Raw genomic sequence first — 266,850 nt, forward strand, 5'->3', positions numbered from 1 at the left:
ATTGCCGTTTAATTAAGTGTAAATTTTTTACAAATCCAAAATGTCCTGCTGATTTTGTGTCATGGCAAAGCTGCATGAACGTGATTCTTTGGGTTTTTGGTATATATAACTTTTCCCCTACCCAAGGCAACCCGTCTCTCCTTGTGCACACATTTTTGTTTTTCTGGAACCATTCATCTGTTTCCAAACTTTTTCTGAATTCAATTCCAGTTTGGCTGTTCAGTTGTGGTTTTAATTTGGCTTGGGTTCTTGTGGTTACTGGTGCTGCCAGTTGTGACTCTGCCATTATTGGTCTAGAGTCTGTGGTTCGTGCGCTGTTATATTGGGGCATGCGAGATAGTGCATCTGCCAGGAAGTTCTTTCTTCCTGTTAAATGTTTGAGCTTAAATTGGAATTGGTGAAAATGCTGGGACCAGCGGGCTTGTTTGGGATTGAGTTTCCTGGGAGTTTTCAGGGCTTCTAAATTTTTGTGATCAGTCCATACCTTGAAGGGGATTTTGTTGCCTTCCAGGAACTGTCGCCACGTGAGTAATGCCCAACGTATCCCATAAGCCTCCTTCTCCCATACGGGCCAGCGCTGTTCTGTTTCCGTGAGTTTCTTAGATGTATATGCACAGGGTTGCAATACTGCATCATCATTTTCTTGTACTAGCACAGCCCCCACTGCCACATCACTTGCATCTGCCTGTATTATGAAGGGCTTGTCCATATCTGGGTGCCTTAGTACTGGTTCGGCAGAAAAAAGTCTCTTTAGTCTCTCAAACGCTGCTTGGCACTCCATTGTCCATGTTAGTGGCTGGCTAGGTTTTACTGAGGATGTTCCCTTCGTTTTTAGTAAGTTAGTGAGGGGCAAGGCTATCTGGGCAAATGAGGGGATGAATTGACGGTAAAAGTTTGTAAAACCCAGGAAACTTTGTAGTTGCTTTCTTGTGCGGGGTGGCGCCCAATCTAATACTGCTTTGACCTTCTCTGGGTCCATTTCAATGCCCTGTGGGGATATGCGATAGCCTAGGTAGTCTATCCTTTCCTGGTGGAATTCGCATTTTGAGAGTTTGGCATATAGGTGAGCGGCTCGCAGCTTCTTTAAAACCTCTCTGACAAGTTTGACGTGTTCTTCTTTTGTTTCAGTAAAGATAAGAATGTCGTCCAAGTAAACAAGGACCCCCTTAAACAGGTGCTCCCTTAGAACCTCATTGATTAATTGCATAAAGACTGCAGGGCCCCCTTGTAATCCAAATGGCAAGACTTTGAATTGATAGCACCCCATGGGGCAGTTAAATGCAGTCTTCCATTCGTCCCCTTCCTTGATTCTCACGCGATAGTAAGCTTCCCTTAAGTCTAGTTTAGAAAAATTTTTCCCTTTCGAGAGGTGTGACAGCATGTCTTTCATGAGGGGCAGCGGGTATAGGTTGCTTTCACTGATTGTGTTCAGGGCCCTATAATCCACGCATAAAAGTAAAGAGCCATCCTTCTTCTCTCTAAAAAGGACCGGGGCAGCCACTTTAGGCTTAGCTGGTTCAATGAAACCTCTCTCCAGGTTTTTTTTTATAAATCTTTCCATTTCCTCCTTCTCCTTTGGTCTCATGGAGTATAATCTGGGCTTCGGGAGTTTTGCCCCAGGCTTGAATTCAATGGTACAGTCTGTGGGTCGGTGGGGGGGAAGCTCATTCGCCCTCTCCTCACTGAAGACTTCAGCAAGGTCCCTATATTCCTCTGGTATTTCTGTTAATCTTTTTTCCTCTCCTATGGATGCTTTTTCTATTCTTGATTCTGGTAGCCTCCCTTGGGGTTTTAAGTTCATAGGGTCCCCCTTCGGGAATTTGATTTCTGTCGTCCTCCAATTTACCCAGGGGTTCCATTTTTTCAACCATTCCATCCCTAGAATCATTGGGCATTCCATACCTGGGGTCACCACAAACGTTAAGTCCTCTTCATGGTTGCCCAGGGAGAGGTGTATTGGCAGAGTGGCTAGTGTAGCTGGCACCCCCCCTGCTATGGATCCATCTAGCTGGCCAAATGAGATTGGTTGTTCCAGTCTCCTGGATGGGATGCCCAGATTCCCCACTAGTGTTGGGCTAATGAGGCAGCGGGTACAGCCAGAGTCTATTAAGGCTTTCACCTTCACAGCTTCGGGCATGGGGGGGATTAATATAGTCACTGTGTTGAAGATGGGTGTGATGCATCCACTTACCAGGGGTTCGCCCTCCGAGCTGTCATCTGAGGCATCCACTGGCCCTGTGGTGTAGGCTGGAGTTCTTTCCCCTTGGTGAGCAGAGGTGGGGGTTTCTGCAATTTCCATCATTCTCATGGCTGTTTCTTTTGGCTTAGCTGAATACTTTCCGGTTTTGTTGATTGGGGATCTGTCTGGGTTGTGCTGGGGGGGCCTTTGAGCGGCATTCTACAGCTCGATGCCCTTCTCTTCCGCACTTGAAACACCCCATTTGCTTCTTGGCTGTATCCGATGATTTCACCGGTTGGTGTGTCAGCTCAGGCGGGGGGCGGCTCCATTGTTTTCGGGGGCGGCGCCATTGTTTTCCTCGGCGGTGCCTCTTCAATATGTCGATCTCTGCTTCCTCTGCCAAGACGTACCATTCCTCAAGTCGAGGTGGGTCCCCTCGGGGCAGGCAAGCATCATAGAGATCATAGTTTAGTCCGTGATGTCTTCTGGCCAATTCAGTTTGCTGGCAATGGCCCGGAATTCTTGTGTATATTCAGCCACCGGGTGTTTGCCTTGCTTCATCGTCTTTATTCTTTCACGGGCTTTGCGATCAGCCAGGGGGTCTTCAAATCGTCTTCTCAGAGAGGACATGAAACGGTTGAAGTTACTGAGTTCTGGGGCATTGGAGTCATGCAGGTTCACCACCCAATCTGCAGCTGGTCCATCCATGGCAGATTGCACGATCCGGATGCGGGCTTTGTCGCTGGGGATGTCCTGCCCATATTCCTCCATGTAGCTGAGGACTTGGGTTAGGAAGGAAAAACCCCACGCGTGTTGGCTCTCCTTTGAATTTCACCTCCAACGGTGAACGTCTTGGAATGGATCGGTGCCTCCGTTGTGGGTGGTAGTGTCTTCCTCCAGATTGCCATCTGTGGTCCGGTAGTAGATGTCCCTGGGGTTGCAGGTTCCACGTCCCCCTCGGTGTCTCTCCCTTTGTGGCTCCAGGAACTGGGGCGGCCGTAGGGCTCAGTATTCTCCTCTCCTAGGGAGCTGAGAGTTCTCTTCATCAGGTCAATAGCTTTCTCTAGGATCCAGTCTGAGTACGGTGCCCAGCTTCCTCCCTCTTCACTTGCGTGCAGGGATTTCTCCATCTCCTGCTTCCATTCTGGTTGCTTGGTCCCCCGTCTCAGGGTCACCTTTCTTGATTCCTTTCTCCACTCACTTTTCTTTCCAACGCCCATCGACCAGCGAGGCTTGTGGTCCTGTGTCTCCACCACTTCTTCTCCTGAGGAATCTGGCCTCTCGGATCCCAACATCTGGCAAGGTTCCAACTGGGTCAGCGGCTCTCTTTCCAGGGAGTTTTCCCCCTCTCTTGCTCCATTGTCTGACATGGTAAATTTTTGCAAAATCCCCCGGCAAGGGTCTCCCTTCCAGGTGGATTAATTTTGCAAGTCCTGTCTAATGTAAGGACCCACCCCACTTTGCATCTTAAGAAGACAGAACTCTTGGAATAATTCTTCCAACAGGAATCCTTTATTAAGAGAAAATGGTTGCAGGCATGCTAGACAGGACTTGGGGTTCAAGCTCTCCCATTCAAGGTTTTAAGGGGTTCCCCAGTAGTCCCACCCAATCAACCCCCCTTCCAGTGATAGTTTCAAGTATCACAATTCCACCCCCTTTCTTCTTTCTTCCGTCTGGATGGAGACTTCAGATAACTACATGAAAGGCAAATACCCTTCCTTGTTATGGTAATGTTCTTGGGTGCTAACACTTTGAGGTTACAATAAACATACATTCAGCATTCAGCTCTCTGAAGTGTACTGAAGGAAGTGAGGGCCATAAAGCCCCTTTGTTCTCCCCCTTCTCTCCCTCTTATGGCAGAATCCAGAGAAGGTAGAATTGGGGTTTTCTATGTTTGATAATTAAAGATGAAATATAATTGGATTCTGACAGGGACCCTGGAACAACGGGAAACTCAGATTGTCTTAATTCACAGATTCTGGGAGATTTCAAGGATACACTCATTTTGTTTTCTTTAGCAACTGTATGGAGGCAATTTGCAAATATGTTCTTCAGCAATGTTTTCCCCCCCCCCAAAAAAATCTGGGATTTCTGGACATCTTCCACCTGGTTATTAACTAGCTTGCACCAGCTGGGATATTTGGGAGTGGAGGGGTGAGATTATCTGAAAGATCCGGCTGGCTAAATCAACTTATGGAGGAAATCAGAAATGAGAAGAAATAATTTATTGAAAAGGATCCTGAGTTTCTTTCCCTTCAACAGAAGGCTAGACATTGAGTGCATTCACATATTATCTTTAACCTGGGTTATTGACTTAGCCCAGTGGTGGTGAACCTACGGCACGCGTGCCAGAGGCGGCACTCAGAGCCCTCTCTGTGGGCACGTGCGCCATGCCCCCGAGATGGCAACCGTCCCTCTTCAACCAGCCGCCCGCTAATTTGTTGAAGTCCCACATGGCTGGATGCATCCGAGCACCCATGCGCTCGCTCTGTGTGCGGGGGCTGATGGTGTCAGGCAGCAGCCGCCCCGGCCCGTGCCTCACCTTGCCCTGTGATAATTGCACCCCTGCCCTGCCTCGCCTCACCCCGCAGGACGAGCCTCTTGCTCACCGGCCCACTTGCCACAGACCCCCTGGATCTCCCCCAACCCTGCCCAGCCCCCACAGGCGTCCCTCCCCACGAGCAACATTGAGGAGATCACGCCCACCTTGGCCACACCCACCCAGTCTGCCATGACCACCACAGCTATGCCCATCCAGTTGGCCATGCCCACCTGGCACCCGGCGATAAATAAGTGGGTTTTGGGTTGCAGTTTGGGCACTCGGTCTCTAAAAAGGTTCGCCATCACTGACTTTGCCCATTTCCTGGACTCTCACAATAGACTGAACTGGAGCCGAGCTGGGTCTGCACAACATAAAAGCTACCTAACCATGAATAAAAAGACCCTCCCTTTTTATGATGCTGTAATCCTGTAATTCAGGGTAGAGTCGGGGGCGACTGGATGGAGCTGAGAGTTTATTGGCCAGACGCCCTTCCTGATGCCCGGCAGAGTTCACAGTAGATATTTTTTTCTTTGCACCCTAGGAGAGAAATATCTCCCGCTTCCTAGGATTGAACGCTCAACCTTCCAAGTGGGAGCTCAGCGTCTTCACCATTAGGCCACCACTCTGCTCTCCTCTAACCGTGAATAAGCCCTGATCAAGTGCTACATTTGCAAATGTAACTGCTAGGTCTTTACATCAACTGGTAAAGTATACTAGGTGAAAATAACAATGTACAGCAAGAATCTGAGTTAGCAAAGCTCTCCCCCAAGGGGGCCTCATCCTGCACACCGTCCGTGACTGAGTCCCAACTCCCATAATCCTGGCCCACTTTCTCCAAAAGTAAGCAGTTGTATCAAGGCCAAAGAAGATCTTATGATGGCGCGGCAGTGGTTAGAATGCAGAATTGCAGGCTGACTCTGCCCACAGTCTAAAGTTCGATCTTGACCGGCTCGAGGTTGACTCAGCCTTCCATCCTTCCGAGGTTGGCAAAATGAGGACCCAGATTGTTGGGGGGCAAATATGCTGACCCTGTAAACTGCTCAGAGAGGGCTGTAAAGTACTATGGAGCAGTATGTAAGTCTAAGTGCTATTGCGATAGGTATTGCGGGAGGCCAGAATCAGTCTAAAAATAAAATAAAATAAAATAGGGAGCTGCTACAGCCGAAAAAGGAAACCAGGAAGAGGTCTGAATCTCAGCCTGGAGCTGGTGAAGCGACTACTACCTCTTGTAATTTGAAGCATTGGCAAATATGTGAGGATTTAAAAGTTTGGCTCACGTGTTACGATCAGCAGGGTGTCAACGGAAGACCAGCCTATGCAGCTGCAAGGTTTTGTTACAGCTCCCACCGATTAAGGCTGTTCTTCTCTCACCCACATCTCTGGTTGATATTTTTTTGTTTCTTCAAGTCATTGTTGACTCCAGGCAATCGCTTGGACTAGTCTCTGAAGGTTACTTAACACGATTTCAGAAGTGGTTTGTCATTGTCTCTTTCCTAGGGCCGAGAGAAAGCAACTGGCCCAAGTTCACCCAGCCAGCTTTCGTGCCTAAAGTGGAACTAGAACTCAGAGTCTCCTGGTGATTGGCCCAAAACCATTGATGGCTTTCATGCCTAGGGTGGGATTAGAACTCACAGTCACCTGGTGATTGACCCAAGTCACTTAGCCAGCTTTCGTGCCTAAAGTGGGACTAGAACTCAGAGTCTCCTGGTGATTGGCCCAAAACCACTCAGATGGCTTTCATGCTTAGGGTGGGACTAGAACTCACAGTCACCTGGTGATTGGCCCAAAACCATTCAAATGGCTTTCATGCCTAGGGTGAGATTAGAACTCACAGTCACCTGGTGATTGACCCAAGTCACTTAGCCAGCTTTTGTGCCTAAAGTGGGACTAGAACTCACAGTCTCCTGGTAACTGGTCCAAAACCACTCAGATGGCTTTCATGCCTAGGGTGGGATTAGAACTCACAGTCACCTGGTGATTGGCAAATCACAGTCTCCTGGTCATTGGCCCAAAGTCAACCAGCTGGCTTTTATGCCTAAAGCAGGATTAGAATTCACAGTCTCCTGGTGATGGGTCCAAGTCACCTAGCTGGATTTCATGCCAAAGTTGGGACTAGAACTCACAATCTCCTGATCTAAGTCAACCAAGCTGGATTTCATGCCTAAATTGGGACTAGAACTCATAGCTAAATGATCTCTAGCCTGCTGACTTAACCATTAGGCCAAACTGGCTCATACTGACTCCTATCTCTTCTCTTTGCCCTAGTTATGACCTGGGCATGCCAATGAACAAACCAGGTCCAATTCCCACAACCCTCTATGGCAGTGGTTCTCAACCTTTTTAATGCCGCGACCCCCAACTGGTCGTAAGTCGAGGACTACTCAACCGGTTGTAAATCGAGGACTACTCAACTGGTGCAGCACTGTTTGCAGAATGGGACTTTTGGCGGTCTCAGCAGGGCAGAGACAGCCTGGACAATTCCTATTGGCTTTTGAAAGCCAATAGAATTAGACTCTATTCAAGAGAGTCTATTCTATTGGCTTTCAAAAGCCAATAGAATAAAAGGGAGTAGCACAGCTAAGGAAAAGGGGGAAAAAATGGCGGACTGCGTTGTTTGACGACCCCCGTGAAATGGTCGTTCGACCCCAAATGGGGTCCCGACCCACAGGTTGAGAACCGCTGCTCTATGACTTAGTTACACACCAGACACTCCCTTGGTTTATAATAGAGCTCTATTTGTATTCTTTTCTGTCATTAAATTATTATAGATATAGATATATGTATAAAAATCTTCGGTATGTACATACAGTCATCCTTCTTTTCCTCTCCTCTGCCTGTGGATTCGATCATGAGTGCGTTCCACAGAGAGAGAAAGGCGGAAGGGAAGAATCCCGGGATCTGGTAGCAGGGAAGGAAGGGGGGGTTGCCCGGCTCAGCAGTTCAAGAGATCCAGTGTTGGTTTTATTTGGGGTCCACACGTCCAACCACAAACCCCCAAATCCCATCCGAACAGGGGGCTAGCCATACACAGTATGGCTGGGCAGCTTTGTAGATTTGAGGGGAAGGTTCAAAACATGGGGAGAGACCCCAAAGGTTTTGGCACCTGCCTTAGGAAGATGCCCGCAGATGCCACGAGGGGCATCCAGGCATGTCGAAAAGTTCCTTTTCCTCTCAATGGGGCACCGTGACGAGACTGCAAGGAAGACATATGCTTAACCAGCTCCTTCCAGGTGGAGCGGCCACCTGCAAAGCCGCTGAGAACAGACTAATGAGGTCTTCACCTAGACTTGGAGATGCATGAACCTTGGGGTACCAGGAGCCTGTACGGAGAAGCTGCGATGAGTAGAAGGTATTTTAAAAGAGCCACACCCACATATCCTTCCCTATCTCCATCAGCCTCCCTTCTTCTCATCTGACCAGCTCTCGTTCCAAGCTGGAGCAGAGCTGCCGGGGACAATGGGAGGATGGGAAGGCAAATGAACCCCTGAGACCAAGGATGGAGCGAATGGGGCGCCGGAGCTCAGCTTCAAGGTTCAGGATGGCAATTCTCCAGTTGTTCCAGGAACGGGCTGTCCTCTTGGAGCAGTTTCCACCAGTCTCCAAGCTGGAATGTGAAGGCATCCTTAGAAGAGGCCCGGCTGCAACGGAAACAGCCGAGGCGTGGCAACGTGGAACCGTCGTCTCTTGATTGGCAGGTTCTCTCCCCCCCTCCTCACTGGCACTTGTCATCGCTCTCGGAAGGGCTGAACTCGCGAGGGATGGAGTGCCGTTGCCTCTGATCCCACAACTGGTGGATTTCCGTGGCTTCCATTTCGCTGCTACTGGTTGTGCTGTCCCGGAAGCTCGCCAGTGGGGGGCGCACCTTCGCCCCTTTGGCGGTGACCGAACCCTCAATGGCTTTGCGCAGCTGGAAGAAAGGAAGAGGATGGGATGACGGGAGACAGCAGCATCCGCCACCCAACCCACGCAGGTAGTCCTCGATTTACAACACTTTTGTTTCGTGACCGTTCAAAATGACCACGGCGCTGAAAAAAAAGGAGACTTGGGACCCCTTTGTGGGAGGTGGAAAATATAGCCCCCTCCTCATGTGAGAGAGGCCCCACAGTAGCGATTTAAAACAAAGCTTTGACTCGAACTCTATACGGACGTATTATTTGTAAATTACTGAGCGTTGGGCAACGTGAAATTGCAAAGGAGGTAGTTTCTGTGTGTATTTGGAACGTGAATATCGCAACCATTTGGGAAAAGGGGAACTGAAAGTAACAAATGGATGGAGGTTTCAGATGTACACGGAGGTATGTGGAAACTGCTGGTCAGCACGAAAGAGCAAGGAACTGATTTTGCAAGATAATAATAATAATAATAATAATAATAATAATAATAATAATAATAATAATAATAATAGCAATAATAATAATAATAATAGTAGTAGTAGTAGTAATAATAATAATAATAATAATAATAATAATAATAATAATAATAATAAAGTTGGAAGGGACCTTGGAAGTCATCTAGTCCAACCCCCTGCTCAGGCAGGAAACCCTACACCATTTTGGACAAATGGCTGTCCAGTCTCTTCTTAAAAACCTCCAGTATAGGAACATTCACCGCTTCTGGAGGCAGGTTGTTCCACTGGTTAATTGTTCTAACTGTCAGGAAGTTTCTCCTTAGTTCTAGATTGCTTCTCTCCTTGATGAGTTTCCATCCGTTGCTTCTTGTCCTGCCTTCTGGTACTTTGGAGAATAGCTTGACTCCCTCTTCTTTGGGGCAGCCCCTGAGATATTGGAACACGGCTATCATATCCCCCCTCGTCCTTCTCTTCGTTAAACTAGACCTACCCAATTCCAGCAACCGTTCCTTATATATTTTAGCCTCCAGTCCCCTGATCCTCTTTGTTGCCCTTCTCTGTGCTCTTTCTAGAGTCTCAATATCTTTTTTACATTGTGGTGACCAAAACTGGATGCAGTATTCCAGTGTGGCCTTACCAAGGCCTTGTAAAGTGGTATTAATACTTCACGTGATCTTGACTCTATCCCTCTGTTGATGCAGCCTAGGACTGTATTGGCCTTTTTGGCAGCTGCAGCACACGGCTGGCTCCTATTTAATGACTGTCAGTTAGAAGAAAGGTATAAAAATGTTAGTCAAAATCTAGCTTGGGGCCGTTGGCCTACAGCTGTCCTTTTGGAATCTGCTATGCCATATGGTCCTCATTGCAATGGGTTATTAATGCAAGTGATGTTGTGTTATTATGCTTGCTATGTTCCAAATTATTCGCAAAATAAACCTCTGAATCGTAAAGTAAGAATTATTGTTTTGTGTTGCTGTCTCTTGTCTTTTTCGTTGGGTTTTTCCACGACACCTTTTCACACTTAGAACCGCTGCAGTATCCCCAGGGTCGTGGGGTCACGTGGGTCAAAATTCAGGCTCTTGGCAACTGAGTCATATTTATGACAGTTGCCATGTCCCGGGGTCACATGATCCCCTTTTGCGACTTTCTGACAAGCAAAGTCATTGGGGGAAAGCCAGATTCACTTTATAGTCATGTGACTAATTCAGGCTGCCAGGGGAATTCTGGGAATTGAAGTCCACAAGTCTTAAAGTGGCCAAGTTTGAGGACCCCCTGGACTAATTTAACAACTGGAGTGATTCACTTAATAACTGTGGCAAGGAAGGTTGCAAAATGGGGCAAAACTCAATTAAAAACTTGCTTAGCGACAGAAATTTTGGGCTCAAGTATGGTCGTAAGTCGAGGACTACCTATTCTGGCCAGAAACTGATATCTTAAGAATCTTTCCTAACAAGCTGATCATAAAAGTTTGGACTTCGATCAAACTAGGCTAGTGAACAGATAATTCTCGACATACGACCACAATTGAGCCCAAATTTCTGTTGTTAAGTGAGACATTTGTTAAGTGAGTTTTGCCTCATTTTACGACCTTCTGGCCACAGTTGTTAAACGAATCACGCTGGTTGTTTAGCTAATAACTCAGTTGTTAAGTAAAACTGGCTCCCGCGTTGACTTTGCTTGTTGCACGGTTGCAAAACGGGAATCACATGACCGCAGGAGCGTCGTAAATATGAGTCAGCTGCCAGGCGTTTAAATTTTGATCATGTGAAAATGGGGATGCTACAACGGTTGTCAGTGTGAAAAACGGCCACAAAGTCCCTTTTTTCAGTGCTGTTGTAAATTGGAACGGTCACTAAATGAACTGTTGTTAAGGACTGCTACTGGGTAAAAATTGCATGAGTTGACGTTTGTAAGCTGCTTAGAGTCCTCTCTGGATGAGATGGGCAGCACATAAATTTAATAAGCATTAAAATAATCCAAAGTCTAGTCCCAAATATCTAGAAATTGCTAGGTGAGGATTGTGGAGATTGTGAAAATCAGGGATTATCCTGCTTTTTTGTACCAGGCTGGTATCAGGGATCCAATCTTGCTTTTGTACCGATGCAGAACATATCACTGGCTACCCAGTCACCAACCACATTTATCTTTGTGAGCCTTTGCTAAGGGGATGGCAGAAAGGCAGAGAATGTAAGATGCATCCCCCTTCAATAGACAAGAGGACTGGAGGCTAAAACATATCAGGAATGGTTGCTGGAATTGGGTGTGTCTGGTTTAATGAAGAGAAGGACGAGGGGGGATATTATAGCAGTGTTCCAATATCTCGGGTTGCCACAAAGAAGAGGGAGTCAAAGCTATTTTCCAAGGCACCTGAAGGCAGGACAAGAAGCAACGGATGGAAACTGATCAAGGAGAGAAGCAACCTAGAACTAAGGAGAAATTTCCTGACAGTTAGAATAATTAACCAGTGGAACCACCTGCCTCCAGAAGCTGTGAATGCTCCAATGCTGGAAATTTTCAAGAAGAAACTGGACAGCCATTTGTCCGAAATGGTATAGGGTTTCCTGCCTGAGCAGGGGGTTGGACTAGATGACCTCCAAGGTCCCTTCCAACTTTATTTATTTATTATCATTATCATCATCATCATCATGGATCATCGCACAGTCAGCCAGACGTTCAGACTGGATTTGGCATTTTGTCTACCTATCGAGTCCTTACCCAGGACCTGGGATAGGCAGATGTGGATGTTTGATGATGATGATTATTATTATTATTATACAGATACAGGACAAATGAGGAGGAAACCCAGATTTTTTTTCCCCACATGCTGTGACCAGAATGTGAAGGATTTGGATTCAATTGGATTATGAATTGGCATAAATTCTATGCCCTATCTTTTAATGAATAATAATTTGGCAAAGAGTAATGCTTTGAAAAAGGACATCTGTTTCCCACGAGAAAAATCCCTGTTCTAATGTTAGAATGACAAGATACCTGTCTGATATATAGATAAGTGGGTCTGTGTGTATATGTGCAGGTGTCTCAGGCCAGACGACAGAACTGCCTAGAATTCTGGGAATTGAAGTCCACACATATTAAAGTGGCCAAGGTTGAAAAACACGGATGTAGGATGACCTTAAGAAACATTTCTTTGCCGCATACGGGACATGGCATGACATTAGAGAAAATCAACAGAAACCTCTGAAGTTTCACTCTTCTTGGGTTGATCCTTCTAAGTGCTACTCACCTCTTTGAGAGACACCACGCCAATCAAGCGCCCGATACTGGTGACGTAAGCGTGGTCCACTCCCAAGAGGGAGAAGATGGTGTGGGTCTGGAAGAGAAGGGAACAAGCTCGGCTTAGCATCGCAAAATACAGAAAAATGGTAGCCACAAGTTCTGTCCTTATCTTCCAAGTCAATGTAAAGGGGGTCTTTGTCCATGGCACGCTGATGCCAACAATATAACGAAGGCTACACCTACTTGGTTGGTCTGAAAGCAAATAATACTCTCTCTCTCTCTCCCATTCTGTGTGTGTGTGTTTATAACAGCCATAATATCTTGGATGCTGTGTAAAATTTGGAGAGAATAAAAGACTCCTATCCTTCTTCCAGTGTTAACAAATACAGATACCTATGCATTAAAGTGAAATCTAGGCCTAGAGGGGTCAAAATGCCAGGGCAACTAGACACGGGCAGTTTTTTCCCTCCTACTATCCCTGTGCTGAACATTTAATTCCCACAGTTCTGTTTAAAGTATATGCATATCTACCCATACAGTGTGGCTGTAGTGTTATTATGTATCCTTTTAATTATCTTCCTCATTTCCCCCCTTTTATTGGTATTGTTGGAAGAAAAGTCTTCATCAGGGTTCAGTCCAAGCAGGGAATAAACAACATGGCGACTGCTTTAGAAAGAAGGTTGCAGTTTATTGAAGAGGAGAGCCAGACAGAAAGAGAGAGAAGAAAGGGGTGAGCACATGTAGGGAGTGGGGTTTATACCCTCTGGAGCCTTTTGTTTGGAGTGATTTCCTGTTCCTGTTTGAGGCTATTTCCTGTGTCATGTATTCTGAGCTGAGTCTGGGATTGCCCTTTGGCATCTGTGGGTTAATCCTATTAACCTGTCTTCGACTTTGGGTGGGGTCTGTAGATTTTAGGTATCTTTGTCTTCCTAAGTTTCTAGCTCAGTGGTTCTCAACCTGTGGGTCGGGACCCCATTTGGGGTTGAACGACCATTTCACAGAGGTCGCCAAACAACGCAGTCCGCCATTTTCTCCCCCTTTTCCTTAGCTGTGCTACTTCGTTTTATTCTATTGGCTTTTGAAAGCCAATAGAATAGACTTGCTTGAATAGAGTCTAATTCTATTGGCTTTCAAAAGCCAATAGGAATTGTCCAGACTGTCTCTGCCCTGCTGAGCCTGGCAAAAGTCCCATTCTGCAAACGGTGCTGCGCCAGTTGAGTAGTCCTCGACTTACGACCAGTTGAGTAGTCCTCGATTTATGACCGGTTGGCGGGTCGCGGCATTAAAAAGGTTGAGAACCACTGTTCTAGCTCCAACCTTCCTGGATTTACATCTGCATCTCTATAGAGCTGGTCCCTGCTTGGGGGAGGGAGACCTGGGGCTATTAAGAAAACTGCTTTCCTGCCTCTTCAAGATCCTTCTCTGGGGGCTGACTTCCCACAGAATCATTGGTTATTATTATTCTCCCTGTTACTTTGCAAGCATCCCTATGATCACGTGATCAAAATTCAGGTGCTTGGCAACTGGCATGTATTTCTGATAGTTGCATTCTCCTAGGGCAGAGATAGGCAACCTTGGCTCTTTATAACTCATGGACTTCAACTCCCAGAATTCCTCAGCCAGCGACGCTGAGGGGAAAGGGAGAGGTTTCCAAGCTGAGCCATGCTGGCTCAGGAATTCTGGGAGTTGAAGTCCACGAGTCATGAAGGGGCCATAGTTCCCCCATGCTGGCTCAGGAATTCTGGGAATTAAAGTCTACCCATCTCTGAGTGGCCAAGGTTGAAAAATACAGGCCTAGGCCAGGAATAGGCAACCTTGGCTCTTTTATGACTCGTGGACTTCAACTCCCAGAATTCCTGAGCCAGCCATGCTGAGGGGAAAGGGAGAGGTTTCCAAGCTGAGCCATGCTGGCTCAGGAATTCTGGGAGTTGAAGTCCACGAGTCATAAAAGGGCCAAGGTTGCCTACCCCTGTCCTAGGGCCATGTAATCATCATTTGTAATCTTCCCAGCTGGCTTCTGACAAGCAACATCAACGGGGGAAGCCAAATTGGCTTAACAGCCACATAATTCATTTAACCACTGCAGTCACTTTCTTAACAACTATAGCAAAAAGGCCACTAAAATGGGGCACAGCTCACTTTCTTTAACTGCCTTGCTTTGGAATGGAAATTTTGGACTCCATTGTGGTCCAAAGTCGAGGACTTATAAATCATCCAGCTTTGCTTCGGGTCCCACAACCTACCTTGTGCAAAGAAGTCCGTTCCACCAGCTGGAAGGGCGCCGGATCGATCTTGCAGTTGTTGAAGTTGACCAACTGATCAAGCTGTCGCTCCTCCCATTCCAGAATCTACAAATTCAGGAGATGCATTAATGCAGCAGGCCGGCTCACATTTATTTCCTATTGCATTTACGGTATAATATTTACAATGTTTTCTTCTCTGAGTATCAGCCGTTCAACAAAGTCCCACTGATAAATGATTCTATGCCTGAAGACGGTGATAAGTCTGCATATAGACTTATAGGCAGGACAAGAAGCAATGGATAGAAACTAACCAAAGAGAGAAGCAATCTAGAACTAAGGTGAAACTTCTTGACAGTTAAAGCAATTAATCAGTGGAACAACTTGCCTCCAGAAACTGTGAATGTTCCAACACTGGAAGTCTTTCCAGAAGAGATTGGACAGCTATTTGTCTGAAATGGTATAGGGTTTCCTGCCTGAGCAGGGGGTTGGACTAGATGACCTCCAAGGTCCCTTATAAATTTATTATTATTATTGATCATCGCAATCAGCCAGATGTTCAGACTGGATTTGGCATTTTTGTCTACTTATCGAGTCCTTACCAAGGACCTGGAATAGGCAGATGTGGCTGTTTGATGGCATTACAGATATCGTCGCAGGATGGAAGCAGTTCCTAGTAAGGCCTCCTTTTGCAATTGACTAATGGCGAATTTGTCAATGCCAATGGTGTTCAAGTGATGCTCCAGTTGTTTTGGGATTGCACCCAAGGAGCCTATTACTATTGGTACTACCCTTGCTTGCTTTTGCCACAGACTTCCTATTTCTATTTGTAGGTCTTTGTATTTTGTTATCTTCTCCAGTTCTTTCTCATCTATTCTGCTGTCTCCAGGCACTGCCACGTCCACTATCCAGACTTTTTTGTCTTTCTTATCGACAATTGTTAAGTCCGGGGTGTTATGTTGCAGGTGCTTGTCTGTTTGAATTCTGAAGTCCCAGAGCAGTTTAATTTTATCATTTTCTTTGACTTTCTCTATTTTATGATCCCACCGGTTCTTGCTGACAGGCAAATGATATTTCTTGCAGATCTTCCAGTGCACCATATTATTATTATTATTATTATTGTTGTTGTTGTTGTTGTTGTTGACAGGAAGTTGAACAACTGGACCTGTGGTACAACTGGAACAATCTGGAGCTGGAGATGCTTAAGTTAAAACTGTAGAAATGTTAGCACATTTTAGGAGAAGCTCTCCTATTCCACCCCTCTCCTACCATATTAGATAACACAGTATTAACACTACAGACCTTCAGGTTTCTGGGTTCTATAATCTTCCAGGATTTGAAATGGACACCTAACATTAGAACCACCATTAAAAAGGCACAACAAAGAATGTTCTTCCTGCGTCAACTCAGAAAGCTCAGCCGGTCCAGGGAGCTGCTGATACAGTTTTACAGAGGAATTATTGAGTCTGTCATTTGCACCTCTTTAAACTGACTGGCTTGGTAAAGCAACCAAACAGGACAAGTAAAGACTTCACTGAATAGTTAGGACTGCAGAAAAAACAATTGCAAGCAGCCTGCCTTCCACTGAAGACCTGTATACTGCACAGGTCAGAAAGAGGGCTGAGAAAATAACCACAGACCTCTCACATCCTGGATTTAAACTGTTTCAACTTCTCCCCTCAGGATGCTGCTATAAGGCATTGCATCGGAAAACAACCACAATGTAAGGACCCACCCCACTTTGCATCTTAAGAAGACAGAACTCTTGGAATAATTCTTCCAACAGGAATCCTTTATTAAGAAAAAGTGGTTGCAGGCGTGCTAGACAGGACTTGGGGTCCAAGCTCTCCAATTCAAGGTTTTAAGGGTTTCCCCAGTAGCCCCACCCAATCAACCCCCTCTTTCAGCGACAGTCTCAGGCATTACACTTCCACCCCCCTTTTCATTACTGCCTGGCTGGATGGAGACTTCAAAGAAACTACATGAAAGGAAAACGGCCCCATTCTTATGGTTAGTTCTTTTGCAATACACACATTCAGTTCCTTAGAAGTCTACTGAAGGAAGTGAGGGCCATAAAGCCCCTTTGTTCTCCCCCTTCTCTCCCTCTTATGGCAGAATCCAGAGAAGGCAGAATTGGGGTTTTCTATATTTGATAACTGGAGATGAAGTATAATTGGATTCTGACACACTAGACACAAAGACAGTCCCCCCCCCCCGTGCCATCACTCTGCTGAACACCTAATTCCCACAGAACCATCTTATGCCTAAGGATATCTAACCCTATAAAAGGATTGCATTGCTATTATCCTTCTTATCCTTCTTATTTCTACTCCTATTGGTATTTTATAACTATCACTTTGTTACCGTATTTGTGTCTTATGAGTTATGATTTATCACTTTGTTGCTTGTATGTTCACTGAGAGCTTTTGCACTGGAGACAAATTATTTGTATGTCCAATCACAATTGGCCAATAAAGAATGTTCTATTATCTATTCTATTCTATTCTATTCTATTCTATTCTATTCTATTCTATTCTATTCTATTCTATTCTATTCCATTCCATTCCATATATTCTATTCTATTCTATTCTATTCTATTCTATTCTATTCTATTCTATTCTATTCTATTCTATTCCATTCCATTCCATTCCATTCCATATATTCTATTCTATTCTATTCTATTCTATTCTATTCTATTCTATTCTATTCTATTCTATTCTATTCTATTCTTATTTTTTTCAGTAGAGATAGTGTCTAGTTCCATACAACATGCTACAGAAGGCTTAAGGGAAGTGCTACAGACTGGCATAAAATCTGAAAATCATGCCTGAAAAGAACTAAAACTTGAATCCCCCCTCCTTTTAATTTTAAAATCCTAATTATTGCACCACACTGACTTCGGAAGGCATGACTGTTTTCAAATCATATGCTTCATTTATTTCCCAAGTTCGCCTGTTCGGGATTTTCATAATTTTTGGAACAACGAACTAACCACACGGGCTGGATTTGCACAAATAAAGCCGTAGAATTTTTTAAAAAGCCATTTTGATCAACAGTTTGCATGAATCATCTGCCGAGGTCTTTATCTGGCTGTCTAAGTGTTTTGTTTGATCACAGCCAAGGTGTGAATAATCTAAAGCAGATAGGTGATTAAGACAAAGCCTATAATGGTTGCAGCCACAGGCCAGCTTTTTTCCAGCTCTTAGCAACAGATAAGACAAACCACCTCGGAAGCTTCTGCTTGTTAATTATTTGCTGTAATTCAAAGAGACCCAGAGATGGACGACTGGGTATCGGGAGATCTTTATGGGCAGGGCTTATCAGATCGTTTCCCCAGTATTTCTTGATTAAGCCAATTGCAACAATCTCGTGTTCTATCAATGGCAGAGGGCCTGTTTTGCACACGGTCCAAGGTTCTATTACAACCTTCTCTCCAGTTCGGGGGAAAAAACCAAGAAAGAGGAGATATGAAAGTCTTTTTTTTTTTTCAGATGCTAGAAAGTGAGAACCGTTTTGATGTAATAAAAAGCTGTCAGCACCACTACCGTAGGTAGACTAGACTTGAAAATCAACTCCATGGGAGGACACTTTATTGAAATATAATAGCACAATCTTGCAACTGATTGCATTAGAACAGGGGTCTTCAAACTTGGCCTTTTTAGGACTTGTGGACTTCAACTCCCAGAATTCCTCAGCCAGCAACGCTGGCTGAGGAATTCTGGGAGTTGAAGTCCACAAGTCCTAAAACACAGAATAAGAGGCTTGGAAGGGACCTTGGAGATCTTCTAGTCCAACCCCCTGCTCAAGCAGGAAATCCTATTATCATTTCAGACAAGAGGCTGTCCGAACTTTTCTGAAAAACCTCAGCGATGATATACCCACAACTTATGGAGGCAAGCCATTCCACCAATTTAATTGATTGATAAATTAATTAATTAAAATATTATACACTCTCTCTTTTTTACGTCCCAGTAAATCAGGGAGGAATTTGCCTGAGTTACTTATCTTTTTTTCTTCTGGACTTAAAACATGTTTTAAACCTTGGATCTAGCCCAGGGGTAGGTAACCTTGACTCTTTTATGACTCATGGACTTCAACTCCCAGAATTCCTGAGCCAGCCATGCTGAGGGGAAAGGGAGAGGTTTCCAAGCTGAGCCATGCTGGCTCAGGAATTCTGGGAGTTGAAGTCCACGAGTCATAAAAGGGCCAAGTTTGAAGACCTCCTATATTAGAACATAGAACACAGAATAAGAGGCTTGGAAGGGACCTTGGAGGTCTTCTAGTCCAACCCGCTGCTCAAGCAGGAAATCCTATTATCATTTCAGACAAGAGGCTGTCCGAACTTTTACACCCCAGTACCAGAATCTTACCTCAGCTGGAGTCATCTCGCTAACAGGATCAAATTCTTCCTGCAAGAGAAACAAAGAGAGGGATATTTACCAGAACCTAATATGTGGGAAAGGGACACAAAGTGTGACTGGACTGTGGAAGGAGGGGAGGTCCAGCTGACTAGGTTGGTGACTAAGGGATAGAGACTGCAGTTAGATCAGGAGAATCAGGAGCTGGCAAGTGAACTACGGGTAATCATCATCATCATCATCATCATCATCATACAGTTGGAAGGAACCTTGGAGGTCATCTAGTCCAAGCCCCTGCTCAGGCAGGAAACCCTATACCATTTCAGACAAATGGCTGAATGTGCCTGGCTAAGGAATTCTGGGAGTTGAAGTCCACAAGTCATAAAAGGGCCAAGTTTGAAGACCCCTGGTCTAAGAGATGCATCCATGAACTTGCTAAGCCTGGGGTTGCTCACTTGTTTGATAGATAGGTAGTCCTTAACTTACTACCATTCATTTAGTGCAGTGTTTCTCAACCTTGACCATTTTAAGGCATGTGGACTTCAACTCCCAGAATTCCACAGCCAGCAATGCTGGCTGTGGAATTCTGGGAGTTGAAGTCCACATGCCTTAAAATTGTCAAGGTTGAGAAACCCTGATTTAGTGACTGTTCCAAGTTAAATGGCACTGAAAAAGAGTGACACAACTCATCCTTCCACTTACAACAACTTGCATCATGGTCATATGATCAAAATTCAGGCGCTTGGCAACTGGCGTGCATTTATAATGGTTGCAGGGTCCTGGGGTCAGGTGATCGCCATTTGCAACCTTCCCAGCTGACTTGCAACAAGCAGAGTCTGCTTAACTCAATCTGAATAGAGCTGGAAGGGACCTTGGAGGTCTTCTAGTCCAACCCCCCTCCTCAAGCAGGAGACCCTACAACCAGGGGTATCAAACTGCCCGGCCCACGGGCTGGATGCGTCACATGGGGGCTGCGCCCACCCCCAGCTTCAGCAAGGGAAAAAAAAGTCACAGTACGTTGCGACACGTCACATGATGCGGCGAGCTTGACACCCCTGCCCTACACCATTTCAGATAGGTGGCTGTCCAGTCTTTTCTTAAAAACTTCCAGTAATGAAGCACCCAGAGCTTCTGGAGGCAAGCTGTTCCACGGGTTCATTGTCCTCCCTGTTAGGAAATTTCTCCTTAATTCCAGATAGCTTCTCTCCTTAATTAGTTTCCATCCATTGTTTCTTGTCCTGCCCTCGGACACTTTGGGGAATAATTTGACCCCCTCTTCTTTGCGGCAGCCCCTCAAATACTGGATACTGTTATCATGTCACTCCTAGTCCTTCTTTTCTCTGGACTGGCCACCCCCAACTCCTGCAGCCGTTCTTCATATGTTCTTGTCTCCAGTCCTTTAATCATCTTAGCTGCTCTTCTCTGCACTTTTCCCCAAGTCTCAATATTTTTTTTTATAATGTGGTGACCAAACCTAGATGCAGTGTTCCAGGTGTGGCCTTGCTAAGGCTTTATAAAGCGGTACTAATACTTCACGTGATTTTGATTCTGTGCCTCTGTTTATACAACCAAGCATGTAATTCACTTAACGGCAGCAATTCACTTAACAACCGTGGTATGAAAGATCGTAAAATCGTGTGGGACTCACTTAAGAACGGCCTTGCTTAGCAGCTGAAATTCTGATCCCAATTGTGGTTGTAAGTCGAGGACCACATGTAAGTGGGGACTTGCACTAGCCCAGGGGTCTTCAAACTTGGCTCTTTTATGAATTGTGGACGTCAACTCTCAGAATTCCTGAGCCAGCCATGCTGAGGGGAAAGGGAGAGGTTTCCATGCTTAGCCATGCTGGCTCAGGAATTCTGGGAGTTGAAGTCCACGAGTCATAAAAGAGCCATGGTTGCATACCCCTGACCTATACCATCTCAGTCAAGGACTGTCTAGCCCAGGAGTAGGCAACCTTGGCTCTTTATGACTCAACTCCCAGAATTCCTGAGCCAACCATGCTGAGGGGAAAGGGAGAGGTTTCCATGCTTAGCCATGCTGGCTCAGGAATTCTGGGAGTTGAAGTCCACGAGTCATAAAAGAGCCATGGTTGCCTACCCCTGACCTATACCATCTCAGTCAAGTGACTGTCTAGCCCAGGAGTAGGCAACCTTGGCTCTTTTATGACACGTGGACTTCAACTCCCAGAATTCCTGAGCCAACCATGCTGAGGGGAAAGGGAGAGGTTTCTATGCTTAGCCATGCTGGCTCAGGAATTCTGGGAGTTGAAGTCCATGAGTCATAAAAGAACCCAGATTGCCTACCCCTGCACTAGCCTGTTGTGCAAATCCCCACCTGTTTGGTTTAACGCTCCGTGCAAGCCCACATTATGGATTAAATCAGTAACCAGATCATGTATATTATGTGAATGTAGCACAAGGACCCCCTGACTCTTATCTTCCCCCAGGTAAGCAGACTTTCACCTCCTTGCACTGAGGCCTTGAATCGTGCGTAGGACCTTTGCAGAACCCAGGAGCGTGTGGCTGTTTTCACCTGATGCTTCCGTCAATACAGCCTAACATTGCATTAGCATCTTTAGCAACTTGACTGCGTCACTGTGTACCTCACAATAAAGACTGAGCTGCATAGAGCTACGCTTGCTGAATTGATTTCTCTTTGGAAAACACATTCCGTGAGCCCAGAAAAATCTCTTTTCACCTGTTTCTTGCAAGAAAAGGGGACATCGTAAACCAAATTAAAAGACTCGAATAGCCAAAATCCACCCAGGCAGGATTGTCTCTGTTTCAGCCCCTTTCGCAATCTGCTTAGAGAATCACCCACAATTATTTTTAATGATGCAGATTTATTTTCAGGAGAGAAAGATGGAAAGGGCAGAGAAGCCAGCAATTCTGGGGCAGGAATGATGGCGACAGATATTTATGATTGGCTGTTCCCAGGTCAGATTGCTAATATAAATCAACGAGTTTGTCAAAGGGGGGGGGGAGAGGCTTGTTTTGCGCTACCGCTAAGACACAAACACAATCAAAACAAGAGGCGGAACTGTGCTGAAGGTATTCGCCTGTGGCCATACAGGTAGTCCTCGGATTACAACCATTCATTTGGTGACCATTCAAGTTAGAAAAAAAGTGACATGAGCCTTTTTCACACTTACGACCGTTGCAGCATCCCTTTGGTCATGGGGATTAAAATTTGGATGCTTGGCAACAGGCTCATATTTATGACGGTTGCAGTGCTCCGGGGTCACGTGACCCCCTTTTTGTGATGAGCAAAGTCAACGGGGAAGCCAGATTCACTGAACAACTGTGCTACTGACTTAACCACCGCAGTGATTCAGTGTGGCAAGAAAAGTCATAAAATGGGGCAAAACTCAACCAACAAGCTTAGCAAATGTGGCATTGCAGGCTGACTCTGCCCACTGCCGGGAGTTCGATCCTGAACCAGCTCAAGGCTGACTCAGCTTTCCATCCTTCCGAGGTCGGTAAAACGAGGACAAAGATTGTTGGGGGGGGGGGGGGAATAGGCTGACTCTATAAGCCGCTTAGAGAGGGCTGTAAAACACTGTGAAGCGAAATATAAGTCTAAATCAGGGGTAGGCAACCTTGGCTCTTTTATGACTCATGGACTTCAACTCCCAGAATTCCTGAGCCAAGCCATGCTGAGGGGAAAGGGAGAGGTTTCCATGCTTAGCCATGCTGGTTCAGGAATTCTGGGAGTTGAAGTCCACAAGTCATAAAGCGGCCTAGACCTAGGCCAGAGATAGGCAACCTTGGCTCTTTTATGACTCGTGGACTTCCACTCCTAGAATTCCTGAGCCAGCCATGCTGAGGGGAAAGGGAGAGGTTTCCAAGCTGAGCCATGCTGGCTCAGGAATTCTGGGAGTTGAAGTCCACGAGTCATAAAAGAGCCCAGGTTGCCTATCTCTGGCCTAGGCCTAGGCCACTTCATGACTTGTGGACTTCAACTCCCAGAATTCCTGAGCCAGCATGGCTCAGCTTGGAAACCTCTCCCTTTCCCCTCAGCATGACTGGCTCAGGAATTCTGGAAATTGAAGTCCACGAGTCATAAAAGAGCCAAGGTTGCCTATCCCTGGTCTAAGTGCTAAGGCTGTTGCTATTTTAAGTCAGGGACTACCTGTACATTAGAGCAGAGTTTTTCCAGCCTTGGCAACTTTAAAATAAATGGATTTCAATCCCCAGAATTCTCCAGCCAGAATTCTGGGAGTTTAAGACCGGATGTCTTCAAGTGGCCCAAGCTGAGAGGCAATGTATTAGGGGAAATTTTAAAATTTTCTCCAAACAATACTGAATTTGGGTTTCCCGTACAAATCGTCTGACAGAATCAGCTCAAAGGATGTCAACCATTTTGCTCTGAGGGTTAGATAGCTCAGTGCTTTTTGGAAGCTCAAACCAAGTGGAATTTTTCCAATGTCAGGCCCTTTATATACTCTTGAGTCCTAATTTAGAAGCTATAATAAAGTGTGCATTGTGTATGTGCTTCTTAATCAGTGGATGTGGTCACATGTTAATTAGCCAGCTCTTGTCTGTACCAGTGATATTTCAACCTTGGCCACTTTAGGAAGAAGAGGGTGCCAAAATTAGCACAACTGTGCCACAGGCAAGATTTTTCTTCTAATGGTAGGGATAGTACCAGTCAGCTTAGTTGTAGTTTGGCCAGGATGTGCAAAGAACCGAAGCACAGCTTTATTCTAAATGTTTTCACACAATATTATGTGAACAAAGATCTGTAATATAGAACAGCGATGCTGGCTGGGGAATACTGGGAATTGAACTTCACACATCTTAAAGTTGTGAAGGTCCAAAAACGCTGGTTTAAATTGAAGGTCAGGAAGAATACAAGGCTAATCCATTTTGCTAAGGAGGTTGTAGGATAAACAGGCGGTTTCTTACTTAGGCATGTGTGAATTCCAAAAGCCAAATTGTCTTGAATTGGGAAGTTAGGTTCATAAATCCTGGAAAACGCCCCCCCCCCTCAAAAAAAACCTTCAGCACAGTCTTAACCCTCTACAGCCACCCTAAGGGCCCATCTAATTTTTAGTTCCTGTGATTTTTGCAAGGAGAGGAACGGATACGGGGCGGCTGGCCCACACTTACCACCACCGAAATGCGGACGCGTTTCGACTTGTGCTTTTCGGATGCCCCCGAATTCTCCTCCTTTTAATTTTTACCAGGGGAACAAAACAAATGGGAGGGAGAGAGAACATAATTTCAGGAAGGGAGCAGCTGAGCAGGGACAGGTCTGCCAGGTTAGGGAGTGAGCAGCATCCTGGGAAGTGAAGATTTTTTTTGCTCAAAGATGGAGAGAGAGACGGGGTGATAAAAACGGAGAGCTCACCTCCGCGGACTCTGCTGTGGAGGAGTTGGCACAAAAAAGGTTCCTCAAGGTGATGCCCGGAGTCTCTGTCGTCCCAGCTGTCCACAAAGAGGGAGAGAGGGACAGGGAGGAGAGAGGGAGGGAGGAAGAGAGAGTAGGGAGGGAGGGAGGGAGAAGGAAGTAGGGACGGGAGACAGGGAGAGAGAGAGGAGGGAGACAGGGAGAGAAAGAGGAGGGAGGAAGGGAGAGAGAGAGAGGAGGGAAGGAGAAGGAGGAGATGGAGAGGAGGGAGACAGGGAGAGAGAGATGAGGGAGGGAGAGAGAGAGGAGGGAGGGAGAGAGAGAGGAGGGAGGGAGAGAGACGGAGGAGAGAGGGAAGGAAAGAGGGAGGGAGAGAGAGGGAGAGAGGAGGAAAGGAGAAGGAGGGAGATGGGGAGAGAGAGGAGGGAGGAAGAGAGAGAGGAGAGAGGGAGAGAGAGGGAGGATGGAGGGAGGGAGAGAGAGAGAAGAGGGAAGGAGAAGGAAGGAGACAGGGAGAGAGAGATGAGGGAGGGAGGGAGAGAGATGAGGGAGGGAGAGAAGGGAGGGAGGGAGGGAGAGGAGGGAGATAAGGAGAGAGAGATGAGGGAGGGAGAAAGAGAGGAGGGAGGAAGAGAGAAGAGGGAGGGAGGGAGAGAGGAGGGAGGGAGAGAAGGAGGAGGGAGGGAGGGAGAGAGAGAGGCCTCATAATTATTCAGAGAGTAGCTGGGGGAGGAGCCAAGTGCCGTACAGGTAGTCCTCGGCTTATGCCCGCAATTGAGTCCATTTTTGTTGTTAAGTGAAACATTTCTTTTGGGAATTTTACCCCATTTTACAACTTTTCTTGCCACGTTTCTTAAGTGAATCGCTGAAGTTGTTAAGCTAGTAACATAGTTGTTAAGTGAATCTGGCTTTCCCATTGACCTTGCTGGTCAGAAGACCACAGAAGGTGATCCTGTGATCCCCCCCCCAGGGACCCTACAACCGTGTTCCCAAGCATCTGAATTTTGATCACGTGACCACGGGGATGCTACAACCGTTGTAAGTGTGAAAAACGGTCATAAGTCACTTCTTTCAATCCCACTGTCACTTCGAACAGTCACTAAATGAACTGTTGTTAAGTCGAGGATGACCTCTATGGCTCAGAGGACTAGCCACTTGAAGCCCACCGTTAAGAGACAAATGCACCGGGGCAGTTTGGGAAGCAGAAAGTCACCCTCTAAGACTGGGCTCTTCAAACTTGGCCCTTTTATGACTTGTGGACTTCAACTCCCAGAATTCCTCAGCCTGGCTGAGGAATTCTGGGAGTTGAAGTCCACAAGTCATGAAAGGGCCAAGTTTGAAGAGCCCTGCTCTAAGAGAAAACTGTGCTGCTTGCCTTGCGCAAATAAAGCAGAGTATTTGTGGCTCAGGGCTGAAATGAGGGTGGGTGGTTTTCCTGCAAACATTTCATCACCCAAACTAGGTAACCTTTTCAGTGCTAGTAAGGAGGGACAAGTAGCAAACGAGCTTTTTCAGTTACCTGAAGTATTGTCCGATAAAGTGCTGGGGACCCTTTTCAGAGCCGGCTTCAGGGGTTTGCGGGGTTCGCTTTGTGGAGGGTGGAAGGCGGACTCCTCGGGCACAATCTGGTTGGAGAAGAAAAAAGAAGAAGAAAGAAGAAATTAGAAATGGGGCTTAATGGTTTATGAGAAAGACTTTGGGGAAGGAGGGGAAGAAACGCTGCCTCGGACAGCCTTCCCCAATCTTTCTGAGCCCTGGTGGCGCAGTGGTTAGAATGCAGTACTGCAGGCTACTTCGGCTGACTGCCGGCTGCCAGCAGTTTGGCAGTTCGATCCTGACCGGCTCAAGGATGCTGACTCTGCCTTCCATCCTTCCGAGGTCAGTAAAATGAGGAGTCAGATTGTTGGGAGGCAAATATGCTGACTCTGTAAACCACTTAGAGAGGGTTGTAAAGCACTGAGAAGTGGTATAATAATAATAATAATAATAATAATAATAATAATAATAATAATAATAATAATAATAATAATAAGAAGAAGAAGAAGAAGAAGAAGAAGAAGAAGAAGAAGAAGAAGAAGAAGAAGAAGAATTCAAACAGACAAGCACTTGCAACATAACACCCCAGACTTAACAATTGTCGATAAGAAAGACAAAAAAGTCTGGATAGTGGACGTGGCAGTGCCTGGAGATAGCAGAATCGAAGAGAAAGAACTGGAGAAGATCACAAAATACAAAGACCTACAAATAGAAATAGAAAGACTGTGGCAAAAGCAAGCAAGGGTAGTACCAATAGTCATAGGCTCCTTGGGTGCAATCCCAAAACAACTGGAGCACCACTTGAACACCGTTGGCATTGACAAATTCGCTATTAGTCAATTGCAAAAGGCGGCCTTACTAGGAACTGCTTCCATCCTGCGACGGTACCTGTAATACCATCAAACATCCACATCTGCCTATCCCAGGTCCTGGGTAAGGACTCGATAGGCAGACAAAATGATAGGTAGACAAAATGCCAAATCCAGTCTGAGCATCTGGCTGACTGTGCGATGATCAATAAATAATAATAATAATAATAATAATAATAAGTAGTAGTAGTAGTAGTAGTAGTAGTTGGAAAGGACCTTGGAGGTCATCTAGTCCAATCCCTTGCTCAGGCAGGAAACCTTATACCATTTCAGAAAAATGGCTGTCCAGTCTCTTCTTAAAAACTTCCAGTGTTGGAGCATTCACCGCTTCTGGAGGCAGGTTGTTCCACTGGTGAATTGTTCTCACTGTCAGGAAGTTTCTCCTTACTTTTAGGTTGCTTCTCTCCTTGATTAGTTTCCATCCATTGCTTCTTGTCCTGCCCTCTGGTGCTTTGGAGAAGAGCTTGACTCCCTCTTCTTTGGGGCAGCCTCTGAGATATTGGAACACTGCTATCATGTCCCCCCTCGTCCTTCTCTTCATTAGACTAGACATACCCAATTCCAGCAACCGTTCCTTATATGTTTTAGACTCCAGTCCCCTGATCATCTTTGCTGCTCTTCTGTGCACTCTTTCTGGAGTCTCAACATCTTTTTTACATCACGGTGACCAAAACTGGATGCAGTATTCCAAGTGTGGCCTTACCAAGGCATTGTAAAATGGTATTAATACTTCACGTGATCTTGATTCTATCCCTGTTAATGCAGCCCAGCACTGTGTTAGCCTTTTTGGCAGCTGCAGCACACGGCTGGCTCATATCTAAGTGATTGTCCACTAGGACCCCGAGATCCCTCTCAGAGTTGCTACTATTGAGCCAGGTACCACCTATACTATACCTGTACATTTGGTTTTTCTTGCCTAAATGTACGTTCTATTGCTATTCTGGCTTGACGGACCAGTGGAGGGACGGCAGCAGAGTGACAGCGTAGAGTGGATGGTTTCATCCGTGCGTGCCACATTCACAATTCCATTTTTGTATGTGGGTGCGCTTGCCCACTATTTCCGCGATCCCGTTCCAAACAGGCCACACCCTGGCACCGGGCCACAGACCGGAGGTTAGGAATCTCTGGCCTAGGAAACGATCGAAGAGAGGCAGCAGGCCTCAGTGGCTCAACGATCAGAGGAAGAAATTTAGGAAGCACCTGCCCTAATTGTTCAGCTGCTTAAAAATGGCGACGGGAGATTTGTACTTTCAGATTTGCCAGATTCTGTTAACTTAGCTTTGCAAGACAAGAAATCCACGGCTTACAACTTAGCAACCGTTTCAAGTTATGACGGATCTCCCTGGGGGGGGGGGGTTACTTACGATCCAGATCCAAAGTTCTATTGGCTGCCCCTCTCCCTGAGGTCACATGACTGCACTTTGGGCTGTGGGCAAGCAGGCTACATTTAAAGCCATTTGCAGTGTCCCACACTCATGGGACTGCGTTTTACTTACTTATTTAATTTACTTATTTATTTTAGAGAATTTCTATAGTCGCCTACTCGCTCACAGCAATTCTTGGCGGTTTATAGACAATTACGACGGTTTTCCTGAAAACTGGCATTTACTTCTGGGTGGTTTTTTTTGGCAAAACTGGCCCACATAAATCCATTAAATCGATTAATGTCTGTTGTGTTTGCTTAATGACCGCCGCAAAAAAAAGGGTCAGTCACATGGGTGACCTGATTTACAACTGTCATTAATTATGACCATGATGGGCAGGGTTCATAACAGTCATAATTTGAGGACTGCCTCTAAAATAATAATAATAATAATAATAATAATAATAATAATAATAATAATAATAATAGTGATGATGATGAAAGGGACCTTGGAGGCCATCTAGCCCAACCCCTGCTCAGGCAGGAAACTCTATACCATTTTGGACAAATGGCTGTCCAGTTTCTTCTTAAAAACTTCCAGTGTTGGAGCATTGACCGCTTCTGGAGGCAGGTTGTTCCACTGGTTAATTGTTCTGACTGTCAGGAAGGTTCTCCTTAGTTCCAGGTTGCTTCTCTCCTTGATGAGTTTCCATCCGTTGCTTCTTCTCTTCCCTTCAGGCGCTTTGGAGAATAGCTTGACTCCCTCTTCTTTGTGGCAGCTCCTGAGATATTGGAAGACTGCTATCCTGTCCCCCTAGTCCTTCTCTTCATTAGACTAGACATATCCAATTCCAGCAACCTTTCTTTATATATTTTATTCTCCAGTCCCCTAATCATTTTTGTTGCTCTTCTCTGCACTCTTTCTAGAGTCTCAACATCTTTTTTACATCGTGGTGACCAAAACTGGATGCAGTATTCCAAGTGTGGCCTTACCAAGGCCTTGTAAAGTGGTATTAATACTTCACGTGATCTTGATTCTGTCTGTCTGTGAATGCAGCCTAGCACTGTATTGGCCTTTTTGGCAGCTGCAGCACCAGCTGTCATTAATAGAATTAGCTCATCTGGTATTGTTTCCTGTTGGGATAACCCAGGAGGCCTGACAGTCACTCTGACCCCAATAGGATGATAGAAGGTGACTGTGTGTTTCTCTTTTTCCAATAGTTTTGTAGGAGAGGACCAGGCTGAGCCTGAGGGAGGGGTCAAAACATGTCATCAGTCATGAGTCCCTGTGCCCCCACAAGAGATCTAAGCCCCGCCCACCTAGCATTCCTTTCTTTAACTCCCGCTCATTTCCCTTGACCATTAGTAGCTCAGATTTTTGTAGAGAACTAGCATTCCTTTCTTTAACTCACACTCATTTCCCTTGACCGTTAGTAGCTGAGATTTTTGTAGAGAACTAACTAGCATTCCTTTCTTCAACTCCCGCTCATTTCCCTTGACCTTAGTAGCTCAGATTTTTGTAGAGAACTAACTAGCATTCCTTTCTTCAACTCCCGCTCATTTCCCTTGACCGTTAGTAGCTCAGATTTTTGTAGAGAACTAACTAGCATTCCTTTCTTCAACTCCCGCTCATTTCCCTTGACTGTTAGTAGCTCAGATTTTTTTTAGAGAACTTAAGCTTGTAATCAATCTTTGTACATATTTGAATTACCAGAATCTCCTGATTCCCCCACACTTGGCAGGTTTTCAGCTTTACAAAATGGAAGGTGCCGGCAAAGTCGCCCTTGGTGTACAGAATGCCTGCAGTCACCTGAAAGCGCACTCCTGTGTCTGGCACATGGTGTGGCTCCTTGTTCTCCTGACTCTTCTCAGGGAGTCGGTGCTCCAGCTGGGTTTTCTCCTGCATAAACTTCCGGCGGCGAACGTAGCTCAGCTGGTCACGGAGGAGGGCGCCAATCTGAGTGCGGTCAACGGATCCTAGCAAGATCATGGATTCTGCAGAGAGAAGCAGGAGAAATGGTGCACACATGCCATGCGTTTAACCAAATCAGATAAAGATTAGGAAACACATTTGCCAGCACCATAAGCTTGTTTAGTGTTAAGCTTGACTTCCAGTTTACCATGCCGGGCAAACTCAACCGTTTCTGGATCCCCAGAGTGGGAGCATCTGAAAATGGGATAATTCTCTTATGTTTTTGAAATAATCCAGAAGATTTCCAAGGTGCCTTACAAACTCTGTCATTCTGTTAACCTCTAGGACTATGCAAATGCAATGCAAATGCAACCAGCAACTCAGTTGCCAGGCGGCTAGCTTGATTCACTGTATGAAGTCCCAGTTCTCTTAAACTTGTGGTGAACTACTCCTCCCAGCAACCTCTGCATGTGTTATGCAAATGCAACCAGTGATTCCCTACCTACTTCATCCTGCATGCACAGCTGCCTTTCAAATGTTGGCATGCAAATTCTTTCAACGTATTTCCCTGACCCCCTGCTGCTCAGGACATGTAACTCTGCTTGTTCCTCCAAAAGGCCAAATGGAGGTTACAAGGATTGTGGCAAAGTTGAATTGCACACTGAATAGTGCTACTGAGAACTGGGCAGCTTCCTGTCCCTTTTACAGCAAGTCTGAAGACACCGGGCTTAAAGCTTCTCCTATTATATTCAGAGATAACTGATTGTACCAATATGAGGCGAGTGCTATAATAATGGCCCTCAATTATTCCTCAAATCCTAATTTCCTGACCAAGGTCATTCCCATTTCTCAGAATCTTTTTTTAAATATGCTACCACAGACCAGCCTTTAAGAAGAGATTTGACAACCATTTGTCTCCTGCTTGAGCAGCGGGCTGGACTAGAAGACCTCAAGATCGCTTCCAGCTCCTATTCTATTCTATTCTATTCTATTCTATTCTATTCTATTCTATTCTATTCTATTCTATTCTATTCTATTCTAATTCTTTGAAATGATAACTCATTGTGCTTTTTCTCCAGCTAAAGAATGCCCATTTGCTGCTGAAGCCCTACAAATGTTTCAACAGACTGTTACAAGCTTGTTTTTGCTGCAAATATATCTCAGGGTGTTTTTAAGCAGAAGCACTGCAGACCACAGCTGCAAACTTTCGACTATTCAGCTCCGCTTTTGCTTCTTAGATTCCACCAGCAGAATCAGCATTTATTTCTTTTTGATCTTTTTTTTAGACTTTTGCCTTAACCAAGATCAAAGTGTTCACTTGGGCGGAAAACTGACTAGGGACTCTTCAGCAAGACCCTTTTACCCCCCCACCTGCTTGCTCAGTGAGATCGGGGGGGGGGGGAGAACATTTTTTTAAAAAAAAACCTCTAGAAGTTATTAAACAACATCTGCTAGATAGAATGATGATCATATCCACAAGATTGCAGCTTTCTAAACCAATTGGGAAAATAAATTTATGGAGGCAACCTATTTCCTACATTTTATAGGCCTATAGTCTGGGCAGAAAAGAAGGAAGGAAGGAAGGAAGGAAGGAAGGAAGGAAGGAAGGAAGGAAGGAAGGAAGGAAACAAATGAGGAAGGAAGGAGGGAAATAAATGAGGAAGGAAAGAAGGAAGAAGGAAGGAAGAAAAGAAGAAAGGAGGAAGGAAGGAAGGAAGAAGGAAGGAAAGTGGGAGGGAGGGAGGAATTAAGGAATTAAGGAAATGAGGAAGGAAGGAGGGAAATAAATGAGAAAAGAGGAAGGAAGAAGGAAGGAGAGACATGAGGAAGGGGTAAATAAATGAGGAAGGAAGGAAGGAAGGAAAAGAAGGAAGGAGGAAGGAAGGAAAGGAGGGAGGGAGGAATTAAGGAAGGAAGGAAGAAGGAAGGAAGGAGACAAATAAGGAAGGAAGTAGGGAAATAAATGAGGAAGGAATTAAGGAAGGAAGGAAGAAGGAAGGAGACAAATGAGGAAGGAAGGAGGGAAATAAATGAGGAAGGGAAGGTGGGAGGGAGAGAGGAATTAAGGAATTAAGGAAGGAAGGAAGGAGACAAATGAGGAAGGAGGGAAATAAATGAGAAAAGAGGAAGGAAGGAAGAAGGAAGGAGAGAAATGAGGAAGGGGGAAATAAATGAGGAAGAAAGGAAGGAAAAGAAGGAAGAAGGAAGGAAGGAAAGGAGGGAGGGAGGAAGGAATTAAGGAAGGAAGGAAGGAAGGAAGGAGACAAATGAGGAAGGAAGGAGGGAAATAAATGAGGAAGGAAGGAAGGAAGGGAAGATGGGAGGGAGGAAGGAATTAAGGAATTAAGGAAGGAAGGAAGGAAGGAAGGAGACAAATGAGTAAGGAAGGAGAGAAATAAATGAGGAAGGAAGGAAGGAAGAAGGAAGGAGACAAATGAGGAAGGAAGAAGGGAAATAAATGAGGAAGGAAGGAAGGAAGGAAGGAAGGAAGGAAGGAAAGAAAGAAAGAAGGAAGGAAGAAAAAAAGAAAGGACAGGACTCTATTTAAGATCAGGCAAACCAGGAGTGGTTAGTTTTTTTTCAGCCTCAACAACCTCAGCAAGCTGTATGGACTTCAACTCCCAGAATTTCCCAACCAGCATCACTCCTCTAAAGAGAGGAGCAGATGCAGTTCAAAACCCAGCCCTCTCCACTACTCTATTCCACAGCCGCAGAATTGATCCAGCAGCCTTCCAGCCTGAACACGGCGGATATTTGACTGTTCCATAAACAAGAGAGTTTTCTATGCAGAATTCAGTCCCTGGAGATTTCCACATTTCTTAATGTCTTTGCTTTTAAAAATTAAAAAGGTCGTAGCCACACTGGGGAACAAGATAAGGAACGATTCCTGTTCCTTTCGGCTCTTCCTGTGAGATGCGGACTTAGCAAAACGTGCCAAAACTACTAATTTGGATGACTAATGCAGTAGAGGACTGCGATTGTTGGCTTTTTTTGTGTTTTTTTTTTTTTGTGTGTGTGTTTCTAAAGAGAGGAGCAGATGCAGTTCAAAACCCAGCTGGGATGTGAATAAGAACGACCCAAAAAAATAAATCTAAAAGGTGGATCAGGCCAAGAGCTCACGTAAGCCAGCATTCTGGGTCCCACAGGGGCCTATCTATTGCATCTGAACAGGAAATAACCCTCTTCTAGGGTGGTTCTCTAGCAGCCAGTGCTCAAGATATACAGGTGGTCCTTGACTTACAACAGTTCATTTAGTGACCGTTCCAAGTTACAACAGCATTGAAAAATGTGACCTATGACCGTTTTCCACACTTACGATCCTTGCAGCATCCCCAGAGGTAACGTGCTCAAAATTCAGACGCTTGGCAACTGACTCATATTTATGACGGTTGCAGCGTCCCGGGGCCACGTCATCGCCTTTTGCGACCTCCTTACAAGCAAAGTCCACGGGGAAGCCAGATTCACTTAACAACTGTGTTACTAATTTAACATCTGCAGTGATTCACTTAACAGTTGTGGCAAGAACGATCGTAAAATGGGACAAAACTCACTTAACAAATGTCTCACTTAGCAGCAGAAATTTTGGGCTCCGCTGTGGTTGAAAGTCGAGGACTCTCTGTGTTTATTTTATTTATCTCTCTCTTTACTACTTTTTAAAAAATATAAATAACTCCAGGTGACGAACATATTTAATATTCCTTCTTTCTCTCTGCTTTCACCACTGTGAGGAGTTGGGCTGAAGGGGAATGGAAGGAAGGAATGAAGGAGGGAGGGAGGGAGGAAAGAAAGAAGGAAGGAAAGAAGGAGGGAGGGAGGGAGGGAGGAAAGTAGGAAGGAAGGAAAGAAAGAAGGAAGGAAGGAGGGAGTGAGGAAAGAAAGAAGGAAAGAAGGAAGGAAGGAAGGAAGGAAGGAAGGAAGGAAGGAGAGAGGGAGGGAGGGAAGAAAGAAGGAAAGAAAGAAGGAAGGAAAGAAGGAAGGAAGGAAGGAAGGAGGGAGTGAGGAAAGAAAGAAGGAAAGAAGGAAGGAAGGAAGGAAGGAGAGAGGGAGGGAGGGAAGAAAGAAGGAAAGAAGGAAGGAAGGAAAGAAGGAAGGAAGGAAGGAGAGAGGGAGGGAGGAAAGAAAGAAGGAAGGAAAGAAGGAGGGAGGGAGGGAGGGAGGAAAGTAGGAAGGAAGGAAAGAAAGAAGGAAGGAAGGAGGGAGTGAGGAAAGAAAGAAGGAAGGAAGGAAGGAAGGAAGGAAGGAGAGAGGGAGGGAGGGAAGAAAGAAGGAAAGAAGGAAGGAAGGAAAGAAGGAAGGAAGGAAGGAAGGAGGGAGTGAGGAAAGAAAGAAGGTAAGAAGGAAGGAAGGAAGGAAGGAGAGAGGGAGGGAGGGAAGAAAGAAGGAAAGAAGGAAGGAAGGAAGGAGAGAGGGAGGGAGGAAAGAAAGAAGGAAAGAAGGAAGGAAGGAAGGAGAGAGGGAGGGAGGAAAGAAAGAAGGAAATAAGGAAGGAAGGAAAGAAGGAAGGAAGGAAGGAAGGAGGGAGTGAGGAAAGAAAGAAGGAAATAAGGAAGGAAGGAAGGAAGGAGAGAGGGAGGGAGGAAAGAAAGAAGGAAAGAAGGAAGGAAGGAAGGAGAGAGGGAGGGAGGAAAGAAAGAAGGAAAGAAGGAAGGAAGGAAAGAAGGAATGAAGGAAGGAAGGAGGGAGGGAGGAAAGAAAGAAGGAAATAAGGAAGGAAGGAAGGAAGGAGAGAGGGAGGGAGGAAAGAAAGAAGGAAAGAAGGAAGGAAGGAAGGAGAGAGGGAGGGAGGAAAGAAAGAAGGAAAGAAGGAAGGAAGGAAAGAAGGAATGAAGGAAGGAAGGAGGGAGTGAGGAAAGAAAGAAGGAAAGAAGGAAGGAAGGAAGGAATGAATGAAGGAAGGAGAGAGGGAGGGAGGAAAGAAAGAAGGAAGGAAGGAAAGAAGGAAGGAAGGAAGGAGAGAGGGAGGGAGGAAAGAAAGAAGGAAATAAGGAAGGAAGGAAAGAAGGAAGGAAGGAAGGAAGGAGGGAGTGAGGAAAGAAAGAAGGAAATAAGGAAGGAAGGAAGGAAGGAGAGAGGGAGGGAGGAAAGAAAGAAGGAAAGAAGGAAGGAAGGAAGGAGAGAGGGAGGGAGGAAAGAAAGAAGGAAAGAAGGAAGGAAGGAAAGAAGGAATGAAGGAAGGAAGGAGGGAGGGAGGAAAGAAAGAAGGAAATAAGGAAGGAAGGAAGGAAGGAGAGAGGGAGGGAGGAAAGAAAGAAGGAAAGAAGGAAGGAAGGAAGGAGAGAGGGAGGGAGGAAAGAAAGAAGGAAAGAAGGAAGGAAGGAAAGAAGGAATGAAGGAAGGAAAGAAAGAAGGAAAGAAGGAAGGAAGGAAAGAAGGAATGAAGGAAGGAAGGAGGGAGTGAGGAAAGAAAGAAGGAAAGAAGGAAGGAAGGAAGGAATGAATGAAGGAAGGAGAGAGGGAGGGAGGAAAGAAAGAAGGAAAGAAGGAAGGAAGGAAAGAAGGAATGAAGGAAGGAAGGAGGGAGTGAGGAAAGAAAGAAGGAAGGAAGGAAGGAAGGAAGGAAGGAAGGAGAGAGGGAGGGAGGGAGGGAAGAAAGAAAGAAAGAAGGAAGGAAGGAAGGAAGGAAGGAAGGAAGGAAGGAAGGAAGGAAGGAAGGAAGGAAGGAAGGAAGGAAGGAAGGAAGGAAGGAAGGAAGGAAGGAACAACAGTCAGTCAATGATGCTAAAAACCGGGAAAGATTTTGTTGAAAATGTTGAGATTCTGTCCCAAAGAATGATTAAACTATTCTATGTTTTGTAAGAGAAACATGCAACATGTTTAGCCTAATTCTTGAATTAACCAATTTTCTGAGCTTGCACAATACACAGGAACTATACATTAATTTTTGGTTAATAGGCTGGGTTCACCAAGAGTGAACCAAGATTAATACTATTCAAGTTTAATCTCAAAGGTTGTTTTTTTTTTTTAAAAAAAAAAAGCAACTGGACTGTTTTTTCTTGAGGAAGAAGACAATGTTTTGCTTCTTATCCAAGAAGCTTTGTCAGTTGTGACACTTGGATGAGAAGCAAAAACTTTTCTTCTTCTTCCTCAAGAAAAAACAGTCCAGTTGGTTTTTTCTTTTTTAAAAAACAACAACAACACACCTTAGAGACAAACTATGACCTGGATGACTGAGAATAACTGAGAATAATAAATAGACATTTATTCAAGTTTAGCCTGTGGATGCAGAAACAAGACCTTTAGCTGACTTGGTTCAGTTTGTCGTGTGAACGTAACTGACGAAATCAGTATCAACATCCTTAAGGATGATCAAGAAATAATATAAAGGGGAAGTCAAATGCGTCATGTCCTACTAGACTATCATTGTTGCCATGATGTCTTTCTGGCGTATATATAATATAAAAAAACCCACACAAATCTAGCTTGATCTAAAAAGAATTTCAAAAATATCACGGTGGCAATTATGATTTGAAACGGATCATTTCCCCTCTCTAATTTTTGCATCCAATTCAGCGACAACGTGCAGCTTTTTGATTTTGTTTTAATTTGGGCTCTGTGATGTCAGTAGCTGCTCGGTTGACTCACCAATCGATAAAGCATTAGGAAACCGGCACGTTGCATCAGCTCCTTTGGAAGAGGCATTGGGACAAACTGGGAGCATCTATATTTGTCACAATGGAAAACGGACCAGGCCATACACGTTGCGCCTATGTTCAGGCGCCGATGATTTCCCTTTAAGCATCTGCAATACCAGAAGCCATAAAAAAAACCAACAACACAGATGCACTAATGCATCTGTAATGGGAAAGCAAGCTTAGAATAGAATCGAGCTGGAGGAGACCTTGGAGGTAATAATAATAATAGTAATAATAATAATAATAATAATAAAGTTGGAAGGGACCTTGGAGGTCATCAAGTCCAACCCCCTGCTCAGGCAGGAACCCTACACCATTTCGGACAAATGGCTGTCCAGTCTCTTCTTAAAAACTTCCAGTGTTGGAGCATTCACCGCTTCTGGAGGCAGGTTGTTCCACTGGTTAATTGTTCTCACTGTCAGGAAGTTTCTCCTTAGTTCCAGGTTGCTTCTCTCATGCACAGTTGATGCCGCGGGGCGCAGGCAGAGGGCCTGGCCAGCATGGCGCTGCTGGGCTGCCTGGGTGATCTGCAGTGGCTCCTGGAGGCGGTGAGTGGCTCTGTGGGCAGGTGGGGTGGGGGTGGGGCGGGGCAGAGAATGGAGCAGGGGCGGGGCCAGTTTTGGGGCACTCAGTCTCCAAAAGGTTCGCCATCACTGGCATATAGTATGGGCACATTGGTTACAGGTCATCCTCAACGTATGGTGCACAACTGGGAGCAGAATTTCCACTGCTAAGCAAGACCGTTGTTAAGCGAGTCCTGGGCTCTTCAGCGAATCACTGCAGTTGTTAAGTCAGGGGTCTTCAAACTCGGCCTTTTTATGACTCATGGACTTCAACTCCCAGAATTCCTCAGCCAGCGTGCCTGGGAGTTGAAGTCCATGAGTCATAAAAGCGCGGAGTTTGAAGACCCCTGTGTTAGGTGAATCACAACTCTGTTAAAAGAATCTCGCTTCCTCTGTTGACTTTACTTGTCAGAAACTGGCTAGGAAGGTGGCACATGGCAATCACATGACCCCGGGATGTTGCATCCATTGTAAATACATATCGGTTGCCCCCTATCCCAATTTGGATCCCATGACTGTAGCGATGCTGTGACAGGCGTGAAGGGCAAGGATCAGTCACAAGTCAACTTTTCCGTGGCACTGTAATTTCAAACGGTTGGTAAACAAGTGGTTGTAAAGGAAGACTACCTGTGTGCGATTCACGTGGCCAACTTTTGTTTTAATTCAACGTTCATTTTCTACTAAACTCTTAGCACCCAATACACCCACTTGCTTGGTATGTTAGGACTTCCTTTTTTTTAACGCTTAGGCTTTCATTACTGTTGGTGTGGCTAAGGAACCAGAGTTAGCGTGCAAGACTCCAGTTGTGTCTGATGCCAGGCAGTCCAATCGTGGGCTTGAATTAGTAAAACTAAACCCAAGGGTTAGAATACAGTATCGCAGGCAAACTCTGCCTACCGCCAGGAGTTCGACCCTGACCACAGTTTTGTTCCATACAGTATAAACCAAAGGTCTTCAGACTTGGCCCTTTTATCACTTGTGGACTTGAACTCCCAGAATTCCTCAGCCAGCCTGCCTTTCAAAAGCCAATAGGAATTGTCCAGGCTGTCTCTGCCCTGCTGAGCCCGCCAAAAGTCCCATTCTGCAAACGGTGCTGCACCAGTTGAGTAGTCCTTGACTTACCACCGGTTGAGTAGTCCTCGACTTACGACCGGTTGGGGGTCGCGGCATTATAAAGGTTGAGAACCACTGGTCTAAGTGCTAGTGCTATTGCTGGTTGTAAAAAGTAGATTGGGGGTATTTAGTTCTTGCTTGGAAAAGACAAGTTCTACAACTCCTGGGCTCATCCTGCCTCTCCAACTTGCCTGCCCATATTTTTCTCTTACCAGCTGATTCCACCAGAGCTAGGCTTTTCATCTTGGTGCTGTGTAACACATCCTGAAGATCCCGGTACCTACAGTTCAGGGTGATATAACGCACGTCGCGCACCATGATGTCCTCCACGCGTACGTTGTACTTCCTGAAAAGGCAAACAAGCTGGCTGAGTTTACACGCTTACTGTAACTTGATCATAGATTTAACCTACTCTCTGGATATTACCCATGCATTAAACCAGGCAGGCAGTCTTTGACTTATGACCACAACCGAGCCCAACATTTCTGTCGCTAAATGAGATATTTGTTCAGTGAGTTTTGCCCCATTTTATGACCTTTCTTGTCACCGCACTTGTTAAATTAGTAGCCCGGTTGTTAAGGGAATTCGGCTTCCCCTTTGACTTGACTCATCAGAAGGTCGCAACCCTGCAACCGTCATAAATATGAGTCAGTTGCCAAGCGTCTGAATTTTGATCACATGACCGTGGGGATGCTGTAAGGCCTGCAAGTGTGAAAAACGGTCATAAGTCACTTTTTTTGGTGACGTTGTAACTAAATGAACTGTTGTAAGTTCGAGGATTACCTATACAGTGAACAAAATCAGCGGGTTTTTTTTTTATAATTAATATTTTTCAGCAGAATTAAAGTAGACATTTTTTTTAAAAAAAGTGAGAAAACAGAATATTTAAAAAAAACAAGCAAAAAAGAAAACACAGACTTAAAACTTCCACTCTTCTTTCTGTTAATTGCCATCTTATTCTTACACTTTCCTCTTTCACCCATAAATAAAATCCATTTATCATCAATGCAGTCTTTTCTCCTTTCAACCAAAAGCCCGTGTAAAGCTTCCAGTCTTTTGAAAGAAAAATCTTACTGCTTTTTCCCTGGCCAATGAAGTAAATTGGTTGGATTCAGACAACACACTAACAACTTGGAAAATAACTTAAGAGTAATGTTAAGCAAGGATCGGTGTGTTATGTGAATGCATTTGCTAGATCTTTGACTAATATGCTGAAGACTCTGATATTACAGGCACGGCATTGTTCTTTAAAGCAGAGGTGGATAACTCAACCCAACCCACACCAACCCTTCACAAATCCTTTAATTGGTTCCGGGAGATGTAATGAGTACGTACCAAAGAACAATGAGTACCAAACTAATTTTTCCCATAAGGAATAATGTAGTGAGTCACAAGGCAGCTGACACTGACAAGTTTTAGCTTGTGTGCTGAGTACCAAACAAACAACGAGTATAAAAAAGATGTTTTTTTATACAATGTAAAAAAGATGTCGAGACTCTAGAAAGAGTGCAGAGAAGAGCAACAAAGTTGATCAGGGGACTGGAGGGTAAAACATACAAGGAACGGTTGCTGGAATTGGGTATGTTTAGTTTAATGAAGAGAAGGACGAGGGGGGGACATAATAGCAGTGTTCCAATATTTCAGGGGCTGCCACAAAGAAGAGGGAGTCAAGCTATTCTCCAAAGCACCTGAAGGCAAGACAAGAAGCAATGGATGGAAACTAATCAAGGAGAGAAGCAACCTAGAACTAAGGAGAAACTTCCTGACAGTTAGAACAATTAACCAGTGGAACAACCTGCCTCCAGAAGCGGTGAATGCTCCAACACTGGAAGTTTTAAAGACGAGACTGGACAGCCACTTGTCTGAAATAGTATAGGGTTTCCTGCCTGAGCAGGGGGTTGGACTAGATGACCTCCAAGGTCCCTTCCAACTATATCATTATCATTATTATTAAGTTCTTAGGTCAAAATATATTGAGTAGCCAATTGGATGAATTTCAAAGCAGTTGAACACCAACGTACCACTGTACACTGGACTTCCTTCCTGGATTTTGAAGAGCAAAAGGGGTCCTTAAATTGCTGTATATCTGCTTTGATCTCTAATACTTTGGCCCTTGAAAAATACTCTCCTTAGTCACCCTGCCGCACTTCTCAAAGGAAAACCCCGTAAAAAAGAAATACAGTGTGTAATCCTCAGCTTCAGGGAAGTTGTGCACCTTGGTCCCAGAGAATCCTGCAGGGTTACAAGGTCTGTAACAGCAGCAAGGAATTGGACACTTGCAAAATGCAGTTTGCATGAAGCAATTGAGGCTACCCTGCAGGGTTACAAGGTCTGTAACAGCAGCAAGGAATTGGACACATGCAAAATGCAGTTTGCATGAAGCAATTGAGGCTACCCTGCAGGGTTACAAGGTCTGTAACAGCAGCAAGGAATTGGACACATGCAAAATGCAGTTTGCATGAAGCAATTGAGGCTACCCTGCAGGGTTACAAGGTCTGTAACAGCAGCAAGGAATTGGACACATGCAAAATGCAGTTTGCATGAAGCAATTGAGGCTACCCTGCAGGGTTACAAGGTCTGTAACAGCAGCAAGGAATTGGACACATGCAAAATGCAGTTTGCATGAAGCAATTGAGGCTACCCTGCAGGGTTACAAGGTCTGTAACAGCAGCAAGGAATTGGACACTTGCAAAATGCAGTTTGCATGAAGCAATTGAGGCTACCCTGCAGGGTTACAAGGTCTGTAACAGCAGCAAGGAATTGGACACATGCAAAATGCAGTTTGCATGAAGCAATTGAGGCTACCCTGCAGGGTTACAAGGTCTGTAACAGCAGCAAGGAATTGGACACATGCAAAATGCAGTTTGCATGAAGCAATTGAGGCTACCCTGCAGGGTTACAAGGTCTGTAACAGCAGCAAGGAATTGGACACATGCAAAATGCAGTTTGCATGAAGCAATTGAGGCTACCCTGCAGGGTTACAAGGTCTGTAACAGCAGCAAGGAATTGGACACATGCAAAATGCAGTTTGCATGAAGCAATTGAGGCTACCCTGCAGGGTTACAAGGTCTGTAACAGCAGCAAGGAATTGGACACTTGCAAAATGCAGTTTGCATGAAGCAATTGAGGCTACCCTGCAGGGTTACAAGGTCTGTAACAGCAGCAAGGAATTGGACACTTGCAAAATGCAGTTTGCATGAAGCAATTGAGGCTACGCCGGTAGAAAAACAATATGAGCGGCCAGCCTAAAAGCTAAACGACGAACTAGATTCCAAAGAGGAGAAATAAATCAAGAAATCCAGAGTTTTTGCTCCCTATTGCAGGGGTCTTCAAACGTGGCCCTTTCATGACTTATGGACTTCAACTCCCAGAATTCCTCAGCCAGGCACGTGTCACAAGTCCACAAGTCATGAAAGGGCCACGTTTGAAGACCCCTGCCCTATTGCTTTGTGGGCAGATTGAGAAGATAGCTGGGCGTTTTTGAGAAGAGATTGGACCACCGTTCGTCTGAAATGGTACAGGGCAGGGGTCCCCAATTCCCAGTCCGTGGCCCAGTGTTGGGCCTCGGCCCACTCAGAACCAGGCCGCAGAATTGGTGGGCGAGTGTGCGCGCACGCCTGAAGCTGCATTTGTGAAAGCGGTGCACGCAAGCTCACAAAACCATCCCGTCTCCCCTTCTCACAGCGCCACCTCCGCCGGTCTGCCGAGGTTGGGGAGCGCTGGTGTAGGGGTTGGACAAGAACAGCGGCCCCCGACCGTTTGGGCAGCAGGGACCGGGTCCACGGAGAAAGGTTTTTCCATGGACTGGAGAAGGCGTGGTTTGGTGTGTTGCCTGCATCTTTGCTCCTTTGTGCGACCCGGTTGCTGGTATGCCACAGAGGGGTGCCGATCCAAGGACCGGGGGTTGGGGACCCTTGGACTAGAACAGTGATGGCGAACCTTTTAGAGACCGAGTGCCCAAACCGCAACCCAAAACCCACTTATTTATCGCAAAGTGCCAGGGCATTGTGCCCTCAGGGGGTGGGTGGGCGTGGGCATGGCCCACTGGGTGGGCGTGGCTGCAATGGACACAGCAGACTGAGTGGGCGTGGTCAAAGTGTGTGTGGCCACCTTGATGTTGCTCATGGGGGGATGCCTGTGGGGTCTGGGCAGGATTGGGGGAGATCCAGGGAGTCTCTGGCGGGTGGGGCGGTGGGCAGGAGGCTCGTCCTGCGGGGTGAGGCAGGGGGTAGGGCGCGAGTGCCATTGCTGCGGGGCAAGATGAGGCAGGGGCGGCTACTGCCTGACACCATCAGCCCCTGCACACACAGAGGCCAGCGAGCGCAGGGGGGGCGCGCTCTACCACCTCTACTCGAGCTTGCTAGCCAGCTGCTTCACCTCCTTTGTGCTCAGTGGAGCTGCCACTCTGGGCACCAGCGGTGGCCTAATGGACCTGCGCGAAATGGCGGCGGCGACAGGTGTGCCCACAGAGAGGGCTCTGAGTGCCATAGGTTCGCCATCACTGAAGATCTCTAAGGTCCTTTCCAACTGTTATTCTGGCTGTTTTGAACTATAGCTGCCATCAATGATTGTTACTCAGGGCGCTCCGCATCAAGCTCCCTGCAGCGTCACAGCCCTTGAGTAAGGGTCTCCCCCACATCCGTGCACACTTACTCCTGGTGTCCCCAACCCAGCTCTGGCAAATAGGGCAGTTTCTTGATCCGGATGATGCTGTCGTACAGGGAAGGCTGCAAGCTCTGGGCCACAGCGTTAGCCAGGATCACCGCAATCATAACTGGCAGGATGTGTGAAATCTGGCCGGTCAGCTCGAAAACGATGACGGCGGTGGAGACCGTGTGGGTGACGGCCCCAGAGAGGGCAGCTGCACCTGGGGGGGGGGGTGAAGGGAGAGAGCCATGTCAGTGAACAGCAGCACCGTTTTCTGCATTAGGAGATGGGGAAGGCTTCAGATTGGGCAGATAACCCGCTGGCAGTTCAGAGGGATCCAACATTTGGAGATATATATATAAACACAGACAGTGCACATTAACTACGTAGAATTAAAGAGTCCCCCTGACTTACAGTCATATGAAGAAGGGAGGAAGAGCTGGGGTATCGGCACAAGCAAGGAGAGTGAGGAAATTACAGCTTGCAATACAGAAACTACGATCAAAACGCAGGTGGATTGGCTGGGACCTATGACGAGGTCAAGAAGCCGGGCGCAAAGAGCGCCACATTTATAAATAGTTTCTCCCATTGACTGGACGCTACCCTGATGATGCTGGCAGAAGCCAGCGAAAGCTTGGTTTTATTCTGGTTTTATTCTATTAAAACTTTTTATAGTTTTATAACTTCCTGGTGTTCGTATATTTTATTATTTAACATGAGTCTACCCAGGAATCACTGTTTTGTTTTTAATATTCTTAATATATATATATATATATATATATATATATATATATATATATATATATATTTTATTGATTTTCTCATTTTACAATTGTGTAAATGTGTACACAATAGTGTACATAAATCTTTAGTATAACTCTCCTGTTACAACATCAGATATTTCCTCTCTTTTTCCATTAATATCTGTTATCTCATATTAGGGTAGTACAGGGGTCTTCAAACTTGGCCTTTTTATGACTTGTGGACTTCAACTCCCAGAATTCCTCAGCCAGCGTGCCTTTCTTTCTTTCTTTCTTTCTTTCTTTCTTTCTTTCTTTCTTTCTTTCTTTCTTTCTTTCTTTCTTTCTTTCTCTTTCTTTCTTTCTTTCTTTCTTTCTTTCTTTCTTTCTTTCTTTCCATCCATCCATCCATCCATCTCTGTCTGTCATCTATCTATCTATCTATCTATCTATCTATCTATCTATCTATCTATCTATCTATCCATCCATCCATCCTTCCTTCTCTATCTGTCTGTCTCTGTCATCCATCTAACCATCCATTATCTATCTATCTATCTATCTATCTATCTATCTATCTATCTATCTATCCATCCTTCTCTATCTGTCTGTCTCTGTCATCCATCTAACCATCCATTATCTATCTATCTATCTATCTATCTATCTATCTATCTATCTATCTATCTATCTATCTATCTATCTATCTATCCAATTCATATGGCCAGCCACCTCAGCTCCATGTGACTCTATGAATGGTGTACATAGTTACACACAACTAACAGTTACAACCTGCCATCCTTAAAACCAATTTAAAAAAATATTAAAACTTTTATTAGTGATGTCACTGAAGTGGGGTCTGCAAGAGCTATTCTAAATCTCACTCTCCCAGTTTGTGAGACCTGAAGGGCTGAGGGTCCTTCTCCCCTATACGACCGACCTTGAAACTTCTCTCTCTCTTTGTTACTACTTTAACCTTCTTTCTCTTTCTCTCGCAGCCCGGAGACGTAGCTCCTCCAGCCAAACTATTGTGTGAACGCAACTGCTAATTCTTGAACTGAGGTGGGTGAAGCCCGTGGTTGTGTGTTTGTATCGATGCGACCAGCCTTGCTGAAACCTTCTGGAAATAGAAGAAAGGTTGCCTCTTACCTACCACTGCGTAACCCCCTGGCACAATGCGGTAGATATTGCTGTCGGTGTGAATGCCGTCAGGGAACCACGCTGCCATGCTCTCACCCATCAGCCTGCCAAAAGCTGCCCCTGTGTGAAGAGAGGAAAAGTCAGATGGGTGGGACAGGAGCAGAGAGACATTTTCTGCTCCTGGGATGAAGGAGGAACTGATATGCTGGGTCTGGGGTGGGGCCAAACAAAACGCACAGGCTGCCATCCCATAAGACCCAAAAAATCCCCCTCCCCAATAAACCACTTTCAATAACAGAATAGCAGAGTTGTTATTGTTGCCGTCGTTAAGTTGGAAACATGGCTGCTAAGCGAATCCGGCTTCCCCACTGATTTGGCTTTGTCCGAAGGTCGCAAAAGGGCATCTCGTGACCCCAGGACACTGCAACCGTCATAAATATGAAGCAGTTGCCAAAGCATCTGAAATGTGATCCCCGTGACCTTGGGGATGCTGCAACGGTCGTACGTGTGAAAAACGGTCCTAAGTCGCTTTTTTTCAGTGCCGTCGTAACTTCGAACGGTCACTGAACGAAATGTTGTAAGGCGAGGACTATCTGTATTTTCACTGAACGAAATGTTGTAAGGCGAGGACTATCTGTATTTGCCTGGAAAAGGCAAGGCTCAAATCCAGGGTGATATCAAGAAAAGATGCAGCTCCAGAGTGGGCGTCAAAGAAAGAGGGAGAACAGGGCCCGGGGGGCTTAACTTACCAATAACGAAGACGGGCATGAAGGCCCCGCAAGGCACAGGGATGGTGGTAGCCAAAGCTGACATCCAGAACTGAAGGAAGACAGAAGGACAAATGTTAATTAGCGGGAGGGAAGAGTCCTCTTAGGTCGAGAGTGGAAACCTGGCAATTTTCAACTTGTCATTAGAATAAGTGTGGGGGGGGAGGGAGATGGGGTTCGAATGGGTTAGTTAGAGAAGCGAAACCTCCCTAGTTCTGCAGACTTTTTTTTTTTTTGAGACCAAGATGTGTGGAAACATTTCAAGGACATTCTAAGCCAGGGGTGTCAAACTCAATTTCATTGAGGGCCGCATCAGCATTGCGGTTGCCCTGGGGGGGTGGTGGCCAAGGTGAGTGCGGCCTACTGGGTGGGCAAAGAGTGGGTGTGGCCTACTGGGTGGGCATGACCAGCTCTACATCATTCGCGTCAAGGGGGCCTGTGGGGACCTGGGCAGGAGTGGGACAGATCTGGGGGTGTCTGGCAGAAGGGGGTGGGACCGGGGCAAGCGCCAAGGCATGGTCCATTTCTTCATTCCTCACAAAGGGGGACACCTCCCCAGCATGCATCCAGGGGGTGGGACCGACGCGGCAGGGGCTGGTTCCTCGCTGTTTCTAGACGGCCTTGTGGAGCTAAGACTGAATGCGTTTCAGCATAGATGGCCACCACAAAATTGTGCATTGGCCCCCGGCCGACCTGGGCCAGGGCCAAGGCAGTGGGGGCCGTTCCCTCACTGTTTCCAGGATGGCTTCGCAGGCCACATGAAACCACTTCATGGGCCACATCCGGCCCCCGGACCTTGCGTTTGACATGTCTGGTCTAAGTGCTGTGAAGAAGATAGCAGATGGTTTATTTATTTATTTATGAGACTTATATACCGCTTTAAGTGCAAGCACTCTCTAGGCGGTGTACACCAATAAGCAATGTATATATATATTTACATTGCCCCCAACAATCTGGGTCCTCATTTTACCTACCCCAGAAGGATGGAAGGCTGAGTCAACCTTGAGCCGGTGAGATTTGAACCGCTGACCTGCTGAACACAGTCAGCTAAAGTGGCCTGCAGTACTGCACTCTAACTGCTGCGCCATCTCGGTTCTCAAAACAACAAGAAAGCGTTTACATGAGTTACGTGGACATCTGGGAGGTTTGGCTGGGAATATCAATGTTATATGCTTGGTTTAGATGTCTTAGTTTTCCTTCGCCTATCCCAGGGGTAGGCAACCTTGGCTCTTTTATGACTCGTGGACTTCAACTCCCAGAATTCCTGAGCCAGCCATGCTGAGGGGAAAGGGAGAGGTTTCCAAGCTGAACCATGCTGGCTCAGGAATTCTGGGAGTTGACGTCCACGAGTCATAAAAGAGCCAAGGTTGCCTATCCCTGGCCTGTACCATGTCATGTATTCAATAAACCTGTAAAATTTTCAGAAATGAAAGAAATCGTGGCCTTTATTTGGATATTCGAGTTGACATTCTGACAATCTACGCTGGCTTCCCTAGTTTTCAGGGGTTTTAGCTTACCATTCCCGCAGCCTCCAGCTAGCAGGCCTGTTGGTTGCACCAGCAGTCCTCGACTTACGACAATTCGTTCAGTGACTGAAGTTACAACAGCACTGGAAAAAAAGATGGCCTCCAGCTGATCTTTGCGTTTAAATGAAATGACCACTGCAGTGTCCTCTCACAATCACGATTGAGGGGCTTAGCAACCAGCTCCCATTTATGACAGTCACAGCAATCCGGGTGACAAAGAAATATAATGACAATAATAATAAAAAAATCTAATATAATAAATGCAATCAAAAATGGGGCAGCCAGCAGAGAAGATGGCAAGCGACGGTCACGTGACTTTTCCCTTATAGATTGTGGGCAAAAAAAAAAAAAGTTTGTAAAATTGGGTGCAGTCGTGTGATCTCTCATTTAATGACCACCTTGATGAATGATGTCTACTGCAATTGTAAGTCAAAGACTTCTAGTGTATTGGCTGCAAGGCTGGAGCTGAAGCCGAATTCTGTTGAAAGGCCCTGGGTTCCAGAAAGCTAATTCATGGTGTCTCTTCCTCCAGATAAAAGGGAGACAAGAGACTTCTCTGCATTGAAATATGTATCATCCTGGAATTAACGGCCACACGCGAGTCCAAAATTTCTGTCGCTAAGCCAGTTGTTAAGTGAGTTTTACCCCATTTTACGGCCTTTCTCGCCATGGCTATTAAGTCAATCACTGCAGTCATTAAGTTAGCAACACGGTTGTTAAGTGAAGCTGGCTTCCCCATTGACTTTGCTTGTGATTACATGACACCCCCCCCCCCGGGACACTGCAACCGTCATAAACATGAGCCAGTTGCCACCATTAACCAGTGGAACAACCTGCCTCCAGAAACGGTGAATGCTCCAACACTGGAAGTTTTTAAGAAGAGACTGGACAGCCATTTGTCCGAAATGGTATAGGGTTTCCTGCCTGAGCAGGGGGTTGGACTAGATGACCTCCAAGGTCCCTTCCAACTTTATTTATTTATGATTATGATTATTATATTACAGATACAGGACAAATGAGGGGGAAACCCAGATTTTTTTTCTCCACATGAGGGCAAGGGCTGTGACAAGAATGTGAAGGATTTGGATTCAATTGGATTATGAATTGGCATAAATTCTATGCCCTCTCTGTTAATGAATAATAATTTGGCAAAGAGTAATGCTGTGAAAAAGGACATCTGTTTCCCACGAGAAAAATTCCTGTTTAAAGGATTTTGAATGGTTCTAATGTTAGAATGACAAGGTACCTGTCTGATATATAGATAAGTGGGTCTGTGTGTGTCTCTGTTCCAACTTTTATTATTATTATTATTAAGTGTCTGAGTTTTGCTCATGTGATGCTGGAGATGCTGCAACGGTCAGCGGTCTGAAAAATGGACATAAATCACTCGTTTCAGTGCAATGGCAACTTCGATCAGTCACTAAACGAAAAGCTGTAAATCGAGGACTACCAGTACTTTGGATTTTAAAAAAGGGGAGTTGACACAAACACACAAGAAATTGGAGGCCAGGATAGAAAAAGGGAATCAAACTGGAGATGGAAAAGCAACTATTGGGTCTGAACCACCACTGTCAGCTTGAAAGGAACTGAAATAATCGAGGATTTATTTATTTATTCTCCCTTGAATTACTGGAACTGATCTTTATTGAACTATGATCAAGAAACATTATCAAATAACCAAAGCAACATAAAATCTTAATGCATAGAGGGGGAAAAAAGAGATTAAAAAATACAAAAACAAATCTACTGGGGTTATATAGGTAATGTACGTGTAGAATTTTATTGTATATGTAAAGCATTCTAGATCCAAATTATAGTCTATTGCTATTGAGATAAATATGGATAAATCTATCCATATTTGATAAAGATTCCTGCCTCTGACATCTCATTATTTTAACTTTGTCATGATTTATCTTAATGTGGCAATTGAAGAAGCCTTGTTAATCCACCTCTGGCATCTAAGATTAACTGAAGAGCTCTTGACTGTACTCTATCATTCTGTCTGTCTTCCAGTGATGCAACTTGACTGAGATATTAATTTTAATTTATCCCTCTCCTTCTTTCCCTCCCTCCAGATGCTTTGCTGCCTTGTTCAATCATTTTATGCCACTTCAATCATTACAACTTCTTCTTCCAGTTTTTTTCTCACTGATATGCTACTCATGAGACTGTGTTCAAGGGAGGTCTATGAAGTTAGATGGATGATTTTGAACACTCCTTTCTCAACAGAGGGGGAGGGATATGACATCATCTATCTCCAGTCTACAACACAGTCCTTTCAGCAGTCCCAAGAAGGCTCCACACCTATTTGCACCACTCAGGTGACCTTGAAGGCACAGATAAACCTCCAAGTGGCCTCAAACGACTCTCTAAAACAGTGGTTCTCAACCTTTTTAATGCCGCGACCCCCAACCAGTCGTAAGTCGAGGACTAGTCACCGGTCGTAAGTCGAGGACTACTCAACTGGTGCAGCACTGTTTGCAGAATGGGACTTTTGGCGGGCTCAGCAGGGCAGAGACAGCCTGGACAATTCCTATTGGCTTTTGAAAGCCAATAGAATTAGACTATATTCAAGAGAGTCTATTCTATTGGCTTTCAAAAGCCAATAGAATAAAAGGGAGTAGCACAGCTAAGGAAAAGGGGAAAAAAAATGGTGGACTGCGTTGTTTGGCGACCCCCGTGAAATGGTCATTCGACCCCAAATGGGGTCCTGACCCACAGGTTGAGAACCACTGCTCTAAAAGAAGGCAAATGGCCAGCTGTCTGCAAGGAGAATAAATCCTCCCATTCCCCACCATCCAGTCAGAGCTGAAGAAGCTTCTTGGATGAGAAGCGAAACGTCTTCAAAGAAAAAGAAGAAAGTCCAGTTGCCTCCTGAAAAAACACCTTTGGGACAATGCTCAGAGTTTCCAGGATTTATGTTATTTCAAGCTATGTGAGAAAGAATCACATATTTGAGTGTTCGCTTACTATGAAATCTTTCTTTCCCAGGCCTTAAAAAAAAAAAAAAAAAAAAGCTAACCAGGAAGAAAGGCCTAATCTAATTTCCCCAAGTTCGTTTGTTAACTTGCTTCATCTGGTTACTGAATTAGCCCCATTTTGTGGGTTGCCCAATGCCTTAAACCATAATCTCATCAAGCAGACTGGGTTTGCAATAACAAGCTGTCATAAAAGACTCATAAAGGTGAATTGTCCACAAACGTAGCATGATGTACAATTTCATTTGTTAGACCTTTTGCTTAAACTTGTTATGTGAATATTCTCCCTTTATTGAGAGAAAAGCTAGGATTGCACTTTTCTTCTTAGTACCTTTTATAAGCTCGACACAGTGGTAATTTATCAAGAAAGATGATTAGGGGATTGGAGGCTAAAACATATAAGGAACAGCTGCTGGAATTGGATATGTCTAGTTTAATGAAGAGAAGGACGAGGGGGGACATGATAGCAGTCTTCCAATATTTGAATGGCTGCCCCAAAGAAGAGGGAGTCAAGCTATTTTTCAAAGCGCCTGAAGGCAGGACAAGAAGCAATGGAATGAAACTAATCAAGGAGAGAAGCAACCTGGAACTAAGGAGAAACTTCCTGACAGTTAGAACAATTAACTAGTGGAACAACCTGCCTCTAGAAGCGGTGAATGCTCCAACACTGGAAGTTTTTAAGAAGAGACTGGACAGCCATTTGTCCAAAATGGTATAAAGTTTCCTGCCTGAGCAGGGGGTTGGACTCTATGACCTCCAAGGTCCCTTCCAACTTTATTATTATTATTATTATTATTATTATTATTATTATTATTATTATGAACTCATGATTGTACTGTATTGATCCCATCCTTTTATTAATCTTTCCTAATACAGAAGGAAGTGGTTTGAGGCACCTCCTTCCAGACCAGGGAAGACAATTGCTCCCCTTGTTCAACACCAGGGGTCTTCAAACCTGGCCATTTTATGGCTTATGGACTTCAACTCCCAGAATTCCTCAGCCGGGCATGCTAGCTGAGGAATTCTGGGAGTTGAAGTCCACAAGTCATAAAAGGGCCAAGTTTGAAGACCCCTGGTTTATATTACCCCTGTTCAACACTAACAACCAGATAAGCAGAGATTACCATCAGAATCAATACTAAGCAATGATCAATCAGTAAACAATATCTCAATCAAGGAATCACCAACTCAGAAAAACAATCAAATCGTAAACAACCACCCAATCAAGGAACCACGAAGAAGAAAACAACCCTCCCACCAACGCTGACAGGACAAGCTACTGTATATATACACAAAGAACCCCTTCTCCCTTCTAGCACTGATGACGTTACCTAGTTGGGTAATGAGACGTCTGCAAGAAAACTATCACACTCGGAGAGCACCAAGGACTCCACAATACCAACAGATTTTGGAAAAAGACACTCATATTCCCAGACGCCACTAAAGGACACATCCAGGGAAGAGGCAGGCCTATCCAGAGCGGTCCAAAGCGACAACACACCTTCATAAGAATGAAAACCACCAGGGTGACAAAGACATTGGCGCGGGGGTGTTTCCAGGCTTCCGAAACGCCACCGAACTCAAATTCTTCAGCCAAGCCCTGCTTTGCCCACGTGCGGTTATCAAACAAGGTAACCAGAGTTTCCTTCTGGGTGAGCTGAAAGGGAAAAGGCAGAAGGTTAGGGGCACGATAACTGCTGGAAGCTTTGTATTGATTTCTCCTGGGCCCTGCAGCGGTGGCCAAAATTGTGGAAACCTTTTGGGAGAAGCGTACGGTAGAAATGCCACTTTTGGTTAAGTTTCCTCCCGTTTTTCTTCTAATTTCTTTAGAACTGTAGCCTTGTTCACTTAAGAATACTATTTTACATGGCTTTCTGGGTGACCAGTCAACTCTTTGCACCACTCCTTTAATTTTATGACGTTTTACGAGCTCGCTAAATCAGTGGTTCTCAACCTTTTTAATGCCGCAACCCCCTAACTGGTCGTAAGTCGAGGACTACTCAACTGGTGCAGCACCGTTTGCCGAATGGGATTTTTGGCGGGCTCAGCAGGGCAGAGACAGCCTGGACAATTCCTATTGGCTTTTGAAAGCCAATAGAATAGACCAGTGTTTCTCAACCTTGACCATTTTAAGGCATGTGGACGTCAACCCCCAGAATTCCACAGCCAGCAATGCTGGCTGTGGAATTCTGGGAGTTGAAGTCCACATGCCTTAAAATGGTCAAGGTTGAGAAACACTGGTCTATTCTATTGGCTTTCAAAAGCCAATAGAATAAAAGGGAGTAGCACAGCTAAGGAAAAGGGGGAAAAAAATGGCGGACTGCGTTGTTTGGCGACCCCCGTGAAATGGTCGTTCGACCCCAAATGGGGTCCCGACCCACAGGTTGAGAGCCACTGCGCTAAATGAAGATCCGGTACCATTTCAGACAGGTGGCTGTCTGGTTTTTGATGCCCCTTGATGCCACCCACCCTGGAAATGACGCCGGCTATTCCTTTAGGTCCGCTTTCCATCTTGGCCTGGAAAATTCTCCTTTTCCCTGGTTTTCTGCGTTTTCTCACAGCCCTGGGAAGTTCTGTTATCCCTTGACAAAAGATTTTCTGGGATGCCTGATTGACCTTTTCAGTTCTTCTTTCATGTAAGACAAAAACAATTTCCTGCTTAAATTACTAACAATCGGTTTATAGTTCTCTGATGAGAACGTTACAGCCTAATGTTGACTTGTTGCTGAAAATTAATCTGAACCAAAGGATTGGGCCCCTGTAGGGCACAATAAAAGCCAGGTTCGATTCCTGAAGACCTTCTCTATGAACACCTATCAAGGAAAGGGGTTTTTGAGGATGACAAGAGCAGTAAAGAATGCATCCAGCTTTGGTCACCACGATGTAAAAAAGATGTTGAGATTCTAGAAAGAGTGCAGAGAAGAGCAACAAAGATGATTAGGGGACTGGAAGCTAAAACATATGAAGAACGGTTGCTGGAATTAGGTATGTCTAGTTTAATGAAGAGAAGGACCAGGGGGGACATGATAGCAGTCATCCAATATCTCAGGAGCTGCCACAAAGAAGAGGGAGTCAAGCTGTTCTCCAAGGCTCCTGAAGGCAGGACAAGAAGCAACGGGTGGAAACTAATCAAGGAGAGAAGCAACCTAGAACTAAGGAGAAAATTCCTGACAGTGGAACAACCTGCCTCCAGAAGCGGTGAATGCTCCAACACTGGAAGTCTTTAAGAAGAGACTGGTCAACCCTTTGTCTGAAATGGTATAGGGTTTCCTGCCTGAGCAGGGGGTTGGACTAGATGACCTCCAATGTCCCTTCCAACTCTATTATTATTATCTAAGAACACAAAAAACCCCAACCAACTTGATAGCGATCACATAACACACTGACCAATGTCCTCCTCTCAGCTTCAATAGGTGACATCAGTCACCGAATCCTACTGTGATCTGATTGGCTCATGGCCAAAACAAGATGACACCCGATTGGCTCTCTAAACACTCAGGCTCATTGGCTACAATCAGATGAAGGAAAGCTACCTGATATCAACCTAAGCAAGTGGTGCTTCCTTTTTCTGGTTATTTGGCTATAGCTTTTCACAGAATACAGTACAGATAATGGAACAAACTATGTTGCATTACATTCTTGATTAAATTATCTTTCCGTTGATATATAATTTTATGGTACTACTCCCAAAAAAAAAGTGGTGTTATTAGTCATCAAACCTCAAAAATACACTTTTCTTCCCAAAAGGTTCCCACAATTTTGGCCACTACTGTACACTCCAAGCAGCCAGAACTTTGTATTCGATTTCCAGAAGATTAACCAGTGGAGCGACTTGCCACTAGAAGTTCTGGGTGCTCGAACACTGGAGGTGTTTAAAAAGAGATTGGACAAGCATTTGTGTCTGAAAGGGTAAAGGCTTCCCTGCTTGAGCAGGGGGTTGGACTAGAAGACCTCCAAGATCCCGTCCCACTCTGTTACAGGTAGTCCTCGACTTACGACACTTCATATAGTGACAGTTCAAAGTTACAATTGTTGCCGCATCCCCAGGGTCACGTGATCAAAATTCAGACGTTTGGCAACTGACTCATATTTCTGACGGTTGCAGTGTCCCGGGGTCCTGTGATCCCTTTTTACGACCTTCTGACAAGCAAAGTCAGAAGGGGAAGCCAGTTTCACTTAACAACCGTGTTGTTAATTCCACAACTGCAGCAAGAAAGGTCGTAAAAGGAGGCAGAACTCACTGAACAACTGTCTCGCTTAGCAAGAGAAATTTCGGGCTCAACTATGGCCGTAAGTCGAGGACTAGCTGATATTCTGCTGTGCGCAAACATCGCACTTCTACACCCGGAGCATCAAATAGCAAAACACGGAAAAACTAAGGAGAAGAGGAACAGTACAGGTAGCCCTTGACTTACAACTGTTCGTTTAGCGACCACTTGACATTACAGCGGCACTGAAAAAAGTGAATGACCGTTTTTCACACTTACGACCGTTGCAGCCTCCCTCTGGTCCCGTGATCAAAATTCAGATGCTTGGCAACTGGTTCGTATTTATGACGGGTTGCGGCATCCCACGGTCACGTTATCCCCTTTTGCGACCTTCTGATAAGCAAAAGTCAACGGGGAAGCCAGATTCACTTCACAACGGTGTTACTAACTGAAGAACCGCAGTGATTCACTTAGCAACTGTAGCAAGAAAGGTTGTATAACAGGGCAAAACTCACTTAACCACTGTCTCGCTTAACAACAGCAATTTGGGGCTCACGTTGTGGCCGTAAGTCGAGGACTACCTGTGATTGCATGACGCTTGATTGGACAGTCTACTTTGGGGGCTCAAAACTTACCTGGCCTGCCATGAATTGTCCGAAACCAGGTGGGAAAGTCAGCGTTGCTATGAGGAAGGTGACGAGAGCAGGAAAAAGCAAGCGCCTGTCAAGATCACAAGAACACAGCACAGGGTTAACATGGCAGCACAACACAATTTTGCTTCCTGCTTCTTCAGCTCCACATTCTGGTGCCCTTCGGAGGCGCTGCGTGTACACTTAAAGGTGTAATAGTAATAGTAATAATAACGTTGGAGGGGACCTTGGAGGTCATCTAGTCCAACTCACTGCTCAGGCAGGAAACCCTATACCATTTCGGACAAATGGCTGTCCAGTCTCTTTTTAAAAACTTCCAGTGTTGGAACATTCACCGCTTCTGGAGGCAGGTTGTTCCACTGGTTAATTGTTCTAACTGTCAGGAAGTTTCTCCTTAGTTCTAGGTTGCTCCTCTCTTTGGTTAGTTTCCATCCGTTGCTTCTTGTCCTGCCTTCAGGCGCCTTGGAGAATAGCTTGACTCCTTCTTCTTTGTGGCAGCCCCTGAGATACTGGAACATTGCTATCATGTCCCCCCTCGTCCTTCTCTTCATTAAACTAGACATACCCAATTCCAGCAGCCGTTCCTTATATGCTTTAGCCTCCAGTCCCCTAATCATCTTTGTTGCTCTTCTCTGTACTCTTTCTAGAGTCTCAGCATATTTTTTACATCGCGGTGACCAAAACTGGATGCTGGATTCCAAGTGTGGCCTTACCAAGGCCTTGTAAAGTGGCATTAATACTTCACGTGATCTTGATTCTATCCTTCTGTTAATGCAGTCTAAGACTGTGTTGGCCTTTTTGGCAGCTACAGCACTCGGCTGGCTCATATTTAAGTGATTGTCCACTAGGACTCTGAGGTCCCTCTCACAGTTACTACTATTAAGCAAAGTACCCCCTATACTATACCTGTACATTTGTTTTTTCTTGCCTAAAGGGATGTCTTAGGCCAGAGGTGGTGGGCAATGGTGGTCTTGGAAACCACACTGTCCCTCTACTATGGTTTGTGTGGTTTATTGTCAGGCACAAAGGATCGGGACCATACTTTCAATTGCAGTACAGATGATTTATTTCAAGCCTATACGAAAGTCAACTGGCCTATACCAAAGTCCAGTCAATTAATGGTCAGCACTAAATTGACGCTAGATAAAGGATCAATGGAATTCAAGGGAGGAGAGAACGGACTTAGACCATACATGTCAAACACAAGGCCCAGGGGCCGGATGCGGCCTGCAAAGTGGTTTCATGTTACGTTTGTCCAAAATGGTATAGGGTTACCTGCCTGAGCAGGGGGTTGGACTTGATGACCTCCAAGGTCCCTTTCAACTTTATTATTATTATTATTATTATTATTATTATTATTATTATTATTATTATTATCCAGGCTGCCAACCCCATCCCTTCCCATTCTGGTCTGTGTGTTTGCATTTGTGTGTGTGTGTGTGTGTGTCTGTGTGTGTGTGTGTGTGTGTGAGAGAGAGAGAGAGAGAGAGAGAGAGAGAGAGAAGAGAGAGGGAGGGAGAGAGAGGAGAGGAGAGAGAGGGAGGGAGGGAGAAAGAGAGAGAGAGAGGCACTTGTGCTTCCCTTTTCTCTCTCTCTCTCTCTCTCTCTCTCTCTCTCTCTCTCTCTCTCTCTCTCTGTGTGTGTGTGTGTGTGTGTGTGTGTGTGTGTGTCTATGTCTCTGTCTGTCTGTCTGTCTGTCTCTTTCTCTGAGTGGGGCAGACCAAGGGCAAGAGAGAACCAGCCCAGTAAGAAAGTGTGTCAGCTTGTCGTAGAACAGCATGAAGCCAGCTTCCCAGGTGAGCAGAAGATCGGAGAGAAGGAGAGAGAGAGAGAGAGAGAGAGAGAGAGAGAGAGAGAGAGAGAGAGGGAGGGAGGGAGGGAGGGAGGGAGGGAGGGAGGGAGGGAGGGAGGGAGAGAGAGAGAGAGAGAGAGAGAGAGAGAGAGAGACTCTCTTCTCTTTTCCCTTTTCCAGCCCCAGCCGGAGGTCTTCCCACAACCCAGTTACTTAAGCTACTTTCCGATAGGAAGGCCCTTTGGGCGTCCAGGATGAGACCTGCCCTGACCCCAAACCTGGGTCTTTGCCCGCCTTACTTTTTCATCAGGAAACGGTTGATGGTCTTCTGCTTCCGCATGAATTGCACAATTTTGCGATTGAAGTAGACAAAGAGGGCTCCTCCGAAGCCACTGGCGATCCTGAGGGGGGAGAAGAGGGATTAGCAGGGAGAGGAAAAGGAAGGCGGGGAAGGGGGGGGCGTCCTCATCCAGAGGCAGGAGAGCCCCCACACACACAAGCCAGTGATGCTCACCCAATCACTGCAAAAGCCGGCAGCTCTTGCAGATCGAAGGGGAAGTCCAGCCGGAAGCGGGTTTTGAAAAGAGCCGTGATGGTTTCTGAGGGAAAGATAACAAGCTGGAGTGAGACAGAACAAGAGGGACAATTCAGATAAAGGGTGTACAGATCTCTGTACCAGGAATACAGGCACTCCTCAATTTATGACTGTACAGGTAGTCCTTTGTCAAGGTAATGATTTAAAAGCTAACGAGCTGATGTAAGACGTATGATATAATGTTGGGAATGACTCAGCAAGGTCTGTGTCCCTTTAAGAACCAGCAGGGTCTGTGTCTCTTTAAGAGCCTTTGTACAGAAGGAAGGCTCTGCTGCTGTGTTTTCTCTCTTCTGTTTCCTGCTGTAACTGCTGCTTGTTTTAGCCTGCTGTATTAACATATGTATGTATATTGTTCCTGGTGTATGATATTGTAGATAGTGTAAGATAAACCACCATTTACTATAGACCACTGTTTACTGTGTTTACTCTTGGGTTATCTCAGCACAATAAGACTGTGCATGCTCTGACATCCTTGACTTACAGTCATTCGTTTAGCGACCGTTCGAACTTACAACAGCCCTGAAAAAAGTCACGTGATCAGAATTTGGGCACTTAACCACCGGCATGTATTTATGACCAGTGCTCTGGTCTCCAAATTTGGCAACTTTTAAAGACTTGTGGACTTCATCTCCCAGAATTCCTCAGCCGGCTGACGATGTTACAGCAACTGTGATTGGTGGATTTTAAGATTCGTTGTCAGCTATCCTGCTTTTAGCAAAATAGGCCAAAGGCAACAAGTTGGGAGGAAAAAAACTATGACCTATGACCTCTTCTGCCTTACATACAGGCCATTGTTTCAGAATTCCACCCTAAACATACAAGGCACTTTATTTAATATGTTCGGCAATACCCTTGGGCCACATCCTGATGCCACTTAATCCGTTCCTGAGCTCCTGCAGGAAAAAAACAACAACCGTACCTTCATCTTTGTTCCACACCGCAAGGACCCGGAAGATGAAGGCGCTGAAGGTGGCCGCGAAGAAGCCGCGCCAATAGTTGCGGACAGCAAAAAACGTGGAAGTGACTTCGATGCTGAAAAGGACACCTAACGGAGGAGAGAAGAAAAAAGGCATCTAAATTCAGCCCCATTTATCTAGGTCTCTGATTCTGTGGGTCAAACGTTAACCCTTTGTTAAGATTGGTGGCCAATAAATTTTACAAACAAACAAAGAAACTGACAAACCTTAGCTCTCCCACTGGTATTCTTCCAGTTTATCTGTCCTCGCTTTTCAAAAATGCAGCCGCCATTCCAATACCAGTGTTCCTCGACTTAGGACTACAACAGAGTCCCACATTTCCATTGCTAAGTGAGTTTTGCCCCATTACATGACCTTTCCTGCCACAGCTGTTAAGTGAACCCCTGTACTTGTTAAGTTAGTAACACGGTTGTTAAGTGAATCTGACTTCCTCTTTGACTTTGTTTCTCAGAAGGTTGCAAAATGGGATTACATGACTCCGGGACGCTGCAGCCGTCATAAATATGAGCCAGCTTCCAAGCGTCTGAATTTTGTTCACGTGACCGTGGGGTTGCTGCAACAGTCATAAGTGTGAAAAACGGTCACAAGTCACTTTTTTTAGTGCCGTTGTAACTTTGAACAGTCACTAAATGAACGGTTGTAAGTCAAGGACTACCTGTATCACCTTGGAAAAAACACCGTTAGCCAGAATGGATGGAACAAGAGGTAACAGCCACACACCTGGAATACTGCAGCCAATTTTGGTCACCATATCATAAAAAAGATGTTGAGAATTTGGAAAAAATTCAGAAAAGAGCAACTAAGACAGTGGTTCTCAACCTTTTTAATGCTGTGACCCCCCAACCGGTCGTAAGTCGAGGACTACTCAACTGGTCGTAAGTCGAGGACTACTCAACTGGTGCAGCACCGTTTGCAGAATGGGACTTTTGGCAGGCTCAGCAGGGCAGAGACAGCCTGGACAATTCATATTGGCTTTTGAAAGCCAATAGAATTAGACTCTATTCAAGAGAGTCTATTCTACTGGCTTTCAAAAGCCAATAGAATAAAAGGGAGTAGCACAGCTAAGGAAAAGGGGGGAAAAAATGGCGGACTGCGTTGTTTGGCGACCCCCGTGAAATGGTTGTTCAACCCCAAATGGGGTCCCGACCCACAGGTTGAGAACCACTGAACTAAGATGATCAAAGGCCTGGAGACCAAAACGTACAAAGAACGGCCGCGGGACTTGGTTTTGGATAGTCTAAAGTAAAGAAGAAATAGGGGAGACAGGATAACAGTATTCCAGTATCTGAGGGGCTGCCACCAAGAAGAGGGGGTCACGTTATTGTCCAAAGCACCAGAGGGCAGGATGAGAAACAATGGATGGAAACTGACCAAGGAGAGAAGCAACCTGAAATTAAGGAGAAACTTCCTGACAGTGAGGACAATTAACCAGTGGAATAGCTTGCCCCCAAAAATCATGAGCGCTCAATCACTGGAGATTTTCAAAAAGAGACTAGACATTCACCTGAATGAGACAGTGTAGACTGGACTAGAAGACCTCCAAGGTCCCTTCCTATTCTATTCTGTTCTGTTCTATCTCAATCATTACAAGATTGAGGGTTGGACTGGATGACCTTAGTGCAGTGTTTCTCAACCTTGGCAATTTTAAGGCATGTGGACTTCAACTTCCAGAATTCCACAGCCAGCATTGCTGGCTGTGGAATTCTGGGAGTTGAAGTCCACATGCCTTAAAATTGTCAAGGTTGAGAAACACTGCCTTAGTGGTTTCAGCTCTGAGAGTGGGGAGGAATTAAAACTGAAGAAGCTTCTTGGATGAGAAGCGAGACATTTCTAAGAAAAATCAAGAAAGTCCAGTTGTTATTTGGAGAAAAGCACCCTTGGGATACCTTAGATTAATCTAATGGCCCTGAAAAATATCTGCTTATTGCGGAAAATTGATGAAAAGCCCTCTGCGATTTCATCTTCTCTCCTCAAGAAGGAATGACGCACAAAGGCACGATGACGACAACAAAAGATTAGAGTGAGGCAGCGCTAAAATCCAGAGAGTTGAACTTTAAAGGAATTATTTTTAAGCATCCTCCTCCTCTTTTGAGATCTCCAGTGGGCCAAAGTTTACTGGTGCTGTCAATCAACTTTAATATTTTCAAGGAAGCATAAATATCAAAAGAAGGAGAGAAGACGCTCCCTCACTCCTTCTAAAGCACACTTAATCTGAGGTAACCCACACTTATGGCATTTGACAATTCCTTCAGAAACAAGCGGTTGCAAATTTGGAGAGTCAATTTGCACTACGCAGTGTTTCTCAATCTTGACAATTTTAAGGCATGTAGACTTCAACTCCCAGAATTCCACAGCCAGCAATGCTGGCTGTGGAATTCTGGGAGTTGAAGTCCACATGCCTTAAAATTGTCAAGGTTGAGAAACACTGCACTACAGGAAGATGGTGGTGCAATAAATAGAGGAATCAACAAGGAGGTGCTTAACAGACCCATCTGGAAGTGTGTACTGTGTACTTGACTTAAAACTGGAGCAGAAACTAGAGCAGTGGTTCTCAACCTGTGGGTCGGGACCCCATTTGGGGTCGAACGACCATTTCACGGGGGTCGCCAAACAACGCAGTCCGCCATTTTTCCCCCCTTTTTCTTAGCTACTCCCTTTTATTCTATTGGCTTTTGAGAGCCAATAGAATAGACTCTCTTGAATAGAGTCTAATTCTATTGGCTTTCAAAAGCCAATAGGAATTGTCCAGGCTGTCTCTGCCCTGCTGAGCCCGCCAAAAGTCCCATTCTGCAAACAGTGCTGCACCAGTTGAGTAGTCCTCGACTTACGATCGGTTGAGTAGTCCTCGACTTACGACCGGTTGAGTAGTCCTTGACTTACGACCGGTTGGGGGTCGCGGCATTAAAAAGGTTGAGAACCACTGAACTAGAGTATCTTGGGATAATAACAATCTTGGGATAAATGGTTCTATCAGCTTTAATATTCAGTATTTCGCCTCCTCCTTAATATTCATCTGGATTCTTCCTCCTCAGTTAACTCCAACAGTTGGAAGGGAAGTTGGAGGTCTTCCTGGTCAAGAAGGAGACCTTATATCAGGAGTCTTCAAACCTGGCCCTTTTATGACTTGTGGACTTCAACTCCCAGAATTCCTCCTGCCTTATACCATTTCAGACAAGTGTCTGTCCAATCTCTTAAAATCTTCCAATGATGGAGCAGCTACAATAGGGGCCTTCAAATTTGGCCCTTTTATGACTTGTGGACTTCAACTCCCAGAATTCCCCAGCTGGGAAGCGAAGCCTACTGGCTGGGGAATTCTGGGAGTTGAAATCCACCCATCTTCAAGTGGCTGAAGTTGAAAAGTACAGTGTGGTCTGGATACTACACCTTAAGAAGGATTCAGACACACTATAACTGACTGAGTGATCAGATTAGAAGTGTATCGGAGACTAACTGAAGGAGCAGAATGCCTGGAGAGAAGAAGACAATTTACAGGAATATCACCTCAAAGATCAAGAGACATACACATACATTCCCATTACCACCATCCAGGTGGGACAGGGAATTAATAAAGAATATTGGATTTAACTATTTTCCAAATATTGGATTTAAGTATTTAACTATTTTCCAAAGCACCAGAAGGCAGGATAAGAAGCAATGGATGGAAACTAATCAAGCAGCGATCCACCCTAGAACTAAGGAGAAATTTCCTGACGGTGAGAACAATTAACCAGTGGAACGACTTGCCTCTGGAAGTTGTAGCTCAGGGGTCCTCAAACTTGGCCCTTTTATGATTTGTGGACTTCAACTCCCAGAATTCCTTAATTCAGCCCGAAATTTCTGTTTGCAAAGCAAGAAAGTTCTTAAGTGAGTTTTGCCCCATTTTATAAGCTTTCTTGCTACAGCTGTTAAGTGAATCACTGCAGTTGACAGGTTAAATACACAGTCGTTAAGTGAATCTGGTTTCCCCATTGACTTGGCTTGTCAGAAGCTCGCAAAAGGGGATCACATGGCCCCTGGGACACAGTAACTGTCATAAATATGAACCAAGCATCCAAATTTTGATCACATAAGCATGGGATGCTGCAATGGTCGTAAGTGTGAAAAACGGTCATATGTCACTTTTTCCAGTGCCATTAATTACTTTGAATGGTCACTAAACAAACGGTTGTTAAGTCAAGGACTACCTGTAGAACAGTATTTCTCAACCTTGACAATTTTAAGGCATGTGGACTTCAACTCCCAGAATTCCACAGCCAGCAATGCTGGCTGTGGAATTCTGGGAGTTGAAGTCTACATGCCTTAAAATTGTCAAGGTTGAGAAACACTGCACTACAGGAAGATGGTGGTGCAATAAATAGAGGAATCAACAAGGAGGTGCTTAACAGACCCATCTGGAAGTGTGTACTGTGTACTTGACTTAAAACTGGAGCAGAAACTGGAGCATTGCTGGCTGTGGAATTCTGGGAGTTGAAGTCCACATGCCTTAAAATTGTCAAGGTTGAGAAACATTGCTGTAGAAGCTTTGGGAACTGTGCACATTATCTGGAGGAAATGCCATTTGCTTCCTAAAGTTATCTATTCCTAGGAATTTGAGATGAGCACCTCCTATTCTTCTCATTATATTTTATTATAGGCCCTTTTTGAGTCTTTGTCTCCCGATAGCCCTTTTTATTTCCTTGCTAAAATGATTTCTCAAAAAACAGAAGTGCCACAAGTACGATTAAAAAAAACGTTGGTTTAAAGTCTGAATGCCCCCCCCCCCGTGCATTTTTCAAATTCCCAACCAATTCTTCTTTGGTGTTCATCGCGTGCATTTACACAAGGAGGTTAATCTGGTTTCAGAATTAGCAAATGTTTTGAGTTAATAGAAGAAGAAGAAGAAAAAGATCCACTATCAGAAACTGCAGGGTAAACCACAAAACATATTCTGACCTACAGGGTGAGATTGAAATACGGGTGCAAAAAAAAGGGGGAGGAAAAAAAAAAGCCTACAGCACCCGGTATTCCCAGGCAGTCTCCCATCCAAGTACTAACCAGGCCTGACCCTGCTTAGCTTCCGAGATCAGACGGGATCGGGCGCATTCAGGGTAGTATGGCCGTAGACGGAGTTGTGTTTGCTTGCCGCTGCCTTTAAGCCGGGGCTCGTTGGCTGCCTACTCTGCCACACACAAAACCACGAGTAATTCTACAACCCGGACCATCATGCCCAGCACCAGGCCCGTTACTCTATTCTTTCTCTTGCGGTGCCGGCTGCTCCTGCTGCTGCTTTCTTCACCCTCACTGTGCTCTGCAGAGCCAGGCCGCCCCTTTGGCCGAGCGGACGCAAAGGACACCGAATCAGATCCTGCGCTCCTGCAATGGGAGACGCAGCGCTGCGTTCCCTGCAGGGGCTGCATATTGTAGCCAAAGCTTAGGACAGGCTGGACAAGGGGAGGGAGGGAGGAAAAAAACAGGTGTGGGTGTGCAAAAAAAAAAAAAAAGGCCTACAGCACCCGATATTCCCAGGCGGTCTCCCATCCAAGTACTAACCAGACCTGACCCTGCTTAGCTTCCGAGATCAGACGGGATCGGGCGCGTTCAGGGTAGTATGGCCGTAGACGGTATTTAACCTGCTTGCCGCTGCCTTTAAGCAGAACTTCGGTAGCTGCTTCAAGCTCCAGCACAGCCATCAGCACAACTACAACGGGGCCCATTATCCCCTGCCAGCTTTCAATTCCTCTTGCTGCTACCGTTTTCTTTACCTAACTGAGCTACCGTCACAGGCTGCTTGTAAAGGCAGGACGCCATTCTAGGCAAGTGAATGCAAGAGTCCGGCCAGCCCATCTCACCCAGCGGGCTCGGAGCGCTGCTTTGATCTGCACGGGCTGCAATTTGCAGCAAAGGTTGAGCACAGGCTGGACAAGGGGGAGGGGGTGGGGGAGAAAAAACAAAGGGGGGCAAAAAAAAAAGCCTACAGCACCCGGTATTCCCAGGCGGTCTCCCATCCAAGTACTAACCAGGCCTGACCCTGCTTAGCTTCCGAGATCAGACGGGATCGGGCGCGTTCAGGGTAGTATGGCCGTAGACAACACACTGTTTCATAGCTATTCCTTTTAAGCCGCTTCCCGACTTACTAACAACCATAATAAATTTGCATCGATTGGATCTTCGCTTTTAACAGAGGCCTCCATCTCCAAATGGTCCATGAAAACAATTTTTAAAAAAATCTTTTTGACTAGGGCCAGAGGTAGGCAACCTTGGCTCTTTTATGACTCGTGGACTTCAACTCCCAGAATTCCTCAGCCAGCCACGCTGAGGGGAAAGGGAGGTTTCTAAGCTGAGCCATGCTGGCTCAGGAATTCTGGGAGTTGAAGTCCACCAGTCATAAAAGAGCCAAGGTTGCCTACCCTTCTCCATTTTGGAGCACTGGGTTTTTTCTCTTTGCCCTGCATTCATACTTTTGGCTCCAAAAACAGATGGAGCTCATGAAGGGACAGTATGAACATACAGATGGTCCTGACTTAATGTCCACAATTGAGCCCAGCATTTCTGTTGCTCAGTGACTCGGTTGTTAAGCGGGTTTCGTCCCATTTTACGACCTTTCTTGCCGCCGCTGTTAAGCAAATCACTACAGTTATTAAATTACTAGCCCGATAGTGAAGTGAACCGGGCTTCCCCACTGACTTTGCTTGTCAGAAAGTCACAAAAGGGCATCGATCACATGACTCCTGGGACATTGCTACCGTCATAAATGTGAGTTAAGTTGCCCAGGGTCTGAATTCCGATCACGCGACCATGGGGAATGCTGTAATGGTCATAAGCAGAGGTGGGCAACCTTGGCTCTTTTATGACTCATGGACTTCAACTCCCAGAATTCCTGAGCCAGCATGGCTCAGCTTGGAAACTCTCCCTTTCCCCTCAGCATGGCTGGCTCAGGAATTCTGGGAGTTGAAGTCACAAAGCAGCCTAGGCCTAGGGCAGGGGTAGGCAACATTGGCTCTTTTATGACTCATGGACTTCAACTCCCAGAATTCCTGAGCCAGCATGGCTCAGCTTGGAAACTCTCCCTTTCCCCTCAGCATGGCTGGCTCAGGAATTCTGGGAGTTGAAGTCCACCAGTCATAAAAGAGCCAAGGTTGCCTACCCCTGGTCATAAGTATGAAAAATATTCATGTACTTTTTTTCGTCGGTGTAAAAAACGGTCATAAGTTACTTTCTTCAGTGCAGTCGTAACTAAACAAATGGCGACTAAACAAACGGTTGTAAGGCGAGGACTACCTGCAAAAGCATGAGCATGGAGAAGAAGCAGAAGTGTTGTGTGATGTGTTGTTCACTTGCCCCTGGGTGAAAATCTCAAGGGTGATACCCCAAAGGTGTTTTTTTCACGAGGCAACTGGACTTTCTTGTTTTTCTTTGGACGTTTCGCTTCTCATCCAAGAAGCTTCTTCAGCTCTGACTGGATGGTGGGGAAGGGAAGGATTTATACTCCTTGCAGACCGCTGGTCATTTGCCTTCTTTTAGCTCTCTGTTTGTGGACAGAGAGGACCGCTGGTTTGAATGGAAACCAAACAAGTTCATAAATGTATGGCACAACATAGGAGAACAAACCCATCAGGACAAGATTCAGCAGTCTATCTGCACTTAGAACACAAAGGCCGCTCTTTCGAAGACAGCAAAGTCCACATTTTGGACAAAATGGACTGCTGATTTAAAAGAGGGGGTCAAAGAGGCCATCTATTCTATGTCAAAATTGAACAGCTCTCCCTCAACAGAGGGGAAGGGATACGACATCATCTATCTCCAGTCTACAACACGGTCCTTTCAGCAATTCCAGGAAGGCTCCACACCCATTTGCACCACTCAGGTGACCCTGACAACCCAGATAAACTTCCAAGTGGCCTCAACGACTCTCTAAAACAGGGGTCTTCAAACTTGGCCCTTTTATGACTTGTGGACTTCAACTCCCAGAATTCCTCAGCCAGGCATGCTTGCTGAGGAATTCTGGGAGTTGAAGTCCACAAGTCATAAAAGGGCCAAGTTTGAAGACCCCTGCTCTAAAAGAATGCAAATGCCCAGCTGTCTGCAAGGAATATAAATCCTTCCATTCCCCACCATCCAGTCAGAGCTGAAGAAGCTTCTTGAAGCAGAAGCGAAACGTCTTCAAAGAGAAAAACAAGAAAGTCCAGTTGCTTCGTGAAAAGGCACCTTTGGAACAACCCTGACCTGGATGACAGATGAGGGAGAATCTCCATAGACGTTCAGGAGTGATAATAACCACTGGAATGAGTGTTGCTTCAAATAAGCTTATTCGTGGCGTGTTTCTTTACTCCCCATGGGAGCAATTAATGGGGTCATTGCTCAAGACCCATCTTGCTTGACGTAACCTGGCCACCCACTTCACTGTTTACACCCAGGTTTTGGAGAGTGGGAGGGTGTGACTTTTATTGATATAAAACCCTCAAGAAGCCAGGTGGTGCAGGAGAAGGTGCCTGGACCAGCACAAGAAGAAAGAGAGACCTGCAAGATTTTGGCAGAAGGTGGAGGTGGGATTACCACCTGGATCTGCCTCGGATGCCTAAGGGGATCCAGAAACCTTCTTGATCAAATCAAGGGCGGCATCCTCCTAGCTGGGACCTGCAACGTTGCGCTTTTCCCACAACTGTGCCAAAAGACTCCTTTGAGCCCGGTTTGGCAGCTCTTCCAAATGCCAGTCAACCCGGATTGAGTTAAGGAGAGGCTGCTTCTGAACACAGGCAGAGCACCGTTCCCTCTTTAGCACTTCTAGTCAGTTTCTGGGAATCTAGGCATGAGACAGCACACGGGATTTTGGAAATTTACATCGGCAAAGTTGCCTTCTAAAAGAGGAGCAGACTCTTGGGCTCCCAGTGAGCTTAAAAGTGGCTTCCCTCACGGATAGGCTAGGAATGTTGGCTCTGAATATGATTCCCACCGAATTATGGAATTACAAATGTGTAATGGAATCATATTGCCTAGTGCAGGGTCTTCAAATTTGGCCCTTTTATGACTTGTGGACTTCAACTCCCAGAATTCCTCAGCCAGGCACAAGTCATAAAAGGACAAAGTTTAAAGACCCCTGATTTAGGGGACAGATTGAGGGAAACAGGATGATATGCTTACGTCTTCCTTGATTTCATCCACAGTTCTACCAACTTTGGCCACTTCGAGCTTTTTAAAGAAAATATTTGTACAAGAAATGGCTGGAACGGACAATGTTCCAGACCTTGCGTTGAATACTTCTCTAGGGGAAAATCCAATTCTGTTGTCTGAACAATTCAGGAATCCCCCCCCCCCAAGCAAAACTTCCATGGTCCTATAATGACCATTTCTCCAACTTCTGATTTTGCAAATTGGAAACAGCTCAACTTGTCAGTTCCCTAACCTGTTTGGGGAAATCATCAGGAATGGAAATTAACATCCCGATTCATATATAGTGGGTTCAGCTGTACTGGCAAAATTCACAGAAAAGCCCATTCTGGGACAGAGGAGCCAGGAAAGGAGAGTTTTGGAGCAGAGACAGGGACGAGTTGCGGAACGTTCCGGAAGGAAGCCTTACCGCCAATGGGAGCAGCGAAGCAGCACCCAACGCCCACCGCACAAGCAGCCGCCAGCATCTCAATATTGCGGGATTCATTCTGCAAGAGAGAGAGAGAGAGAGAGAGACTGCTATATGCCAAGAGAAAAGCCATTGTGATTTAAATCATAAAAGTGACTTCAGTGAAAGAAAAAGCATCAGTAAGGGAAATGGGCAGTTTTTAAATTCGATAAACAAACAAACTAACTAACTAACTAATTAATTAACACCACAAGAAAGGCTGTTTTCTCACGGCGCTCTCTTTTTCTGTCAATGTCACAGAGAGTTAAGTTGATACGCAGACCACAAATAAGCCATCCCACAATAGGAATCCTCCTTCAGTTCTTACTTCCCACCTCTCCTGGCCTTTCTCAGCTTTCAACATATATTTTTATCCATTAAGTGCTAAAAACAGACCTCCTAAATAGCTTGGACTACTATCCCCATTGTTCTCAGACACCCTGGCTTTGGGGCACGATGTAATGCTAGCTGGCGGGCAAGAGATTTCGAGAATGAAGTCATGAATCTAATCATAATAGGGTAACAGGAATAATGCAACAGCAACAAGTCCACAACAGCATTTTCCTAAGAGTTCAAGAGTAGCTGTAGGATTTTGGGGCTATCACCATAATGTAGGCCTGGATTTAGCTTTTTGTTTGTTTGATGGATTTCTATAATTTCGGGGTTATTCTCCCCAAACTACAAATCCTAGGACTGAGGCTAGGGCAGGGGTCTCCAACTGTGAGCTGTGGCCCACTATCGGGCCTATTCAGAATTGGGTCGTGCGAGTGGCTGGCTAGAATTTATTTATTTATTTATTTATTTATGAGACTTATATACCGCTTTAAGTACAAGCACTCTCTAAGCGGTGTACACCAGTAAGCAATGTATATATATATTTACATTGCCCCCAACAATCTGGGTCCTCATTTTACCTACCCCGGAAGGATGGAAGGCTGAGTCAACCTTGAGCCGGTGAGATTTGAACTGCTGACCTGCTGAACATAGTCAGCTAAAGTGGCCTGCAGTACTGCACTGTAACTACTGCGCCACCTCGGCTCTTGCACTGATGATGTTACCTAGCTTGGTAATGAGACGTCTGCAAGAAAACAACCAAGCTCAGATTACACCAAGGGCCCCTGATTAACCAACAGTCATCTCGTTCTTCCATTCTCAGAGCCCATATTATTATTATTATTATTATTATTATTAATAATAATAATAAAGTTGGAAGGGACCTTGGAGGTCATCAAGTCCAACCCCCTGCTTAAGCAGGTAACCCTATACCATTTCAGAGAAATGGCTGTCCAGTCTCTTTTTAAAAACTTCCAGTATTGGAGCATTCACCGCTTCTAGAGGCAGGTTGTTCCACTGGTTAATTGTTCTGTCAGGAAGTTTTTCCATAGTTCTAGGTTGCTTCTCTCTTTGGTTAGTTTCCATCCATTACTTCTTGTCCTGCCTTCTGGCACTTTGGAGAATAGCTTGATTCCCTCTTCTTTGGGGCAGCCCCTGAGATATTGGAAGACAGCTCTCATGTCCCCCCTCGTCCTTCTCTTCATTAGACTAGACATACCCAATTCCAGCAACCGTTCCTTATATGTTTTAGCCTCCAGTCCCCTAATCATCTTTGTTGCTCTTCTTTGTACTCTTTCTAGAGTCTCAACATCTTTTTTACATCGTGGTGACCAAAACTGGATGCAGTATTCCAAGTGTGGCCTTACCAAGGCATTGTAAAGTGGTATTAACACTTCATGTGGTCTTGATTCTATCCCTCTGTTAATGCAGCCCAGCACTGTGTTGGCTTTTTTGGCAGCTGCAGCACACAGCTGGCTCATATTTAAGTGACTGTCCACTAGGACTCCGAGATCCCTCTCACAGTTACTACTGTGAGTTATTACTATTCTTACCTTGCAGCCTCAGAGGTAGATACTCACCTCGTAAATGCCTCCAAAGACGGAAAGGAACTTGCTGAGGAGGGCTGCACACATGCTGGCTATGTGGACAAAGGGTCCCTGCACACAGGAAAGAGAGATAGAAGAAGTTAGCAAGATCAGCAGATTGTTGCTAGGTCCCAAACACTCTCCAGGTTATTATTTTTATGTATTTATTCAGTTTTTATAGCCGCCCATCTCAATCAACGATCTATGTGCCCAGTTATGAAGGCTGAAGAGGCAGTTGGATTAACCAGCCTTGGGAAGAGTTGGAAGGGACCCCAGAGATCATCATGTCCAATCTTCTGCAGGGTTCACTTCAGGTAGTCCTTGACTTATGACCACATTCCCACATTCCCACAAATTTCCATTGCTAAGCAAGAACAGCTCTTAAGTGAGTTTTGCCCCCATTTTAGGACCTTTCTCGCCACAGTTGTTAAGTGAATCACTGCAGCCGTTAAGTGAGTAACCTGGTTGTTAAGTGAACCTGGCTTCCCCACTGACCTTGCTTGTCAGAAGGTCTCAAAAGGGGATCACATGATCCCAGAACACTGCAACCATTGTAGAGACGAGACAATTGCCAAGGACCTGAATTTTGATCACATGCTGCAATGGTCACAAGTGTGAAAGACGGTCATAAGTCACTTTTTTTCAGTGGCACTGCAACTCTGAACAGTCACTAAATGAATGGTGTTAAGTCGAGGATTTCCTGCAGACTATCCCTGACAGATGACTTTTCTGTCTCTGAAAACCTTCAGTGAAGGGCAGAAACCACTTCAAGAAGAGCCTATTCCCATGGTGGCCAACCTATGGCACGCATGCCACAGGTGGCACGCAGAGCCCTCTCTGTGGGCACACGCGCCATCGCCCCAGTCCTAGGCCTTCAGCTGGGTTTCATAAAACCTTTTCGCTTTAGGCCTCCGCCACGGTGTGCCAAAAAAAAAAAAAAAAGGTTCAATCAGTCAATTTCAATTTCTGGCAGGGAAAAAAAAAGATCTTGCAAAGTTGTAATTGATTGATTGAACTTTTTAGTCCCACCCAGTCTGCCGTTACCACCGCAGCCACGCCCAGCCAATGGGCCACACCCACCCAGCACCCAACGATGCATAAGTGGGTTTTGGGTTGCAGTTTGGGCACTCGGTCTAAAAGGTTCGCCATCACTGGCCTATTCACTGACTGGCAGCTCTTCCTGTCAAGACATTCTTCTCAATTTCTAATTTCTATCTACATCCTTGCAGTTTCATCCTTTCCACTCGAATTCTTACCCGCTGGAGCAAGTGAGGAGAAGTCTCAAGTTTCAGAAACTTGAAGACAGGTACAGATTGTTTTCAAGTTATGATCATAACTGGAGTCCCACAATTACGGTTGTAAGCCATGATGGGTGTGGTGGCGCAGTGGTTAGAAAGCAGTATTGCAGGCTAATTCTGCCGACTGACAGCAGCTCAAACCTGACTGGCTCACAGTTGACTCAGCTTCCCATCCTTCCAAGGTCAGTAAAATGAGGATTGTTGGGAGCAAATACACTGACTCTGCAGACCGCTTAGAGAGGGCTGTAACGCACTGGGAAGCTGTATATAAGTCTAAGTGCTATTGCTATGACTAAATCTGATTTTGTGACCTTTTTCGCAGCAGCTGTTAACTGGATGTGGCAATTATTTAATGAAGCCATTGTACACTCTGGGCCACTTTTTGCAAGAAACTGGAAGTAAAAGCTGGTTTCTGTCAAAAACATCATAAATCATGATCACAGGACCACAGAGCCACTGCAAACAGCCGTAAATGCTAAGTGCCCAAAATACAATCACGTGACACCGCACAGGGGAGGGGATGTCAGAACTTGGGAACCAGGACATGAGTAACTTTCGGGGGTGGGAGGATCCACTGAGACTTCAAATAGTTGTTAATTGATTGGTCATAAGGCAAGGATTGCCTGTATCACATCTTCTCTCACGCTACCCTTCTGGAAACCAAAGACAGTTGTGTTTTTTCACTATTCCAGCCAGAACTTGGTTTCTAGATATTTCTCCATCTTGGTAGCCTATGGACCCCAGATCCCCCCTCACCTCTTTCCCCAAAGGCATCCCGCTGCCTAATGCACAGGTCAGTCCAATGACTTTGGCCACAAAAGTCTTGAGGGTAAGGTATTCCTTCAGCACCACACCACGCAGGATAGTTTTCATTTCTGGGATGCCAGAGCCTGTAGAGAAAGAAAAAAGAAAAAGAAAAGAGAAGAGAAGAGAAGAGAAGGAGGGAGGGAGAGAGAGAGAGAGAACAGAGAAAGAGAGAGAGAGAGAGGAGAAGAAAGAGAGAGAAGAGAAAGGAGAAGAGAGAGGAGAGAGAAAGAGAGAGGAGAGAGAGAGAAGAGAGAAAGAGAGAGGAGAGAGAAAGAGAAGAAAGAGACACAAAGAGAAGAGAGAGAGAAGAGAGAAGAGAGAGAAGAAAGAGAGAGAGGAGAGGAGAGAGAAGAGAGAGAGGGAAGGAGGGAGAGAGAGAAAGAGAAGAGAGAGAGGAGAAAGAAGAGAGAGAGGAGAGAGACAGAGAAAGAAGACAGAAAGAGAGAGAAGAGAAAGGAGAGAGGAGAGAGGAGAGAGACAGAGAAAGAAGACAGAAAGAGAGAGAAGAGAAAGGAGAGAGGAGAGAGGAGAGAGAAGAGAGAGAGAAGAGAAAGAAGAGAGAGAGGAGAGAGACAGAGAAAGAAGACAGAAAGAGAGAGAAGAGAAAGGAGAGAGGAGAGAGGAGAGAGACAGAGAAAGAAGACAGAAAGAGAGAGAAGAGAAAGGAGAGAGGAGAGAGGAGAGAGACAGAGAAAGAAGACAGAAAGAGAGAGAAGAGAAAGGAGAGAGGAGAGAGGAGAGAGACAGAGAAAGAAGACAGAAAGAGAGAGAAGAGAAAGGAGAGAGGAGAGAGGAGAGAGAAGAGAGAGAGAAGAGAAAGAAGAGAGAGAGGAGAGAGACAGAGAAAGAAGACAGAAAGAGAGAGAAGAGAAAGGAGAGAGGAGAGAGGAGAGAGACAGAGAAAGAAGACAGAAAGAGAGAGAAGAGAAAGGAGAGAGGAGAGAGGAGAGAGACAGAGAAAGAAGACAGAAAGAGAGAGAAGAGAAAGGAGAGAGGAGAGAGGAGAGAGAAGAGAGAGAGAAGAGAAAGAAGAGAGAGAGGAGAGAGACAGAGAAAGAAGACAGAAAGAGAGAGAAGAGAAAGGAGAGAGGAGAGAGGAGAGAGAAGAGAGAGAGAAGAGAGAAGAGAGAAAAAGAGAGAGAGAAGAGAAAGAAGAGAGAAGAGAGAGGAGAGAGAGGGAAAGAGAGAGAGAGAAATGGATGAGGCAGAAAAGAAGAACCAGGAAAAGCCAGAAAGAGACTTCCTGGAAAAAACTCTTCTCATTCAGAGTCAATGCCCACACAACTCATTCAACTATTTAACTTAGCCACTTCAAGATATATGGACTTCATCTCCTAGAATTCCCCCAGCCAGCAGGCTTCCAGCTGTGTAAATCTTCTGCAAGCATGGGCTACGGATCTGCTTCTTATGATTCAGGGCAGAGAATACCTTGGTTTCGTTCCCCTCTGAGGGAAAAAGAGGGATCACTCAAATATAGAGAAAACCTTTAAGGTTTTAGGCAGAGGAAGGTGATCTGTTGGGCAGAAAGGACCACCTTTCAGGAGACTTCCCTGAGTTTGGGTTTCTGATGGAATTGGACCTTCCTTGTCCCCAGGCATTCCAGTAGGGCAGTGTTTCCCAAACTTGACAATTTTAAGGCATGTGGACTTCAACTCCCAGAATTCCACAGCCAGCAATGCTGGCTGTGGAATTCTGGGAGTTGAAGTCCACATGCCTTAAAATTGTCAAGTTTGAGAAACACTGTTTGGGAAACAGCTGCTTGTAAAATTGTCAAGTTTGGGAAACACTGCAGTAGGGGGACAGAAAAGAAAGGGGGGCCGGCACAAGGTGGGTTCCCAGCTGTGTGCCTTCCAAACAGCTGGGCTTTCTCCAAAGCAGCTCCTTCCTTTCCCACTTCTCCAGATCAGCACTCACCCACCGCCTGCGGGGCTAGGATCTGAGTAAAGCCAGCGGAGAAAGTGATGAGCACAATGGGGTAGGTAATCCAAGCCATGTATTGCAAGAAAACGTTGGTATCCAACCCGCCGTACATCCACTTCTGGGCTGCAAGAGTCAAGGAGAGAGAGAGAGAGAGAAATGGGTTGCTTGTCAATCCACAGGAGATAATCCTCCAGGTTAAGTTGCCCCCACGCAGGAAACTAAGCTAAAGTCATGCTTTTGCCGAGAAAAGACCACTTTCTCAGCATCTTCCCCCAGAAATTGCAATGGTCCCAATCCTGTTAGCCTATTGTAGGGGTGTCAAACTCAATTTCATTGAGGACCGCATCAGCATTGCGGTTGCCCTTGGGGGGCCGGGTGGGTGTGGCCAGGGTGAGTGCAGCCTACTAGGTGGGATGGAGTGGGTGTGGCCTACTGGGTGGGCGTGGCCAGCTCGACATCGTTCGCGTCAAGGGGGCCTGTGGGGGCCTGGGCAGGAGTGGGGCAGATCTGAGGGTCTCTGGCAGAAGGGGGTGGGACTGGAGCAAGCGCCAAGGCATGGTCCATTTCTTCATTCCTCACAAAGGGTGACACCTCCCCAGCATGCACCCAGGGGGCGGGGCCGACGCAGCAGGGGCTGCTTCCTCGCTGGTTCCGGACGGTCTTGTGGAGCTAAGACTGAATGCGTTTCAGCATAGATGGCCACCACAAAATTGTACATTGGCTCCCGGCCGGTCTGGTCCTTCATTGTTTCTAGGATGGCTTCGCGGGCCACATGAAACCACTGTGCGGGCCGCATCCAGCCCCCGGGCCTTGTGTTTGACAGGTCTGGCCTATTGCAAGGCGCTGAAGTCCAGGCTGTTTCCCCAGGCCTTTGGATCAGAGGGATGGATGAGCTGGACTTAACGGATGTGTTTTTGTCTGCAAGTGGGCTTGTTGTTTGTCCTTAAGACAGCACTACCAATAGCATTTAGACTTACATACCGCTTCACGGTGCTTTATAGCCCTCTCTAAGCAGTTTACAGAGTCAGCATATTTGCCACCAACAAATCTAGGTCCTCATTTTGCCAACCTCGGAAGGATGGAAGGCTGAGTCAACCTTGAGCCGGTCAGGATCAAACTTTAGATTGTGGGCAGAGTTAGCTTGCAGTTCTGCATTCTAACCACTGCGCCATCACGGCTCTATGTCAGGTGAGGGGGTGGGGGAGTTTCTATGCTTTAATTATTGTAAACTGCTCAGGATCACAATAAAAAATAAAATAATACATAATAAAAATAAAATAATAATAATAATAAAAGTCCTTGACTTAAGTCAAGCTCTTGGCCACCAGCCTACACTTTTGGCTATTTGCAGTGTCCCAGGGTCAGATGAGTGCTTTTTACGACGTTTTTGCTGAAAACAGGTATTTACTTCTGGGTTTGTTTGGGTTTGTTTTTTTTTTTTTTTTGCAAAAAAGGCCCACAGTGACCATCACTTTACGACCACTGTGTTCATTTTATGACTGTCACATTTACATAACAAATGCCACAAGAAATGTTGTCAGAATGAGTGTAGTCACATGGCCACCCACTTTACAACCGTCAAAGCTTACAACCACAATGGACAGGCTCCATTACAGTCACATGTTGAAAATAAAATAAAACAAAATAAAATATAAAATTAAAATAAAATAAAAAAGCAAAATAAAAAAATAAAATAATATAAAATAAAATAAAAAATAAAATAAAATAAAAAATAATAAAATAAAACAAAATAACAAAATAAAACAAAGTAAAATATAAAAAGCAAAACAAAAAATAAAAAACAAAATATAAAATAAAATAATAAATAAAATAAAATAAAAAATAATAAAATAAAATAAATACAATAAATAAAATGAAATAAAATAATAAAATAAATAAAACGAAACAAAACAAAATGAAACAAAATAATAAAATAAATAAAATAAAACAAAGTAAAATATAAAATTAAAATAAAATAAAAAATAAAAAGCAAAATAAAAAATAAAATGAAATAAAAAATAAAATAAAATAAAAATAATAAAATAAATACAATAAATAAAATAAATAAAAATAATAAAAAAATGAAACAAAATGAAACAAGATAATAAAATAAAATAAAAAATAAAATAAAATATAAAATAATAAATAAAATAAAATAATAAAATAATGAAATAAATAATAAAGTAAAATAAATACAATACAATAAATAAAATAAAATGAATAAAATAAAATGAAATGAAACAAAATAATAAAATAAAATAAAATATAAAATAAAACATAAAATAAAATAATAAATAAAATAAAGTAATAAAATAATAAAATAAATAATAAAGTAAAATAAATACAATACAATAAATAAAATAAAATGAAATGAAACAAAATAATAAAATAAATAAAATGAAATGAAACGAAACAAAATAATAAAATAAAATAAAATAAAATAAAAATAAATGGCCTCCTCTTCAAAGTCTTGCGCTCCAGAGTCCTACCCCAGGAGTTCTGCCTTTGCAGTGATAATCTACAATCTTCTTACCTTGCAGGCAAATTGCTATAGCAAAGTCCATGGCCCAGCTTACCAAGGCCATCAGCAGACCCAACAGGATCAGGAAGATCCAGTCTTCGCCCACTTTGGAGATGAGGAACTTTTGGCACCGCACAGTACAGACTGCAAGAGAGAGAGAGAAAGGGACAGATGAGAAACGGGACATCCATAGGGCTGCATCGCAGAGAAGTTGGGATACAGGAGAAAACAGCACTGGTCCATTGCTATAGAAACAATTCACTTTCAAAGCAAGTACAGGATGGGAGTGGCAGAAATACAAAAATTTTTGATAGGGAAGAGGAGCAAAAAAGGAACAAAAACAGGAAAAACTTGCAGTATTTAGATATAGGTGTAAAATATCTCTTAGCATTTAGAACTCCATTTAGTACTTACTATTACTATTACTATTATTATTATTATTAAATCTCAAAGAAATTAAATCTGAAAAAGTACCCATGAAGAAAAAAAACTAGAGACACTGGGGAAGGCTAAATGCAGTCCTTCTTATCAAGGAATTACATAAAGAGGATCTCAGATAATACCAATCATCAAAACCTAGAAAGATATTAAAATGGTAAACCAATCCATTTAGAAGCATCTTGAAGAATAACAGAATAACAGAATTGGAAGGGACCTTGGAGGTCTTCTATCCAGCCCCCTGCTCAGGCAGGAAACTCTACACCATTTCCGACAAATGGCTGTTCAGTCTCTTCTTAAAAACTTCCAGTGTTGGAGCATTCACCACTTCTGGAGGCAGGTTGTTCCACTGGTTAATTGTTCTAACTGTCAGGAAGTTACTCCTTAGTTCTAGGTTGCTTCTCTCCTTGATTAGTTTCCATCCGTTGCTTCTTGTCCTGCCTTCTGGTACTTTGGAGAATAGCTTGACTCCCTCTTCTTTGGGGCAGCCCCTGAGAGATTGGAACACTGCTATCCTGTCCCCCCTCGTCCTTCTCTTCATTGAACTAGACATATCCAATTTCAGCAACTGTTCTTCATATGTTTTAGCCTTCAGTCCCCTAATCATCTTTGTCGAACAAGACTGCCTTAAGAATTTATCCTTTTTTTTTTGCACTGTTATGTAATATAACTTTAATGAGGAGGTAGATTTCATAATGCTAAAAAAGATCCAAAAGTTTCTTTCAAAGTACATCGGACTAAGACTACACTCTGAAAACTCACTAGGTTTCATTCAGCAAAAATAATTAGAATGACTAGTTGGCCAAAATTGTAAGCAAGTTTGACCATTGCTGGCATTTTGTGTCGGCTATCTTAATCAGGCTCCGTTCGTGCTCCTTCACCCAAGCCATTCATGTAATCCTTGGAAAGCAACCAAAATTGTTGCCAAACTTTAACTTTCAATGTGAAAGAAGAAGAAAGTTATTGAAACCCTCAGGAAGCCAGTCTAATGAATTGCATCTAATTTGTTAACCAGCTTGAAAACAAATCAGAACAAATTTCAGCCGACGTTTTTGTCCTGCCATTGACCATTTGGGGGCAACATGAGGCCCAAATATGAAGCTTTGCCCCCCCCCCCCAAAGTGATGGAGTTATAAAACAGAGGTAGTCCTTGTCTGACAGCCATCGGTTTAGTAAGCAAAATTAACGGGGAATCCAGATTCACTTAATAACCAGGTTACTAATTTAACAGCTGCACTGATTTACTGAACAACTGTGGTGAGAAAGGTCGTAAAATGGGGCAAAATTGACTAAACAAATGTCTCGCTTAGCAGAAATAATTTGGGGCACAAAACTGCAATCCTTTCTTATACCAAATGTAGTTTAATTCCACAGTTGCCCTTCCCATGGTGTAACAGAGCTTTTGACTTCCACTTTTAGCCTATCTGTAGTCCAAGGCTAGTCCAACCACTACAGACTGGGCCGTTTTGACTCATGGTCCAGGATTTAAATCAGAGTTGGTTTGCGGGACTCAAAATTGTTACCGACTTATCTTCAGTGCCAGCATTCATGATACTGACTAACACCACTTATCTATAGATAAAGGAATAGACTGTTCCTCCATCCAAGGTTTATACTTTGTTACTTCTCAATCAACTAGGCCAGAAGATGGAGAGCAACATGCAGTTAGAAAACTGTGATAACAAACCCTCCTTCAGATGAAGAGCCCTCATTTCCCCTCATGTGGCCTTCAATTTCTGAGGATTACCTGCTCAATTCAGAATACTTTTGCAGGAAACTGGCCTTTACTACAATGGGTTCGCTTAACGGTCAATCAATCCCTCAATCAATTAATCAATCAGACTAGAACAGGAAGGGACCTTGGAGGTCTTCTAGTCTAACCCCCTGCTCAAGCAGGAGACCCTGTCCAGTCTCTTTTTGAAAACTTCCAGTGATGGAGCACCCACAACTTCTGGAGGCAGGCTGTTCCACTGGTTAATTGTCCTCGTTGTTAAGAAGTTTCTCCTTAATTCCAGGTTGCTTCTCTCCTTGATTAGTTTCCATCCACTGTTTCTTGTCTTGCTTTCTGGTGCTTTGGAAAATAAGTTGACCCCCTCTTCTTTGGGGCAGCCTCTCAAATCTTGGAATACTGCTATCATGTGCCCCCTAGTCCTTCTTTTCTCTAGACTGGCCATACCCAGTTCCTGCAACTGTTCTTCATATGTTTTAGTCCTCAGGCTTTTAATCATCTTGGTTGCTCTTCTCTGAATTTTTCCAACATCTTTTTTGTAATGTGGTGACCAAAACCGGATGCAGCATTGCAGGCGTGGCCTCACTAAGCTTTTATAAAGCGGTACTAATACTTCACCTGATCTTCATTCAACGGCTGCAGTGTTGGCTTTAACAACCATTTGGCTTTACGACCACCGCAAAAAAAAAAAAAAAAAAAAAAGCAGGCTCCATTGAGGCTGTAAGTCAAGGATGTATTTCATGAACTCAGCCTTAGTTGGCTGGCTAGATTCATCCTGCCTCGTTCTACCTCCACGGGCATTTCCTGGCATGACATGACACTAAAGCAGTGGTTCTCAACCTGTGGGTCGGGACCCCATTTGGGGTCGAACGACCATTTCACGGGGTTCACCAAACAACACAGTCCGCCACTTTTTTCCCCCTTTTCCTTAGCTGTGCTACTCCCTTTTATTCTATTGGCTTTTGAAAGCCAATAGGATAGACTCTCTTGAATAGAGTCTAATTCTATTGGCTTTCAAAAGCCAATAGGAATGGTCCAGGCTGTCTCTGCCCTGCTGAGCCCGCCAAAAGTCCCATTCTGCAAATGGTGCTGCACCAGTTGAGTAGTCCTCCACTTACGACCGGTTGAGCAATCCTCGACTTACGATCGGTTGGGGATCGCAGCATTAAAAAGGTTGAGAACCATTCCACTAAAGAATCAAAACACAAGGGGTATTTCTGCTTTTTTTTTTTTCAGGTTTGGACAGAGCAGAAGTGTACATCTGAACCAGCTTGGTCCTTTGATACTCAAACAGCTGAAGACACTTCCAGATGTCCCCCATCTGGCTGACCACTGCTGCCTGAGGTGAGCCGAGAGGCCAGTCCTAAATTCTGACTTCATGAGTAAGCCTACAGCCGGCCATCCTCTTACTCCATTGCTATGACAGCTGTCAGAAGCCAACAGCTGGGCTCAAAGAGATGTGTGTGTGTGTGTGTGTGTGCTTGTGTGTGTGGCATGGATGCACCTCCAGTTAGGAAAACAGCCTTTCGCTCTCCTGCCCATCTGGTCACAGGAGGTAGCCACTCGAGCAGAGAAGAGGAAAGCGGTCACAGCCAAAGCCACACCAGGACACGGTCCATCTCCTGTGGCTGCCTTTGCGAGTTGGCAACATTTAAACCGGGAAACAGCCTCAAGAACAAGGCAAGCTGTGATTGCAACAGTTGCTAAGGGATTTAGGAAGAGCCAGATCCCACAGACAATGTGTGTTTGTGTGTGTTTGGCCAAGCTTTTGGCAACGGGGAGTCTAGATGGTTATAAAACTGGAAGGGACTGTTGCAAAACGTTATTTCCTATCTGTCTGTTTGGGGGGACCAATGCATCTTTGTTAAAATCAAGCCGTCAAAGGAGGAATGTACCACCGAGCGAACCCAGAGGTGGGCATGCATGCATGCTTCCTGGACTGAACCATGTCTGAATGGAGCAACTGCAGATTCCAGGAGGCCAAAGGAGCTCTGGATGAAAAATTGAAGGCTCACGGCCCCACACATTGCGTCATGCTTAAAACAGACACAACCCGACAGCTGGTCCTTGACTTACCACGGTTTGTTTAGTGACCGTTCAAAGTTACAACGGCCCTGAAAAAAAAGCGACTGATGACCATTTTTCACACTTACGACCCTTGCAGCCTCCATGTGGTCTAAATTCAAATCCTTGGCCATTGTCTCATATTTACGACGGTCGCAGCGTCCCGGGGGGGGGTCATGTGATCCTCTTCTGACGAGCAAAGTCAATGGGGAAGAAGCCAGACTCCCTTTAACAAGAACAGCGATTCACTTCACAACTCTGACAGGAAAGGTCGTAAAAGGGGGCAAAATTCGCTTCACAACTGTCTTGTTTAGCAACAGAAATCCGGGGCTCAGTTGTGGCCGTAAGTCGAGGACTATCTGTACTGTCAGTAAAAATCCAGTTTGGCAGAATGTTGTAGGCGACAACAGCGTCCATTGCTGAGGAAGATGGCCAGCAGAACTATAGCCAAACATCCCAGCTGCTCCCTCCACCAAAATAACTTTTCCATTAATCTCTTCGTTTTGTGGAAGAAAATGGCCTGCCGATCATCTCACTTTGAACCTGGAATCACACAGTGCAGACAGTCCTCAGCTTATGACCACAATTTGAGCCCCAAATTTCCACTGCTAAGCAAGGCAGTGGATAACTGGAGTGGCGCCCCATTTTACGATCTTTTTGCCACAACGGTTAAGCCAGGGGTCTTCTAACTTGGCCCTTTCATGACTTGTGGACTTCAACTCCCAGAATTCCTCAGCCAGGCAAGCGTGCCTGGCTGAGGAATTCTGGGAGTTGAAGTCCACAAGTCATAAAAGGGCCAAGTTTGAAAACCCCTGTGTTAAGTGAATCACTGCAGGTATTGATTCACGTGGTTGTTTGGTGAATCTTGATTGCCCCATTGTCGTCGCTTGTCAGAAGCCGGCGGCGAAGGTTACAAAGGGTTGATCACATGACCCTGAGGCAAGGCAATGGTCATTAATAAACACCACCTACCAAATGCCCAAATTTTGATCCCGTGGCTACAGGGAGGCTGCAATGATCATCAATGTGAAAAACAGTCATGTCGCTTTTTTTCAATGCCGTTGTCACTTCAAACAGTCACTAAATGAACAGTTGTAAGTCGAGGACTATCCAGTGACTTAACCAGGTCACCTAAATAAACAGAAGCTGCAGACACAAGAACTAAGCTTGGTGCTGCCACAAAGAAAAAAAAAAGGGGGGGGGGAATCAACCTATTCTCCAAAGCTCCTGAAGGCAAGACAAGAAGCTGTGGATGGAAACCAATCGAGGAGAGAACCAACCTAAAAATAAGGAGAAATTTCCTGACAGAACAATTAACCAGTGGAATGACTTGCCTCCAGAAGTTGTGCGTGCTCCATTATTGGAGGTTTTTAAGAAGACATTGGACAGCCATTTGTCTCAACTGGTGTAGGGCAGGGGTAGGCAATCTTGGCTCTTTTATGACTCGTGGACCCCAGAATTCCTGAGCCAGCATGGCTCAGCTTGGGAACTCTCTCTTTTCCCTCAGCATGGCTGATTCAGGAATTCTGGGAGTTGAAGTCCATGAGTCATAAAAGAGCCAAGGTTGCCTACCCCTGGTGTAGGCCCTCCTGCTTGGACTAGAACAGAGGTCCCTAACCTTTTGGGCACCAGGGACCAGTTCTGTGGAGAAAGGTTTTTCTGTGGACTGGAGAGTGCATGGTTTTGTCTGCTGCCTACATCCCATGGTTGGAGCTTTGCTTGTTTGTGCAGACCGGTTGTTGGCATGCCGCAGCCCCATACCGGTCCACATACTAGGGGTTGGGGACCTCTGGACTAGAAGACCTGCAAAGTCCCTTCCAACTCTATCATTCTGTTATTCTATATACTCAATTTTAAGCACCCCCCTCTCTTTTGGGGTTGGGGGCTTAGTGTGCTGTGTAACCCAGCTCTTTCAGTTTTCAGTTTGTTCACAATTCAGCATATTGTATGAACAGAACCACACAGTCTTCTCATGCATGCATTTCTTTCTGTATATAATGCCAATTTCCCAATGTCTAGTTGAGCCACCACTCCTACTCTTCTAGGCCAGAACAGTTAATCTGCATAAAACTGGGGACAAAGGTAATTGTAATCTTATATATCGGCAGGGTGTCAGATTAAATTCTGCCGCACGATCCTTCCTTTGACAGCAGCGATGTGTGACGGAATTGTGAGGAGTGGCTTCTCTTAGCCTGGGTAAAACTCTCATTGAAAAGTACCAGGTCTTCACTTGTCTCCAAGGATAGCTACACAAGACACTTAACCCTTTAGAAGTTTTTGGAAAGAGTGCAGAGAAGAGCAAAAAAGATGATTAGGGGACTGGAGGCTAAAACATATGAAGAACGGCTGCAGGAATTGGGTATGTCTAGTCTAGTGAAGAGATGGACTGGGGCTGACATGATAGCAGTCTTCCAACATCTCAGGGGTTGCCACAAAGAAGAGGAGGTCACCCCATTCTCCAAAGCACCTGAAGGCGGGACAAGAAGCAAAAGATGAAAACTAATCAAGGAGAGAAGCAACCTAGAACTAAGGAGAAACTTCCTAATGGTGAGAACAATTAATCAGTGGCACAGTTTGCCTTCAGAAGTTGTGAGTGCTCTAACACTGGAGGTTTTTAAGAAGAACCATTGTTCTGGAGTGGTACAGGTAGGGTCTCCTGCTTGAGCAGGGGGTTGGGCTAGAAGACCTCCAAGGTCCCTTCCAACTCTTGTCATTCTGTTAACCCAGCTGGGGATTAAACCAAAATTAGCACCTTACTTGTGGATCTGGCCACATTCAATCCGTTTAACTAAAGGCCATCTTTTAGGAGAACATGATGTCCACCCCCCTTCTCTAGTTCTGATCGGTGTCCAGGCATGTGTCCTTGAGACAGGAGAGTATGGGGAGGGGGCTTGGGTGGGTTCATAGACCATACTCCAGAGATTGGTGAGGTGGGAGAGGCTTGATTATGTTGGGAGCTGAAAGCTGCAGCTCAGGGCAGGTTGAACCACCCCACTAAATTGGATGGAAATTATCCTTTCATGCACCCACTGGGGAGAGAAAGTTCTTTCTCTTTTCTGCCCTATCAAGCAGATCGCGTCCACGCACGGTGTGTGCTTCAGATCAGCGTTTCTCAATTTTGGCCACTTTAGGATGCATGGACCTCAACTCCCAGAATTCCCCAGGGTGAGAAATACTGCTTCAGATCTTTCCGACACAGCCTGGGGAACCTTCTCTTGCATTGCTCCAAGTTAAAAATTACACACTTCCAGGATTCCTGGAAGCGTGTACTTGCCTCCATTGTCTCCACCTCTAAAAACTCTGTAAAGCTCCCTTGTTCTCGTCAGTCCTTCATGGAGATTTAAGTTTAGCACTCAATTCTACATTCCCTTTAAAGGTTGAGCTTTTTCTACTCTGCTTTTCATTTTTTTGTTTGAAATGTTAACTGGACTGTGTGTTCAGGAGAGAAGTAAAACGGGCAATACCTCTTTTGATAAGTCAGGGCTAAACAAAATCTTCTTAGAACAGTGTTTCTCAACCTTGACCATTTTAAGGCATGTGGACTTCAACTCCCAGAATTCCACAGCCAGCATTGCTGGCTGTGGAATTCTGGGAGTTGAAGTCCACATGCCTTAAAATGGTCAAGGTTGAGAAACACTGTCTTAGAATGTGCAGAAATGGATAGATTTGACTTTAGAGATTAAAGAGGAAGAAGATTCAGTTTATTTTAGAACATGGGATAAGTTTTATCAATGGCTAGGAAAACAAACTAGTGAGAAATGAATGTGATATGTTATTTTGAATACATACCAGTAAGAAGAATGTTATGTATTGATTAATTAATACTGTTTATGATTACTGTTTATTATAATTACTATATTAACTATTGTTAGCCAAACATATGTACCCAGACAATAGTCTGCTTGCTATTCTATCCGACCCTATTTTATCCCTAGCCCTATAAAACTCAAAAACATCTTTAAAAAAAAAGTGAGCTTTTTCTACTCTGCTTTTCATTTTTTTGTTTGAAATGTTAACTGGACAGTGTGTTCAGGAGAGAAGTAAAATGGAAATTTGTTTGGAAAAAAGAACCTTGGCTTTATGGCTGATAAAGTATGATAATTAATTGAATGGAATTTGAAATTTGTGTAATGAATTGAAAGGAATTAAGATTTAACATTGTTTTTTTTTTAAATTAAGTTAGTTATCATTGGAAGAAGAAATGAATGAGATTGATGATAAAAAGAAGGCTGAGAGAGATTAAGAACTTTAATATACTTGGTAAAGATATCTGAACTGATAATTTGTTGATGTAAAACAATATTTGATTATGGTAATTCTAAATTGATAAAGCTTTAAAACAGGTTGAGTAGTAATAGAAACTTAAGCTAGAAACGGAATATATTAAATCTATTATGTTATCTGTGAGAAATAGAGAGATGATAGTGAATGTATTAAGTTGAGCTGTTTTTGTATGTTTTTTTTTCCCTTGGAATGTTTGTTTACCCAAACACCACGGTGTGTCTTAAATACTTTTTGTTAAAATTAAAAAACCAATAAAAAAACCAAAACCAACAAAGATGATTAGGGGACTGGAGGCTAAAACATATAAGGAACGGTTGCGAGAATTGGGTATGTCTAGTTTAACGAAGAGAAGGACAAGGGGGGACATGATAGCAGTATTCCAATATCTCAGGGGCTGCCATAAAGAAGAGGGAATCAAGCTATTTTCCAAAGCGCCTGAAGGCAGGACAAGAAGCAACAGATGGAAACTAATCAAGGAGGGAAGCAACCTAGAACTAAGGAGAAACTTCCTGACAGTGAGAACAATTAATCAGTGAAACAGCTTGCCTCCAGAAGCAGTAAATGCTCCAACACTGGAAGTTTTTAAGAAGAGACTGGACAGCCATTTGTCCGAAATGGTGTAGGGTTTCCTGCCCGAGCAGGGGGTTGGACTAGATGACCTCCAAGGTCCCTTCCAACTTTACTATTATTATTATTATTATATATCAAAAAAAAAAGGAGAGAAGTAAAACGGGCAATAAAGGAAATACCTCGTTTGATAAGTCGGGACCAAATAAAATCTTCCCCACAACGAGGTCAGAAAGAACCAAAGAGAAAGACAAGAGCTGTCTTGTTAATGTCAGACAAAGCCAAACGCATCAGCTCCGTGGTAGTTTTGAAGAGCACCTTCCAGCTCGGGAGATATTTGTGGCAAGGTCTCTCATGCTGTTCTCCCATGAGACTGGAAAGATCAACAGGAAATTACATCTCTGACTGAGCTATAGAATATGCATGCCTTCTTTCTGCCAAGGATTCAGCCTGGAGCCCGAGGCAGGCAGATCAGAAAGGGACTGTGAATAGTTTGTGTATTATTCTTTACAAAGAGACAAAGGGAGAGAGGATAGGAGAAAGAACTGAGAGAAGAGAACAGAAAGAACTGGTCAAAGGAGGAGCCTGGACCACCTGCACAATTGTCTATATGAGGGGTCTCCAAATTAGGCAACTTTAAAATTTGTGGACTTCAACTCCCAAAATTCCTTAGTCAGCCATGTTTTTATCCAGGTTATTATCTTAAACTGGCCCAAGTCATTATCTTAAACCAGGTGTCTTCAAATTTGGCCCTTTTATGACTTGTGGACTTCAACTCCCAGAATTCCTGAGGCAGCCATGCTGAGGGGAAAGGCAGAGGTTTCCAAGCTGAGCCATGCTGGCTCAGGAATTCTGGGAGTTGAAGTCCACGAGTCATAAAAGAGCCAAGGTTGCCTACCTCTGGCCTAGGCCTAGGCTGCTTCATGACTCGTGGACTTCAACTCCCAGAATTCCTGAGCCAGCATGGCTCAGTTTGGAAACGTCTCCCTTTCTGCTCAGCATGGCTGCCTCAGGAATTCTGGGAGTTGAAGTCCACAAGTCATAAAAGAGCCAAGGTTCCCCACCCCTGACCTAGAGTGTAACTGAGCATTGCTCAAGACTTTCTTTCCTGCAGGTCTAAGAAAACATAAGCGCAGGTAGTCCTTGACTTACAACCCTTCGTTTAGTGACCATTTGAAATTACAATGGCACTGAGAAAAGCAACTTGCGACCATTTTTCACATTTACGGCCGTTGCAGCATCCCCGTGGTCACGTAATCAAAATTTGGCTGCTTGGCTCATATTTAGGACATTTGCAGTGTCCTGGGGTCATGTGATCCCCTTTTGCGACCTTTTGACAAACAAAGTCAATGGGGAAGCCAGATCATGTCACTAATGCAGTGGTTCTCAACCTGTGGGTCGGGACCCCATTTGGGGTCGAACGACCATTTCACAGGGGTCGCCAAACAACGCAGTCCACCATTTTTTTCCCCTTTTCCTTAGCTGTGCTACTCCCTTTTATTCTATTGGCTTTTGAAAGCCGATAGAATAGACTCTCTTGAATAGAGTCTAATTCTATTGGCTTTCAAAAGCCAATAGGAATTGTCCAGGCTGTCTCTGCCCTGCTGAGCCCGCCAAAAGTCCCATTCTGCAAACGGTGCTGCACCAGTTGAGTAGTCCTCGACTTACGACCGGTTGAGTAGTCCTTGACTTATGACCGGTTGGGGGTCGCGACATTAAAAAGGTTGAGAACCACTGCACTAATGTAACAATTGCAGTGATTCACTTAACCATTACAGCAAGAAAGGTCATAAAATGGGGGCAAAACTCACTTAATAAATGTCTCAGGTTAGCAACATATATTTTGGGCTCGATTGTGGTTGTAAGTCGAGGACTCTCTGTATACATAGACTGGATCCTTTCTCCTCCTCTCCTCCCCCAGTTGCTCCCATTCGGACAGGTTGCTAGAAAGTACAAGTGCACAGGATTTACGCCGGGCCTACTTACTACGGCAACAAGCACAGCGACCGTGGTCGTACTCCAGAAACTCGGAGGAGCGCAGCCGCTCCTTCGGGGAAAATTTCCAGTGCTCCTGCTGCAGCCGGACGCGAGCTGCTTCGTCCTTGGCAAACGCTCCCAGGTCTTGGGTGTAGCGCCCATACATCTGGGGAGAAAAGAGAAAACAATGGGTGACCGGCGCTGTCATGGAGCTCAGGAGAAGACGGCTGGGTCCACCTTCGTGCAGAGATCAAGAGGGAGGGTGAACCTGGCATCAGGATACTACAGAGAGATGCAAGACAAGGCCTGTCTCTTCCCCACCCCTGAAAATCAAAACGACGTGGGCTACAATCCCACAATGCACACAACCTGATTTCTGAATCCGTGTTCAGTGGATCACGCGCACCCAGCCTGTTTAATTAGCTCACATTTGTAAGGTGACCAACCGTCATTCTTTAGGGAGGACAGTCCTCCTTTTGTAAGTTCTGTCCTCCCTCGAAAAGTGTCCTCCTTCATGTCCTCCTTTTTGATATTTGAAGACTAATCTGCAGGGCTTTTTTTTCCCTCATAGAACGCTCAGAACGGCGTTCCAGCACCTTTTTTTGATGGTTTTTTTTTCAACTTTTGCATGAGCTGTGCTATTCCCCCTGTTGGCTTTCAAAAGCCAATAGGAATTGCTGCTGAGCGCGCCAAAACACCCGGCCGGCAAACTTTGCACATGCAAGTTGTTTGCAGCAAAGGCGAATTGGCAGGAACTTTGCATCCCTCCCTGCTACCCAACTACACCATCTCCTAGTTAGTCCCGAAGATACCTGGAGGAGACTGGAGCAGTGATGCCATGGTAAGTTTCTCTTGATCTTCAGTCCTGCTAGGGCAATAATGGCTGTGGGCGCAAGAGGCAGGGGTGGCGGGGCTACTGTGGGCAGGGGTGTGATGGACGGCAACGGCCAGCTGCCCCCATGCTGTGGGAGACGCGGGGCCTGCTCTACACCGGGCTGTGCAGGGTGGGCGGTGGTGCTGGTGGGGCGGCTGCAGGCGGGGTGTGTCGATGGCAGGCTGCCCCCCAGGGCCAGAGTCAGCGCAGCTGGTGCTTTGGGAGCCGTGGGGCCTGCTCTACACGGTGGGGCACCAGTGCTAGCAGGATGGCTGCGGGCGGGGGCGTGGCATGTAAGCATAATAATATAAAATGTTATTGTTACAAATGTTTTTTATTATGCATTTATCATATTATAGTGTATTTTGTATTATTGTTGCAATGAATAAAATGTTTTTTTATTTACAATATTTTTTTCTTCAATTTATTTGTGTCCTCCTTTTCATTGTAAAAAAGTTGGTCACCTTAACATTTGGATTGTTGTTGTTCATTGTGAAGTTGTGTCCGACCCATCATGACCCCATGGACAACATTTCTCCAGGCCTCCCTGTCCTCTACCATCTTTTGGAGTCCATTTAAGCTCAAGCCTACTGCTTCAGTGACTCCATCCAGCCACCTTATTCTCTGTCGTCCCCTTCTTCTCTTGCCCTCCATCTTTCCCAGCATTAGGCCCTTCTCCAGTGAGTCCTTCCTTCTAATTAGTGGCCAAAGTACTTGAGTTTCAATTTCAGGATCTGGCCTTCTAAAGAGCAGTTGGGGTTGATCTCCTCTAGGACTGACCGGTTTGATCGCCTTGCAGTCCAGGGGGCTCGCAGGAGTCTTCTCCAGCACCTCAAGGCCTCAATTCTTTGGCGCTCAGCCATACATTGCAACTGGGAAAACCATGGCCTTGACTATACATACTTTTGTTGGCAGGATGATGTCTCTGCTTTTTAGTATGCTGTCTAGATTTGGATACACAGCGCAAATCTAAAAGAGGGTTAATTCTGTAAGCAGGTTAAATGCACTGAGTGAACACCAGAGTAGCATTTCTACGATGCCTTCCCAGCCATAGGCTGCGATACAAATGGAGGGGTCCTTGGTGCTCTCTGAGCTAGCTTGTTTTCTTGCAGATGTTTCATTACCCAACTAGGGAACACCATCAGGGCTACTAAGGAGTGGCGTTTGCTCTCTCTTTATATATAGAATATAAACGGAGAGTAAACCCCACTCCTTACTAGTGCTGATGATGTTACCTAATATGGGTAACGAAACATCTGCAAGAAAACAAGCAAGCTCAGAGAGCACCAAGGACGCCTCATATTTCAACCCTGGACTTACAAATATTCTCCTTTATTGGTACCAATATGAATTGGATGGATAACTTTTCGTAGCCCAGAATCACATCTTGCTTTCTTGAAAAAGCCTGAGTAGATGGGGGCAACAAAGGGGGGGGGAGAGCTGCATCCTACATACAGTTAGTCCTCAATTTAAACAGTCCATTTAGTGACCGTTCAAAGTTACAATGGCACTGAAAAAAATGACTTATGACGGTTTTTCATGCGACCATTGCGGCATTTCCCCATGGTCACATGATCAAAATTTGGGCCCTTGGCAACTAACTCATACTTAGGAGAGTTGCAATGTTCCGGGGTCACATGATCCCTTTTCGCGGCCTTTTGACAAGCACAGTCAAAGCCAGGTTTCCTGTTCCTCCTTTCTCCTGAGGTCCTGTCATGGTATCTGGGAAAGACCTTGGGCAGCGGTAGGCCATCTTGGCTCTTTTATGACTCGTAGACTTCAACTCCCAGAATTCCTGAGCCAGCATGGTTCAGCTTGGAAACCTCTCCCTTTCCCCTCAGCATGGCTGGCTCAGGAATTCTGGGAGTTGAAGTCCATGAGTCATAAAAGAGCCAAGATGGCCTACCGCTGCCCAAGGTCTTTCCCAGATACCATGACAGGACCTCAGGAGAAGGGGTGGGCAACTACAGTCCTGTGGACTTCAACTCCCAGAATTCCTGAGCCAGCCATGCTGAGGGGAAAGGGAGAGGTTTCCAAGCTGAGCCATGCTGGCTCAGGAATTCTGGGAGTTGGAGTCCACAAGTCAGAAAAGAGCCAAGGTTGCCTACCCCTGGACCTTGGGATTCAGAGCAAGGAAACCCTAGGAAGGGATTGGCCAGATAAGTGACTACCTAGCTGGAAAGCGAGCAGGGCAAAGGGCTCCGAAGCGATCCTCCCTAGTTTCTCAGACTGTAAAGGAGATCAGACCTGCAAGATTCTGTTCATGTGGCTTCAAAATAAAGATCAATCAATAAAAGAATGAGCTTATCTGGTCCGGTTTCCTGTCGAATCGACCAGGAAATGCTGGCAGATCCTTAACTATCATTTATCTTAAAAACCAAGAGAGGAAACAAAGGTTTATGTGGAAGGCCAAAGTCTTGGGCTATCGGTGCCAGGGACCAGCTTCTTATCCGCTCCTTGGGTGCCGAAATAACATCAGACACAAATTCTTCTTTATCGATTGACCGGCATTCAGGCATTTGCCAGCCACGTAAGCAACAGTGGGGAGAAAGCTGTTGGGGGGGTAGGTGAATTCAGAGAGAGGGGAACCATTTAGGGTCAGCCCCCCCCCCCCCCTTCCACCAAGAGCCTGGAATTTATGAAGAATGTTATTTATTTACTTATTTATTTATTGATGTTTACGCTGAAAGTCTACGATGCCACTGAGATGAATAGAGCTTTCAAAAAGATGACAAAGATATCATTTTGGTTGTATTTGCTGTATACAGCACCGATAGTCCTCCATTTACAAGCATTCGTTTAGGGACTGTTGGAAGTTACAACAGCGCTGAAAAAAGGGACTTGTGATCGATTTTCACACACACAACCATTGCGGCCTCCCTACAGTCTCGGGATCAAAATTCAGACGCTTGGCAACCGACTCATATTTGTGACATTTGCAGTGTCACGTGACCCCCCTTTTGCGACCTCCTGGCAAGCCAAGTCAACAGGGAAGCCCGATTCACTTAACAACCGTGTGACTAACTTAACAACTGCAGCAATTCACTTAACGACTGCAGCAAGGAAGGTGGTAAAATGGAACAAAACTCGCTTAGCAACTGTCTCCCTTAGCAACGGAAGTTTGGGGCCCAATTGTGGTCTTAAGTCAAGGACCATCTGTCCCGTTCTGGCTGCAGTCATCCTCTACAGTAACCGAGTTACTGAATTCGGTCCATTTTGGTATTTGCATAAAAACTCTGAAGCCCTAAGCTCAACAGGCTGGCTTGTGTTGTGCAGGCAGACATAAAAAAAAAAAGCTAAACAAAACCTAGTTGATGGGAGGGGGGGAAGAGAGTCACCCAACCTGGGAACTCTAAGCCCAAGTTAATAAAGTGAAATTTTGCCTAACATGCTAAGAGGGTTACCCCCACTTGCTATGATTCTATTCTCCAAAGCACCTGAAGGCAGGACAAGAAGCAACGGATGGAAACTAATCACGGAGAGAAGCAACCTAGAACTAAGGAGAAACTTCCTGACAGTTAGAACCAGTGGAACAACCTGCCTCCAGAAGCAGTGAATACTCCAACACTGGAAGCTTTTAAGAAGACACTGGATAGCCATTTGTCTGAAATGGTATAGGGCACTGATGGTGAGCCTTTTAGAGATCGAGTTCCCAAACTGCAACCCAAAACCCACTTATGTATCATCGGGTGCCAGGTGGGCGTGGCCCATTGGGTGGGCATGGCTGCGGCGGTAATGGCAGACTGGGTGGGACTAAAAAGTTCAATCCATCAATTCCAACTTTGCGAGATCTTTTTCTTCCCGCGAGATGTTGAAATTGATTGATTGAACTTTTTTTTTTGCACACGAGAGCTGAGGACTAAAGCGAAAAGATTTTATAAAACCCAGCTGAAGGCCTAGGACTGGGGTGACAGCGTGCGTGCCCACAGAGAGGGCTCTGTGTGCCACCTGTGACACGCATGCCATAGGTTCGCCACCACGAGCATAGGGTTTTCCTGCCTGAACAGGGGGTTGGACTAGATGAGCTCCAAGGTCCCTTACAACTGTATTATTGTTATTGATCAGAATCTCTTCCACCTCCATTATTCTGTAAATAATGTGGTGGACTGAACATGCCAAATCACAAACTGCCCACCCTCCTTTTAGGTTAGCTAAATTTGCGGGCGAACCCAGTGTGCACGTTTCTGTGTGTTTTCTTGTGTGGGGCATGATTGCATTTGTGCTTTCATCATTTGAGTAAACATCCATAGAGGTACAAACAAGCTCCTTCAAAGCAGCAGTGTAGAAACTGCAAAGCGATCCAGCTGTAATAAAACCAAGACCCAAAACTGTTTAACATCGTGCCCAGACAAAATAATAAAATATAGGTTCCCCTGCTTGAGCAGGGGGCTGGACTAGAAGACCTCCAAGGTCCCTTCCAGCTCTATTCTATTCTCCCCCCTCCCCGCCCCTCCGCCCCGTGATTTTCTGCTTCTCTTTTAAAAAGAAGGAAGACCATCTTCTTCACTGCTGGCATATTCTTCGTGAAGGCAAAAAGACTGGAAACTTAATTAAGGCAGATGGCAATAAAATGCACTTTGGGGAAAGGGGAAATTTATTTTTGCTCTACCCATGAAAGCCGATCGCTGGAGCACAGGGCTTGTCAAGGCTAAGCAAACCCTTTTTTTCCCAGTGATGTAGAAGCCCAACAATATAAGACAGATTAAGTGGTTATTGGGCTGATCTGTAGCCATTGTTCTCTGATACAATGCTTCTCTCAGGCAGAAACGGGCAAAGGCACCAGCAAACAGCTGGGTCAGATCAGGCCAGCCTGAGCACCCACACAGCATCACAAAGAGGTTAGTCTGGACAAGGGTGCCAAAACTGCCTCTTGTATCATGGCCCCAGCCCTAGCAGGGGGCTAGACTGGATGTCCTCCAGGATTCCTTCTCACCCACTTATCCTTTGCAATACTAGGGTATGTCACAGCAAGCATCAAAATAGCCCAATACAGGGACCCCTCAAGGACCACAACTGAGTCCAAAATTTATCTTGATAAGGGGAGACATCTCTTAAGTGAATGTTGCCCAATTTTATGACCTCTCTTGCCACAGCAGTTAACTCAGGCCCTTTTATGACTGGTGGACTTCAACTCCCAGAATTCCTCAGCCAGGCACCCATGGGTGCACATAGCCCGTTTGCTCATGCGCACACATGCTAGCACCACCGTTGTTTCCCTGCTGCTCCCTTTCCTTCCAGGCTGCCAAGCTGGAAAGTTTGGGGAACTCTACTATTGATAAGAGGTCCCCAACCCCCGGTGTGTGGATCAGTACCGGGCTGCGGCATGCCAGTAACCGGTTCCCACAAACAAGCCAAGCCCCATCCACGAGATGCAGGCAGCACACAAAACCACGCACTCTCCAGTCCATGGAAAAACCTCTCTCCACAGAACCGGTCCCTGGTGCCCAAAAGGTTGGGGACCTTTGCTCTAGCACAGCGGTTCTCAACCTGTGGGTCGGGACCCCATTTGGGGTCGAACGACCATTTCATGGGGATCGCCAAACAACACAGTCCGCCACTTTTTTCCCCCTTTTCCTTAGCTGTGCTACTCCCTTTTATTCTATTGGCTTTTGAAAGCCAATAGAATAGACTCTCTTGAAGAGAGTCTAATTCTATTGGCTTTCAAAAGCCAATAGGAATTGTCCAGGCTGTCTCTGCCCTGCTGAGCCTGCCAAAAGTCCCATTCTGCAAATGGTGCTGCAAGTTGTCTGCAGCAAAGGCGAGCTGTCTGGAAGTTTCCACCCCTCCCTGCTGAGCAACTACTAAAAATGTAAGTAAAAGAGGGCCAGGGGTGGGAGGTGGGAGGCCAGCAGGCGCTGGGAGGGTTGCTGGCACGCATGGGGCCCGGCGGGTGCCTTACGTCCCTTGGGCTGGGCCAGCTGGTGGCCCAGCCAGTGGTTGGCCTGCGCCATCTCTGCCACTTGTCAGCTACGCCTCGGCCGGCACAGAGGGCGGCACAATGCATGTGCGGCGCTCCCGGGCAGGGAAAGTCCTCGACTTACAACCTGTTGGGTAGTCCTCGACTTACGACCGGTTTGGTCGTCCTCGACGTACGACCGGTTGGTGGTCGCGGCATTAAAAAGGTTGAGAACCACTGCTCTAGGGTTTTGTTTATATTTTGACTTTCTTAGTGACAGTTGTTAAATCTGGGATGTTATAGGGCAGGGGTCCTCAAACTTGGCCACTTTTAAAACTTGTGGACTTCAACTCCCAGAATTCCCCAGCCAGCATGGGAATTGAAGTCCACAAGTCTTAAAGTGGCCAGGTTTGCGGGCCCGTTATAGGGCAAGCGCCTGTCTGTTTGAATTCTGAAGTCCCAGATCACTTTTCTATTACTTCGCCTTCCCGCCGTTATTATTACAGGGAGTCCTCGACTTACAGCAGTTAGTTTAGGGACTATTCAAAGTTACAACGGCACTGGAAAAAAAAAGTGATTTATGATCCATTTTTACCCAACCTTTGCAGCATCCCCACGGTCACGTGGTCAAAATTTGGACGCCTGGCAATCGGTTTGTGACGGTGGCAGCATCACGGGGTCAGGCGATCCTCTTTTGCGGCCTACCAACCAACCAAGTCAATGGGGAAGCCAGATTCACTTAAGAACTGGGATACTAACTTATCAACGGTGCCGAGAAAGGTCGTAAGATGGAGCAAAAACCATGAACAAAGGTCTCACTTAACAACAGAAAGTATTAACCGCCCACCTCCAATGGACCGCCTATTAAGAAGTGGTTCCCCGGGGGGGGGGGGGCTTCAACATTTGAGACAAGAGCTAGGATCGACATCCGGCTTTCTACAGCAGTGTTTCCCAAACTTGACAATTTTAAGGCATGTGGACTTCAACTCCCAGAATTCCACAGCCAGCGTTGCTGGCTGTGGAATTCTGGGAGTTGAAGTCCTCATGCCTTAAAATTGTCAAGTTTGGGAAACACTGTTCTACAGGCCAGTAATTCGCTTCCAATGAGGAATCTGCCAGTCCCTGCCTTTTGAGCTAGGACAGTGGTGGCGAACCTATGGCACAGGTGCCAAAGGCAGCACTCAGAGTCCTCTCTATGGGCACGTGCGCCGTCGCCCCAGTCCTAGGCCTTCAGCTGGGTTTTATAAAACCTTTTCGCTTTAGGCCTCCGCCGCCATGTGCAAAAAAAAAGGTTCAATCAGTCAATTTCAACTTCTCGCGGGAAAAAAAAATCTTGCAAAGATGGAATTGATTGAACTTTTTAGTCCCATCCAGTCTGACGTTACCACCGCGGCCACGGCCACCCAGTGGACACGGCCACCCACTGGGCCACACCCAGCCAATGGGCCACACCCACCCGGCACCCAACGATGCATAAGTGGTTTTGGGTTGCAGTTTGGGCACTCGGTCTCTAAAAGGTTCGCCATCCCTGAGCTAGGAGATGTCCTTGCAGCAAAAACTTTCATTGTGCGGTCCCTGTTTTAGATAATTCAATGCCTTTGGCCAATGTCCTCGCAAGCCCTGTCTCCCCCCACACACACACCCCCGCCCCAACTTTTGTCACAAAGCCATGTCCTCACCCAGCCACTTTTATCCTACGCACAAACATGACCTTCCAGGAAGACTTTATATTTCTGCAAACTGTTGAATTCCCTCCAGGCATCGTTCTTTTATCCTGGGAAAATACCACTTTCAATACCCTGGAAATACTCTTTTAAGTTTTCTAGGTGGATTTTCTCTTTCTTTCTTTTCTTTTCTTTCTTTCTTTCTTTCTTTCTTTCTTTCTTTCTTTCTTTCTTTCTTTCTTTCTTTCTTTCTTTCTTTCTTTCTCTTTCCTTTCTTCCTTTCTTCCTTCCTTTTTTTCTTTCTTTCTTTCCTTCTTTCCTTTCTTCTTTCCCCATCCCTCTCTCCTTCCCCTCATTCTTTCTTTCCTATCCTTCCTTCCTTCTCTCCCTTCCTCCCTTTTTTCTTCCCTTCTTTCCCCCCCTCTCCTTCCCTTCATTCTTTCTTATCCTTCCTTCCTTCTCTCCCTTCCTCCCTCCCTTTTTTCCTTCCTTCCTTCCTTCTTTTCCTCTCCCTCTCTCCTTCCCCTCATTCTCTTTCCTATCCTTTCTTCCCTCCCTTACCCCCTTTCTTTTTTCCTTCCTTCCTTCCTTTCCTTCTTTCTTTTCCCCCTCCCTCTCTCCTTCCCCTCATTCTTTTTTATCCTTCCTTCCCTCCCTCCTTTTCCTTCCTCCCTCCCTCCCTCCCTCCCTTCCTTCTTTTCCTCTCCCTCTCCTTCCCCTCATTCTCTTTCCTATCCTTCCTTCCCTCCCTCCCTCCCTCTCTTTTTTCCTTCCTTCCTTCCCTTCATTCTTTCTCTTTCTTATCCTTCCTTCCTCTTGCCTGGTTTGCTAATGTAAAGATGGTTATGGTTCCCTCTTTTTGTGCTGACTGCTTTGCCACGACATGGTGTCCTTCACTCCGGGCAGAAGACAAATCAAAGCCTGAAACAGTGGTTGTGTTTTCAGAATGTCTAGGTGCCAGGATGTTGCAGGCACCTGTGCTTTATCCATCCAGTGTACAATCTTTTATTCTTCAATCTACTTCTACTAGTTGGGAAACGCAAACTAATTTGGGGTATTTTGGGTTCCTTCTCCATTCCGTATTCTTTCACTCTAATGCAGGGGTGTCACTGAGGGCCGCATCAGCATTGCGGTTGCCCTGGGGGGTGGGTGGGTGTGGCCAGGGTGGGTGTGGCCTACTGGGTGGGCGTGGATGGAGTGGGTGTGGCCTACTGGGTGGGTGTGGCCAGCTCTACATCGTTTGCGTCAAGGGGGCCTGTGGGGGCCTGGGCAGGAGTGGGACAGATCTGAGGGTCTCTGGCAGAAGGGGGTGGGACCGGGGCAAGCGCCAAGGCATGGTCCATTTCTTCAGTCCTCACAAAGGGTGACCCCTCCCCAGCATGCACCCAGGGGGCGGGGGCCACACGGCAGGGGCTGGTTCCTCGCTGTTTCCAGACGGCCTTGTGGAGCTAAGACTGAATGCATTTCAGCATAGATGGCCATCATAAAATTGTGCATTGGCCCCCGGCCGGCCTGGGCCAGGGCCAAGGCAGCAGGGGCTGTTCCCTCACTGTTTCCAGGATGGCTTCGCGGGCCGCATGAAACTTCACGGGCCGCATCCAGCCCCCGGGCCTTGTGTTTGACATGTTTGCTCTACTGGTTCTTTCTTCCTACTAGGATACAAGTCCTCCCATCTTCAGTCTTATGGGAATTTTTTTGTTAAATTTGCTTCATCTATCTTTTATTTCCTTTTATAGAAATATAAGCATATGTACGTATATATAGATGTATCCTTACATACATTACATAATAATACAATGGAGATTTTAATATCAAGTACTTAGTTAAAGATTGAGACTATTATATAACTAATATGTTGATGGTAATTGGAGTGTTTCCCCCCCTTTTTTACAGTATATTCAACATAAAACATAGAATATCAGAGTTGGAAGGGATGTCCACTAAACAAATAGCGAGAACTTGAGGACTAGCTGCACTTGCATCTGATGCACAGCCAGAGGTAAATCAGACAGCCTAAATAGTTTCTTCCAACTTTATGATCCAATGACTTTATATGATTCGATGAGCCGCTCAAAAGGCAGAATTCTCCCTGCCTCATTACATATAGAGGGTGGATCCCTACTGAGTCCTGAATGCTTTCCAAGGAAAAAAAATGTATTTTTCTTGAATACTGATCTAGTTTTCAAAGAACGGAGTACAGCCACAGATGTTCCCTCCTAGGAACCCTAACAGCTAAGAAGAACATCCATGATCAATGGCAGTCTACCTCTGAATCCCAAATGCTCAGAATATATAATAACAGAGTTGGAAGGGACCTTGGAGGTCTTCTAGTCCAGCCCAGAATTTACAACTTCTGCCTCCAGAAGTTGTGAATGCTCCAACACTGGAAGTTTTTAAGAAGAGACTGGACAACCATTTGTCTGAAATAGTATAGGGTTCCCTGCCTGAGCAGGGGGTTGGACTAGAAGACCTCCAAGGTCCCTCCCACCTCTATTATTATTATTATTATTATTATTATTATTATTATTATTATTATTATTATTGATCATCGCACAGTCAGCCAGATGTTCAGACTGGATTTGGCATTTTTGTCTACCTATCGAGTCCTTACCCAGGACCTGGGTTAGGTAGATGTGGATGTTTGATGGTATTACAGGTATTGTCGCAGGATGGAAGCAGTTCCTAGTAAGGCCGCCTTTTGCAATTGACTAATGGCGAATTTATCAGTGCCAATGGTGTTCAAGTAGTGCTCAAGTTGTTTTGGGATTGCACCCAAGGAGCCTATGACTATTGGTACTACCCTTGCTTGCCTTTGCCACAGTCTTTCTATTTCTATTTGTCGGTCTTTGTATTTTGTTATCTTCTCCAGTTCTTTCTCGTCTATTCTGCTATCTCCAGGCACTGCCACGTCCACTATTCAGACTTTTTTGTCTTTCTTATCCACAATTGTTAAGTCCGGGGTGTTATGTTGCAGGTGCTTGTCTGTTTGAATTCTGAAGTCCCAGAGCAGTTTAATATCATCATCATCATCATCATCATCATCATCATCATCATCATCATCATCATCATCATATCTCTACTGAATCTGATGTTTTACATTCCCTTTCTTGCCCCAGAAAGATCTGTGCCCTCCTCAGGGCGCGACATTTGATTTCAACAGCCCCGCTGGGTAGCCGTTCGCTTGTTTTCCAGCAACAATGGCTTGAAATAACACAGCCAACCTAGAATTTGGGAATTGCTGACCTCAGTGGAGAAACCAGCATGGCTGGGGAGGGGGGGACGTGGGGGGGGGGGCTGGCCCTCTGCCTAAGGAGGAAGCGTTGAGTGTGTCTAATGCTGAATCTCCTCCTTTGAAGCTGAGGTAAAAGCCATGTCTACAGAATGCAGGTTTAAATTGTGTGTGTGTTTGTGTGTGTGTGTGTGTGTGTTTGGGATGGGGATGTTGGGAATAAGATTAAGCTTGGCAATTTTTAAGTCCTGTGGACTTCAACTCCCAGAATTCCCTAGCCAGCCAGGCTGGCTGGGGAATTCTGGGAGTTGAAGTCCACAGGGCTTAAAGTTGCCAAGATTAGGCACCCTTGGTTTAGGCCAGGGGTAGGCAACCTTGGCTGTTTTATGACTTATGGACTTCAAGTCCCAGAATTCCCCAGCCGGCCATGCTGAGGGGAAAGGGAGAGGTTTCCAAGCTGAGCCATGCTGGCTCAGGAATTCTGGGAGTTGAAGTCCCCCAGTCATAAAAGAGCCAAGGTTGCCTTCCCCTGATTTAGGCCATACTAGAGAGGTGAGACTGGAGGTTTTTCTTTTGGGACTAATGGAAAAACATTTGGGGGGGAGGGAAAGTCGTGGAACTTCATTTTTCTACATGTTAAACTGCAGCGAGATTATCGTAAGATGGAAAGATGTGGCACCACCCACAAAGGAGGAATGATTGGTGAAGATGGTAAAACTTGCTGAGACGAGATGGCTAAATTAACTTCTTTGATCAAAGACTCTACCTCTGTTTATTGCTAACTGGAAACCTGCTATAGACTTTTTGTAAAAAAAAAGGAATTTATGATTTATCGTTTTGATGATTAGACCGGATTATAGAAAGGAACGTTGTATGGTAATCCTAGACTAGACAGAAGTAAATTTATAGTTGTACTTATAACTGCTGTAAAAATTGGAAGCTATTTCTTTGTTATCTTTTTTCTTTCTTTTCTATTTTTCGTTTCTCCCCCCCCCCCCTTTCTTGCGCTTTTAGTTTCTCTCTGATATTCTTCTCACTCTAGTTTGCATTAAGTCTTTATCTTCCTTTTTTTTTAAAAAAAAAACAGCTTTAATAAAATTATACATTTTTTAAAAAAAAATCTAAGGAACAGAATAGGCTTAACCAGGTCTGGAGACAATATAGCATTCACACCAGCTGCTAAGTTTGGCTTGTGTTAACTTGGACAGGGATTTTGAGAGCTGTGCAGAGCCAGCCCCCCCCCTTTTTTTTCATTTATGGTTCAAAAAGCTTTGACTTTAAGGCTTCAAGTGATACCTTGTTTTTTCCTTGGCAGGCAAACCTCAGCAGGATCCCTGTTTTGTTGGCACCCCACGAAGGCTTGATTCATCCAAAAGCAGGAATCCTTTTTTTTTTTTTTAACTTCTTCTAAGGTGATCTTTCAAGATCAGTGAAGGTCTTAGGCCAGCCAAATATTTACAAGGTTTCTTTCCTATAAAATAGGGGGGCTCCAAACTTGGCAATTTTAAGACTTGTGGACTTCAGCTCCCAGAATTCTTCAGCCAGCCACGAGGGCTGAGGAATTCTGGGAACTGAAGTCCGCAAGTCTAAAAATTGGCCGAATTTGGAGACCCCTGCAATAAAGGCTTACATTGACCAAGGGGCTTAAGCTGATGGGCATTGTAGTTTAAACCATCTAGAGCAGTGGTTCTCAACCTTTTTAATGCCGCAATCCCCAACTGGTAGTAAGTTGAGGGCTTTCCCTGCCCGGGAGCGCTGTGCATGCGTGGTGCCGCCCCCTGCGCCGGCCGAGGTGTAGCTGGCAAGCGGCAGAGATGGAGCAGGCTGACCACCAGCTGGGCCACCAGCTGGCCCAGCCCAAGGGAGGTAAGGCACTCGCCGGAAAAGGGGAAAAAATGGCGGACAGCCTTGCTTGGCGACCCCTGTGAAATGGTCGATTGACCCCAAATGGGGTCGTGACCCATAGGTTGAGAACCGCTGATCTAGAGGACACTGGTTGCCCGCTCCTGACCTAAATGAATGAACGCGACACAAGATGTTGCGTGAAACATAACATGCTTGTTTGTTAGATCTGCATTTCACATTTAATTTGGGAGCTGAAGGTGGCATACAGGGTACTCCCATGACAATCCTATAAAGTAGGCTGGGCTGAGAGAGAAGGGTGATTGGTCTCAAGATGCCCAGTGGGTTTCTGGGGCTGAGGGGAATAACAGAATAACAGAGTTGGAAAGGACCTTGGGGGTCATCTAGTCCAACCCCCTGCTCAGGCAGGAGACCCGATACCATTTCAAACAAATGGCCGTCCTGTCTCTTCTTAAAAATCTCCAGTACTGGAGCACCCACAATTTCTGGAGGCAAGCTGTTCCACTGGTTAATTGTTCCCACTGTCAGGAAATTTCTCCTTGATTAGTTCCCACCCATTGTCCTGCTTTCAGATGCTTTGGAAACCTGACTACGGAAACTAGGGCCTGAATCCAACACTTCCATGGCTATCCTATGCTGGCTCTCTTTTCATGTGAATACAACCAGGAGATTTTGTACAGACCTAGTAAACGTGTTGTGTGAACGCAGCTCATGGATACAGGCAGGGAGCAGAAGAAAATGAATGCCCATTCATGTTTTGGCCAAGCTAGCCAGCCAAGAGTCAACTGCATGTGTCGTTAATGCACTTCATTAAGAATCCTAATTTCAAAGCCTGGCAAATGAGCCGCTAAAACGCAGCAGTGCAGGGTTTTAATTTTGATTTTATTTATTTGTACGCCACCTGCCTTATTTTTATAAGGCTTCGTGGTATCCGAAACAGAACATCCAGATTCAGTTACACTTTTGTTCCAGATAGTATTAACCTTGTGAACTCTCAAGCTTCCTCTTTCCGCTTTGTATTCAAGATGGACAGTGATTAATATTTATATATATTTATATGTAAGGATATAGCTATATACATACATGTGTGTGTGTGTGTGTGTGTGTATAGCATGTCTATATGTGTTATGTATGTGTACACTTTTGAGAACAGGTGACAGAATTTCATTTTTAATGTGTGCCAATGACAATAAAGACTCTCTCTCTCTCTCTGTGTGTGTGTGTGTGTGTGTGTGTGTGTGTGTGAATAATAAATAAATAAATAAATAATTCCAGGTGGCAAACATACCCAACTCACCTTTCTCCACAACATCAACTTTGTAAGGTGAGCTGGGCTGAGAGAGAGGGTGACTGGCCCAAGATCAGGATGAGGTAGGATTAGAACTCATGGACACCTAGTTACAGCTCCAAACTCAACCAGCTGGCTTTCATAGCCAAGGTGAGACTAGCACTCACTGCCTTCCACTTTCTAGCCTGTCATCAATACATGCCAGTTGCCAGGTGTCCGAATTTTGATCACGTGACCACAGAGACGCTGCAACGATCGTAAGTGTAAAAAGGGGTCACGGGTCACTTTTTTTCAGTGCCTTCGTCACTTTGGTCGCTAAACGAACGGTTGTAAGTCGAGGACTACCTCTAAACAAACCCACAGTTGGGGAAAGAGGTAAACGGCCCCCTCTCAGCTCCCTGGCCCACTTGTCTGGGTGTCCAAGGCCACGGGGTATAAATGAAGCCGGGGCAAAAATCTGAGTCACGCTGAATTGATCAGAGAAATCTCTTTTCTGGGCTGCTTTAAGCAGTCCCAATTGCTGCCTGGAAACAAGAGCTTGTCAGGTCTAATCCAAGCAGACCAGGACCCCCACTGGTAGAAATACTTGATCTCCAGGCCTTCAGTTTGCAGACCCGAGGCCTTTCAAACTTTCTGTTTTCCAGGCAGATTTCCCATAAAAATATTATGCAGAGCGATGAAACTATACTGTACTAACTTGGGGGGGGGGGGGGGGGAGAGAAAATGAGACCTGGTTGAGCTGTGCCTCCAATGGTTATGTAAAACAGGGGTCTCCAAACTTAGCAACTTGAAGACTTGTAGACTTGTGATTTGGTGGTAGCAGTGCCTTAGATCCGGGGTCCCCAACCTCCGATCTGTGGACCGGTACCGGGCCGTGGCATGCCAGCAACCGGTTCGCACAGTCTGTGGGATGCAGGCAGCACACAAAACCATGCCCCCTCTAGTCTATGGAAAAAACCTCTCTCCATGGAACTGGTCCCTGGTGCCCAAAAGGTTGGGGACCTCTGCCTTAGATAGAAGGTCTGTGCAGAAAGTGGTAAGGACAGCCGAGACGATTATAGGAAGCTTGCTCCCCTGGATTCAGGATACTGCTTATAAGCGCTATGTGCTTAGAGCTCGAAGCATTATTAGAGACCACACACACACACACACACATTTCACGGTCTGTTCCTGTTGCTCCCCTCTGGGAGGAGGTTTTGAAGTATTTATCGCAGAACTACCAGATTCTGCAACAGCTTTGTTCCTTATGCCATCCATCTGGAAAAGTTGCAGGATTCTTTTTTTTTTCCCCACCATGCCTATGTGTACATTCAAACTAGACTGTGATGTTTCTCTGTGTTGTATGTGTGTATGTGTGTGTATGTATAATGGTTACCATTTGAGATCTGAATGCAAAGAAATGTCATTTGAATATATACTGATTAGTGTACATTTAAAGTGACAGTAAAGTTGCCAAGCTTGGAGACCCTGATGCAGAAGATGGGAAGGGCCTTGCCAAGAGCTCTCTGTAAAAAAGGATGGGAGGAACAGGAATTCTGTCTTGGCACCGCCTAGTTCAGTGATGGCGAACCTTTTAGAGACCGAGTGCCCAAACTGCAACTCAAAACCCACTTATGCATTGTCGGGTGCCGGGTGGGTGTGGCCATTGGCTGGATGTGGCCCATTGGGTGGGTGTGGCCCATTGGGTGGGCGTGGCTACGGTGGTAACGGCAGACTGGGTGGGACTAAAAAGTTCAATTAATCAATTCCAACTTTGCAAAATCTTTTTTTTTCCCGCAAGAAATTGAAATTGACTAATTGATTGAACCTTTTTTTTTTTTTTTTTTTTGCACACGGTGGCAGAGGCCTAAAGCGAAAAGATTTTATAAAACCCAGCTGAAGGCCTGGGACTGCAGCGACGGCGCACATGCCCACAGAGAGGGTTTTGAGTGCCACCTCTGGCACCCATTGCCATAGGTTCGCCACCACTGGTCTAGTTGCTGGATGCAGAACTTGTAAAGCTCTACATTTGGGGGCAAATTATAATGCAATATTTGTCGACCTTGGCAACTTATAAAATACATGGGCTTCAACTCCTAGAATTCTCCAGCTAGCATGACTGGCTGGGAAATTTTGAAAGTCGAAACTCATGTACTTTAAGATAGGTCAGGGATAGGCAACATTGGCTCTTTTATGACTCGTGGACTTCAACTCCCAGAATTCCAGAGCCAGCCATGCTGAGGGGATAGGGAGAGGTTTCCAAGCTCAGCCATGCTGGCTCAGGAATTCTGGGAGTTGAAGTCCACCAGTCATAAAAGAGCCAAGGTTGCCTACCCCTGAGATAGGTGAACTTCAACTCCCAGAATGCCCTGGTCAGCATGGCTGGCTAGGCAGGGGTGGGGAAATCTTGGCTCTTTTATGACTTGTGGACTTCAACTCCCAGAATTCCTGAGTCAGAATGGCTGGTTCAGGAATTCCGCGTATTGAAGCCCACAAGTCATAAAAGAGCCAGGGTTGCCTACTCCTGGAGGGCATTCTAGAAGCTGAAGTCCATCCATCATCCAATTGCTAAAACTGAGAAACACTGACTTAGTCTTGGGTTTGGATCCTGTCCCGACTGAGGATGGCTTCATTCAGTAGCCAAGCGGGTTGTGTGAATGCCGGCCATGGGTGAACCCACCCTTCCTCGTGTCCCAGCACAGAATAACAGAAGGATTTCCGACAAGAACTAAAGGGCTTAACCCTATTGGTGTGAGCTCAAAGTGTGCGCAGGCAGGCCAAAATGTGCGTGCAAGAAGCCGCAGTGTGGTAGCGCTGCTGTACTGATTTGATTTCTAAGGCACTCCTTGACAGACGGCATACGTCTCTGGGCAGCGAGCAGGAAGTTATAAGCAACAATAAAAACATCAGCAAAAAACTAATGACACTTGGGTCAGTGCACATGTCTATATCAATAACGCTTTCAAAACAGGTTGATCTAAATTCCTGGCCCAATGCCTGGACAGAAAGCCAGGTTTTTAATGTCTTATCAGGCTTAGGGACATCTGACTCTCAAGAGAGATTCTGTTCCCCATCTTGGTGGAATAACAGAATAACAGATCTGTATGGGACCTTGGATAGGATAGGATAGGATAGGATAGGATAGGATAGGATAGGATAGGACTGGAAGGGACCTTGGAGGTCATCTAGTCCAACTCCCTGCTCGAGCAGGAGAACCTAGTCTAATGAAGAAAAGGACGAGGGGTGACATGATAGCAGAGTTCCAATATTTCAGGGGCTGCCCCAAAGAAGAAGGAGTCAAGTTATTCTCCAAAGCACCTGAAGGCAGGACAGGAAGCAACGGGTGGAAACTAATCAAGGAGAGAAGCAACCTAGAACTAAGGAGAAATTTCCTGACAATTAGAACAATTAATCAGCGGAACAACCTGCCTCCAGAAGCGGTGAATGCTCCAACACTGGAAGTTTTTAAGAAGAGACTGGACAACCATTTATCTGAAATGGTATAGGGTTTCCTGCCTGAGCAGGGGGTTGGACTAGATGGCCTCCAAGGTCCCTTCGAACATTATTTTTATTTTTATTAACCATCACCGTTATTTGTTTAACCATGGCAAAAAAAAGGATCATACAATCTCTGTGGGCATGCGCGCTGTCGCCCCAGTCCTAGGCCTTCAGCTGGGTTTTATAAAACCTTTTCGCTTTAGGCCTCCGCCGCCATGTGCAAAAAAGAAAAAAGGTTCAATCAATCAATTTCAACTTCTCGTGGGAAATTTTGCAAGTTGAAATTGATTGATTGAACTTTTTAGTCCCACCAGTCTGCCGTTACCACCACAGCCATGCCCACCCAATGGGCCACACCCACCCAATGGGCCACGGACACCCAATGGACCATGCACACCCAATGGGCCACACACACCCAATGGGCCACGCACACCTGGCACCCGATGATACATAAATGGGTTTTGGGTTGCAGTTTGGGCACTCGGTCTCTAAAACAGTGGTTCTCAACCTGTGGGTCGGGACCCCATTTGGGGTCGAACGACCATTTCACGGGGGTCGCCAAACAAGGCTGTCCGCCATTTTTCCCCCCTTTTCTTTGGCCACGCCCCTGGCACCCAGTGATGTATAAGTGGTTGGGGGTCACCACAACATGGGGAACTGTATTATGGGGTCACGGCATTAGAAAGGTTGAGAACCACTGCTCTAAAAGGTTCGCCATCACTGGACTAGACAGTCACTTGTCTGAGATGTAGGTTCTCCTGCTTAAGCAGGGGGGCTGGACTATAAGACCCCAGGGTCCCTTCCAGCTCTATCCTATTCTAATGTTGGCTGGGGGATTCTAGGTCCATACATCTTACAGTTGCCAAGATTGAGCAGTTGCAAAAAACTAGGTTAGTTCACAATTCAGGGTCTTCTGCAAACCTCAAACAGTCATCAATTCAGCTCCTAAACCAACCATGGTTTGAAGACCTGGCCTTGTACTCTGCTTTGACTCAAAACCCAGAGGTCCTTCTGTTGATGAGAAAAGGAAGGAATCCTCAAGAACATGTTGTGCAAGACTGCGAAATCAGGAAAAAGCACCCAGCACAGAGAGCATAAAATCCAGAGTCATAAAAAGAGATTAACACAGAGACTGTTTTTTGGTGATAAGAAAAGATACCGGAGAAAAGATCAAGGTTATCAAGTAACAAAAACGGTGAATGGCTAAGAAGGATCTTGCACCAAACTGGGGGTTGGGTAAAAGAAGGAAGAACAGAGTGTGCACCAGCCTTGGGAAAAAAAAATACACAAGAGAAGCAAAGTGCACGATTAAAAGAAGAGTTAAGGCAATTGTGGGAGGATCTTCTTTAAACAACATCGATCCGTTTTCATATTTGTGCACTGACTTAACGAAAACTGGGCTTGTACCGTTTACAGCTACTGCAAACTGAGACAGTCTCAGTCAAACACGATTCTCGAATGTCGCTATGTAGCTTTCTTAGTGACAACACAGAAATAGTTTACTGTCCTTCTGAGTGGTTTCTTACCCTCCCCATCTAATACGCAGTCCTAAATTTTGCTTGTTTTCTCTATTCAAGCAGCAACTGGGTTTTCATACAGGTTTTTTTTCAATAGCAGGCAAGGAATCATAATCTCAAAGCAAAGATCAGCCAATTTCTAACGTAAGGTTGGTCAACCGTGTCAACTTTAAGACTTGTGGACTTCAACTCCCAGAATTCCTCAGCCAGCAAAGCTGGCTGGGGAATTCTAGGAGTTGAAGTCCACAAGTCTTAAAAGTTGACACAGTTGACGACCCCTGCTTTAAGATGTGTGAACTTCAACTCCCAGAATTCTGATCTAATTCTTTAGATTCACTTCTAATTGAAATGAATGTTCACCAACTTCGGTATGTTGTGAGAATGCAACCACTTGCCTTCTGCTTAACCTAGTTAAGCTGTTTCTTCTCCCTAGCATTTTTCCACAAGTGCAGGGTCTGCTTTTTTTTCCAGACCAACTGAGTGTTGATCCATTGGTTGCGACAGGAATTGATAAGACCGGCTTATTGACCAAATCTGTTGTTGTGGGCTAAGACAGAATGATTGGGCAAAGTCAATCAGCTGCCTTTCATGCTTAAGGCAGGATTAGAACTCAGTTCACCTGGTGATTGGACAAAATCACCCAGCCAGTTTTCATGCCTAAGGCAGGACTAGAACTTACAGTCTCCTGGTGATTGGGCAAAGTCAATCAGCTGCCTTTCATGCCTAAGGCAGGACTAGAACTCACAGTCACCTGGTGACAGGCCCAAAGTCAACCAGCCAGCTTTCATGACTATGGCGGGACTGGAACTCAGTCTCCCGGTTTCTCACCTGACGCCTTAACCACTAGAGCTGTGTTGGCTCTTACCCAAGCATATCTTGGAGTACAAATGAAGACATCAGGAACAGAACTTCAGATGGAAGATGTGTTTCCCCAAGGATTGACAGTTGTCTCCAGGAGGAACTGAAGATACTCAGTAGATCAGTGGTTCTCAACCTGTGGGTCGGGACCCCATTTGGGGTCAAACGACCATTTCACGGGGGTCGCCAAACAACACAGTCTGCCATTTTTTTCCCCTTTTCCTTAGCTATGCTACTCCCTTTTATTCTATTGGCTTTTGAAAGCCAATAGAATAGATTCTCTTGAATAGAGTCCAATTCTATTGGCTTTCAAAAGCCAATAGGAATTGTCCAGGCTGTCTCTGCCCTGCTGAGCCCGCCAAAAGTCCCATTCTGCAAACGGTGCTGCACCAGTTGAGTAGTCCTCGACTTACGACCGGTTGAGTAGTCCTCGACTTACGACCGTTGGGGGTCGCGGCATTAAAAAGGTTGAGAACCACTGCAGTAGATTGTTAGGATGTGAAGGCAGCTAAGTTCCCGTGATTCCCCTGCTCTAACCACTTTTGTTAGATTTGATCATCACAAGAAAGAGTATCAAAACGATCTTGGCAGGGGAACGTGGACATCCTGGTCTCCCAAGCTATAGCTCAATAAGGATCACAAAAGCTTGCTAAAAGCTGGAACTCACACAGGGAAACTTGCTGATTGTTAAGTGTCAAGCTTCAGTTGCTAACCGAAGTTTCACATTTCAATTGCCGATTAAAGTTTCAGTTCTGGCCAGGAAACCCAGACAAATTTCCCAAACAGCCAGCAGAATCTGTGCCTCGGGCACACACTAACCCAAGTTCCAGCACACCCACGGAGGGCTCAGTTACGGTAACCTTCCCAGGGTGAAGTCAATCTTGCAAAAAAGGGCCGCAGGAATCAAAGTTTTTCCATGAGAATTCTATTTTTAAAGAAAGCCTTTAAGTGCGAAAGGGGTCACTCTTTTGAACCTCCTTTCCTAATACAGGTAGTCCTCAACTTATGACCGCAGTTGTGTTGTTAAGAGATAGCTATTAAGCTATTAAGTGAATTTTGTCCCCCTTTCTTGCAACAGTCGTTACATGAATTCCTGCAGTTGTTAAGTTAGTACGGTAAGTTAAGGCACTGAATCTGGCTTCTCCATTGACTTTGCTTGTCAGAAGACTGCAAAAAGGGATTGTATGACCCCAGGACACTGGCCATCACAAATATGAGTCAGTTGCCAAATGTCTGAATTTGGGATCACGTGACCACGGAGATGCTGCAACAGTCATGGGTAAAAGAGTCATAAGTCACTTTTTTGCCATCGTAACTTCAAATGGTCACTAAATGAATTAGAGTAGAGTAGAGTAGAGCAGAGTTGGAAGGGACCTTGGAGGTCTTCTAGTCCAGCCCCCTGCTCAAGCAGGAGAACCTATACCAGTGATGGCAAATCTTTTAGAGACTGAGTACCCAAACTGCAACCCAAAACCCACTTATGCATCGTCGAATGCTGGATGGGTGTGGCCCTTTGGGTGGGCATGGCATTGGGTGGCCGTGGCTGCAGTGGTAATGGCAGACAGGGTGGGACTAAAAAGTCCAATCAATCAATTCCAACTTTGCAAGATCTTTTTTTCCCCCGCAAGAAGTTGAAATTGACTGATTGAAACTTTTTTTTTTTTTTTTTTGCACATGGCGGCAGAGGCCTAAAGTGAAAAGGTTTTATAAAACCCAGCTGAAGACCCAGGACTGGGGCGACGGCACGCGTGCCCACAGAGAGGGCTCTGCATGCCACCTCTGGCACCCATGCCATAGGTTCGCCACCACTGACCTATACTATTTCAGATAGGTGATTGTCCAGTCTCTTCTTAAAAATTTCCAGCGATGGAGCACCCACGATTTCTGGAGGCAAGCTGTTCCACAGGCTGATTGTCCTCATTGTCAGGAAGGAATTGCTGTAAGTCTATCTGTACTTTAAACTTGTGTTGAAAGGATCCTTTAAAACAGGATCCTTTTTCTACCTTGTTTAGGGAGACAAACTTTGGGCCACAACGATTTTTATCTTCACAACCACTTTGTAAGGTAGTTGAAAGTGAGACAGTGGCCACCACCTTCCAAGGTAGAGGGGAAACTGGATCCCAGGCTCAGGGGTCTAACTATGATGTAGTTTGTCTTGTAAACCCAATCAGGGGACAGGGAGGGGATGTATGAGCTGGGCTGCCCAACACATTAAGATGTTGATAAACTGGCATATACTGCGTCCACACAGTAAACTGGGCCAATCACGTATCGGCTCCATGCAATAGATCAGGTGTCTCCTAACTTGGCAACTTTCAAACTTGTGGACTTCAACTCCCAGAATCCCTCAGCCAGCCATGGCTGGCTGGGGAATTCTGGGAGTTGAAGTCCACAAATCTTAAAGTTGCCCAATTTGGACAGCCCTGTAGTAGATGAACCCAAACAGTGTAATCAGCTCACGGTCTTTTTCTTGAGCTTTGCACAAAGTTCTCCTGTTGACTGCAGAAAGCAGAGATCCAGAGTGATTAAATTTACAGGTAGTCCTTGACTTGCAATCCTTCATTAGCCAACTGTCTGAAGTTATAACGGCACTGGAAAAAGTGACTTACAACTGGTCCTCACACTTATGACCGTTGCAGCATCCCTGTGGTCACATGATCAAAATTAGGATGCTTGGCAATTTGCACTTACGTACAATGATAACAGCGTCCTACAGCATTATGGGATCACCATTTGTAATTTTGGCAGCACAGATTCCATTCTACTCCCACTCTCCCCAAACTTTTAAAGTGGCCCGATGGACGCCCGGTGTTGCGAGTTTTCCACAAAGGTGCCAAACTTTCCATTGTGGAATATTCCAATCCTAAAAAAAAGGTAAATCTGAGATCTTTTCGGAAAATCTGACGCATTCCGAAAGGTGGTCAGGATTACGGAAAGCATGTGTCACGCGCTGAAAACAATATTTGCTTTTCCGGCCAAGAATTGAGTTCCTGTTAATTACCCTTAGCATACAGGCTGGGGGATTCTGGGAGTTGAAGTCCAGTCACCTTACAGTTGCCAAGCTTGAAAAACATTGGCTTAAAGCTTATTTATTTAGCCTAGCTTTCCTTCAGGAACGCGAGGTAGCATAGACAGTTTTGCTCAGAAGTGGAAGTAGAACTACATGCTCCTATTTGTAGTCCAGCACCTTAACCCAGTGTTTCTCAACCTTGACAATTTTAAGGCATGTGGACTTCAACTCCCAGAATTCCACAGCCAGCAATGCTGGCTGTGGAATTCTGGGAGTTGAAGTCCACATGCCTTAAAATTGTCAAGGTTGAGAAACACTGCCTTAACCACTACACCAGCTGGCTCTCTCTCTCTCTTTTTTTTTTTATTATAAAGTTTTATTAATTATTTTTTATATATACAATTCAATAGTAATCGTTCAACAAAACCTGTGGTCTGAATATCTCATTCCCTAATACAAATTAAATTCCTAATCCCTAAATCTTTTCTCTAACCCTTGATAAAATAGGTCCCAAGTTTGAAAATATTCTGTTTCTTCTTTTTCTTTCAACCTTAAAGTAAGTCTGGCCATTTCCGCGCAGTCGAATCTTTTTTTTAATTATTTCTTCTTCTGGTGGTGTTTCTTCGTTCTCCCACTATTGTGCAAATATAACTCTTACATTATCACGTGTAAAATCAAATATGTACTTTGCTTATCACGTTTTTCTGGCATTATACCTTTCTCTGACTATGTACCATCCATCTCACTTACTGCATATCGTGAAAAAGCTCTTCTCAACTTACAACCACAATTGAGCTCAAAATTTATCTTGGTAAGTGAGACATGTGTTAAAGTGGGTTTTGCCCCATTTTATGACCTTTCTTGCCTCCGTTGCTAAGTGAATCACTGCAGTTGATAAGCTAGTAACCTGGTTGTTAAGTGAATCTGTCTCCCCCCCTTGACTTTGCTTGTCAGAAGGTTGCAAAAGGGGATCACGTAACCCCAGGACACTGCGACGGTCATAAATATGGTTCAGTTGCCAAGCAGTTGAATTTTGATCACGTGATCACGGGGAATGCCGCAACGGTCGTAAGTGTGAAAAGCAGTCATAAGTCACTTTTTTCAGCGCCGCTGGAACATCGAACGGTCACTAAACAAAGAATTATAAGTTGAGGACTATCCCTGTGATGCATTTGACTTGACAGCCCCTTGCCTTTCTTATGGACATCCCCTTGTTGTGGAATTTTTTTTTAGTGACTTCAAAGAGTCACTAAATGAACTGTTTTAAATCGAGGACCAGCTGTACACCTGTCACCCACATAGCCTGTTGATATTTGTGATAGCTCGCAGAAGACTTTGTAATCGAAATGACCCAGAAATGTATTTCTGTTTGTGTGTGTGTGTGTGTGTGTGTGAGAGAGAGAGAGAGAGAGAGAGAGAGAATATCAAATGGCTTTAATCTGCTCATTTAATTCTGATTAGACAAAAGTCCATAAAAAAGGAAAATTAGTCCATAAAGCAATCAAAATCCAACATTAGCCAACACCTTCACTAAGAGGTCATAAAGTTTCTGAATCCTCCAGGAGGTGTTTGCAGATAATATGGAACAACAAGGCTGCCAACGTGGGAGAAAGAAAAATGGTGAGAAGGAGAGGAAAAAACAATCTATCAGAAAAATAAAAAGTCTCACAAGGGCTCCTGCATACTAGCGGAGTATAGGTCTCTTAGGGCAGGGGTCCCCAACCGTGGCAACTTTAAGACTTGTGGACTTCAACTCCATGGCTGGCTGGGGAATTCTGGGAATTGAAGTCCACAAGTCTTAAAGTTGCCACGGTTGGGGACCCCTGTCTTAGGGTACATAAAACATGCTCGAAATCTAAAGTGGAGTTTTCATTTTTGCCCTCACCGCCTGGATACTTACGAAATGAACTTTGCAGACCATCAGGACCAGCTAACCAATTTTATTCGATTGTAGGAGGTCACAGAATCTCCATTAGACAATTCTATTTCATTTAATAAGCTTTCATGAGTTGCAACTGCATTCACACGACACCTTTGCCCAAATCAGATAAAAACCTTGCTAAACCCGGTTAGCATTTATTAGGGTTTACGAACTTAATCATCTCTTCGGCAACCTCACATCCCAGGGCAATGTATCACATTCAACCAGGTGCCCTTAAAAAAATAGGCAGCACAAAATTCTGGGCCACTCTGGGGAATAACACGAGTTGTGTTGTGATTGCACACATTGAAACGAGCCAGGCTGCCTGCTGAAAGCTAATTGTGGGAAATTGAATTAGAAAGGCATATTTTGATTTGCGAGCATAAACTTCCTTGAAATTCTGCAAGCAGTTCTCCATTTTTTTTAAACAGGAGAAGGCTTTGCTCTTATTTTGACAATGTTGGAATTTAGACTCTCTGGGGCAGAGAAACAACAGCTTCATCTGTGTTTGCTTTTTCTCGACAACACCCCCCCTCCCCGCAATACACAAATGCATGCACACACACACACAAACAAACTTTTTAGAAAACCTGTATAAGCATTCCAGAACTGACGTGGAACAGACAGAGGGCAATCCACTTCTAAATATGTTTTTCAAAGTCTACAAAAAAAAATAACTGTGTTTAAAAAGACTACAACACAGCGATGACATTTTGACGGCAAGAACCCATCACTCATAAATACTTCTAATGCTTAAATTCTCCTTGTGCAATAACAGTCCACAAAGTATCAACCTACTTAAGCAGGGTCCCAAATTCAGTTTTCTGGATTTGCACAAGGTAATAAACTAAGCAAATGGTCTGAACAACAACAGAGAACCCCCTAACTAATATTAACACTACACAAAGGCAGCATGCTGCGCAAATATAGTTGCTAGGTTTATTTGTCTGCAGTATGTTTGCTTTATCCATTGGATGAAATAGGCTATCCTGTTAAGCCATAATATGGTTCATATCGCGTAACATTTAACACAGCAGGTTTGTTTCTTTAATTGGGCTCACTCTAAAATGTGAGTCTAGCCAACTTTACTTGCTGAGAATATGAATTCCAACAAGACGCTGTTTTTTGAATGTGGAGTTTCTCTTTACCCAACGTTCAAGGCTAACTAATTCCCATAGAACAGCACACATCTGACAAGATTGCGAAATGAGATTTTCCCATTGTACGAAGACAGAATGTGCTGTACAAATCCTAGTTCATGGTTTAGTGTGTTGCGCAAATCCAACCAACTTTGGCTTAGCTTAGAGACTATGGTCCAAAGTAATCATGGTTTTGTGCAAGCACAATCAAAATGGGAAAGACTAGCACACTGTTATCCGACAATTTGGGGCAAGTGAAGATCTGAGTCAAGATTGCCCTATACTTGGCATGGATTCTTCACCCCATAATCTGCTCTTAGAGCAATTCAAGCCAAGAAAACTTCAGCAATTAACTTAAATAGCCTCCACAAAACTGGTGATGGAGAACAGGAACCAACCAAGAAAGAAGAATCTCGCAGAATCGAGCTTCTAAAGACAGGGGTCTTCAAACTTGGCCCTTTTATGACTTGTGGACTTCAACTCCCATAATTCCTCAGCCAGGCACACGTCATCTCCAACCGGCTCATATATATTTTTATGTGTATTTTCTCTCTTAGGTTTAAGTATCTCTGATAGTAACCACAGGAGAAGAAGCTTAGCAGAGGATCTCTTCGAAAGGTACCACAGGTGTTCCTCGACTTAACAACAGTTCATTTAGTGACCGTGGTCACCTGATCAAAATTCAGACGCTTTGCGACTGACTCGTATTTATGACAGTTGCAGAGTCCCGCGGTCTTTTGCGACCTTCAGACAAGCAAAATCAATGGGGGAAACCAGATTCCCTCACCAACCATGTTATTAACTTAACAACTGCAGTGATTCGCTTAACAGCTGTGGCACAAAAGGTCATAAAGGGGGGCAAAACTCACTTAGCAACAGAAATTTTGGCCTCAATCATGGCCATAAGTCAGGGGTCTTCAAACTTGGTCCTTTTATGACTTGTGGACTTCAACTCCCAGAATTCCTCAGCCAGGCATGCCTGGCTGAGGAATTCTGGGAGTTGAAGTCCACAAGTCATAAAAGGACCAAGTTTGAAGACCCCTGCCATAAGTCATAAGTGACTTAAGTCAGTTAGAACAGTTAACCAGTGGAACAACCTGAAAAAAGAAAAAAAAACACTGGAAGTTTTTAAGAAAAGACTAGACAGCCACATGCTTGAAATGGTGTACGGTTTCCTGCCTGAGCAGGGGGTTGGACTAGATGACCTCCAAGGTATTATTATTATTATTATTATTATTATTATTATTATTATTACTACTACTACTACTACTACTACTACTACTGCTACTACTACTACTACTACTATTGCATCTGACTACCTATAGATCAAGATCTAATCCTCCAGAGCAGTGGTCCCCAAAGACCAGCAGTGGCGGCAGGCAGCAGTGGCAGCAGGTGATGGAAGGGGATGATTTTGTGCACGCAACCTAATCCCACACATGCACAAATGGAGCTTCGCATGCTCGCCTGTCGCTTGCGCAGCCCGGTTTTCAAAGAGCCACGAACCGGGACTGGCCTGCAGACCAGGGGTTGGGGACCCCTGCTCCCGAGGGCAACGTGTTGGACAATGAGTTTGCTTTTTGAAAAGCTTCCAGGATTAAAACTAGGGAAGAGTTTTTCCATTTTAGACTACACACACACACACACACACACACAATCGTTTCTGCTATATGACAGTTAGAACAATTCACCAGTGGAACAACCTGCCACCAGAAGCGGTGAATGCTCCAACACTGGAAGTTTTTAAGAAGAGCCTGGACAGCCATTTGTCCGAAATGGTATAGGGTCTCCTGCCTGAGCAGGGGGTTGGACTAGATGACCTCCAAGTCCCTTCTGTCCAGAGCTAAAACAATACACTTTCTTTTCCCGGCCTACTTTCAGTCTCCTGCCCGTGCCAACCTTCAACAATCAAAAGTATTTTATTTATTTATTTATGTTTAGTTTGCTAGCTTTAAGCTCTAACAGGATCTTTCAAACAAGTAGCTGGGGGAGACTTTGCTCAGCCAGAGGCTGCCATTTCTGACCCTATCATTAAGCAAGCGGTCAGTTTATTTATTCTTCTCCTCGTCCTTTTATTCTCACAAAAAGGCAAGGGCAGGATTTTCCATCCCAGAAGGCTGTTCCCTCAGGATGAGGGTGTCTTTTGCTGTTTTCCTGGAGTCAGCCGAGGGGCCAAAATTCCTAACAGGCTTCACCAAACCACTTTGAGCAGGCCGGGTTCAACCGCAAGCAGATGCATTTTGTACATTGTTATAAATTGGTCTGTTGTATGTTTTTGTCACTTTCAATTTGTTTCCTTAGCACTTGTCCCTCTCTGGCCTCGCACAGAAGCCTTGGGCAGCACCTCAAAGACACCTGACCAAGCTTCATGGAGAGGTTCTGTGGTAGATTAATAACCTGCTTTTCATTCATGAGCTCAAGGTGGCCTTCACCTCCTCCACCTCCTCCACCTCCTTCTCCTCCTCCTCTTTTCAGAAAAACAACCTTTGAAGTAGGTTGAGCTATTAAAGAGAACTGGGTCAATTCCACAAGTCAGTCAGCTTTTGTCCCCAATAGCCTCTCTCTCGGGGCTGCCGCCCACCTGGTGGGACGGTTAAAGGGCAAGGTGCAATTGTAAGAGAAGGACTATGGATTTTCTTGACAATAGCATGGAAGGACAGGGGTCTCCAAACCTGGCAACTTTAAGACTTGTGAACTTTTAACTCCCAGAATTCGGAGTTGAGGTCCACAAGTCTTTTTTTTTTTTAATTGAAAAGTTTTATACAATTTTTTAATACAATATAATATCCCCCCATCTCCCCCCCACCCTAACCCTCCCCCCCTTACTTCCCAGAGCTGATTACAGGGTTAAAAAATAAACAAACAAATTCTAATTAAGCTTATCCAACTATACAAATAATAAAATCCCTAAAATACTTTAACTCAAATACAAAAGAAATATTTCAAACAAAAACATAAATAACAATATAAATAAATCCCACTTTAAGCTTTAAGTTATTCAAAAACTAAATAATACTTTCTAATCCCATATTTATTCTGTACAAAATTTATCCATCTTCTCCACACCGAGATGTATCTTTCTTGTGAACGATCCTTCAAATAAGCAGAAATTTTAGCCATTTCTGCTAAATTAGAAACTTTAAGCAACCATTCTTCTATAGTAGGCAAAGAATTTTTCTTCCAATATCGTCCAACCAATAACCTTGCTGCCGTAATAAGATTCAACATTAAAATAGTTTAACATCACAATCTACAATAATACCTAACAAAAATAACTGTGGTGAAAATTTTATCTTTCTATTAAAAATCTTCTGAACGTTCCACCAGATCTTAATCCAAAGGGCTTTTATGTTTTTACACATCCACCAAATATGGTAATAAGTTGAGGTCCACAAGTCTTAAAGTTGCCAAGTTTGGAGACATAATTTTTCTGGTTTCTCAGTTTAGTCTGCAGCCTTGGGATCTCTTGATGGTCTCCTTGCCCTTCTCTCCACGCCTGATCCTGTGTAGCTGCCTAGTTCAAATAACATTAGAAGGAACGACCACTGCTGGGGGTAAATAACAGGATTCCTTTAGGCTGCTTTGAAAAATCTTTGCCTAAATGCCACCCGGATTTCTTGGCTACAAGATTTCTGCTTTACATCTCTCTCTCTCTCTCTGCATCATCTCTGACAAATTCAGTTTGCCTTCCTCACTACGCCACGACACCAATTAGTGGCAATTCTCACAATGCACTTAATCCACTTTCCGGGTTTAAATAATACACCACATCATCTAGTGAAGCAGCTGCATTCACCCAACGCGCTAAGCCACTCACAGGTGTGCACAAACTAAGATTAAAGTGAATCAAACCTAGGATGCTGCGGGAATTGACCTGCCAGGGTTTCAGCTGACTGGACTTAAGTGTGTAGTGAGAACATGAGCCAAGGGGTGATGCCCATCATGGTACTGCCCACTGAGGCAGCTCAAGAGAAAGACCGAAACCACAATATCCCACACACCTTCATTTCTGCTGCAATCTTCCTGGCTGCACTTCTCCAAAATTTCCTGACTTTTTTTAGAGGCTCTCCTAGTGCAAACCCTCTGGAGTCCTTGATGCTCTCTGTGCTTGCAGACCTTTCATTACCCAACTGGGTAACATCATCAATGCTAGAGAGTGTGGGGTTTTCTCCCTGTCTATAGGCATATAGCTTGCCCTGCCAGTGTTGCTGGAAGTGTGGTTTTCTCCTTGGCAGTTCTTGATTGTGATATTGCTGTCTCATTTAATATTTATATGTTGTGTGGGTCCAAACATGTTGTATATAGCAGGGCTTTTCAACCAGTGGTAGGGGTACCACCTGTGGTACATTGGCACCTGGCAGGTGGTACACGACCATCCTAGAAAAGTGGTAGAGGGGGAGGGGAATGAGCTGAACTGGTGGCAGCACCGCACAAGCCTGAGCGAGAGACGGCTAGAGCTGCAGGGCTGTCAGGGCTCAGCGGAAGTGCCAGGATCAGCGCCAGGCTCCAGTTGGAGCTCGGCGCTGATTCTGACGCTTCTGCTGAGCCCAGAAGAAGCGTCGATGAGCTGGAATGTTGCAGCCTCTCCAGGGTCTTGTGATTTACATTCAGATGCTTGGCAACTGATGCATATTTATGACGGTCACAGTGTCCCAGGGTCATGTGAAGTGACCAAAACCTGCTGCAACTACCCAGCAGATGTGGGGAATAAAAACCAAACACCCCCCAACCCCACTCCCACAGCCAATCCTCAACAGAAAATCTCACAACAATGAAAACCTTGGACAGGAGGAAGAGCACCGTCAGGCCGGCAGGCAGGTGTCTTGCTTGACTGTGGCTTGGGGGGCACTTTTTTCAGTGCCATTGTAACTTCAAACAGTCATTAAGCGAACTGTTGTAAGTCGAGGACTACCTGTACTTTATTACTCCCTCCCCTTTTTTGGGTCATCAAGTTTTTGACACCTTGCTAGGCGACTGGTGGTACTCAGATATTGCCATATCCTAAAAGTGGTACAATGGGTGAAAAGGTTGAAAAGCCCTGGTATATACGTAGTATGTTTAGGTGTGTGTCATGTATGTGTTCACATTGAGAGCGGGCAACTAAATTTCATTTTTGATGTGTGTCGTTGTGCCCACAGTAAAAAATAAAGGTTATCTTATCTTATCTTATTTGTCTGGTATTAATCCCTGCTTATCTGGGTGTTGTTTGCTGGAAAAGTACGAACTACAAGGAGAAAAGCTACACCTCCATCAAGACCAGCAGAGCAAGCTATTGTCTATAAACAGGGAACAAACCCCACTCTTACTTGCACTGATAATGTTACCTAGTTGGGTCATGAAAGGTCTGCAAACAATCTAATTCAGAGAGCACCAAAGGCCCCACAGTTCAATGTAAGCTACAGATATTCTCATCTGTTGGCCATTCATGCTTTTATAGCATTTTCCTACTGCAAATGTCCATCTCTGGGATCCAGATTTGCACAACCTGTCCTTTCCCTCGTGGCTTGCCAAGGCTGGCATCAAACTCAACACCAGAGAAAAACCTGCTCGAACTGAGTGTGTCCACTGTGTAAGAAAAGGATAGCTCAAGACGCTGCCACGTCCAAGAGAGACAGATAAGAGCAAAAAACATGTTCTTTCCACGGTTGCAAGAGCTGTATGAACACACCAACCTCACCAATGAAGTTGACCTTTTTATTCTTGTCATTGTAACCAGACATCTAATGCAAAGGTGGCCAGACAGTTATATGTCTGCTCTTTTCAGTGATGGTGAGTTATTTCCGGACTGCCTATTTTACGTTTTTGTTTTTTAACCGCTCAGAGTGGATGGGTTGGGTTAATATAAAAATGGTGTGCTGGTTCATCATTAGGCTACAAACCAGAAAACTGTGAATTCTAGTACCACTTTGGACATGAAAGCTGGCTGGGTGACTTTGGACCAATACCAGGAGACTGTGAGTTGTAGTCCCGCCTCAGACATGAAAGCCGGCTGGGTGATTTTGGGCCAATCACCAGGAGATTGTGAGTTCTAGTCCCACCTTGGGCATGAAAGCTGCCTGGGTGACTTTGGGCCAATCACTAGGAGACTGTGAGTTCTAGTCCCGCCTTAGGCATGAAAGCTGGCTGGGTGACTTTGGGCCAATCACTAGGAGACTGTGAGTTCTAGTCCCGCCTTGGGCATGAAAGCTGGCTGGGTGACTTTGGGCCAATCACTAGGAGACTGTGAGTTCTAGTCCCGCCTTAGGCATGAAAGCTGCCTGGGTGACTTTGAGCCAATCACTAGGAGACTGTGAATTCTATTCCCGCCGGAGACACAAAAGCTGGCTGGGTGACTTTGGGCCAATCACTAGGAGACTGTGAGTTCTAGTCCCGCCTTAGGCATGAAAGCTGGCTGGGTAACTTTGAACCAATCACTAGGAGACTGTGAGTTCTAGTCCAGCTTTGGGCATGAAAGCTGGCTGGATGACTTTGAGCCAATCACTAGGAGACTGTGAGTTCTAGTCCCGCCTTGGGCATGAAAGCTGGCTGGGTGACTTTGAGCCAATCACCAGGAGACTGTGAGTTCTAGTTCCGCCTTGGGCATGAAAGCCGGTTGGGTGACTTTGAGCCAGTCACTCTCTCTCTCTTAGCCCAACCCACCTCACAGATTGTTGTTATGAGTAAAACAGAAAGGAGCATTATGTATGTCAGCCTGCCTTGAGTTACTTATCAAATAATAAAGGCAGGATTTTTAAAATCTAAAAAAAAAAAAAGACTTTCCTACCTACCTACCTAAATTATATGGTTATTGCTGGAAATTCTGGCAGGTTGAATTCTACCCTTCCGGAAGTCCACCAAGTTTGTTTCTTTATGTAATTAATTACGTTTATATCCCACCCCTTTTGTTCCAAGATTCAAGGCAACAGACTACTGCCTCCTCCCATCTTTCCCGTAAATAACAGCCCTGCGAGGGAGGCAGCCCCAAGGTCACCCCAAGTGCTTCTGTAGTTAAAGATGGATTGAACCATCAAGGGTCACCCTGATACTCGTCCAACACTTTCATTCAGATTAGGAAACCTGAATAGAAATAGAAATAGAAAGCTGGAAAGGACGTTGGAGGTCTTCTAGTCCAGCCCCCTGCTCAAGCAGGAGAACTTGAACTGCAGCCCAAAATATATTCCCTTCTCCTTTTGCTTGGCTGTAGGATCCAAGGGGCACCTATGCAGAAGCTGGCCTGCTCCATTTGATATCTGGGAAAGCCAAACTCTATGCAGATTCCCACTGTTCAATTACCCATACCAATTGGCTTGTCCAACAGGTGAACCTACAAAGACTTCAGTGTACCTGTTGGATCTTCCACTGGACTGACAGCATGTGACCGCAATACACTTGGACAGGAGCAAACCTAGATTTGCGGTCCAGCTCTACCAGTCCCCCACCAGCTAGCCCTGTAACTTTCACGAGCATCTTCTTAGGAAGAGAAGTCCCAATTCTCTCCTTCTTGTGCCCATTTCTGGCTGTGATGCCTGGACTGTTGCATCAGAAATGCGTCTATCTAAATAAAAATAAAATATATAAAATCGGAGACTAAAATATATGAAAAACAGTTGCAGGAAATAGCTATGGCTAAATCTAGAGAAAAGAAGGACTGGGGGGGGGGGCACGATAGCAGTCTTCCAGTATTTGAGGGGCTGCCAGAAAGAAGAGGGGCTCAACTTAGTTTCCAAAGCACCAGAAGGCAGTACAAGAAACAATGGCTGGAAACTCATAAAGGAGAGAAGCAACCTGGAATGAAGGAGAAACTTCCTAAGAGTGAGGACAATTAACCAGTGGAACAGCCTGCCTCCAGAAATTGTGGGTGCTGCATCACTGGAGATTTTTGAGAAGAGTCTGGACAACCACTTGTCTCAAATTGTCATAGGGTCTCTTGCTTGGGCAGGGGGGTCGACTAGAAGACCTCCAAGGTCCCTTCCAGCTCTATTCTGATTGATTGATTGAGGTGGATGAAGAAAGGGTTCGATCCGAGAGGGCTGGAAAACACGGGGTGGACGTCTCAGCTTCCCCTTTACTGCCAAAAGCCACACACACACACACACACACACACGTTTAACAGTGTGAGGACCGGCGGAACTTCTAGCCCTAACTCGATAAAGCGAAGCGCAACGCAACGCAGCTTGCAATACTGCAAAACCCAAGCAATCTTCACACGCTCAGAGGCTTGCCTGCTTTCCCTCTTTCCTCCTTCCTCCCCTCGCCGCTTTAAACCTCTCCAGCGCGAAAGGCTCCCGGCTGGGCTGGAGGAGCCTTCCAGGTGGGGAGGCGGGGAGGGAGTGGAGGACGGGCACTCTGCCCATGAGCAGAGTCCCTCTTTCCTTTTTTTCCACGCAGGCAGCAGGAGGAGCCCGTCCCGCGGCGGGGAAGGCGCCCAGGCCACTCACCAGCGTCTGCTCGTACTGCAGCGCCCGCTGCTCCAGGCCGCCGTCCGCCGCCATCCTGGCCGCTTTCTCCGGCTTCTCCGCTCGCTTCTCCGCTCGCGGGCAGCACTCCCTCCGGGCAGCCCCACCGGCGCTCCCTCCCCTCGGCCAGGGCTCCTCGCCTGGCTCCGTCTCCCCACGCCCCCGGGCGGGGAGGGGCGGGACGGGGCCCGACGGGACTGGCTGGCCGGAGCAGGCCTAAAGGAGGTCCCGGCAGCCCCGCCGCTCCGCTCCGCCCCTCCGGCTCCCGCCGGACCCGGCCGGGGCTCTGCCGTGCTGGGAGAAGCGGCGCCCGAGCGGCCCGGAGGAGACTTCTCGGACGGGCCGCCAACTCCCGCGTCCTTCCCCCTCCAAGTCGATCCGAGGGCATCGGCTAAACTTTACTGGCCGGCCTGAATGCCTCGTCCTCGATATGCGTGTAGAGGAGAAGTCTCGTTCACACAACACACTGAACCCCGTCACCAAGCGCCCCATTAGCCCCCATTCTTGGAGTTCAGCCTTGGGAGAGGGAAATTCAGTTTGGGCAGTCCACAGTCGTTGCTTTTTTACCTCATGGCGTCTTGTTGAATCCAGCAGAAATTCCATTTACAACAGTTCGCTTAGTGACCGTCCAAAGTTACAACGGCACTAGAAAAAAAGGGAACCTATGACCGTTTTTCACGCTTAGGACCACTGTGGCGTCGGACACTTGGCAACTGACTCAGCTTTATGACGGTCACAGGGATCAGGTGATCCCCTTTTGCAACCTGACGAGCAAAGTCAATGGGGGAAGCCAGATTCGCTTAATAACTGTGTGACTAACTTAACAACTGCAGTGATTCACTTAACAATTGTGGAAAGAAAGGGGGTAAAACGAGGCAAAACTCCCTTAATGCATGCCTCACTTAGCAACATAAATTTGGGGCTCCATTGTGGTTGTAAGTCAAGGACTGCCTGTAGGCTGGTTCCAACAAGACGCTAAGGCACGATTTACGGAAAAGACACACATTTGGCTGGGTTCACACGTTGCGCTAAGCCATCATGTGGTTTAATTTGGTTTGGTGTGCGGGGGAATCAGGCCACAATCTCTCCAGCGGTGGGATTCAAATGTGTGAACAACCAGTTCTCTGTGTGGATGCCGCTTCCAGAAGTCCGTTCTGGGCCTGGGCAACAAATAAATTAGCTACTGGCTCTGTTGAAGTGGTGCGAACCGGCTGAATCCCACCACTGAATCCCTCCCTTACTTCCGATCCTGGCTTGCATTTACTGTTACCTAGCAGAAGCAAGGAACTTAAACATAACAGACTTCGGTTCACACAAGGTACACGATTAACAAATACAGTCATCATGCTGACAGGTTGTGCCCCAATAAATTTGGCTTCACGTGAATGGTGGGGTTCCCAAAACTGCAAATTCCCCAGCCTTGTTTTGTGCTAGATTAGCATGTTATGTGAATTCAATTCAGGGAGTCATCCTTCATGTGGAGGGGGGGGGGACTCTCCCCTCTTCTCTAGAATAGAGGAAGGAGACAACAGATTGGTGGATTCTTCCTTTAGAAATTTAAGTCCTGCTGAGTTGGAAACATTTCAGATAACTGGAATTTAATCGTGCCTCTCCTTCCCCTTCCTGGATAATAGCAAAGTTCAACTCTGCCTTTTAGTTAACTATACAAACTTGATAATGGTTTGGCACAGGCTTAATTGACAGATGGTGCTCAACCATAAACCAGGATATGCCAGTCTTTACAAGCCACAGTGCGCTGGGTGGAAAGAGACAATATGTTTTTGGTTTGTTTTTTTTAATTTTCTGGATTCAGACAATACAGATAGTCCTTGATTTACAACAGTTCATTTATAGTGACCGAAGTTACAACAGCACTGAAAAAAATTACTTATGACCGTTTTTCACACTTAGACAAGTGTAGCGTCCCCATGGTCACATGATCAAAATTCAGCCGCTTGGCAACTGACTCATATTTATGACAGTCGCAGTGTCCCGGGGTCACGTGATTCCCTTTTACCAACTTCTCACCAGCAAAGTCAATGGGGAAGCTGGATTCACTTAACAACCGTGTTACTAAATTAACAACTGCAAGGGTTCTCTTGACAACTGTGGCAGGAAAGGTCGTAAAATGAAGCAAAGGCTACTTAATAAACGTCTCACTGAGGAACGTAAATTTTGGGCTCGGTTGTGGTCCTAAGTTGAGTTACCATCTGTAATAAACTAAACAAATTGGATTAACTTGATTAGTGAAGGAATGCATTGTTCTGGATTTGCACAGTAGTTGAACTAATCTGACAGGCTGAGTTCATGCAACATGCTAAGTCGTAAAAAAAGAAAATAACCAAAGTTAATTCTAACGAAACTCAGCATGTTATCCAAATGAACTTACTGATCCATTTTATGCGTGTTATGAAAACATAGCTGCCAAAATAATAAGCCAAAACTGAACCGAACACACCAAGCTATGTTCATAGTAATGGCACATGTTTCGCAAATGCATCTGTTTATTTGTACTTGTTCCATTTATTAAATGTGTTGTTTATTAATTAATACAGCTAATTAATAATGAATAGCTAAATTACAATCACTAATGCATCTGTTGATTTTTACTTGATCCATTTAATACATGTGTTACTTATTAGTAAATAACAATTGATTGCTTAATTCAGAAAAAAAACCATCAGAGATATGTGTAATTCTCTGTTCTAGAATTTAAATTCTAAGTTACAGTTCAATTTATTATTACAGCCAAAGGCCACACATAAATCAAACATCCAAATAAAACAAAACTAAGCAGAGCCATCACAAGAAGACATTTACAACACAATCAATGATGCAATCAATGGGCGACCAAGGTCTGCCTAGTTTATTAGTAAATAAAATTAAATATATATGTTCTGTGAAGGCCATTATTCAGTCTCTCTCTCTCTTTTTCACACATGCAAAGTTGTTGCAATAAAACCATTAAAGTCTGGGCTGATTTGAAAGCTTTCCTTGGGGGAGGCTAATCCACTGAAGAAAAAGTTAATAATTAATCACACATATTTATCTAATCCTTCTTGAAGGAATTCAGGGCAATTTCTTTTCTTTTTTCCTCTCCATTGCTCTCTCTTCCCAAAATAACAAGAGAATGATTATTTCAAGGTTAAAACCATCCTTGCTTGCTGGGGGTGAGAATCTAAATCAGTGGTTCTCAACCTTCCTAATGCCACGACCCCTGCAGGTGGGGGCAGGAGGAGGGGCGGGGTTTGCTCTCTCTCTCTCTCTCTCTCTCTCTCTCTCTCTCACTTTTTCTTTTTCTCTCTCTGGCACACGCACTCCGCCTCTTCTCCTGCGGCTGGAGTGCACACCGGGCAGGCCGAGGGCGCACGCGGGCCGTCGCCCAGCAACCACCTCAGCCCGGGAGCGCCGCACATGCTGGCAAGGCGCCACCGACTGCGATTTCATCATGCGGAGGGCCGCGCCTCCCCCTCGGCCTGCCCGCCCGCCCGCGCCGCTCCATGCCGTGGCGCTTCTGCGTCATGATTGGCCGCCTCAGCAGCAGCAGCGGGAGGCGCAGCGCCCACCTCCTCGCTGCCCTCCACATGGCCCACCCCTCCTCCGCCGCCGCCAGCACCCGGCCTCGCCGCCCGACCCTGCCCTTGGCGCCAGCATGGATGGACCCGCCGCCTGGAGACGGATAGAGGAGCGGTGTCTCAGTTCCTAACACCATCGGAAATATGTGTTTTCCGATGGTCTTAGGCGACCCCTGTGAAAGGGTCGTTCGACCCCCAAAGGGGTCGCGACCCACAGGTTGAGATCCGCTGATCTAAATCTTCCAAAAGTTTAGAAAATCTTAAGCAGAAGGTTAGCTGTGTGGTACATACAGATGTTTAGAGCACCGTTTCTCTACCTTGGCAAGTTTAAGATGTGTGGACGTCAATTCTCAAAGTCCCCTAGCCAGGTTGCTTAAAGGTGAGTGGACTTCAGCTCCCCAAATTCCCCACTCAACAGGCTGGCTTGGGAATTCCGGGCATTGAAGTCCACACAGCTTAAAATTGCCAAGTTTGAAACACATTAGAGCAGGGGTGTTAAACTGCCGGCCCCATGGGCTAGATGCGTCATGCCAACACGTGGCCACCCCATTGCCGGCAATGGAAAAAAAGTCGCCATACGTCACGACACGTCACTTGACGTTGCGAGTTTGACACCCCTGCATTAGAGCATCTCTTGAATTCAGCTCCCAGTGTTATTGCTCGGATTCAGCAAATTCCTCTTACAACAAAGTGCCGGGTGCTGATCCAGTGATAACGTGATCTTTGTCAGGACAGATGTGTGAAGTCACACTGCTGAGTCCTAGTGAGCTTATTCAGAAGAGCAAATACACTATTTAGAACTTGGCATTGCTGTGTTTTGCATATTTAAGGACTTCCTAGAAGTAGAATGCGGCTTCAACAAAAGACACTGGCACAGATGCTAACATTTCAGCATTCTTCCACGACATGGGATCCAGAACTTCTAGGACCAACTATTCTTGAAATAGAAACAGTGGCAAAACAAGATCTTGATAAGATCTTAATTCTGCCAAATGCACATAGGCATATATGTTATATCTGATGTTATAAATCAGATTTAGACGTCTCACTGGGTATTGCTTTGCAGAAGTTGGGCTTTTACAGTTTTTATTTGTTGAAATGTCTATGGAAAGTAATCACGGAGAGAACTGATCAAGGAGAGAACCAATCTAGAATTCAGGATAAATTTCCTGTCAGGGAGAACAATTAATCAATGGAAGGACTTGTTTCCAGAAGTTGTGGGTCCTCCAACACTGGAGGTTTTTAAGAGCACTGGACACCCATTTGTTTCCTGCTAGAGCAGGGGACTGGACTAGAAGACCTCCAAGGTCCCTTCCAACTTGTTGTTCTGTTATGTCTGTAACACACCTCAGAATTAAGATCTCAATTGCAGTGATCTCACTCACATGACCCATGCTTAACCTAGTTATTAAATTAACATATTTTCTAAGTTTACATCGGTATTTCTTCACCTTAGCAAATTGGCTGCATTTCAACTTCCAGGATTCCCTAGCCAGTATGGGAAATTGCCTGGGAACTACTGGCTGGAAAATTCCTGAAGTCCACACATTTTAAAGCATGCTGGCTGGGGAATTCTGGGAGTTGAAGTCCACCCCTCTTCAAGCAGGCTGGCTGGGGGAAATTCTGAGACTTGAAATCCAGCCATCTTAAAAATTGCTAAGGTTGGGAAACCCTGGGTTTACGCCATACCCTGAACCCAGAAATGTGCTAAGGAGGCAGCTACTAAATTTGAATCTAATCTGGTTAAAGGTGTTGTGAACCCACGTTGAAAAAGAGTGTAAAATGCTTGAGATCTTCTCATAAACTGTTAGGTAGTCAATGCCCTGTCCCCTGATTCAGACAACAGTTTAAAATGATCAAATTTGCTTATTGATGGATAAGCACGCTGATTGCATCAAATATATTGCATCAAATATTATTATATTACTTTGGAGAGATAGCATGCCGTCTGCAGTTAGGTGGCCTATATATCTATCTATCTGTTTGTCCATCCATTCCTCCATTCCTCCATCATTTTTCTCTCTCTCTCATCTATCTATCTATCTATCTATCTATCTATCTATCCATCCATCCATCCATCTATCTATCTATCTATCTATCTATCTATCATCTATCTATCTATCTATCTATCTATCTATCTATCTATCTATCTATCTATCTATCATTTTCTACCGGAAGTGCCAAGTATTTCAAATGCCGGGGCACTACTGAATGACCTTTATGATGTCCCTCCTTTGCAGCCCCAGCCCTTTTTCCTTTGGTCAGGTCAGGCCTGTCCCGGCAATCAAGGTTTAGAAGGCACAAGCTTTGTTGTTTTGAAGAGACCAGCAATGCTGGGAATTCTGTTTTCCGTTGCTTGTTTTCTTCCATTTTTATTTTTACCCGACCATGGAAGTCAATGGTTAGATAGTGTCATCAACACAGAGGCCAGATAGTGGAGGACCGGGGAGCCTGGTGTGTTGTGGTCCATGAGGTTGCAAAGAGTCAAACACTCCGTAGTTGACTGAACAACAACAATAAATTGGAAGCGAAATGCATTGATACTTTGAGTTTAGGTGTTCCTGCCTACTGAATGTCAATCTTTCAGAATAACAGAATAACAGAGTTGAAAGGGGCTTCGGAGGTATCCTAATCTAACCTCCTGGCTAGTCTGGAAACCCTATATCAGTGGTTCTCAACCTTTCTAATGCCGCGACCCCATAATACAGTTCCCCATGTTGTGGTGACCCCCAACCACTTATACCAGGGGCGTGGCCAAAGAAAAGGGGGGAAAAATGGCGGACAGCCTTGTTTGGCGACCCCCGTGAAATGGTCGTTCGACCCCAAATGGGGTCCCGACCCACAGGTTGAGAACCACTGCCCTATATCATATGATGAAGCACCCACAAGGTCTGGAGGCAAATTATTCCATTGGTTGATTGTTCTGTCAGGAAATTTCTCCTTAATTCTAGGTTGCTTCTCTCTTAGTTAAGCTTCCATACATTACTTCTTGTTCTGCCCTCAGGAGCTTTGGAGAATAGCTTGACTCCCTCTTCTTTGTGGCAGCCCCTGAGATATTGGAACACTGCTATCAGGTCACCCCTGGTCCTTCTCTTCATTAAACTAGACATTCCTGATTCCTGTAATCGTTTTTTGTATGTTTTAGCCGCCAGTCTCTTAATCGGTTTTGTGGCTCTTCTCTGCACATTTTCTAGCTTCTCCCCATGTTTTTTTTATATTGTGGCGACCAAAATTGGATGATGATGATGATGATGATAACAACAACAACAGAATTGGAAGGAACCTTGGAGGCCTTCTAGTCTAACCCCCTGCTCAGGCAGGAAACCCTATACCATTTCACACAAGTGGTTGTCCAGTCTCTTCTTAAAAACTTCCAGTGTTGGCACATTCACCGCTTCTGGAGGCAGGTTGTTCCACTGGGTAATTGTTCTCACTGTCAGGCAGTTTCTCCTTAGTTCTAGGTTGCTTCTCTCCTTGGTTAGTTTCCATCCGTTGTTTCTTGTCCTGCCTTCAGGCACTTTGGAGAATAGCTTGACTCCCTCTTCTTTGTGGATGCAATATTCCCGGTGTGATTTTTACCAAGGCACAGCTAGACCTGTTGATTATTGGATCTGTCTATGTGTGTCTGTGAGTGTGCACACCTTCTAGTCCTGGGAACTTCCTGGACAAGTCTCTGCAGTTTTCTTGGCAAGTTTTTAAGAAGAGACTGGAAGTTTTTAAGAATGGGCAGCCATTTGTCCGAAATGGTATAGGGTTTCCTGCCTGAGCAGGGGGTTGGACTAGATGACCTCCAAGGTCCCTTCCAACTTTATTATTATTATTATGGATCATCGCACAGTCAGCCAGATATTCAGACTGGATTTGGCATTTTGTCTACCTATCGAGTCCTTACCCAGGACCTGGGATAGGCAGATGTGGATGTTTGATGGTATTACAGATCTCGTCGCAGGATGGAAGCAGTTCTTAGTAAGGCTGCCTTTTGCAATTGACTAATAGCAAATTTGTCAATGTCAATGGTGTTCAAGTGGTGCTCCAGTTGTTTTGAGATTGCACCCAAGGAGCCTATGACTATTGGTACTACCCTTGCTTGCTTTTGCCACCGTCTTTCTATTTCTATTTGTAAGTCTTTGTATTTTGTTATCTTCTCCAGTTCTTTCCTGTCTATTCTGCTGTCTCCAGGCATTGCCACGTCCACTATCCAGACTTTTTTGTCTTTCTTATCGACAATTGTTAAGTTGTTGTTGTTGTTGTTGTTGTTACTACTACTACTTCTACTACCACTACTATTATTTGGGGAGTGGCTTTCCCTTGTCTCCTTCTTAGTGCTGAGAGAGAGGGGCTGGCTCAAGATCACCCAGGTGTTTCTCAGCCTAAGGTCGGAGTAGACCTTACAGTCTCCAGGTTTCTAGCTTGATGTTTCATTACTACAGCAAGCTGGCTCTCTCAAGGACAAGGGACCTTCAAGAGAGATCTCCAAGAAAGGCATGGGTGGCTGCACTATGGCCAAGGACTACCTCTAGTTGATCGCGAAGAGCAGGCACTATCCACCCCATCAGTGTCTCCATTGGCTGTTCCAAAGTCGGTTGCTGGATATACTGTCATTCACTGATTGAATCTTCCTTGGGTTTAATTGTCGTCTCATTTTTTTTCCACTCCATTCCTTGGCTTTTATTATTAACGTCCTAAAAAAATAATAATAACTGGCTGTCATGAGAACAGAGAAAGAGGGAAGAGCACGTCATAAATTCCACGAGAGGCACAGGAGTCTTTATCTGATCACATCTAATTCCTAGCTTTCCAATTGATTATCCGCTATGTTAAAGGGACCTTTTGATCTCATGGCACTCAATAAAGACCATTGTTGTCCTGTTTTACTGATAGTGGCCCCAGTTTTGGGTAGTCGCACTGGGACTCCCTTGTGTACAAAATCCATCCTTAACTGGCTTCTCGTTCCAGCTATTAGCTGATTTTGATGTAGCTTTTTCAGCCCTGCGGCTGGATTTGCATAACACACTGAAATAGTTAAGAAAAAAAAAAAAAAAACCTAGTTCCCACATTTGCATAACATGGTTAACTTGGTTAGTATGAGCCTTGGTTAAGAATTTTTAAGACCATTATGTTAAAGGAGCCTATTCAAATATTTGTAGATGCAGAAAATACAGGTTGTAAGTCCTCAACGTACAACCATTTGTTTAAAGTGCCGTCGTAACCGGTCCTCCCATTACAACCGTCGCAGCATTCCCACAGTCACTTGTTCAAAATTTGGGTGCTATGGTCTTCTTGACCAATTTTTGAGGAACTGAGGGAGAGAATATTAAATCTCCCCCAGTCTTAAAGGGTTATGCTAAAGGAGAAGATCATTAGAGTAAAAACTGTAATTTTGAGGTCCTTGGTGCCCTCTGAACTTGGTGGTTTATCCTCACAATAAATTTAGAAGAAATTTCATGCATGAAGGCTGGATTCACACAGCTTCTTTCATCTAGGCCAGTGGTTCTCAACCTTTTTAATGCCGCGACCCCCAACTGGTCGTAAGTCAAGGACTACCCAATCGGTCGTAAGTCAAGGACTACCCAACCGGTCGTAAGTCGAGGACTTTCCCTGCCCGGGAGCGCCGCGCATGCGTGGTGCCGCCCCCTGCGCCAGCCGAGGCGTAGCTGGCAAGTGGCAGAGACGGCGCAGGCCGACCACCGGCTGGGCCACCAGCTGGCCCAGCCCAAGGGAGGTAAGGCACCCGCCGGGCCCCACACACGCCAGCAACCCTCCCTGCGCCCGCAGGCCTCCCACCTCCCACCCCGGCCCTCTTTTACTTACATTTTTAGTAGTTGCTCAGTAGGGAGGGGTGGAAGCTTCCAGACAGCTTGCCTTCACTGCAGACAACTTGCAGCACCGTTTGCAGAATGGGACTTTTGGTGGGCTCAGCAGGGCAGAGACAGCCTGGACAATTCCTATTGGCTTTTGAAAGCCAATAGAATTAGACTCTATTCAAGAGAGTCTATTCTATTGGCTTTCAAAAGCCAATAGAATAAAAGGGAGTAGCACAGCTAAGGAAAAGGGGAAAAAATGGCGGACTGCGTTGTTTGGCGACCCCCGTGAAATGGTCGTTCGACCCCAAATGGGGTCGCGACCCACAGGTTGAGAACCGCTGATCTAGGCTAAAGTGGGGGTTGGGAAATTCCATATCTATTTCCATACATTGACAATGTCCTCGTGCTAAACCTCAATATGGATTCCTTGAGCACAGCCAGTCCTGTGAGCACAGCAATTACGTTTTACAATATTTATCCAGATACAGGTTCCAGCATGTTTGTGAAGCTAACCACCTTGTCTAAAATTACAGTGGTCAGTGTGGAGTGCCTGTTGTGTGGAGTTGCCTGTTGCATTATTAGCAACCTGCTGGCCAAAAGCCTATATAGCAAAGTTCTTAGTTTTGCCCTAGATCTGTTGGATTTACTATCCCATAATTCCATGTCAAGGCAATCAAAAGTTCTACTTGTCTGGGAATTTGAGAGATATAATCTAGACCCGTGTTTTTCAAACTCGTCCATTTTAAGTTGTATGGCAAGGCTGGCTGGGGAATTCTGGGAGTTGAACGCCATACAACTTAAAATGGACAAGTTTGAAAAACACTGTTCTATAACCTTCAGAAAACAATGGATTATAGAAAAGAGCAGTATAATTATTTCAGTTTTCAGGCTATTAGTTAATATTTTCACTGTACAATTTACTCTTATTTCATTTTGTACCTTTTCCGGGAACGTAGACGTGCTAATGTGATTTTCCTCTCTGCAAGAAAACCCCTTCCTTCATCATCCTGTGCTCTCACATTGTAGTATGAGTTGCAAACTCTAGCTGCATTGATACAACGTGCTTAAACAGACCCCGGATTAACTCACTTTCTAGCTCACAATGTTCGTGCATGCTAAATGATCCATGCAGCCAAGGAACAAACAGCAACTCTATAAGATATTACTGTACTTTTATTGTTCTTTGCCATGGAAATGGACCTATTTGTCTCTTGGCTATTCCCTCTTGCTGTGAGCATCCTTTGAAGACTCTGAAATAACATCCCGAACAGGATGGGGGTGCCAAATGAGATGCAATATAAGAGAAGCTAACTTTCTCAAACCCCACGTACGTCTGGTTTAAATATATATTGCAAAAGACGTGCAAAAGCCTGCCTGCTGTTATCACAGGGAAGTTACTTACCTATCAATTTGATGTCCGCCAGAAGACATGTATTTAGCTGCGGTTTTCTGGCTGATTTCCATTGGCTGGTATTCCAACTATTTTTAGGGTAACTGCACAACAACATACCCTGTTTGTGATATGTGTGTGGATTACAAATGGGGGGGGGAGAAGGAAGAGATATTTGTGGCCCAATGAGAGTTGATGCTGAGTGGGCACCATATTATGAAAAAGATGTTGAGACTCTGGAACGAGTGCAGAAAAAAGCAACACACCTGATTAGGGGGCTGGAGGTTAAAATGAATAAGAACGGTTGCAAGATTTGGGTATGGCCAGTCTAGAGAATAGAAGGACTAGGGGGGACATGATAGCAGCATTCCAGTATCTGAGGGGCTGTCCCAAAGAAGAGGGAGTCAAGCTATTCTCCAAAGCACCTGAGGGCAGGACAAGAAGTAACAGATGGAAACTCATCAAGGAGAGAAGCAACCTAGAACTAAGAAGAAATTTCCTGACTGTTAGGATAATCAACCAGTAGAACAACTTGCCTCCAGAAGTTGTGGGTGCTCCAACACTGGAGGTTTTTAAGAAGAGATTGGACAACCACTTGTCTGAAATGATACAGGATATCCTGCTTCTGACAAGATGCCTCTTTAGAGAGCAGAACTATATTAGCAGCATTCAGAAGTGACACATTCAAAATTAAGAGAAATCTCGGTGTGTTGGGTGTCAAAGCGTCAATAGCAATAGCATTTACACTTATATACCGCTTCACAGTGCTTTGCAGAGCTCTCTAAGCGATTTACCGAGTCAACATTTTGCCCCCAACAATCTGGATCCTCATTTTGCCAACCTCAGAAGGATGGAAGGCTGAGTCAAATCCACTTCCCCAGACAGCACCAAGAATTTTCAGTGGTTCTGTTGATGCAATATGCTCACCCACCCTTATTATTAATTAACCACCTTTTCTGCATTTGTGTAGCATATTAAACCAGAAAGTAACAAAGCAAACTGCATTCATGTATGCACATTAACCAGGTTCGGCATTTTATTGATAGTGTTACATTTCATCAATGTGCGGGAGCTCATGATAGCATAAAAAGTCTTCTGCCCTGTTCTGCTAACAGAAATGACCCTTTGAGGTAGGTTGACTAAGAGAGAATTGTTGAGTCAGATCACCCAGGCTGAGATTGGCTTAGAACTCCGTAGTTTGACACCTCAATCCAGAGGTCTTCAAACTTGGCTGAGGAATTCTGGGAGTTGAAGTCCACAAGTCATAAAAGGGCCAAGTTTGAAGACCGCTGCCTTAATCGTTACAGCAGCATTTCTCAAACTTGGCAATTTTAAGACATGTGGATTTCAACACCCAGAAGTCTGGGCATTAAAGTCCACAAGTCTTCAAATTGCCAAGTTTGAGAAACATTAGGTCAGGGGTCTTCAAACTTGGCCCTTTTATGACTTGTGGACTTCAACTCCCAGAATTCCTCAGCCAGCGTGCCTGGCTGAGGAATTCTGGGAGTTGAAGTCCACAAATCATAAAAGGGCCAAGTTTGAAGAGCCCTGCAGTAGATTGTGGATGGAGAGAGCTTGAAGTCACCTAGGAAGTGTCCTGTGTGGCTGAGGGTTGTGTGAAATACATCAGTTAGAACAATGGTTCTCAATCTTTTTAATGTCGCGACCCCCAACCAATCGTAAGTCGAGGACTACTCAACCGGTCGTAAGTCGAGGACTACTCAACTGGTGCAGCACCGTTTGCAGAATGGGGCTTTTGGCGGGCTCAGCAGGGCAGAGACAGCCTGGACAATTCCTATTGGCTTTTGAAAGCCAATAGAATTAGACTCTATTCAAGAGAGTCTATTCTATTGGCTTTCAAAAGCCAATAGAATAAAAGGGAGTAGCACAGCGAAGGAAAAGGGGGGAAAAAATGGCAGATAGCATTGTTTGGCGACCCCCGTGAAATGGTCGTTCGACCCCAAATGGGGTCCCGACCCACAGGTTGAGAACCACTGAGTTAGAACTTTTATTTTGTATACCGTCTGCTGTATGAAGGCTGACTTTGTGTCTCTATCTCACTGAACATCAATCGATTTCAAAAACCGTTTTTTAATCTAATCTTGGCTGCCCAAATAAGTTTCACACCCAGATAGTGTCTGGAGCAGCAAGGGAGAGAGACTGCAAGAAGATTGCCTGAGATAGTAGTCAGCAAGAAATAAAATTAGGGAAGAAAGCATTCCATCCATCCTGAATTTTTCAAACACTGAGGCCTTTCCTTGGCCAGCCCTCCCCTTGCAATTTAACTGTTCCCACCCCAGATATTTCTTGAAATTAAAAAAAAAAACCCACACATCTATCAACCCCAACTCATTTGGCCATTAAATATGCTATTAAATATGCAAAAAGGTCAACCTATTCTCCAAAGCAGGGTCTTCAAACTTGGCGCTTTTATGACTTGTGGACTTCAACTCCCAGAATTCCTCAGCCACCATGGCTGGCTGAGGAATTCTGGGAGTTGAAGTCCACAAGTCATAAAAGGGCCAAGTTTGAAGACCCCTGCTCCCAAGCTTCTGAAGGCAAGACAAAAAGCAATGGATGGAAACTAATCAAGGAGAGAATCCACTTGGAAATAAGGATAAATTTACGGTCAGTGAGAACGATTAATCAGTGGAACAGCTTGCCTTCAGAAGTCAATGGTGCTCCAACACTGGAAGTTTATAAAAAGAAACTGGGCAGCCATTTTGCTTGTGCAGGGGGTTGGACTAGAAGACCTCCAAGGTCCCTTCCAACTCTGTTATTCTGTTAAATCCAAGAGTTGGGAAAGAAAAATCAGCACTGAGACGGGGTGGGGGTACGCGGAGCAGGGGAGCCCAGCACCTGCAGAGAAAATGTCATGCAATTTAGGGAACTATTTCAGACGGACAGATCCTAACAATGACGTTCAGAAGCAAAACAGTTTGCCGGCAAGGACTATAATTATGACCCTTGGCCTTTATGAATCAGTCATTTAATACCCAGGTTGTGGTGGCTAATCTGCGTAAGCTGAGTCAGTGGGGGTGTGCCTTTGTAGTTCAAGAACAGACAAAACAAAAAAGCCGGTGACCTTTTTCCTATGCAACTCCCAAGCGTGGCATCGCCCTGGATCCAGCGACTGAGCCGTTGCAGTGGGGGTACCACTTCCTCCACTGTGTGCAAAAGCCAGAGATCTCCCACTCTGTTGTTGTTGTGCCGTTTGGGAGGAATGTATAATTCTTGTGTCGTGGAATTGTGCCGTTGCAAAAGATCCCAACTTTGCCGAGTCAAAACTCTTTTGTCGAATGCCAAGTACAGGTAATCCTGGACTTAGCATCCCAACTGGGACTAGAGTTTCTGTCGCTAGATAAGATGGCTGTTAAGTGAGCCTTTCCTGTCAGGTTGTTAAGCGAATCACCATAACTTTTAAGTGAATCAAGGGGTCGTTTGACCAACTGTCCTCCTTTAGGGAGGACAGTCCTCCTTTTGTAAGTTCTGTCCTCCCTCGAAAAGTGTCCTCCTACATGTCCTCCTTTTCGATATTTGAAGACTAATCTGCAGGCCTTTTTTTTTTTCTCATAGAACACTCAAAATGGCGTTCCGGCATCTTTTTTTGATGGTTTTTTTTTCAACTTTTGCATGAGCTGTGCTACTCTCCCTATTGGCTTTCGAAAGCCAATAAGAATTGCTGCTGAGCGCGCCAAAACACCCGGCCGGCAAACTTTGCACATGTAAGTTGTCTGCAGCGAAGGCAAATTGGCAGGAACTTTGCACCCCTCCCTGCTACCCAACTACACCATCTCCTAGTTCAGTGGTTCTCAACCTGTGGGTCGGGACCCCATTTGGGGTCGAACAACCATTTCACGGGGGTCGCCAAACAAGGCTGTCCGCCATTTTTTCCCCCTTTTCTTTGGCCACGCCCCTGGCACCCAGTGATGTATAAGTGGTTGGGGGTCACCACAACATGGAGAACTGTATTATGGGGTCGCAGCATTAGAAAGGTTGAGAACCACTGTCCTAATTAGTCCCGAAGATACCTGGAGGAGACTGGAGCGGTGATGCCACGGTAACTTTCTCTTGATCTTCAGCCCTGCTAGGGAAATAATCGCTGCAGGTGCAAGAGGCAGGGGCGGCGGGGCTGCTGTGGGCAGGGGTGTGAGGGGCGGCGGTGGCCGGCTACCCCCCATGCTGTGGGAGCTGCGGGGCCTGCACTACACAGGGCTGTGCAGGGTGGGTGGTGGTGCTGGCGGGGCGGCTGCAGGTGGGGTGTGTCGATGGCAAGCTGCCCCCTAGGGGCCAGAGCCGGTGCAGCTGGTGCTTTGGGAGCTGCGGGGCCCGCTGTACATGGCAGGGCAGCAGTGCTGGCAGGTTAGCTGTGGGCGGGGGCGCGGCATGTAAGCATAATTACAATATAAAATGTTATTGTTATAAATGTTTTTATTATGCATTTATCATATTATAGTGTATTCTGTATTACTGTTGCAATGAATAAAATGTTTCTTTTATTTACGACATTTTTTCCTCCCATTTATTTGCGTCCTCCTTTTCATTGTAAAAAAGTCGGTCACCTTAGTTAAGTGAATCTGGTTTGACTCATCGAGGTTGCTTGCCGGGAACCAGATGGGAAGGTCGTTAAAGGGGTATCAGGGAACCTCAGAACACCGCGAACCTTGTAAATACAAGCCAGATGCCAGGCAACCAGATCTGACCACGTGACAATGGGTTGGTTGTAAGTGCAAGGATTGGTTATAAGTCACATTTTTTCCCCCAGTGTCATTGTAACTTTAAAAGGTCACTAAACGAATGGTTGCAAGTTGAGGACTATCTATACCAGTGATGGCGAACCTTTTAGAGACTGAGTGCCCAAACTGCAACCCAAAACCCACGTATTTATCGCCGGGTGCCAGGTGGGCGTGGCCCACTGGATGGGCGTGGCTGTGGTGGTCATGGCAGGTTGGGTGGGTGGGTGTGGCCAAGGTGGGTGTGATCACCTTGATGTTGCTCGTGGGGAGGGATGTCTGTGGGGGCCGGGCAGGGTTGGGGGAGATCCAGGGGGGTCTCTGGCAGGTGGGGTGGTGGGCAAGAGGCTTGTCTTGCGGGATGAGGCAAGGTAAGGCAGGGGTGCCATTGTCACAGGGAAAGGTGAGGCAGGGGCCGGGGCAGCTGTTGCCTGACACCATCAGCCCCCGCACACAGGGGCCAGCGAGCGCATGGGTGCTGGGATACATCCGGCCATGTGGGACCTCGGCCAGTTAGCAGGTGGCTGATTGAAGGACGGTTGCCATCTCCGGGGCATGGCGTGCGTGCCCACAGAAAGGGCTCTGAGTGCCGCCTCTGGCATGCGTGCCATAGGTTCGCCACTACTGATCTACACCTTTGGGGAGGGGGCATCGTAACTTGGAGCAATCTCTAAGCAGTCGTTCAGTAAGCAAAGAGCCCTGGTGGTGCAGTGGTTAAAATGCAGTACCGCAGCTATTTCTGCTGATTGCCGGCTGCTTGCAGTTCGATTCTCACTGGCTCAAGGTTGACTCATCCTTCTGAGGTCAGGAAAATGAGGACCCAGATTGTTGGGGGCAAATATGCTGACTCTGTAAACTGCTTAGACCGGGCTGTACAGCACTGTGAAGCGGTATATAAGTGCTACTATAAGTGCTATGGCTATTTGTATACCCTGCAAAGCACCCCTGAAAAACAGGCTACGTGCACATCTGTGTGGCTACCTTGCAGCCACAGTGGGCAAGGATCCCGCTTTCCACTCATCAGCACTGATGTGGAAGTCTCATCTCCTTGGAAAGAACTTTTGAATACAGGTAGCCCTCGACTTACAGCAGCATTCGAGGTTACAACAGTGCTGAAAAAAGTGACTTACGGCCATTTTTCACACTCCAAATCCTACTTCGGAGGGATCCAGAAGCCCAGGAAAGCATTAAAAGCATTAAAAAGGTCAACAAGAAGATGTGATCATAGGACAATAAAGCATAAAATCAGGTTTCATTTTGGACTGGAGTTACAAACTGGAGTTGCAACATGAAAACACCATGACACCACAGGAAATGTTGCTGTTTTAAAAAGAACTGGATAAGCTACTTCCATGCATTTTGTTTTTTGCTTGTAATCCAAATCTGTACGGCATTTCTTAAGAACGTCTGGTTTTAGATTGAATTCTGCCTCTTCCTGTTTTGCTTATAGCCACAGTTTGCTCAACAAGACACTTGGCATCCTTCAGCGCAATGTTTTCGAAACTTGGCAACTTGAAGAGGTGGGGCTTCATCTCCCAGAATTCCCTAGCCAGGTGGGTGGGGAATTCTGGGACTTGAAGTCCACACCTCTTAAAGTTGCCAGATTTCAAAACCGATGCTTTGTTTAAATGGTGGAGCAGTGTCTTTTTGGTGGGGGAAGAGTGGATAAGGGAGACAGTAATATAGAAACCCAGCAAGCAGGCAAAGGGAATTGTTGACACACAAATTATGTAATTTGAATTGTGACATATCTGAGAATTTTGCAGAAGTTTCGCCCATCAAGTTTCCTTCCACTGGGCTGTGAAGGCGCTGGCTATGTAATCTCTTGCGTGGTGTTTTGCTAAACTGCCTTTTTTTGGCAAACTCATTACAGGATTTGTCCTGCAATTCAGGGGCTTACTATATATGTGTCCATTAGATGAATATGACATCAAACAGGTGGGTTCACATAGCACAATTCATCTAGACCAGGGGTAGGTAACCTTGGCTCTTTTATGACTGGTGGACTTCAACTCCCAGAATTCCTAAGCCAGCGTGGCTCAGCTTGGAAACCTCTCCCTTTCCTCTCAGCGTGGCTGGCTCAGGAATTCTGGGAGTTGAAGTCCACGAGTCATAAAAGAGCCAAGGTTGCCTACCCCTGGCCTAGTCTATTAAGCCTGACAGGAGTAGATTATCAGAAAGTGGTAGGCCTAGTCCACGGGTAGGCAGCCTTGGCTCTTTTATGACTCGTGGACTTCAACTCCCAGAATTCCTGAGCCAGCCATGCTGAGGGGAAAGGGAGAGGTTTCCAAGCTGAGCCATGCTGGCTCAGGAATTCTGGGAATTGAAGTCCATGAGTCATAAAAGAGCCAAGGTTGCCTACCCCTGATCTAGACATAGTGTTAACCTATTTGGGGTTGGGGGGGACTTGTATGATATTTAGAACTATCAACCAACCATACAGACTGAATCTGCACATCCTGCTAACAATACAGGTAGTCCTCAGCTTACAACAAGTCATTTAGTGACTGTTCAAAGTTACAACAACCTTGAAATAATGACTGTTTTTCACACTTAACAAGTGTTGCCGCAGCCCCATAGTCACATGATCAGAATTCAGAATGATTGTGTTGAAGGAAGAGTCTTCATCAAGGTTCAGTCCAAGCGGGGAATAAACGACATGGCGACTGCTTTAGAAAGAAGGTTGCAGTTTATTGAAGAGGAGAGCCAGACAGAAAGATGGCTCTAGAAGAAAAGAGAAAAGTACATATAGGGAGTGGGTTTTTATACCCTCTGGGTCTCTTGAGGTTGTTTCCTGTGCTTGTTTGAGGCTTTGTATTTCCCGTGTCATGTATTTTGACCTGTGTTCGTTTGACATCTGTGGGTTAATCCTATTATGTTTCCTGTCTTAGAGTTTGGGTGAGATATGTAGATTTTAGGTGTCTTTGTCGTCCTAAGCTTCTAGCTGGAGGGCTCCAACCTTCCTGAGTGGATTATTTACATCTGCATTTCTACAAAGCTGGTTTCTGCTTGGAGGAGGGAGACTTGGGTCTATTAAGAAAAAACTGGGCATGCTTTTCTGCCTCTTTAAGATCCTTTGAGGAAATATAATATTCTTCCCTTTTAATATTCCCTTCTCTGGGCAGGGGCTGATTTGCCACAATTGGTAACTGAATCATATTCATGACAGCTGCTGTGTCCCGGGGTCATGTGAATTCCTTTTTTACGACCTTCTGACAAGCAAAGTCACTGGGAAAGCCAGATTCACTTAACAGTAAGGTGACCAACCGTCCTCCTTTAGGGAGGACAGTCCTCCTTTTGTGAGTTCTGTCCTCCCTCGAAAAGTGTCCTCCTACACGTCCTCCTTTTTGATATTTGAAGACTAATCTGCAGGGCTTTTTTTCTCATAGAACGCTCAGAACGGCGTTCCGGCACCTTTTTTTCATGTGTTTTTTTTTAACTTTTGCATGAACTGTGCTACTCCCCCTATTGGCTTTCGAAAGCCAATAGGAATTGCTGCTGAGCGCGCCAAAACACCCGGCCAGCAATCTTGGCACATGCAAGTTGTCTGCAGCGAAGGCGAATTGGCAGGAACTTTGCACCCCTCCCTGCTACCCAACTACACCATCTCTTAGTTAGTGCCGAAGATACCTGAAGGAGACTGGAGCAGCGACACCATGGTAACTTTCTCTTGATCTTTGGCCCTACTAGGGCAATAATGGCTGTGGGCGCAAGAGGCAGGGGCAGCGGGGCTGCTGCGGGCGAGGGTGTGAGGGTTGGCAGCGGCCGGCTGCCCCCCCATGCTGTGGGAGCCGCCGGGCCTGCTCTACACAGGGCTGCGCAGGGTGGGCAGTGGTGCTGGTGGGGCGGCTGCAGGTGGGGTGTGTCGACGGCAGGCTGCCCCCCAGGGCCGGAGCCAGCGCAGCTGGTGCTTTGGGAGCTACGGGGCCTGCTCTACACGGCAGGGCAGCAGTGCTGGCAGGGCAGCTGCGGGCGGGAGCGGGGCAAGTAAGCATAATTACAATATAAAATGTTATTGTTACAAATGTTTTTGATTATGCATTTATCATATTATAGTGTATTCTGTATGATTGTTGCAATGAATAAAATGTTTCTTTTATTTACGACATTTTTTCCTTCCATTTATTTGCGTCCTCCTTTTCATTGTAAAAAAGTTGGTCACCTTATTAACAGCAGAGTTACTAACTAAACAACTGTAGTGGTTCACTTAACCACTGTGGCGAGGAAGGTCATAAAACGGGGCAAGATGTCTCGCTTAGTGACAGAAATTTTGGGTTCAAATGCAGTCGTAGGCTGAGCCCTTTTCTGCATTTGGGTTTGGAGTGGAGTGGTAAAGTTTTATGCTGATTGTTTTATACGTGTGCTGTTTTAGCGGCTGCCCAGCGTTGTTGTTGTTGTTGTTGTTGTTTTTTGTGAGATGGGCCGCCTTACGACAATTAAAGAAAAATGGGAGCCAACAGAGGAAGGCACCGGACTGGGAAAGTTGCTTTCTGCATTTGAAAAGCAGAAGATGATTCAGAAGACAAAGGGACGCCTCTGTCCCGAGTAAGGACCTTTCTCCTAATTGTAATCAGTTAGGAGCTGGCTCTGGCTATGCCCCAGATAACCAAAGACACTTTTCATACAGTTTGTTCTTAACTGATAGCTGTCAAGAGCAAATTTATAGGAATCCATGTACAGCAGCTGGCTTCTGGAACTTAGAAATCTCTATACATGCTGGATGCAGAGCCAACATCCTTTGGGGGGGGGGCTACATGAATAAGAGTAAAAAGCAGTTTTAAATTAGAGAGGAGGGATGGATGGAAGAAAGTTGTGCAATAAGTTCACGTGGTGCAATAAGATTGTGTGTTTGTTGTCACTGTGAGTTGTGCTGGGGGGGAGTGCACAAAGGGAAGCTCAGCCAATCTCATTGTACATATGTTGCACTTTGATTTGAAGAAAGAAAGAAAGAAAGAAAGAAAGAAAGAAAGAAAGAAAGAAAGAAAGAAAGAAAGAAAGAAAGAAAGAAAGAAAGAAAGAAGGAAGCAAGGAAGCAAGGAAGGAAGGAAGCAAGGAAGGAAGGAAGGAAGGAAGGAAGGAAAAGACCCACTGTAACTCTATTTTATTTATTTATTTAACTCCCAGCAGTTCACAGTTTTAAAAAAAAGATAAAATCAAGAAGACATTATAAAACCATTCTGATAACAAGTAACGCTGAACAATTAAGTGGAACTGACCACGAACAGAGACAATTAAAGCCAGCAGTGAGAAGCTTGTTCATAAAGAAACATATTAAGGCCCTTTTAGAAAAGCCAATAAAACTAATAACTATTAATAACTATTTACATCTAATCCTAATCTAATATAACCTAAAGCCCTTCAGCGCCACAGCGAGTACATTTTGTAAGGGAGACAGAGAAGACTGGGTCTTAAAATCAAATGGCCACCCGACTACCACACAGTAATTGCAGAAAATATCTTTTAAATGATTTAATTTGGAGCTTCACATAGCAGGAAGCGTTCTCTCCTACACCCTGGAACGAAAGGCATGCAAAACTTTAAAGGTAATTACTGGCACTTTGTGATTTTTTTTTTCCAGAAACAATTTTACAGTCTATGTAGTGTAAGCACAAATATAATACAATATAATGCAAGATCTTCATGCCATTAAGCATTGTGCTAAATGAAGTTGTTTTTTTTTCCGGGCAAGAAAAAAAAACAGGTTTATGCAGGGCACATGAACTATTGTCAAATCTGGATGATACCAGTGCAGGCAGTGCGTGATTAAAATAAATTATCAAAGGGAAGCAGTTGGCATATGAATCACAGCTAATCAAAGGGTCACAGTCTGGGACTAGAAAGAAGCACACACCCACCCGCCACCCTGTCCATATTTGTTCCTTTTGAAAAAGAATAATCCCATTTGGAACAGACAGATCTGTGGACTCCTTGATGCTCTCTGAACTGGGTTGTTTACAGATGTTTTGTTACCCAATGCCAGTTTGGCCTCATGCAGGGGTCTTCAGACTTGGCTCTTTTATGACTTGTGGACTTCAACTCCCAGAATTCCCCAACCAGCATGGGAGTTGAAGTCCATGCAACTTGGAAACACTATTTTAGAAACTCTGGTAGGTGGTTCTCAGAGTGGTCTTTCTCTGTGGTTGTAGACCAGGAGTCTTCAAACTTGGCCCTTTGATGACTTGTGGACTTCAACTCCCAGAATTCCTCAGGCAGACACTGAGGAATTCTGGGAGTTGAAGACCACAAGTCATAAAAGGGCCAAGTATGAAGACCCCTGGTCTAATGGTTCAGGCACCAGGCTAGAAAGCAGGAGACCATGGGTTCAAGACCCACCTTAGCCAGAAAAGCCAACTTAGGTGACTTTGGGTCATCAGGAAACTGTGAGTTCTAGTCCTGCTTTAGGCGTGAAAGCCAGCTGATTGTGCCAGTCACACTCTCTCAGCCAACGCACCTCAAAGAGATGTCGTCGTGGAGGAAAATAGGAGGAGAAAGGTGTGTTGTATATCTTTCCTGCTTTGAGTTATTTGTAAAAACAATAAAGGCTATAGATAGATAGATAGATAGATAGATAGATAGATAGATAGATAGATAGATAGATAGATAGATAGATAGATAGATGATAGATAAATAGATGATGGATAGATAGCTAGATAGATGATTGATAGATGGATAGATACATGGATAGATAGATGATAGAAGATAGATAGATAGATAGATAGATAGATAGATGATGGATAGATAGATAGATAGATAGATAGATAGATGATTGATAGATGGATAGATAGATAGATAGATAGATAGATGATTGATAGATGGATAGATACATGGATAGATAGATGATAGAAGGTAGATAGATAGATAATTGATGGATAGATGATAGATAGATAGATAGATAGATGGATGGATGGATGGATGGATAGATAGATAGATAGATAGATAGATAGATAGATGATTGATGGATAGATGATTGATGGATAGATGATAAATGGATAGATAGATGGATAGATAGATGGGTATATAGGGGGGTCAAGAATAGTCCAATAGTACTAACTGTGAGAGGGATCTTGGAGCCCCAGTGTACAATCCCTTAAATATGAGTCAACTGTGTGCGGCAGCAGCCAAAAAAGCTAATGCAATCCTACGTTGCATTAACAGAAGGATAGAATTAAGATCACGTGAAGTAGGAGTACTGTTTTATAAAGCCTTGCTAAGACTACACTTAGAATACAGCATCCGGTTATAAAAAAGATGTAGAGATTCTGGAAAAATTCTACAAAAGAGCAACGAAGATGATGAGAGGGCTGAAGGCTAAAACGTATGAAGAATGGCTTAGAGGTGACATGATACTTTTTCTCTTCGTTGTGGGGCTGCCACAAAGAAGAGGGGGTCAATCTATTTTCCAAAATACCAGAAAGCAAAACAAGAAACAATGGATGGAAACTAATTAAAGAGAGAAGCAACCTTAGAATTAAGGAAAAATTTCCTGAAAGTGAGAACAATGAAGCAGTGGAACGGCTTGCCTCTAGAAGTTGTGGGTGCTCCATCACTGGATGTTTTTTGGGAAGAGATCAGACAACCCTTTGTCTGAAATGCTATAGGGTCTCGTGCTTGAGCGGGGGGTTGGACTAGAAGACCTCTAAGGTCCCTTCAGGTTTTGTTGTTCTGTTTGGTGCAGATGGTCTGGGTAACAAAAGTGACATAGAGGCGCTATAGCCTTCTGACAATGATAAGCTATAGTCTAGATCAGGGGTAGGCAACCTCGGCTCTTTTATGACTCGTGGACTTCAACTCCCAGAATTCCTAAGCCAGCATGGCTCAGCTTGGAAACTTTTCCCTTTCCCCTCAGCATGGCTGGCTCAGGAATTCTGGGAGTTGAAGTCCACGAGTCATAAAAGAGCCAAGGTTGCCTACCTCTGGCCTAGGCCTAGGCCACTTCATGACTCGTGGACTTCAACTCCCAGAATTCCTGAGCCGGCATGACTCAGCTTGGAAACCTCTCCCTTTCCCCTCAGCATGGCTGGCTCAGGAATTCTGGGAGTTGAAGTCCACGAGTCATAAAAGAGCCAAGGTTGCCTACCCCTGGTGATAATGGGCTTTCTCTAAGCCACTGGAAAGATAGTGGTAAGTCTTTGATCCGATCCAGCGGATCCTCAATATAATTGAGCCCCAAATGGACCAAATAGCTTCCCTGTCCTCAATTCAGCATCTACTGAGTTGCTCCCGCTGCAGCCACAGACCTGCCATGCGTTGTTCCAAAATCAATGCAAAAAAACAATGCAAGCAATGCAATGCATTGTTCCAAACAGGAACCAGGGAGGGAAAGTGATCGGGGAGAGAACCAATCTAGAAATAAGGAGACATTTTCTGACCGTGAGAACAATCAACCAATGGAACAGAAGTTGCCTTCAGACTGTTGTGGGTGCTCCAACACCCGAGGTTTTTCAAGAAGAGATTGGACAACCATTTGTCTGAAATGGTATAGGGCAGGGATAGGCAATCTCAGCTCTTTTAGGACTCGTGGACTTCAACTCCCAGAATTCCTGAGCCAGCCATGCCGAGGGGAAAGGGAGAGGTTTCCAAGCTGAGCCATGCTGGCTCCGGAATTCTGGGAGGTGAAGTCCACAACTCATAAAAGAGCTATGGTGGCCTACCCCTGGTATAGGGTCTCCTGCCTGAACAGGGGGTTGGACTAGAAGACCTCCAAGGTCCCTTTCCAACTCTGTTATTCTTTTATTCTGACCCATCCTAGCCTCTGGGGCAGTGGTTCTCAACCTGTGGGTCGGGACCCCATTTGGGGTCGAATGACCATTTCACGGGGGTCGCCAAACCACGCTGTCCACCATTTTTTCCCCTTTTCCCTAGCTGTCCTACTCCCTCTTATTGGTGGCCACACCCACTTGGGGGTCACCACAACATGGGGAACTGTATTATGGGGTCACGGCATTAGAAAGGTTGAGAACCACTGCTCTGGGGGCTGAATCTGCTTGGCTTTAATCCTCGCCAATGCAGCAACTCTCCATCTTTGTGGAATGCTAGCTTTTCTTCTTTTCTTCCCCCCCTCCCCCTCCCACTTGCAGCAAACCGACCAGCATCTTCACTTGAGCCTGGGCTACTCCGAACAGGGTGTTCCAAACACAGCCTTTGCTGAAGATCTTACATAATCCGTGAGGCTGTCCATGCTGACTGAAGTAAGAATTAAGTCCTTTGGAAGAAATTCACATTCTTGGCACGCTCGGGGTCCGGGAAAGAAAAGACGAAGGAGTAGAAAAACCCTCCTGCTGTTTTTTGTGAATGGACCGCTTCCCAGGATTTTGTTCAGAACAGGGCCCGGTCTGTCACCGATGGCGCTCTGTTCAACAAGCTGAATCACCCCATCTGGCCCCAACTGGTTGGCAGGGCAAGAACGGAGATCGGTGACCTGTAAAGTATTTCTTTGTTAGGTTGGCTAATAGTCCAGGCTGGGGGTGATGTTTCCTTCTCGGAAGCCGAATGCCTGGAGAGTCAGTTTTTTTAAGAGCCAAAAATATCCTCTGCAACGCTTCTCCTTAGACCAGCGGTTCTCAACCTGTGGGTTGGGACCCCATTTGGGGGTCGAATGACCATTTCACGGGGGTCGCCAAACAACGCAGTCTGCCGTTTTCCCCCCTTTTCCTTAGCTGTGCTACTCCCTTTTATTCTACTGGCTTTTGAAAGCCAATAGAATAGACTCTCTTGAATAGAGTCTAATTCTATTGGCTTTCAAAAGCCAATAGGAATTGTCCAGGCTGTCTCTGCCCTGCTGAGCCCACCAAAAGTCCTATTCTGCAAACGGTGCTGCACCAGTTGAGTAGTCCTCAACTTACGACCGGTTGGGGGTCGCGGCATTAAAAAGGTTGAGAACCACTGCCTTAGACAACAGACAACCTTTATAAGCATTTCATAAGGGGGCTGGATCAAATCTGATGAGCCTAGCTAGCTGGTCGCAGCAGCTGGCAATCAGGGACCCCAAGCCTTGCCTACCGAAAAAAGTGGTTTGAGGCAGACACAATTTTCTTTGCGAGGCGAATCGAATAGGTGGAGTCTTCCCCTTTCCAAAGCCACTTTCCCCAGCCACCCCTTCCGCAGCTCCTTTCTCCGCCAGCCACATATTTTAACCAGCTCTGCAGTTAGAAGATAGCTCTCTTTGATTTACTTTGTGTATTTTATATTTAGTTTATTATTTTCGTAAATAACTGAAGGCGGCGAAGATATCTAATACTCCTTCCTCCTCCTGTTTTCCCCACAACAACAACAACAACAACACTGTGAGATGAGTTGGGTTAAGAGACAGAGATTGGCCCAAAGTCATCCAGCTGGCTTCCATGCCTAAGGTAGGATTAGAACTCACAGTCTCCCGGAGATTGGCTCAAAGTTATCAAGCCGGCTTTCATGTCTAAGGCGGGACTAGAACTCACAGTCTCCTTATGATTGGCTCAAAGTTACCCAGCCAGCTTTCACGTCTAAGGCGGGACTAGAACTCACAATCTCCTTATGATTGGCTCAAAGTTACCCAGCCGGCTTTCACGTCTAAGGCGGGACTAGAACTCACAATCTCCTTATGATTGGCTCAAAGTTACCCAGCCGGCTTTCACGCCTAAGGCGGGATTAAAACTCACACTCTCCTGATGATTGGCCCAAAGTCCTCCAGCCAGCTTTCATGACAGGACTAGAACTCACAATATCCCAGTTTCTAGCCTGGTGCCTTAACCACTAGACCAGGGGTCTCCAACCTTGGCAACTTTAAGACTTGTGGACTTCAACTCCCAGAATTCCTCAGCCAGCCAAGTCTTAAAGTTGCCAAGATTGGGGACTGCTGCACTAGACCAAACTGATTTTTTGATAGCATATAACCAAACTGGACAAAGAAAGGCAAAAAATTATAAATTTAAACTCCCCCCCCCCCGGTTTAATTTGTGCATCCTCCAGGCTACTGTTTTGGCATAAAATCATTCAGCTGGCTTCTATGCTGAAGGCAGGACTAGAACCCAGAGTCTCCAGCTGGCTTCCATGCCTAAGGCAGGACTAGAACTCACAGTCTCCCAGGGATTGGCATAAAATCTCCCAACTGGCTTCCATGCTGAAGGCAGGACTAGAACTCACAGTTTCTAGAGGGGTGCCTTAACCACTAGACCACTGGCTCATGTTCCTTTTGGTTCATTTCCAGAATTAGAAAAATCCAAGGACTCCCACCACTAGAAAGAGCATAGCAACGCCAGGGAAAAAGAGGTAAATCTGATTTTATGAGGCTAAGCTCAGGTTCACACGGTGAGACAAAATGCGATGTAATTATTTGTGGTTTTCCGTCTTGCGCAAAACCCATCCTCTTCACTCCCTCAACCATAATATATGGTTTTGATGTTGCATGAATGTAATCCTTCATTGAGCAAGGTAGCTAAATATCTTAGACCAATTTTGTTCTCAGTCCAGCCCCCAAACTTTTGGCTTTGTTGACATGACACATTAGATGCAACTAGGCAGCCACTTGTGTTTGGTTAAGTGTATGATTCAGCCTTTCCTTCAAAGTCAGGCACTTGAATGAATTGTGTAAGCCCCAGTTAAATAACAATGCGTCACGCAAGAAATCAAAATATACGGAGACAGGCCATGAATCGCTCAGCGGACGGATTTCCAGATGCTTATCAGCCACTAAAAGCCTGGCAGCTGTGGTGTTTAAATGAAATTCATTTTCAGTTGCGCTTACCTGTGGCTCCGTATCTGATGGGAAACCATCACTTTTGGCCACTATCCGTTGCCTTGTGTTCTGTCAAGCCCAAAAGTGGCCTAGCTTAGTGACCTGACTGAATGTGTGGTGGAAACGCAAACCTGAACATTTTTAGCAGGCGAGTAAGTAGATTAGATAACCTTTATTGTCATTTTTTTCCCCCTGTGGGCACAATGGCACACATTAAAAATGAAATTTAGTTAAAGTAGTAAAAAAAAAATGTTGAATTTAATAACAGCAGCAAGATTACTGGTGGGTCAATATTGGAAGAAGAATACTCTGCCTTCTTTAGAAGAATGGGTATTTAAGGTTTCTAATTTAGCAGAAATGGCTAAAATTTCTGCTTATTTAAAGGACCATTCACAAGAGAGATATTTTAACATATGGAGAAGATGGATAGAATATGTTCAGAAGAAATATGGAACTACAAAGTTTCACTTATTCTGTGAGTAATGATTTTATTTATAAACTTATGATGTTAAAGTTTGAAGAGAGTTAAGGGTTTTTATGATTTTGTTCATTGTATAATTAGTAAATTTAAATAGATTATGTTTAATATGTTTGCATAATCCTGTATTTTGCTCTGGGAAGTTGGGGGGTGGGGGGTGGATGGGTTGAAGTTTAAGTAGTTCAGATAAAGTAGAAATAGTCTTATTGTATATAATATTAATGTTTTAATTTTGAGAGAGGAACTGCTCGGGCATTTCCCCTGGACCGCATCAAGAGGGAGAAGAAGAAGGGGAGAAGTAAGTAGGAAGGTGGAGGTGAAGGAGGAGAGGGGGTGAGTGAAGAAAAAGAGGGAAAGAAGTAAGTTGGTTTGAGGTGGGATGCAGTTTGGGGGGAAATGGGCGGGCAAGACCGAATGTGGTGTGTATCAACTTGTTTTATTTTTTATCTGAAGTATTTGTAAGATTGTTATGTGTCGTAAAATTGAAAATAAAAATTTTTACAAAAAAAATTGAAATTTAGTTGCTTGCTGCTCTCAAAGTGTACGCATTTCACATTTAAAACATACTACATACAATATACGTATAGACCTACACCCTTTACATATAAGTAACATATAAATACTAATCACTGTCCATCTTGAATACATAGCGGAAGGAGGAAGCTTGTGAGTTCACAAGATTAATGCTGTATGGAATGAAACTCTGGCTGAATCTGGATATTCTGCTGCGGGTACCATGGAGTCTCCTCCCAGAAGGTGACAAGGAAAACAGGTCGTGAAGAGGATGTGTCGTGTCCCAGACAATCTTACGGACGCTGCTCAAGCAGCGTTTCTGCGCTATGTCCTGGATGGGAGGGAGGGAGCTGCCAATGATCTTTTCAGCCATGCTCACCACTCTCTGCACCGCCTTCCCATCTGAAGCAGGGATGCTTCTAAACCGGACTGCATGCAAACTTTATAACCCATGAGCTAAGGGCTAAATCAAGGGTCTTCAAACTTGGCCCTTTTATGACTTGTGGACTTCAACGCCCAGAATTCCCCAGCCAGGCACACGTGCCTGGCTGAGGAATTCTGGGCGTTGAAGTCCACAAGTCATAAAAGGGCCAAGTTTGAAGACCCCCTGGGCTAAATGAACTAAAATGTGCCTTGGATCTGTGGCCAGATCTGCTGTGAAGGATATCTGTAAGATATCTCCAAAAAAAAAAAAAAAAAAAGTCAAGATGGTGATTAGGATGGGACAATTGATCAGAGGCTTGCAGTCGTCCCTTTGGCTTTTTGGACAATGTCTTGCAGATGCCCTCCGTCTGCTGCTTTTCGTTGACTCCAATCCAGCATCGAGACTGTGAATTTACATGTTGCCCTAAGCCCTCAGCCACATTTTATGAACCACCACTCTTAAACCAAACCACACAACTTCTTAAATCTTAAATCAGAGCCAGTTTGGTTTAGCAAGTGAAGGCCCCAGGCTGGAAAAAAGGAGAGGGTGAATTCCAGTCCCACCTTAGGCATGAAAAATCAGCTGGGTGACCAATCACCAGGAAACTGTGAGTCCTAGTCCCGCCTGAGACAGGAAAGCTGGCTGGGTGACTTTGGGCCAATCACCAGGAGACTGTGAGTTCTAGTCCCGCCTTAGGCATGAAAGCCGGCTGGGTGACTTTGGACCAATCATCAGGAGACTGTGAATTCTAGTCCCGCCTGAGACATGAAAGCTGGCTGGGTGACTTTGGGCCAATCACCAGGAGACTGTGAGTTCTAGTCCTGCCTTAGGCATGAAAGCCGGCTGGGTGACTTTGGACCAATCATCAGGAGACTGTGAATTCTAGTCCCGCCTGAGACATTAAAGCTGGCTGGGTGACTTTGGGCCAATCACCAGGAGACTGTGAGTTCTAGTCCCGCCTTAGGCATGAAAGCCGGCTGGGTGACTTTGGACCAATCATCAGGAGACTGTGAATTCTAGTCCCACCTGAGACATTAAAGCTGGCTGGGTGACTTTGGGCCAATCACCAGGAGACTGTGAGTTCTAGTCCCGCCTTAGGCATGAAAGCCAGCTGGGTAACTTTGAACCAATCACTAGGAGACTGTGAGTTCTAGTCCCGCCTTGAGCATGAAAGCTGGCTGGGTGACTTTGGACCAATCACCAGGAGACTGTGAGTTCTAGTCCCGCCTGAGACACAAAAGCTGGCTGGGTGACTTTGGACCAATCACCAGGAGACTGTGAGTTCTAGTCCCGCCTTGGACACTAAAGCCGTTTGGGTGACTTTGAGCCAGTCACTCTCTCTCTCTCTTAGCCCAATCCACCTCACAGGTTGTTGTTATGAGTAAAATAGAAAGAGAAAGGAGCATTATGTATGTTAGCCTGCCTTGAGTTACTTATGAACTAATAAAGGCGGGATTTTTAAAACCTAAAAAAAAAAAAAAAGACTTTCCTACCTACCTACCCAAATTATATGGTTATTGCTGGAAATTCTGGCAGGTTGAATTCTACCCTTCCAGAAGTCCACCAAGTTTGTTTCTTTATATAATTAATTACGTTTATATCCCACCCCTTTTGTTCCAAGATTCAAGGCAACAAACTACTGCCTCCTCCCATCTTTCCCTCAAATAACAGCCCTGCGAGGGAGGCAGCCCCAAGGTCACCCCAAGTGCTTCTGTAGTTAAAGATGGATTGAACCATCAAGGGTCAAAAGCTGGCTGGGTGAGTTTGGACCAATAACCAGGAGACTGTGAGTTCTAGTCCCGCCTGAGACGTGAAAGCCAGATGGGTAACTTTGAGCCAATCACTAGGAGACTGAGAGTTCTAATGCCACCTTAGGCGTGAAAGCTCACTGGGTGACTTTGGACCAATCGCCAGGCACAGTTTGCTGAAAAACAGAAGCACATGCCAGTTTTCAACAAAACCAATGTAAAGCCGGATGCCACAAATGGCCTTAATGTGGTCTGGTTACTGAGCTCTTGAGGCGTGGTCATGTGACCGTGGGATGCGGAATAATCAGAATTTTGAATCCAGCTCATCAGTACCCCAAAGATGGGTCAGTCCGAACTTTGAATGGCTGCAAAAGGAGTGCCTGTTAAGTCGAGAACTACCTGTATTTATTTATTATTTCTTTGGGCCTTTATTTATATGCATCCCTCCTTTATTACTTCTACAAATAACTCAAGGCCAGCAAATGTATCCGAGACCCTTTCCTGTTCCTGATTAGCATTGTATTCCAGCTTTGGACTACGTTTCTCTAGTCCAGTGTTTCTCAACCTTGACAATTTTAAGGCATGTGGACTTCAACACCCAGAATTCCACAGCCAGCATTGCTGGCTGTGGAATTCTGGGAGTTGAAGTCCACATGCCTTAAAATTGTCAAGGTTGAGAAACACTGCTCTAGTCCGACTATTCCCGCGTCTGCCTCTTTCATCCTGGCTTTTCCATTACAGGTAGTCCTCATCTTACAACAGTTTGTTTAGTGACTGAGGATTCCAGATTGAAAGGTCCCCCTCAAACCGGCTTATATCCTGGGAAGCTGGTGGCCATCCATGAGTGAATGGGTGGGTGTGCCGACAGAGATAGCTCTCAACTAACAACCCCAACTGAGCCCCAATTTTCTGCTGCTAAGCAAGACAGTCGTTAAGCGAAGTCTGCCCCATTTTACCACCGTTCTTGCCCCAGTTATTAAGTGAATCACTGCAGTTAGAATAGAAGGGCGCTGGAAGGGACCTTGGAGGTCTTCTAGTCCAGCCCCCTGCTCAAGCAGGAGAACCTACAGTATATCGTCTCAGACAAGTGACTGTCTAGCCCAGTGGTTCTCAACCTGTGGGTCAGGACCCCATTTGGGGTCGAATGACCATTTCATGGGGGTCGCCAAACAATGCAGTCTGCCATTTTTTTCCCCTTTTCCTTAGCTGTGCTACTCCCTTTTATTCTATTGGCTTTTGAAAGCCAATAGAATAGACTCTCTTGAATAGAGTCTAACTCTATTGGCTTTCAAAAGCCAGTAGGAATTGTCCAGGCTGTCTCTGCCCTGCTGAGCCCGCCAAAAGTCCCAGTCTGCAAACGGTGCTGCACCAGTTGAGTAGTCCTCAACTTACGACCGGTTGAGTAGTCCTCGACTTACGACCGGCTGGGGGTCGCGGCATTAAAAAGGTTGAGAACCACTGGTCTAGCCTCTTCTTAAAGACCTCCAGTGATGGAGCACCCACAACTTCTGGAGGCAAGCTGTTCCACTGGTTAATCGTCCTCATTGTCAGGAAGTTTCTCCTTAATTCCAGGTTGCTTCTCTCTTTGATCAGTTTCCAACCATTGTTTCTCGCCCTTCCCTCTGGTGCTTTGGTGAACAACCTGACCCCCCTCTGCCTTGTGGCAGCCCCTCAGACACTGGAACACTGCTAGCATGTCTCCCCTGTTTCTTCTTTTCTTTAGACTAGCCAAACCCAAGTCCTACAGCCATTCTTTGTGTGTTTTAGCCTCCAGGTCTTTGATCATCTTAGTTGCTCTTCTCTGAATTTTTTCCAAACTCTCAACATCTTTTTTGTGATGTGGTGACCAAAATTGGCTGCAGTATTCCAGGTGTGGTCTCACTAGGGCTTTGTAAAGCGGTACTAATACTTCGCGTGATCTTGATTCTATGCCTCTGTTTGTGCAACCCAGGATTGTATTAGCTTTTTTGGCTGCTGCTGCACACGGCTGGCTCACGGTCAAGTGATCGTCCACTAGGACTCCAAGGTTCCTCTCACAGTTGCTGTTTTTGAGCCAGGTCTCGCCCAACCTGTATTTGTTATGAAGTTAGTAACATGGTTGTTAAGTGAATCTGACTTCCCTCTTGACTTTGCTTGTCAGAAGGTGTCAAAAGGGGATCACACGACCCTGGGACACTGCGACCATCATAAATGGGAGTCAGTGGCCAAGCATCCCAATTTCGATCACGTGACCACGTGCACGCTGCAACGGTTGTAAATGTGAAAAAAGGGTCCCAAGTCACTTTTTTCCAGTGCCGTTGTAACTTTGAACCGGTCACTAAACGAATGCTTGTGAGCGGAGGCCTGCCTGTATACAACTCGAGGAACCGGCTTGCTTGTCTCCTGCACGAGACGGTTGCTGTTTTTAACCTCCCGCTGGGGCAAAATCTTTTCTCGAACAGACTCGGCAGGGATTTCGTGCATGGGAATTGGTCACAGCCTTTTAAGCCAAGGCACGCTGGAATCCCATGTCCCTCATTTTGTGGGACGCCGCTTGTCAGCACCGAGGAAAAGATGTCGGCAGTGATAAAGAGAAACCGAGAACAAAGAGGACGCTTGTCCAGCCGGCCGGGGAGAGAAGCGGAGGCGGCAGGAACGGTCGTGCCGGGATGAGAGGTGGAGGCAAATTCCTGATTCAGTGGGAAGCAAGGAAGAGACCGTGCGCTCAGAGGAGCAAACGGAATGAAAGCAGCGACAGAAGAAACCCGAAGATGCTTTTTCCAAGAGGCAACTGCACTTTCTTGCTTCTTCTTCCTTGAAGACGTTTCGCCTCTTGGATGGGAAGAGAAACGGCTTCAAGGAAAAACAAAGGCAGTGCTAGGCTGCATTCACAGACGGACAGAATCAAGATCACGTGAAGTGTTAACACCACTTTACAAGGCCTTGGTAAGGCCAAACTTGGAATACTGCATCCAGTTTTGGTCACCGCGATGTAAAAAAGATGTGGAGACTCTAGAACAGTGGTGGCGAACCTATGGCACGGGTGCCAGAGGCGGCACTCAGACCCCTCTCTGTGGGCACACGCGCTGTCGCCCCAGCCCTAGGCCTTCAGCTGGGTTTTATAAAACCTTTTCGCTTTAGGCCTCCGCCATCATGTACAAAAAAAAGGGTTCAATCAATCAGTCAATTTCAACTTCTCACAGAAAAAAAAAAAAGATCTTGCAAAGTTGGAATTGATTGATTGAACTTTTTAGTCCCACCCAGTCTGCCGTTACCACTGCAGCCACACCCAGCCAATGGGCCACACCCACCCGGCACTCGACAATGCATAAGTGGGTTTTGGGTTGCAGTTTGGGCACTCAGTCTCTAAAAGGTTCGTCATCACTGCTCTAGAAAGAGTGCAAAGAAGAGCAACAAAGATGATTAGGGGACTGGAGACTAAAACATAGCAGGAACGGTTGCTGGAATTGGGTATGTCTAGTTTAACAAAGAGAAGGACGAGGGGGGACATGATAGCAGTCTTCCAATATCTCAGGGGCTGCCCCAAAGAAGAGGGAGTCAAGCTATTCTCCAAAGCGCCTGAAGGCAGGACAAGAAGTAATGGATGAAAAGAGAGAAGCAATCTAGAACTAAGGAGAAACTTCCTGACAGTGAGAACAATTAACCAGTGGAACAACCTGCCTCCAGAAGCGGTGAATGCCCCAACACTGGAAGTTTTAAAGATGAGACTGGACAGCCATTTGTCCGAAATGGTGTAGGGTTTCCTGCCTGAGCAGGGGGTTGGACTAGATGACCTCCAAGGTCCCTTCCAATTTTATTATTATTATTATCATCATCATCATCATCATCATCATCATCATCATCTATCATCCATCCATCCATCCATCCATCCATCCCTCTCTCTCTCTCTCTCTCTCTCTCTCTCTCTCATATCTCTCTGTCTCTCTATCTACTATGTCTGTCTGCCTATCTATCTATCATCTCTCTATCTCTCTCATCTCTCTGTCTCTGTCTCTGTCTCTTTTATGTCTGTCTGTCTGTCTGTCTGTCTATCTATCATCTGGCTTTCCGGGCTCAGGCAGGACATGAACTCACGGTCTCCCATTTTCTAGCCTGGTGCCTTCACCATTTTCTCATTTGTCTCCTTGCCTTCTCTCTGCTGACAGCCATGAGTCATACCCAAGAGCCAAAATAGGATTATTCCAGTTGATGCCGTCAAAGGGTTACGAAATACCCCAAAGGCCTTGTCAGTCCCTAGGAAGGCACGCCTACTCTCTTTCATGATGAGCCTTTGCCCAGAGGCAACGAAGAGCGAGTGTCAACACACACGTCCTTACGTCATTGGACCAATCCACATTACATAATCCCTGGGAACTCCATGACAGCTTTGTCACCCGCATGAGCTCACAGTGGCCTTTCCCTAGTGCTCTTTCCTTTGGGCAGGGGTAGACAACCTTGGCTCTTTTATGACTCGTGGACTTCAACTCCCAGAATTCCTGAGTCAGCATGAGTCATAAAAGAGCCAAGGTTGCCTACCCCTGCCTTTGGCGATTTAGATGTCATTGTGTTCAAGGAAAAATTTGGTCTATGTCAGTGGTTCTCAACCTTTTTAATGCCGCGACCCCCAACCGGTCGTAAGTCGAGGATTACTCAACCGGTCGTAAGTCGAGGACTACTCAACTGGTGCAGCACCGTTTGCAGACTGGGACTTTTGGCAGGCTCAGCAGGGCAGAGGCAGCCTGGACAATTCCTATTGGCTTTTGAAAGCCAATAGAATAAAAGGGAGTAGCACAGCTAAGGAAAAGGGGGAAAAAATGGCAGACTGTGTTGTTTGGCGACTCCCGTGAAATGGTCGTTCGACCCCAAATGGGGTCCCAACCCACAGGTTGAGAACCACTGGTCTATGTGGTTGCTAGGAGTTGACAATGACTCAAAGGGCACATAATCAATCAATCAATCGACTTATGACTGCAACTGAGCCCAAAATTTCCATTGCTAAGCAAGACAGTTCTTTTGTCGACTGTCTAACTTGTCATTTTACGCCCTTTCTTGGCACAATGATTAAGTTAGTAACGTGAGTGTTAAGTGGATCCGGTTTCCCCCATTGACTTTGATTGTCAGAAGGTTGCAAAACATGACCCTGGCACACTGCAACCGTCATAAATACGAGTCAGTTGCCCAGTGTCTGAATTTTGATCACATGACCATGGGGATGCTGCAATGGTTGTGAAAAAGTGTGAAAAATAGTCATAAGTCTCTTTTTTTTTCACTGCCACCATAACTTTGAACAGTCATTAAATGAATAGTTTTAAGTCAAGGACTAGAGTTCTGCCTAGAGTTGTGATGGACTCGGGCTGCCTATAAATCTAATAACTAATTGAAAGATAACACTAATGCCCTTAATCCAGGCAGCTAAAGGTGAAAGGTCTATCGATTATCTTCAAGGCCCCCAGCTGTGGAGAACCTATGATGGTCCAGATGTTGGTGAACTACAAGTTCCAGCATTCTTCACACAGAATAGAATAGAATAGAATAGAATAGAATAGAATAGAATAGAATAGAATAGCAGAGTTGGAAGGGACCTTGGAGGTCTTCTAGTCCAACCCCCTGTTCAGGCAGGAAACCCTATACCATTTCAGATAAATGATTGTCCAGCCTCTTCTTAAAAATTTCCAGTGTTGGAGTATTCACAACTTCTGGAAGCAAGTTGTTCCACTGATTAATTGTTCTGTCAGGAAATTTCTCCTTAGTTCCAGGTTGCTTCTCTCCTTGATTAATTTCCATCCATTGCTTCTTGTCCTGCCTTCAGGTGCTTTGGAGAATAGCTTGACTCCCTCCTCTTTGTGGCAGCCCCTGAGATATTGGAAGACAGTTATCATGTCCCCCCTCGTCCTTCTCTTCACTAGATTAGACATACCCAGTTCCAGCAACCGTTCCTTATATGTTTTAGCCTTTAGTCCCCTGATCATCTTTGTTGCTCTTCTCTGTACTCTTTCTAGAGTTTCAAGATCTTTTTTACATTGTGGCGACCAAAACTGGATGCCGTATTCCAAGTGTGGCCTTACCAAGGTATTGTAAAGTGGTATTAGCATGTGATCTTGATTCTATCCCTCTATTAATGTAGCCTGGCACTGTGTTGGCTTTTTTGGCAGCTGCAGCACACGGCTGGCTCATATCTAAGTGATTGTCCACTAGGACTCCAAGATCCCTCTCACAGTTGCTACTATTGACCAGGTACCACCTATACCAGTGGTGGCGAACCTATGGCACGCGTGCCGGAGGTGGCACTCAGAGCCCTCTCTGTGGGCACACGCACTGTCACCCCAGCCCCGCCTCCCCCAGCCACCCCTCTGGAGGAGAGTCGCCCCCAGGCACGGACTGCATGGAGCAGCACAGTCAAGCACATGGCAGCCAGGCAGCGGGGACAAGACTCCGCCCTCACGCCCCGTCACACACAGATGATGCTGCGGGGCAGGGGGGAGGGCGTGACTGCCACAGCTCTGCTGGGCCACCTGAGTGATCTACTGCGGTGGGCCGTAGAAGCAGTGGGTGGCCTTGCGGGGGCAGAGCGGGCAGGGCGCAGAGCGGGGCAGGCAGGGAGGCAGGGGCGGGTTTTGGGCATCCAGTCTCTAAAAGGTTCGCCATCACTGACCTATACTATACCTGTGCATTTGGTTTTTCTTGCCTAAATGTAGAACCTTACTAATGATTGTATGGGCTAAACCAGTGGTTCTTAACCTGGGCGATATTGCCCCCCAGGGGCGATTTCATTTTTCAGGGGGGCGAAGGAACAAAAAGGCGGCAATATGGGGGCGATGGAGCAAGAAGTTTTGGGGACACTTTTGAGACTTTTTCGTACAGTGAATGGCTGTATATCTGTCGTACAAAAACATCAGATCGCTCGCTATTAGTGGACTGAATTGTGTTTCCAAATGTTCCTCCAGCTAGCTTCAGTACAGAACGCCGTACATATGTAAATATGCATTATTTATCTTCATGCGTGTTGTGCAGCAACCTCTACCCATACAGTGGCGCGCCATTAGCCAGAATATGGGAGCTTTGGGGAAAAGACTGGAAATAAATTATTTGCATTGATATGTCCTGATGAACAATTTTAAAGAAAACAAAAAAAGTGTTTGCATAAATTGAAGAATTATTTCCCATGTTGTGATTGAGAGGTTATGTTGGGGGAGGGGGGCGATGACAACTTCCTCATTGGCTCAAGGGGGCGATTCGTTCAAAACGGTCAAAAGCAACATGGAGTTGACTTCCATTGTTTGCCATCCCTGACTTACAATCATTCATTTACTGACTGTTCCGTGCTGCAGCCCTGCTGAAAACAAAGTGACTTACAACCATCCTCACACTTATGACACCTGCAGGATCCCCGTGATCAGATGATCTAAATTTGAGTGCTTGGTAACTGGCATGCATTTATGGAGGCTGCTTTCTGCCAGGATCAAGAAATCACCCTTTGTGACCTTCTCAGTTCGCTTCTGACAAGCAAAGCCAAGAGGCGAAGAAGTTGGATTCACTTAATGAGGGATTGCGTAACACCTGCAGTGATGGTTGAAAAAGGTCGTGAAATCAGGCGTGAGTCATTTAACAACCGCCTTGCTTAGCGATTGTGGTCATAAGTCGAGGACTACCTAGAGATTTGGGAGGCCATGGGCCGTCCGAGTCCTATGAGTTATTCATGGGCGAGAGATAAGCCGTACATCCTGCTAAACGTAGCTGCAAGCGATTTGAAGGGGGTGGTGAATGGGTTGTTTCCCCCTCTCTCGTTCACATGCCAGCCTAACTGCGTGCAAAGCCATCGGCCTCTAATGAAATAATGAGGAGAAAATTAGACTTGGTCCCGTGTGCTTTTGATGTAAAAGCAGCTCAAAAGGCTTTTCAAATAGGGCTGTTTTTGTTGGATTTCTTTCCTGCTTATATTACATTTTATCATCTTTATTTTGTCAAGCAACTAAAGGACCACTCTAGAATTAGAAAATAAAAAGGAATAAAAGAAGATGTGAAAAGAACAGGGAGAGGGGGGAAAAAAGGAAGATAAGAAGAAAATTAACTAGCGAAACAAGAATAAGTGACTTCTGAACATCTTTAGAACCGAAATTGACAAATTCACATTATCCAACCTGCTTAAAATTCTATTTATCTTTTTCTGATCCTTAAGTCGCCCAGAGTTACTAGATAATATCACCAGTGCAAGTAAGCGTGGAGTTTGCTCCTTGGAGAAAAAAGGAAGCTAACCCTACAAGGACTGACACTGATGATGTTACCTTGTTGGATAATGAAATGTCTGCAAACAACTCCAGAGAGCACCAAGGATGCCCCAGTTCAATCGTGAGCTACGTAGATTCTCTTATATTGGAGCTAACACATGTATTAATCACAGGTAATCTTTGACTTACAATCATAATGAAGGATGTAAATGATGGTCGTTAAAATAGGTTGATCATGTGATCGACCTTATAACTTTATTTGAGGCCCTCATTAAGCAAACCTATGGGCAGTTTTGCCAAAGCCTGATTCTCTGACAAAAATGCCGATTTCATGACAAAACCAAAATGGATGGGAGCGCCTGAGTTTAGTCATGTGACAGTGGAGCCCCCCCCCACTATCCCCCAACTGTCAAAACTTTGAATCTGAGTCTTAAATAGTCCTGTCTTAGGCCCGTTGCTTAGCATAGGCCAGGGGTAGGCAACCTCGGCTCTTTTATGACTTGTAGACTTCAACTCCCAGAATTCCTGAGCCAGCATGGCTCAGCTTGGAAACCTCTCCCTTTCCCCTCAGCATGGCTGGCTCAGGAATTCTGGGAGTTGAAGTCCACCAGTCATAAAAGAGCCAAGGTTGCCTACCTCTGGCCTAGGCCTAGGCCTATTTCTGACTCGTGGACTTCAACTCCCAGAATTCCTGAGCCAGCATGGCTCAGCTTGGAAACCTCTCCCTTTCCCCTCAGCATGGCTGGCTCAGGAATTCTGGGAGTTGAAGTCCACGAGTCATAAAAGAGCCAAGGTTGCCTACCCCCTGGCATAGGCCTTAGTAACTCAAGGACTACCTATAATCATCAGACCGCCAGGACAGCACAATATGGGAATGGAAAAAATAAATATATTTGGAGTGAACAAAACCAGCCAGTGATGGATTTGGACAAAGCTACGCTCCCTCTTTCAGCTATGTTCAGCTGGCGTAATCCTGTTTAAGGTTGTGGGAATGAAGCTCTTAAGCCTTCTTTTTTTAAGTCATCTGTCAGAACTTTCCTCCCACCATGATTGGAGGCAAAGGCTCTCAAGAGAAGGAAACATTATTTTAAGATCTCACCCTTTGCGTTGGGTTGATTAACCAAGACATCCATGGGTACGCAGCTGCCGTCCTTTTCTCCTTTTGCCTTCCGTCTTTACACCATCAGAGTCTTCTTCAGTGGATCCTCTCTTTTCATTTGATGGCCAAAGTATTTGAGTTTAAGCTTCAGGATCTGTCCTTCCAAGGAACAGGCAGGGTTGACTTCCTTTAGGATTCACTGTTTTGATCTCCTTCCAGTCCAAGGGACTCTCAAGAATCTTTTAAAAGATATAGATAATCTATTATAGATTCTTTGAATCAAGTGCCTCTTTGTTGGTTCCTTTTTGTTTAAATTGCCTATATTGCTGTAAGCAGCCCAGAATCGCCTTGCAGTAAGATGGGTGTGTTGAAGGAAAAATCTTCATCATGGTCCAGTCCAAGCCGGGAATAAACAACATGGCGACTGCTTTAGAAAGAAAGTCCAGTTTATTGAAGAGGAGAACCAGACAGAAAGATGGCTCTGGAAGAAAAGAGAGAGAGAGAGAGCACATGTAGGGAGTGGGTTTTTATATCCTCCGGAGCCTTTTGTTTGGAGTTGCTCCTGTGGCATGAACTTTGACCTGAGTCTGAGTGTGCCTTTCTGGTATTCTGATGGTGGTGGGTTAATGCTATTATGTCCCAAGGGTCTTATCCTGCTTCTCTCGGGCTGGGGCTGATGACTCTTAGATTTTTGGTGTTGATTCTAGGGATCTTTCTTCCTAATCCCAGTTTCCTGACTCCAGTCTTTCTGACAAGATTATCATCTGCAATTCTGCAGACTTGGTTTCTGCTTGGGACAGAGAGACTTTGGGGCAGGGCTGGTTTCTGCTTTTAAAACCCTTTAGGGAAATATATTCTGCCCTTTTAATATTTCCTTCTCTGGGGGTGGGGGGGCTGACTTCCCACAGGTGGCAAATAAATGTAACAAATAGTTAAACTAATAAAAATAGCATTAGGTTCCTCGGAAAGTGCTGCATTGTTCTTCCTGGTTCCTTAGCAGGAAGCAGCATTTATCCTTTTCAGGGACACGGAAGTATAAATGAGTTAGCCATGTCTAATGAGATTCTCAGTCATCCAGGTCACAGTTTAGAACTGAAGCAGCTTCTTGGATGAGAAGCGAAACAAAGGAAAAACAAAGAAAGTCCAATTGACTTTTGAAATAGCATCTTTGGGACATGAGTTAGCCATGTTTATTATTTATCCGTTTGTTAGCCTGTTGGCCTAGGGCAAGGATAGGCAATCTTGGCTCTTTTATGACTTGTGGACTTCAACTCCCAGAATTCCTGAGCCAGCCATGCTGAGGGGAAAGGGAGAAGTTTCCAAGCTGAGCCAGGCTGGCTCAGGAATTCTGGGAGTTGAAGTCCATGAGTCATAAAAGAGCCAAGATTGCCTACCTCTGGCCTAGGCCTAGGCCACTTCATGACTCGTGGACTTCCAGAATTCCTGAGCCAGCATGGCTCAGCTTGGAAACCTCACCCTTTCCCCTCAGCATGGCTGGCTCAGGAATTCTGGGAGTTGAAGTCCACGAGTCATAAAAGAGCCAAGGTTGCCTACCCCTGGCCTAGGCCACTTCATGACTCATGGACTTCCAGAATTCCTGGGCCAGCATGGCTCAGCTTGAAAACCTCTCCCTTTCCCCTCAGCATGGCTGGCTCAGGAATTCTGGGAGTTGAAGTCCACGAGTCATGAAGGGGCCATAGTTCCCCCATGCTGGCTCGGGAATTCTGGGAGTTGAAGTCCATGAGTCATAAAAGAGGCAAGGTTGCCTACCCCTGGCCTAGGGTCCTGGATGAAGCTAGACCATGGCATTGATGGTTGTGGTGAACCCTTCCAAATTATGAAAGCTTGTTTTTTTTCTCTATGGTTGAGATCTTGAATGTTAAGAAAGCATCTCCTGCCATTTATCAGGACATCCTTAGCTTGACTCATTTCTGCGTGCCACCTTAAAGGTGCAGAAGTGAAGCTTGTATTTTAAATCTTCTTGTCTGTTGCTTCTCCCAAATACCTTTGTCCTCACACTCCTGTGCCAAGGGAATATTGCCTTTTCCACACCTAAGGACTATGGACAGCTTCGACATCCTTGTGCCATAAAGGTCTTAACGCAGAGATGGAAATTATTGACTTCCGTCCAACTCCCAGCATTCCTCATCCTCGGTGATCCTTCGTGAGTTTGCTAGAAGCTGTAGATGACCATCAACTGGAAAGGAGGCGATCCCTATCTTAAGACTTGTGAACTTTGACTCCCAGGGGAATTCTGGGAGTTGAGGTCTACAAGTCTTAAGGTTGCCAAGTTTGGAGACCCCCTGATTTAAAGCAATGGCAGAAACCAGATATCCAAGGACCTAAAGCAGGGTGTGATCAAATATGGCCTCTTTATGACCTGTAGACTTCAACTCCCAGAATTCCTGAGCCAGCATGGCTGGCTCAGGAATTTTGGGAGTTGAAGTCCATAGATCCTAAAGGAACTATAGTTGCCCACCCTGATCTAAAAATTAAACCTGGATTGCAAACTTCATTGTTTTGCCCACATTCACCTTTGAACCTTGTGTCCTCAGTCAGTTCCCTGATAGGAACCACAGGCCTTTTCACAATCTCTCCTTGACCCTTGAGGTGAACCTAAAATGGCACATCCATCATGGGAGATTGGCACTGCATATTTACCATGCTACTTAAAGAGAGATGATTTTGATAAGGGTGATTAATCCCTGGGTCAGCAACCACCCAATTCAGCGGGGAAGCCAAAATCCAAGCCTCACCGACACTGTCTGCAAAGTGGAGACTGTTTGTCCAATATGGATCTCTAAATCTCAAGGCTAATTGTGGCACATTAAAAAATGAACCAATTTAGCATGGTGTGTTCTGAACGGCAGAATTCAGGCAGTCCTCAACTTACGACCACAACGGAGCCCCAAATTTCCTTTTCTAAGTGAGGCAGTTGTTAGGTGAGTTTTGCCCCATTTTGCGACCTCTCTTTGCTACAGTTGTTAAAGGAATCACTGCAATTGTTAAGTTAGTCACGCGCTTGTGAAGTGAGTCTGGTTGCCCCGTTGATTTTGTTTGTCAGAAGGTCCTAAAAGGGTATCACATGACCCCAGGACACTGCGACCGTCATAAATATGAGTCGGTTGCCAAATATCCAGATTTTGATCACGTGACCCTGAGGCTGCTGCAATAGTCAGAAGTGTGAAAAACAGTCATGTCCCTTTTTTTCACTGTCGTTGTAGCTTTGAATGGCCAGTAAATGAACTCCTTGTAAGTCAATGATTACCTGTATTGCATTCAACACCGAGAGTCTTCCAGTCTGTTAGCAGACTGACAAAGGAGCTCAGAGGGGATAGGAAAGAGAGATTAAATAGGTGAGAGGACAGTTATGAAATAAAAGTACAGTAGGTCAGCTCTTTGTCTCACACAAATCTTCAAATAGAGCAGATAAACAAAGTACAAGTTGTGAAACAGCCACAGGCAGGAACACAATCCTCCTATCTTTGATTCCTCCTATCTTTGTTTGCAGGGGGTTAGAAATCTCATTAATGCCGATAACCTGTGTTCACACAAGATACTGACTCAGGTTAGTTAAACCTCCTAATGTACCGCTTGCTCAGTGCCAGCCAGAGCCGGTCTGTCCCATGGCTTGAAAAAGTTGTGCCAATTCAACCTTTTGGCTGGTTCATAAAACAACTCATTGTGCCAATATAAAAATGAAGTAATTTTTTAAAAAAAGAAATAAAATAAGAACAGGAGAAGATAAGAAAATTAATTGGTAAGGCCTACACTTGGAATATTGCATCCAGTTTTGGTTGCCACGATGTAAAAAAGACGTTGAGACTCTCGAAAGAGTGCAGAGAAGAGCAACAAAGATGATTAGGAGACTGGAGGCTAAAACATATAAGGAATGGCTGCTGGAATTGGGTATGTCTAGTTTAATGAAGAGAAGGACGAGGGGGGACATGATAGCTGTGTTCCAATATCTCAGGGGCTGCCCCAAAGAAGAGAGAGTCAAGCTATTCTCCAAAACGCCTGAAGACAGGACAAGAAACAACAGATGGAAACTAATCAAGGAGAGAAGCAACCTACAACTAATGAAAAATTTCCTGACAGTTAAAACAATTAATCAGTGCAACGACTTGCTTCCAAAAGTTCTGAGTGCTCCAACACTGGAAATCTTTAAGAAGAGACTGGACAACTATCTGTTTGAAATGATATAGGGCAGTGTTTCTCAACCTTGACAATTTTAAGGCATGTGGACTTCAACTCCCAGAATTCCACAGCCAGCATTGCTGGCTGTGGAATTCTGGGAGTTGAAGTCCACATGCCTTAAAATTGTCAAGGTTGAGAAACACTGGTATAGGGTTTCCTGCCTGAGCAGAGGGTTGGACTAGAACAGGGGTAGGCCACCTCGGCTCTTTTATGACTCGTGGACTTCAACTCCCAGAATTCCTGAGTCAGCATGGCTCAGCTTGGAAACCTCTCCCTTTCCCCTCAGCATGGCTGGCTCAGGAATTCTGGGAGTCGAAGTCCTCGAGTCATAAAAGAGCCAAGGTTGCCTGCCCCTGGACTAGAAGGTCCCTTCCAACTCTGATATTCTGTTAGACCTGTTAGAAATAGAATGACTATGGCAAAAGAAAGGTAATACCAATAGTAATAGGTTCCCTAGGTGCAATCCCAAAACAACTGGAACATATCTGAACTACACTGGCATTGACAAATTCACCACCAGTCAATTGCAAAAGGCAGCTTTGCTTGGAACAGTTTACATCCTGCAACAATATTTGGAATACCACCAAATACCCACATCTGCCTGTCCCAGGTCCTTGGGGAGGACTGAATAGGTGGACAAAAATGCCAGATCCAGTCTAAACATCTGGCTGACTGTGCGACAACTAAACTAAACTAAACTAAACTAAACTAAACTAAACTAAACTAAACTAAACTAAATTTACACTACTAAATTACTAAACTAAACTAATAAATATACCATTTCAGACAAATAGTTGTCCAATCTCTTCTTAAAAACCTCCAGTGATGGAGCACCCACAACTTCTGGAGGCAAGTTGTTCCACTGGTTAATTGTTCTCACTGTCAGGAAATTTCTCCTTAGTTCTAGGTTAAGACTCACTAAGCTAAGACTGAGGGGATAATAAGATTGAGCTGTTAAATGTGAAGGAAAGATATTGAAGCCACAGCCACAGAGCTTTCATGTCAGGTGTATGGCCCCCAGGCAACTAGTAAAGGCACAGAAGGGCAGTTAAAATCTGGGAATGCTAAAGATTGCAAAGAGATGAATACGGTAATAATTACCTTTCGGTCTCCCAGCCTGCGCTGAAGCCATCTTTGGCATTTATTGACCTTTTGCTGCCCTCTAGTGGTTTGAGGATGGTAAGTGCAGGGAGCTATTACTGAGTTGGAACAGGATAAGGCAGAGGTCTTCAAACTTGGCCCTTTTATGACTTGTGGACTTCAACTCCCAGAATTCCTCAGCCAGGCGTGCCTGGCTGAGGAATTCTGGGAGTTGAAGTCCAAAAGTCATAAAAGGGCCAAGTTTGAAGACCCCTGGGATAAGGCAATCTGAGAATCCATTCAAAAAATAGACCTGTGCTTCAGGCAAAAAGACAGGGGCTTCAAGATCTGATCTGGACAAATTCAGAAGATGCCTTTCACAAGAACGACCTTCGAAGGCCAGCTTATAATTTGCCATCAGCCTTTTTGTTTTGTTTTGTTTTGGTACGGTGTATATTAGGAAATATATACAAATTCAGACATATAAATAACTCTAACAAAAGGCCCAGGAGTAAGTCACATGCACAAAAAAGGGAGAAAAAAAATCTATACTTTCCCTTCATGTTTTAAAAAAAATTATGGGAAAATGCAATGACATGCAGCTTGTTCACGGTTGCCAGATCTGGGCTGGGGAGAAAAAACAACACAAATCCACGCAGCCACTAGATGGCCACAAAGAGCCAGAATGACTCTCTTTGCTGCCACCTCCTGGTTACACACCTTTTTGCATGTCAGATCTGATAGCTCCACCTGCTGTTCATTTTGGTATTCTTGGACTGTGGTCCCAAACCCTGAATTTCTGATGAAAAACCTCTGGATTTCCTTGGGATTGTTTGTGACTTACCAAGGAAGGAGGGTCTTCTTCTGTTCTACTCCTGGGAGTTGCAACTCTTTGGATGTTGTGCTGGGCTCCGTTCTTTTTGCTTTTAGGAAAGCAGCCAAGATCTTCCTTCCCAGCCAGGGGTTTTGAGGGACAGCATACAGATTGCGAAACTCTCCGGGGACCCTACTGATAGCAAGGCAAAATATGGAAATGGAAACATTAAATACTGGTAACCCTCAACAATTACAATTATTCTCCAAAGCGCCTGAAGGCAGGACAAGAAGCAACGGATGGAAACTAATCAAGGAGAGAAGCAACCTGGAACTAAGGAGAAACTTCCTGACAGTGAGAACAATTAACCAGTGGAACAACCTGCCTCCAGAAACGGTGAATGCTCCAACACTGGAAGTTTTTAAGAAGAGACTGGACAGCCATTTGTCCTAAATGGTGTAGGGTTTCCTGCCTGAGCAGGGGGTTGGACTAGATGACCTCCAAGGTCCCTTTCAACTTTATTATTATTACTACTACTACTACTACTACTTATTATTATTACTACTACTACTACTACTACTACTACTACTACTACTATTATCGATCATCGCACAGTCAGCCAGATGTTCAGACTGGATTTGGCATTTTGTCTACCTATCGAGTCCTTACCCAGGACCTGGGATAGGCAGATGTGGATGTTTGATGGTATTACAGATATCGTCGCAGGATGGAAGCAGTTCCTAATAAGGCCGCCTTTTGCAATTGACTAATAGCGAATTTGTCAATGCCAATGGTGTTCAAGTGGTGCTCCAGTTGTTTTGGGATTGCACCCAAGGAGCCTATTACTATTGGTACTACCCTTGCTTGCTTTTGCCACAGTCTTTCTATTTCTATTTGTAGGTCTTTGTATTTTGTTATCTTCTCCAGTTCTTTCTCTCTATTCTGCTGTCTCCAGGCACTGCCACGTCCACTATCCAGACTTTTTTGTCTTTCTTATCGACAATTGTTAAGTCTGGGGTGTTATGTTGCAGGTGCTTGTCTGTTTGAATTCTGAAGTCCCAGAGCAGTTTAATTTTATCATTTTCTATGACTTTCTCTATTTTATGATCCCACCAGTTTTTGCTTACAGGCAAATGATATTTTTTGCAGATCTTCCAATGCACCATTGTTGCTACTTTGTCATGCCGCTGCTTGTAATCAGTTTGTGCAATCTTATCTACCAAGGCAAATAGGTGGGCGTGGAATGCTACAAGTACATCAGATGGTTGAAGAAGAAAAAATGGCTTTGGAAGAATATCTGAAGAACAATGATGAAGATGCACTGAAATTAGTATATCAGGAAGGCTTACTAACTACTGGAGAGACCAAACTGGCCTACAAGAAAGACCAAATGAAGAACAGAATAGAGGCATGGGAAGACAAAGCACTACATGGCCAATACATGAAAAAAATAGTTGGGAAAGCAGATAATAATAAACCTGGCAATGGCTAAGAGCAGGAAAATTGAAGAAAGAGACCGAGGGACTAATTCTGGCTGCACAAGACCAAGCCTTAAGGACAAATGCATACAAAGTCAAAATTGAGAAGACAGCAACAGACAGTAAGTGCCGCCTATGCAAAGAAGCTGAAGAAACAGTGGACCACTTGGTAAGCTGTTGCAAGAAGATTGCACAAACTGATAATCCCCCAGTGAGGCACTACCTTGATTTGGTTGTGGGGCTTGTGTACTCTGAGGAAGATGAGAGCTATGCCAGAGGTTCAACCATACTGGACAGGTCTCATCAGAGGAGTCAGACAAAGAGTGTCTCTCCCATAAAAAATATGGTGAGACGTAAATTGCAGAATGCCATACCAGCTCGGACGTCGCCCGGGTGAACAAGGTCCGCGCTAGATATTGGAGTTCCTGGATATCTGGTGAAAAATGGGTTACAGGACTCAGGACTGTTGGCTGAGCAACCAGGGCCAGCAGCTGCAGAACTACTGGAAGAAAAGATGTTTACCCATCGCAGATACACAGTGATTGAAAACAAAGAAATAATGATCTGTTACTACAGATCAAGTCCAACAAGAAGAAGATATCTAAAACGAATGCACCAGTTCTGGAAAGAACAACATCCAGAATCAGAAATAACAGAACAGAGACTAGCAGATCAACACCGATTTATAACACGAAATAAAGTATTCACAGAAACAGAATTGGACGAACTGCAAAGGTTTACCCAGGGCAAAGAAATCAAAGCCTTACCAGAAGTAATTCAGAATGTAGAGGCAAACCAGGGGGAGTTGGCAGTGAAGGAATCCAGCAGAGATATACAACTGTTCTCATTTGGAAACCAGGCACCTCTTCCTCAGGAAGAACAAAACCCTCTAACTAAAGAAATAAAAGAATTGAAACAAAGAATAACTGAGCATCTAGAACAGCACAAAAACAACAGAATAAGGCTACCTGCATTGAAGCTTGTTCCAAAGAAACAGCTAGCACAAGCATTAAAAGATGCAAATACTGCAATAGCAAGTATAAGCACCAATTCACTGCAAGAAACAAACCAACTAATGTACAGCACAGCTGCAGTTATAACAGAATACCTGGGATGCAAAATCAACAAAGAAGAAAAACAAACAAACAGTGCACCAGAAAAATGGAAGGTTAGACTAGAAAATAAGATCAGCAAGTTAAGATCACATGCAAGCAAGCTAGAACAGATGAAAGAAAAGAAGCTGAAGAACAAGAAGACCAAAGAATACCTAATCAAGAAATACCACTTAGAAACAAGGAAGATCAAGGAAGCACTGGAAATAATAAAGCAACAAATAACAGCTATAGCCAGGAAAATCAGTAGATATGAAGCTCGAATTGCAAACTATAGGCAGAACCTCCAATTTCAATCCAATCAGAAACGTTTCTACCAATCCATCAATGGAGAAACTGCAAGGAATCAGTCAGTACCTGACAAGGAAGAAACAGTGCAGTTCTGGAAGCAGATATGGGATAACCCAAAGAAATACAACAAGGATGCGGCTTGGTTAAAAGAGGTGGATGCAAATAAAACAGAAGTTGAAATGAAAGAACTAGTAATAACAACAAAAATGGTAGAAAAAAGAGCAAAGAAAATCAAAAATTGGTCAGCACCAGGTGAAGATGAACTGCATGGATTTTGGTTGAAACATCTAACTGTTATACACCCACTCATTGCCAAACAGTTCAACAATATACTACAAGGAGGAGAAATTGAAAAGTGGCTAACAACTGGGAAAACCTACCTAATAATGAAAAATCCAGCAAAAGGGGCAACACCAGGTAACTACAGGCCAATTACCTGCTTACCAACAACTTTCAAATTACTAACTGGTGTAGTAGCTGATGCAGTGCAACAGCATCTAGTTGAAAACAATCTCTTTCCACCTGAGCAGAAAGGAAACCGCCCCAATAGCAGAGGAACAAAAGATCAACTCCTAATAGACAAAATGATCTTGGAAAACTGCAAGAGAAGGAAGACCAACCTGAATGTGGCATGGATTGACTACAAAAAGGCATTTGACTCTCTGCCACATGATTGGATAATAAAGTGCCTAGAAATAACAGGAGTCAGTAGAAACATCAGAAAATTTGTGCAAAGATCGATGGCACAATGGAAGACACAGTTGCAGATCAATGGTGAGAGGCTGGGAGAGGTTAATATCAAGAGAGGAATATTTCAAGGAGATTCATTATCACCATTACTATTTGTTATTGCACTGTTTCCTCTGTCAACAATACTGAATAACTCAGGACATGGCTATCAAACATCAAAAACATCTGCCAGACTATCCCACCTCCTTTATATGGATGATCTGAAGCTGTATGGAAAAACATCATCTGAAATAGAATCGCTGCTCAACACTGTCCGTATATATAGCCAAGATATTGTAATGGAGTTTGGCTTGGACAAATGTGCCACACTTACTATCAAACAAGGAAAAAATATTATTTATTATTATTATTATTATTATTATGGATCATCGCACAGTCAGCCAGATGTTCAGACTGGATTTGGCATTTTGTCTACCTATCGAGTCCTTACCCAGGACCTGGGATAGGCAGATGTGGATGTTTGATGGTATTACAGGTATCGTCGCAGGATGGAAGCAGTTCCTAGTAAGGCCGCCTTTTGCAATTGACTAATGGAAAATTTGTCAATGCCAATGATGTTCAAGTGGTGCTCCAGTTGTTTTGGGATTGCACCGAAGGCGCCTATGACTATTGCTACTATCCTTGCTTGCTTTTGCCACCGTCTTTCTATTTCTATTTGTAGGTCTTTGTATTTTGTTATCTTCTCCAGCTCTTTCTCCTCTATTCTGCTGTCTCCAGGCACTGCCACATCCACTATCCAGACTTTGTTGTCTTTCTTATCGACAATTGTTAAATCTGGGGTGTTGTTGTTGTTGTTATTATTATTATTATTATTATTATTATTATGGATTTGGCATTTTTGACTACCTATTGAGTCCTTCCCAAGGACCTGGGATAGGCAGATGTGGATGTTTGATGGCATTACAAATCTCGTTGCAGGATGGAAGCAGTTCCTAGTAAGGCAGCCTTTTGCAACTGACTAATAGTGAATTTGTCAATGCCAATGGTGTTCAAGTGGTGCTCCAGTTGTTTTGGGATTGCACCCAAGGCGCCTATTACTATTGGTACTACCCTTGCTTGCTTTTGCCAGTCTTTCTATTTCTATTTGTAGGTCTTTGTATTTTGTTATCTTCTCCAGTTCTTTCTCTTCTATTCTGCTGTCTCCAGGCACTACCATGTCCACTATCCAGACTTTTTTGTCTTTCTTATCGACAATTGTTAAGTCCGGGGTGTTATGTTGCAGGTGCTTGAATGTCTGTTTGAATTATCATCATCATCATCATCATCATCATCATTGATCCCAAAATTTATGTTGCCAAGTGAGGCAGTTGTTAAGTTGTGAATTTAGCCCCATTTTAATGACCTTTCTTGCCACAGCTGTTCAGCGACTCACTGCAGCTGTTAAATTAGCAAAACAGGCTGTTGAAAGTGAGTCTGGCTTCCTCATTGACTTTGCTTGTGAGACAGTCGCGAAAGATGATCACGTGATGCCGGGACGCTGCAACCGTCATAAATCTGAGTCAGTTGCCAAGCGGCTGAATTTTGATCACATGACTGTGGGGAATGCGGCAATGGCGATTAAGTGTGAAAAGCAGTCACTTTTTTCAGTGCCATTGTAACTTGGAACGGTCACTAAATGAATGGCCGTAAGTCGAGGACTGTCTGTACACCATGACTTAGTTCAGCGTGCAAACTCAGCCGGCGCTGAGAGTGGAAGGGAATGAAGGTTCCAGTTTCTGCCTGCCGCACGCCAAATGTGTTATTATTCCCCAAAAGATTTATTTGCTCCATGACTTGGCTGGACATTTTGCCCCGATAATTGGTTGCTAAGTTGTGGGAACAGAGAAAACGTTGTCCGTTGCTTGGAAAATTGCTCATTCCCTGAAGAGACCTATTTGAAGCGTCTGCAGTTGTCATTTTGGCTCTTGATTGTGCCAAGGAGAGAAATGGTGGCCGGGAGAAAGACTTGGCTGTGAAATTGGATAACAGTGGACTTTATGCTGTCTGCACAGCAAGCCCTTATTACTTCTCTAAATTACTTCTGTAAAACTCTATAATGGAGTTAATAGGACTGGTTGTTGCCAAGACAGACACTTCTGGGCATAATGTGAATATAATTCAGATGATGCATTTTGCAGCTTTTTTTTTTTTTTCAACTTGTCTGTGTGGAATAAGGGAAACCAAATTCCAGAATTCGCTTCCACAACACACTTAAATGAGTCATAGGTAGGTGTTGCAGGAATAACAAAAGGTGTCAACAGACTAAATTAACAGGGGTCAATATTAGACTAGACTAGACTAGACTAGACTAGACTAGAAATAGAATAGAAATATAAATAGAATAGAATAGGAATAGAATAGAAATAGAATAGAAATAGGAATAGAATAGAATAGGAATAGACTAGACTAGACTAGACTAGAAATAGAATAGAAATATAAATAGAATAGAATAGGAATAGAATAGAATAGGAATAGAATAGAATAGAATAGAATGGGACCTTGGAGGTCTTCTAGTCCAGCCCCCTGCGCAAGCAGGAGAACCTATACCAACTCAGATAGGTGAATGTCTAGTCTCTTCTTAAAAATCTCCAGTGACCCCAAACAAATCTAGTCTTGCAGACGGTTAAAATAACCCAGTTAGTTATGCTGCAGAAACAGCAGCATCCAACCCAAAAAGAAAAAATCAGAAGAGCAGAAGCTGTTTTCCAGAATCATCTACAGTCAATGGGGAAGCCAAATTCACTTAGCAATCATGTCACTGGCTTAATCACTGCAATGATTCACTTAACAACTGTGGCAAGAAAAGTTGTAAAACGGGGCAAAATTCATTTAATAACCATCTCGCTTAGCAACAGAAAGTTGAGGACTACAAGTAAATCTTCTTCTACAGGAAGTTGGTCCACACATCTTTATGAATGGTCGAGGTTGACCAACATGGCTTGTAGCTCTTTCTAGTCCATCCGGCAATCCTGTAGAAGACCCTCTTCTTATATCCAAACCTGCTTCGTTGTTTTTTTTCCAAGCCACGATCTCTCCCTGATGACTCTGGCCAGGAATTCTGAGCCCAATCTACCCTCCACATTTGTACCGCATCACATTCTGCTCTGTGGCTCCGTGGTATCCAAAGCAGAACACCCAGATTCAGCCACAGTTTTGTTCCATACAGTATTAACCTTGTGAACTCTCAAGCTTCCTCCTTCCGTTATGTATTCAAGATCGACAGTGATTAATATTTATATGTTACTTATATATAAGGGTGTAGGTCTGTACATATGTTGCATATAGTATATTTTTAAATGTATTATGTATGTGTACGCTTGAGAGCAAGCAACTAAATTTCATTTTTAATGTGCTGTTGTGCCCACAGGAAAAAAACGACAATAAAGGTTATCATTATCATTATCATTGCGATAAGGAATCCCCATGTAATCTAACTAGGCTCTCAAATGAAGACCGGGATAGAAATTAAACCAACCAACCTACTTTTGTCGTGGAGGATTTGCGCCCACCCATATCACGGGTTTAATAGATGGTTTACTGTGTGGCGAATCAGAAACTAGGGTCAGGGCTAAGTGTGTCTAAACATAATTATACAACCATCTCTGCTGCTTAGCAGCACATTAATTTTTAAACCCACCCAGCCCCCTTCTTTTGAGTTTCATGGAGAGCTACATTAATAATTCTCTCCTCCTATCCAATTGGATGCATCTGGAAGATGCAGCCCTAGACTGTGATGGGGAAGCATCTTTTGTGCGTGCGGTGGGACCACTTCTGCCTCTCCAGACCAGATGAAGCTGAAATCAACCCATCTCGTTGCCTTTTGAATCTAGAACAGGAGAGCAGAGGCCAATCTTGTTTTAAATTGCAAATATTCCCAGGCAGAAATGCTGGGTTGGCAGAGCTGAAAGATAAACTAAATAAAAGTTGGGAATTTATGCAGAAGAGCCAGCGAAACCTGGTGAAGTCACTCAAACGTCACTGATATCGGCGTAAAATAAGGACTTGGGAGGCTTCTGATGAATCTCAGGCTTTCCACTAATTGACCCAGAATGGAAAGTGGGTGCAAGCTGAGTGATTAATAAGGATCTTCTCCTGCACGCTTTTGTTGCTATAACTAAAGCAACTAGGGACAAAAAAAAAAAAACCAGGTTGAAAACTGCAGTGAGCTTACGGCTCTGGGTTTAGCTGTGTAACTGTGAGAAGCAGCGTGAGAAAAAAACATCCAGCCACTAGATGGCAGCAATGCCATACTTTAAAATCTAATTCTTTGCTGCCATCTGGCCATCAACTAGATTTTTGCAACCCATGTATGGGAAGTCCTCTTGTGTCATTTCAGCACTGGATTTTACTCAGCCCAGTTATAGAGCTGTGGCCTGGCCTTTTGAGTTTAGCGGGGAGATTTCAGCAGATAACAGAATAACAGAGTTGGAAGGGAGCTTGGGAGATCTTCTAGTCCTACCCTCTGCTCAAGCAGGAAACCCTATACCATTTCAGACAAATGGTTTGTCAGGGTAATGATTTTAACAGCTAAACAGCTTATGTAAAGATGGAGTGTAATGTGGATGATGCAATAATAAGAATGACTCAGCAGGTGTGGATATCCCTTTAAGAGTCTGAGTATAAAAGGGAAGTTTTTTTGCTGGAGTCTTTCTCTCTCGTCCGCAGGTGTATGTATCCCTTTAAGAGTCTGAGTATAAAAGGGAAGTTTTTTTTTGCTGGAGCCTTTCTCTCTTGTCAGTTTGACTGCTGTAATTGCTGTGTATTGGAGTTTCCTGTTTCACCACGTGTTTGTATTTTATTTCTATTGTATATTTGTAGATATAGTGTAATATAAACCACCATTTAATTACAAACCACTGTAAAAGGGGATCGCGGGGCCTTCAGGACACTGCACCTGTCATAAATACGAGTCAGTGGCCAAGCGTCTGAATTCTGACAATGTGACCAAGGGGATGCTGCCGTGGTCATGAGTGAAAAAGGGTCTCTTGTTTCAGTTGTAACTTTGAACAGTCACTAAATGAACTGTTGTAAGTCAACAATTGAGCATGGTGGACAATTGAGCTAGATTGGAAGGTGTTAAGAGGGCAACTAGCCTAGAACCCTTGCACTGCAGAAAGTGTCATAGGCTGACAGAATCTCTGAAGTCTTATCTGGCCACTCACAGCGGAATTCAGTCCGTCCGTCCAGATTTTTGTAACACAGGTGACAATAAAGCTTCTGCAGGTCATCCTCAACTTACAACCACAACTGAGCCTAAAATATATGTTGCTAAGTGAGGCAGTGAAGTGAAATTTCGCCCCATTTTACCATCTTGCTTGCCGTGTTCAGATAGTCACATGGTTGTTAAGTGAATCTGGCTTCCCCCATTTGACTTTGCTTGTCAGAAAGTCGCAAACGGGGATCATGTGACCCCGGGAGATTGCAACCGTCATAAGTTCATGCCAGTTGCCAAGCGCTGGAATTTTCATCACGTGATCATGAGGAGGATGCGAGGGTCATCGGTGTGAAAAACGGTCATAAGTCACTTTTTTCAGTGCCATTCTGACGTTGGACGGTCACTAAATGAACTGCTGCAAGTCAAGGACTACCTGTATTCACAAGTGGTTCTGATTGCTTGCACCTGACAGCGAGTTGCAAAAAGCTTGTGGTTTTCCGCAATTGAGATAGAGCTGGTAATTTCCCAGGGGATTTCAAGGATGTTGCAAGAGGGATACGGTAACCCTTGTTTCCCTTTCCATTACAAACTGCTTTTAATTCAACCAGGGAAATTCCCACGGGATTTAAAACCCTTGGGGGGAAAACAGGGAATTGGCACAGGCGCAAAGCATTTGCTCAATCTAACCCGCACTTTACTCCATTGATCCTCTCTTTAAAAAATAAATACTTCATCTTCCATATCAATCCTTCCGTTTTGAATTGGCTGCGGACAACATAAATTATACAACAAAATGAAACCAATAGAAAACCCCCCCCTCCCCCAGACCTTATTTCTGGCCTCAAAATGCAGTGAAGGAGGACAATTTTACATTTTATATATATATATATATATATATATATATATATATATATATATATATTACTTTGGGTAAGAGTTGCTTCCCCTCCTTTGGATAAATGTTGGGTATGATTTAAGCCAGGGGTCTTCAAACTTGGCCCTTTTATGACTTGTGGACTTCAACTCCCAGAATTCCTCAGCCAGGCACATGTGCCTGGCTGAGGAATTCTGGGAGTTGAAGTCCACAAGTCATAAAAGGGCCAAGTTTGAAGACCCCTGATATAAGCAATATGTCCCAAAAAGCACCTTTGAGTCAACCATGACCTGGATGACTGAGAACTTCTGCAGACATTCAAGTAACATGGTTTTTTTTGAAGGGGTCCCGTATCCAAAATGTGTGAAATTAAGATGAAGGCATCAAAATGCTGCGTTCCTAGGGATATGGAAGGGGGCCTCCATGAGTTGGACAGACTCACAGGTCCATCCCAGAATGGGCTTGACTGCTCAGAGTGAAACTCCAGTGGGTTTCGGACGCTTCCCCAGGCAATTGAGGTCAACTCCCAGTTCCTCAAGGAACCCACAAATGCCATTTCTTCTCACGGAAGCAGGTGCAAAAGATCTCAGTCAGTCCCGTGGCTGCCCGCAGGTGGAGGAGAGGCAGATCTGCTCAGGAGAATGGAGAGATGTTTCTTCTGCAAGAAGATCTGAAGGTCCTCCTGTGGCTTGGAGAGCACCATCAAACCTCGAGTGGCTTTAAGGAGGTCCCCGAAAGATCCCACTCCAGGCGACTCTAGAATATCTTTGGAGCTCTCACGCTCCTGGGCTTCAGCTGGCTGGTTAATGTCCCCAGGAGCGCTTGGTCACCCCTCCAAAGGTCCCTTGAGCTTCTTCCTGAAGGGTCTCTGATGCTGCAGGACACAAAGAGGGAACAAAAAATGGGGGGGGGATAGTGAAAAAGAGAACTGGGAGGGCAGGCATCTCATATATGTTGACGGCAGCAACAAAAATGGGAGGATATAATTATAATAATAATGATGATGATGATGATAATGATGATGATGATGTTGGAAGGGACCTTGGAGGTCATCTAGTCCAACCCCCTGCTCAGGCAAGAAACCCTATATACCATTTCAGACAAACGGCTGTCCAGTCTCTTCTTAAAAACCTCCAGTGTTGGAGCATTCACAGCTTCTGGAGGCAGGTTATTCCACTGGTTAATTGTTCTAGCTGTCAGGAAGTTTCTCCTTAGTTCTAGGTTGCTTCTCTCCTTGATGAGTTTCCACCCATTGCTTCTTGTCCTGCCTTCAGGTGCTTTGGAGAATAACTTGACTCCTTCTTCTTTGTGGCAGCCCCTGAAATATTGGAACTCTGCTATCTGGTCACCCCTTGTCCTTTTCTTCATTAGACTAGGTTCTCTTGCTCGAGCAGGGAGTTGGACTAGATGACCTCCAAGGTCCCCCTTGTTTTTCTCCTTGATTAGTTTCCATCCGTTGCTTCTTGTCCTGCCTTCAGGTACTTGGGAGAATAGCTTGACTCCCTCTTCTTTGTGACAGCCCCTGAGATACTGGAACACTGCTATCATGTCCTCCCTCGTCCTTCTCTTCCTTAAACTAGACATACCCAATTCCAGCAACCGTTCCTTATATGCTTTAGCCTCCAGTCCCCTGATCATCTTCGTTGCTCTTCTCTGCACTCTTTCTAGAGTCTCAGCATCTTTTTTACATTGTGGTGACCAAAACTGGATGCAGTATTCCAAGTGTGGCCTTACCAAGGCGTTGTAAAATGGTGTTAACACTTCACGTGATCTTGATTCTCTCCCTCTGTGAATGCAGCCTAGCCTAGCCTACTTCATTGGACGTACTGGCCTACTCCTTTTTTTTAATTTAACATATAAAGGTCGCCCAGCTCTGTAATAACGCTGGTGCTGCACAATTAAAATATTGATAAAATCCTTATAAAACGCTAATGGAAGACTCCAAAATAGCCTCCACTCACAAACCACAACTGAGATTTCCAAGATTTCCGTCGCTATGCAAGACAGGGGTTAAGTAGGCTTTGTCCCCTTTCACGACCTTTCTCACCGCGGTTGTTAAGTGAATCACTGCAGTTGTTAAGTTAGTCACACGGTTGTTAAGTGAAGCCGGCTTTCCCCGATTGGCTTTGCTTGTCACAAAAGGGGATCATGTGACCGCAGAACACAGCAACGGTCATAAATGTGAGTCAGTTGCTAAGCATCTGAATTTTGATCACGTGACCCAGGGGGAGGCTGCAACGGTCGTAAGTGTGAAAAAAGGGTGATAAGTTGCTTTTTTTCCCAGTACCATTGTAACTTTGAACGGTCACTAAGCAAACTGTTGTAAGTGGAGGACTACCTGTATTGTGCCTCCTCCAAGACAACCTTGTGCTAAGACTCACCTTGGCACTGGGTGCAACAGGAGTCCCCCTTTTTTTCTTCCTTGGAGCAAGAAGTCGGAGAGCATTCTTGACGTTGGCAATGCGTTTGTCCGGACTGAAATTTAAAAAAATAAACCAACCAAAGTTTGCTGGAGGAGAGCCAGGATTACAGAAGGTCCCCACATCCCCAAGAAGACCACAATTGGACGGCGTGCTTTTCAGATCGTGCAGGCTGAAATACAGGCAACCCTCGACTTATGACCACAGCCGAGCCCAACATTTCTGTTGCTAAGTGAGTTTTTGCCCCGTTTTTTACAACCTTTCTTTTCCACGGTTGTTTAAGTGAATCACTGAAGTTGTTAAGTGAGGAACACGGCTGTTCAGCGAATCCAGCTTTTCCCCCACTGGCTTTGCTTGTCCGAAGGTTGCAAAAGGGGATTGTGTGACCCCGGGGAGACACTGCGACCGTCGTAAATATGAGCCAATTGCCAAGTGTCTGAATTTTGATCACGTGACCCTGAAGGATTCTGCGGCGAGCTTAAGTGTGAAAAACGATCATCAGTCACTTCTTCCAGTGCTGTTGTAACTTCAAACTGTCACTAAATGAACAGTTATAAGTCGAGGACTACCTCTAGACTGGTTCTGGAAAACGGCTTCAGCTCTTCTCCTCTTTTGGGGTTGGAGGCTGCTGTTTCTGCACTATAACTAATTGGGTTATTTTAACCCTCTGCAAGACTAGATTTCTTTGGGGTTAATACTGACCCCTGAGGGTGAATTTAGTCCAGGGGTAGGCAACCTTGGCTCTTTTATGACTCCTGGACTTCAACTCCCAGAATTCCTGAGCCAGCATGGGGGAACTATGGCCCCTTCATGACTTGCGGACTTCAACTCCCAGAATTCATGAGCCAACATGGCTCAGCTTGGAACTTCTTCCTTTCCCCTCAGCGTGGCTGGCTCAGGAATTCTGGGAGTTGAAGTCCGCAAATCATAAAAGAGCCATAGTTCCCCCATGCTGGCTCAGGAATTCTGGGAGTTGAAGTCCACGAGTCATAAAAGGGCCAAGGTTGCCTACCCCTGATTTAGTCAGCTGACTCCTTTTGTTCTTCCCCCAATACCTTACCTGTGACCCATTTTAAATGTGTTGTGGGAACAGACTCTGGAACTGGCTCCCCCTTATTCCAGACAAGTTGGAAAAAACGTAGCTGCAGAATATATCATCTGTGAATTATATTCACATTATGCCAATATTAATGGCCCAGAAATGTCTGTCTTGCTGACAACCAGACCTATTAACTCCATTATAGAGTTTTATATAAGTAATTTACAGAAGTAATAAGGGCTTGCTGTGCAGACAGCATAAAGTCCATTGTTTGTCCAATTTCACAGCCGAATCTTCCTCTAGGTCACCATTTTGAATAGCCACTAAACGACCTGTTTATTTATTTATTTATTTATTTATGAGACTTATATACCGCTTTAAGTGCAAGCACTCTCTAAGCGGTGTACACCAGTAAGCAATGTATATATATATTTACATTGCCCCCAACAATCTGGGTCCTCATTTTACCTACCCCGGAAGGATGGAAGGCTGAGTCAACCTTGAGCCGGTGAGATTTGAACCGCTGACCTGCTGAATACAGTCAGCTAAAGTGGCCTGCAGTACTGCACTCTAACTGCTGCGCCACCTCGGCTCTTGTTGTAAGTCAAGGCTATGTCATGATTCCGACAGATGAAACTCTTCAGAGAACTTCGAGGCACTGTTTACCATAAAGATTCTTTAAAGTAAACAATGCCTCAAAGTTCTTTGAAAAGTTTTATCTGTCGGAACCAGGACACTAAGCCAAAATCTGAATTCCCCTCCCCTGAGCACATAGTATCAAGAACAATTCCCTCCTCTAATTAACAGTCATAAATCACATTCTCCAATTAGTTTGAAATGCAGGCTTTCCCTCCGGTGCCATTTCTTATCATCTCTTATTTCAAAACAACTTGGTTCACACCCTAGTTACATATTGTTATGTCTAACTAAACTCCCAGGCACATTCCTCCCCCCCCCCCAGTATCATCTAATTCAGTGGTTCTCAACCTTTTTAATGCCGCAACCCCCAACCGGTCGTGAGTTGAGGACTACTCAACTGGTGCAGCACCGTTTGCAGAATGGGGCTTTTGGCGGGCTCAGCAGGGCAGAGACAGCCTGGACAATTCCTATTGGCTTTTGAAAGCCAATAGAATTAGACTCTATTCAAGAGAGGCTATTCTATTGGCTTTCAAAAGCCAATAGAATAAAAGGGAGTAGCACAGCTAAGGAAAAGGGGAAAAAATGGCAGACTGCGTTGTTTGGCGACCCCCGTGAAATGATCGTTCGACCCCAAATGGGGTCCCGACCCACAGGTTGAGAACCACTGGTCTAATTCTAACTCTAATTCTAAGAGTAAAACAGAAGAAGGAAAATGGCTGCATCTCCATATGTTGTCAAAGCAAGCACGTTCGACGTTAGCAACGTTGACAGGCTACCTATATGTTTCTTCCACCCGCTGGGATACCAGCCATCTCCTAAGAGAGAGACATTCCCGTCTCCAAGCTCCCCGCTGACGTTGACCGTGAAATTTCCAGCGCCTGCTGTCACCGATGCCTCCATACTCACCAGGCACCAGCAGGTGATGCACTTCATCTCTCCAAAAGGGGGCACTATAGGGTGCCAACTCTCGTTGTGCATGTACCATTGCCGCCCAAACTTGCAAGCTCGGGGACCGTCAGCCTGCATCATGTCGGAAAGCAGGGATGAGGTCTTCTCCGAGGCTGGGGAGAAAAGAGTATGAAGAACATGGAAAGAGCAGAAGAGGAGGATATTGGCTAGAATAGCCATAGCATTTAGACTTATATCCCGCTTCACAGGGCTTTACAGCTCTCTCTAAGCCAGTGGCTCTCAACCTTTTTAATGCTGTGACCCCCAACTGGTCGTAAATCGAGGACTACTCAACCAGTCGTAAGTTGAGGACTAGCACCATTTGCCGAATGGGACTTTTGGCGGGCTCAGCAGGGCAGAGACAGCCTGGACAATTCCTATTGGCTTTTGAAAGCCAATAGAATTAAACTCTATTCAAGAGAGCCTGCTCTATTGGCTTTCAAAAGCCAATAGAATAAAAGGGAGTAGCACAGCTAAGGAAAAGGGGGAAAAAATGGCGGACTGCGTTGTTTGGCGACCCCCGTGAAATGGTCGTTTGACCCCAAATGGGGTCCCGACCCACAGGTTGAGAACCACTGCTCTAAGTGGTTTACAGAGTCAACATATTTGCCCCCCAACAATCTGGGTCCTCATTTTACCGACCTCGGACGGACGGAAGGCCAAGTCAACATTGAGCTCATCAGGATCGAACTCTTGGCAGTCGGCAGAGTCAGCCTGCAATCCTGAATTCTTAAACACTGCGCCTCCAATGTCCTGAATCACCACCACTTTGCTTACCACAAGGTTTCTCCAACTCAGCAACTTTACGATGGGTGGACTTCAAATCCCAGAATTCCCCAGCCCCGCAGGACTGGGAGACGTTCACTTAACCACCACCCCAAAAACGGTGGTTAAAAACAGGTCCAGTCTTGCGGTGATCCGCTTTGTGACCGCCATGAGATACACCCGTATTTGCCAGACTCAATGACAGTTGTAACTCGAGGACTTCTCTGTAAGGAGCGTTTTGAGGAAGTGGGGGCTGCTCCTGAGGGAATCATTTCCTTATCTTATGTTTGGTATGATGTATGATGGTACTGTGACCGGGCTGGCTAGCAAGAGAAGCAAGGTGCTTCTGACAGGTTTAACATACCTGGACATTGCTTGCAGCAGTCCGATGGGTTGACCCGGATGGGGTTACTGCAGGCCAACTGGGGACACTGCACCTTCTCGCAGTGAACTTCTCCCGTGGCCCCCTGGGAAAACACAGATGGGAAAGATGTTGAGACTCTAGAAAGAGTTCAGAGAAGAGCAACAAAGATGATCAGGGGACTGGAGGCTAAAACATACGAAGAACGGTTGCTGGAATTGGGTATGTCTAGTTTAACCAAGAGAAGGACGAGGGGGGACATGATAGCAGTGTTCCAGTATCTCAGGGGCTGCCCCAAAGAAGAGGGAGTCAAGCTATTCTCCAAAGCGCCTGAAGGCAGTACAAGAAGCAACGGATGGAAACTGATCAAAGAGAGAAGCAACCTAAAACTGAGGAGAATTTTTCTGACAGTGAGAACAATTAACCAGTGGAACAACCTGCCTCCAGAAGTGGTGAATGCTCCAACACTGGAAGTTTTTAAGAAGAGACTGGACAGCCATTTGTCCGAAATGGTATAGCGGGCGGAGTCAAGTGAGGAATCAGTCTCGAGTCATTATGTTGCCACAAGCGGTCCAGCCCCCCCCCCTTGAATTCCGTTAACTGTTATCTAACCAATTTAGTGCTAGACCAGGGGTAGGCCACCTTGGCACTTTTATGACTCGTGGACTTCAACTCCCAGAATTCCTGAGCCAGTACCTCTGTGCTGCAGCTGCTAGACCATCAATTGACTACATTCTTGTGAATAGGCTTGAGCAATGAATCTTAACTGGAACTTAATGTGTGGTCCTAATTCTTCACAGTTGGACAGTTATTGGACAAACAAAACTTGCAATTTAGGCCAAATGTCACCAGACTGGTAAAATCCGTGAGCAGTAATGATGGCTCAGATAGCTACTGCATATTCCAAAGACAGAAATAGAGCACGACAATGAGAAAAGCTGGCTTAGAACTGGCAGCCCCGGATCTAGATGAAGGAATCCTCAAGAACAAACAGGATTGTAGCGAGGAATGAGGGCAAACAGGTATGGAGGAGCTTCTCCTTCTCTTTGTTACACTTGACATACCTAGTTTCCTGCAACAGGTTTATCTGTCCGATGAAAATGAAACATTGAGGAAGATTAAGGAACATCTGGACTGGAGTTTCCAAAACTCATGTAACCAGATCAGTGCTAGATCCTTGCCCAACATACAAAGTTCTGTTCATTTTTCTGGAGTTTCATATGGTGCCCAACTCCAGTCCATTAAGTTTGTTTATAGTTTCAACGGACTGGGCAAATGCAGGAACTGGGTTAATTCAATAGCTGGGTTAAGGCTTTCAGTTGTCTGGTTGATGTTCCCCTCCTACCTTGCAGGTACAAATCGCGCATTTGATGAGCCCAAACGGGGGAACTACAGGATGCCAATGTGTGCCCGCTCGTCTCCACGTCTTGTCACCATCAAAATAGCACCCTAAGATAGAGAAAGAGGATCGGGGCAGCTGCCTTAAATCTTAAACACAACATAGATCATAACTGTTGGAGCTGTAGTCCCCAAGATTCATCTCTTCTTGGGTAAGCCCTGGCTAAGCTCAAAAAAAAACAAATCAGGATTAGATCTAGTCGATACTTGGAATGCAGGGAAAGGTTGAGGCTGTGGGATAGCCTAGGACAGGGGTAGGCAACCTTGGCTCTTTTATGACTTATGGAGTTCAACACCCAGAATTCCTGAGCCAGCCAGGCTGACTCGGGAATTCTGGGAGTTGAAGTCCACAAGTCATAAAAGAGTCAAGGTTCCCCACCCCTGGTCCAGCCTAAAGTGGGTCGGGCAGTTCACAGTTATAGAAACTAGCTATGGCCTTAGTATTTTGGGTTCACTAGACCAGGGGTTTCCAAACCTGGCCAACTTTAGGACTTGTGGTCTTCAACTCCCAGAATTCCCCAGGCGGAATGGCTGGCTGAGGAATTCTGGGAATTGAGGTCCACAAGTCTTTTTTTTTTATTAAAAGTTTTACAAATTTATTACAATATAAACCCCCCTACCCCTCACCCCGTCCCCCCCTCCCCCACTTCCCAGAGCTGATTACAGGGTAACAAATAAACAAACATAATCTAACTAACATAAACCAATTATACTATCAATCAAAACCATAACACACTTTAACTCCTTCTCAAATCAAATATTAACAAATTAAAACAAAAATAATAATATAATTGAAACCATTAATAATTATCTAAAATCTACTCAAAAGCAAGGTCATACTTTTCAGTTTCATATTTCTTTTGAATATAATCAATCCATCTTCTCCAAACCATAATCTATCTTTCTTGTGAATGGTCCTTCAAGTAGGCCAGTGGTTCTCAACCTGTGGGTCGGGACCCCATTTGGGATCGAACGACCATTTCACGGGGGTCGCCAAACAATGCAGTCCACCATTTTTTTCTCCCTTTTCCTTAGCTGTGCTACTCCCTTTTATTCTATTGGCTTTCGAAAGCCAATAGAATAGACTCTCTTGAATAGAGTCTAATTCTATTGGCTTTCAAAAGCCAATAGGAATTGTCCAGGCTGTCTCTGCCCTGCTGAGCCCGCCAAAGGTCCCATTCTGCAAATGGTGCTGCACCAGTTGAGTAGTCCTCGACTTACGACCGGTTGAGTAGTCCTCGACTTACGACCGGTTGGGGGGTCGCGGCATTAAAAAGGTTGAGAACCACTGCCCTAACACAACCTTCTTGTTAATAAAAACTGGAACCATGATTTCACTTCAATTTAGCTCTGATGACCACTTGACCCTGAGCAATAAGGACCCCTCCCCCCCCCGTCGCCCATGGGCTCCGTGGTACGTGTACAAAATCTCTTGGTACCCTTGAGGCCCGGTCCAACTCTTGACACCTGAAGAGAATTTGCTGTTCCAGAAGACCCATAATGCTCAGCCAGCCGCTCTTGCCCTTACCTTCGCTGCTGGCTCGGATTTTCTCTGCTCTTCTCTGTTCTTCGTTTGCTAGCTCTATTCAAGGAGAGAGGATTGCATAGATGCATTATGGGCAGGAGGGGGAAAAAAAACAGGATCGGCTGTGATTGGGGCAGATACATTCCCCTGCAAGGGGGGGGGGCTTCCCTCTTCCCCGGCCTGCCTTGGGCAGCTTGACCCAGCCCTCTCGCCAGTGGGGCAGTGCCCCCTCACGCTCTGAACTGCAGTTGCTAAAGGTGTGGGGAGACAGACATCCCTAACTTTAAAATGCAGATGTCCTTTTTCTACCTGGAACGGTGTCCTGTCCACGATGCAGACCTTTCCCTTGTTCTCTAAAGGCTCTGTCAATCACCTACCTGACTCCTCCCCTCTCCCCTCTTCCCCTCCCCTCCCCTCCTCTTTTCCTCCCTACCCATCATCCATCCAGGCAATTCCTCCCTCACCCATCTCCCTTCCTTCCATCTACTCATCCATTCATCTCCTTCTTTCCTTCCCTCCCTCCCTCCGCCCCTTCTTCCATTCCTTTCCTTCCTTCAATTTACTCACCCATCTATCTCCTTCCTTCCTTCCCTCCCTCCCCCTTTTCTTTCATCCCTTTTCTTCTTTCCTTCTTTCCTTCCTTCCTTCTTTCCCTCACTCCCGCCCCTCCCCTTTCCTCCATCCCTTTCCTTCCTTCCTTCCATCTACACACCCATCTATCTCCTTCCTTCCCTCCCTCCCTCCCTTTTCTTCCCTCCCTTTCCTTCTTTCCTTCCTTCCTTTCCCTCCCCTCCTCTTTTTCTTCCATCCTTTTCCTTCCTTCCTTTTCTTCCCTCCCTTTCCTTTTCTTCCTTCTTTCCTTCCTTCTTTCCCTCCCTCCCTTCCCTATTTTTCTTCCATCCCTTTTCTTCCATCCCTTTCCTTCCTTCCTTCCCTCCCTCCCTTTTTCTTCCATCCCTTTCCTTCCTTCCTTCCCCCCTCCCCCTCCCCTTTTCTTCATCTCCTTCCTTCCTTCCTTCCTTCCTTCCTTCCTTCCTTCCTTCCTTCCTTCCTTCCTTCCTTCCTCCCTCCCTCCCTCCCTCCCTCCCTCCCTCCCTTCCTCACTCTTCCTTTCCCCTGTCTATATAACTATATCTCTCCCTCCCTCTCCAGACAGGGACGCAACCCTGGTTCAAAACACAGCACCAGCCTCTACCTCAGGGGTAGGCAACCTTGGCTCTTTGATGACTCGTGGACTTCAACTCCCAGAATTCCTGAGCCAGCATGGCTCAGCTTGGAAACTCTCCCTTTCCCCTCAGCATGGCTGGCTCAGGAATTCTGGGAGTTGAAGTCCACGAGTCATCAAAGAGCCGAGGTTCCCCACCCCTGCTCTACATCAACTTTATTTTGGTTTCAAGGATTGAAAATGGGCCCCATATTGGTAGAAGATAAAAAAACAGGAGGGGCTTCATCTGGAAATGTTCCTGGCCATCCACCAAAAGGGCAGAGGACAACAAGAAGAGCAAGGAGCGGCCTGGCAGGTGTGGGCAAAGCAGGGGTCAGGTCGCATGCTGATCAATTAGTACAGTTGGCAGTATGATATACCTGGGACTCTTTGCCCCATTTGAGATTTAATCCCATGGAATTTGCTCCCCTTTTCTTCTCAATTCCCCGGTCTCCATCCCTCTGACTATCCTCAGAGTATCTGACAGAGAGCCTGGCGTCCCGTCCACAGGCTTAATCCTGCCCTGCCCGAGTTACCTTGGCACACAGGGCAGCACTGGTTACTTTGATGGACTGGCTCAGAGCAGTTAAGAGGCTGGCACAAGACCGGATCGCAGATCACTGTGCGCTTCTGCGGAAGCAGAAGGAGAGAGAGGGGAAAAGAAAAAAAAAAAACAACAACAATAGAAGGAAGAGCGATTAGAACTGGCAAACCAGGATTTTATTCTCCACTTGGGCTGAGTTTGCTTGCAGAATGACTGAAGAACAGGGAGGGACGTTGGAGGTCTTCTGGTTGATGCTGCGGGGCGTGGGCAGAGGTCGTGGCCACCATGGCGCTGCTGGGCTACCTGGGCGATCTGAGGCGGGTCGTGGAGGTGGTGAGTGGCCCTGCGGGCAGGCGGGGCAGGGGGTGGAACGGGGGTGGGGCCAGTTTTTGGGCACTCGGTCTCTAAAAGGTTTGCCATCACTGCTATATTCTATTCTGTGCTATTCTGTTCTGTTCTGTTCTGTTCTATTCTATTCTATTCTAGTCTAGTCTAGTCTATTCTATTCCATTCCATTCCACATTCCATTCCATTCCACATTCTATTCTATTCTATTCTATTCTATTCTATTCTAGTCTAGTCTAGTCTATTCTAGTCTATTCCATTCCATTCCATATATTCTATTCTATTCCATTCCATTCCATATATTCTATTCTATTCTATTCTATTCTATTCTATTCTATTCTATTCTATTCTATTCTATTCTATTCCATTCCATTCTATTCTATTCCATTCCATTCCATTCCATATATTCTATTCTATTCTATTCTATTCTATTCTATTCTATTCTATTCTATTCTATTCCATTCCATATTTTCTATTCTATTCTATTCTATTCTATTCTCTTCTATTCTATTCTATTCTATTCTATTCTATTCTATTCTATTCTATTCTATTCCATTCCATTCCATTCCACATTGTATTCTATTCTATTCTATTCCATTCCATATATTCTGTTCTATTCCATTCCATATATTCTATTCTATTCCATTCCATTCCATATATTCTATTCTATTCTATTCTATTCTATTCTATTCTATTCTATTCTATTCTATTCTATTCTATTCTATTCTATTCTATTCTATTCTTATTCCTATTCCTATTCCTATTCCTATTCATGTGGTTGCTAACTGAATCTGCCATCCCCATTGACTTTACTTCTCAGAAGATTGCAATAGGGGATCCCATGTCCCCCGGGACACTGCAACCATCATAAATACAAGTCAGTGGCCAAGCATCCAAATTTTGATCCATGTGACTATAGGGAATGCTGCAATGATCATAAGTATAAAAAATACTCATAAGTCACTTTTTTTCAGTGCTGTTGTAACTCTGAACAGTCACTAAACAAACCGTTGTAAGTCGAGGACTACCTGTAGGCTCAGAATACTTGATTATCTTGCGGTGTTCCGTTTGAGAGAACGCACAGGATTTCCCCCCAATTTTTCCCTGGCTTAGTGTGGAAAAAACAAAAATTAAAACCCAGACTCAGCATAGATGGGAACTCAAACACAAAACTTTCTTTCTAGATCAGACATGTCAAACTCGCGACGTCATGTGACTTTTTCCCCATTGCTGGCAATAGGGCGGGCGTGGTTTTGTCGTGATGCGTCCAGCCTGTGGGCCGGCAGTTTGACAGCCCTGTTCTAGTGGGATGCTTCAGTTCTTCCAGAAAACAGGTGGTCCTCGGCTTACAACAGTTCATTTAGTGACCGTTCAAAGTTACAACGGCGCTGAAAAAGATGACTTATGACCGTTTTTCACACTTACGACCGTTGCAGCATCCCCAGGGTCACGTGATCAAAATGCAGACAATTGTCAACTGACTCATATTTACGATCGTTGCAGCATCCTGGGGAGGGGGTCACGTGATTCCCCTTTTCCAACCTTTTGACAACAGGGAAACCAGATTCGCTTAACAACGTGTTACTAACTTATCAACTGCGGCGATTCGTTTAACAACTGTGGCAAGAAAGGTCATAAAATGGGACAAAGCTCACTTAACAACCGCCTCGCTTAGCAACAGAAATGCTGTGTCCCATCGTGGTCGTAAGTCAAGGACTACCTGTGCGTCTTTCGCCATGGTCTTCCCACCTACCTGACAGGTGCATACGGAACACTTCTTGTCGTAATCGGGGGCCCAGCGGGAGCCATGAGGCCGATGTTGACCTTCAAAAAAGCAGGCGTCTTTCTTCAACTCTTTGGGGTCCTTGGGCCTTGGTTCCCCAACAAGGTCTTTCTCTAGGTCTTCAGAAGCCAGCCGGAGGCCCCCTGCCTTGCATTGGTTGGGAAGGTGAACCTGGAAGAACAGCGGCCATTAAACAAGTGAGCAGTCAGACAGATCAAGAGCAGGGCCAGCTAGCAGCTGAAAAAAAAAGAAATCAAGCTTGCCTTAATGAATCAGAGGTACCGTGCTCAATAGTAGCAACTGTGAGAGGGACCTTGGAGTCCTAGTGGACAATCCCTTAGATATGAGCCAGCCGTGTGCTGCAGCTGCCAAAAAGGCCAACACAGTGCTGGGCTGCATTAACAGAGGGATAGAATCAAGATCACGTGAAGTGTTAATACCACTTTACAACGCCTTGGTAAGGCCACACGTGGAATCCTGCATCCAGTTTTGGTCACCACAATGTAAAAAAGATGTTGAGACTCTAGAAAGAGTACAGAGAAGAGCAACAAAAATGATCAGGGGACTGGAGGCTAAAACATATAAGGGAAGACTGCTGGAATTGGATATGTCTGGTTTAATGAAGAGAAGGACGAGGGATGAGAGGATAGCAGTCTTCCAATATCTCAGGGGTTGCCACAAAGAAGAGGGAGTCAAGCTATTCTCCAAAGCATCTGAAGGCAGGACAAGAAGCAACGGATGGAAACTAATCAAGGAGAGAAGCAACCTAGAACTAAGGAGAAACTTCCTGAGAGTTAGAACAATTAACCAGTGGAACAACCTGCCTCTAGAAGTGGTGAATGCTCCAACACTGGAAGTTTTTAAGAAGAGACTGGACAGCCATTTGTCTGAAATGGTATAAGGTTTCCTGCCTGAGCAGGGGGTTGGACTAGATGACCTCCAAGATCCCTTCCAACTTTGTTGTTGTTGTTGTTGTTGTTGTTATTATTATTATTATTATACTTGTCGTCAAACCTACCGGAAAAGCACTGGATCTGAAAAGCTAGAGTTATGTTTTCAAACTTGCCAATGTTAAGATGAAATGGATATCAACTCCCAGAATCCCTTAGCTGGTAGAATTCTGGACTTGAAAGTCCACAAAAAGTGGCCAAGGGTGAGAAACACTGTGTCAATTCGACAATGAAGCATGGCTGCAGCCATTTTTTTTCTCATTCTAGATTGCCACATAGAACGGAGCAAGGGGGGATCGCCCCGTTGCTTCGTTAGTCAAAATAATCTTCTGTCCCGTAGGAACCCAGGTCATCTACTGCTCCTGCGGCTAGGGACTGGGCGTGGTATAAAAAAGCCCGCCCAATGAATACATTGCATAGTTTTGTGGGTGGGACATTATACTTTGTAATTGGGTAATTGGTACTTGCATACATCAGAAGAAGAAGAAAAAGAAGAAGCTTCAAATCCACAAGATCAACAGAGGTGCTTGTTAGCTTCCCATGGTCTGTTGATGGACCTAAAGGCCACAAAATCATGGCATCTGGCCCTCTCAATTCCTGGCAAATAGATGGGGAAGAAATGGAGGTAGTGATAGATTTTATCTTCCTGGGCTCCAAGATCACCGCAGATGGGGACTGCAGCCAAGAAATTAAAAGACCCTTGCTCCTGGGGAGGAAAGCTAGGGCAAATCTAGACAGCATACTAAAAAGCAGAGACGTCACCCTGCCAACAAAAGTGCGTATAGTCCAGGCCATGGTTTTCCCAGTTGCAACGTGTGGCTGTGAAAGTTGGACCATAAGAAAGGCTGAGCGCCAAAGAATGGAGGCCTTTGAACTCTGGTGCTGGAGAAGACTCCTGCGAGTCCCTGGACTGCAAGGCGATCAACCGGTCAGTCCTAGAGGAGATCAACCCCGACTGCTCTTTAGAAGGCCAGATCCTGAAGTTGAAACTCAAATACTTTGGCCACCTAATGAGAAGAAAGGACTGGAGAAGACCCTAATGCTGGGAAAGATTGAGGGCAATAGAAGAAGGGGACGACAGAGAATGAGGTGGCTGGATGGAGTCACTGAAGCAGGAGGCGTGAGCTCCAATGGACTCCAGAAGATGGTAGAGGACAGGAAGGCCTGGAAAAACATTGTCCGTGGGGTCGCGATGGGTGGGACATGACTTTGCAACTAACAACAACAGCAATTGGTACTTGTGTATTCAGACTTGGTTTCACTTTAGATTGTGCCGATATTTTGCAACTAATAAACATGTTCTTTGAGGAATTTTCAATCCTCGGAGTTCTGCTTTATTCGTCTCTGTCTGTCGGGACCTTGACACACCGATTTAAATAAAGAGCAAAGATGCTCTGTGCCTAAATGTTAACTTGCAAGGGTGTCGTGGCCTCCTTCACTGAGTCTTCACCTGTTCAAGTCAAACGGGAAGTCAAAGAGGCCTGTGGCAAAGATGGAATGAAATGGGAACGACGGTACTAATTCAGCCTACTCAGTCCTACTCCAATATTGAGAATCACTTTGGTACTGGGGTTCAGATGCCGACTCAAAATAGTAAGTTGTAAGTTGAGGACTATCTGTATACCCCAGGCTGGTGAAGCTTTTACACCCGCAAAACCTATAATTTGGTGTTTCCAGTTTCTCCCTTTTGATGCAAACTCCTTCACGTGTCTGTTGCGGGGAAGGCAATGTTAGAAAAGAGGTTATGAAAGTCGCCCGCTTTCACCTACTGAGGACAGACAGGGGAATATATCCAGCAAATAGATAAATAATAAATCATTTTCCTGCAGAACTGCCAGCATGGAAATGCCCAGTTCCTTTCCATCTTAGCCACTCAGCAACCGCTGAAGGGAAAACACATCCTGGCACTGATAGCTGATGCCAAGAGGATTTTGCCGCCTTCCAGCCAAACGTGGTTTCTGGGAAGCCGCTAGCAATGTTAGTCCTGAGCCAGGATAAGGTGTGTGGCAGACAAACAACTGCCTTCGCAAACATCCCAGTGATGGAGAGACTCTGTTGGAGGAGGAGGAGGAGGGGAGGAGGAGGAGGAGGAGAGGAGAAGAAAAAGAAGAAGAAGAAGAAGAAGAAGAAGAAGAAGAAGAAGAAGAAGAAGGAAAGGAAGGAAGGAAGGAAGGAAGGAAGGAAGGAAGGAAGGAAGGAAGAAAGAAAGAAAGAAAGAAAGAAAGAAAGAAAGAAAGAAAGAAAGAAAGAAAGAAAGAAAGAAAGAAAGAAAGAAAGTGGTGAGAGGGCTTGACAAGGGCCTTCAGCCAAAAAATGCTTTGTCTTTTGGTCAAATTTTGTGACAATTTTTTTCTTTAAAATGCCACACATCGTCCACATTGGGTGTACATTAAGTTCTTGATCATCATTTTAGCACTGGTTACCTCTTGAGAGTAAACTGGGAGTAGCTACAAGTGTTTAGCCCTCCCTTGTAGTCACCCCTAGGAGTAGTTTAGTCCAACTAGTCTACTCCAACTAGTTCTCTGCCCTGGATTCTCAGCATCTCCACGTCAAAGCCAGAAGCTTAAATGGGAGCAGAATTACCTTCAGAGTAACATGCTTGCTACAATATCCCCCAAAATGGGAACAGAAAGCCTGGTGACACACAGTGGTTAGAATGCAGCATTGCAGGCTAACTCTGCCTGCTGCCAGCAATTCGATCCTGACTGACTCAAGGTTGACTCAGCCTTCCACCCTTCTGAGGTGGGTGAAATGAGGACCCAGATTGTTGGGGGAAAATGTGCTGACTCTGTCCTATCGCTTAGAGAGGGCTGTTAAGTACTGTGAAGTCTAAATTATCTAGGGCAGGGGTTCTCAACCTTGGCAACTTTAAGACTTGTGGACTTCAACTCCCAGAAGAAGAAGAGCCAAGGTTGCCTACCCCTGGCCTAGGCCTAGGCCGCTTTATGACTGGTGGACTTCAACTCCCAGAATTCCTGAGCCAGCATGGCTCAGCATGGAAACCTCTCCCTTACCCCTCAGCATGGCTGGCTCAGGAATTCTGGGAGTTGAAGTCCACATAAAAGAGCCAAGGTTGCCTACCCTGGTCTAGGGAATTCTGGGAGTTGAAGTCCTCACATAATGTCTGGGGAATTCTGGGAGTTGAAGTCCTCACATAATAGCTGGAGAATTCTGGGAGTTGAAGTCCTCACATAATGGCTGGGGAATTCTGGGAGTTGAAGTCCTCACATAATGTCTGGGAAATTCTGGGAATTGAAGTCTTCACATAATGTCTGGGGAATTCTGGGAGTTGAAGTCCTCACATAATGGCTGGGGAATTCTTGAAATTGAAGTCCTCACATAATGTCTGGGAAATTCTGGGAATTGAAGTCCTCACAATGTCTGGGGAATTCTGGGAGTTGAAGTCCCCACATACTGGCTGGGAAACACTGGCCTAATGCATATATTCACTGACACAAAGCAACAGACAAATAGCTTTGCTGACTGGGGAATTCTGGGAATTGAAGTCCACACATCTTCAGCGGCCAAGGTTGAGAAACAGTGCTCTTGTCATTTTTCCTCTTCTTGTATGCAAACAATCAGCTAACACCTTTTTCTGAACTTTAAACAAACAACTTACTTAGAGCGTATGAGGGATGGAAGCAAATCTGGGTTTGAAAAAAACAAGATACAAACCGTATTATCAATTACGACAATTTCTCTTATTTTTATAGCTAAGAAAGGTCTGCGCCACTCCACCACCATCACCCCCCCCCCAAACCTTCTATGTCATTCAGGGTTATGCAAACATCCATCATAATAATGCCGCATGTCTCATTATTTTATTTCCATGCCAAGAAAAGCTTCACTTGCGGAATTTCCATCTGTCTGGGGAGCAAGCAAATGCCTCTCCTTGGAGTGATTAAGAATGCAAACAATGTAGAGTTTAAGATTTTGGCACACGGCAACCCTTGGCAACTCGCCACACTCCTAAACGTTCCCACCAGCTGAGGAAAAGAGAGTAATTTTTCTAAATTCTCTCTCTGTGACTTTAATTCCTGTCAGGTTTAGAGAGCCTTTTCAACCTGACTTTTCAAACGATGCCCTTCCTTGAAAGAAAGAATGTTGAGAATCTATCCTGGTACGGATTGTCCAAAAGCTCAGCTCCACTTTTGGTTTTATTTATTTCATTCTAGTGTCAACGTTTAGATCAGAAAAGCCAAAAACGCCAACGCCGTCTTCGGCTGCATCAACCAACGGATAGAATCAAAATCACCTGAAGTATTAATACCACTTTACAAGGCCTTGATAAGGCCACACTTGGAACACTGCTTCCAGTTTTGGTCACCATGATGTAAAAAAGATGTTGAGACTCTAGAAAGAATACAGAGAAGAGCAACAAAGATGATCAGGGGACTGGAGGCTAAAACATATAAGGAATGGTTGCTGGAATTGGGTATGTCTAGTTTAATGAAGAGAAGGACAAGGGGGGACATGATAGCAGTGTTCCAATATCTCAGGGGCTGCCCCAAAGAAGAGGGAGTCAAGCTCTTCTCCAAAGCACCTGAAGGCAGAACAAGAAGCAATGGATGAAAACTAATCAAGGAGAGAAGCAATCTACAACTAAGGAGAAATTTCCTGATAGTGAGAACAATTAACCAGTGGAACAACCTGCCTCCAGAAGCTGTGAATGCTCCAACACTGGAGACTTAACAAAACTGGACAGCCACTTGTCAAGTATGGTACAAGTTCTCCTGCTTGAGCAGGGGGTTGGACTAGAAGACTTCCAAGGTTCCTTCTAAGTCTGTTATTCTGTTTTCAAAAAAAAAAAAAGAGGGCTCTCTGGAGTCCTAGTGGACAATCGCTTACATATGAGCCATCCGTGTGCTGCAGCTGCCAAAAAAGCCAACACAGTGCTAGGCTGCATCAACAGAGGAATAGAATCAAGGTCACATGAAGGGTTAATACCACTTTATAATGCCTTGATAAGACCACGCTTCAAATACTGCATCCAGTTTTCCTCGCCACAATACAAAAAAAAAAAAAAGATGTTGAGAAGTTTGGAAAGAGTGCAGAGAAGAGCAACAAAGATGATTAGGGGGCTAGAGGCTAAAACGCATTAATGAATGTTTGCAAGAATTGGATATGTCTAGCCTAGGGGTAGGCAACCTTGGCTCTTTTATGATTCGTGGACTTCAACTCCCAGAATTCCTGAGCCAGCCATGCTGAGGGGAAAGGGAGAGGTTTCCAAGCTGAGCCATGCTGGCTTAGGAATTCTGGGAGTTGAAGTCCACGAGTCATAAAAGAGCCCAGGTTGCCTATCTCTGGCCTAGGCCTAGGCCACTTCATGACTTGTGGACTTCAACTCCCAGAATTCCTGAGCCAGCCTGGCTCAGCTTGGAAACCTCTCGCTTTCCCCTCAGCATGGCTGGCTCAGGAATTCTGGGAGTTGAAGTCCACAAGTCATAAAAGAGTCAAGGTTGCCTACCCCTGGTCTAGCCTAATGAAGAGAAGGATGAGGGGTGATATGACAGCAGTCTTTCAATATTTGAGGGGGGGGAAGAGGGGGACTGTCACAAAGAAGAGAGAATCAACCTATTCTCCAGAGAAACTGAGGGTAGGACAAGAAGTAACAGATGGAAGGCTTTATGCTTTGAGAGCTGCTTCAGTTCTCTGAAAAAGAGACCCAACCTAGAATTAAGGAGAAATTAATTCATCCAATTAATCAGTGGGCCACTTGCCTCCAGAAGGTGTGGCTGCTGCATCACTGGAGGTTCCACAGGTTGATATCTTGTACAGTGAGTCTCCCTCTATTTAGCCAGAAGCTCCTTCCCTATAATGACCTCATTAATTCTGGTCCTGCTCTTTGGGGCAACTGAGGGTAGGTCTCCTCTTCTGAATGACGACTCTTCAAATATTTGAAGACTACTTCTATATTTCTCCTCATTTTTCTTCTTCTGTAGTTTAAATCGACATCTGGACATCAGAATAGAATAGAATAGAATAGAACAGAATAGGAATAGATTAGAATAGAATAGAATATAGAATAGAACAGAATATAGAATAGAATAGAATAGATTAGAATAGGATAGGATAGAACAGAATATAGAATAGATTAGATTAGATTAGATTAGGATAGAATAGAATAGAATAGAATAGAATAGAATAGAATAGAATAGAATAGATCTGGAAGGGACCTTGGAGATCTTCTAGTCCAGCCCTCTGCTCGAGCAGGAGATCCTATACCATCTCAGACAAGTGACTGTCCAGTCTCTTCTTAAAAACCTCCAATGATGGAGCGCCCACGATTTCTGGTGTCATGCTGTTCCACTGGTTAATTGTCCTCACTGTCAGGAACTTTCTCCTTAATTCCAGGTTGCTTCTCTCTTTGGTCAGTTTCCAACCATTGTTTCTTATCCTGCCCTCTGGTGCTTTGGAGAATACTTTGAACCCCTCTTCTTTGTGGCAGCCCCTCAAATACTGAAACACTGAGCATGGCTCAGCATGGAAACCTCTTTTACCCCTCAGCATGGCTGGCTCAGGAATTCTGGGAGTTGAAGTCCACGAGTCATAAAAGAGCCAAGGTTGCCTCTACCCCTGGCCTAGCCAAACCCAAGTCCTGCAGCCGTTCTTCGTGTGTTTTAGTCTTCCAGGCCTGCAGCTATTACTACTTTCCAATAGGTTCATCTCTGCAGAGAGGAAGGGGGATTGTCTCGGATCTGAAAGCATTCCTCCCTCCTCTCAAATGCTTTTGGAGACTACTTGTGGTTATAACCTAGAAAGAAGGGGGAGGGGGGGAAATCACCCTTCACATGTTCAAAAGGCATTCGTGGACCCATCAAAAACACGGTTTGGAAATTAGAGTCTTTTTGTAGCTAAAAAAGCAGACCTACCTTGCCCCGAATCTCTCCCTGGGGGTTTGCTTTGGTGCTGACTTGCAGGAAGGCTGTGCCTTGAGCTAGGTGGCGAAGGAATTCCGCATCCAGGTCCTTCACCACTCCTTGGGCCTAAGAGGGAAAGAAAAGTGCCTCAGCAAAGTTCTAGGACAGTATGCAGGCAATTCTCAACTTACGACTGAAGTTAAAATGGCCCTGAAAAAAGAGTGACTTTTGATTGTTTTCACACTTATGACCATTGCAGCATCTCCATGAGTCACACAATCAAAATTCAGACCCTTGGCTTGTTGTTGTTGTTAGTTGCAAAGTTGTGTCCGACCCATCGCGACCCCATCTTGACAACGTTCCTCCAGGCCTTCCTGTCCTCTACCATCTTCTGGAGTCCATTTAAGCTAACGCCTCCTGCTTCAGTGACTCCATCCAGCCACCTCATTCTCTGTCGTCCCCTTCTTCTCTTGCCCTCAATCTTTCCCAGCATTAGGCCCTTCTCCAATGAGTCCTTCCTTCTCATTAGGTGGCCAAAGTATTTGAGTTTCAACTTCAGGATCTGGCCTTCTAAAGAGCAATTGGGGTTGATCTCTCCTAGGACTGACCGGTTTGATCGCCTTGCACTCCAGGGGACTCGCAGGAGTCTTTTCCAGCACCACAGTTCAAAGGCCTCCATTCTTTGGCGCTCAGCCTTTCTTATGGTCCAACTTTCACAGCCATACATTGCAACTGGGAAAACCATGGCCTGACTATATGCACTTTTGTTGGCAGGGTGATGTCTTTGCTTTTTAGTATGCTGTCTAGATTTGCCATAGCTTTCATCCCCAGGAGCAAGCGTCTTTTAATTTCTTGGCTGCAGTCCCCATCTGCGGTGATCTTGGAGCCCAGGAAGATAAAATCTGTCACTACCTCCATTTCTTCCCCATCTATTTGCTAGGAATTGAGAGGGCTGGATGCCATGATCTTGGTTTTCTTAATGTTGAGTTTCAAGCCAACTTTTGCACTCTCCTTCTTCACCCACATCAAGAGGCTCTTTAGTTCCTCTTCACTTTCTGCCATTAGAGTGGTATCATCTGCATATCTTAGGCTGTTGATATTTCTCCCTTAGGCTGTTGATATGGCTCCTATTTATGATGGCTGCCGTGTCCCCAGATCACGCGATCCCCTTTTGCGACCTCCTGACGAGCAAAATTCACTGAGGAAGCCAACTCCACTTAACAACGGTGTTGCTAATTGAACAGCTGTGGGGACTGACTTCACCACTGTGAGCAAGAAAGGTCGTAAAATGGGGCAAAACTCACTTAACAAATGTCTCACTTAACAACCAAAAATTTGGGCTCATATGTGGTCTACTTGTACGAATGGTGACTCTTCCATAACTGATTATTCCAGCTACGTGCTTGCAATAGTTCTCTGCGTGGGCTTGTATGTGTGCATTAGGCATGAAATTGTCTGCTCTCGGTTTAATGGTCTGCCAGCTTAAGTTTTTCAGAGAGTTCCTTCTTGGTAAGTAGCCCAAGGAAAGAATGGGTGATGCCAGAATGGAACCTATGGTCAATTTTCTTGAGTTTGTTTCATTTTCCTGCATTTTTTCTGCCAGAGGTTCACTGAATACCCACCCTGGGAATTGCCCCAGGGCAGATGGAAAGTCTTTGCATTTTACTGCCGAGTGGTAACATCACATGTCACACAACAGGGAGGATCCCACAACTAGCAAAGACTCACAAGGAATTTTTCCTATTATGCACTTGCTCGCTCTCAGCCCAACCTGCCTCACAAAGTTGTTGCTATGGGGGAAGTAGGAGGAGGAAGGAGGATTACTAGACATGTTGGGTTATTTATAATAATGATAGAGGTGGGTGATAGATGGATGGGTGGATGGGCGGGCAGACAGACAGAGACAGCAATAGGTAGGTAGATAGAGAGGGGGATGGATGGATGGATGGATGGACAGATAGACAGACAGACATAGAGGTAGGTAGGTAGATAAGTAGATAGAAGATAGATAGATAGATAGATAGATAGATAGATAGATAGATAGATAGATAGATAGGCAGATTGATAGAGGTAGGTAGGTAGGTAGGTAGGTAGGTAGGTAGGTAGAGAGGGGGATGGATGGATGGATGGATAGATAGACAGATAGACATAGACAGAAGTAGGTAGGTAAATAAGTAGATAGATGATAGATAGATAGATAGATAGATAGATAGATAGATAGATAGATAGACAAAGACAGAGGTAGGTAGATAGGTAGAGAGAGGGGATGGATAGAGGGGATGGATGGACAGATAGACAGACATAGACAGAGGAGGTAGGTAGGTACATAGATGAATGGATGGATGGATGGGTGGGTGGGTGGATAGATAAATGGATGGGTGGATGGATAGACAACATGACAAAGCATTTCCGGCCCAAAGGCTGCATCTTAGCCCCTTACCTCCGTGCCATAGAAACTCCTCAACAGTCTCCTGTGTTCTGGGCGGCTGGTCTCGTGAATCTCTCCCAGTTCAGCAAAACCGTGCAAGTGCGCAGTCACGGTGCCATCGTCTACCCTGCCCAGGCCAGCCACCACAATTTCATAGTGCAGATGGCAGTGATCGTCCAAGGACACCCAGGCGTGGCCAGCAGAGCCTGTGTGCACCGGAGGGGACACAAATTGCCCAGCCAGAGGGATAGGAAGTTCTACAGGACAAAAGACACAAGTCGCCTATTCAAGAATGTCGCCGGTTTATGGTCTCTTAACAAGGAAAGGCACCCAATGCTTTGGCTCCCACCTCCCACAATCCTTGACCACTTGCCATACTGCCCAGGCCTTACTGTAGCACATCGGAAGCTCTTTAACCCAGCATTTTTCAAACCTGGCCACTTTAAGAAGTCTGGTCTTCAACTCCCGTACACCAGGCTGAGGAATTCTGGGAATTGAAGTCCGTGCATCTTAAAGTTGCCAAGTTTGAAAAACACTGCTCTGTCTTAACTGGCCCTGGATTTCTTTTGAGAATCAGAGCTAGGGCTACATAATATAGCAATTTCCTTTAGCAACACCTAATATTAGGTATTCAGAGCAGAGGGGAATACAGGGAAATTGCCTGACCGTGGTCTATTTTTCAACTCCTGCTTGAAAATTCAACTTAGGTTTTAGCACTAAACTGCATTTTCAAAACCTGACGATTGAAGGGTTCTCTTGATCCCCTTATTCAAATACTACAGGTAGTCCTCATCTTATGACCATTCTTCTAGTGACTATTTGAAATTGCAACACCACTGAAGACAAGGGACCGGTTCTCATACTTAGGACCACTGCGGTATCCCCATGGCCATTGGTCATGTGACCCAATTTCGGGCCCTCGGCAACCGGCATGAATTTACGACGTGATCAGCAATTTGCAACTTTCCCAGCCAACCCGCTTCTGACCAGCAAAGTCATTGGGGGCAGTGAGATTTGCTTAACGACTGCATGATTCACTTAAGAACTGCAGCGGTTCGCTTAACAATCGTGGCAAAAAAGGTCATAAATTTGGGCACAATTTAGAGGACTGGAGGCTATAACATATAAGGAACGGTTGCTGGAATTGGGTATGTCTAGCTTAGTGAAGAGAAGGACAAGTGGGGGACATGATAGCAGAGTTCCAGTATCTCAGGGGCCGCCTCAAAGAAGAGGGAGTCAAGCTATTCTCCAACGCGCCTGAAGGAAGGACAAGAAGCAACAGGTGGAAACTCATCAAGGCGAGAAGCAACCTAGAACTAAGGAGAAACTTCCTGACAGTCAGAACAATTAACCAGTGGAACCACCTGCCTCCAGAAGCGGTGAATGCTCCAACACTGGACATTTTTAAGAAGAGACTGGACAGCCATTTGTCTGAAATAGTATAGGGTTTCCTGCCTAAGCAGGGGGTTGGACTAGATGACCTCCAAGGTCCCTTCCAACTTTATTATTATTATAACTCACTTAACCACTGCTTTGCTTAGCAACAGAAATCCTGGTCCCATTTGTGGTCGTTAAGTCGAGGACTACCTATAGCTAAGTTTCACACTGTGCAGGATTTTTAAGGGTGGCAATGACTTCCTCATTTCTATCACAGTGTCTCTCAAATTGGGAGCTTTAAGAGGGGTGGATATCAACTCCCATGCTGGCTGGAGCATTCTGGGAGTTGAAGTCCACCCACCTTGACATTGGCATGTTTAAGGAAGACTGATCTACCATCTTGATATCTGTCTTTGCACTCGGATACTTATGGCTGGCTGAGGAAATCTGGGAGTTGAAGTCCATAAGTCTTAAAAGTTGCCAAATCTGGTGGACTTCAACTCCAGAATTCCTCAGCCAGTATGGCTGGTTGAGGGATTCTGAGAATTCTGGGAGTTGAAGTCCATAAGTCTTAAAGTTGCCAAATCTGGTGGACTTCAACTCCCAGAATTCCTCAGCCAATATGGCTGGCTTTCTGGGAATTCTGGGAGTTGAAGTCCAAAAGTCTTAAAGTTGCCCTCCTCAAGCTAGAACAAAAACTTTACTCACACCAACCGCAGGTGATTGTCCTGTTATCTGCCTCAGATAACAGGACAATCTTTTATACACTCTTCATACGAGTACCTTGATAACGGGCCCAGAGTCCGCTGTAGAGCATGGAGTTTATCTGCCCACGCAATTCTCCATCCTCAAAATCCTTGGTGGCGACATTGAAGAACAGCTCATTCTGCAGCAGCATGTGGGCATCGCGCCCGCTGGCTTGGGTCCAGGAGCCACTGGCCTGAAAATAACAAGGATGGTGGGGGGGGGGAATAAAAGGTGTAAGGCTTGGTCCTCTGTAAGTGTGAAACCAAGTGCATGCAAAGAGGAACAATGTATTTCACACATTTTGAACTCTCTGGTGCTCGCTGTACCCAATTGGCTACCGTCCCCCCCATCCCCTAGTCCTCCCCCTCTTCTGCCAGCCAACACTCACCATGCCATCCTTGTAGCTGTGGGTCATGTCATACAAAATGCTGCGTTTGTTTCTTCGGCGGGGTTTGGTCTCCAAGGTGACACCAATCACCTCGCTTCCTGTTCCGTCTACCTGGATCTAGACAGAAGATTGTCCAAAAGGAATGTTCAAAGCCACATTAACTGAATAACAGAATAAAAGAAAAACAGAATAACAACAGACTAATAGGGTGGGAAGGGACCTTGGAGGTCTTCTAGTCCACCCCCGCTGCTCAGGCAGGAGACCCTATACAATTTTGGACAAATGGCTGTCCAATCTCTTCTTTAAAACTTCCAGTGTTGGAGCATCCACAACCTCTGGAGGCAAGTCGTTCCACTGATTAATTATACTCACTGTCAGGAAATGACTAGGCGTGACATTCTCACAATATTCTAGTATTGGAGAGGCTGTCACAAAGAGGAGGGGGTCAATTTATTTACCAAAACACCTGTAGGCAGGACAAGAAGAAGTGTGTGGAAACTAAACAAGGAGAGAAGCAACCTGGAACTAAGGAGAAACTTCCTAACAGTGAGGATAATTAACCAGTGGAACAGCTTGCCTCCAGAAGTTGTGGATGCTTCATCCCTGGAGGTTTTTAAGAAGCGACTGGAAAGTCACTTGGCTGAAATGGTATATATAGGTCTCCTGCTTGAGCAGGGGGTTGGACTAGAAGACTTCCAAGGTCCCTTCCAATTCTGTTACTCTTTGCAATGGCCCGCCTTTTGGAAGGCGTGAAAAGGCTGAATTTAGCAGAAAATTTTGATTCTGTTCCCCTGCCCTGATTATCACATCAATTTTATTTTATTATTTTATTTGAGTGGTTTAGTTTAGTAGTTGAATACAGTAGTGGAGGCTGGACTAGAAGACCTCCAAGGTCCCTTCCAGCTCTATTCTGATTCGGAGATTGGACAGCCACTTGTCTGAAATGGTATAGGGTTTCCTGCTTGAGCAGGGGGCTGGACTAGAAGATCTCCAAGATCCCTTCCAACTCTGTTAGTCTGTTATCTGTTATCAAGAAATTCCTCCTTAGTTCTAGATTGCTTCTCTCCTTGACGAGTTTCCCTCCACTGCTTCACTGACCTTGATATTTCTCAAGTGTTAATGTGCTTTTCCCCATCCGTTCACAAGGAACCGCAGACTTGCCAATGTTGACAGCAGCTTTTTTTCCCTACTGTGTCCCCATGACAATGTCCCCAATCCTCCTAATGGAGGACAGAGAGTCCTTGACTTGCAACAGTTCCAGTGGTGGAATTCAGCCGGTTTGCACCAGTTCGGGAGAACAGGTAGCTAAATTTTGCTGCATTCAGAGAACCAGCTGGCTTCCAGAAGTCCAGTCTAGGTCTGGGAGGCCTGCAGGATGCCCCCCAGGCCTAGAATGGGCCGCTGGAAGTGCATGGATGCCACTTCCAGAAGTCCGTTCTAGGCCTCGGAGGCCTGGAGGAGTCCTCCCAGGCCTAGAATGGCCCAACAGATGCATGGATGCCACTTCCAGAAGTCCGTTCTAGGCCTCGGAAGCCTGGAGGAGGCCTCGCAGGCCTAGAATGGCCCGCTGGAAGTGCATGGATGCCACTTCCGGAAGTCCGTTCTAGGCCTCGGAGGCCTGGAGGCCTCCCAGGCCTAGAATGGCCCAAAAGATGCATGGATGCCACTTCCAGAAGTCCGTTCTAGGCCTCGGAAGCCTGGAGGCCTCGCAGGCCTAGAATGGCCCAACTGAAGTGTGTGATGCCATTTCCAGAAGTCCGTTCTAGGCCTCGGAGGCCCAGGCCTGCATCGAATAAGAGAACCAGTTGTTCAGGTATTTGAATTCCACCACTGAACAGTTCATTTAGTGACCACAGCAACGAAAACAGGATCCTGTGACCATTTTTCAACGCTTAGAACCGTTGCAGCATCCCCGAAGGCCAGAAGGTGATCAAAAGATGATCACGTGACCCCGGGACATAGCAACCATCGTAAATATGAACCAGTTGCCAAGCATCCAAATTTTGATCACGTGACCATGGGGATGCTGCAACGTCGTAAGTGTGGAAAATGGTCATAGGTGACTTTTTTTAATGCCGTTGTAACGTCAAAGTCACTAAATGAATGGTTGTAAGTTGGGGACTGTATTCAGTAGCAACATCAGGAAGGGGTCTAGAGCAGGGGTGTCAAACTCGCAACATCACGTGACGTGTTGTGACGTATTGCAACTTTTTTTTCATTGCCAGCAATGGGGTGGGCGTGGTTTCGCATGACGCATCCGGCCCGTGGGCCGGCAGTTTGACACCCCTGCTCTAGAGACCCCAGGTGCTTAGGAGCGGTACACAATTGTGGGGCTTGAATTGTGCTCTCCTGCTACCGTCGCATGTGCAAACGATCCGGGGCGCCAGCAAAAGTTCCTTCCTACCTGATACTCCCATGTCCCATTTTCATGTAGCACAACCTTGGCAGAGCCCACTGCCCCTGTGTGGGTGGGTATCAACGCATTTGCTCCACAAAGCACACTCTGTATGGCTGGAAGAGAGAGGGGGGGGCGAGAGAGAGAGAGAAGGAAGGGGAAGTGATGCCTTTTGGATGACAACGTAGTGAGGTGAGCATGCTGACTGGGGAATTCTGGGAGTTGAAGTCCACCTATCTTACAGTTTGAAAACAACTGCAAGTTCTTTTTTGACTCATGACCACAACTTGAATCCAAAATTTCTGTTGCTAAGCGAGACAGTTGTGAAGTGACGTTTGCCCTATGTTATGACCTTTCTTGCCACAGTTGTGAAGTGAATCACTGCAATTCTTAAGTTAGTCAAATGGTGGTTAAGTGAATCTGGCTTCCCTCTGAGTGTTGGAAGAAGCTCGCAAAAGAGGATCACATGATGCTGCAACTGTCATAAGTATGAGCCAGTGGCCAAGCATCTGAATTTTGATCCCGTGACCACGGGGATGCCGCAATGATTGTAAGTGTGAAAAGCGGTCAAAAAGCCACTTTTTCCAGTGGCATTGTAACATTTGAACGGTCACTAAATGAATGTTTGTAAGTCCAGGGCTACTTGTACTTGATGTGCACAAAATTGCAAATCAATCTATATCTATACCTATACCTGTATCTATATCTATATATTCTTTTCTGGCTACATGAGTGGTTCTCAACCTGTGGGTCAGGACCCCATTTGGGGTCGAACGACCATTTCACGGGGGTCACCAAACAACACAGTCTGCCATTTTCCCCCCCTTTTCCTTAGCTGTGCTACTCCCTTTTATTCTATTGGCTTTTGAAAGCCAATAGAATAGACTCTCTTGAATAGAGTCTAATTCGATTGGCTTTCAAAAGCCAATAGGAATTGTCCAGGCTGTCTCTGCCCTGCTGAGCCCGCCAAAAGTCCCATTCTGCAAACGGTGCTGCACCAGTTGAGTAGTCCTCGATTTACGACCGGTTGAGTAGTCCTTGACTTAAGACCGGTTGGGGATTGCAGCATTAAAAAGGTTGAGAACCACTGGGCTACATCAATGCCAAAAGCTCATAAATCCTGCAAGGAGGAGAGTAGCCAGGATGAATAAGCCATGTGGAGCCCAAACCCCACTCACTGTCACAGCTTCTCCGGACCGTGATGTACCCAGCTAACTTGCGACGGACTCCACCTTCCACCTCTGCGGTCATTCTCAGCTGCCCCTGTGCCAGCCAGTGCATCTCCTGACTCCCCAATTCGACCAGCACCTCTGCAAAATCGGGGTCCTGGGAATGACAGCGAAAGCAGGCAAGCAAACGGCAGCAACTTCGTTAAGCGTTCCCCAAAGCCATTCGAAACGGGGTTTTAAAATGTCGGCTTACCTGTAAGGTGACATTAGCCAGAACCCGCCTCAGAACGCTGTCCTGGTGTAAGATTTGCACTCTTAGAGGGATCCGATCCGATTCTGCAAGAAAGCGGAGAAACAATTCATGCCACGAGCAGTGGTTGCAAGGCATTTTTTTCAGTATGGTCTGAAAACTTTGAAGAGTTGCTAAATGGCTGCTCGTATGTTGAGGGCTGCTTGTAAAAGTGAGAAGAATCCATCTGCAACGGGCATCACAGAGCTGGTCTACGGCAATTATTCTTTTCTCCAGTCTTGTGTTGTTCACGTTCTATCTCGGGACTTACGCCTAGCCTTGGTTTTCTATAGACTGAGCAGTTAAAACATGGAATTGGTTCTTGTTGATATAGAGCAGTATCTGCCTTCATTTACCTTTATTTTTTCTTTCTAAGATTGCCTGCAAGTCATTAATGGGGCATTAAAGATAGTTTAATTCACATTTGGTCTTTTATCCATCTCCTTGTGATAGGGAACTCACACAAAATTCTGGTGGCAGCCCACTGTTATTGGATTGGACTGGTTCAGTCTTAGCTAATTGGATGAGAGAATAACAGGTTAACAGAGTTGGAAGGGACCTTGGAGGTCTTCTAGTCCAACCCCCTGCTCAGGCAGGAAACCCTAAAGCAGTGATGGCGAACCTTTAAGAGACCGAGTGCCCAAACTGCAGCCCAAAACCCACTTATGCATTGTCGGGGTCCGGGTGTGTGTGGCCCATTGGGTGTGTGTGGCCCATTGGGTGGGCGTGGCCCATTGGGTGGGCGTGGCTGTGGCGGTAACAGCAGACTGGATGGGACTAAAAAGTTCAACCAATCAATTCCAACTTTGCAAGATCTTTTTTTTTCCTGCGAGAAATTGAAATTGACTGATTGATTGAACCTTTTTTTTTTTGTACACAGCAGCGGAGGCCTAAAGTGAAAAGATTTTATAAAACCCAGCTGAAGGCCTAGGATTGGGGCGACGGCGCGCGTGCCCAGAGAGAGGGCTCTGAGTGCCGCCTCTGGCACCCGTGCCATAGGTTCGCCACCACTGCCCTAAAGCCATTTCAGACAAATGGCTGTCCAGTCTCTTCTTAAAAGCCTCCAGTGTTGGAGCACCCACAACTTTTGGAGGCAAAAGTCGTTTCACTGATTAATTTTTCTCAATGTTAGGAAATTTCTCCTTAGGTCTAGGTTGGTTCTGTCCCTGAAGAGAACTTTTTCAGTCATGGCTTGCTCCTTCTTTGTGGCCTTGCTCACTTTTTTCTGCCGACTCCAGAAAGCCCTTAGTAACCAGGACAAAATGCAGATTGTTCTCTGTGTCGCTCAGGGTGAGCATAGCGATGCCTCCCATGTTAAGGTGAGTCGGGTCCACGGACGTCAAGATGGCGCTGAAAGTCTCTGAAAGAACAGAAGAGAACAAGACCTTATTGGCGTGGGTGTCAATGGCAGGCTCAAATATCTGGAGGTGATTAGAAAGTGGGATTATAGAGACCATCATTTCTTGTTTTCTCTTTTTTTGAGGATTCAACGTGGGTCTATTTCCATGTTCTCAGACCTATAAGGTAGTTTGTGAGCCGAAATAAACTCGTGTCAGCCCTCAGGATCCAGGGGAGGAAAAAGACACCACAAGAAATTGTAGAATTCTATAATATTGACATAGTGTCAACGCTACAAACGAATTTGCTAAAGCCATTTCTACTTCGTTTTCAGTTGCCACAGAATTGGGAGGGGGGGATGTGTACTTTTAAGTTTAGACAAAACAATAAATTGTCCTGTGGGAACCAAGGTCATTGCTGCCTGAATTTTGGTGGCCTGAAACATCCGTTAGAAAGCCCGCCAAAGTAGTTAATTGGGGAATGTGATTTATGACATATTACTGGGGTGGGAAGTTCAACTTTGTAACATTGTAATCTTTGGGAGGGAACTTCAGTCTTGGTTTCACTTTTGATCATGCAGCCAAATAAATATGTTCTTTAAGGAAACTCTTGCCTTGAAGTTCTGTTTTTACTGGTCTCATCTATCGGAACCATGACACATAGCCTATAATATTAAAATTTTAAAACCTAGCAGCATTTCCTTTTCTATCTCTCTTATACTAAAGACAAGGAAGCCAAAGCAATCTTGAGTTTCTTTCTCACATTTGTCTCTTTTCCTAACAGTTGCTCCTTACTTTTTCACAGCCTTCTCTGTAAACCTTTACATCAGGGGTAGCCAACTTTGGCAATAGTAAGACTTGTGGACTTCATTTGCCACAATTCCCCAGCATGGCTGGCTGAGGAATTCTGGGAGTTGAAGTCCATAAGTCTTACAAAATTGCTGAGATTAGATACCCCTAGTCTACATCTGGCAAACTTGCAACCAAATCAAATCTATATCCTAAATTTCAACATTCAAACATGACCTTCACCATTCTGGGACCCATTGTGTGTCTTGAACCACAAGTCCCAAGATACTTAGCAGCCAGATCCCAACCCCTGGAATTTCTGGGAGTTATAGTTTAACACCTGGAAGAAAAGAAAAGCCACGAAGCCAGAGGAGGTCAAGTCCAACCCTGTCAAGGTAATAATTTAACAGCTAAACAGCTTATGTAATGATATAAGAAAATGTAATGAAATGCAATGTAATGTAAGGTGGATGATGCAATGATAGGAATGACTCAGCAGGGTTTATGTCTCTTTAAGAACAAGCAGGGTCTGTATCCCTTTAAGAGCCTGAGTATAAAAGGGAAGGCTTTGCTGAAGTGTCTCTCTCTTTCTCTCTCTTGTCCGTTTCCTGCTGTAACTGCTGGAGTTGTTGGAGTTTGCTATATTACCACGTGGATGTATATTGTTCCTGGTGTATGATATTGTAGATAGTGTAATATAAATCACCATTTAATACAAACTACTGTTTACTGTACTTACTCCTGGCTTATCTCAGCGCAATACAACTGTACATGCTCTGACAAACTCTTATTTAGATTGGTCCAAGCAGCTTGAGATAATATTCTATTTTAAGGATGCCTTATCTTTTGAACCAGATTTGTGGACTCTTTGTGTGACTTGGAAGGTTAAAAACTTCACAGTCTTGAAAAAGCTCCCCGAGATAACCCTGGCTACTTAAACCACAGATTACCTGCAAAGAGAGCCCGATGCTTGACAATCTGGCCTTGAACCTGCCCTGCAGGATGAGTCTGGGTGATCAGGGTGATGCGCATTTGATCCACCTTCAACATTCGGATCGAGGCCTTTTGCAAATTCCGCCACATGCCACAGATCTAGAAAAGACGAGGATTGAGGAGAAAGTGTGGAATGAAACCCGGGACCCCCAAACCAATAATCAAGGCTCACTGTATTGCACTGTAATGCACTGCAATGTGCAGTGGAGGGATTCCCTTCGGGAAAAAATGGGAGAGACTCCTATAGACCAGGGCTTTTCAACCAGTGGTATGGGTACCACCTGTGGTACATTGGCACCTGGCAGGTGGTACGCGACCATCCTATAAAAGTGGTAGTGGGGAAGGGGAATGAGCTGAACTGGTGGCAGCACCGCACAAGCCTGAGCGAGAGATGGCTGGAGCTGCAGGGCTGTCAGGGCTCAGCGGAAGCGCCAGGATCAGTGCCGCTTTCCAGCTGATCAGTGCTTCGGGGCTGTCAGGGCTCAGCAGAAATGCCAGGATCAGCACCAGTCTCCAGCTGGAGCTCAGTGCTGATCCTGGTGCTTCTGCTGAGCCCTGAAGAAGCACTGATCAGCTGGAATGTTGCAGCATCTCCAGGGTCTTGTGATTTACATTCAGATGCTTGGCAACTGATTCATATTTATGATGGTCACAGTGTCCCAGGGTCATGTGAAGTGACCAAAACCTGCTGCAACCACCCAGCAGACGGGGGTGGGGGGATAAAAACCAAACACACCCCCACCCCACCTCCATTGCCAGTCTTCAACAGAAATCCTCACAACAATGAAAACCTCGGACAGGAGGAAGAGCATCGCCGGGTGGGCAGGCAGGTGTCTTGCTCAGCTTGGGGGGCACTTTTTTCAGTGCCATTGTAACTTCGAACAGTCACTAAGCGAACTGTTGTAAGTCAAGGACTACCTGTACTTTATCACTTTTTTCCTTTTTTTTTTTTTGGTCATCAGGTTTTTGACACCTTGCTAGGCGACTGGTGGTACTCGGATGTTGCCATATCCTAGAAGTGGTATAATGGGTGAAAAGGTTGAAAAGCCCTGCTATAGACAAAAGGAGGCTGCCGCGTGTCTCACATTGTATAGGATCCCCTACCTGAGCAGGGGGTCAGACTAGAAGACCTCCAAGGTGCCTTCCAGCTCTATTCTGAATTGATTGTAGTCAACTTACCATACCATCTTGGAAGACGGTGCCCTGTTGTACAGGATGTTCAAAAAGGACAGTCCCATCTGGCTCCGAGAAACGGACACGGATTGGCTGGCTCAGCCTAGACAAGGGGAGGATGCGAACAGAATTTAGCACTTCAAAAACAGGAATATTCATATATATATATTTTTGAGTTTCCTGAAACAGTACCTATACCAGTGGTTTTCCACCTGTGGGTCGGGACCCCATTTGGAGTCGAACGACCATTTCACAGGGGTCGCCAAACAACGCAGTCCGCCATTTTTTCCCCCCTTTTCCTTAGCTGTGCTACTCCCTTTTATTCTATTGGCTTTTGAAAGCCAATAGAATAGACTCTCTTGAATAGAGTCTAATTCTATTGGCTTTCAAAAGCCAATAGGAATTGTCCAGGCTGTCTCTGCCCTGCTGAGCCCACCAAAAGTCCCATTCTGCAAACGGTGCTGCACCAGTTGAGTAGTCCTCGACTTACGACCGGTTGAGTAGTCCTTGACTTACGACCGGTTGGGGGTCGCGGCATTAAAAAGGTTGAGAACCACTGACCTATATCATTTCAGACAAGTGGCTGTCCAGTCTTTTCTTAAAAAACCTCCAGTGATGAAGCACCTACAGCTTCCGGTGGCAAGCTGTTCCACTGGTTAATTGTTCTCCCTTTTAGGAAGTTTCTCCTTAATTCCAGACTTTCTCTCTTCGATTAGTTTCCATCCATTGTTTCTTGTCTTGCCTTCTGGTGCTTTGGAAAATAAGTTGACTCCCTCCTCTTTGTGGCAGCCCCTCAAATACTGGAATATTACTATCACATCCCCCCCCCCCCCAGTCCTTCTCATCTCTTGACTGGCCATACCCAGTTCCCATCTAACTTTAAAATAAAAGCATTTAAAAAAAAAAAAAAAAAAAGTCTGCACTTTCAGAGAGGCCAAATCGCTGCTAAAAAGTTAGGAGCAAATGCAGCTCTCCCCCCAAACCGTGTAAATCTTTACATAAATAAATAAAGGAAACAGGGCTTTGGGTAGCCAAAAACAATTCCTCTCCACGCTTCTGCCCCCCCCCCCAAATCCTCTCCAAAGGCAGAGGGCGCTTCTCGGCTTCTCCAAAGTTGAGAAGCTGTCATGTTTTGGCCTTGCCGGGAATCATAACAACCACAAACGCTGGCTGCTTTGGGGATCGGAGTGCACATGTGGAAATTAGTCATCACTTGGCTATGCAAAGGCGGGGGGGGGGGAAATCTGGGGTGGGTGGGTAGGGGAGACACGATGTGTCCCTGCACTACGGAGGCATGTGCAGTTCAGCTCATGCAGTGAGCTGAAGGCAGATTTTGTAATTGCGGGAGGGGAGGTTAATCAATCAACGTTGAGACCCCCTCCCCATCTGCTCCCCCAGCCATGCACGAGGCAGAGACAGATTAAACCCCCATGAAACCCCATTGGGAGAAAGAGCGAGTAAGCAGAGGCTGCAGGGCTGGGATGATAAAGCACCCAAACTGTTCATTGGACCATGACCCCTCTCCCCTCCCTCTCCCTCCCCCCCACGTTCCCCTCCCTCCTGGCTTTCCAATTTGTATTCAGTCATCCTCATCCTAACTGTAGGGGGGCGGGGGGGGGGGGGGAAGAAAGAGCTTTGGACCAGGGATGAATCTGCTGCAAAGCCAAGCTAGAATTCTCCAGCGCCTGGTTTGGAGAAACACAGCTGCTTATTAGAACGGAGTACCGAGTACAAGGATGAAGAAAGGGAGGTGTGGAGAGGACAGCAGCTGAAATTAAACCCAAGGAAGAGTTTTGCATTTATCTTATCGTGGGATAAGTTCATGTGTTCATGGCTAAGTTCATGGCTGGCTGGGGCATTCTGGGAGTCGAGGTCTTAAAAGTTGCCAAGGTCGGACATCCCATTGGTGGCTTCTCCCTGGCTGACGTTGTTCAAACCAGGGCTAGGTGGGCACTATTCCTCGTTCCTCATGCAGATCCCTACACTGACCCAGCAAGTTCAACTAAATTACCTTTAAAGTCCCTTCCAGCTCATAGGTTTTATGATTCTTCCGTTTTGTCTTGAACGTAATGGGTTTGATCTGGCCTCTTATTTATTTATTTATTTATTTATGAGACTTATATACCGCTTTAAGTGCAAGCACTCTCTAAGCGGTGTACACCAGTAAGCAATGTGTGTGTGTATGTGTGTGTATATATATATATATATATATATATATATATATATATATATATATATATATATATATATGAAATGAATAAAGCGCGTTCACCAGGAGAGTTTAAAGTTAAAATACTTTAATTAAAGTATTTTACTATATTAAAAGGTTGCCAAGCTTTCGTTGGGAAAACTCCCCAACATCTTCAGGGCTGAGAGACCGTTTCTAACAAGGTGATTCAAACGGGTTCCATAGAATCACCCAACGAAACCTTGGCAACCTTTTAATATAGTAAAATACTTTAATTAAAGTATTTTAACTTTAAACTCTCCTGGTGAACGCGCTTTATTCATTCCATTTATAATTATGCCCGGGAGTCGCATTTTCACCATCATTATTGAATATATATATATATATATATATTTACATTGCCCCCAACAGTCTGGGTCCTCATTTTACCTACCCCGAAAGGATGGAAGGCTGAGTTAACCTTGAGCCGGTGAGATTTGAACCGCTGACCTGCTGAACACAGTCAGCCAAAGTGGTCTGCAGTACTGCACTGTAACTGCTGCGCCACCTCGGCTCAAATTTTATGGGAAATTCCTCCACCCCATCTCTATGCATAAAGGCCTGGAGACTAAAACATAGGAAGAACGGTTGCAGGAAGTGGGTATGGCCAGTCTGGAGAAAAGAAGGACCAGGGGGAACATGACTGCAATGTTTCAGTATCTGAGGGGCTGCCACAAAGAAGAGGGGGGGTCAACTTATTTTCCAAAGCACCTGAAGGCAGGACGAGAAACAACAGGTGGAAACTAATCAAGGAGAAAAGCAACCTGGAATTAAGGAGAAACTTCCTGACAGTTAGGAGAATTAACCAGTGGAATGACTTGCCTTCAGAAGCTGTAGCTGCTTCATGACTGGAGACTTTTAAGAAGAGACTAGACCAGTGATGGCGAAACTTTTAGAGACCAAGTGCCCAAATTGTAACCCAAAACCCACTTATGCATTGTCGGGTGCCGGGTGGGTGTGGCCCATTGGCTGGGTGTGGCCCATTGGCTGGGCGTGGCCCATTGGGTGGGCGTGGCTGCAGTGGTAACCGCAGACTGGCTGGGACTAAAAAGTTCAATCAATCAATTCCAACTTTACAAGATCTTTTTTTTTCCCCACGAGAAGTTGAAATTGACTTATTGATTGAACTTTTTTTTTTTTTTTTTTTTTTGCACACGGCAGCCTAAAGCGAAAAGGTTTTATAAAACCCAGCTGAAGGCCTAGGACTGGGGCGATGGCGCGCGTGCCCACAGAGAGGGCTCTGCATGCCACCTGTGGCACGCGTGCCATAGGTTCGCCACCACCGGTATAGGTCCTCTGCTTGAGTAAGGGGCTGGACTAGAAGACCTCCAAGATCCCTTCCAGCTCTATTCTGATTCTGATTCTGAATCTACGGGGGGGGGACATCAGATGGAGACACGAGTGAGACTCACCCACCTTTCATAATTAATGGAGAAGATCAGATGCAAGTGTGTGAAAGTGAATTTGGCTTTGGCCACCGCGCTGGTTGCAGCCCCCCTCGGATCTGAGCCCCCGATCAGCAGCGCCACAAAATCTGAGAAACAAAAAAAGAAGTTGGTGTGATCTGACACTGCACGCAACCTGGAAATAAATTCACGCACAGTATTCATTGCTTAAATACAGGCAGTCCTTGACTTATGAATGATCGCTTAGCGACAGTTCAAATCAATGATGGGCCTTTCTGGGAGCCCTTGCAATCCAGATTTGAAATTACAACTGTTGGAGGGTTCTGACTGTGCAGGTAGTCCTCCATGTACAGCCACAACTGAGCCCAAAATTTATGTTGCTAAGTGAGGCCTTTGTTCGGTGAGTTTCACTCCATTTTACGACTTTTCTTGCTAACGTTGTGAAGCCAATCACTGCAGCTGTTGTAAGTAACATGGTTGTTAAGCATCCAAATTTCGATCATGTGACCGTGGGGATGCTGCAGTGGTTGTAAGTATGAAAAATGGTCATAAGTTCCTTTTTTCAGTCCCACTGTAACTTTGAGCGGTCACTCAATGAACTGTCATAAGTCGAGGACTACCTGTGCTTGGCGGGCTATACTTGGTTTGGAGAGGCACAGGGTACAATTGAGCCCAACATTGCCTTTGCTAAGTGAGACAGTTGCTAAGCAGTTTTGCCCCACTTCACAACCTTTCTTGCCACAGTTTGTTCCCCGAATAAATGCAGTTGTTAAGTTAGCAACACGGTTGTGAAGTGAATCTGGATTCCCCATTGATTTTGCTTGTCAGAAGATCGCGAAAGGGAATCACATGATCCCGGGATAGTACAACCGTCATAAATATGGACCAGTTGCCAAGGATCTGAATGTAAATCACACGACTTTCCTGGTCAAGAGGTCACAAAAGGAGATCCCATGACCTTGGGACACGGCAACCGTCACAAGTATGAACTGCCGGCCAAGCATCCGAATTTTAATCACATGACCCCAAGGATGCTGCCATGGTTATAAGTGTGAAAAACGGTCACTAAACTTCGAACAGTCACTAAACAAACTTGTTGTAAGTTGAGGACTACCTGCACTAAATGTGCCTGGAAGATAAAAGTCTGCAACACTACATCCTATGGTTACACACAAACACACGCACCCAGTGGTGGGATTCAAATATGTGAACAGCCGGTTCTTTGTGTGGATGCTTCTTCTGGAAGTTCGTTCTGGGCCTGAACAACAAAAAATTAGCTACCGGTTCTGCCAAACTGGTGCGAACCGGCTGAATCCCACCACTGCACGCACCCTGGAATCAGGTCCTGGGCACCAGCTCACCCGTACCTATCTGGCTGTTGTCTCGGATCAAGTCCTCAGAGCTGAAGTAGGCACGGTCGTTGTAGTTCCTGTGTAAGCCATTTTCTCTCTCCTGAAAGTACTCAATCTTGTCAAACAGCTGCTGCCCAGATTTTTTCTCCAGGGTGTTGGCAGGGGCTGCATGAGCAGAACAGAGAGAGAGAGAGGAAGCATCAAAAATAAGAGCCATCTGCATACAGGGTGTCCTCCACTTACGACCACAATCGAGGCCGGAATTTTTGTCGCTTAGTGAGACGTTTGTTAAGTGAATTTTGCCCCATTATATCACCTTTCTTGCCAGCGTTGTTAAGTGAATCACTGCAGTGGTTAAATTAGTAACACGGTTGTTGAGTAAAAATCTGGTTTTCCCATTGACTTTGCTGACTGGAAGGTCGCAAAAGGGGGGTCACGTGACCCTGGGACACTACCACGGTCATAAATGTGAGTCAGTTCCTAAACACCACGTGATTATGGGGAGGCTGCAGTGGTCTTAAGTGTGAAAAATGGTCACAAGTCCCTTTTTTCGGTGCCGTTGTAACTTCAAACGGTCACTAAATGAAGTGTTGAAAATCGAGGACTATCTATATTTGTTCCGTGAGATATACTGATTAACTGTTTTGTTCAGGAGCCAGCTCAAGATGCTAATTTTGACTGTAAAGCCCTTCATGGCAAAAGACTTGAGGGATAGCGTCTTCCCAGTTACACCCGCCTGCCCCATCAGATCTGGCAGAAAAGGTGTGTTGCAGGTTTTGTCTGCCAAGGAGTAACCTCTGCCATGGAATTACACAAGAGACCCTATGGCACCTACTCTATGGAAACGTTATCCCTCAGGTGAGGATGGCACCATCTCTGCCCTTTTTCTAGACGTCTCTCAAAACCTGCTTGTGCTGACAGCCCAAAATGATTTTCCATAACAACAGTGTAGAAATGTCATTTCTTCCAGGAAATGTTTCAAGTTACTAAGAGTAGGCAAAGCCAATCTTGGTCCAATCTTGGCTAAACTGTTTCAAAACCAACCAAGGAGAGCTAACCGTTGCCACCCAGCCTTATAGTGCCATGGTATGAAATAATAATAACTAGATCACAGGTCAGCAACCTGCGGCTCCGGAGCCACATGTGGCTCTTTGGGCCTTCCCTTGTGGCTCCCAGCCTCCTCTGCCATTTGCAGAGAGAGACAGAGACAGAGAGAGGCAATTGCGCTTCCCTGCTTCTCTCTCTCTCTCTCTCTCTCTCTCTCTCTCTCTCTCTCTGTGTGTGTGTGTGTGTGTGTGTATGTGTGTGTGTGTGTGTGTGTAAAAGAGAGTGCACTCACAATGTTCTCCGAGGAGCTGAAAAGCTTATTGGGCGGAGGGTCTCTGCAGGAAGGAGGAAGCAGGAAGGGCAGGAGAGAGTTAGCTAGCCCAGCTATGCTGACTCAGGAATTCATTCTGGGAGTTGAAGTCCATGAGTCATAAAAGAGCTGAGGTTGCCTACCCCTGAGCTTGTTGGAGAACAGCTTGAAGCCAGCTTGCCAGGTGAGCAGCAGATAGGAGAGAGGGAGAGAGGGGGGAGAGAAAGAGAGAAAGAGAGAGGGAGGGAGGGAGAGAGAGAGAGAGGAAAGAGAGAGAGAGAAAGAAAGAGCGTGGGGGAAGAGGACTGGTAGACCAAGGGCAGATAGAGAGGGAGGGAGGGAGGGAGAGAGAGACAGAGAGAGAGAGAGATCCTTTTGACATCTAAAATGATGATAACACTGCATATATCCTTTTTTACCTGTGTGTGTATGTATACACATATCTAAAGTGTTTTGTTTTCGGTGGGAAATGGGTCCAAGTGGCTCTTTCGGTGGGAAACGGGTCCAAGTGGCTCTACCCCTGAACTAGACAAACCATGATTCCTTGCGTCATCATTCCAGAGAGGATTGCCTTACCAGATCCCTTAATGGCTGCAACAACTGCAGAGCCTCTGAAGTACTTGAAAACTTCTTAAACTTCAGGGAGATATTCAGAGATGTATCTCCCTGTGTTGAACTATGTGGCACAGTCAAACATCAGGAGCTGACCCTGGGAAAAATTATGACCTAATTTTGCATGAAGTCCTAAAATGCTTTATACAATTTGCCAAATTTTCAATTCCACAGTAGCCAGGGATCCTAGAATTTGGACGCATTTTGTAAGTTTGCACCTTGAAGTGACTCGATTGAAAAGGTTTTGCCATGTGCTGCCTGTTTCACCCAATTAAAGATTACAGACACGAGACTTCTGGTTGATAAATGCAGGGATGAGGGGAATAAAAGCCTCTCTTTCCCCCTAGTGTGTGAAAACAAAAATAAGGCAGGTTGAGGAAACAGCATTTGAACTTCAGGACACAAGAAGAGAAAAGAATAGGACCGTGGTGGCGAACCTATGGCACACATGCCCACAGGTGGCACACAGAGCCGTCTCTGGTGACACGCGAGCCATTTCTGAGCCAAGCTGTTCCCTCCTCCGCGCATGTGCAGCTCTCCGCACATGCGAAGTCTGGGAATAGTCGAGAGGCTATAAAAGGAGTAACTTTCGGCGGAAGCAGCATTTGCTGCAGACAGTGAGCAAGCGAGCGAGCACAAGTTGGAGCAGACAGCGAGCAAGCGAGCTGACAGCTCAGGGGCCACGCCCACTCGGTGGCCACGCCCACCTGGCACCCGGCGATGCATAAGTGGGTTTTGGGTTGCAGTTTGGGCACTCTCTAAAAGGCTCGCCACCACTGGAATAGGACATAGAATGACAGAGTTAGAAAGGACTTGGAGATCATCTAGTTCTAGTCTAAACCCCTGCCCAAGCAGGAGACCCCTATACCAGGGGTAGGCAACCTTGGCTCTTTTATGACTCATGGACTTCAACTCCCAGAATTCCTGAGCCAGCATAGCTCAGCTTGGAAACCTCTATCTTTCTCCTCAGCATGGCTGGCTCAGGAATTCTGGGAGTTGAAGTCCACGAGTCATAAAAGAGCCAAGGTTGCCTACCCTTGCCCTAGGCCTAGGCCGCTTTATGACTCATGGACTTCAACTCCCAGAATTCCTGAGCCAGCATGGCTCAGCTTGGAAACCTCTCGCTTTCCCCTCAGCATGGCTGGCTCAGGAATTCTGGGAGTTGAAGTCCACGAGTCATAAAAGAGCCAAGGCTGCCTACCTCTGGCCTAGGCCTAGGCCGCTTTATGACTCATGGACTTCAACTCCCAGAATTCCTGAGCCAAGCATGGCTTAGCTTGGAAACCTCTCGCTTTCCCCTCAGCATGGCTGGCTCAGGAATTCTGGGAGTTGAAGTCCACGAGTCATAAAAGAGCCAAGGTTGCCTCTACCCTTGCCCTATACCATTCCAGACAAATAGCTGTCTAGTCTCTTCTTGAAAACCATCAGTGATGGAGCATCCACAGCTTGTGGAGGCAGGTTGTTCCACTGATTAACTGTTCTCACTGTCAGGAAATTTCTCCTTAAATTCTAAATTGGTTCTCTCCTTGATAAGTTTCTGTCTGTTATTTCTTGTCCTGCCTTCAGGTGCTTTGGAGAATAGCTTGACTCCCTCTTCTTTGGGGCAGCCCCTCAGATATTGGAGCACTGCTATCATGTCACCCCTAGTCCTTCTTTTCATTAAACTAGGCATACCGGATTCCTGCCAGTTCTTCATATGGTTTAGCCTCCAGTCCCCTGATCATCTTTATTGCTCTTCTCTGCACTCTTTCTAGAATCTCCACATCATTTTTGTACGGTGGTCACCAAAACTGGATGCAGTAGATCAGGGGTCTTCAAACTTGGCCCGTTTAGGACTTGTGGACCAATTCCCAGAATTCCTCAGCCAGCATCCCTGGCTGAGGAATTCTGGGAGCTGAAATCCACAAGTCCTAAAAGGGCCAAGTTTGAAGGCCCCTGCAGTAGATTAAAAACGACAGCTCCTGACACCCACCAATGATCTTCTCTTTCAAAATCAGACCCGCATCCTTCTTCACACAGTTACACGTGTGCTGGGCAGACAAACAAAAGAATCAAGATGCCGCTATTCTAGGCCTTGGGTCTGGTATATGGGGCCAATGCTGGAACTGAATTGCCCCAATATCTCTGGGGAAAGAAAAGCGGTTTCCCAACACTTGGGAGGGTCCCTGGATTCCCCCTCATATCCCACAGAGCAGCGTCAGGATAGAGAATCCGACATCTGAAAGGAACGGGAGAATTTATGGCATCTACATGCGATGATTCATGCTGCCCAAAGTTGTTTTTTATTTATGATTTTTCAAACACGTTTGGGTGGCATTTTGTAAACGGCTAGGCGAGCCACAGGCCGCAGGCTTCAGACGGCAGCGAGACCTCCTTGTGCCATCCACCACAACAGGACAAAGTCTCCCTTTCACTCTGGTTCCCTCGTACTCCCAAGTAAAATACTCCGAACGTGAAATCAACATATCCAAACCAAATTGCGGTGATTTTGTCATGTCAGCAAAGTAACTGAGGATTCAGAGCCGGGTGGAAAGAGAGAGTCCTGTCCTTACTCTGATTCAGACTCGGGATACTGGTTCAGCTGGTGATTATTTTTCTTTATACACGTAGTCCTCGAACACCAAGTGAGGCCAACATTTCTGTCGCTAAACCAGACCGTTGTGAAGTGAGTTTTTCCCCACCCATTTTACGATTTTTCTTGCCACAGTTGTTTAAGTGAATCACTGCAGTTATTAACTCAATAACGCGATTGTTAAGTGAATCCGGCTTCCCCATTGACTTCACTGGTCTGAAGGTCACAAAAGGGGGACACTGCAACCGTCATAAATATGAGTCAGTTGACAAGCACCTGAATTTTGATTACATGACCACGGGAAAGCTGCACCCATTGTAAGTCCTCTCGCTGGGCCCCCGATTACGACAAGAAGTGTTCTGTATGCAGCTGTCAAGTAGATGGGAGGACCACAGCAACGTGGACAGGTAGTCCTTGACTTACGACCACAACGGAATACAAAATTTATGTTGCTAAACAAGACAGTTGTTAAGTGGGATTTGCCTCGTTTTATGATCTTACCTGCCACAGCTATTAAATGAATCACCACAGTTGATAAATTAGTCACATGGTTGTTAAGTGAATCTGGCTTCCCCCATTGACTTTGCTTGTGAGAAGGTCGCAAAAGGGGATCATGTGACCCAGGGACACTGCAACCGTCATAAGTACGTGGCAGTTGCCAGGTGTCTGAATTCTGATTGCGTGACTGTGGGGTGCTGCAACAGTTATAAGTGTGAAAAACAGTCGTAAGTCACTTTTTTTCAATGCCGTTGTAACTTTGAATGGTCACTAAATGAATGGTGGTAAATTGAGGGCTCCCTGTAAAGCCAAACCAGATTGGACTTATCCAATCTCAATTGGATCTTCTTTAATTTCACATAACCACACGGGCCGACGTAAGGAACTTCAGATTATGTTGGACAGTAATTCCCACCACGTATCCTCACTGGCCCTATTTGCTAAGCTGGAAAAAGGATTTCCACACATACGGGAAGCCAAACGAGAGAGCAATGTCTCTATTTTCTTACTGGCCTTATTCAGCATAGTAGGTAGTCCTTGTCTTACAAAATTCATTGACTGTGTAGTCACTTACAACGGCCCTGAAAAAAGTGACTTATGACCATTTTTCACACTTATGACCATTGCAGCATCCCCACGGACACAAGATCAAAATTCGGGTGCTTGGCAACTGGCTCATATTTATGACGGTTGCTGTGTCCCTGGGGTCACGTCTTCCCCTTTTGTGACGGTCTGACAAGGTCAGAATTTCACAAAGCAACTGCGACAATGAGGATTGTAAAATGGAGCAAAACTTTAACAACAGTCTCATTTAGCAACAGAAAATTGGGGTCATAAGTTGAGGACTACCTGTAGTTTTAGGAAAAGATGGTGCTAAGTAATACCACTGCAATAATCATTACTTATCAAATGATAAGGATAATAAAAATTTCATCCTCCTTCCCAAAGTCCTACAAATATTAGGATATGGAAGACTGTCATTATGGGGAGGAATTGGAGGTGATCGCTATTTTTAGTTTTAGTTTCTTTAGCATATGCAAATGAGTTGCACATGCCGATTTTAAATTATTTAAAAGGATCAAGCTGGCAGTATGTCCATGAAAAATACAATTCTTCAGATATAAAAATTCATATATATATATATATATATATATATATATATATATATATATATATTCGCGTTTAAGAAAATTAAAAACATGAACCCTGGGAATATTCATAGTAAGAAATAAAATGATCACCAGGGTAATAAAAACTATAAAATTTAATAAAAAGCGCCTAGCTTTCGCCGTCACCTGCCGGCATCCTCAGGGCTAGTGCGCCAGGGAGTGAGAGAGTCACTTTTATAGGTGTAACAAAGCCTGCGCAATGCTGCTCGAAGCACGAAACTGAAAACACCAGCCTGAAGATGACGAATGGGACTTCGTCGAAACGTCGCCAAGACACTTCCAATTTTACGCGGGAGAAAACCCGAACAACCAAAGACATATATATATATATATATAGCTTGTTTATACATTTTGTTAATCTGGGTTTATAAAGTTGGTTTGAAAATGAAAAGGTTTTTTTTCTCCTTGAGTTATCTTTAAAGTTGGTAACGTATTATTGAAAGTGAATTTTAATGTACGTATGTTAAGAGGAAATTTAAAAAAGAGTAAATTTTAAAAGAACTTATTTCAGAAATGTTTTTAAAGAAAAGTTTAATGTTTTAAAATTTAGAAAAAAAGTATTTCTTTTCCTTTTGGGGTATTTTTTTTTTGAAAGAATAATCTGAATTTTATTAATATGAATTATGATAGCCTATAAATATTAATGAAACAGAAATACATATTAGTTCCCGCAACAAGGAACAGCCAAGATTGTTCAATCGATTCTTTTATTCAAAGAAGACAATATATTTAATTTTGTTTCTACTTGGAAATTGCTTCCAGACTGTGTGCTTGTGATGGGGGGGAAAATGAAATTTTCTCTTTGTTTCTATGGATTAGATAGGTTTGTTGTTATAGAAATGGCTAGTATATACTATTGTATAAAAATAAAAAGTTGAGATTATAATGTTATTACCTTCTACTGTGCCAAAGAGAGTTGGAAGTCAACGCCTTTTTTCTTTTTCAGTTCCTATTCCACATTTTCTCTTTTTCCCTTTTCCCTTCCCCTAGTTTTCCATTACTTCTTATTTCCCTTAAATATTGGAACACTGCCATCATGTCGCCCCTAGTCCTTCTTTTCATTAGACTAGATCAGAGGTAGGCAACCTTGGCTCTTTTATGACTGGTGGACTTCAACTCCCAGAATTCTTGAGCCAGCCATGCTGAGGGGAAAGGGAGAGGTTTCCAAGCTGAGCCGTGCTGGCTCAGGAATTCTGGGAGTTGAGGTCCACGAGTCATGAAGGAGCCATAGTTCCCCCATGCTGGCTCAGGAATTCTGGGAATTGAAGTCCACGAGTCATGAAGGGGCCATAATTCCCCCATGCTGGCTCTGGAATTCTGGGAGTTGAAGTCTACCCATCTCCGAGTGGCCAAGGTTGAAAAATACAGGCCTAGGCCAGGGATAGGCAACCTTGGCTCTTTTATGATTCGTGGACTTCAACTCCCAGAATTCCTGAGTCAGCTATGCTGAGGGGAAAGGGAGAGGTTTCCAAGCTGAGCCATGCTGGCTCAGGAATTCTGGGAGCTGAAGTCCACAAGTCATAAAAGAGCCAAGGTTGCCTACCCAGTTCTAGCAACCGTTCTTTATTATATATGTTTTAGCCTCCTGATCGTCCTGATTGCTCTTTTCTGCACTCTGTCTCGAATCTCAACATCTTTTTTACACTGTGGCGACCAAAAGTGGATGCAGTATTCCAAGTGTGGCCTTACCAAGGCCTTGTAAAGTGGTATTAACACTTCGCGCGATCCTGAATCTATCCTTCTGTTAATACAGCCTAGCACTGTGTTGGCTTTCTTGGCTTGTCATCCAAGAAGCTTCTTGATTTTGGGCTTCTCATCCAAGAAGCTTCTTGGATGAGAAGAAAAACATTTTTTTAAAAAAAAACAACAACCAAGAAGGTCCAGTTGCCTTTTGGAAAAGAAAAAAAAAAGCACCTTTGGGATAAGCGTAACCTGGATGACTGAGAATCTCCATAAGCTGTCTGTGAGGGCCATCTAGTTTTGAACTCCAAGCCTTTACTCAGTGTACCCAGATGGCTCCAGACAACTTCCTTCTGTCCAAACATTGGCTCTGTCCAGCTGTTGGGAGCAGACAAGGGCAGGTGTGTGCAGGGTGTTATGGAGATAAACACATCGCCTTCTTAGTCATCTCGGGAAAGCTAAACAAATGGGAAATAGACTATACAAGGGAAAGCACAGGGCACCAAAAATCAACACACCAAATAAACAAGAGAGGAGCTTACATCTGCCCTACTGAATGCATTGGCCTCCTGTCTGCCATCTGATGCAGAGCCTGGACTGAACGGCGGAGCTGAGGCGGAAAAAGAGGTAACTGACAGAGAGAGAGAGAGAGAGAGTAGTCCAGTTGCCTTTTCAGAAGCACTTTTGGGATTAACTCTGCTTGTGGCAAGTTGGTTGCAAGCTAGTTGTGATGCTGATCAAGTGACTGCAGATGGCGCGACCATTATAAATGTCAGAATTGTTTGCCAAGCTGTTTTTTTTTCCCACACTGCCGTAACTTTGAACGGTCACGAAACAAGGCCTCCAGTAAGCGAGGACCACCTGTAACTGGCTTACCTTTGGGGCAGGATTTGCAACATTGTCCTGGAAGCGCAATAGGGTCAGCACAAGGAAGCTTGGGGCAGCTATGCTTAATGTTCTTACAGCTGACTTTGCCTGCAGGTTTCCCTCTCCGATTTCTCTGCTGGGGGGAAAAAAACAACAGGAAATTCTTACAATAGATTCTTCTGGCATAGCTGACTCAGGAATTCTGGGAGTTGAAGTCCATGAATTATAAAAGAGCCGAGGTTGACTACCCTGCAGTGGTTCTCAACCTGTCTAATGTCGCGACCCTTTAATACAGTTCCTCATGTTGTGGTGACCCCCAACCATAAAATTATTTTCGTTGCTACAGCATAACTGTAATTTTGCTACTGTTAGGAATCGTAATGTAAATATCTGATATACAGAATGTATTTTCATTGTTACCAATTGAACATAATTCAAGCATTACATGTAATTATATGTTTTCCGATGGTCTCAAGCGACCCCTGTGAAAGGGTCGTTCGACCCCCAAAAGGGGTCGCGACCCACAGGTTGAGAACCGCTGACTATGCAGAACCTTCCCATCCAGGCAATGTCCTCGTATCGTGTGCATTGGATGCTACAATAATTTATCATCAATATATTGTCAACTTTTGGCAGCCAAATAGATCCAAATTTATTTTCACACTCGTCTTTCAATCCTATTCCTTCGAAGTGGGGGAGGAAGCCATTTTGAATTGTTCTTGATCTACAAAGGAAAGGCTACAGATAGTTCTCAACTTGCAATCATTAATTTAGTGGCTGTTCGAAGTCACCATGGCACTGAAAAAAAGTGACTTATGGCCATTTTCCACACTTAGGGCCTTTCCAGCATCCCCACGATCACGTGATCAAAATGCAGACGCTGGGCAACTGGCATGTACTTATGACGGTTGCAATCTCCCGGGATCAGGTGACCCTCTTTTGTGACCTTCTGACAAGCAAAGTTAATGGGGGAAGGCGGATTCCCTTAACAACCGTGTGACTAGCTTAAGAACTGCAGTGATTCACTTAACAACTGTGGCAAACAAGATGTTCCAGAACAACTTGCCCACATGCTGGAAATGTAAAAAAGTACATGGAACATATTATCATTTACGGTGGACATGCCCAGTTGCAAAAAAATACTGGTCTACAATAAGAAAATGGATCGAAGAAATAATAGACCAACCCGTAGACTGGAAACCAGACATCTTTTTGTTGGGTATTTTAAACAGAAAATATGGTAAAGAAATAGGGTACTTAATTTTACATATAATAACGGCGGCAAAAATAGCATATGCACAGTGCTGGAAAAATGAGAATATACCATCAGAGGAAGAAGTAATAAGAAAAATCCTGGACTGTGCTGCGATGGACAAATTAACAAAAGAGATAAAAGAAAAGGAAGACACAGAGTATTATATAATATGGAACAAGTGGTATGATTGGTTGGAGACTAGAAATAATAGAGGAGAATAAATATGGAAAGGTCAAAAGTGAAAATATGTGTATAATAATGTATAATAATAATATGAATTATTCTTAGTAAGAAGTAGAACATGAAGGAAGAAAAATGTAAATAAGAAATAACGGGGCAATAAGGACAAATATTCTAAAGAAGAATAAGGGGGGAATGTAAATAATAGATTACCGTTACGTAATCGCTATAAAAAAAAAAGGGAGAGGAGTATATATTGTGTGTGTATGTGTGTTATGTTTTGCTTTGTTTTGTTGATTAAAAGAAAATAATAAAAAAAAACAACTGTGGCAAGAAAGATCCTAAAATGAGTCCATATTCGCAAAGCAACGGTCTTGCTTAGCAACAGAACTGTTGGTGATCAAAGGCTGGCCCCCAAGGACACCACAACCATCATAAATAGAGCCGGTTGCCAAGCAGTTGAATTTCGGTCACGTGACCACGGAGAAGCGGCAATGTTTTTAAGTGTGAAAAACAGTCAGGTGATTTTTTTTTTAGTTCTGTTGTAACTTCGGTCACTAAGTGAAAGGTCATAAGTTGAGAACTCCCCGTATGTGAGTCTTGCTGTTCGCCCAAATCCTTAAAACAGTGGTTCTCAACCTGTGGGTCGGGACCCCATTTGGGGTCGAACGACCATTTCACGGGAGTCGCCAAACAACCCAGTCCGCCATTTTTTCCCCCCTTTTCCTTAGCTGTGCTACTCTCTTGAATAGAGTCTCATTCTATTGGCTTTCAAAAGCCAATAGGAATTGTCCAGGCTGTCTCTGCCCTGCTGAGCCCGCCAAAAGTCCCATTCTGCAAACGGTGCTGCACCAGTTGAGTAGTCCTCGACTTACGACCGGTTGAGTAGTCCTCGACTTACAACCGGTTGGGGATCGCGGCATTAAAAAGGTTGAGAACCACTGCCTTAAAGGAACCTGTGTAAGATTCTGTTTATAAAACAGATGTAAAGTGAGGCTTGGATGGGAAGAGGCAGGGTAACATCTTCAGCTGAGTTTAGGGGATGTCAGTGTCCGTGCTCTTCTGTCTATAAGGGCCTCAGGTGTGGGTGTGTTGAGTGGGGGTCTTGCGATGGGTCAGGTGTGCGTTATCAGTGAGAGGCTGGTGATGGGTCTTGTGATGGGGAGGTTAAGGTCATTGGAAAGTGAACTGCTGGTGGGAGGAGGAATGGAATGGAATGGAATGGAATAGAATAGAATAGAATAGAATAGAATAGAGCTGGAAGGGACCTTGGAGGTCTTCTAGTCCAGCCACCTGCTCAAGGAGAACTGCCTGTATCAGGATCCCTCATTCCATTATTTTAGCAATGGTTGGAAAAAGGCTAGAGCAGGGGTCTTCAAACTTGGCCCTTTTATGACTTGTGGACTTCAACTCCCAGAATTCCTCAGCCAGGCATATTGGCTGAGGAATTCTGGGAGTTGAAATCCACAAGTCATAAAAAGGCCAAGTTTGAAGATCCCTGGGCTAGAGACTAAGAATGTAACTTGTATTGTTAAGCAAACAAATTAACCCAGGCAACACGATGTTTATTAAGCACTAATCAAAGGTAATAATAGAAAATTAATAAAAAAATTGGAAAAAAAACCCCACCTGTCTCTGACCCTGGGTCTTCAATTACACTTACCGGCTCGCAGGTGCACACCACACAGTGCATAATGCCAAAGGGTTCCCCTAAATCAGGATGCCAGGAATCCTCCAAGGTGTAGGACCGGCCACCGAAGTAACATCCTACAAAGGAAAAGAATCCTGAGTGCTCCAGAAAATGGTGCATTGAACTGGCTGCCACACCTACTAAATCAGGTGTTTCTCATAAACTTGGCAACTTGAAGAAGACTTGTGGACTCCAAGAATTCTGGGAGTTGAAGTCCTCGTGTCTTAAAGGGGCCACGTTTGAGAAACACTGCACTAAATCGAGCAAGTGAATAATAGGCCCATTCTCTGGGTTTGCACCACAGGTGAGTTGCTAAATTCACCAAAAAGGTTTGCGTAAAATGTAAGCCACACACATACGCACAAAATGATTTTGCACAAGGCTCAATTTGATCTAAGGCAGGGGTGGGGAACCTGGGCTCTTTTATGGCTCGTGGACTTCAACTCCCAGAATTCCTGAGCTAGCATGGCTCAGCTTGGAAACTTCTCCTTTTCCCCTCAGCATGGCTGGCTCAGGAATTCTGGGAGTTGAAGTCCACGAGTCATAAAAGAGCTAAGGTTGCCTATCCCTGGCCTAGGCCTGTATTTTTCAACCTTGGCCACTCGGAGATGGGTAGACTTCAACTCCCAGAATTCCTGAGCCAGCATGGGGGAACTATGGCCCCTTCATGACTCGTGGACTTCAACTCCCAGAATTCCCAAGCCAGCATGGGGGAACTATGGCCCCTTCATGACTCGTGGACTTCAACTCCCAGAATTCCTGAGCCAGCATGGCTCAGCTTGGAAACCTCTCCCTTTCCCCTCAGCATGGCTGGCTCAGGAATTCTGGGAGTTGAAGTCCACGAGTCCTAAAAGAGTCACGGTTGCCTACCCCTGGTCTAGGACAGGGGTCTCCAAACTTGGCAACTTGAAAACCTGTGAGATTTCAACTCTCAGAATACCTCAGCCATGGCTGACTGAGGAATTCTGGGAATTGAAGTCCACCAGTCTTCAGGTTGCCAAGTTTGGAGACCTCTGATTGATATGACTCACAGAGAAGACTTCCTCTTTTTCACTTGGGACCTCTTCAGATATTTTTGGATAAATAAAATATAGGAGCTGATATCCACCTATTCTGGAAACCAATGGTTGCGACAGAATGCTAATCAGTTTTCTTAGTCTAAAGCAGCAATTCTCAATCTTGGCCACTTTAAGATCTAGGCCTTCAACTCCCAGACTTCCTGGCTGGGGTATTCTGGGAAATGAAGTTCACCCATCTTAATGTTGCCAAGGTTGAGAAACTCTGTTCCAAAGCAGGAGTCCCCAACCTTGGCAACTTTAAGACTTGTGGACTTCAACTCCCAGAATTCCTCTGCCATGGCTAAGTGAGGAATTCTGGGAATTGATGTCCACAAGCCTTAAAGTTGCCAAGGTCGGGGACCCCTGTTCTAGTGGTTAAGGCATCAGGCTAGAAACCAGACAACTGTGAATTCTAGTCCTGCCTTAGGCATGAAAGCCAACTGGGTGACTTTGGACCAATCATCAGGAGATTGTGAGTTCTAGTCCCGCTTTAGGCATGAAAAAAATCTGGTGGGGTGACTTTGGGCCAGCCACTTTCCCTCAGCTCAACCCACCTCACAGGGGTGTTGTCGTCAGTAAATCATTAAGGCATGTTCACCACTTCGAGTTATTTATAAAAATAATAAAGGTGGTAAATATATAAACAAATACAGACATGCATACATACATTAATAAGCAAAACTATTGATCTGTATGACAAAATCCATAGGACCACTAGAGGGCAGCCAAGAGATGTGGAATCATCCATCATTTTTGCTGCCATCTAGTGGTTCTTTATATTTCTGCTGCCCATATCTGGTAGACCTCATAGTAAGCATGCCAATTACAGCCTTGGAAGCTGCCTATAACAACAGGGGTCTTCAGCGTGCCTGGCTGAGGAATACTGGGAGTTGAAGTCCACAAGTCATAGAAGGGCCAAGTTTGAAGACCCCTGCCTTAACCACTACACCAGGGGTAGGCAACCTTGGCTCTTTTATGACTCGTGGACTTCAACTCCCAGAATTCCTGAGCCAGCATGGCTCAGCATGGAAACCTCTCCATTTCTTCTCAGCATGGCTGGCTCAGGAATTCTGGGAGTTGAAGTCCACGAGTCATAAAAGAGCCAAGGTTGCCTCTGCACTACACCAAGCTGGCTCTCAACTATTTTGTAAGATTAGTGTTAATCTTATTTCTCCCCTCTTTTCTTTTTAGTCTCCAGAAAACTAGGAAGGATTCCCCCTGAAAGACTTTTCATACTTTTTCCCTAACTGGGGAGTAAGTTGCCGTTTATCACACCATTGCCTACACTGTAAGCCTTCCTCCTGTTTCCCCAAGGTCCTTCCCACATACCCTTACGCTGTCCCATCCCGTCCCATCCCATCCCAACAGTCCCGAACTGGAGAGGAAACAACCTACATGCTTGCTACTTTATCCTTATCCTGCTCTTTCAAGCCCCCCCCTCCAAATACCCATTTAAAGCCAGGAATCTCAGCTGATCCAGATCACCCGATCCTGCAGATTCTACTCTTTTATCCTCCTCTTGGGAAGCATTCCTTTGAATCGGGATTTCCCCAAGAATTTAGCCCTCAACCTGGTTATTATTGTCAAAGTGAAAATATAACAGAAAACAGAATTGGAAGGGAGGGACCTTGGAGGTCATCTAGTCCAACCCCCCTCTGCTCACGTAGGTGATCCTATACCATTTCAGACAAATAGTTGTCCAATCTCTTCTTAAAAACCTCCAGTGATGGAGCACCCACAACTTCTGGAGGCAAGCCGTCCCACTGATTGATTGTTCTCATTGTTAGGAGATTTCTCCTTAGTTCTACACTGGTGGTCTCCTTGATTAGCTTCCACCCTTTACTTCTTGTCCTGCCTTTAGGTGCAACAGCAAAAAAAAAAAAAAAAAAGGATACAGTATTTTGGTCCATACAGGGAGTTTATATTTTTTTTATTCTTGCTAGAATTCAAGCAGAACGACAAAAAGATGCCTACACTACGGTTACTAGTATCTGGAGACACTGACTAGCTATGCCAGTGGTTCTCAACCTGTGGGTCGGGACCCCATTTGGGGTCGAACGACCATTTCACGGGGGTCACCAAACAAGGCTGTCCGCCATTTTTTCCCCCTTTTCTTTGGCCACGCCCCTGGCACCCAGTGATGTATAAGTGGTTGGGGGTCACCACAACATGGGGAACTGTATTATGGGGTCGCGGCATTAGAAAGGTTGAGAACCACTGATCTATGCTGTATTCATACAACCCACTTACTCAGACCCGTTAAAGGCTTACAGCCACTGCTGCATTTACATAAAGCACTGCACATTATATATTGCGCAAAGCACAATTTGTGTGAAATTGGCCCATTTAGTTTGTCTAGGATTTGTCTATGGTGCAAACCCAGAACAAGGTCAATCCAGCTGCAGTTAAACATCTGGCCAGGATGGAGCTGGAGGGGTTCACCTCTGGATACACATCGCATCATCAAGGATCATTCTCACGAATGAAGCCAAAATAAGAAGCTAAAATTAAAGGTGAATATCCAAGACGGGCAAAAGAAAAAAAAAAGAACCTGCGTTCACCTAATTCAACCTTTTCTATACCCTGCACCCTTACAACGCCTCCGATATATTCTCGCACCCCTTACAAAAAGTTCGAAATAACGGCAACGAATTATGCATATACACCATAATTTTGAAAACCCACGTTTTTGCACCTCCTGGACTATCGTCTCGCCCCCCCCCCCGGGGAACCCCTGATCTAATTGATTTCAGTGACCGAAGGGGACCCATCTCCCATCTGTTCCCCCTCCCGCGTTTAAATTGCAAACAAGTTGCCCCCACCGTCGCCTCGGGAATCTTTCCCCCACATCCATCAGAACTCCGAGGGTGCATCCGAGTCTGCTCTTCACACGTTCAGAGACACACCGTCAGGCGGAAAGAACGGAAGAGGGTCGCGTTGACCGAGTCAGCGGAGCGGAAGAACCGAAGAACGGAAGGGATCTTGGAGATCTTCTAGTCCAACCCCCCGCTCAAGCAAGAAAGCCTATACCAGGAGTAGGCAACCTCGGCTTTTTTGACTCATGGACTTCAACTCCCAGAATTCCTGAGTCAGCTATGCTGACTCAGGAATTCTGGGAGTTGAAGTCCATGAGTCATAAAAGAGCCGAGGTTGCCTACCCCTGGCCTATACCATTTCAGACCAAGCGTTGTCCAGTCTCCTCTTAAAAACCTCCAGCGATGGAGCACCCACAACTTCTGGAGGCAAGTCGTTCCACCGGCTAACTGTTCTGACTGTCAGGAAAATTCTTTTTATTTCTAGGTTGGTGCTCTCTTCACTGATCTCCCCGTTGCTTTCTTCTCCTGCCCTCAGGTGCTTTGGAGACTAGGGGGACCCCCCCTCCTCTCTGTTGCAACCCTCAAATATTGGATCCGACGGCCACACAGACGGTTTGCGGGTTGGTCCCCCCCTCTGGCAACAATCTCTGCCTCCAGGCGCCACTTGGGCGCACCCGGGCTCCGCGCCTCCCCGAAAGCACTGCGCTTCTCGGGGTTAGACGGCGGTCTCGCTCCTTCCAGCGCAAACTCCGCGCCTCCACGACCCACCGGCTCACAGCCGCCCCCTGCCCCGAGATCGGCGGGGCTCCAGAGCCAGCGGCGAACCGGGAGGAGGGTGAGCGCCGAGTCCCTCCACATGTCGTCCCTTTCCCCCGACCTGGCTGTCACGGATCGAGCGCAACGCCCGGGAAAGCGCTCAGGCCATCGCAACCAGGTGGAGAAAGCTCGGATCCCGCCAACCGCGCCGAGAGAGCGGCCCGGATTCGCCCTCGGAGGGACACGACAGCCGCCTTCCAATACTTGACGGGCTGCCAGAAAGAAGAGGGGGGGGGGGAGTCAAGCTATTCTCCGAAGCCCCTGAAGGCAGCACAAGAAGCGACGGATGGAAACTGACCAAGGAGAGAAGCAACCTGGAACTAAGGAGAAATTTCCTGACAGCGAGAACAAGTAACCAGTGGAACGACCTGCCACCAGAAATGGTGGGTGCTCCATCCCTGGAGGCTCTCAAGAAGAGACTGGACAACCGTTTGTCCGAAATGGTATGGGGTTTCCTGCCTGGAGCGGGGGAGAGGGTTGGACTAGATGACCTCCAAGGTCCCTGCCAACTCTTCTGTTCTTCTGCATCCGGGCGCAAAGGCCGCCTCCCGCCCAGAAACTCGCTCCGCTCGGAGGCTCCTACCTTGCGCGCCCTTGGCAGGCAGCGGTTCCGCCGATTCGGGCTGGATGAGCAGAAGGGTCTTGGCGGGACCCACGGGCGACCCCGGGCCCGGCCACGCGAGGGCGAGGGGCAGCAGCAGAAGCAGCAGCAGCGGCAGCACCAGCTCTGCGCCCAGGAGGCTCATCGCGGCGAGACGATCGCGGATCCCGGAGCGAATGACCGCCCCCTCTGGACCAGCCCCGAGCCCGGCCGGGTTTTATAGGCTCCGGCATCGGCCGAGCCGACCGGAGGGCTATTTCTTGAGCAAACAAAGGCGAAGACTGCAGATCACAGGCCCAGCGGGGGGGGCGCTCAACACCGCCGCGGGGGGCCGGCGGGCGGGGGGGGGGCGACTGTGCGCTGGAGGATAGAGAAGGGGGGGAGTCGCGGCTGTAGCCGGGACGGATCGGGCCCCTCCCGCCGCCTCCGCCCCTTCCCGTCTCCTCCGCGGGCGAAGCCCCCCCCCCGAGCAAGGGGACCCCGAGGGTCCGACGGCTAGCCTAAGGTGGAGAGGCGCGAGAGAAAGCCCCCCCCCAAACCCCCAAGGCGCGCATCTCTGGCCTTCCTTCGCCCCCCCCCACTCCAACGGAACAACCGTGTGACTACACAACTGCAGCGGCTCACTTAACAAGGGTGGCGAGAAAAGTCGCGAAATGGGACAAAGCTCGCTTAACAGCTGTCTCGCTTAGCGACAGAAATTTTGGGCTCAGATGCGGTCGTAAGGCAAGGACTACCTGTACTTCCCTCTGTACTTTTCCCAATTATACTTTAAGCTTTTGGTGTGTGTGTGTGTGTGTGTGTGTGTGTGTGTGTGTTTTTAAAAGAGGTGGGAGAAGAAAACTGGTCTGGAGAAATGGAGAGAGGAGCAAATTGGAAAAGAAAATTTGATTCCAGAGTTGAAATAAAGTAAATTTACGTTCAAGATATAAAAAGAATAACTTCTCCTTTGGGTTCTCCTGCTTTCTTGACGAGAGCAAAAATGTTCTGTGCTGTTGGCCATCTTTTTGTGTTCGCCTTTCTTGGTATAACTTGAGTTCTGTGGCTTCGGGGTAGTTTCTGACTCCCGTGGAGATATTAACCAGTCCTAGCCCTGCTGAGCTTCCGAAGCTAGAAAGATCCTGCTGATCTCTGATAAACTCTACCTCAGTGTTTCTCAACCTTGACAATTTTAAGGCATGTGGACTTCAACTCCCAGAATTCCACAGCCAGCAATGCTGGCTGTGGAATTCTGGGAGTTGAAGTCCACATGCCTTAAAATTGTCAAGGTTGAGAAACACTGCTCTACCTGCTACAGTCTGTAAAACCATGTGTTTTTTTTTTCTTTGCCAGCTTTTCACCAGCTCCCAGCCCTTCCTGAATGTGGAGACCCTGTTTCTAAAATTGAATGGGCAGCCTTAGGGTGACACTTCCAGTGGGACACCAGGATGGCCTAGAACACAGAATGGGAGAGGCGAGGGGCTGAGATGGGGATGCTGTGGGAGAGGTCCTTCTTAGACTCTCAGCAAAAACTGGAGAAAGATCCTATCCCGGGAAGCAGGGAGTGGACTGGAATGAACAGCACTTAGGCCAATAAAGTTTGGTGGGAACAGAGAGCTTGTTTGGATTAACTGAAGAGGAGGAGAAGGAGAATGAGAAGAAAGGAGGAGGGGGAGAGGAGGGGTGGGGGAGGGGGATGGGGAGGAGGAGGGGGGAGAGGAAGGAGGAGAAAGAAGGGGGAAGAGGAGAAGGAGAAGAAGAAGGAGGAGAAGGAGAAGAAGAAAGAAGGAGGAGGGGAGGGGGAGGAAGAGGAGGAGAAGAAGGAGAAGGAGGAAAAGAAGGAGAAGAAAGGAGGAGGAGGGGAGGGGCATGGGGAGGAGGAGGGGGGAGGGGAAGGGAGGGGCATGGGGAGGAGGAGGAGAAGGAGAAGAAGGAGAAAGAAGGAGGAGGAAGAGGAGAAGGAGGAGGAGGGGAGAGGGAGGGGCATGGGAGGAGAAGGAGAAGAAGGAGGAGAAAGAAGGAGGAGGAAGAGGAGAAGAAGGAGGATGAGGAGGAGAAGGAGGAGAAGAAGTAGGAGGAGGAGAAAGAAGAAGGAGGAGGGGAGGGGGAGGAAGAGGAGGAGGAGAAGAAGAGAGAAGGAGGAGGAGAAGAAGGAGGAGAAGGAGAAGAAAGAATGAGGAGGAGAAAGAATGAGGAGGATGGGAGGGGGTGGAGGAAGAGAAAGAAGGAGGGGAGGGGAGGGGGAGGAAGAGGAGGAGAAGAAGAAGAAAGAAGGAGGAGGAGGGGAGGAGGAGGAGGAGAAGGAGAAGAAAGAATGAGGAGTACGGGAGGGGGAGGAGGAGAAACAAATAACCAATCATTGTGGGGACTTGGAATTTAGAATGAAACAAAGGGTAGAAGATATGTCTGGCTTCACATAGCAGGCTTAACCAGGCCAGACTGGTGGGTGAATTCACCCAACATGCCATGCCATGGTTAGCTTTAACAAGGCTTATTTCTTTGTCTCTTTCTTTTTTTCTCTCTCTTTCTAATTTAGCTGGAAACCCAGGGTAAGCCAATTGTTTGAATGCAGCCTCTGTGTTCCCCTGGAAAGGTTCAGAGAGTGTTGATTGATGGCACAATACTCTTAAACTTTCTGGGAAGTTACCACTGTCCCTGCCCGCAAAGAGAGGGGAAGCGTGTTGAATGTCCAGGGCAGCTGCCCTAGAGCCACATGAAATGATGTAGCCATAGCACTTAGACTTCTCTACCGCTTCACAGGGCTTTACAGCCCTCTCTAAGCGGTTTACAGAGTCACCTTATTGCACCCCCCCCCAACAATCTGGGTCCTCATTTTACCGACCTCAGAAGGATGGAAGGCTGAGTCAACCTTGAGCCTGTCGGGATCGAGCTCCTGGCAGTCGGCAGAGTCAACCTGCAATATGCCTTCTAACCACTGCGCCACCAGGGCTCATAAACCAGGATGTCTTCCACTCATGTCCTTAAGAGGGACATGTGAACCCAGTCCTGGTAGGTACAAAAAAATAAATAAAAAAAAATCAGGTCAATATCTTGCTACATCAGCAGAACATTAGTTCCTGCTAAGGTGAACTGTTATGGAAAGTTTCTAGCCGCTACTTAAAAAGAATAATAGCATTGTAACTGAAGGTTCCACAGGCTCCCATTTGCAGCAAAAAAAAAATTAAAAAAAAATAAAATGAAGTTGCTGCTCAGGTTTAGGAAGGGTTTTGCTTAACTTCCCACCTTTCATGCAGAAAAGTAGGATATTCTAAAGCCTTGAAGCCTGCCTGCCATGTTTTTAAGCTGGAGTTTATGTGATCTGCTGGAGAAATTCATAACTGTTTTACATGTGGTTGGTTTTAGCTGGCCTCTTCCTTTTTCTCCTGCGGGACACGTTTTCTGCAAAACGGACAGAGAGAGAGAGAGAGAGGGAGAGAGAGAGAGAGAGGGAGAGAGAGAGAGAGGGAGAGAGAGAGAGAGAGAGAGAAACACACACACACATAGAGAAGAGAGAGAGAGAGAGAGAGAGAGAGAAACACATACAGAGAAACAGAGAAACAGAGAAAACACACACAAAGAAAGAGACAGAGGAAGAGAATGAGCGTGAGAGAGAAAAGAAAGAGACAGAAACAGGATGAAAGGGACAGAGTGAGAAGCACACACACACACACAAGCAGAGAGAGAGAGAAACAGAAAAACGGAGAGAGAAAACACACACACAAAGAAACAGACAGAGGAAGAGAGTGAGTGTGAGAGAGAAAAAGAAAGAGACAGAAACAGGATGAAAGAGACAGAGTGAGAAGCACACACAGAGAGAGAAACAGAGAAAAACGGAGAGAGAGAAAAACACAAAGAAATAGAGACAGAAAGAGAATGAGTGTGAGAGAGAGAAAGAAAGAGACAAAAACAGGATGAAAGAGACAGAGTGAGAAGCACACAGAGAGAAAGAGAGAGAGAGAAACACAGAAAAACAGGGAGGAAGAGAGAAAAAACACACACAAAGAAACAGAAAGGAAGAGAGATAAAGAGAGAGTAAGAAAGAAAGAAAAGAGAGAGAGACAGAGACAGAGACAGAGAGACGGGGGGGGGGGGAAGGCTGGAGAATGCCAAGCATCCATCCATATTAGCTGGAGGAGTGGGAATTTTCTAGTTTTTGTGCAGTCAAGCCTCCAACGTGCAAGGTAACAGCAGTGAGGTGAGAGCGAAAGGGGCCAGGAACTGACTTGGTCAGCATGGGAGTGAACCAGCTGTGTTTTGTCTATAACACATGGACTTTATTATTTTCCTCATCTTCGGCATGAAAACACTCCAGCATGACCGAGCAATGTGTTGGAATGATGAGGAAACTTCCTGTAAAATAATGGGGAGGGAGGGAGGGAGAGAGAGAGGGGGGGGGGGTAAAACAGGGAGAGAGAGAGAGAGAGAGAGAGAGAGAGAGAGAGAGAGAGAAGGAAGGGGGGGGATATATGCCAGGTGTCCTGTAGCAAGATTTGGGGAGATGTTATTTATTTTATATCCCTAGGATTCTTGTTCCCATCTCAAAGTATGTTTAAAAGACAATAAACCTTACAGTCTTTGTTTATAGACTTCGATAAAAAGTTCCAGATTCTTTTCTTGGTTAAAAAAAAAAAAAAGGCTTGATTTTTCGTTCTTTTGGGGGGGAGGTGGTTTTTTTTGGGTGCATTTTAGCTTTGTTAATAAAATAAAAAAATACCCCCCCCCAAAAAAAAAGGCTCAGAAAGGAAAGATTGGGCTGGCGGGAAGGAATAAGGTAGCCCTCTTCCTACACAGCTAGTCCTCAACGTACAACCACAATTGAGCCCAACATTTTTGTTGTTAAGTGAGACCTTTGTTAAGCGAGTTTTGCCCCATTTTACAATCTTTCTTGCCACTGTTGTTAAGGGAATTACTGCAGTTGATGAATTTGTAACCCGGTTGTTAAATGAATCCTGGCTTCCCCACTTTGTCAGAAGGTCACAAAAGCGGATCACACGACCTTGGGACACAGCAACGGTCATAAAATATGAAGCAGTGGCCAAGTGTCTGAATTTTGATCACATGATTGTGGGGATGCTGCGAAGGTCGTAACTGTGAAAAACGGTCAAGTAGCACACATAGTTTAATGAAGAGAAGGACGGGGGGGGGGAGGACAGGATAGCAGTGTTCCAATATCTCAGGGGTTGCCCCAAAGAAGAGGGAGTCAAGCTATTCTCCAGAGCAGTGGTTCTCAACCTGTGGGTCGGGACCCCATTTGGGGTCGAACGACCATTTCACAGGGGTCGCCAAACAATGCAGTCCGCCATTTTTCCCCCCTTTTCCTTAGCTGTGCTACTCCCTCTTATTCTATTGGCTCTTTTCAAAAGCCAATAGGAATTGTCCAGGCTGTCTCTGCCCTGCTGAGCCCTCCAAAAGTCCCATTCTGCAAACGGTGCTGCACCAGTTGAGTAGTCCTCGACTTACAACCAGTTGAGTAGTCCTCAACTTACGACCGGTTGGAGGTTGCGGCATTAAAAAGGTTGAGAACCACTGCTCCAGAGTAAAGGGTTTCCTGCCTGAACAGGGGGTTGGACTAGAAGATCTCTAAGGTCCCTTCCAACTCCTGTTCTGTTCTGTTCTGTTCTATTCCATTCCATTCCACATGTGAGCCCACCTCATTTTTCTGCTGTATCTCTAAACACTGCTTTCATCTCATCCCCAGCCCAGAAGAAAGAGTGGCTGAAGCCACCTTTAGCGGCATCATAGTTATTAAAATAGGCTTTTCCTGCTTATTTCAACAGGATGAAAAAGGCAGCTTCAAGGGGGGGGGAGTCAAATCCAGAGTTTCTCAACCATGGCAACTTTTAAGATGTGTGCAGCTCCCAGAATTCCCCACCCAGCCATTGCTCAGATCTGTTGAGTTCTGTCATCCATTTCCTTAAGGTACTGTCAGGAACTGGGAAAACAGGCAATCGAAGCAGGATAAGAACCAGTGACTTTTTTTATATATAACAGAACAGAATGTTATTGTGAGGGACCTTGGAGGTCTTCTAGTCCAACCCCCTGCTCAAGCAGGAGACCCTATACCAGTGGTGGCGAATCTATGGCACGCGTGCCAGAGGCGGCACTCGGAGCCCTCTCTGTGGGCACACATGCCGTTGCCCCAGCCTTGCCTCCTCCCGTGACCCCCCCCTCACCAGCAGCCCCCCTGAAGGAGAGTCGCCCCCGAGCGTGGCCCGTGCGGAGCAGCGCAGCCAAGGACATGGCAGCCAGGCAACATAGACAAGACTCTGCCCTCACACCCCATCGCACACAGTTGATGCTGCAGGGCGTGGGCAGAGGGCATGACCGTCATAGCGCTGCTGGGCTGCCTGGGCGATCTGTGGCAGGTCCTGGAGGTGGTGAGTGGCCCTGCGGGCAGGCGGGGTGGGGCAGGGCAGGGGGTGGAGCAGGGGCGGGGCCAGTTTTTGGGCACTCGGTCTCTAAAAGGTTCGCCATCATTGCCCTATACTATTCCAGACAAGTGGTTGTCCAGTCTCTTCTTAAAAGCCTCCAGTGATGGAGCACCCACAACTTCTGGAGTCAAGTCGTTCCACTGGTTAATTGTTCTCACTGTCAGGAAATGACTCCTTAGTTCTGAGTTGCTTCTCTCTTTGATTAGTTTCCATCCGTTGCTTCTTGTCCTGCCTTCAGGTGCTTTGGAGAAGAGCTTGAGTCCCTCTTCTTTGTGGAAGCCCCTGAGATACTGGAACGCTGCTATCATGTCCCCCCTCGTCCTTCTCTTCATTAAACTAGACATACCCAATTCCAGCAACCATTCCTTATATGTTTTAGCCTCCAGTCCCCTGATCATCTTTGTTGCTCTTCTCTGTATTCTTTCTAGAGTCTCAACATCTTTTTTACATCGTGGTGACCAAAACTGGATGCAGTATTCCAAGTGTGGCCTTACCAAGGCATTGTAAAGTAATATTAACACTCCACGTGATCTTGATTCTGTCCCTCTGTTAATGCAGCCTAGCACTGTGTTGGCCTTTTTGGCAGCTGCAGCACACGGCTGGCTCATATTTAAGTGATTGTCCACTAGGACTCTCACAGTTACTGCTTCGTTTCACAGTGGTGTACATACTAATGCTTCTGACCTCTAATTTTCTCACAACAACCCTGTGAGGTAAGTCGGGCTGAACGAGAGGGGCAGGCCCAAAGCTACCCCACCATCTTTTGTGCCTAAGGAAGACTAGAATTAATCCTCACTGATACAGCACACTGGAATTTCTTTCAAATATCTCTCTTGCAGGCCTTGACTGATTTTAAAATAACAAATGAAAGTGAAATGAGCCATTACAACTCCTTCAAATTGCAAATATCTGAGGAAGGACATTAGTGGGATAAACCACATTAAGTTGGCTTTTCAGCTGATCTGAGGTTGGGCAAACTAATCAGTCATGATTAGCATCCTTAAGATCCTCGTTTAATACAATAGGACAAATATACATCTTGAAACAATTTGAGACTGAGGCTAGGCTGCAGCCGGAATGACCCCCTAGAGCAGGGGTGGGGAACCTCGGCTCTTTTATGACTCATGGACTTCAACTCCCAGAATTCCTGAGCCAGCACGACTCAGCTTGGAAACTTCTCCCTTTCCCCTCAGCATGGCTGGCTCAGGAATTCTGGGAGTTGAAGTCCACGAGTCATAAAGTGGCCTAGGCCTAGGCCAGAGGTAGGCAACCTTGGCTCTTTTATGACTTGTGGACTTCAACTCCCAGAATTCCTGAGCCACCTTGGCTCAGCTTGGAAACCTCTCCCTTTCCCCTCAGCATGGCTTACTCAGGAATTCTGGGAGTTGAAGTCCACGAGTCATAAAAGAGCCAAGATTGGCTACCTCTGGCCTAGAGCAAATAGCTGGATTCACACAACACAGAACGCCCGGCTAAATGCAGCTGCTCTGGGAAGATTGTGGTTCACCAACTATGGTCTTTGTGTGCTATTGTGAGCCTGAGCACACTGTATGAAGTCATCGTACGATACAAGTAGTCCTCAACATACCACAGTTCGTTTAGTGACCGCTCGACCTTACAATGGCACTGAAAAGGTGACTTATGACCAATGCTTTTTTTGTAAAACAAAAAGGTGCCGGAACTCACACACGTCATACAACCCACCTTACCTACCCTACAAGGTTCTATCCAAAAAAGGTGCCGGAACTCCGTTCTGGGCATTCTATGACAAAAAAAAAGCCCTGCTTATGACCATTTTTCACACTTACGACTCTCGCAGCAACCCCGTGGTCAGTGATTTGCATTCAGATGCTTGGCAGTTGACCCATAATTATGACGGTTGCAGTGCCCCGGGGTCATGGATCCCCTTTTGTGACCTGCTGACAGCGGGAAAGCCAGACTCACTTAGTAACCATGTTACTAACAGATCAACTGCAGCGATTCACTTAACAACTGTGGCAAGAAAGGTCATAAAATGGGGCAAAATTCACGTAACGACTATCTCGCCTAGCAACAAAAATTTTGGCCTCCGTCGCGGTTCGTAAGTCAACCTGTAGAAATAAATAAATAATAAAATAGGGGATTCTGCAGCCCTCCCACACACATTTCTGCGACGGAAGGCAAAATGGTCTCAGTTCACCTCGGGAGTAACTTAAAATAAGGCTTCCTTGCTATTAAAACTTTAAAACATGTTCAGTCCCATATCGTTCATAGAAAATCATTTATTTGATGTAAGTAAACCAGCAATAGGGCCTCGGTTTGGCTTATTTCTCTGAGTTTTAAATTCTTTTTAGTTTATCAAAATATCAAATACAAAGAAAAATGAAAGCAAAGAGGGAGGAAAAGGGGAAGAGGAAAAAGTCTAGGGGAAAAGTGGAAAAAGGAAGAAAAGCATTGACTTCTGATGCTTTTTAGCACAGTGCAATAAGGTAATAACACTCAGCCACAGATTTTTGCTTTTTCATAATACCAGCCATTTCTGGTATTATCTATCTAAACAGCAAAACCCCAAGTCAAAGTTTTTTTTTTCCACTTCAAGTACAAAATCCACATATTACAGGTATAACTGACACAGGTGAAGAAGGAGAGTGCAAAAGTGGGCTTGAAACTCAACATTAAGAAAACCAAGATCATGGCATCCGGCCGTCTCAATTCCTGGCAAATAGATGGGGAAGAAATGGAGGTAGTGACAGATTTTATCTTCCTGGGCTCCAAGATCACCTCAGATGGGGACTGCAGCCAAGAAATTAAAAGACGCTTGCTCCTGGGGAGGAAAGCTAGGGCAAATCTAGACAGCATTCTAAAAAGCAGAGACATCACCCTGCCAACAAAAGCGCATATAGTCAGGCCATGGTTTTCCCAGTTGCAATGTATGGCTGTGAAAGTTGGACCATAAGAAAGGCTGAGCGCCAAAGAATGGAGGCCTTTGAACTCTGGTGCTGGAGAAGACTCCTGCGAGTCCCCTGGACTGCAAGGCAATCAAACCGGTCAGTCCTAGAGAAGATTAACCCTGACTGCTCTTTAGAAGGCCAGATCCTGAAGTTGAAACTCAAGTACTTTGGCCACCTAATGAGAAGGAAGGACTCACTGGAGAAGAGCCTAATGCTGGGAAAGATGAGGGCAATAGAAGAAGGGGACGACAGAGAATGAGGTGGCTGGATGGAGTCACTGAAGCAGTAGGCGTGAGTTTAAATGGACTCCAGAAGAAGACCTGGAGGAATGTTGTCAAGATGGGGTCGCGATGGGTTGGACATGACTTCACAACTAACAACAATGTGTAATTTAAGCCAACAATTGTACATTTTTTAAACCCCAACAGTACTGAGACATGGTTTAAAAAGGGAATTTCATCCTATCAGAGAAGAGTCGGGATGTGTCTTTTCTGGACCCTGCCTGCCGCCAGGAATTTTTATAAGGTTGCCTTGGGTTTTCCGAAAATTAAACATCTGACGTCAGATCAGTGAAAGTATACTTTCTGCCCGCCCGAAGCGTTGATCATTGCTAATGTAAACCATTAATTGGCTAAACCTTGCCTAGTTTTTTTCCACAAACAAAATATGCTGACAACCTATTACTTTGTTTGAATCATTATTCACCCTATAACTTCTCCCAAAAGCAAATAATCAACAGGATGTGCACATGTAAATCATATTTTTTAACCAAAACTTGTCTTCTCTTATGCTCCAACTGCAATCTTTAGCCGCAAACATATGGCTTCTTTGACACTCAACTTGCCAGTCTGCTGAATTCGAGGTGGCTTTTTAGGAGACCAGGCAGGATGGCAAATTTAACATTTGGGAATCTCTTGTAAAAATGCCTTTTTCCACCCCCCACTCCCCCCTTCATCCTCCAGTTCTGTGTCCTGATTTGGCTACATGAGACCCAGCTTCCAGGTTCAGAGGAGATATAGAACAGAACAGAGTGGAATAGAATAGAATAGAATAGAATAGAATAGAATAGAATAGAATAGAATAGAATGGAATGGAATGGAATGGAATGGAATGGAATGGAATAGAATAGAATAGAATAGAATAGAATAGAATAGAATAGAATAGAATAGAATAGAATAGAATAGGAATGGAATGGAATAGAATAGAATAGAATAGAATATATGGAATGGAATAGAATAGAATAGAATATAGAATAGAACAGAACAGAACAGAATAGAATATATGGAATGGAATGGAATGGAATGAATAGAATAGAATAGAATAGAATAGAATAGAATAGAATAGAATAGAATAGAATAGAATAGAATAGAATAGAGCTGGAAGGGACCTTGGGGGTCTTCTAGTCCAGCCCCCTGCTCAAGCAGGAGAACCTACACCTTCCCAGACAGGTGACTCTCTAGTCTCTTCTTAAAAATCTCCAGTGATGGAGCGCCTACAATTTCTGGGGGCAAGCTGTTCCACTGGTTGATTGTCCTCACTGTCAGGAAGTTTCTCCTTAATTCCAGGTTGCTTCTCTCCTTGATCAGTTTCCATTCATTGTTTCTCATCCATCCCTTTGGTGCTCTTGTGAACAACCTGGCCCCCTCTGCCTTGTGGCAGCCCCTCAGACACTGGAACACTGCTATCATGTCTCCCCTATTTCTTCTTTTCTTTAGACTAGCCAAACCCAAATCCTGCAGCTGTTGTTCGTATGTTTTAGCCTCCAGGCCTTCGATCATCTTAGTTGCTCTTCTCTGAATTTTTCCCCCCAAACTCTCAACATCTTTTCTGTGATATGGTGACCAAAACTGGCTGCAGCATTCCAGGTGTGGTCTCACTAGGGCTTTGTAAAGCGGTACTAGTATCAAAGGATCAAAGGAGCCAGCTGTTGTCTCTTTCCCTGAGCATCTTTGCAACTTCTCCAAGCCCTGTGTTGGTAGCCCAGGAAAAGGAGGAGAAAGCATGTTTGGCCTAAGGATTATTGAATGCATTAGAAAGGGAAGATTTAATGACACCGGTTATACCCTGGGAAGGGTGTTTGAAAGGCCAGAGGCTTTTGACCATCACCTCCCCGGGAGGGAGACCTGCCACACAGGGAGGTCAGGAGATGGATGGAAGCAAATATTTGTGGCAGGTTTCACAGGGTGGTGAGAAAGAATTCCATTTCTTCCCTCAGTTTGTCTCTGCTATACAGCCAGGCAGAGAGTGCAGACCGGCGTGCGGCCTAAAGAGCTAACCATTTGATGCCCTCTTTTATTGGATTCACTTATTTCAGTTCTCTGCTTCTGGAGGAGCTCAGGAGGTTTACAAACAGAAACACCCACATCCCCATGCAATTAAAACAGAGCTGGTTTATTTTCAAAGGACACCACTTGAGGCTACAAGAGCTGTCATCTAACAATTGTCTGAATGCATGTGTCCAGCCTGCAAAGTTGGACCATCCAGGCCAAGGGTAGGCAACCTTGGCTCTTTTATGACTCGTGGACTTCAACTCCCAGAATTCCTGAGCCAGCATGGCTCAGCATGGAAACCTCTCCCTTTCCCCTCAGCATACCTGGCTCAGGAATTCTGGGAGTTGAAGTCCATGAGTTATAAAAAAGCCAAGGTTGCCTACCCCTGCTCTAGACCAGTGTTTCTCAACCTGTGGGTTGGGACCCCATTTGGGGTCAAACGACCATTTCACGGGGGTCGCCAAACCACGCTGTCCGCCATTTTTTTTCCTTTTCCCTAGCTGTCCTACTCCCTCTTATTGGTGGCCACACCCACTTGGGGATCACCACAACATGGGGAACTGTATTATGGGGTCGCAGCATTAGAAAGGTTGAGAACTACTACTCTAGACCTTGGTAAATTTAAGACTTGTGGACTTCAATTCCCAAAATTCCTGAGCCAGCATGGCTCAGCATAGAAATCTCTCCATTTCTCCTCAGCATGGCTGGCTGAGGAATTCTGGGAGTTGAAGTCCACAAGTCATAAAAGGACCAAGTTTGAAGACCCCTGCTCTATACCATGTCAGACAAAGGGTTGTCCAATCTCTTCTTAAAAACCTCCAGTGATGGAGCACCCAGGACATCTGCAGGCAAATTCAGTAGCCTGGTTAAGCAGGTTGTGTGAATGCCTGCAGAGGATACACCCATCCCTGCGTTCTACAATCTGGCCCTTCCTTCACCATGGAGGCCTCCCTGGCAGGCTGTCTGTTTGTGGAAAGATTAGCTGCTCAAACCTTTCTTTGTTTCCCCACTTTGTCCATCTTCAAAAGAACCTCATTCTGCCAGACCCCAGTTCCATCCTGACCTCCCGCGGGCAATGCTAACAGGATGGCTTTAATGTCAGGTTGATAACCCGGCGTTTTTGAAAAGGCGGTGTGGGGGGGAGACGGTCCTGAGAAATTGGGACAATAGCACACGGATGGGTCCAGTGTTTGAGGAAGAGTTGGAACTCTTTAAAGGTTTTATTTTATTTTATTTTTTACTTTGCACACGCCGTAGTTGACTTAGCAGCTGCCTCAAGACAAGGTGTGCATTTAAGCAAGCTGGGGGAATTATCGATTCTATAAGGCAGACAATATGCTGGGCTAATCCAATTTCCAGAATTTTGAAGAAGAGAAAAAAAAATCCGGTGGCAAAACACTGAAAAATGAAACTTATTGATTTATTTTTATATTTTTTTTTTCAAATTTAGATATCTCTCTTCCCACTCATGGAGTGCGGCTCCCGAAAGCTTATTCCTTTGATTAAAATTTCTTAGCTGAGAAAAAAGAAGAAGGGAGGGCTACCAGTCTCCTTCAGAGATTTTGGAGAATTTGGACAGTGTCCCCTGTTGGAATCAAAGAGAACCTATTTCAGGAAGCATGGGAATTTTTCATCTTATGGGGGGTTTTTTATGGGGTGTTTAGGTTGTGGCCGGATGTCATTTGGTACTGCCCATGGGGTTTTCATGGCAAAGATACTGGAGTAGGTTGCCATTTCCTTCTCCAGTGGATCACATTTTGTCAGAACTCTCTGCTATGACCTATCCGTCTTGGGTGGCCCTGCATGGCATAGATCATAGCTTCATTGAGTTACGCGAGTCCCTTCACCACGACAAGGCAGTAATCCATGAAGGAGGCAGTAATCCATGAAGGAGTGGCATCATGGCATCTGGCCCTCTCAATTCCTGGCAAATTGATGGGGAAGAAATGGAGGTAGTGACAGATTTTATCTTCCTGGGCTCCAAGATCACCGCAGATGGGAGACTGCAGCCAAGAAATTAAAAGACGCTTGCTCCTGGGGAGGAAAGCTATGGCAAATTAGACAGCACACTAAAAAGCAGAGACATCATCCTGCCAACAAAAATGCGTATAGTCAAGGCCATGGTTTTCCCAGTTGCAACGTATGGCTCTCTGAAAGTTGGACCATAAGAAAGGCTGAGTGCCAAAGAATGGAGGCCTTTGAACTATGGTGCTGGAGAAGACTCCTGCGGGTCCCCTGGACTGCAAGGTGATCAAACCGGTCAGTCCTAGAGGAGATCAACCCCGACTGCTCTTTGGAAGGCCAGATCCTGAAGTTGAAACTCAAGTACTTTGGCCACCTAATGAGAAGGAAGAACTCACTGGAGAAGAGCCTGATGCTGGGAAAAATTGAGGGCAATAGAAGAAGGGGACGACAGAGAATGAGGTGGCGGGATGGAGTCACTGAAGCAGTAGGCCTGAGCTTAAATGGAGATGGTAGAGGACAGGAAGGCCTGGAGGAACATTGTCCATGGGGTTGCGATGGATCAGACACGACTTCACAACTAACAACAGGTTGTGGATTTTTAATGTTGTATGTTACCCTGCAGTCACTTGCGTATGAGCTGGGCAGCCCATAATGACTTGTGCGTATGAGCTGGGCAGCCCATAACGACTTGTTTTAATAAAATAAATATATTCATATTAGGTAAGTAAGTAAATAAATATTTAAAGTCCCCTTGCAATAGTGCTCTCATTGGAAAAGACCCTGGTCTTGGGAAAGATGGAAGGAAAAAGGAGAAGGAGACGGCAGAGGATGAGATGGTTAGATAGTATAATCAACACAATGAACATGAATTTGGGCAAACTCCAGGAGACGGCGGAGAACAAGTGTGCCTGGCGTACTGTGATCCATGGCATTCACAAACAGTTGGACACGATTTAGTGATGGAACAACAACAAAAATCAAGGCAGAGTTTTCCCCTTTCTTCCTTGCTCATCGGCAGTCAAGAAACTCTTCCGAAATGGGATGTGAGAGTTGGACAATAAGGAAGGTTGAGTGATGAAGAATTGATGCTTTCGAATTGTGGAGAAAACACTTAAGAGTCTCTTGGACTGCAAGGAGATCAAATCAATCAATGTTAAAGGAAATCAACCCTGGCTGTTCTTTGGAAGGACAGATCCTAAAGCTGAAGCTCAAAAATTTTGGCCACCGAATAAGAAGACAAGACTCCTTGGGAAAGATCCTGATGTTGGGAAAGAGGGAAGGCAGAAGGAGAAGGGGACGGCAGAGGAGGAGATGGTTAGATGGTGTCATAGATGCAATGGACATGAGTTTGGGCAAACTCCAGGAGACAATGGAGGACAGGGGGCCTGGCTTGCTCGGACACAACCGAGCAACTGAACAACAAAGCAATAGTGCTACTTGTGCAAAAAGGAAGGGTTTCCCCCCCCCCCCTTATTAATGCCCCAGTGCTCAGAAATAAACAGAAACCTCTGCTTGAATAAGATTATTTGCCAGAAAAGTGTGCAAGGAAATGATTGAATGTTAAAATTGGAAAGGAACGTGGATGCCAGTTGGTTTTCTCCAGCTTGAGATTATGGGGTACACAGTCTGGGGATGAGGGTGCCAACCTCTGAAAGGCACCAAGCCACTCTGCTCTCAGCTCTACCCTTTCTGAGACAGGATCTGCTTTGCACCGAATCTCTAAAGAAAGAACGGTGGCCACCAACCAACCAACATTTTCCCAACCTAGCACATCACCTGTCACCAGAAAGCAGGACAAGAAGTAAAGGGTGGGAGACCATGAAAGAGAAATCCAATCTAGAAGTAAGGAGAAATGTTTGGACAGTGAGAACAATTAATCAGTGGAATAGCTTGCCTTCCGGGGTTATGGGTGCTCCATTGCTGGAGGTTTTCAAAAAGAGACTGGGCAACCATGTGCCTGAGATGATATAAGGTTCCTGCCTTGAGCAGGGGGTTGGACTAGAACAGTGATGGCAAACCTATGGCACGGGTGCCAGACGTGGCACTCAGAACTCTCTCTGTGGGCATGTGCGCCGTCGCCCCAGTCCTAGGCCTTCAGCTGGGTTTTATAAAATCTTTTCGCTTTAGGTCTCCGCCTCCGTGTGCAAAAAAAAAAAGGTTTAATCAATCAATTTCAACTTCTCGTGGGGGAAAAAAGATCTTGCAAAGTTGGAATTTATTGATTGAACTTTTTAGTCCCACCCAGTCTGCTGTTATCACCGCAACCATGCCCACCCAATGGGCTAAACCCACCCAGCACCCGACGATGCATAAGTGGGTTTTGGGTTGCAGTTTGGGCACTCGGTCTCTAAAAGGTTTGCCATCACTGGACTAGAAGGTCTCATAGGTCCCTTTCAGCCCTATGATTTTATGATTCTGCTCAGCCTAGATCTGGAAACCCACAAGAAGCCTACATACTCTCTTCCAGGTAGTTGCCCTTTTGCAGCAAAATAAGCTATAGTCTAATCAAGATTGAAGGAGTTTGTCCACCCCTTGTTTCCTCTTTTCCTCCCCTCCTCCTCCTCCTTCTCCTCCTCCTCCTCCTCTCACTTCCATCTCATCCAATTGGCACCCAGCAGGATCCTTTAGCCCCCTGAAAACAGAGTGCAAAGTGGTGCCAGCTCATCAGCAGAACAATCCCATCATCAGCTCTTACCGGGCCCACCTCTCCATCAGGAACAAAATGGGTCCAATTTCACATTTCCTGCCCTTTCCTCCTCCTCCTCCCTCTCTTCTCCTCCAGGAAAAAAACAATCAGCTGACCCAATCCACGTAGATTTCGTTTCTTTTGCTGGGCAACTATTGATACTAATGTCTGGGTAGAGCTGCCAATTTCGATGTAAAGATGCAAAGGTTGGTTTCCATGCCCGGAACGGGGTGTGCCATTCTGGAGGTGGTTATTGGATTAAATAGAAGGTCTCATCCCAAGTGACTGTCTAACACAAGGATCTGCAACCTTGACAACTTTAAGACTTGTGGACTTCAGCTCCCAGAATTCCTCAGCCAGCAGAATGAGGAATTCTGGGAGTTGAAGTCCACAAGTCTTAAAGGGACCAAGGTTGAGGTGCTGGCTGAGGAATTCTGGGAGTTGAAGTCCACAAGTCTTAAAGTTGTCAAGGTTGCAGATCCTTGTGTTAGACAGTCACTTGTCTGAGGTGGTATAAGACGGTTCTCCTGCTTGAGAAGGGGGCTGGACTAGAAGACCTCCAAGGTCCCTTCCAGTTCTATTCTATTCTATTCTATTCTATTCTATTCTATTCTATTCTATTCTATTTGTGTACATCTTGTCTAGAGAAAAGAAAGACTGGGGTGACACGATGGTGGTATTCCAGTATTTGAGGGGCTGCCAAAAAGAAGAGGGGGTCAACTTATTTTCCAAAGCACCTGAAGGCAGGACAAGAAGCAAAGGATGGAAACTAATCAAGGAGAGAAGCAACCTAGAATTAAGGAGAAATTTCCTAACAGTGAGAACAATTAACCAGTGGAACAGCTTGCCTCCAGAAGTTGTGGGTGCTCCATCACTGGAGCTTTTTAAGGGGAGATTAGACAGCCACTTGTCTGAAATGGTATAGAGTCTTCTGCTTCAGCAGGGGGTTGGACTAGAAGACCTCCAAGGTCCCTTCCAGCTGATTCTGATTCTAAACTTTGATAATATTGTTTTTTTATTGAAAATTTTTATAAATTTTAACAAAAAAACAGAAGAATAACAATACAACAACAACATAGACAAGAAACAAAACAAAACAAAACAAAACAACCCTTTCCCTATCCCCCCCAAAACACCCACTCCCTCCCCCCCCCGGAGCTTCCCAGAGCAGAATATAGGCTTAATTAAAAAAAATAAAAAAGTTATATGAAAAAAGAGAGTATAACTAAGATATATGTATGTATATAAAAATAAAAGTTATAAAAAAGCTAAATAATATTTTTATATCCAATTTAGATTGTATAAACTTTATCCATTTATCCCAAACAGCAAAAAATTTCTCTTGCGATTGTTCTTTTAAAAAAGCCGAAATCGTTGCCATTTCCGCCAAATAAGACACTTTAAGAAACCATTCCTGCAGAGTAGGCAAAGATTCCTTCTTCCAGTATTGTCATACTAACAGCCTTGCGGCTGTAATCAAGTTTAACATCAATATAACCTCCTTTGTGTCACAATCAGTAACTATACCTAACAAAAATAATTGTGGAGTAAATTTTACCCTCCTCCTAAAAATTCTCTGAATATTCCACCATATCTTAATCCAAAAGGCTTTTATATTTCTACACGACCACCAAATGTGATAGTAGGTGGCATCCAAACAACCACATCTCCAACATTTAGGCTGTAGGTCAGGGTACATAAAAGACATTTTTTGTGGGTCAAAGTGCCATCTATAAAACATTTTATAAAAATTCTCCCTTAAATTCTGTGCTTGTGTAAATTTAACATTTCTCACCCAAATGGTTTCCCAGGTATCCAGTAAGACTGGTTCACCAAAATTTTGCGCCCATCTGATCATACAATCTTTAATTAATTCTGTTTCTGAATCCAATTCCACTAGAACCCCATAAATTCTCTTAATATGAGTTAGTCTTTGGTCCTTCACTTGCTTAATAAGATTTTCATCTTCTCTGAGAAAACCCACCTTACGATCCATCTTCCATCTATCTACTAATTGCCTATATTGAAACCAAGAATAAGTAATGTTTTCATGTACTAACTCTTCCAATAGTTTTAACTGCCAATTTTGTCCATCCCATCTAAGTAACTGTGTATAAGATACCATGTCCATTTTAACCCCTCTTTTTATTCCTTCTATCGCATGCCAAGGTATAGCCCATAGTGGTACTTTAAAATCACTTTTATAATATTTTCTCCAAACCCTAAGTAAAGAAATTCTTATGATATGAGATTTAAAAGCCCGATCCACTTTTTTATTAAATATTAAATAGGCATGCCAGCCAAAAAGTAAGTCCCATCCCTCCAAATGGAGTATCTCAAGGTTTGTTAAATTTACCCAATCACTGATTGATGTTAAAACCACCGCATCATAGTATAATTTCAAATTCGGTACCTTGAGTCCACCTCTCTCACGGAAGTCTTGCATGATTTTAAACTTAACCCTTGGCTTTTTCCCTGCCCAAATGAATTTATTGATACCTTTTTGCCATTCACTTAAGTTAATCTCATTTTTCAAAATCGGTAACATTTGAAACAGAAAACTCATAAATGTTCCTCTCCACGGAAATCTTTAGTAAAAGGCGAAAGATTTATACGATCTGAAGAGAAACCAGAGTATTGTTTTATCAGATTGTAAGTCATGTGACAGTGAGATCGATGACATATAAATTCAATAAACAAGCAATCAAATAAAGAAATATTTAAATCATAATATGATTTAGACCAGGGTGTCCAACCTTGGCAACTTTAAGACTTGTGGACTTCAACTCCCAGAATTCCCCAGCCAACATGGGGAATCATGCCGCACCAGAGTGGAATTGATTGTTCACTTATGACTTTTGCATCTCGTCTCTCTTTTCCTTTTCTCAGCCAAGGGTCTATTCAGGCTGTTCCATAAGGCTAAGCAAGGCAAGCATTTCTTATCTTCCAAAAGGAAGACATGTAGCAATATTTGGGAGCATTAAATAGGGACACAGTGGACGTACATAAGCTCTGCCAATATTTATGGGGAAGCGAGTACCACCCAGATGGAGAACATGACTCTGCCAAGGATATATTGCTGGTTTTTGTTTTTAATCTTTTTTTTTCCACAGAGGTTCCACTGTTTGGGTTAGTGCAGGGGTAGGCAACTTTGGCTCTTTTATGACTCGTGGACTTCAATTCCCAGAATTCCTGAGCCAACATGGCTCAGCTTGGAAACCTCTCCCTTTCCCCTCAGCATGGCTGGCTCAGGAATTCTGGGAGTTGAAGTCCACGAGTCATAAAAGAGCCAAGGTTGCCTACCCTTGGGTTAGTGGTAAAGCTGCAAAAACCAGACGGTGAACGGAATAGACAACTCTCTTGCCTGTCCAAATTTTGTCTCTAAAGTTTTGTATCTAAAGTGAACAGAAACTTGATCTGCAAAAACAAACAAACAAAAAACAAAACAAAGCAAAACAAAAAACAAAAAAAAAAACAGGCCAGCATCATGTTTAAGAAAAAGACCAGCTTCAGACCTGGAAAGAACCTCTGTGACAGTCTCTCTTAAACCATGACAATTCTAAGATGTGTGGACTTCAACTCCCAGAATTCCCCAGCCAGAACTTTGGGAGATAGAAATAGACCAGTTAGAGCACTGGAACATGGGGAGCACTTGTAGCTTCCTCTTCCCTTCTAGCAATTCTGGGAAACTCAGCCAGCTTTCCCCATTTTTCTTCTGAATATATAGTAACACAGCGGTTCTCAACCTGTGGGTCGGGACCCCATTTGGGGTCGAACGACCATTTCACGTGGGTCGCCAAACAACGCAGTCCGCCATTTCCCCCCCCCTTTTCCTTAGCTGTGCTACTCCCTTTTATTCTATTGGCTTTTGAAAGCCAATAGAATAGACTCTCTTGAATAGAGTCTAATTCTATTGGCTTTCAAAAGCCAATAGGAATTGTCCAGCTGTCTCTGCCCTGCTGAGCCCGCCAAAAGTCCCATTCTGCAAACGGTGCTGCAAGTTGTCTGCAGCAAAGGCGAGCTGTCTGGAAGTTTCCACCCCTCCCTGCTGAGCAACTACTAAAAATGTAAGTAAAAGAGGGCCAGGGGTGGGAGGTGGGAGGCTGGCGGGTGCAGGGAGGGTTGCTGGCGTGCGTGGGGCCTGGCGGGTGGCTTACCTCCCTTGGGCTGGGCCAGCTGGTGGCCCAGCCGGTGGTCGGCCTGCGCCCTTGCTGCCGTGTGCCATGGCCACCCAGGAGCACCTGGGCCTGCCTGCCGCCGCACCAAACGTGCGGTGGCCAAGGTAAGGCAGCGGCGGGTGCAGGGAGGGTTGCTGGCGCGCGTGGGGCCAGGTGGGTGCCTTACCTCCCTTGGACTGGGCCAACTGGTGGTCCAGCCGGTGGTTGGCCTGCGCCGTCTCTGCCGCTTGCCAGCTATGCCTCGGCCGGCGCAGGGGGCGGCACCACGCATGCGCGGCACTCCCGGGCAGGGAAAATCCTCACGACCAGTTGGGTAGTCCTTGACTTATGACCGGTTGGGGGTCGCGGCATTAGAAAGGTTGAGAACCACTGTAGTAACAGATCGTTACTAAATAATTTCTTTGCTGGGAGGGGAAAAAGAGTGAAAACGGTCTACCTTGGTCGGTGGCCTGGCATTCTTCTCCCCGGTCAGCAGAGAACAAATTGTCCACTTCCAACAGGGAACAGCAACAGAAATCAGCAATATCCTATAGCTGTAGCTGCCGGTAGCAGCAGGAGGAGAATTGGGGGGGGGCAGTCACCCCAAAAGGTAGTCATTGAGATATTACCCATACCAAGACTGGCTAAACCACCATTCTGGGAGTGGATGTGGAAATCTGGAAATAACAGAATAACAGAGTTGGAAGGGACCTGGGAGGTCTTCTAGCCCAACCCCTGCTCAAGCAGGAGATCCTATAGGACCATACCAGAGAAGTGGCAGTTCAGTGTCTTCTAAAAAGCTTCCAGTTACGGAGCATTCACAAATTCTGAAGGCAAGTCGTTCATTGTTCTAGCTGTCAGGAAGTTTCTCCTTAGTTCTAAGTTGGTTTTCTCCTTGATTAGTGGGAGTAAAAGTCCACACACCTTAACGTTGCCATGGTTGAGAAATACTGGCTTAACGTTATGTCTAAGCTCACATACCATCAAGAAAAATTAAGGAAACTGGGTGTCCCAAAGGTACTTTTTCCAAAAGGCAACTGGACTTTCTTGTTTTTCGCTTCTCATCCAAGAAGCTTCTTCAGTTCTGATGCATGAGTTCCTTGGATGAGAAGCAAAATGTTTTCAAAGAAAGTCCAGCTGCCTTTTGGAAAAGCACTTTTGGGGCAACCATGACCTGGATGACTGAGAATCTCCAGAAAGACGTTAAGGAAACTGGGTCCCTGGCACTGTTTGTTGGAGATATCCAGGCAGGTCTCTTCCTACCATCACTTTCCTTTCGCTTTGCATTTGGGGCTACAGATCAGGAAGCTAAAGAAAGCCCAATCAACTCGATCATTAGCTGCTAATAGCTGCAGGCCATGCCATTGTTAGTGTTAGGAACCAGGGGAGAACTTGACCCTCTGGCTCACAAGCTAATTGTCATTAGCTGCACCAAGGTCTTTCCTTGGAGGGCTGAAAGTGAAGTAGAAAAGTCTCCCTAAAGAAGAATATTTGAAGCTCAGGGTTGAACTGTGAGGTCCTTGGTCCTCTCTGAGCTTGGCGGTTTCCTTGCACACCTCTCGTTCCCCAAACGAGGTAACATCATCGGTGCTTGGATACAAAACCAGCAAATAGAGAGGATGTCTGGGGATTCCAGACCCTACAAAGCATATACAAAAAGAAGAGGAGAAACTCAAAGAACAAGAGGCAGACCTAGAAGACATAGAGGCAACATCAAAGACAGGTGATAATAGTATCAACAACAATGGGCAAGAACAAGAACTTGGTATCTCCTTCCACACCCGAAGTGGTAAAAGAGGAAGTAAAGAAAAAAAAAAAGATCTAATTTGGGTAATGAAATGTCTGCAAGGAAACAATCAAGCTCAGAGGGCAAAAAAAGCTCTCCCCTCATTTTATCTCTCCAGCCGCAAGACGAGCGAAAGGAATTGACTCCCAGGTCTCTGAATGTGTGGGAACTCACGCCTCGATCTGCCCAAACCAAGTTCAACATCTGAGCTACTACAGTGCACTGGTTCTTTGACAGACAGCTGCTTTTTTTTTTTTTTACAGAATAACAGAGTTGGAAGGGACCTTGAAGTTCTTCTAGTCCAGCCCCCTGCTCAGGCAGGAAACCCTGTACCAAATGGTTGTCCAATCTCTTCTTAAAAACTTCCAGTGTTGGAGCATTTGCAAAAGATGTTGAGACTCTAGAAAGAGTACAGAGAAGAGCAACAAAGATGATTAGGGGACTGGAGGCTAAAACATATAAGGAACGGTTGCTGGAATTGGGTATGTCTAGTTTAATGAAGAGAAGTACGAGGGGGGACATGATAGCAGTCTTCCAGTATCTCAGGGGCTGCCCCAAAGAAGAGGGAGTCAAGCTATTCTCCAAAGCACCTGAAGACAGAACAAGAAACAACGGATGGAAACTCACCAAGGAGAGAAGCAACCTAGAACTAAGGAGAAACTTCCTGACAGTTAGAACAATTAATCAGTGGAACAACCTGCCTCCAGAAGCGGTGAATGCCCCAACACTGGAAGTTTTTAAGAAGAGACTGGACAGCCATTTGTCTGAAATGGTATAGGGTTTCCTGCTTGAGCAGGGGGGTTGGACTAGATGACCTCCAAAGTCCCTTCCAACTCTGTTCTTCTGTATCTGGGTGTAAAGTCCGCCCGCCAAGAAACTCACTCTGCTCAGAGGCTGGATGAGCAGGAGGGTCTTGGCGGACCTCAGAAGAGATTGGACAATCATTTGTCTCAAATGGTATAGGGTTTCCTGCCTGAGCAGGGGGTTGTGCTAGATGACCTCTAAGCTCCCTTCCAACTCTGTTGTTTCTGTTCTTCTGGAGGTACATTGTCCCACTGATTAATTGTTCTAATTGTCGGGAAATTTCTTCTCCATTTAGGAAACGTGTCTCCATTCCTTGCAAGCAGGGTGGTGCAGAGCTGTTATAAAAATGCATCCAATAACTCCACTGGATAAATGTGTTGGAGACAGAAAAGCAGAGAAGAGCGGAAATATATTTTTTTTTTTTTTTTTTTTTTTTTATTAAAAGTTTTATAAATTTTACAAAAAAAAAACAAGAACAATACAGAACAAAAAACAACATATACAAAAGAAAAAAAAATTAAACAATACATATAAAAAAAACCCCCACCCCACACCCCTCCCAAAAACCCTCCCTTCCCCCCCCCTGAGCTTCCCAGAGCAGAATATAGGCTTAAGAAATAATAATAATAAAAAAAAAAAAAAAAAAAAAATAAAAATTAAATTAAAAACTTTATATTTATATATATAAAAAAGATATCTATAATATATATAAAAATAAAACTTATGAAAAAGCTATATAATATTTTTGTATACCCAATCTAAATTGTATAAATTTTATCCATTTGTCCCAGATAGCAAAAAACTTCTCTTGCGTTTGTTGCTTTAAGAAAGCCGAAATCTTTGCCATTTCTGCCAGATAAGCTACTTTAAAAAACCATTCCTGCAATGTAGGCAAAGATTCCTTCTTCCAATATTGTCCAATTAACAGCCTCGCGGCTGTGATCAAGTTTAACATCAATACAACCTCCTTTGTATCACAATCTGTAACAATACCTAACAAAAATAATTGCGGAGTAAATTTTACCCTCCTTCTAAAAATTCTCTGGATATTCCACCATATTTTGATCCAAAATGCTTTTATCTCTCTACATGACCACCAAATATGATAATAGGAAGCCTCCTTATAACCACATCTCCAACATTTAGGTTGCACGTCAGGGTACATGTAAGACATTTTTTGTGGATCAAGGTGCCATCTATAAAACATTTTATAAAAATTCTCCCTTAGATTCTGTGCTTGAGTAAATTTGACATTTCTCACCCAAATAGTTTCCCAGGTGTCCAATGAAACTGGCTCACCAAAGTTCTGCGCCCATCTAATCATACAATCTTTAATTAGTTCCGTTTCTGAGTCCAATTCAACTAAAACCCCATAAATTCTCTTAATGTGGGTTTGTCTTTGATCCTTCAGTTGCTTAATAAGATTTTCATCTTCTCTAAGAAAACCCACCTTACAATCCATCTTCCATCTATCTAGTAGTTGCCTATATTGGAACCAAGAATAAGTAAAATTTTCTTGTGCTAATTCTTCCCGTGATTTTAATTGCCAGTTTTGTCCATCCCATTTAAGTAACTGTCTGTAAGACACCATATCCATTTTAACCCCTCTTTTTATTCCTTCTATCGCATGCCAAGGTATAGCCCATAATGGTACTTTAAAATCACTTTTATAATATTTTCTCCAAATCCTAAGTAAAGAAATTCTTAAAATATGAGATTTAAAAGCCCAATCTATTTTTTTATTAAATATTAAATAGGCATGCCACCCATAAAGTAAATCCCATCCCTCTAGATAAAGTATCTCAGAATTTGTCAAATTTACCCAGTCACTAATTAATGTTAAAACCACCGCATCATAATATAATTTCAAATTTGGTACCTTGAGTCCGCCCCTCTCACGGAAGTCTTGCATAATTTTGAACTTAACCCTTGGTTTTTTCCCTGCCCAAATAAATTTATTGAGACCCTTCTGCCACTCATTTAAATTAATCTCATTTTTCAAAATTGGTAACATTTGAAACAAAAAAAGAAACTTGGGTAGAATATTCATTTTTATCACTGCAATTCTTCCCATGAGGGATAATTGCAGCTTTTCCCAATTCTTCAAGTCTTTCTGTACCCCGACCCACAACCTTTCATAATTATTTTTAAATAGTTTTGCATTAGAAACAGACAGCATCACCCCCAAATATTTTACCTTATTAACAATCTCAAAACCCGTCGAGTTAACCAAAATCTGCTTCTCCTGACTCGACAAATTTTTAGGTAAAATTTTAGTCTTATTTACATTAATCTTAAAACCCGAGACCAAACCATAATGGTGAATCAACTGTAATAAGTTTACTACAGAATAATCAGGTTGCGACAAAGTAACAACCAAGTCATCCGCAAAAGCTCTCAACTTATATTCTTTTTTATTAACATATATTCCTTTAATTTCCTGAGACTCTCGAATTTTAATCAATAATATTTCCAATGTTAAAACAAACAACAATGGCGATAAAGGACACCCCTGTCTAGTACCTTTCTCTATTGTGAAAACCTCCGACAAACCTCCATTAACAATAAGTTGTGCTGTTTGTTTTTGATATATTACCTTAAGGGCTTGTAATATGTTTTCACCAAAATTCATTTCTTCCATTACTCTTAGCATAAAATGCCAATTCAGTTGGTCAAATGCTTTTTCAGCATCTAAAAATATGAGCCCTGCAGGAACTTGGTTGTTCTTATCTAAGTATTCTAATAAGTTAATAATTTGTCTAACATTGTTTTTCATATACCTTCCTGTTATAAACCCTGATTGATCTTTATGCACAAGATGATGCACCACCCTCATAAGCCTATTTACCAAAATTTTTACAAATATCTTATAATCCACGTTTAAAAGAGATATAGGCCTATAGTTTTTTGGTAAAGTAAGATCTTGATCCTCCTTTGGAATCAATGATATAAAAGCACTACGCCATGAAGGAGGAATCTCTAAACCCTGTAAGATACCATTAAAAAGATCATTTAATGGTTGAATCATCTCCTCCATTAAAGCTTTATAATAAACAGCTGTTAACCCATCCGTACCCGGTGCTTTCCCTAATTTCAATTGTTGAATTGCTGAGGCGATTTCCTCCTTAGTAATTAAACCATTAATTTCATATTTCTGATCCTCAGTCAGTTTAGGAAAACTTGCCTCAGCTAAATATTTATTTATATCTAACAGTTGTACATTAGTAGATTTGTATAGGTTTTGATAATAATCCAAAAAAGATTTTTTAATTAATTCCTTCTGAGAAACTAGTTTACCCTTATAATTTATTTTCTCTATTATTCTCAGTCTCTGTTTCTTTCTTAATTGATAAGCCAACCATCTCCCCGGCTTATTAGCATTACAAAATGTATTTTGTTTCATAAATAATAAATTGGTTGCAGCTTGATCTGCTATCAACATATTAAATTGTGACCTTAATAACTTTACAGATTCTTTAGTACTTTCATCAGAAGGATTTAGAATCAAAGCCCTTTCTTTTAGTTTAATTTCATCTTCAAGTTCTCTACGTTTCTGAGTCTGATTTCGCTTATAAAAATTATTCATTTTTATCAAAACACCGCGCATAAATGCTTTACCTGCATCCCATACCATTGACATTGAAGTCCCCTTATACATATTCAAAGCAAAATAGTCCTTTAAACACTCCTTTAGTTTTTGAACATTCTTCTCTTGTCTAAACAAATTTTCATTAACTCTCCAGGATCTTCTTTCCTCTTTCTCTTGAATCAACTCCATCCAAACTGGACTATGATCCGTCAGTGATCTAGGAAAAATCTTTACATTCTTTACTTTATTATACAAATCCGTGGTAATCAAGAAAAAGTCCATTCTTGAAAAAGATTGGTGTCTGTCAGAAAAAAAAGTAAAGTCTCTCTCCTCTTGATTACGTTCCCGCCAATAGTCCCTTAATTCCCAGTCTTCTTTCATATCAAAAAAGGCTTTAGGTAGCCTTGCTTGTTTAAGAAAAGGAGAGGAACCTTTCTTATCCCTTTGTGTATCTAAGACACCATTCCAATCACCCATTAATACCACCGATCTATAATCAAGCAAAGTTATTTTTTGGTGTAACTGTTTATAAAATTGTTCCTGTTGTTGATTTGGAGCATAAAGTCCAACTATAAGTACTTTCTTACCATAAATACCAAGTTCAATCATCACATATCTCCCCTGGGGATCTGATTCTACCAGACAAGCTGGCAGGTTTTGTTTGACATATATAACAACTCCCCCTTTCTTCCCAGGTGCAGGAGATATAAAATGAGATCCCAAACGAGCATTAACTAAATATTTCTGATCTTTAAGTAGAATATGAGTTTCCTGTAAACAAATAACATCATTGGTATGTTGTTTCAAATAATAAAAGATTTTTTTCCGTTTCTGAGGAGAATTCAATCCATTAACATTCCAGGTCAAAAACTTTGCCATCTCCCTTGGCACGCAGCCTGGAGAAGACACCATCAAACTCTGACAGAGCTGCGTGTGTTGCATAACTCTTGGGTCTTGCTCCTCCCACCGGCGGTGATGCACTTCCAGGAGAATTCTCTTTGGGCTCTTTTTTACGTTGCTCTTTCTCTTTACGCTTATAAGCTGCACGAGTCATCCTCTGCTCTTTAGCCTCCATTTGGCGTTGCTTTGCCACTTCTATCATCCCTGCGGAAACCAAATCTAGTGCCTCAGATTGCTGCTCAGGTTCCTTAGCACTCAAAGATTTCCGACCAGATGAAGTTGAGCCTGCACTCAGGACCGAAGTATAGAAATCTCTAGCTTTGTCAACTGTGTTCAATCTGTAACGTGTCCCAGCATGGCTCAAAACGATACCCATCGGAATTTCCCATCTGAATGGCATCGATCTAGCTTTAAGCTCATTGGTTAAAAAAGCAAAGTCTTTCCTACTTCTTAAAATTTTAGATGGGATTTCCTTTAGAATGATGACATCTTGGGCGGCAATCTGAAATCTTTTGTTGTAAAAAGCTTGTATAATCTCATTCCGCAGGGACTTCTTTGTAAAGTAAATCACCACATCTCTGGGCAAATTCTTCTGCTTAGCAATCCAGGAGTTGAGTCTATAAATTTTTTCTACTTCTCTCTGTAATTCTCCTTTATCCATATCCAAAGCCAGCGCCAGATCACTAAGAACCACCTCCATCAAATCTTGATTCATATCTTCCTTGAGGCCTCTAATCCTCAGAGCATACTCCATTTGTCTGTATTGAAACATCAAAATATCTTCTTGTGAGGAGTCCACCTTCCTTTCCACGTCTTGAATTTTGTCATCTAAAGAGTCAACTTTGTCTTCCACTTCCTCAAGCCTTGCATCGAGCTTAACCACCACAGTAGCCAAACCTGAAACAGCTGCCAGTATATCTTGTCGTAATTCATTATTATTTTCTTGCAATTTAGACTTTATCCCCGTTATCTCTTCTTTGAGATCAGATTTAATTTCTGATTTAATCTGTGAAACAAATTGAGTCATTTCCTCTCTCATTTGAACTACAATCTCTCCCATTATGCCTCTAACCTCTTGCACTGAAAGTCCAGGTAGAGGAGGGGAGGGTGGTGGCTGAGCCGGTGGTGCATGTTTAGATTGTTGTTGTAGCTGTGCAGTGGAAGTTATAGGAGAAGAAATAACCTTGGGTACTGAGGAAGGCTGCTGCCTCTTTGAAGCCATTTTAAAAAGCACAATTGTCACTTCCCTTTCCCCTCCAGCCAAAAAGGGAGGAGGAAAAAAAGAAAAAAAGAATTTTTAAAAAGAGACAAACTATAATCATTAAAAGTCCAGAATAAATCCCAAGAATAAGTAATAAAAGAACAAACAATTCAAAAAAAAAATTCTAAGCCAAAAGCAAAAGCAAAAGCAAAAAACAATCCTTAAAAAGGGAAAGTAAAACAAAAGAGAAAGGAAAAAAAAACTCCGACACTTTCAAAACGCCATCTTAAGTCCTTTCACTAGTATAACAAAGAAAAGGAGGAAAAATAGTAAAAATCAAAAGATAAAAAAATAAACACCTAAAATATAAGAAAAAGTCCTTTAAACTGCTCCGTCCGTTTAAAAATTACTCACCAAAATGCTGTAAACACGGAGATAGAAGCGGCGGTTTCTTTTGCTTCCAAGGAAGCAAAAACAGCTGGGAGGCGGAGATCAGCAAGAGCTCCGAGGGAACACTCCTTTCACCCCCTCTAGAAATAAATCCAGAGGGGGTTCAGGGGTTCTACCTCTACTCTTGCGTTCTCTATCCCTTCCCTTTGCCCGGGAAGGGATTTCCGAGCCGCGGGCCAGCTGATGCGCGCTGCGCTCCGCGGCTCTGACACTTCCCCAGCTGGACGGCTAAAAGCTAGCCGCCATCGCCGTCGCCTCCCACCGGAAGCTTCCAAGAGCGGAAATATATTGAAAAATGTGCTGGCTCTCTTCTTAGATCTTGGCAGCTTCACTAGAAGAAAAATGGTATTAATGTTCCAGTGTTGTTCTTTAGTTGTTTATTCTTGTTGATTTTAGGCTGGCCTTGTATTACGCAATGGCTCTGCCTTATTCCCAAAGTTTCTTTGGCTGAGTGTGTTTGTATATGTGTCGATGACATCAGCTTCCATTCTTGCCCTTCTTTTTTTGTCCACTGTCCATCTTTTTTTTCCCCTTTCCACTGGAAATCTACCAGGAGAGAAGACGGAATTCAAGCAATTTTTCTGGTGCCTAAAAGAGAGAGAGCAAGAGAAAGTAAGCTTCCTTTCGCAAAAATAAAAAAAAAGGATTAAATCATCATCTAAAATCATGGCCTAAACACCACTGAAATGAAGATAGGAGGGAATGGGGAAAGAGAAAGCAAGGGGAAGGAGAAGTAAAAGGTAGTTCTTGACTTACCACAGTTCATTCAGCGACCGTTCAAAGTTATGACGGCACTGGAAAAAGTCACATGGCCGTTTTTCACATTGACGACCGTTGCAGTATCCCCCATGATGGCTGGGGAATTCTGGGAGTTGGGGTCCACATATCTTCAAGGTTCTAGTTCAGTGGTTCTCAACCTTTTTAATGCCGTGACCCCCAACTGGTCGTAAGTCGAGGACTACTCAACCGGTTGTAAGTCGAGGACTCCTCAACTGGTGCAGCACCGTTTGCAGAATGGGACTTTTGGCGGGCTCAGCAGGGCAGAGACAGCCTGGACAATTCCTATTGGCTTTTGAAAGCCAATAGAATTAGACTCTATTCAAGAGAGTCTATTCTATTGGCTTTCAAAAGCCAATAGAATAAAAGGGAGTAGCACAGCTAAGGAAAAGGGGAAAAGAAAATGGCGGACTGCGTTGTTTGGCGACCCCCGTGAAATGGTTGTTCGACCCCAAATGGTGTCCCGACCCACAGGTTGAGAACCACTGTTCTAGTTAGACTGTTAGAAAGACATCTGGACTTCAACTCCCAGAATTCCCCAGCCAGCCATGCTGGCTGGGGAATTCTGGGAATTGAAGTCCACACATCTTCAAGTAGCTCCTGTTGAGAGGAACACTGAACTACTGTAGACTATTAGGCTGGATTCCCACAACAGAGTGTGCCATACAAGATGTAACCTAACCAAGTAGAGCATATTATGTACACTCATCCAGTGTCTTTAAGAAGCAATCCCCCCTCAACAGGACATCCCTACCCATAATCCTGGCCTCACCTACATGGGTGAAAAATTACCTGCCCTACTTATTATCATGCCTGGTGGACACGTTCTATTGCAAAAAAATATTGGTCTAAGATTCATAGATGGTTAGAAAAGACGATGAAAATCCAGATAGAATTTAAACCAGAACTGTTCCTGTGAGATATGTTAAGACCTACCTACGGCAAAGAAAATGATTATTTAATATTACATGTATTGACAGTTGCAAGAATAGTATTCGCCCAATTTTGGAAAAATGCAAACCTACCGTCAGACCAGATTATAATTTTGAAAATCCTAGATTGTGCAGAAATGGACAGATTAACGTTGGAGATGAAGGAGAAAGAGGATTCAATCTTCTATAAAACTTGGGGAAATTTTTATCAGTGGGTTGAAACACGTTAGAATAAGAGATTTTAGAGCAGTGGTTCTCAACCTTTCTAATGCCGTGACCCCATAATACAGTTCCCCATGTTGTGGTGACCCCCAAGTGGGTGTGGCCACCAATAAGAGGGAGTAGGACAGCTAGGGAAAAGGGAAAAAAATGGCGGACAGCGTGGTTTGGCGACCCCCGTGAAATGGTCATTCGACCCCAAATGGGGTCCCGACCCACAGGTTGAGAACCACTGTTTTAGAGCTTTATTATAATAAGTATTAAGCTTGATGATTGGAAATAGTCGCTATGCTATCAACTATGTTAATTATTTAAAGGAATATTACTGTTTTACCAAAAGTCAGTTGTAACTATACCGATTTATTCTTATAAATGTCTAGCATTATATAAACAATAATACTCAATATGAAGACCTGGACGACAGCTTGTTCGCTGAATCACATATTTACTGTAGCTATCCACACCCTGTCCCCTTTATCTCGATTTCCCTCTACCCGCCCCAACCCCACCTTTTCCCTACCCATATAAAATCTAATAAAATATATTTTTTAAAAAAATTACCTGCCCAAATTGCACAACTCCTACACCCTTTACAGGAAGTCCTGGACTTACAACAGTCCATTTAGTGACCGTTCAAAGTTACAATGGCGCCGAAAAAAAGGTGACCCGTGACCGTTTTTTCACCCTTACAACCATTGCAGTTCACCGATTGAAATTTGGACGCTTGCCAACTGACTCGTATTTATGACGGTTGCAGGGTCCAGGAGTCACATGACCCACTTTGGGGGAAGCCAAGTCAATGGGGAAGCCAGATTCACTTAACAATCATGTTCCTGGCTTAACAACTGAAGTGATTCACTTTTTTTTTAAATAATTTTTTATTTTTCCAAACTCTCCCCCATACATGTACCGTGATATTTATCAGATGTTAACATACATTCTTTTTACATTCATATATAAGATACTTTTAAGAAAATGAAATCAATACATACACATGACTTTTGGTGTTGCTCGCCCATTTCCCCTTTCACTGCATCCACGCTCCTTCTTCTCTGTCTTCCTTCTCCCTTTCTTCTCTTCCCTACTTCCCTCTTCTTCCTCTCCTCTTCTCTTTCTGAAGTGATTCACTTAACAACGGTGGCAGGAAAGCTCGCAAAATGGGGCAAAATTCACTTAACCAATGTCTCACTTAGCAACATAGATCTTGGGCTCAACTGTTGTCGTACATTATACAGGACTGCCTGTATAAGATAATGGGGGAAAGAGGGGGGGGGAAAAGCATTGACTTCCATTTTTTTTTCAGTGCAGAAAAATGAAAACTAGAACTGCAGCCTCCCCTTTTGACTTGACCAACTTAACAAGCAAGAGCCGTTTTCACCCTAACAAACTAATCTTAATTAGCAAAATGCAAAGTCAAGATTTCATTTCCCCCCCCCACCCTGTGTCTACAGAAAAAAAATCCAGGTCGAACCAAAACTGGATTTTCCAAAGCTGAATATATCATTTCTTGTTTTCTGATTAAAACAGTCAATTTTGCCATGTCTCCCAGCTTCATCTCTTTTTTTCCATCCATTCTTCTCTGGTGAGGTTTGACGGATTTTTCCATTTCTGTGCTGCAGTTGTGGGGGGGGGGGGGAGCTTCCAATGATGGCTAGATGCAGGCGAATCTCAGAAATGGCTGTTTGCTTGCATTCTCATGCAGACTGTCCCTTGTGTGTTTGTGTGTGTGTGTGTGTGTGTGTGTGTGTGTGTATCTAGCTGATTGAATAACCATGGAGGAGGAGTAATTGACTCCAATG

At 45.1% G+C, this 266,850-nt stretch overlaps 2 protein-coding genes and 4 non-coding genes across 8 annotated transcripts; all 6 read right to left on the reverse strand.

The window, feature by feature from the left end:
- Positions 1-7,435: 7,435 nt before the first annotated feature.
- CLCN2 (chloride voltage-gated channel 2) lies at positions 7,436-122,683 on the reverse strand. 3 transcript variants are annotated; one of them, XM_039356509.1, is made up of 24 exons: positions 122,531-122,683; positions 87,387-87,543; positions 76,331-76,462; positions 73,792-73,920; positions 71,827-71,960; positions 69,767-69,844; positions 67,815-67,893; positions 58,204-58,329; positions 57,204-57,288; positions 56,989-57,090; positions 54,883-54,967; positions 51,541-51,696; positions 45,518-45,587; positions 44,778-44,888; positions 42,901-43,114; positions 38,460-38,593; positions 29,838-30,022; positions 25,779-25,884; positions 24,260-24,336; positions 24,019-24,078; positions 18,917-18,955; positions 14,550-14,654; positions 12,314-12,400; positions 7,436-8,628 (listed from the first exon to the last, which is right to left on the reverse strand). In XM_039356509.1, exons 1-24 carry the CDS (start codon positions 122,582-122,584, stop codon positions 8,434-8,436), a joined length of 2,700 nt encoding a protein of 899 aa, XP_039212443.1. In that variant the 5' UTR covers positions 122,585-122,683; the 3' UTR covers positions 7,436-8,433. The 3 variants fall into 3 exon arrangements, with proteins under 3 accessions (XP_039212443.1, XP_039212444.1, XP_039212445.1); XM_039356510.1 differs by lacking the exon at positions 24,019-24,078; XM_039356511.1 differs by lacking the exons at positions 87,387-87,543; positions 122,531-122,683 and adding an exon at positions 80,562-81,037.
- Positions 63,247-63,365, reverse strand: LOC120314029. Its single transcript, XR_005558321.1, has one exon. It is a non-coding gene; the product is annotated as a 5S ribosomal RNA (ribosomal RNA).
- On the reverse strand, positions 63,742-63,860 carry LOC120314032. The gene has a single exon (XR_005558323.1). It is a non-coding gene; the product is annotated as a 5S ribosomal RNA (ribosomal RNA).
- LOC120314026 lies at positions 64,209-64,327 on the reverse strand. The gene has a single exon (XR_005558318.1). It is a non-coding gene; the product is annotated as a 5S ribosomal RNA (ribosomal RNA).
- A 55,519-nt stretch (positions 122,684-178,202) lies between the features above and the next one.
- CHRD (chordin) lies at positions 178,203-234,169 on the reverse strand. Its single transcript, XM_039356514.1, has 23 exons — positions 233,961-234,169; positions 228,661-228,764; positions 225,572-225,698; positions 216,823-216,972; positions 215,466-215,583; positions 211,829-211,925; positions 210,607-210,748; positions 208,750-208,890; positions 207,495-207,577; positions 207,251-207,398; positions 206,082-206,188; positions 203,678-203,794; positions 203,326-203,482; positions 201,178-201,422; positions 198,750-198,863; positions 190,898-191,098; positions 188,792-188,885; positions 187,055-187,108; positions 185,474-185,577; positions 184,132-184,234; positions 182,961-183,115; positions 180,338-180,431; positions 178,203-178,830 (listed from the first exon to the last, which is right to left on the reverse strand). The coding sequence occupies exons 1-23, from the start codon at positions 234,121-234,123 to the stop codon at positions 178,760-178,762; spliced, it is 2,889 nt and encodes a 962-aa protein (XP_039212448.1). The 5' UTR covers positions 234,124-234,169; the 3' UTR covers positions 178,203-178,759.
- An 18,593-nt stretch (positions 234,170-252,762) lies between these two features.
- Positions 252,763-252,874, reverse strand: LOC120314027. The gene has a single exon (XR_005558319.1). It is a non-coding gene; the product is annotated as a U5 spliceosomal RNA (small nuclear RNA).
- Positions 252,875-266,850: the final 13,976 nt, after the last annotated feature.

This window comes from Crotalus tigris, unplaced genomic scaffold (assembly GCF_016545835.1).
Source record: "Crotalus tigris isolate CLP2741 ecotype Arizona unplaced genomic scaffold, ASM1654583v1 scf7180000018825.4774228, whole genome shotgun sequence".
Lineage (NCBI taxonomy): Eukaryota > Metazoa > Chordata > Lepidosauria > Squamata > Viperidae > Crotalus > Crotalus tigris.

Coding starts and splice junctions, on each gene's coding strand:
- CHRD (XM_039356514.1), bottom strand. CDS start 234,123: ATGAGCCTCCTGGGCGCAGAGCTGGTGCTGCCGCTGCTGCTGCTTCTG. Junction 211,926..215,465: donor TTCTCCATTAATTATGAAAG/GTGGGTGAGTCT, acceptor CCCCTTGTCTAG/GCTGAGCCAGCCAATCCGTG. Junction 178,831..180,337: donor CTGTTGCACCCAGTGCCAAG/GTGAGTCTTAGC, acceptor TGTGTCCTGCAG/CATCAGAGACCCTTCAGGAA.
- CLCN2 (XM_039356509.1), bottom strand. CDS start 122,584: ATGGCGGCGGACGGCGGCCTGGAGCAGCGGGCGCTGCAGTACGAGCAG. Junction 69,845..71,826: donor GGATGCCTTTGGGGAAAGAG/GTGAGGGGGGAT, acceptor TCCTGTGTGCAG/GGACCCTTTGTCCACATAGC. Junction 8,629..12,313: donor GCGTGGTGTCTCTCAAAGAG/GTGAGTAGCACT, acceptor CCTTTCTTCCAG/CTGCGCAAAGCCATTGAGGG.